General features: G+C 38.6%; 2 protein-coding genes and 3 pseudogenes across 3 annotated transcripts in view; 3 read left to right on the top strand and 2 right to left on the bottom strand.

Annotated features, from left to right (window-relative positions):
• The window catches only part of UNC5C (unc-5 netrin receptor C), a 369,634-nt gene extending 316,584 nt beyond the window's left edge, over positions 1-53,050 (bottom strand). The window contains exon 1 of one of the 2 annotated variants that reach the window (XM_059665102.1): positions 52,402-53,050. In XM_059665102.1, coding sequence (XP_059521085.1) covers positions 52,402-52,525 — 124 coding nt within the window. In that variant the 5' untranslated portion in view covers positions 52,526-53,050. The remainder of the gene's footprint in view (positions 1-52,401) is intronic. The other variant, XM_059665093.1, reaches the window with a different exon arrangement.
• A 25,786-nt stretch (positions 53,051-78,836) lies between these two features.
• LOC132238421 (translationally-controlled tumor protein-like) lies at positions 78,837-204,000 on the bottom strand (annotated as a pseudogene).
• On the top strand, positions 92,019-92,103 carry LOC132223247 (U2 spliceosomal RNA; annotated as a pseudogene).
• Positions 204,001-273,864: 69,864 nt separating the features above from the next.
• LOC132227075 (TCF3 fusion partner-like) lies at positions 273,865-274,600 on the top strand (annotated as a pseudogene).
• A 2,476-nt stretch (positions 274,601-277,076) lies between these two features.
• On the top strand, positions 277,077-278,367 carry PDHA2 (pyruvate dehydrogenase E1 subunit alpha 2). The gene is given in 2 exon segments (XM_059681762.1): positions 277,077-277,124; positions 277,126-278,367. Coding segments are annotated over 2 exon segments (1,290 nt in total).
• Positions 278,368-288,358: the final 9,991 nt, after the last annotated feature.

Raw genomic sequence — 288,358 nt, 5'->3', positions numbered from 1 at the left:
AAGGTGTCTACACTGATGTTTAGTTAGAAGTTGGTATATGTGTACACATATGGAAAGTGTACATATATGGGGGGGAGAGACACATAGGAGGGAAAGGGCAGCTCTTCACTGTGATTAACAAGACAGGGCTGTTTCAGAAAGGTTAACAGGTTACATCCTAGGCTACTAAGTGCAGGCCTGGATTTTAGAAAACAGAAGGTACATGAGGATGAATCCCTCCACACTTTGAAGACTGAATATACCTTTCCTGTCTGGCTCATTAGTTGCTGAAGCACTCTAAAGGTAGTCTGTCAAGTCCGTTCACATGGAGACTTAATACAAATAACATAAACTTTGGAAGTTCATTTTGTTCCTGGAGCCACCAATCCTTTAACACCTAGTTCACAGAAATGTTGTAATATATCCTTTTAAGTAGAAAATAGATTTAATTTCCATTTTGGTTTCATTCTTGGCACCTCATCATGCCACAAAGAATATTAGTGAGAGGCTCTTTAGTTTCAAAGCAGTTAAAATTTCCTACAAGCCTTATCCTACCCATTTAGTTTCCTCCCAGATAATAAGCTCAAGGAGGACAGGGGCCATATGTGCTTTCCTCACCATGATAATCCTATTGCTAATAGCGCAATAACTGGCCCACGCTGAGTCCTAAATAAATAAGCCAATAAATGAATAAGTGAGTTCCCCAAAAACCTATGCCTATCATAGTCACATCAATATTTTTAATTGAATTTATTGGGATGACATTAGCTCACAATACCATACAGGTTTCAAGTGCACAACCTAATAAAACATCATCTGCACACTGCATCAGGCGCCCATCGCCCCAGGAAAAGTCTCCCTTTCTCCTAAACTTTCTACACTTATTTCATTGGTCATATTTCTATGTGTTACTTTTGATTTAGCATAGAAATAATAAAATGAGTATCCTTGATCCAAGGTTCCTCAGCTGAATAAACAACAACTTGCTTTTATTTTTGATTAAGGAGAGCCATTACATGTTTTTCCTCAAGCTATTAGTCTGCTAAGAACATGCTGTAATTTATAAGTCCTATCAAAACTTTCCCTTTAATGAAATGAATAGGAAATTAATGCAGTCAGGCAGAAAGCTCTGTTAGCTAATAGTTTTTAGCATTTTCTTCTTTGAAATACTAGAGAACCATTTTAATTTACTGGTTATTTAAGGAGAGAAAATTCAGTCCTATTGATACCACCTTGACTGGGCTGATGTACAATGGTATATTCTCTTTTAGGCCAGCTATGTACTAGAACATAAAAAATACATAAATTAACCCTCCCACTTTCTGACATTAACAGCAATTGTAAATAGTACTACATGACCATTAGCAAGTAAACTTCTAGAAAAATACTATTTCCTACGTGTTAAATATTTGTAGAATGTACGTAATTGGGAGCTAGTGATAAAACACTGTACTCATGGGCATTAAAAGCATGAAGGGACCTGGAGAGTATTATGCTAAGCAAAATAAACCAGTCAAAGAAAGACAAGATCACATGATCTCACTCATTTGTGGAACCTAATGAACAAAATAGACTGATGAATAAAATAGATCCAGAGAAATTGAAGCATACAACAGGACTGATGGTACTAAGCCAGTGGTCGTCAAACTCATTAGTCAACAGAGCCAAATATCAACAGTACAACGATTGAAATTTCTTTTGAGAGCCAAATTTTTTAAACTTAAACTATATAGGTAGGTACATTGTTATTAACTTAATTAGGGTACTCCTCTAAGCTGGCCTTTGCTAAAAATGTCCTCAATCTGTTTGAGATACGTTCGCTGAGGTCTACCCCTTCCAACTCTCCCATCCACACTTGTCTTATATACTTGTTTCATCTATCTTTTGTCACCCGCGAGCGATTAGTGGACGTGACTAGCACTAACCACTGCACAATGATACTGCTGACTGACTGGCTCACTCAACTCGTGCATGAATCACACATGCCTCCCCCGCGCTACGTATCCTGTGGCCCGCCTGTGCTGTGTCTCCCGTCGCCCGACTGACCAACACCCCCCACTTCTTCTAACGCCACTTCTTCAAAATAGAATCGCCCAGGCCAAAAACCGACTTCTGTGCATGGACCACGAAGTTTCGGTTGCACTGTACGTGCGCACCCACACGTGGTATTTTGTGGAAGAGCCACACTCAAGGGGCCAAAGAGCCGCATGTGGCTCGCGAGCCACGGTTTGCCGACCGCTGCCCTAAGCCATCAGTCGGACATCCCCCAAGGGCTCCCAGGCTGCAAGAGGGTGCAGGCCGGGCTGAGGGACCCCCCCAAGTGCACAAATTTTATTCACTAGGCCTCTAATTTATATATAAATGTATTATTTAGTTAAGAGAAGTTGAATGGAGTTTGCTTCCAAAGAAAGCTAATCATCTCCATTTGCAATGTATTTGTTGTTTTGTCCTATGATTAAGGAACACTTTCATAGCCAAAAGGTCATCTCCAGCATATCAAATAGTAGTATTATTACATGCTAAAGAGTATAGAAATCTTAATCACTGTTGTTAAATTAATAAATCTTTTGACTCTTGTTACTACATATACAACTGAAACAAAGTTAGATGTGAAAAAGCTTTATAAAGGATTCTTTTGTCTATTATAATTCATTTTGAGGATTTAGCTTTGAGGCAGTTTCGAATTTCACATCTGATACCTCCTTTGAAAATATTCTCAGTGATGAATGACTTCTTCCATGTAAAACACTTTTTAAAATATATATATGTATATTTACCAAAGCTTTTTTCCTCTTATATTAGAAATGTTTATTTCTTGATTGGAAGCCTGTGGTGATGCAGTCACAGATAAATACTACTGTAAAAAGAGTTTTATTTTCCCTCAATTTATTAAAATTGTCAAGTAATATTACAAATGAATTGTACTTTTATGTTGACAAATTAGGCTTCTATGAAGTGGTCTTTATTAAATTCAAATATGTTCTTTATTAGTTTGAAGAATCCTTATATTTTCAATTTTTACCATGGATCTGTATTATTAATACTTCATCCTTAGCTTTGACAGAAGTTAATGAGTATTTGAATTTGATATTTTACTAATAAACATATTCCTTCTAGTTTGGCTGGTTGTCTTATTATAATGCCTTTGATTGAGCTCTGATCACCTTATAAAAACTTTGGACTAGAAACTTTGTTAGTTTAATTCTCATATAAATATATTTTGACTTATACATAATTACAAAGTTCCATGACATAATTACTGAACAGTTACATGAAAATGGCTGATGTTCAGCATAAGCTTGACAACCTATAGATAGCACTGAGTATATGTCAATCACCATTTTTGCCATTATTAACAATAAAAATAAACATTTTCATTTTATGAAATGCTTAAGAATATTGCTCCCATAATTTCCTTTAAGGCAAAGCATAAATTGAGCCCAAGTTATTTTAAATATTATAGTGATATAAAATATTACCAGAATCTTTAAACTTTTTTGCCTTGCCAATACTCCCACACATCTCCTATCCCAGATTTTTCAAATTATGTTATCTTGGATTCTAACTAGCTTTACAGCCCTTCTTTCTCCATAAAAAAATTCCTTTGGCTTTTATTAAGAATCCCAAAATGTACTCCATATCTTAACTTCTTATTGAGGAAAAACGTTTAATTAATGCCTTCCATTATCTTTATATTTGTAATTATTTGACAATATATCTAACTTTTCCCTTTCTTAACTTTAATAGGTTGACATTCATTTTGATTCTTATTGTAATTTATTGTCTACTAGAGTCATTTGACATTATTCATCTCCTAATGCAATACATTCATTTTTTTCTAATACTGTTTGGCTGCCTTTAGGACACAAGCCTTCTGAAAGCTGTTGAAGAATAAAAACCAAATGAAATAAAAACCAGAAAATTTATTAAGAGCCACTAAAATAATAGAATATCAGCCATATGATTTATGGATTTTATTTGATTTCTACTCTTCTTACTTGAGAATATGCAAAACCATCTAACCGACTCTTTAAAAAAGCATAAACAGCATGGTCCCCTGTCCTACTGCTCTAAGTTCTTCACTGTTGTCAGACGCTTAACACTGTGTCTATTTTCTCCCATGTCATTTTGCTTATCCTCATTGGAAAGTTTGTACTGCTAGCCTCAATGCAACAAAGCCACTTTAGTTTCAGAGACCTATGCATTTCTCCTCTTTCACCTGAGCCCTTAATTATCACTTCATATCAACATAAGAGGAACTTCACATTAATGTCATTAATCAATCGTCGCTACTTAATATCACTAAGAATCCTGAAAATCTATTTCCTATAGCTTTCACAATGCATGATTTGATTTTCACTCCATTCACATTATACAGTAGAGAAGACTTCTGTTCTTAAAGCCCCACGGACATTTTCCATGAAATAATCAACATTCAATGGGTGATAATAGAAGATAGTACTTCCTGGTGTTCAGATCCTGGAAAAGGTTTTCCATTTTTCTCTGCCTTAGTACACTAGGGCTTTCCCCCCTTTATTATTTTTTCTTATTGAAAAAATTTACCCGCTGCTCAATTCTGAATATAATCTGAAAACTTTTAGCATTTCTTTAACCTGTCTTCAAATCCTCAGTTGTCCATTTCAGGCACCTATTATTTCCTCTTAACCCCAAGTCTGTGACAAATATATATAAAGAACATATAAATGTGTTAAACGAATCATATTTTTGTGAGCCTAACTTCTTAATAGTACTCTTAAAAATAGTATACATTATAATCATGACCCTGGTAGTGAATAATTTAGGTAGTATTTCATTACTGATTTCATCTATTATTTAGAGTAGAAAATTTATAAAAGGAGTAGAAAATCACACATCATTTCAAGTCTATAAAAATAGTAACAAAATTGAGCTGTGGTTTCAAAAATTACACTCACATATTAGAATAGGTAGTTAAAATTAACTCTTGTGCCAAAATAAAATTAATAGCTCTTTAAAAATGTTTTCTGCAAAGACATTATACATGCATATATGTGTGAATCACTGACTAGTATCTTTGCCTTATGATATAATTGATTCTAATTTAAATTTGGGGGTCATCTATTTTATAATTTTTATAATATTTCCTTATGACATTTTTTAATTTTTACGATTACTTTTAATAAAAATTTCAATATTTTTAAGAATTATTTAAATTCAACCAGTCTGAACTCAGAAGCTTAGCCTATTTTTCAGACTACTCATGGTACTCTCTTTAAAAATAACAATGCCAGATACGGCAGGGAATCAAAGAGAAAAATCAACAAACATTCATTTCTTAATTTAAAAATTTTGCTTCCATTTCAATTAGTCCATTATCAAAGTTTGGTTTTAATTATTCATTAGTGGGGAATAACTTATTGATGAAGAACAGTAGCAAATGAACAACTTAAGGCCCTCAAAGTGTTACCACCCTGGTACAGGTCAATAGAACTAGGCAAACAAGAGGCCAATTCAAGAGTTCCTGCCCAATTTCCTTCCACAACCAGGTCTTTATGAGCAAGCAGTCGTGGAAAAGATCCTAAAAAAATAAACTGTGGAAACATTTCAGCAACTTAATTGAGATTTTGCAAGGCTCTCAAAGCCTGCATTGTTATAGCCCACTCTCATCAAAGACCATGATTCAGCTTTAGAAATGGTGCTATTCAAACCCTGCTGTATTAGCCATATATCTTAGGAATTTACTTCCTAATTATGCAGTATGCCTTATAAACACATTTTTGTTCTATCATTGGATGACATAATATTTTAAGCAAGTAAAGCAAATTGGTTTGATCATTATTATGAAATGTTCTTCCTCAACACATGTCAGATGTAGGTTATGAGAATGATCTCTAAATGAATTTAACACTTACTATGCTATGGGGGGAAATATGTGTCCATATAACTTTATATCTTCTTATATCTTCTACTGCCCCACAATTTGAAATACATGGAATGTTGAAACAGTAATACCATAGTTTCTGCAAGAACTAAGAAAATATGTCTTCTGAAAAGATGAGGCGGTAAGGTCACACAGCTTTGATTTTATCTCTGTCTCTGGGGAAGTCCAAGAAAGGATTCAAAGAACACAAGACTGAACTTATTTCAAGGGTGAACAGTAACTCTAAAGTGCTTTATGCTTGGGAGTGCTACCAGAAGACTAGCATATGTGCTGACTTACATCCTTTCTCCTAATATCTGGCAAAAAAAAAAGGATGAAAAATGTGTTTCATTTATTTATGCCATTCATCTAATTTTTATTTTCATTATAAATTCATTTTAATCCTAACAAGTGGCTGGCTTTATTTTTACAACCTTCCCAGGAAATGTAGACAAAGTAGACAAGATTCTGCTATATGTAAATAATAATAAAAATCACCTGAAAGTAAAATCACTAGGTAGTTGTAGGATATTCAACTCTGGACAATAAGTTCAGAGCAACAGCACTATGAGAGTATTTGTATTTAGGATGTTGTTTTTATCTGTTACAGATGAGTAAGTATCATAAATTACTACATTTGATTGATGCCCAATAATGCAGCACATTCCAGTCAAAATATGTCACCAAAAAACCAACACTGCATGATGGGTTTTGCCCCTAGGTGACAGGGATGTAAAACATAATACTCAGTAGTAATTTATCCTGTCACACATTTTAAAGTTGCTATTTTGAATGGTCTTCAATATATGTATATATTTAAGCCTAGAATGTTGAATAAGGCTAATTGCTAGAGGGAAGGAAGATCTAACAAAATGACGATGTAGTTGGCCTAGATGGATGATAAATATGAGAAAAATTAATCAGAAACCACATCACCAATATGGGCTTTTTTAAAATAGTGGTACTGTATAAATAAGAAGAATGAAATAGGATAAAATGCCTGCTAATGTAAATATCAGTGATAATGTCCAGGATACATCCGATTTTCTTCCACAGTTGTTATAATGTCATCGCTCTTTGATTCTGAGGGCAAGCGTATTAATAAATATAACACAGAGTATAATCTTGGTGACATAAACAATAAGTGGTGTATGTATATATGTGTATACTTAAAACACACATATACATTACAAGATTAGAAATTGTACTCTAAACCACCTGAAAATTATTATAATTTTATTTTAAGGTACATGGTAGGAACTGAATACATATTTGAGAACTTAATAAATGTGCTACATTTTTCAGTTTTCAATGTTTTTACTCTCATGAATTTGAGAATATCAAACATACCAGAAGAGACTGGAGCATAATCATTTAAATTTCTTCTCTGATATAATACCATATTGTGCAAATGAACTGACAGATTCAATGGAAGTGAACAACTATTTAAACTGACTAATGAAAATGAGCTAATGATACACCAGTTGATAATTAGGATAGATAAATGACAGCTGGTAACTCTGGAATGACTAAGTTCTTGCTAATGACAGCCAAACAGACCTACCCAATGAAATGACTTAACCGTTTCCTCCCTCTTTCTAGTTCTTCTTTTTCCCTTTCTCTTCCCTCCCTCCCTCCCTCCCTTCCTCCCTCCCTCTCTCCCTCCCTCTACGTATTCTTTAACAATGTTTACTGTTATCACTACAGATATATTTTTCATCACTTTCATTTTCTAAAATTCTTAGTTTCCTTCTCTGACTTCTCTTTTTCCTCAAACTTGTAACACCGAGCAGTTCCTAAGACCCCTTTCTCTAACCTCAGCTATTCTTATCTAATGCTCGGCCTTAAAAACTCACACTATGATGGTGCTGATGACTCCAATTCTCTATGTATACGCATTCTCCCTCCAATAAACACTCTCCGAATTCTACAATGCTGACATCATTTCCAATTAAAGATCTTTGAAACTCAGACTCATCATTTCCCCTATGACTTTTTTTTTCTGCATGAGTTCCTGGTTTGTCAGTGGTATCATAATCTTTCCCATCATCTTGTTCATAATGCCACAGTCAGCTATAACTGATAGAGGGAACTCCTTCACTTCCCTGGACCAATGTGAAGCCATCCATTAGGTAAAGATATTTAACTCTAATGATTCCTTTTTATAATCTCTAAACTTCAGCTCTTCCTGTTTATTCCCACCACCATCACACTAAGGATGTTAGATTCTCACACTTGTTTTACTGCAAGAACCTACTGACCAACCAATTTTTCTTCTAGTCTATTTCCTCTTGGATCCCCTTTCTTACGAATCCAGATTAATCTCCTATGCACACTGTCTTTATACTATAGAATAGAGTTTGAGGGCAAACGTTTTGGAATCACACTGCTTGGGAAAGCATGCATGCCAGCTCTTTCACTAGGTTACTAATCCGGTAAAAATATTTGCTATTTTATTGCCTACCTATTCCCTACCTATTAGAGAGGGTTGTTGAGATAAATAAATGGATTAATACAAATAAAGCACTAGAAAAGTTCTAAGACAAGTACTCAAAAAACGATGGCCATTATTATTATTGCCGTTATCATATTCCTCATAGAAAACTTGTAACAGCTTCCTGTACAGCGCGTGATAAAGCCCAAACCCCTCAATCTGGCAATTAGGTTTTGTAGTCTGGCCCCACTTTAATGGCTCAGATTCAATGAGTAGCATTTGCCAATAGGAATTCTCTGGCCAGCCAGGGTGAACTAATAAAACACACTTTTGAAATTATGTTTTCATTTTTGCTGTGACTCATGATGTTCCCCTCTTTGTTTAATGTGTTTCCTTTTCTTTCCATCTTTAACATACTATTCATACTTCAATCCCCTACTCAACTTTGTTGATTTTCTGAGAGGATCAACCAGATCAGCATTTCTAGTGGCCCAAAGTTTCCAGAAAAAAAAAAGGTTCCTCAAATTTGGACAAAGCTGTTTGTTATAATGCATCTTAGAGCTTAAAAAGGCACATTAATATTTAATGGGTTCTGAGAAGTCCTGCATTAAACAGCTCTTTAAAAACACAGTGTTCCAAATTTACTTAAAGACGGAAAAAAAAATTTTCCCCTTCTAGACTCTATTAGAAATGAGGATATGAATATTCCAGAGCCAGGGCTAAAACTGAAAATCTCAATTTTTTAAACTGGGCTTTATTCACAATATCTCACTATAATCCTTACTTTCAAAGTGAGTCCAAATTAATCCTGGAGAATTAAGAATGTGGAAAACTTAATTTTTAACCCAGTAAAAATATCAACATTTGATACCACTGCAATAACAACAATAGAAAATGTTTACTCTTGACATATCAATTAAAAACTTTGAATGCCTAGATAAAGACTTTTTAAAGCTTTTTAAAAAAGTAACCATAAACATATCTACCCACATTTTCAGTGTAATTGTTATGTCATATCTGATGGCAGTTAGTAAAAGAAGTATAATCCAATGTTGATTAAAGTTTTGTTTTAAGCTTCCTTATCTATGAATTGATTTCTTGTAGACACTCTTAATCTATAATTCTATGCTCTTTTGCAAACATTTTAGCCTTTGACTCTTAATTTCTGGGCCCCACATTGTAGCTAAAATAATTTCATCTTTATTTCTAATATATAAATTACTAGGGGCCCGGTGCACGAAATTCGTGCACTGGGTGTGGGGGTGGGGGGGAGTGTCCCTCAGCCCAGCCTGCCCCCTCTCACATACTGGGAGCCCTCAGGCGTTGACTCCCATCACCCTCCGATCGCCTGATCGGCCCCTTGCCCAGGCCTGACGCCTCCGCCAGAGGTAGCAGGCTTGGACAGGGGACCCCCATCTTCCCCTGATCACTGGCTCTGGCCCCCGCCCAGGCCTGAGGCCTCTGGCCCAGGAATCATGCCTGGGCAAGGGGACCCCCATCTCCCTCTGATCGCTTGCTCCACCCCCCGCCCAAGCCTGACGCCTCTGACCCAGGCTTCAGGCCTGGGCAAGGGGACCATCATATCCCCCCAATCCCCGGCTCAGCCCCCCGCCCAGGCCTGATGCCTCGGCCAGTGGAGTTGACCCTCATCACCCTCCGATCACCAATCACCGGATCGGCCCCTTGACCAGGCCTGAGGCCTCCGGCTCAGGCAGCGGGGACCCTCAGCTGCAGCGGCCCCGCGACCGTGGGCTCCGCTTTAGGCCCAGGCAAGGGACCCCTAGCTCCCGGGACTGCCAGCTTCGACCATGTCCAGCTCCCATCGCTGGCTCTACCCCTACTTCTATCACTGGCCAGGGCGGCAAAGGTGCCTGATTCTCCGATCATGGCTGGGGGGCAGGGCAAAGGCGGCCCCAGGGCCGCCTTTGCCCTGCCCCCCAGCTCTTAGCTCCCCCCTGGGTTTCCGATCACTGTCAGTGGCAGGGGGCTTCTTCCTGCTTTCCCTTTCGCCTCTCTGCATTGTGCCTACATATGCAAATTAACCGCCATCTTGTTGGCAGTTAACTGCCAATCTTAGTTGGCAGTTAACTGTCAATCATAGTTGGCAGTTAATTTGCATATAGCCCTGATTAGCCAATGAAAAGGGTATCGTCGTACGCCAATTACCATTTTTCTCTTTTATTAGTTTAGATAAACTGAAACAAAGAAAGGCAAGGAGATGATGGAATAGAAACAAATTAGAGGGAGAGATTTAATACAAATTTGAAGACTGATATGCAATCTTTTATTATTTTTAAAATTTAAATTCTTTATTGTTTAAAGTATTACATAAGTCTCCTTTTTCCCCCATTGACCTCTCCCCAGCCACCCCCACCCCACAACACATGTCCTCACCACCCCCCCCTCAATCCGTGTCCATTGGTTATGCTCATATGCATGCATACAAGTCCTTTGGTTGATCCCTTACCCGCTGACCCCCCCGCCCCCGCCTTCTATCATAGGTTGTACAGTCTGTTCGATGCTTCTATGACTCTGGTTCTATTTTTGTTCATCAGTTTATGTTGTTCATTATATTCCACAAATGAGTGATGATATGCGAGCTTTTAAATAATTATTCAACCACTGCTGCTTACTAAAAATGTACGTACCCTGTTAATTCAATTAAAATAACTGTAATCATATAGACTAAAGATAATTATTTGACAATTAGAGAGTTGTTAGGAGAAAAACACATTCCTCAAAATGTAACTTTTTATAAATGTTCATTTAATTTCATTCTTATTAGATAATTATCTTGATGTTAGAATAGCGGCCCATTTTTTTCCAAATCATTATTTGCATAACAGTAACCAAACGTAAGCAACAAAAATAATACAAAAAAAACCTAAGTAAATATTAATCAGGCACATTACTATGTAGATTTTCAGTTTTCTATGTAGCTATAATCAGAATATTTCAAAAGAAGAGTATATTTGCATTTAATGTCGATAATTACAATACTCTGTTCAACATATTTTGTTTTCCACTTGTGAAATACTAGATTCTTGAAAGATAGGACATAATATAAACTGCATATATATTTTATTTAAGGCACAAAAATTGAGAATAAACTTAAAATATAATAAGATAGCAATGTCACATATGAAATATCTGCATGTTCCTTTTATTTTGGGTTTCCCAAATGCTCCATCATATATAATAAAAAATACATATTTTAATCATATATATGTAAGATATATATATATATATATATATATATATATATATATATATATATATATATCCCTACTACCCATTTGTAAATACTTTTGATTATCTAGTAAATATTTATATTTTAAAAGGCAGGCTACAGTTTTATTTTTCTATGTCATTAAAACAGACCACTAGAGGGCAATGATCTCAGTTATAAGTGAATGGATGTAGGTCCTTAAAATAAATGAGTAGTTATGCCTAATGTTCATTCTTTCCTTTCTCCCTTCCTTTATCCTTTCATTTAAAAACTATTCTTCAGTGCTTACTGTGTGTCTGACGCTAGGGATTCAGAATTAAAGAAATCAAATCAAATACTGCCCTCTCTATCCCTGTGTCTCTGCATATACACATAGGCATGTACATTTAAAAAACAAATGGCTTTAGTACATTCCTTTAGTTTTTATTTCTTCATAATTTCTTATATTTATATTTTTAACATAAATGCAGTGTTCTAGAGCAAAATCAGATATTCAGCCTTTACCAGACAAGTTGTAGTACAGAACGTGGGCCTCCCCAACACTGCCCGTCAAAGAGCAGCTTTGGTATTAAGTATATTAATAAGTAACATCTATAGCCCAGGGGATGTTCCACAACTCTGTCCAAAATTTGCCTCAAAATTTTCCTAACCCATTTTGTACAGCCTTGATATACAAAGAGAAAAGTGGTTGAGCTGTTGTAAGAGACAATTAAAGTCTTCCTCAAGTCCCCATGAGTCAGTGCCCTGAGAAACAGGTGGGACGATTTCATAATTTTGTTGGTTATTAAAGGACACTGACACCCTGGGGATATTGATTCTGAAAGACAGAAAGAATAGCTGGAAAGCTCTTTTGGTGACAGAGAAGTTAATGATTTTGTGATTCACCCAAGAGAAACTCCTTACAAGCTTTGATAATTACAGGGCAGCTAGTGCCACTGCCGACCTCATCAGATTAGCTGGAGCTGAGATCCATGGTAGAAACTGAACCTAAATACTACAAAGGAGTGATATGCATACATTTTTAAATTGTGTTTGCATGTGTGTGTTTTCTCCAATGAGAGATTGCTTTTAATCCTTGTTGATCTTAGATCCAAAGTGCTTTCAAACATGCTTTCATGGCTTGCTAGATACTCCAGACACGCTCTGCCAAGCGAGGTTGGCGCGTGGGGGAGGCGGGGGGGGGGGGGGGGGGATGGAAGCGCCTCTCTTCCAAATGCCAAAAATGATTCTCACATAACGAGTGTTGTGTTAAATGCTCAACTTCATTAAATTGCACAGGGGGGAAATTCCAAGATACAGAACCTGATAGAGAAATGTTGAAGCACCAGGTCACAATCTACAGTTATTTAGCTAGTGTTTTTTCTCCACTTACTCCTTCAGAAGACATATGCAGAGCTCCCATTCAGGCTCCACGGGTACAGCGGTAACAGATCTGCTCTCCTTGTCTACCTTCTAGAGAGAAAGTGCATGGTCCCTGCTAGATGCATAAGATATCCCTTTGAAGGTTTTCCTCTCACATGTGGGGGAAAGACACAGAAATTCAGAACTATGCAAGGGGCAAAAATAGAGAAACATAGAAATGTGTACCCAATATTGAAGCAGAGGTGGACGTTTTCTTCTGAGGAGATGGGGGTGGGGAGTAACATCCTGGGCATGGTCTGGAAGAGGATTTGAGGGAAGAAGATTGCTTTGTCAAATCATCTTGTTTTGGAAGAAAACTGAAGGACGCATAGAAAATACTAGTTAGACAAAGAGGAGGCAGCATGCCAAGTACTGGGAACCTAGCGGTTTAAGACTATGGCAATACACGTGAAATATGCAAATAAACAGGGCTGGAAAAGGAGGCAGGAGGAAGGACTAGAATGTGAAGGGCCCCATGCCTACAGAGCATTGTGACTTATTTTAGTTGGTAATATGGGACCATTTATGTATTTTAAGCAGAGAGATACCCTTGAACTTGATGATGGAACACATAAAAATTATTTTTTAAATGTAAAAAAGGTATGAAAAAGTAGTACTTTTGCATTTCACACCCACAAAAATATAAACTTATGAAGATCTGAATAATAGAGTGGAGTTCAGCAGTTATTCCTATGTTTATAGATCAGGATATTGACAGAGAAATTGGTTGCAGTATTTTCAACCAAGCATGGGAGATTTCTTATTCACAGCTAGCAGTCATCTATTCCTCTTCTCCAGGAACAATGTAGTAAGGGAAACTTGTCATGGATCTAAAAAGAGTTCAGGTGTAAAAAGCAATGAGAGAACTTCACCTCTCAAAATCTCTGGGCCTTCAAGGCACCCAGGGAAGAAATTTTTATGTAAATAACTGAATGATTTAAGTATATTTAAATTGATATCTGCTTACCCATAAAAAATAAAATCTAAAATTTGCCATTTCTCACATTTTAGTAGGCTCAGAGATTCTCAACCTGAAATTATAGTTGTTTTGTTAATGATTGTGATAAATTAGATTTTCAACTCATTTTAATGACAGGTTCCTGGAAACATGCTTAGGTATTTTCTGCTACTGCTTAAAAATATTTTTTTAAAGTCCTAGGTTAACTGGTAAGAAATTAGTATAAAAATCCATTTTATCAGGCGATAAAAGTCATTTCTCAGATGTGTTCAACTATTAACATAGTCAATATTTTTAAAGAAAACAAAATCCTTGATCAGTTAATTAATGTACCTTATAGATGCTGTCTATATGTACTTCAGCCCCAGGCAAAGGTGTCTCTCAGTGTAAAAAAAAAAAACCATCTGTTTCCTTGAATGAGATTAGCATAGCACCTCCACAAGTAGTTTGACACACCTAGTTCTTGTCATGGTGTTTAATATGTAAATCACACTGAATGACTGAGACTAAAAGCAAAGTGACAGTGACTGCCATTAACCATGGATCACATCCCAGCATGTAATGCAATTATATGGCAGGACACAACTAATGTGGGCTGCCCTGGTGGGAGAAGGGCGAAAATATTGAATTTTCCTTTGTAATCTATTTACATCTGGAAATGGGGGCATTAGTCAGATTAAAGTTCAGAATGCCAGACGCACACAGGCCCGGTGTGCTAAGTGGTGCCATTCATAATGTGATAAGAAGGTAATGGTTAGGGAAACAAATATATTATGACCCCACTGATTCAGGGGGCAATTTTCTCTTATAAACTTCCATTTCTGTTACACTGTTTCAGGATACAGACGGAAATCTTTTTGAAATGTAAAGCTCTGTCAGCATTATTAAGAATCAGCACTACTTTTCCTTTTCTCTCATGAGTAGACGAAGTATATTGAATTTTAATAGTAATTCATAATAATTTTCACCCAGAGTTTAAGCTTAATATATAGTATCAAGACACATGAACCGAACTATTAAAATGTACATCTCCTCAATTACTTTATTTCTACAGCTGAATATATTAAATTAGAATACACCAAATTTAAGAAACAGGTGAAGTGGGATGGAGGGGCTTCAGGCAACAGCTTTAGAACAGCTTGGAAAATCTCTTTGAGTTTTCTGGGAGTTGGAAAATTCAAACCTAATGATTTTTCTTGGATGCTCATGTATTACCAATAATCATGACAAGCCTCTTAACTTGTTTCTCCCTCTTTCCCAAAGCAGCTTTCTGACAATACCATTTTGTCAGTCTCAGAAACACATCTTTGTTTTTCCCTGGCCTCTTTCACCAGAAGGTATTTATACAAGATAATGGTTCCAAGATTATAGATAGCGAATAATAACTCAAGATCAAATTTATTGTAGATATGTTTGATTAGCTAAGGAGTAACTCAACTAACAAAGTATGAATTTATATCTAAAGGCCAATATACTACAGTTTGCATATCTAAATTAAGAGAACAGAAACATTTTATGCTCTGAATTAAGAACAAACTTAAAGTAAATACACACACTTAAAAATGTGTCTGACCTTAGTATGCTTTGACTAATTTATAAAATTTTATAGTTCTATTGGCCCTTGAAGTGCACTGAAATTCCCTTTGTGCTGGGTTAATTCTTGTACAATAAGCTCCTCCTCTAGAAGCCTTCATTGGCAATCTCCACAAGTTATTATAAGTTTCTATAGTTTGCTGTATCTTCCCTTTAAGACACTTATTACAATGGCAATTCGATAATTATCTAAATCACTCTTCACTGCTTATCTATTACACGGGCCTGTGTGTTCCTTGAGGGTAGGAATCACACATCCATTATATTTACACTGAATCTTTAGATACCAGAAAGCTGCCTCACAAACAGTAGGGATTCAACAAATATTTATCAAATGAATGAATATATGAATAGTGGCTTATTCCTGGATATTTTCCCAATTTAATAATATACTACCTTAAAGGTATTTAATTTCTTGTTTCTGAAATAAATACACATTAGGTGTATGGTTCTCCCAACTTCTTTAGGCATCTTTCAATTTGCATAGAAAGACTTAGGAGATGTTTACAATATATAAATGACAGGAAAAGAAACCCTAAGTAACCTGAATAACTAACAATGATTCAAAAATAGCATCAATGATATCTCACTTCCTATGCAATATATCTTTTAACTAGTATACATGTAACTAATTTACTAATTATAAGCCAATTCCTAATTGTAGTACATTCATAGATCATGCTGCTTTCACATACATCTTCTCAATAAATTATTACAAGGGTCTTAGGGTAAAATGTTATTATCTATATCTTACCAATGGGCAAACTGAGGCTTAGAACATTAAGGGTCCTGCCCAAATTAAAACAGCTGGTAGATGTTCCAAACAGAATAGAATCTGTTCAGCTTTCTACTCTGAATGAAATCCCAGTGACAGAATTCTAGGAGTATTCCAAATCTTGCCCTTAAAATAATGTATTAGTCTTAGTATCTAAGTTTTCCCTTGTTAGCAGAATAAAGTGGATAATTGAAAGCATCTAAAATTTTCCTTTATGATAGACAAAGAAAGAAATATTAAGCATGAATAATACAGCTAAGTAGCTGTAATCATCTACTATGCATAACCAATAGTCAACAGATGGTCAAAATAGATCTAAGAGGGAAAAAACACACTTAAATATCTAGCATGAATTTTTTAAATAATGCACCTTAAAATTAAGGTCAATTTTTTTTCTTTAAAAAAATCAACCTCAGCAATTCTTACTTTTAAAGATAACATTTTTCTATTTTAGGGCTGTATGATGATTTCAGCCAAGAAAAACTTGGAAGTCTAAAGAGTGTATATAGATGTTGCAAATTTTTTATAAACATTAACTAAACAATCTCTAAATGATGTGGTATTGTGCATGTATATATATATATTGAAGAAGGGCATGCATGTATGCACATATTAAATTTTGTATTATAACTTGTAAACTGTGCCTACATAGGACAACTCAAATACAAAATTGAGTAACTATAACTACATGCTTTTGGTCTGGATCACCCAGGCAGAAACATCTTCACTACTTTTTTCCCTCAATATTATAGTAACAATATAACACCTACATTTTCCATTATAATCCCTAAAAGAAATCAGCTATAGTCCATCATTTTATTTGAATTAAAAGAAAATGTGATTAAAATTCATACTTGAATAAAATATGGTTTCTTGAACTAATCCCAGAATATAGTTCCTTCAGACACAGTGCCAGAACATGAATTCTGAACCAGAGGTTCTAAATGTTAAGCAAACGAAGACAATATTCACAGACATAGAATATTACATCATTTGAAATATTCTCCGTTCATTCAAGCAAAACATACTAAGCATTGAGCATACAGCGAAGAGTAAAAACACACATGGCCCCATTTTGATGAAACTGCTGGAGTTGGGCCAATTTTTCAGATTATGAAGGTCAAACACCTTCTTTTCAAAGATTTTTGACTGGTGGGCAGTGAAAATTCAAGGACGAGTGTGTGTGAGCACCCGGTGGTGGTCAGCGTCCTGTTCGGAGTGGGCAGATGGCCTTTAGATGGGCGGAATGATAGATTTGCAAAATATCCCACTGCTTCCAGGGTGTAGGGTGTTCCTCAGTGCTGTCTCTAAGTCCACCGCCTTTGCAATCAAAGTAACATGCTCATCAATTCGAATACACATTTTTACATCAACATCTGCATCTGCTGTTTATCATCTTTTTAAAAAATTGAATTTATTGGGTTACATTGGTTAATAAAGTTACATAGGTTTCAGGTATTTAATACATCATCTGTATATTTTATTGTGTGTTCACCACCCCAAGTCAAGTCTCCTTCCATCTCCATTTATCCCCTCCTTGACTCTCTTCTACCTCTGGTAATCACCATGCTGTTGTCTGTGTCTATGAGTTTTTGGGGGGTTTTTTATGCTTAATCTCTTCACCTTTTCCATCACCCCCCCCCAACAGCCCTCCCCTCTGATAGCTGTCAGTTTGTTCTCTGTCTCTTTAAGTGTTGAAGAGCCAAGCCACAGAAGCCATCATTTCAACTACACATTTAAAAATCTTTTCTTGAAATGACACTTCCTACGTGCCCTAAAGGACTTATAGCGAGTGCCCAGTTACTGTTTTCCCATGATACATACTCATAGAGAGCACTATAAAAGGAGAACTGAACCCCAGGATAGAGGTCTATGAAGCATGAAATAATGGAAGAGCTTAAGAAGGGAAAGCATTTGCTCATGGCTCAGTCACTCACTGATCAGCTTTCTTTTCTCTGAATTGGGACATTACACCTTTTCTCCTTACTGAAAGATGAATTCTGAAGGTTGAATGTAATAACAGATAGACATTCCTTTATAAAACTTAAAGCTATATACAAAACCTACTAATAATACAAATATGAAAGTGTTATTCAAATGCAAGACACTATTATTTTGCTCCTTAAATCTAACTCAAAATATCTTGCTTCCTCCAAATACAATTTTTACTTCTTTGAATGCTGCCCTTTCTTCATTTTGTTGTTCATTTATACTTTAATCTATGAATTAAGAGGTTTCTAAGCCCCAATGACCTTATGAAGGAATCAAGCTTATTACATATAAATATATGACTACCGGAGGTAGGATGCTTAACAAACACAACAAAAAGGATAAAGAGGGTGTTATAGCTATATCAACACACACACACACACACACACACACACACACAACTAAAAACTAAAACAATGCAGAATCTTGAAACAGAATGAAAAAGGAGAACCATAGTAAACTGCTGCTATACATATGATAAAATTTTCAGAATTAAGCTACTAACTCAATAGCACAGAGATATATTCTTCCAGGTTGGGATCATGCTATTTCTGTCCCTATACTGGAAATTGAAAATATTTTATGGTCATGAAAAGTTGGAATTGAGACAGCATTTAAAAAAAAAAAAGGGATACCATTAAGAAGGGACATCTGGTCATTTTGGCATGATCACATTTCTGTTACTCAGTGCAAATAAATTCTTTATGAGAATGTGTCATTGATTACATACTCTGCATTTTAGCACTGTTTCTAAACATACTGTAAATTATGTTAAGCAACTCAGTGAGTCTCTGATACAGCTTTTTTTCCCCCTCAAGCAAAAAGATACTGTTTGCTTCAAAAAGAATAAACTAGTAGACAAACCACATTTATAAACTCTGCAAGTGACGAGAGTGATGTTAAAACATCTGGGACATGTTAGAGACTGCATTAACTCTAATCACGGATCACATGATGGCAGAAGGTTTTTTCTTTAATGAGGAGAAAAAAACTGAGATAGTGAATGTGTTACTCAACATAACCCTGAAGTTCTTGTCCAAGAACTGATAAAGAGCTAGAGAGAAGGCCTTACCCCGCCAGGTTTCCAGGACTCAGGCCACACAATCTCCTTCATGTTTGGCCTATGTGTCAATGGTGACAGTGTCTGAAAACACAAAGCCCATTTTCTCACTCCAATAAATCACAGGCTACCCAGCACCCAATATTTACATTGAACAAGAAGATGATCCTGTTCCCTTTCTTCTAGCAACACTCCATTTATCTGTTAATTGACTAACTTAGAAAAGAGGTCGCTACAGACAAGACTCCATATACAATGTTAAAATTTTAATCCCATCAACTGTAACATACATGAGAAAACCTGACTTAGAAATTACGCCATAAAACAGAGTGAAAATATTTTTAAATGTTGACTTTAAATATAAACATTTACAGGGAAAACCATATGGAGATCCAACATCAGATGCATAAACATGGAGAAAGGCCAAAGAAATTAACTACAAGTGCAATAGCTCACCTTGAAAGAGGTTTCTCATATTCAACACGCACACGAATAATCATCCCACTTCAAAAAGTGCTTTTCAGCCATTTAGTCTTCAAGAATTGTATATTTATTTATTTTTTTTAGAGGAAAGCAGTCAAACCCACTTTGTGTTTGGTGACTGAGCTCAAAGAATAAGTAAAATATGACTCTCCCATTGATGAAGACACTGCTTTCCTAAGATATAAGTTCTTATAAATGAACATTGTGTTTTTAATCCTCACCTGAAGATATGTTTTCTACTGATTTGCAAGAGGAAGGGAGAGGGAGAGAGAAGAAATATCCATATGAGAGAGAAACATCAGCCTCCCATATGCACTCTGACTGGGATAAATCCTGAAACTTGGGTATGTGCCCTGAACAGGAATCGAACCAGGGACCCTGAGGTGCACAGGACAACACTCCAACCAACTGAGCTACACCACCAGAGCTAAACATGTATTTTTAAAACAAGGCATAGATGCTCCAGTAAAATATATATAATGTAATATTTAAAAATATAATTGCGACACCCAGAGAATATATTAACTTGGATGTCTTAGTGCTAGAGTATTAGAGAAATTGGTAGCAGTATTGTTTCCAAAAGTGTCTTATTTGAAATTCCTTTTTAAGTTGAGAGAGAGAGAACATTTGACTAGAGGAGCAGTTCCCTATTTTCTATGAATCGCACTTTCAGAAATGTTGCTTTAAGTTTAAATAAACATTTGGAAAATGTTGCTTCAGGACACAGAGAAAAGGGAATTGAAGATAATTTTATGATGATGCTTAGGTACATTGTTAAGCTACAAGCAGCTGGTTAAGAAAAAAAGTTCTAAGAGTGAAGTAATTGATGCCTGAACCCACTAAGAAATGGAACTGGGTGCGTGGCTTTAGAGCAATGAGTTTGAATCCCCAAGAGAAGTGAGAATCCATTTGGAGGGAGAAACCAGAGATCTCCCTTCAAGCCATCATACCACCCATCATTCCACAGTGATTAAATGATTTCTCCCCTTTATAGACCGTAAAATAGACTTCAGATTATTTCATCATCAGCACCATCACCATTACTTACACCCATTGACATAAAAAACTGCTTCATTTATTAATTCAGAAAACTTCCACAGAAAAACAAATATAAATACTCCACGCATGCATGCGCGCGCGTGCGCGCGCGCGCACACACACACACACACACACACACACACACACACACACACACATTTTCTTTATTAAGCCTTTCCTCCTTCAAGTGCTGACTGAAGCAACATTTTGATTGAAACGCACTGGAGTGATGTACAATCAACCCACCTGCCTAACTGCTTCACAGCAAACACTTTCTGATGTGAATGCAACAGTGGAATTAATTGTGGGAGCATTCATTAAATGTTTTAATTGTCCAAATGCATAAGGGAAACAGAAAGAAGAGACTTTTTATGAATTTCCCAATTCTTCCACTGTCTGCCCTACTTACCTTCAAACCTAAATTGCAAACATAGCTGAAGGTATTTTTGTCTTTCCTAGCTGCAAATGCCTGCATCTCTAATAGAAATGATTTACAAAGAGATTTGGGAACATGCTGACTTCCTAATGAAGAAGGTCTATTCCCAGAGCAGTCATTAACCGTGATATCACAAGTGCCTGAACCACTGGGAATCATACATACTGTTCCATGAGCAATGCCAAGATAGATTCTTCGCCTTTCAAATAAGCTGAAGTACACAGGGTCTCTATCACCGCCCCCCCCCCCCCCCCGCAAATGTTGATATGCATGAAGAAATTGAAGCTCCAAAAAGGTAAATACTTTCTGAAAGTCACACAGCTTCTCGGATCTCTAGATACACAACCTAGAACAAGATCTTTAGATCTCTTTACAGATCACACTACTTCCACATACAGACAATGAAATATATTTCTACGTGTATCAATGTTTTGTTCTGTCATTGTTCTAAGATTCTCCAATTACCCAATTAACTCAAGACAAAAGGATGGGCTTTATCTCAAGTGAGATTCAAACCCAAGTCAAGAGTAAACTTCAAGATTACTTTTTTCATTTTTTATGATGGACTGGCTCATATTTGGTCTAGGTATATTAATTACTATAACAAACTCCAAAATCCAGAATGGTGAAACATGATGGACGTTTATACCTGAACTCTGATATAAATACTTGATTCAAAGAGATTGGGGAAAAATGAGCAATTTTTTTCTCTAATTTATTTCTGGCTTAATTTCATATTACATACTAAATTATACTCCATTTTCTTAGATCATCTACAAATCTGTCCCTGGCTGAATAGCTATATGTGAAAAATATATTATTGAAGCATTTTATAAAAATTTAGTTTCTGTATTTGATTTCCAGATATTAAATTATATGTAAAACAATGTTTGAAAAAAAACCTATCCATAAAAGAATTAAAAACCCAAACCCCTCATTTCTTCATATGTTAGTACCCTACAAATGACCAGGGGCTTTAAATGATCAATTTTGAAAGTGTAGTGCTATTTTTTTCCCAGTAAAAATGGTCAATGCTGGAGGAAAGAAGGTATGAAAAAGAGTGAAAGCACCCACAAGTGTGAATGAGAAGTGAGGGAGGAATGGAGAGAGGGAAGGAAGAACTGGAAGGAAGCAGGGAGGAGAAAAGGAGAGGAAATAGAAAGGATGGGGGAAAGAAAGGAGGAGGCAAAGAAGGAGAGTTTGTACTAAAATTGTAGCAATGTAATCTTCTTTAAAAATTTTTATATTTTTATAAAATTTTTTATATTTATTATTTTTTATATTTTAGAGAGAGAGGAAGGGAGGCAAAGAGAGAGAGATCAGTTGCCTTCCACACACACCCTAACAAAGGATAGAACCCACAACCTGGGTATTTGCTCTGACCGGGAATGGAACCAGCAACCTTTTGGTGCCCTCACAATACCCAACCAACTGAGCCACACCCGCCAGGGCATAACAATTTAATCTTTATGAGGAGATTATTAACATAAAAAATAACCTACAGCCCTAACCAGTTTGGCTCAGTGGATAGAGCATCGGCCTGCGGACTGAAGGGTCCCAGGTTGGATTCTGGTCAAGGGCATGTACCTGGTTGCAGGCATATACATCCCCCAGTAGGGGGTGAGCAAGAGGCAGCTGATCAATGTTTCTCTCTCACTGATGTTTCTAACTCTCTATCCCTCTCCCGTCCTCTCTGTAAAAAATCAATAAAATATATTTTTTAAAAAATAACCTACACAATATGTAATTTTTTAAGACCTTAGAGAGAGAAAAGTGTTCTGTATTTCCAGTCTTTTAAAGTGCAGGATAGGGAGTGGACTGCCAACATCACAGTGGCCTTTGTTATCACCACTAACCTTCAGTGCCCAGGGCTACTGCCATCCCCAGAAGAATTCTTAAATCACTCCAGTATTTTAATCTTAGCCTTTTTTTCCTTTTTCTCCTAATAGTGAATCTGTACCTATAATAGAGACTGCTGGGGGAAATTGCATGTATTCCAAGCCATACGTTCTCAGAATTATTCTATTCAAAGATTCCAAAGTCTTCTGGTTTTGAGCTACACCAGGGAGCAGGGCAAGACATTAAGGGCCCCTTATATTTTCAGGCAAATCACAATGCATTTCAACAACATAAGTACCCTGGTACAAAACAGGTAGCCATTGCTCTGTTCCCACCTTAAGGAAACCTACCAAGAAAGGCAGCTCCTAATTCAGCCAAAGGTAATTCTTTGAAGAAAGGAACAGCTGTGATCCCTTAGCCGCCAATATCACAGCAGCTGGGGGGTGCTTGCACTGGGCCAGTAAAGGAGATGAGAACAGGGGAACAGCAGCATTCACTGTAGTCCTGCTCCTTAGAGACCTCCCATCACCTCTCTTCTGACACAAATGATCATTTCTTCATGTAGAAGAAACAGACATTAGGACAGACAAGTTATGATTGTTATTTGGGATAGAATGTGGGCGCGTAACTGATTAGGGGCATAATTTGTGGAAGAATGCATGGCTGAGAGAAAGAGAGAGAGAGAGAGAGAGAGAGAGAGAGAGAGAGAGAGAGAGAGAGAGAGAGAGAGCAATATCCAAAAACATTACTATACTAGTCTCACTAAACTGAGAATGATGCAGGGATGCTACTGTATTCAAAATTGAAAGAACAAGATAACTAATAACAAAATATTTTAAATCCTCACCAGAGGATATTTTTCCATTGATTTTTAGAGAGAGTAAAAGACAAAGAGAAATATCAATGTGAGAGAAACATATCGATTGGTTGCCTCTGGGGAGGAGCCTGCAACCCAGGTACTTGCCCATGACAGGAATAGAACCTGGGACCCTTCGTCCCACAGGCCAACGCTTTAGTCACTGAGCCAAACCAGCTAGGACCAAAATAATTTCAATAATTGCAATTAATATGACATGCAATAAAAGATCAAATGTAAACTTAGAGTCAATTAGATTTCCAATTCCAAATATACAATAAATTAAATTGAAACCGAATTACCTTCAGGATAAATGTCAAAAGTATCAACGCCTTAATAAGATTTTTAAAAGCCTAAATTTCACCTCTATTAAAGTTATACACATAATTTATTGATTTTTTTTTCCAGAAAGAAAATGAGGAGAACTATAGGTCAACCTAAATAGGACCCAACTAAATAAGCAGTTAGAAACTTATTACATCAGAGATGTGATTTAAATTCTAGAAGTTATCAATGCTTAAAATAATCATTAGCTTACATGCCAATTTCTTTCAGCAGGCCAAATACCCTGCTCTGCGCAATGTTACCCTTCATCTTCAGGGACATAGTGGTAATTCAAAAAGTGTTCAAAAAGCTGAATTGAAATGGATTTTGGAAGACTGTACAGATTCATCAATCCAGTGATGGCTGAGCCATCAGGGAGGCCAGAGTGTGAGGGTAAGATTAAGAACTGCAAATCAGACAGGTTTAGGCTTCAATCCTAGCCCTGAATTTAGCTGTTGGCCTTGGACAAATCACTATAAACAACAGAGCCTCAGTTTCCTCATCTTCAATACTTCCTTGTGTTGTTCAGAGGAGTTAGAAGAAATAATACATAAATGGCACCTTGCATGTTTTAAGCAACAGGGCCTGTTATTGCTGCTGCTGCTGCTACTGCTGCTGTTAGGAGATGAGCAACATGCATTTAAGTGGAGGTCACAATCTGGCAGGCAGCTGGCAACAGTCCACCTGCATGCAAGTTTTCTGTAGCCTGTCTGCCTGAGAAATTTCAAACAAAAAGCGAGGTTTCTGGCTTTTCTTGACAAACTGAAGGCTGTCACCATATTGGGCCCATGCTCCTGCAGTGAGGACCTGAGCCTTGCATGTCAGGCAGGACTGTGCTCTCTGGTTTGTCATAGTCCCTAACAGTGCCCGTCATCCTCCACTCAGCACAACTACTCAGGTAACCTCAGTGGTTCCAGTAGATGGTGACCTTTGAGTTTGCCAAGGAAGAGTAGGACTCAGAGGCAGGAAATAGAAATCTGCACAGGGCCGTTGAGGATGTAGTGCTGTGTGGTTAGAAGCAGCAGGATCTTGGAGCCAGGGGCAGGACTTGTCACCCTAGGTCTCCATTAACACCTGTGTGAACTCGGGGCTCTATAGGGGTCTGTTTCCTCATCTATAAACTATAGGTACCCGGTAGGTCAGGTTTCTGAACACAAGGCAAGTCAGCTCCCCATCTGGGTTTCAGCTTCTCATGTGTTCTTTTTTTGAAAAAGATGCCAAATTACTGGGTCACTGAAGCCTGGCCAAATCACTGAAAGCCCTCTCTCCACATGGCCCTGTCAAAAAAAGAAACATTGCACACAGAGTTGATGGAACACATTTGGAAGCTCAAATGCCAAAAGGAAGTATAATATACATAATAGTAGCAATTTTGAGAATGCCCTTTCCTGTGTCGCTGGCCTTATGCATTAGTTCTAGCTGAGTAAATATAACTATTTCCCCAGGTTTATTCCTCTTCCTAAAATACCAATGGATGCTCAAGTACTAGTGCTCATTAAATCTGCTTGATAATTCTTCTTGGGAAAAATTCCAAACTTATCCTCTTATGACTTTGCAGAACTACTTTTTAAAATTGAGGTATTTAATCATCATTCATTCGTTCTGTGTTTTTTATTTTATAATTTTTTAATAAAATAACTTGTAATTTCACAAGATAAAAAGGTGAGAAGCACATGTAACTCAAAATGTGTCACCAACATTCTCATCCAAAATAAGTACGTTTGAAAAAAATAACCTCATGTAATCCTCATAACAATGAGCTGAGGGCTATTTCAAAAACAAAGATATACAGAGCAAATATAATCTGCTTATGTCCAAGATAATTGTTTGGAAATACTACTCCTTTTCAGTCCAAAAATCCATTTCAGTCCTTACAGTTGGATTTCTACATAATCTGTAGTAGAAATTAACTAACGCAAGTAAACCAAATGATAGAAGTTTACTCATGGTTTTCTCTATGATGTGTTCTTGCTGTTGAGTAGCCATGGGCTGCCCCAAATCAACATGTTAACACAACCTCTCAAAGCAGATGGCCATTTAATGACAACTCACAGTAGGAGAATGATAACTAACTAGAATGGGAGAAAAGAGAAGAAAATATATTCTAGGTTTTCAAAATAAATCTTAATGTCTATTACTTAAAAAAATCTATTACTGGAAGCAAACTATTTTCTTTCCCACAGCACATTTTATTTTTAAAAAATCATCTAGGCATCATGAAGAGTGAAAGTGCACAGATAAAGCACAGTCTATTATTGGACAAGGGCAAGGAAGTAGCTGTTCTGGTTAATCAATTATTCTCTTCAATTTCATAAAAATAAATTTTCAAAAGTATGGAATAAAGCAGTGACGGCGAACCTTTTGAGCTCGGCATGTCAGCATTTTGAAAAACCCTAACTTAACTGTGGTGCCGTGTCACATATAGAAATTTTTGATATTTGCAACCATAGTAAAACAAAGATTTATATTTTTTATATTTATTTTATATATTTAAATGCCATTTAACAAAGAAAAATCAACCAAAAAAATGAGTTCACGTGTCATCACTGGAATAAAGTATACTTAATTCTAAAACCACTAAGAACATAACCTAACTTTTTCCATTGCGATTGAAAGGGCATTGCAGGATTTTGTAGTCAGTTTCCTGGTAGGGTGATTATTCACCCCATTTTTCCAGGACAAACCCAGATTATGCTTGTTGTCCAGGAATAATTCTTAATAGCTTTCCTTTTCACTCACAAAAATGACCTAATTTGGGCAATAATTATGTGGTCTCCCTACCTCTAGGTCACTATTATGCATCTAATTGTCCATTCAACACACTGTAGACAGATCTGTAGGTTCGGTGATCCAATTATACTTGATTTTAAAAATGCTCTAAAAAATGTTCGCCATACAAAATACAAATAAATATATTTCTACACAAATTTTAGTCAAGTTAAGGTTAAATTTAGGTTAGTTAGGTAATGAAAAACAAGTTTTAATAAAGAATGGTCAGAAATAATTTAAAGTTATTAAACTAGTAATATTAGAACAAATCTATTGCTTGCAATAACTATGAAGTTTTACCTTTCTGTCTGACAATCTAACACTGTATAATAAATGTATTCAAGTTAAAAACAAAGTTGAATATAGGCCCTAAATGAGCCTCTCATTTTCAAAGTTGAAATAATATTCTCAAAATAAGTCAACTTTGCCCTATGTTGGGGGTTTCAAAAACTACTCATGTGGATTGGAAATGACCCTAAGGTAGTTATATTACCAACATTACAAAACCAACAATAAAACCCCAAAAGAATTATTATTTGTATTAATTCCCTCTTGAATAAAAGTAGCTGAGAGTTCAATTTTAAATTTTTTGAAAAAAAAAAAAAAAGTAGCACTGAAGAAAGCAATAATAGGAACCAAAACATGTCTTTGTGATATCCTAAAAAGCATGGCATCATAGCTTTTTAGGGTATAGTTTTGAGTCAAGTGACAATATTAAAAAATCAATATAAGAACTCTACAAATAAATGAAAATATATAAAATAAAATGACAAATATTGACTAAATTCATAATCAAACAAACATTAATATGCAGCATATATCAGTATTTTCCAAATTTTACATTATTTGTCATATTTTTCTTGCCTTTTACAGTTTTATACTAATTACTTAATAAATAGTATTTATTGAGAAATAATAGTTAACTCACTTTTAATCACAGGGGTATATGACTGAAAATTGGGGCTTCTGATTAGTATTACCACTGAGTTAATAATGTTCAATATTTTTAAAAAATATTCTTTAGTAAAAATTGTTATTTGTTAAGCTTTGCAACCTTAAGATTTGAAATATTGGAGTAGTTCTCAGCCTCTGTAACTTCATGGTCTTCAACTCTGTAGTCTATAGCAGAGATTTTCAACCAGTATGTCATAGCACACTGGCATGCTGCAAGAATTTTTAGAACATGCAATACTTGACTATTTAGTCAGTAGCACTGACCTAATTTCCCTTATATTGTCAAATGAAAAAATTACAACAGCTAACACAACAATAGCCATCTGGTGTGAATGAATCAAAATTATACCTAATTTTCTTGTCTTTTGGCAAAAAATAGATATTTGGTGTGCAGCAGAATTTTAGTAATTATTTTGTGGGTGCCATGGGGGTTGAAAATCACTGATCTATAGAGTTATCAATATTAATATATGTATTTTTATATATATAATAAACATTCATGATTATTTTTATTTATTATTATTTTTTAAATTTATTTCTATTGTTGAAAGTAATACAGATGTCCCCTTTTTTCCCATTGATGCCCCTCCATCCCATTCCTGTCCCCTCCCCAGCCCTACACCCTATTTCTGTCTGTGTCCATGGGTTATGCATATATGCATATAAGTTCTTTGGTTGATTTTCAGATTGGTGGGTCAAATGAGAAACAGCATTTGTTAAAAATTATCAATACTTCATTTGAGAGAATGCAGGGTGATTTTCTTATTAATCTAAAATATAAAGTTTCTTTACAGGTATGCTTGAATACGATGAGTTCAGGAACTTTTAATAAGATCCTACCATGTACATTACTATGACACTAAACTGCAAAGTCACGTCGCACTCTTTTCCCACATTCTTCCCACATTTTTATTTTCACATTTCTGAAACTGGAAAATACCAGAACTTCAGAAATATTCATTGGCATTCCAGATACTGTTTACCCTAGCAATACTCTTAGTTTCTCCAAATGACAAAAGGCATAAAAAACATTTAAAAAGCCTTTATTAAAGGGAGAGTAAGAAGTAAGAATACTACAGCTCTAAAAAGTATTACTTTCAAATTTAAAATTAATATTTATCAATTATCTATCTTTTCCAACACTTGTGAACAATGTTAGGCAAAACATTCCTGTGTTTTGAAATTATAATCTAAGTTTCGGAATTATCCATATAGATCCCTCAACCCTTACAATTTAAAGTGACTCAAATAATTTCAGTTAATTATAGAAATTTTTACAATTGACTTTGAAGTAGTTCTACAGGGTGCTTATGCTTAACTCTGCCCACTTTCCCACCCATGGAGATTCATGCAACAGGTCCTCCCTCCACTTCATACATCCTTTAGCCTGAAGTTTAGAGAGAAGGGGGAAATATCTAACACAGCAATCCTCTACCTTCAAGCACTGACGTCATTTTGCAAACATCAGACCACTAAGGAGACCATTACTCAAAATCCAAACAAGTTTTAAAACATGTAAAACTGTATTTAAAAGGAGACAACAAACCTGTACAACTTGACAAACTCAAACTGTTGCTGAGAGATGCGGTAACATCTGGTCTAAAGTAGCTTAGCTACAGCGTATGTAATAAAACAGCTAAATTTGGATTGGAGACTCATTTTGCACTTATCCAGCATAACGTAGCCCTGGGAGAGCAAAGGCAAAGAGCGACTGAAGAAATCAGAGACCAGGTCTCTGTAACTCCTCACTTCACAGCAAAGACAAGAGCTGTCAATAGGAGAAAGCCGAGGGCAGAATTGCTCTCAGAATGGAAAGGTGGAGAAAATGGGAAGAGGTGGAGAATAGAATCCTGCCCAGCTATCACAAAACAACGCCAGTGGCCTTTACGTTAAGTGATTGCAGTGCTTTATACCTTTCTCAAAACTGGCTGAAGAGTGTACCCCTGCCAAAAGTTCTAACCCCAGATCACATTTACCTCTCCTTCAACCTCTTTCGAAATATTTTCATTTATTCTTACATCAATTTCCATCTTGAAGCTTTATATATTGCATCTGTAATATTTCATCTTCTTAAGATGATTTTAAGGTTTTTACAGACAGGCACAAGAAGCTATACTATTCTACCTCACTTATCTCTATGCGATTCAGAAATTAATACTTCCTGAACTGAACTGATCTCAGCTGTACCGAATTATTTTCTCCATCACGAAAGTTAAACCGAACTGTGGTTTGAGAGGATATACTACATATTAAAATGGTTAGAAATACATTCTAAGTTTCACAGCTGCCAATTCTGATCACACCTCTCTCCTCCATGTAAATTTTCACTTTCGCTAGTGAGAATGCACGCAACTACCTCGGTGCTTTGTTCACCTGCATAAACACCGGCCTTACGTGAGGCTTGGCTTCATTTGCTTGACAATCTGAAGCGAAAGAATCCCAAGTGTCCAATGTCAAAACGTGCTGATAAATTACAAATAATAAATATATTATCCACACCTCTTCTTACCCATGTGTTTTTTGGATAATTCTTGAATCTCTCTTCCATATTTGGTGTCCACTTTGAAGAAAGACTGAGACCCTCCACAACTTACATACGTATTTGTAGATGGAGCTATCTTAAGCATAATGTGTCAAGCTTGACTTAAGTTTATTTTAATTTATCTACGGAGATCTTTTCCTTAGCATTTTTGAGGGCTGGTCTGTCCTGGTAAATTTCCAGAATAAATCTTGCATCTTCCTTTGAGTAGGGCAAGATCTTGACATACAACTACTGTGGGAGCTAAAGGCACGTCTGGCAAGAGCAGTGGGTGGCCGACTTCTCCACTTGTGTTCATAGTAATAAATATATGGTTAGAATTCGGCAGGAAGACAAATATTCCCCAAATACGTGCTAAGCACACCTGGGGATGAATGGGTCGTACAGACTCAGCGCAACTCCTCTCCCCATTAGGCAGTAGTCCAGTTCAGGAGGTTCACTCATCCCACAACGTTAAAAACAGCCAAAGTGTATGCTTACTTGGACAAAAAAGAAAGAGAAAATTAACCATTTTAAAATGTAAAAGACTACCCAGGCAATTACATTTTCGTTTTGTTGATTTTCTTTAGTCTGTCCATGCCTTATATAATAGCATTTCCTGTAAGTTAGTGTAAACCCCAGCCCTTGGTGTATACATCAAGGTGAAAGAAAAATCTCTCTATATAAAAGCCCAGTGACCATTACGGTGGATCGACCAGAACGACTAGTGGCTATGATACGCACCGCAGCAGCCAACCAGCCTGATCGGCTGGATCGGCCCCCCACAAACTCACGCAGCTCCACTCCTAGCCTCCCTGCACCTGATCGGCTCCCCCACCTGCTGGGAGCACAAACTGTGCTGTGGGCACCCCTTCTGAGGGGAGACGCCTGCCAGGTATACAGAAGGTATACAGAAGGCACTCAGCAAGGAGTCCGCACAGGTTGTGTTTGCACCTTCATGCTATCCCCCCTTCCCCACCGCAATGCGGAAGGAAGCCTGATTCAGGAACACCCCGTGCTGACCACTCACACGGAGAACACCCTGTGATCAGCATCATGTCCCGCAGACGCCTGAATCCACCTCCAGATGCTACAGACCCAGAGCGAGAAGGCCAGGACTGAGACAGAAGGCCAGGGAAAAGCTGGGCCGCGGACGGCTGTGTTCTGTGTTTGCTGCCTGACCCTGCTCCCCGGCCCCCTCCGCCCCTGGACAGAGGCCTGTGAGTGAGTGAAGAACTATGGCTGTGGCTGTGGCTGTGGCTGTGGCTGCGCCTGTGGCTGAGCTCGGCCTCCTGCCCTCTTGGATAAGCAGGAAACATATTTACGTGCCAGAATCTAAAACCCTCTGTATCGGTAATAGCGCACATAATGCAAGACCCACATGCGTTTCTAAACAGGACTCTGGCTGAGTGCGCACCCCGATTGAAGGTGTGCTCTCCGCCGAGGAGGCTGCTAAGGCTGCTGCTCTCTGAAACAAATGCAACCTGGAGCGGTTTAAAGGGAAAAGGAGATAAAAATAAAACAAAATAGCAACAAGCTCTGAAGCCGCTGTTGATGCCACCAAATCCTTCGCGGTGGTGGTGGTGATGGTGTCAGAGGCCATCTCCCCACGCCCAGGGCTCAGACGGCCAAACTGCTGACACCTGCCAGGTCGCCTGGCAGGGGCCTCATCTAAGGGGCCACTTTCAACCTCCCGCCACCTCCTGGAGGCGGGTGGGCTTGCGGATGGAGGCTTCAGTGTTGAAGCAACCCTGCAGGTGTAGCACAGACACGCGTGGGCGTTTTGATGAGAGAAAACCTACACCATCCCTTCACAAATGTATTTTTCACTGTTCTGAGATCAGGCTCCCAGCCTTGGCAACTCTCAAATAGGCCTGAGCATTCCATTCGCCCAATGCAAAGACTGACCTGGGTTTCACCGAGACTGAACCCTAGGCCCCAGCAGACATGTCCTTTCAAAAGGAAGGTCACCCTGGCTGCAGGTCCTTGCTCTTCGTCACTTTGAATATTTCTTGCCATGCCCTTCTCTACCCAGCAAAGTTCATTTAGAATTGAAGGCCAGATAAAGAGCTTCACAGACAAGAAAAAGGTAAAGGAGTTCATCACCCCAATGGAGGATGAGGCTGGCTGGGCAACCTCCTGTGTCCCCTCCCCCAAGCTGGCCCAAGGCCCTGATCCAGGCAGCTGCAGGACCCCACCTGTGCACGAATTTGTGCACCAGGCCTCTAGTATTAAAATAATAGTGCACTATCAAAACAACTTAGCTAAGTGTATTCTTAAAGTAGACCTTGTATTTTGTAAATCCATGTTTAACATTTCTTTTATAACTTGATTAGAGGTTTTTATTGTAAACACTTTACTGTGTGGATCATTATTATTTCTCCGTACCACTTAGAAAGGATGATGATATTTTATTTCTTTTAGAAAAAGGTGAAAATTGAAAAATGGTATCACTGAAGGGTGAAATTTTATGCAACAATGAGCAAATACCTAATGAATTAATATGCAGTAAATTAGTAAAATTTAAAATGTGTATGAAAGTTTTGGGTCCCATTAAATACAGAATTTGTTTTGTTTCCCTTCTTCAACTTAGAAGTTACAACGGAGAATACTAACTTATATAATTGAAATAAAAACTTTTGGTCATATGCTATAATGAAATCAATGATTTGGTGTCCTTTGAAGCCATGAAAATTCATTTTAGAAAAAAACCTAATTTTTCCATTCATTCAATTTGTTCATGTGATACGCATTAAAATAAAGAGCAAAGCTGTTGGTTACACAATAAATACACCTTTTAACAACTAGAAATTATTTGATGTTGCTAAGTCACCTTTTTCTAAAAATGGAGTCGCGTCTTGTTTCAGACTTCATTTCTTGATAATGTTTAGGCATGTGGAGAATGTGGTTCATGTGCATAAAAGGAATTTATTACATTTACTTCTGTTTACAAAGAAATATTCTTTTAATACTGCTCTCAAGCCAGTTTTTATTTTGATGTTTTCTGGTCTATGTTGACGGTCTCGAAGTCTTTCCCGAAGTAATATTTGCCCCTTTAAACATCTCTCTGGCATTCCATTATGGGCACCTGCTGCCCATAATTACAGGTCTGTCTCCTAACCACTTCCTCTGCTTTATGTCAAGGCAAGATTGAGGCTGCATGATTACAAACAACTACCAGTTAAAGACCACCGCATAGCTCTCAGTGGTAATTATTCAGGGCAAGTTGGGTCTGTGTTTACTGACAAAAAAGATGCAGTTACTTGTTATAATTTCCTCTCTGAAGGCAGTGTAGCATAATCCATAATTTATTTTGGTCACCTTAAAAGTACCGATGAAAATATCTGATTCAATAATGCTTTGTAATGACATATTTCACTATGCTATTTCCTAGTCTAAAAAACAAAAATCCTGCCCGAAGATAACATAGGCTGTGGTCTTAGCACAAATAATATTTCAGACAATGGTCAATTATAGGGAAACAACTGAGTTTAACATGTGCTCCAAATGGATGTATTGTTCTTGACTCTGGGTTCCTCTGTCCCCACCATCACAAACTCCTGCCCCCAACCTTATATTCAGAACAACTTAGCTAAGTGTATTCTTAAAGTAGATCTTGTATTTTGATGATATTTTATTTCTTTTAGAAAAAGGTGAGAATGTTTGTGTCCCCAAATTCATATGTTGAAACCCTAATGCCCAAATATGATGCTATTAGGACATGGGACTTTGGGAGAGTTTTGATCATTAGGGAGGAGGCTTGATGAATGGGATTAGTCTTCTTGTAAAAGAGGTCCCATAGAGATCCCTTGCCCCTACCACAGAGAGAAGGGGTTGTCTATGTACCAGGAAGTGGGCTCTTACCCACATGACCATGCTGGTGCCTTGCTTTCTGACTCCCAGCCTCCAGAACTATGAGAAATAAATATATGTTGTTTTTAAGTTACCTAGTCCGTGATATTTTGTTCTAACAGCCTGAATAGACTAAGACACATACCCTGCCAGAGGCTTGTTTATAGTGGAGAGAAATAAGAAGAAATACTCTGCAGAGCAATTTTGGATGTAATAATAATCTATATAAAACAAAATTTCTTCCACCAGTAGAAACTCCATTTATTTTAGGACTATTATATGCTAGAATTCTACACCTGAAAACGGGAAAGGTTCTCTGAGGACTGTCAACGGGTACTGGTTTGACTTGGAGACCCTTTAAACTCTTGATTCTGTGTTTAGGCAACTTGACCAAACTAGTTAGAGTCCAACTGTGCTCATATTGCTTACCCATCAATTGTCTGAGCTTCATCTCCTTCAACTGCAAAAGAATGCCAGTTCTTCATTACTTAAAAGCCCCAAATTACAGGGTAGACAATCTGAAGTGGATTTCTGAAGGAGATGTAAGGTGATTGGCCTTTTAGGCAGAATCTAAGAGATGGTGAACTTTCATTCCTGAGACTTTCTTCATGGTCCACCTACAACTTCCTATTCAGCTCACTCTGTCCAGTAGCTCTCACAAAAGGATGAAGAAGAGAACTAACTCCACCGCCATGACAAGTCCCAAGTCCCTGGAAGATAAGTTATTCATGAATGAACACAATCTGCATTCATCCACCATCATTCAAAAGATCTACATTACATGCTGACTGTGTGTGTCAAGCAGCTTGTCACGTACTGTTCTAGAGATACTACGGTGAACATGGTTCCTGCCCTCCTCCTACTGACATGCTAGCTGGGGACAAAGGGAAGAGAAAAGAGTATCACCACTGCATGGCAAAGGTAGCCTTATGAAGGAATGAAGGTATAAACTAGATCATAAAGATGGAATGGAAGGCAGCCAGCAGGAAGGGATGGAACGTGAAGAAGGAACACTTGTTCACAGCGAAGGGGCAGGCCGCCATGCTCACTCGCTAACAGCTGGCCAAAACCCTGAAGCACGTCCCCGCCTAAGGCTGCACTGGAGCAATCTGTGTAAGATCTGGTGGAGGTGCCCGGACTGAGGAGACTATAACCACAACGAACCGAGGAATGGAATTAGAGGCCTAAGAACAAATATCACTGTCAGCCAAGTTGGCTGTTAACTCAGAAAGCAAAGTTAACAAAGTTAGATCTGATTCTCGATGCAACAGAGAGAGACATCAAAGGGTTTTAAGCAAAAGCGCTCTATGATGTCATCCATTAGGGTTTTCCTGGCGGATCCTCTTCTGTGGAGGACGGAGAGTGGGGCCAGGCAGGAAGCAGGAAGAACCTTCTTCAGAGATCCATTTGGGAGAAATGGACATATTTGAAACATATTTAGGCAATACATGTCATCTTTTCTAAGAGAACGTCATTAAAGGGTTGAATATGTTTAAATGTTGCAAACATAATTATGTGAGACTATGAAATAATTTAATTTTTGTTTTTTTGAAGAACTTGGCTTTCTAAAATTGCTCCCCTCCCTCCTTAAGAAAATAATAAGCAATGAACATTCATTCTGGCACAAATAAATATTGTTCGTATCAATGAAAAACACACAAAAACCTCAGTAATCAGACAACAGAACTGTATAAGACAGTTCAATGTCCAGAAAAAATGAACTTTTAAGAAGCTTATCTTTATTAAAACAAAAACAAGGGGGGAAAAAGCAGGTATAGCCTAGAAGAAGGGGTTATAAATAGTCTCATCTTTTTAGTGGTTGTGGTTTTTTTCCCCTTTGGAAATCTTCAAAGAAAACTACTACAAACCAAATGTTATACACAGCATAAAACCCCAAATAAGCATTTTAATCAATCATTAAAATGATTCTAAGTTGCTTCTGTTGGATTCTTTAAACAGACTAAGATCCTATAAAGATAAGAGGTTTTATAATGATGGAGGGACTAAACCACACTGCTGATTCCAGAGTTCTTAGTAATTTTGCCTTTAAAGAGTGGGATGTTTCCTACAGCGCTGCTCTTGGGGAGCTGGGGGAGGAGGTCTGGAGTTAAAAACTTAAAGAGTGTTACACTTGCTTTTTAGACAAAGAAAATTACAAAGGAGTCAGTGTTCAATGGGCCAATTAAAAGTGTTTCCTGCCTGGGTATTATTTTTGTGTGGTGAGTGAGTTATCCTTGTTTATTTAGTTACTGCATCTATTACATTCTGTTGGCTAAAGAATGTAATAAATGTAGTAATTAAATAAATAAGCATCTATTGTATTATTTTGGGTTACAAATGTTTGGGGTTATGTTCTTCTATTATGTTGACACATTTTGAGAGAAAAAGTTATGTTTTGTCTACATTTTACATTTACAATGAAACATTTTAAAGAACAAAAGGACAAAAAGGATTGATTATGTGAAGTCACAGTGAACTGAACTTTTTTTAAAAATATATTTTATTGATTGTTTACAGAGAGGAAGGGAGAGGGAAGGATAGAGAGTTAGAAACATCGATGAGAGAGAAACATTGATCAGTTGCCTCCTGCACACCCCCCACAGAGGATGTGCCCACAACCAAGGTACATGCCCTTGACCGGAATCGAACCTGGGACCTTTCAGTCCACAGCCGACGCTCTATCCACTGAGCCAAACTGGTTAGGGCATGAACTGAACTTTATAACACTGAATATTATCTGCAGCTAAAAGCATTTTCTATGCCTGTTTTTTTTTCAAAATAAAGTTGTTATTTAAGCAACGATACGCTTTCCTTTTATGAATACACGTTGGAAAACATTTTTCAAGCAGAACTATAATCTCTGAATATTTTCCCCTTTTCATTTTTACATATCATAAATAATACCTGTGAGCCTGTGCAAAGTACAGAGTCCAGCACAGTTTGTTCATAAACTAACCCATTAGAAAAATACTTTATTAAATGCAGTACACATCAGTCACAACACATATATTTAACAGTTTGGTATCTAATTTCCCTTTTTGCCTACATTATAATATGGCCCTTATACATGTAACAATTCTGGACTTGCTTAGAAATAGCAGTTTAATAAATTTTGTGCCTATCCTAGGATCAGTAAATGCTTAAATGTGTTAAAATTTCTGATATAAGTCAAGAAATTTGTCTCTATTCCTCTAGAAAGAATTTAACATTAACAAAAAGTAGATAATCTGCTAATTGGTTTTTTTTATTCTTTTAACATATTTGTCTTTGCGAGTATAGCCAAAGTATAGTGGAAAAAAGTATAAACTTATTTTTTCCATTGACATTTATTAGGTACTACTTTTAACAGAATATATTCTAGATTCAAAATCTGGCAAAGAAAAAAAATGATCAGATCTGCATATATACATACATCTAATATATTTTTACTTCCATAACAGCCAAGAAAAGGAAATGTTAAACTTCCAAAAATAAAAAATGAGAGGTCCTGGCAGGATAGCTCAGTTGGTTAGTGCATCATCCAGATATGGCAAATTTTCTGATTCGATCCTTGATCAGGGCAAATACAACAGACCAATGAATGCATACATAAGTGGAACAACAAATCAATGTTTCTCTCTCTCTCTTTCCCTCTCACTTTCTTTCTCTCTCTTCCTACCCCTTCTTCTCTCTAAAAAAGTAAAAGAAACCTAACACCATTCACTATTCTAAACAGTCATGATAATCCCACTATGAAATGGATATTATTAAATACTAGAGGTCTGGCGCACAAAATTCATGAACGGGGTGGAGTCGGGGGGAGGGAGGCTCAGCCACGCCTGTGCCCTTTCACAGTCTGGGAGCCCTCAGGGGATGTCTGACTATATTTTTTTAAAAATCACCCTGTACTTAATTTTCTTACTAACTCCTCCTTTTAAACTCCTCTCACGCTCACATTCTGTTTCTTCTTTTTATGTAACTATTTTTCTGGCCTCACCCCATTTTAGCATCCTTGTCTATCCTGTTTTCTTTCCCTCCCTCCCTTTGAACCTCCCATGGCCCCTCTCCCTTTCTCCCTCCTCCCTTCTCCCCCTTCATTCCCCATGTCTGTCTCCTTCTTACTCCTCCCACCCTCCCCCCCCATTCACCTTTCCCTTGTGAGCCTGAACCCTGCCTCCCTCCCTCCTTCCCTATTATTACCCCCCACACCCCACTCCCCATGTTCACTGGTTTTTCTTTTAAACCTTCCCCTTTCCTCTCTGGGACCTGCTTCCAGCCCCACCTGAGAGCACTTTGATATTAAAGCTTCCATTCAGGAGGCGTTAACCTCCAGCTCAGGGCTCAGTCCTGGCCAGACCTTCACCATCCGCCCTTCCCCGGCTTCCTGGCCGCCATCCTCCTCCCATTCCCTGCCCAGGACGCCCCAACTTCTAGTCAACAAAGTACACTTAAAGCGCCACCAACCTAACCCTGGCCAGTGTCCTTGGGGTTCAGCCATGGGGACGAAAGCAGTTCCCTCCTTAGTGTCCGACTCTGCCCCAGCTAAGCTGCGCCTCCCCTCCCAGGGTAGGGTGCCGGGCCCAGCGAGGGGTAGCCGAGGCCTGCACAGCCCAGGTGCTGCTGCTGTGGAGGAGGAGCTCCTCCACCCAGAAGGCCTCCGACCGTCCACCCCTCCATCCCAACGGCCAGTGCTGGGGTCCACCGCCCTCCTCCCGCATCTGTGGGGGCTCCGACTCCTCACAGCCTGTGCCCCTCTCCTCACCAGGGCAGCTGCCCCGCCTCCTGCGGTGGACACCCCCTCCCACATGCAGCTCTGCATTTCCTTCCCTTTTCCATTCCTGCCTCTTTTTCTTACTCCCTTTCTGTATTTCTGTTTCTCTCTCAGCCTGTCTGCATGCAGGCCTGCCTTCCTCCCCCTCTCCTTTCTTATCCCCTCCTATCGCATCCTATCCTACCTACCTTGGGCCTCGCGGCTGCCTGAGCAGGGGGCAGGGGACGCAGCCTGCTGACCAGTCGTTATGTGATGGTGTCCCGGATGATTTGCATATTCCTCTATTATTAGTATAGATTCTTCTAGAAAAATTTTTCTATGCATAAACATTTTAATTGCACCAAACTACACTATATATTGTATTAACTTGAATTTTTTAAAAATATAATTCCTCATAAAAAAAATAGAGAGATACACTTGTAAAGTTATCCAAGAAAGTAGCAGTATGTTAAATTGCAGGATAAATTTTTCTAAAGCCTATTCCAAACTCTAATGCGATAATTGTCCTATTTCAATCAGTCTAGCATCGTCTTGTTATTTTCAACATAATTCAATTTCATCATACTAGTTCATAGATGTGTACTAATTTATTGTGGGGCAAAATACAATGACATTCTTTTTTCATCTTGCAATAGAATTAAGTTTTATGCAATAGAAAAGGGAAAACATATGGAAAATAGTCACTTTTAACAGATGTTTTAATCTGAAAAAAAAAAGTTGGTTTAGAATTAAAAATCAAAGTCCACTGGTTGAACTGAGACATATTTCCATCTGTTATTAATGTTTGAGTTACATATTAAAGATGAGATTGTTCATCGAGTCCCTCATATAATACATTAGTAAACGGGATTTTGGTTACAAATGTAATTTCATAAACTCTGTCCATCTAAGCTTCCAACTCATTCCAAACAAACCTTCACAGTGGCCTGAATTGAATTAAAATAGTTAACAACACCAAAGAGTACTTCTTGATTTTATTAAGAAACACTTGTATGAAAATCTGTGAACATAAAAGGGAAGCTTTTGCCACCCCATTATGATTAAATAGTAGTCCTTTTCTTCTTTTTATTTTCATTTTTCTTCCTTTTAAGCAATACATGGTTATGTGAGGTGTTTTTTAACATAATAAAGAAAAATTGACTAAATTTTAAAATATAAATAAATAAACAAACAAGTAAATAAATAAATGATGTGATGTCTCAGACTTATAAATAGTACTCAGGTTAGAAATGATGAATAATTCTGAGAACTAGAAAGTGTAATGAGAACTCAAGTGACCATTGTGAAAATGTACACAAAGCTTATGCCCGAGTGATTGGGGTCATAAGCTTAAGCGGGACTCCCCATTGCTGCCTGCACAGGCTTTCACTAATGGTCTGATAATGAGGGCTGGGGGCCGGACAAGGAGGTTCTCATAATACTTTACAGTGGGGTGAGCATGGCAGCCGCTGATTAATTACTGCCCTGTTCTCATCTCACACATTAGATTCCCGAGCAACCCTCACTTTGTCTCCACAATGGTCTCAGAGTTACAGAACACTGTTGTAGGGAATTCTTCAAGGTGACTTATTGAAGAAGTCTTGTTCAACTTCCACAGCAGAGGGGATAAATCATGATGGAAAAATGAAATTTAAAAAGACAAAAAAATAATTCTTAGATTCTAACATATAATGGCAGTGAAAGTTTTTGTCTTTCAGATGATTAAAATGGAAATTAAAGCCCTGCTGGTTTGGCTCAGTAGATAGAGCGTCGGCCTGTGGACTGAAGGGTCCCAGGTTCAGTTCTGGTCAACAGCAGCACGTGCCTGGGTTGCAGGCTCGATCCCCAGTAGGGGGTGTGCAGGAGTCAGACAATCAATGATTCTCTCTCATCATTGATGTTTCTCTCTCTCTCTCTCCCTTACTCTTCCGATCTGGAATCAATAAAAAACATTTTGTTGTTTTTTTTTTTTAAAAAAAGGAAAGTAAAAGATAGTCAAAAGATAAAAAATGAGGGGAATGGTGGACATTTCCATCTTTGGTATCATTGCAGGCAGTACTAATACATCCTTATACTTTAAAAAAAATACCACTATGGTAATCACCTTAAAAATATGAACACATGGGATTGTACCTCTGTTTTCACTTTTCTCAATAGCTTGTGTCTCCCACCCTTTACACACAACTATTTACATACATAGCAGTGCCTAAGGAAGGGACTTCCTGCTGTTTCAAAATGCACTGAAAAGGTAAACATGAGGTTAATAGTAAAAAATCGGTTCACTTTAAGTGAACATCTCAAAGTCCTGCACATGAATATGTGTCCCTATGAAAACAACTCTCTCTGAACACCAGCTTAAGCTTCTCCATATGATTTTTCTCAAAGGCTCCCTTTTAAAACCATCATTACCACTCATTATCTCCTTGTTATATAGACTGTTTCTTTTGTTTCATCACCAATCTCTGCCTGTTTAGTAGCAGCCCTGCCGCTACTATCAGATGACATTTGTTTCACTTAATGTATGTAGTTTTAGAAGAAATTATAGAACCGCTATTACTGAATTATAGGAAAAAAAATTCCTATGTACATTTAGCTGACACTGCATCAGCTGCTATTTAAACTGGGCTTAGCTAATGGACTTTTAATGTCAGTGGGGTTACGTGCTGTTACTGGCTCTTAGCAGAAATGGCTCCTTTCTATAAAAATCACTTTTCCTCAAGTGTGTTGTTTGAACATTCCTTTCCCTAATTTAGTGACTGTCACTGAATGGAAAACAAACTCAAGGACTCTGGAATCTGCTGTTATCTCGAAGACCCTCTTTTTAACCTTGCATTCAGCATGTAGCAGGCAACCTCCCTCATCAGCATTTAGGTTTGTGATCACAAAACTTGGTGAGGCATTCTTATTTACTCTGCTGTGCTTGGCAGAGTACTACTCATTTTGCTATGAAATCCCAGTGTCATCCATGAATGTAGGGAACGCAAAAGAACATACAAAACAATTTTTACTGCACCTTAGGATTTATTTGCATCTTTTAAGATCCTATTTCAGGAATGCCAAGTAATGTGGACACATGGTAATTATTAATATATATTTAGACACGGATGTGTCTTGTAAATATTTATTTATTTTTTTAATATATATTTTATTGATTTTTTACAGAGAGGAAGGGAGAGGAAGAGAGAGTCAGAAACATAGATGAGAGAGAAACATTGATCAGCTGCCTCCCGCACACCCCCCACTGGGGATGTGCCTGCAACTAAGGTACATGCCCTTGACCAGAATCGAACCCGGGACCCTTCAGTCCGCAGGCTGACGCTCTATCCACTGAGCCAAACCGGTTAGAGCGTGTCTTGTAAATATTTAGACATTACCTTGCACTCCAATACAATATTAAATTAAACAAGGAAGCATATTATCCCTCTGTCTCGAGTGAAGTTCTGTATACTCTTTCAACAGTAACAACCTCATTCCCCCTTTACTAACTTCGTTTTTGCTCAATTAAATAAAGCTTTCAATACATGTAATGGAGACACCTATCCAGCCTTAGAGGGAGTCCAAGAAAACCAAATGTTCCCCAGCCTGGGAAGGTAACTCCGCTTGATTAGTAAGTTGAAACAAACTATCACAGAATTCAGGAAAGAACAACACAGGGGTCTCTCCTTCTCAGCCCACAGAGGAGGTCGCCTTCCGCAGGGTACACACCAGGGAAGTCATCTCTCTCTTGGGATCACCCTGAGAGGGAGTCCTGCTCGCCCCTGAAGGATTTTACCTGCAAGTTGACTTTCTCCTGGGGTCAACAAATTTAGTCCATTCTGTAGGAAAACAGCAGAAGTCCCCCAGGGTCTGTAATAGCGCAGTGAAAGGGAGAGCCCCTCTCTGTCCTTGGAGGAGAGGAGGAAACTTGTTTCTATCAGATAAGCCACTGCACCAAGGAGGCAGAGGCCTGCCCTGCACAGGACATGAATGACTTAGCAACTGCTAGAGCACCCACCAGGCACTTCTTGCAGGAAAGTCGATGTGATTTTCAGTCGCCATCCATTGATGAAATCTGATTTCCTACCCAAGGACTACCTTTATGAATGCGTTTTATAAGTAAACATGTTTGGTTTTCATTTCTTGAAAGGTTCTGTTTTGTGTGGGGTTTTTTAAAGTATATTGCCAATTTTATTTGAAAATGAGCTCTCATTTCTAAAATAAAAATGGTTACACAGATATGCACCATTTGTGTGTGTGTGTGTGTGTGTGTGTGTATATATATATATATATATATATATATATATATATATATTCATAGGAATTATTGAACTATACTTGTCTACTCCTTGTAACTCTTCATTTCATTAAGACTCTGCCTGGAAATACCCTCCTAGGAAATAATTCCACCGTTATTTAATTCAATAAAAAATGCCATGTGTCTCTTAGGTATGATCATCATTTCTAATAAATCCAATAAACTAGTTACCCCAGTGGTTCTCAACCTTCTGGCCCTTTAAATACAGTTCCTCATGTTGTGACCCAACCATAAAATTATTTTCGTTGCTACTTCATAACTGTAATGTTGCTACTGTTATAAATCGTCATGTAAATATCTGATATGCAGGATGGTCTTAGGTGACCCCTGTGAAAGGGTCGTTCAACTGCCAAAGGGGTTGTGACCCACAGGTTGAGAATCGCTGGGTTACCCCCATCCCTCTGGAAACATGCCTATCATTAAAACTTTCCCTAGTCATCCTTTTATTTTTTCATCATGTTATAGTAAGTAAACCATAACTTTCTTCACTGTGGTCTTTTAATTCTATATAGATATATGTATGTGTGTGTAAATATCAACAAAAATAAATAGATTAGTATATAAGAGAAAGATATTGGCAACATTTTTTAAAGTGTACAATAACAGATAAAACTCCACTTAAAAATCTTTCCCTGGACAAAGAATGTGATTGGATCTCTGATGTAAGGGTGAGAGTTAAGATGCAGTGTTGGTACTGTTATTAATGACAATGTTTAACAGCAGCTCAGAAACTGGCAATGCATTCTATTATGACAACTGAAGGATTAATTATATATTCCAGAGGAATATACTCTAAGTTACTATGTATCAGCATACCTGTGATTTAAGTCTAGATTTCTCAAACAAGCACATCCTGCCCAAATAGGTCCAAGTATAATCCAAATGTAACTTTCTTCAGATAGATGCCTTTTATATACTGTCTTTTGCTCTGTTAATTGAAATAGGTGCAGATGAACACTATAGATAAAAGTTTCAAGTCAGAGGGCTCGTTGAATAATATGATGATGAAATACTGATTTTAGGTTTCTCTTCCAGATAGCACAAATAAATCATTTGAACATGCCTGTTTTTCCTCAGCTTCTGAGAGCAGTTACCGAAATGGGCTTCTGTTTTCCACCAAGTGCATACTGTGTTGTGATGGCCGCTGGTGGCTCGGAAGGCAATGTCTTAGGCTCCTTGCATCCTTGGGTTTGGTCCATAACACATTTTAAAGCTTACACTCTTTCATTATCTTATGGAGATCCAGGAGAAAGAAGGAAAGTTGCTAAAGAAAATGACAGGCAATGTAATTACTGTCTTATTTAGAATGACTTTTAGATTGTTACTTGCTAAACTTGTGTACTTTGGTGGCTATGATGTGTATATTTGGCAAACTCTTTAGTCAATGGGAGATAAAATATATCATTTTCCCTTTATCAAAAGCTAAATTCAAATGTCAACATATTTCACACAGACATAATGTTCAAAGTGAAATTGCCATTATTGACTACAGCTTCCCAATCACAAAGTTATTACTGTGATAGTAATTTGTTTTTCTGTTTGGTATGGATTAGAGATAATACAGGTCTCCGACAAACACTTTTTAATAAAACAACAGAACTTCTGTTATTGACTATCACTTTTAGTTCCTGTAAAAGGTAGAGGATACTCTTCCACCCAGATCTTAAAAGGATTTTTTAGGTTCTTGAAATTTCAAAAAGATATTAGAATTACACAAAATATGAAGTTAAATACAAGTAACAAATTTGTGAATTCATAGAGAACAGAATGGCCCCTTTAACTTTAATCTTATACATGAATGTATTTCACTATGCCTATAATTACAAGTGAATATTATTATACCACATGCTCTATCATATTGCACTAGACTTCTATTGTCTAATAGAGTATACATTATAAATTAATTTAAAATGATTAACTTTCTATAAAAATATATACTTTAGACTACTCTTTTATATGTTGTATTATTATAACCAACAGTTCTCTTGAATTTTGAGAGAAAACACCTGCCTTTCCACTCATGGATATACATGTCCTTATAATTGGGTTGCAAGTACTAATCTGTTTTTATTGGAAAAAAAAAAGATCATATACAAGGTTTTTCTTTTGAAGAACAACAAAAAAAGAGAGAAGACAATAGATTATTGTTGCATTCAGGCAGTCCATGATTAAATAATCAATTAAGACATTGACTAAAACTGCTAAATGTTAGCATTCATCAATAAACTTGTTAAATGTGCTACGGGAGTTTCTGTTGTTTAACATCCTTAGTTTGAAGAGGAGATAATGCATGTTCATCTACCTAAGGCATTTTTATGGCTCTCATAATTGCTGAGAAATGAAAGTAGCCACAAGATCTAAATGACAATGATTAATGAAGGTTAAAAACTCCCTATCCTCACAACATTTCTAAATAAATAAGACTGGTAAGCCTGGAGTTCAATTCGATTAATCAATATCATCTGTTAGCATGATTCTATTGAGCCCTCATATTTAAAATAAGAACTCTAACAGGCACATCAATATAATGAAGTCTCACCTGATCCCGTCACTCTCAGGTTGCCCTTCTACATTGGCAAGAAGATATGGGTGGTGATTTAATTAAAAGAGGCTATTCCCCACTGATTGGAGTTTTCAGGTGTTAGACTTCACTTCTGCCACACCAAGCACTTTTGAATCACTGCTTAGGGCGAATAAAGGTATACTGACATAAGGGCAAATATCTGCACATTTGGCACTTTCAAAGCTATAGTGTGCTTTCTAAATTATGACTTCAATTTAATTAATGTCGAAGTTGTTTTAACACTATCAACTCCGTGTAGAAAGCGAAGTATGTTTCAAGCTACTATAAAATCTAGAGACATTCTTCTGTGTATTTCAAAACCTCATATAGACTCCTAAGGGAGCAACTTTCTAAGGGCAGGAATGTCAAAATTAGAAACCATATTCAACTTCAACCCAAAACTTTTTGAAATTTCTCAAATATAGAACAATACTTTCCAACATTTAGTTTATAAAGAGTCCAAATATTTGCAACATAATGTTTTGGGTTTTCATAAAAAGGCAGAAATTCTGAGAGTTCTAATCAATTAGAAAGAATAAAAATGCTTACTATCTCTGATCCTGATAGCTTATAGTTATTACTATAAAATTTTTTATGTAAATCTCTAAATTTGGAGTTGACAAATATTTAAAATAAGAGAAACTATAAATTATTCAATTTGGGGACTTCTTTTTAAGAACTAGGATAAAGGAGATAGTAGAATTGCAACATTGCTCAAGGCAAATTTACTCCAAAAAAAGTTACATAACATTACATAAAATAAAGTACTGAGTTTCTGTGATCTCTCTCTATTTCAAACGTCCTTGAACTACGTGCCACTGGGGCAACACCCAAGGCTTCAGATTCCTGTACCTTCCTATACAAATACATAAGCAATTATAAATCCAAATAAAATATGAAGTCCAAGAAGAGTCCATACATAGCTTTAAGAAGTTACGGTTTAAAAAAGAGAGAATGAGAAAGTTCAGGCTCTGTAAGAGCACACCAGGGAATCAGACATTAAAAGCAGAATGAAAATACTGTAGAAGAAAGATCTGTCCCAACATAAAAAACAAACTAACAAATATCTTGTTTTATCATAAAAGTTGGGCAAAAACATTTGCACCAAACATGAAAAATTAGCAATAACCACTTACCAAGTAGAAGTAATTAAATATGAAATTAAAAAAAAGTTATCTAGATTATTCATGTTATTCTAAATTATGATACTAAAACTTTCTATTGCCAATATAATCTTTATATATAAAAGGCCTGGTGAATATGCTTTGCCTTCAAATCAATCTAATTTTCTATATGTTTCATTGTGTTGCTATAACATGTATTCAATTATGTTCTTCATACTGTACACCTGTACCCATTTTTTTTTTAAAGAAAACCTACTGACATTTTGTAAAGGGCTGTTTTCCCCAAACCCTATCTGAAAACATGGGACTTGATATGTGTTTTCTTTTAATAAAAGTGTTTATTTATTTATGGAAGTCTTTTTCCCCTTCAATATTTATTGTAAAGAAAGAAAGTCAAGGGTGGAGCTTGTAGCCAGGACCTAACTGGCCGGACTTGACCTGGCACTTTTAGAACTGGCCTTGGGTTAATTTTAGCAGAAGAAGCAGAAAGGGAGAAGTGGGACTCTGAAAGGAGAGAGCTTCCACATGCCGTTCAAGGAACCATGCCCTGCCCAGGAGTTCACAGCCATGCACTTTGGACCATCTCCTCAGATGGCTCAGCCATCCCACTCTGAGTTCAAAATTATTCACCTTTAATTTCTTCAACTTCTGGATTTCTTTGCCAATGGTTTACATGGTTGGAAGACAAAGAATATTGCTGTAAATACTTTGCATGTGTTAACTCATTTTCAATCCGAATATGACTTGTCATGATCCTCATTTTATACGAGAGGACACTGAGGCACAGGGACACTAAATAACTCATTCATTGCCAAACACCGAGGCAGGGTGGAGGCAGGATCTTGAGAAGGTGGTAACACTAAGATAAATGGCAGAATGGGCACACACCACTAACTGTCTTTAGCTTGTGCCTCCCCCAAACCAGACTAAACATATATGTGATCGAAGTAAGATTCAATTTAAGGTAGTTGCAATGCAACCTTCCCACCAAGCTGCCCCCCCAACTTCCTCTGTGTAGAAATTTTAGAACCCCCACCAAAATCCCCTAGCCTGACCTATGTTTACTGTCATTGGATGCTTGAATCCAGAAAGTACTACACCTGTGCTCACTGTTACCTTTCAGAATGTGAGTTTCCACGATATGTTTATACATCTGTCTTTCTGAAAAATTATCTCGTTCAACCCTGTATCCCTAACAAATAGCACACAACCTGGGACATAAGTGTAGGATACTTGTTTGTTAAGGGCTTTACTTCAAATACCACCACCAGCCAAATGAGCTAGTACATTTTTGATTTGTGAAGAAACGTGAGCAGGTTTGTTTTTGACTGCCACAAATACAAAAGTCAGACTGAAAAAGATGTAGGCTAAAATCTAAAATCGGAAGGCAAGAGTGCTGTCTTAGTCCCTGCCCCACACTTCCCCCCTTTATCTTTCGGAAGTGGCTGCAGCCTGTAACGTTAATGTTTCTTCTGCCAGTGACTCCCTCTGCTGCTCCAGCAAAGCCATGACCTAAATCAGAAAAGTGCTAGACAGAGTTAAGGCTTCACAGACCACACCCTAGCTGTTCTGTTCACACTAACTGGGGAACTTAGCACACATTGGAGAACAGTTATTTTTAAGTCTCAATAATAATTACAAATAAGCAAAGAGGGGTGGCCTAGTAGAGCTCATGCCTCATTCCTGTTCATATACTTGGGGGTTGCTTTCAAAAGTTCAGTATGGATTCTGATCAGGACTACAACAGGAGATGTTAGAGGACCCTGTCGTGTTCAATTCTGAACCCCCAGTATCCAGAACACAAGAGACCAAGGGGTCAATAAATGTGAACAATCGAATGATTCCTACTCTATGCAAATACTTGAGAAGTTTGTACTCTGAAGCCTTTTAAGCATCCCCTAAGTGAGAATGCATGACATTATTTGTCTAAACAAAGGTAAGCTAGCCTAATTTTCCTTACTGCAAATTCCAAATATGAATTTATGAATTTACTCTGCTCCTAAAATGGAACATATATAGTATAATTGTAATGAAATTCAAGGTTGTGTGTGTGTGTTTTTATGTCAATTGTACCATACCAACATGTATATATGCACGAAAGCAATTTTTACTCTGTTATGGGAAGTATATTACTTGTTTATCAAAAATATTATAAATCAGTTTATGACAGTAGAGAATTATCCTAATATGATTAGACTCTTCAGTCATTTTCTGTTCTGAGTTTGGTGGTGTTAACACTCGAAACACTAGTTGGTGCTAGATAAGCAGAATTTCAATGCTGTATAGTCCAGAAATAAAATGCACTTATGAAATAGGACACTAATTCTGAGGCACACCATTCAAACACACACACACTTTTCCTACTAAAATTGTTCATTCTTGAAAGTCAGAACCACCACAAATTCCCTAGAGCTAGGAGTTCCCAGCATTCCTGAATGAAACAATTAGGGCACAGCCTGAGAGGAGAAAGTTGTTGCCTAAAGCCTAGAGAATCTCCCAAGGATCTGCTTAAAGTGACTGCTGTCTTTCTTTAAAGCACAGTTACAAAACGCAGCACACTCACAAATAACACTCACTATGTTTTTTTCATCTTAAACATCTGTTGTTTTCTTGGCTATCTCTGAAGAGACACATTTCCTACAACTTTTAATTTTCCAGTACTTCTTTAACAACAGAATAAAAAACCTCATCCACATTGTAACATGCTTAAATTAACTTTCTCATCATAATTGCATATGTACTGTCATTCATAAAAATAGTTCATTCTGATCCTGAAATCCCCAGCACGTGGAAATCATACTTCCAGGGAGCAACAACATCTTGTGTTGCGCTAGCATATAGTCCACAAGGAGGAGAAAAGACAAGAAATTAGAAGGAAAAGGAGAGCTGACCACGAGACCATGATAAAAGTCCGATTCTGGAAGGAATTGTCATGGTGCTTTGACAGTAAGCAGGCAGGGGAATGGAGTGAGTGATGGTGATAGTAGCTGATAATAGCTGCTAGTAGAGTTTGGCACTTTCTACATGTCTGATACCTAACAGACAAGGCAGGAAGGGCTAGTATCAGGGAACATGGAGGATAACAAAGATAAAAGAGGTGAAATAATGTCTTTTGAAGATCGCAAGATTCAAACACAAATAGTTTATTCATCAGGAACTGAAAAAACTAAGTAAACTAAATGGAGGAGACCAGTACTGAAATACACACATCCGATAGAAAACATTTTACTTTTCCACTGAAGATCTGAAGAGCAGGTTCGAGCCTCAATCTCTGGCTCTCCTGGTCTATAAGAAGAAACACAGCACCAGTGGCAAATGTTGTCTACCCTGAGCATCTTTTATTTTCATCTCTCCTTTCTTCTTTCAATATGAATCCATTTACAACCTCCAGTTTATCTTTATTGATCCCTTTTCCTGTGCAGTCTTTTGTAATTTGGCTGCAGTAAGCTCTGGGCAGGAATGTCAGATCTCCTGTTTGGCATCCTTGGGGACTTTAACTTGTCCTTTCTCCAAATAATTCTCTCACTGCCCGGTCCCTCTCCCAGCCCGCACCCCAGGCTTTGTGCACCCAATAACAGCGGGCGAATTCCACGGGGAGTCACGCAGTTGATTCCACAACTATTCATCAGGTTGCCCACTTAAACTTCCAAACAGAGCCCCTCCCGCCCCCACCCCCACCCCCCAGCACCCTTGGCTGCGGCCCTGAGAACTTCTTAACCAATTTCAAGAAACCTACAAGTTCATGGGAGTCTCCATGGAGATTGCTTTGTGAAATGGACAGATGAGCTCTGGAAGTATGCACAGGAAAACCAGGGCAGAACCTGGGGCGGGAGGCATCTGGCAAGGAGGAAAGGATTTATGAGCGCGGCCACTTAAGGCGGCAGCAGGAAAATTTACTCCCGAAGTAGAAGTAGCTATGGCTAATTCACAAAGCCTCGCTAATCACTTACCTCGCTACCCGGACCGCGCGGGCCTATGCTCAGCCCTGCGCTGGACTTCCCACGCCCTCGCCCCCAGCGCCCTCTCAGGTCAGAGTGAGGGCTGTCGGGACCCCCCGGAGTGTCCGAGCAGCCGTGTAGGCTATCGCTGCACCTTCTCTGCTCTCTCATGTTTAAAGAGACGTAACCAAGACGATGGGATGCCTGAATCATCTCCCGGTGCTGCAGAAGCTTCCTCCATTCGCACCCCAACCGCACCCCCCGCCGCGGGGAAAAGCGGAGCTGCCGCTTCAGAGCCAGCCACCACCAGAGGACTAGCCAAAAGGACCCAGGCTGGCGCTTTGCTTGGCCAGGAGGGTGGGAGCCCAGGTGACACGAGAGAAACCGCGGAGCGGGCAGCGTGGGCTCTTTCCTCCCCGTCCCTCTTCCACTCCGCTTCCTGGGCTCAGCAGGCTGGGAGCTGCCGCTCCCGATTCAAACTCCAGGGGCAGGAAGGGAGCGAGGTGATCAGCCCCCTTTCCTCCCTTCCTCCCTTCCCACCGCCAACTCCCCGCCGCTGTTCCCCAAGCCCGGTTTGGCCCAAGGCCCCGGGCACTTATTTTCAAGCTCAGACGCGTTCCATGAAAATGTCAGAGTTATAAAGCGGCCGGTGACCCCGGGGACTTTTGGATTTGGTTTGAGCGTCCACTCCGCTTCCCCAGAGCTCACGGGCTCTAAGTTTCTGCGCGGCCAGCCGGGAGCGAGCCGCCGAGGCTGTGCGTGCGGAGGCGCACCCCCGGGCCTGCCGCCGGCTGGGTGGAGCGGGGCGGGTGGGCTGTGTCTCCAGGGCGCCCCGAGCAGCAGCCGGGGGGCCCCAGCCCTGAGTCCCCCGCCCTCAGGGACACATGTCCTTAGCTGCGCGCCCTTCCGCGCCCGGCGCGCTCCGAGACTCACTGAAGACCCTGCCGCCCCAGACGTGGCACCGCGCGGGGAGCCTCCGTGCACCCGGGCGCATCTGTGCAGCCACACGGACGCGCACACCGCGCGTGTCTCCACGTCTCTCCGGGCACCATGTTCCACACCGTGTGCGCGTGGGGCAGAAAGTGCAACGGGCGCCCCAGGAGCCCATACGCCCAGGGGCAGATGCAGGTCCACACCCCGCGTGTCCCTGGCCCATCCGTGCCCATCTCGGAAGACGAATGAACCCTAATGACCAAAGCTTCCCGACTAGTTGGGAAAGCGGGGTTGAAAGTGGCTTAAGTGAGCCGCGTGGAGGGCCCCGGGGGCTCACGAAGGAAACCGGGAGGACCGAGGAGGAGGAGAGGAAGAAGGAGGGAAGGCAGGCAGCGGCGAAGGGAGGTGGCCTGGGAGCCTGGCCAGCCCCTTACCTTGAGCAGCCGAGCCCGTGCGGCTGGCGCTGAGCAGGGCCAGGGCAGGGAGCACCAGCATGGGCAGCACGTATCCCAGTCCCAGTCCGCAGCGGGCCGCTGTCGCCCGCAGACTCTCCCTCATCGTCGACCGGGGTGGGCAGGGGGAGCACCGGCGCGAACCGCGGAAAGCCCACCGGCCAGCAGCCGAGTCCGTGCACCGCGCCGCCGTCCGCGGGAAGGATGACAACCGCGCGCCGCACTCCACTTTCTCCAAGGGCAGGGGCCAAGGGGTGGAGAGGGGGCGCCGAGGCGGAGTTTGCAGGACCCGCTTCCCCGGTGCCTTCCTACTGGAGGCTCGGCCCCCACTTGGGAAGTCGGGGCGACGCCAGGCGGCCACCTCGGCGCTCCTTCCCGCAGCAGCAGCCGCCGCAGCTCCGCCGCGCGCCCAGCCCGGACTGCTCTCCAGGTCCCCTCGCCCGCGCCCCACACTCTCAGGCACCGGCGGGCGAGGGAGGGGGGAGGGGGAGGAGGCGGAGAGAACCGGGGGGAGGAGGGAGTGGAGAGAGAGTTGGGCACCGTGAGGCGCTCTGCTCTCCAATCTGTGTTCTCGCCACGCGTGGAGACGTCCCGATAGCCGCGGCCGAGTGGCCAAGGAGGGTCCCCTCCCCGCGTGGGGCGTCGGGAGGCTCCAAGACGTGCGCCGAGGAGGCGTGGAGGGCGCAGCCCGGCTCCACCCGGGGGTAAGCGGCGCGGGAGCGCGCCCGGCCTTATGTAAGCGGGGATACAGGGATGCGCGTCCGGGGCGGGAGGTGGCGGCCGGCTGCGGGGTACCCGCGGGAGCGGGGAGAGAGACTTGCGGGAAGAGGAGGCTGCGGGGCGGGGGAGCGCGCCTGCCCCCCCGTGGGGCGCCAGACTCGGGCTCCCGGAGCGGAGCGGCGCGCCCCCAGCCACTTGGCGGTGTGTTGCGGAGCCCAGCCCGCTGCCTGCCAGCTTCTCCATGGAGCCAGCGAAGCCGGAGCCAGACGCCCGGGGCCGGGACGCGGTCTAGCACTTCCAGTCTGGAGACTGGTTAAGCCGGGGCCGGACTGGAGCTGAAGTCCTGCGTGACGGGGCAGAAAGCATGAAGCTCTTGCAGTGCCCCAGCCGGCTGCACTGTGGGGATGGTCCGTCCACTCAGACTGCTTTATGCTCTAGGCGCCTGTAACCTCTCTGTCCTGGAACAGAAACTAACAGCTCAAGGAAAACTCAGGCTTGAAGACAGCTTTACCTGCGTGCATCTTGGTGAGATGGCACCGATGCCAGGAGAAAGTCCCAGCAACAATGCACAGGGTTTGTAGGGACCCGCTTAAGGTGGTGGTGGAACTTAGGACATGTTTTCCAAACTCCTAATGGTGTGTACAAGGAATCAAAATGCTATGAATTTTTTTAACACCCCCCCCCCTTTTTTTTCCAGGGAAGAATTGGCTGGGCAGCTAAGGAAGAATGTAAGATGGGTGGATAGAATAAGGAAGGCTAGACAAAAGGAAAGTGATTGCTTTTTCCAAAGGTTAATACACGCTTGCACAGCTAACATTCTGGGAAGAAGAAAACCACTTCCCCAAATTAGTACATTTTTAAGCTGATAATAAATCATGTATCAGGGAAATGGAAGCTCTTCAGTGCCAGGGAGGCAAAGTGTAAGCACACACTGAGGAAGGACGCTTTCTGTCTAATCTGGGCTGTGCTCATAACTCGCTCTGTCATTCTGGATAAGTCAGGTAAACTGCATGTCTCGGTCTCTTCATCTGTGCAATATTTTATTAGATGGTTTCATAGTTCTTTCCAATTCTAATATTCCACGGTGCTGCCTGCCAACGTGCATCCAAACCTCTACTCAATACAAGGTGTCTTGGATGAGTCTGATAGACCTGAAAAGGTCATCCTTGGCAAAGACATTGACAGATCAGGCCACCTCCCATTTCTATGCTAAAATCTCTTTCCTCTCTGTGGTTTCCCCACACCAAGGGATCCTGATATGTTGGTCAGAGTGTAGTTTCCAGCACCAGACTGGCTGGGTTAATTCTTAGCATATCTTATTACTAGTTGACAGATATTGAACAATAAAACTAAGTACCCCAGTTTCCTAATCTGTAAGGTAGGCCTGGTAGCAATAACTACCATACGGTTTTGTGAGAGATACATGAGTTAAACGTCTGCGAAGTGTCTAACACATAAAATTGTTAGCTGCTCTTCTCACCATTGATACAGATTCAAATCAGCTGCATGCTGCAATGATGAATATGTTCTTGCCTGTGTTCTCCAAAATGGTAGTCATTTGCCCATGTGGCTACTGAGCACTGAGCAATGTGGCTATGGGAATTTTAATTTTATGCAATTAATTTTAATTTTAATAGCCACATGGCTAGTGACCACCATGGTGGGCAGGGAATCTAGGCCACTCATAACCTGTCATTTATTTTGAGGATGACATCACCAGAAAGGATTATAATTATATTCCATATTTATCTTTACAGTTTTTCCAAGAAGGACAGCAGTAGTAAGGAAGAAACCCCCAAATTTATCACTTTCACATTAACACTATCTAAAAGCTGTTTGTTTACAATTTAAATGCCTATTACTCCTAATTAGAATTAAACTATTTTTAAGGCAGACATCTTGTCTTGTTCATCATTTCATCCCCAGATCCTAACATAGAGCCCAATATATAGTTGGCGTCTAGTTAACATCGGTTGTTGAATGCCAAAAAGGCTCAATAGGAAAGAATCCTCAAAGTCTAGTTAGTTAAACAAAATTAAATTGTCACATAAACCTGTTTGGGGCATTGAAGTGCTCAATGACAGATACTGCATGAAATTCATCCTTTAAAAGAAACGTAAAAGAGAAGAGGAGTAGTTCACCACTGAAACTCAGCCCCCAGGGGGCGGGAATGATAAGTAGAGATGAAGTAGAAAAGGGAGGGGAAGAGGGATAGCACCAGAACTAGGACAGGGAAAGAACCAGCAAATAGTTCAGCTTTACCAAGCAGTTGAGTTTCCTATAATCAATGGTCGCTCATAAAACTTTCCTTGACACATCCTTCCTTGATTTCTTTTATTTTTTCTTCATGAAAGATATAATGCCGTGTTGCTTAGGCTTCTGAGTGTAGAATTGCTAACTCACTTCACTTAGATCTGGGTTCAATTGTCACTGCTTAGGGAGACCTTTTCTGATCAACTACCTAAAATAGCATTCACCTCACCTTGCTCAATTGTATTCACCTGGTTTGATTTTCCATCCAACACATCTACATATAGGTGTATGCAGACATATGTGTAAGCATGTGTCTATGTATATGTATGTATTCTCCCATAGCATGCTTCTCAAGGAGAGGGATTTTCTTCCCTAGTAGTTTCACTGCTTTAGCCCCAGAACCTAGAAAACTGGCTGGCACATAATAGATGGTCAATAAGCACTTATTCAATATTAAGTGGAAGAATGAAAGCCAATAGATTTGAAAACTTATTTAAGTCCTTTAATAAGACTTCTTTTACCCCCAAGACAGACTTTCAAATTATGAATATGTTTTTCTAGTTGTTGACTAAAATCAAATTTGGGTAAATATTTACCAAAAAATGAATTTAATTATGAATTTTTCAGGATTGGAATGCTGTAGGTGCTTAAGGAACGACATGAAATTTATCTCGCTCTGAAAAATATTAAAAAAAAAACCACTTAATTTTAATCCATGTACCAGGGCTTTCTTATTCTTGGCTGCAGTGAGTGGAGAATTAACTCTGAGATAATAAATCCCAGTGACAGGTGCTAATGGGAATTAAGCATGCAAATCCCCTGCCTATCCCTCCAGTAATCGACACCAAGAAAATTATGCTATTTAGCATGTAGGCTGCTTACTTATGATACTATTTACCCTGAACCAGTATGGAAAAAGTTTCTAGCTTAAGATTTAAGAAATAAAAAGAAATAGAAAATATATTTTAATTATAGAAATATTTTATTTCATTTTATCACTCTCATGTTTGATTTCACACTTTTTGTATTTTATATCTTTTTAAAAGGAATCATCCTAGCAGGAAGTATAGAAGGAGGATATTTGTGAATATAAATAGGATGGTGATGAAGAAATTCTTTTCCAAACTAGGAGTTGGAGGTAAAATTACTGATAGACATCAACTAAGGAGAGCCAGATGGTCTTGGGTCAATTGATTCAATCCCCCATCTCTGCCTCAGTCCCCAGAAGGGAATTTGGCCTGCCATAAACCCATACACTTTGGGGCTTTATGCTTTATGTTAATTGTTTTAGACAAGACCCTTTTGGTTGAAAGTGATAGAACCCCAGCTCAAACCAGTGTAAGCAAAAAAGAGAACTTACTGCTGTACAGAACTCAAATGTCATATATTAAAATATCTATATTAACAAAGGCTAATATATATTGATTATGCTCTGTGTCAGACACTGTTCTAAGTTTTTTACATGTGATATCTCACTTAAACTTCAAAGTGAAGATTAAATTGAGGTGCTATAATCATCCTCATACACAAGGAAACAGAATAGTTAAGTAATTTTCCCCAAGTCACAAACAGTTAATATTTATGAATGCCAGTCTAATTTAAGAGATCATTTTCTAGACCAGCCGTGGGCAAACTACGGCCCGTGGGCCAGATTCAGCCCGTTTGAAATGAATAAAACTAAAAAAAAAAAAAAAAAAAAAGACCGTACCCTTTTATGTAATGATGTTTACTTTGAATTTATATTAGTTCACACAAACACTCCATCCATGCTTTTGTTCCGGCCCTCCGGTCTAGTTTAAGAACCCATTGTGGCCCTTGAGTCAAAAAGTTTGCCCACCCCTGTGCTAGACACAAGTACTGAAATATCCTCACTCACAGGACTTAGTTTCTCCCTCCAATTCCCTTCAATCTTTTGGTTCTGCCCCTTTCTCTTTGGAGTTCATTCATAGGCCTGTGATGTCCACACTGGGATTCCTGCCACTTCCAGGTTTATGATGTCTTTACCATGATCAGTCTCAGCACAGAGAGCATTTTCTTTCCCAACTAGCAAACAAAATTCCAGAATTGTGTTCTTGGCTTATCTTGGGTTTCATTCTCTTACCTTGGCCAAATGATTGGAATATACTCAATGGCAAGGCCTGGATCATGTGCCCATTTCTGCAAGTGGAAACTGGAATTGAGAATTGGAAGAACAGCTTCCCTCAAAGTAAAATCAATATGGTGAAGAGGAAAAATAGAAACCAAAAGAACGGATGTAGAGCTGACAAAATAAATATGCTTATCCCACGGTGTTGAGGCAGAATGAGTTCTTCTCCATACTTGAGTTTTGTGCAACAGTACATCACTGTAGCAAATGAATTGGTTAAGGAGGACTGAAGAATGGCCCCTATTAGATTATTTTTTCCAAAGCCTGGGAGAATTGAATACATTCAGTTCAACTCAACTCAATTCAATTCAACTTATCTCAATTCAATTTAATTTTCAAAACTTTTACTCAGCCCCTATCCTATTGTGGATACATCCCAGAATCCCTGGGGAAGAGTACTCATGAGTAACAGTCCTTGAGCTCCAAAGGCTTGTAGACTAACAACAATATAGATGGATCAACAAAAGGATTCCACATAAAGGCCAACATGTTATGGAAACACGTGGATAAGAGAAAATTTTAAAAAAGCGTATCTGAGAAGAAAATCACCTACGAGTAAGATTTAAGCACTTGTGTATCAGTAATGCCAAGCTTCACACAAAGGGTGCATTTCTCTCTAACAATAGAAGTCTAGAAGTAGGCAGTCCAGGGCCATTATGGACCAGGAGCAGCTCACTCATGCTTTTTTCATGCCTTCGTTCCCTGTCCCATAATGTGTGGCTTTCATTCTCTCAGCGGCTTGATGGCTTTTCAGCTTTCAGGCATCACATTGCACTTTCCAGGCAGAAAGAAGAAGGAGCAACAGGCCCAGGGGGTGCAGCCACCTTAGGCACCTTCCACAAACATTTCTGGGCGGTCTCAGCCCAAGCTCTTTCCATTTTCTTGATAGCCTGTCAAGTGGTCATCCTAGACCAGTCACCTGTGGTGAATAAAGAAAAGGGTGTATGGATGCTGGCTGGATCACGTATTTTGGACACAATTCTGTCTTAGAGAAGGGGCTAGAGGAAGCTACAAAGAGAAGCTATGAAGCCATGAGATGGCAGAGTATATTCAGAGAGTTGTAGATGGAAAGTAATTCTCTCTTTACTTGAGTAAAAGGGAGGAGTGTTTTTCTATCTCATTGCAAAATGAAAGGATGGAGTAGACTCTATATTCTTTAGTTCACTAAAGTATATTAAACTTTTGGGAAGTATATAACACTAGAGATAATATTTGCAAAATAGAAAGAAAGCCATAAATAATGAAAGATGACATGAAAGACTGAGAAGGAAGAGAGGAGGAAAGATCAAGGAAAAGAAAGAAGGGAAAAGAGAACAAAAAAAAGAAATAAATAAAAAGAAGGAAATAAAGTTCAGTGTGTTTTCTTCATTTGTGTAAGATGATGTAATTGCTATAACATGAAGAAAACAATGAAAGGCTCAACAAAATAATAGAACATGTAATTTAGAAAAACAATTACTGGGGATAGATATTATAATTATTATGTAAGAGAGCTTTTCAAATACCTTATTTTATTTTAAATTTAATTGCCAAATTGGACCAAAGTCATTTTTCTCATGTTACAGATTGAACAAAAAATACTCTATACAATAGTGGGATGATTCTGAATCAGGAAACATAGATTTAATTCTACATTTATCTAACTTATTTCTCAGATATTCCTGTAACTTCTTTCCACTGAACAATATGAACACATGGCGCTGCCCTAAGAATGAAATGTGTCTGAAAATGCTTTATAACGTGTCAATACTTAGGACATTATGATGATGAAGTATGTTCTGTATTGCGCATTTTATTTAATTTACATAATCATCTAAAGACTAGCATTAATGACGTGAATCATACCATCCTACCCTAAACTTGGTGCTGTTCTCCATATCTCCTTTACTTTTGCTCACATCACCTATTCAAGTTCTAAACTCATGCAGTTTTACTACTTAAAGATCTCCAGGATCTATCCCATAATATCCATAACCACAGACACACAATACATTGGCATGTTCCACGTGGTGTCTCATAATACCTCCTTAGTAGCCAGTCTGCTCTCACATTCCAATCCATACTCTCCACATACCCCAGAATGACCTTCACATACACAAATCCTGTGATTTTACTGTCCTAAAGTCCAGTTCAAAATCCTTGTTGTCTTAGGCACCCTTTCTCAAAGTCCACTACAGGGAATTTCTGCCCTTAAAAAGGAGTACCAAAGAAACTGTAGTGAGCTACATTGCATTATGCCTGGCCCTACTTTTTCCTTGTTAAAAGAATTGCTTTTTGCAATTGCAATCCTACTCACTACAGGTGGGATCGAGTTCCCTGCCTCATTGATGGTTGCTTTTGTCAATGAATGTGGGAAGATGTGCCAGTTCCTTCCACGGCACCTGTCTTCATGTGCTCCTGCTGTAATCATGAGAAGAACATTCTCCAAATAACCATCAGTCCAAAGTGAATGAGACATACATGGAGACATGTACAGCCTGAAGCCTGGTGTCTACTGTCTGGAGTCCAGAGTCTGGGTCAAACCCAGCTTAACAGAACTGCAGCATACCCAGTGACCCATGAGTAAAAACAAACAAAACCAAAAATGCTTGTTGTGTTCAGATACCGAGTTCTGGGTGATTTTTTAATGTAGCATGATCACAGTAAGAAGTGTCTGGTATGCATAATATGAGAAATCATGTCCTCAGATTAAGCTCAAGATAAATCAGATGCTAATCTCCCCAGTAGTGCTAACAAGCTAGCAGAAAATAAAACAGATTACAGAACTGAATTGGGTGACCCTGGGGAGTGCAGTGGGAGAAGTATGGATACATGGCTATGAGAGGTGTGTTCAATTCAATTAAATTTATTTTAAATTGAACTGATCAGCAGAGTCTTAAATGAGATTACATTAAGCCTGGTCCTTGAAGGATAAATAGAATTTCTGTTTGCTGAGTTGGAGAGGAGAGAATTTCAGGCAGAAGAAACCATTGAGGCAAAAGCAGGAAAGAAGAGGAGAACATGTATGTCAAATATTAAATGACTTATTTTGAAGCCCAGAAAGCATTATACTTAATAATATTACTAATTGTAATTTAAAAACAATTCTACCTGGTAATATGTTTGAACTATCATTAGTTAGGCATATATATATATATATATATATATATATATATATATATATATTCATTTAATACACACAGCATTATGTATGAAGTAGATATTATTATCTTCATTTTAAGCATGAGTGAGAAAATTAAGGCTCAGAGGAGTAAAATAACTTCCCTTGCTAAATTATAGTCAGAATGGGATCTGAACCCAAGTTTATCTGGATGCAGGGAAATACCAAAAGGTAAATTTAGACAGGAAAATAGGACTAATTTTCGAAAAGCCTTTCATGGTTTGCTAGGTGGTCTATCACACATTATGTATATACTAGAAAACTACCAAAAAGTTTTGGTCAATGAAACTATATCATGACCATGTTTTGCATCAATGTGCAAAGTGGATTAAATCTGGAAGAAAAATCATGAAGTCCATTTCAATAATCAAGAGGAGAAACAGTGAGAGCTTAAATGTAATGAGGAGTAGGAAAAAAGTGAAGGGGATGTATACGCGATGTTCAACTGGGATGGTGGCTACTAATCCCAGAACACAGGATGAAAATTTTTTAACATTAAATATTCATGATATAATTAAGAATAAATTATGAAACCTTGAAAAGCTATGCGTAACAGTAAGCTACCCTCAACTTAATTAAAAGCATTAAATAATTAGAAATAAGATATAAAGGTTGAGAGGGACACATAAATTTGTTGGGATGACAGGTGTTAATTGGGACTTCAATGGTTTGTTCAATATTGATATATTGTAATGATTAACCAACATTTTGGTTACATGACCAGATTATTTTTTGTAGTCCTTAATATTTTGTGTCTGGCACATAAGAGATAATCAATAACCATTTTAAAGGTAAAGAAATAGTTTATAAGACTCTTTTATAATATATAAACAAATTAGTTATTACATATTAAAAATACTTTATATTCAGTTTTTCCTAAATGTATTTATAAGTTCATTGTTAGAAATGTGTTGTGCTTTATATTATAGAAAAATGCCATAAATTATGGTCTAGAACTATGCCTATGAAATCCTATTGATCATGTATCTGGTGTATGGAAACAACAATATTGCTGAGCATGTAATCCAATCAAGAAATGAAGCCATAAATTACAATCAAATCAAACAAATATAAAAAAAATGTGCCATTTGTGCTTATGGTAGAAAGTAGTATAAAGGAGAAAATGTAAAATATTAATATTTCTAAGTTCATTTCATGATATTTCCAATAACTCAACAATGGAGCCACTTCTACTTCATGTCTAATTTCAAATGGAAATAGTGGATTTTGTTTTCTTTAGCATAGATGTTGCACTAATGCTAACTAGCATTATCTTGATCACGGTTGGGTTTTGGTTAATATATTGAATTAAAAGGAACCAAGAAGGTAGTAAGGGAAATACATTTATTTCTGACAAAATTGAGGAAAACAAATGAAACATATAAAGAAAGAAATAAAAAACAAAACAATTCAAGTCAGAATTGCCCAGAAGTATTTTATCCAGAAGTGTGTGAAACAATAGCTAAAAAGAATGAGATGAAAGCAATGAACTCTGAGGCAACATTTTTATTATCAACAACATCCTCCACCGTCCACCAGATGGCCCCACTGGCCAAGAACAGCCTGGTATTATAGAGCAGGATTCAGTGAGCTAGCTAGCATTGAGATTTAGGAAAAGATTAAAATTCAAGTACTTTTAAGGAGAAAGCCCATGCAATGTTTGGCTTGCTTGTTCATATGTAATTATTCTCTAGACTTTGAGCTTCTCAAGAAGGATTTTACTTTACCATAGTAATATTTTATTCATTAGCATTATCTGCCTCAATGCCTAACTCTTAGAAGACCCTAATAGTGCTTACAGCCTGGCCTACGTGTGTGGCTCAGTGGTTGAGTGTTGACCTATGAACCAGGAGGTCATGGTTTGATTCCCAGTCAGGGCACATGCCTAGGTTGCAGGCTTGATACCTGTTGGGGGGTGTGCAGGAGGCAGCAGCTGATCAATGATTCTCTATCATCATTGCTGTTTCTATCTCTCTTTCCATCTCCCTTCTTCTCTGATATCAACAAAAAATATATTTTAAAAAAGAGTGGTTGCATAATGAAAAAAAGTAAATGAGTCAATGATATAATACACTTATGTGTATTTTAATTTAAGCAATTATTTTTTTTCTGTTGTCATTTGCTATTTTATTTATTGTTAGGGCCAGGAAAATCTCTTGATGATTATTATTCTCCAAGATATATTTCACTTCACATTTCTGACACTAGTGAGGTCAAAGAAAACCACTTTTTTAATTTATTTTTTGTCTGCTGACATGTTGCTTTTTAAAAACACAGAGACCATTTACATGCAATGGTTTACTTTCCATCTTATTGAGTATCCCAGCCACAGGCCACAAATTGTTCTGGTTATAAATTCACAAATTTATTGAGCAAATTTGTGATTGTAGGAGATAGGACCACATAACTTAGAGACAATCTATTTGAATACCTGCAAAGGCTGAGGCATCCCAAGAATATTTAAAATAAGTTATTTGAGCCCTGGCCGGTGTCGCTTGGTGGTTGGAGCAATGGCCCACGCACTGAAGGGTGACTGGTTAGATTCCAGGTACCTGGGTTGAGGTTTACTCCCCACCTCCAATCAGGACATGAGAGGGAGGCAACCAGTCAACGTGTCTCTCTCACATTGATATTTCTCTTTTCTCTTCTCTCTCTCTCTCTCTCTTTCTCTCTCTCTTCCTCCCTTTCCCTCCCCTCCTTAAAAAATAAGATATTTGAGGAATGGTGTTGACATCTGCAAACTGGTGTTAGAACTTTACCTCTGCTTCCATGCCCTCGGCATTGCCAACTCCTATTCTCCCAGGAATAAAGTCTTCAGTCTGGTCAAAGCCTATTACCTGGAAAATTGATAACTTGCAGTCTTTTTGCATTTTCCCATGCCAGTTGCTCTACCTGAAATTTTCTTTCTCACAAGTAGGCCAACCACTTTTCGAAATCTAGTTCAAATGTGCTAGCCCAGTATAAAGTTTTCCCTGAGCCGTACAGTTAGAAGTGCTCAGTCTTTTCCTGATGTCCACATACTTTTATATCACCTACTATTGATATGTCTATAAATGTATAGTTTCCTTCTATTAATTTATATGGCATTTGTGATTCAAATTTGAGTCTCAGACACCTTGGACTCTGTAACAACAGTGAACTTGTTGGTCAACATATATTAAATGAGTAGTGTTTTTTAAATGTATCAATGAGCTCTTCTCTTTTGCCTTTCCATAAACAGAATAGTTCTCCTAGTCATTGCAAGGCACCCATCTACGTGGGAATAAAGGGAAAGGTGCAGGAAATGGGCACACCTGTGGTTATGTTACTGGTGGGGAAAGGTCCCCATCTGTTGCTTATGGGAGTGGAATTATTGCAATATACCAATAAAAAGAATTTTCTGAGATTTGCACAGGAGAACAAGTTATTTTTATTTACATGGAATTAAGTCCCTGAGTTTCCAAGGTCCTTTCTCCCTTATTCCTGCCATAAAAGAAGTAGAGCTGTGGCTTCATAGGAACAGAATCAGAGTCAGTGTCCAGTCCAATACATCATCTGGCTAGCTTAGTTAGTGTTTCCCACTGTAGTCCATCAGTCCATCATGTGTGGGTCCCCATGGCTGTGGGTCATATGGGCGAATGCAAGGAATCAGGAAGAAGAGAGCCAGCCCACAAGCCAAGAGTCAAAAGTCAAGAGCCAAGAGCCAAGAGAGATAATTCCTTTGTTTAGGGGAGTATGTATTCCCTAATTTTCACTGGCTTGAAGTGGCCACACCCATTCTGGCCAATGATCTCTGTTCCCAGGTGTGGCTGACAAACACCTTCCCTAGTCATCCTAACATCACTGAGCATCCATCTATCTCTTTGTAGGACCCCTGCTCCTAGTGATCTGTGAGGAATGGACCAGTGGTTCCCTGGAGAATGTGAAATTGCAGCTTCCTGGTGAAGCTGCCCAAATATCATGCCTATAATGTCTGCCTTCCTATCACTCTTTTCCTATTATTAATAACTAGCTAATGGTTTCGGTTGAGCAGAAATGCAGAAGGGAAAGAATTCACATGTAGTTTCTGAACTGCAAGATGGAATTTCTATGTCTATAGTCAAACAATGGCTTTAAAAATTAGCTTAGATATGCCATAAAAAAGAATGAACTCTAACCTTTTGTGGCAACAGAGACATAGGGGATATATGCTAAGTGAAATAAGTCAGACAGAGAAATATAAATACCATATGATTTTACTGATATGTGGAATCTAAATAAATAACTGAACAAACAAAGCAGAAATAAAGTCACAGATACAGAAAACAGACTGACGGTTGTCAGATGGGAGGGGCATTGAGGGGCTCTATGAAAAAAGTGAAAAGATTAAGAAGTACAGATTGGTAGTTACAAAATAGTCACATAGATGTAAAGTACCGCATGGGGAATATAACCAATAATGTTGTACAGAATAATAAATATGTATGCTGTCAAGTGAATACTTTACTTATTGGGGAAATCACTTTGTAAGTTATAACAATGTCTAACTACTATGCTGTACACTTTAATATAATATTTAAAAAAGAAAATCGCTGCTTTAATGAACATAAAGAGACAATGTTTGGAAATATGTCACATAAACTTTTTAATTTTCTAAAAAAATTAAGAAATTAAGACTGTTTAGCAAAATAAAACTATCAACTTACTGGAAAAATAAACTAATATAATATTGAATTTCAACTGTAATTTAAAAAAATAATAAACAAATGCAAACCTCATTCTATCTCTAAAAATTGTGGCATAAAAGTAGAAAGAGAAGAGCAAAGAAGTCAGGCCTTGTTTCTATCCATCGTTTTCCATGGGGTCCACTTGTGAGGGAGGGGAATACAGAAACCCTTTGGGATAAAAGGAGGAAACAGCAAGATCACCTTACATCAGCACCACGGGCCTCAGTGGGAAACAACTTAAACAGGGGAACTATCCTACATTCTGAAGGCAATTTTGTGTCAGTGAGGTACCCAGAATGCCCATATGAAGACACACACACAGGGCAGTACTGATTTGAAAGCTACGGGGACCTCTACCATATCCACTCTGGGAGGACACTGACATGCGTGGGAATTATTTTGTTCTGTGGGGAAAGCAGCATTCAGCAGGTAAGCCACAGAGAACCGGTGGGCGACCCTGACCAAGCGTTTTGAAGCACACACTCGGCTGCAAAATTGCTGGGTTCTTGCCTTAGCCAGTTTGGCTCAGTATTAGAGCGTTGGCCAGAGGACTGAAGGGTCCCGGGCTCAGTTGCAGTCAATGGCACCTACCTTAATTGGAGGCTGGATCCCTGGTGCCCGGTTGGGGTATGTGCAGGAGGCAACCAATCAATGTGTCTCTCTCACATTGATGTTTCTTTCTCTGTATCTCTCCCCCTCCCTTCCGCTCTCTCTAAAAATCAATGGAAAAATATCCTTGGACCCAGCCAGCATGGCTCAGTGGTTGAGTGTTGACCTATGAACCAGGAAGTCATGGTTCGATTCCTGGTCAGGGCAAATGCCCAGGTTGTGGGCTTGATCCTCAGTGTGGGGAATGCAGCCGATCAGTGATTCTCTCTCATCATTGATGTTTATATCTCTCTCCCTTCCGCTCTGAAATCAATCAAAATGTATTGAAAAAATATATCCTTGGGTGAGGATTAACAACAAAACAGCTAAATGTGCCTGATTCTAATCCCTGCTCTATCCCTTACTTTGTGAAATATGATAAATTTTTCATCAGCACTCTTGTCTAAATTTAGATACTGACAATAACTACCTTATCATGCTGTTATAAGAGCTGAACAAATTAATTCACATAAAACACTACTCACTATGCATGGGATTGAGTAAACATTAATAAATGTTAGCTATCTTAAAATATTATTAACGTATTTCAGTAAATAAGAATCTTCCTGAAAATGAGGTTTCAGAAATCTTGTAGTCATTTCACAGATATAAACACTTGTCCTATCAAATATATTTGTAATAATTTAAATATTATAATTCCGTAAGTACTTTTGTTTTACCTTAGTTCATACCAACATTTTTATTGACAGAAGTGAAAAATGTAACTTATGAATGCTTAGTTTAAAAACTCAACATATTTTATATTTCAGATATTTGGCAAAAGCATGCTAGCACAAAATGATTCAATTATGTGACTACAACATAAAAAATAAAATGTGAGTAACAAAAGTGTTTATGTTTGTACCTTATGTTCACAAAGCTTGTATCAAAGGAGGCCTGGAAGGTCAGTTCTGTGGAGAACAGAACAATATCTACAAATCCTCACAATGTTTTTTAAATGGAAAAAAGTACCCCCCAGGGACTGTGACACAGTCATCATAGGAATTTAAGCAACGGGAAACAAGTGTATAATAGCAGTGGTTTTTAACCCTCTTTGCGATAAAAAGTTGATGTTACTCACCCACCACACTTTTCTAATAGTGTTAATTTGAGCGGTGTCTCCCACACTTTTTTACTTAATTCTACAAATGTTTGCATTTAGGAAAGTCTCACAGAATGAAGCTTATTGACCTATATGAGTAGCAATATTTATCTCATTAGTACAAGGGTTTAACCACCTGAATATATCACTCAGAAAATATAGACATATCCATTTTTAACATGTCAGCATTCAATTGAAAAATTATGGCACTGATGTATGTTTCAGCTCCCCCCCCCCTCCACCAGGCATGTTAGAGGCTCATGTGCAGAAACCTGCCCTTTTGGAGATAAAAATGCCTATTTGTAAGGGAACAGATGGTATGCCTCAAGTTCAGAGACACATCTTAGGCAGCATCTCATGGGGAGGAGGCAATGCAGGGGAGAAGGGCTGGTGCTGTTTGAAAAGGCTTCCTGGGTGATTCTGATAGCTGCCCACCTCGCCCCCACTGTGCAGTGCTGATTTAAAGCTGAAGGATACATAAATGTCATGTAGGAGCTGATTTGAGCTGCAGAGTAAAAAATGAACCCCTTCCCTGGTAGAAACTTGTCTGATTGCATTTCTCTGCATTTTATGTCATAGTTTTCAAAGCCGGAACCTCCCAGAAATATACTAAAATAGACTCATTTAAAAACTTGTGATTAGTTCACATATGACATTGTTTTCATTTCTTTTGTAGTGTTAAATAGCAGGTCCCACTGGATCATTGAAAGATAATTCTTATTTTGGGTATGTTCCCATATACATAAGTCACCATAAAAATAGGTCACATTCTGTATGGCATTATAATATAAGCAACCACAGGCACAAATACTGTTAGTGGAGCCACTGAAGTAAGTTTTGAGAGTCAGAATAATTAAAATAATTACAGCCACACTTATCTTTGAAAAATCCTTTAAACCAATTCTAGAGAATAGTACATGTTTTGTGTGTACACATTTGCCCAGCAATTCTTATGCATGCTAAAATTTGTAGCTTTCTTATTAAATTAAAGGAGAAAAACGTCAATATGCAGATATCTGAACATTCAAACCATCATGACTTTCCGGTGGTGCTTGAATCCAAAGAAATGCGGGAGGTCGGGAAGCAGGGCTGGAAAGTTGCCCTGGTTTCCCACAGGGTGAAATAGCCCTTGCTGTGTTCCCATGGAAGGCTCCCATCCAGGGATACACTCTGTTACCTTTGTTTAGAACATGCTGGGACGGAATGGATTTGGAGCACCTAAACAGAAGAATTTGCTGGAATTGGATGACTAGGCCATGGACAAGGTTGTGTTTGAAGTTCTGCCTTGATAAGGCCATGGATGCCAGAACTCTTCTGGACCAGTTATGAGCTCGCCCAGCACTGCCACGGACTCTGGTATGAGTCTCATTTGCTTTAGTCTTTTTCTCTTTGTACATATCCAGTCCCCTCCAGGAATGAGTGTCTTACACCTGGTGACTGGCTGGTGGATTCCTCTGTGTAGGATTTCCAAAGAACAGGATCTCTTAATATCATGGAACCCGTGGCCTCTCCAGCCTTTCCTGAGTCTGTTTACCTCATAGAAGAGCCAAGATATCAATGTTCAATCATTTCTCTATAAGGGCGCTGTCGACTTCAAGACAGGGTGATATTTTAGGGACATTTCTGAACACTGATTCCGGAATCTTCCACTCTCAGTCCCAGCCCCCACATATTACTAGAGTCCACTTAATTTTTATTTTTTTCATGCTCCCCTCTATATCCTCTCTTAGGGTTAATATTTTGAATTAGGCATGGACGGCAGCCTATTTCCCTCAAAATAGTTGAGGCAACATGCCATTTTGCTATATGACAAGGAAGTATAAACTATAATACAGAACAGTAAACAAATAGTCATGTTTCAGAACTGTAGGTTTCTGTTCCTTCCAGATGGTGCTGCTTTGCCTCTGTGAGCATCTCACTGAAGTTCATGCCCTCCTGGGTGTCTGGTAGATTTCATGGTTGACACCATTTCTCCTGACTTTTCTACTGCATATCTCTTGCCATTCAAGGTCAAATGTAGAAGGCTTTGCCCCAGCTTCTTTATAACTCTGTGCAAACCTCCATCCCCAAAACTAAGCCTTGCATAGTCAGTAGCTGGACTGGGCGGGGAATGGGGATGAAGCAATGTGTGATCTCAGTCTTCTTCTGATTTTCTGTTTGGCCCAGCCCTGCATAATTTCCTGATTTACTTCCTAAGACATCTTCTTACTTCACGTGAGGAGAAGAGAAATGTCCACTTGTTATGGAGTTTGCTGTTAAATTACTGCTCATCCATCAAAGCGACTTAGTTCTTGTCTCTGGAGTAAGCACTGGCCCTTCCCTGAGAAGGAGATAATCACTCCCTCCCCTGGGCATGGTATTTATTTGCATATCTGTGTCCACATCTTTACTGCGAAGACACTGAAAATTGCTTTCGTGGTTTTGAGCTTTATATCCCCAGATCCTAGCACAGTCCCTTCCAGAGAGAGATTGCCCAAAATACCACAGCGATTGACTTGTATAATAGTTTAGAGCAATGATTTTCAACCTTTCTCACCTCATCGCATACATAAACTAATTGCCAAAATTCTGCGGCACACCAAAAAATATCTTTTTTTGCCAATCTGACAAAAATATGTGTCATTTTGACTCATTCACACAGGTTGGCTATTGCTGTGTTGGTTGTTATCATTTTTTAATTTGACAATCTAAGGGAAAAGAGGTCAGTGCCCCTGACTAAATAGTCAGGCATTCAAGTGTTAAAAATCCTTGCAGCACACTGTTTGAAAACTGCTGGTTTAGGGATATACCTATCCTGACATCCATCTATTCAAAACCTGCACACGTATAATCACAGAAGGGCCACGTGCTCTAATTCACCCAGTATTTGTGTAGTTCTGACCTTTCAATCACCTGGATCTGGGGTTCACTCTGACCTTTCAACTCCCATGCTCCTTCCCTGTGAAAACCACAGTTCTGGGGTCAGACCCCTTCCTTGCCCATGGAGATTGTTTATAGTAGATATACAAGTCAGTGCTAACTGGTCTGACTTTTGCCAGCCTTTCCATTTCTACAGCTTCCCATGATAAATCTTGAGTTATAAAACTGCTGTATTTCTCCATATAACACAGGGATAAAAATGAGAATCTGGCTGAAGAAGGAGAACCAAAGGAAACAGGAAAAAAAAAATGGAATAGAAATAGTTTCCCTTTCCTTTAAGAAGGGCAGGGCAGGAAAATATGTAAAATTAGATGGATTCAATTAAAAGGATGACAAATATGCAGATCAAAGATGAATAAGGACTGGTAGGTACCCTTCACTTCACTGTTACAACTTCTTACGCCCCAGGGTCTAAAGAGGTCTTCCAGGCCCAGTGACACAAGGAGGGCGCCCACCTCCATCTCTATTCTTCATTGCACTTTTCTTTTTATGTCTTTCACCCCCAGACTTCTCTGTCATCTCCAACTCAGTGAAAGACCAGGAAGGCAGTGATCTATCTTATTCTCCACTGATTCCATAGTGCCCCTCGCAGTGCCTTTCACGGAGTAGACAACCCGTAACTACTTCAATTACCAAATGGAAAATGTTACATTTTAAGAACCTGAAATTTAAAAATTTTAATTCACCCTTAGTCTATTCTGAATTAATAAATATATAGAATTATTGAATATTAGGTCATTGACAAAACTATTCAATACAAAAATTATTAGAGTTAAACACCAGCATCATTTTGTGAATGCTATTTAAAAAAAGAGTCCATTAGGAGAACATTTTAGGGTAAAGTTTTAATAAGAGATATCAAACTGAAGATAACAGAAGAAAAAAAATCCTACCACAATTGCAATGATAAGGACAATTATTAGAATAGGAAAACTCCCCTAAGGGAAGTAATGTGCTTGGACAAGAACAGCCCCAGCAGAATACATTGAGCAGAATACATAATAATGGCTTAAGTGCTCATATAAATGGGGTGTTACAGTCCACACATTAATCATCCATGCTTGAGTGTCTGCCTAAGTGGGTAATGTACAATATTTAAAATGCCATATTCAAATACATTGTTTTTCAAATGGATTAAAACTAAAAGTTCTAATATTGTAATTAGCATAGAGGTGCAGCACATTCTAATTCATTTAATAAAATTAATATCTTGCTTCATTTTTGTCAAAAAGATATTTGCAAAGTGAAGAGAGTAGAAAAATGATTTTCTTTAAAAGAAATTAAAATTAGGACATGATAAATCATCTAGATGCCTTACGTTAGCAGTGTCTATGTAAAGGCAGAGATGAATGCATGCGCCTGTGATACCCACCCTCACCCCACCCCCACCGCCTGCCTCCTTTATGTCCAACACCCATGGTGGGGGAATGAAGAAACAGGTGTGGTGATCAGGAACCCTACTTTGAGTTCACGGTCTTTTCTCACCATTTTTGAGGACTCTTTAATATGTTTCTTTCAGTAAGCATCAACTAAAAATTTTATGAAGGAGTATATAGGTTTTTTAGAATTCATAGTACCTAACTATTAAAGGAAAACTTAGAAGACCATTGGACTAGTTCTGGTGTATTTCAAGACTGTTTCTTATCCACAATCAAAGGAAATTTATTCAACTGATAGAAATTTCTACCCAGAAATGGAGATTAATATAAATGGATGGAACCTCAAATAATCATCTGGTCTAGTTTTTAGATGACTGTCCAGATGGTATTTTTTTCTTGAATTCTATGAACTGAGACTTAGTTTATTGTACCACAATAATTATTACACCACATGGACTTGTTATGTTGAAAAAACCTGCTTTGAATATGAATCTAAATTTAATTACATTCAGTATTTATTGAAAAACTAATAACTGTTCAGCCTATCCAGTTCAGAAACATATGCACTTATGGAAACATCTACACTAATAAAAGAGAAAAATGGTAATTGGTGTACGACGCTACCCTTTTCATTGGCTAATCAGGGCTATATGCAAATTAACTGCCAACATATGTAGGCACAATGCAGGGAGGCGAAAGGGAAAGCAGGAAGAAGCCCCCTGCCACTGACAGTGATCGGAAGCCCCCTGCCACTGACAGTGATCGGAGCTAAGAGCTGCGGGGCAGGGAAAAGGCGGCCCTGGGGCCACATTTGCCCTGCCTCCAAGCCATGATCGGAGAATCAGGTGCCTTTGCCACCCTGGCCAGTGATAGCAGGAAGTAGGGGTGGAGCCAGCGATGGGAGCTGGGCACGGTCGAAGCTGGCAGTCCCGGGAGCTAAGGGTCCCTTGCCTGGGCCTAAAGCGGAGCCCGCGATCGCGGGGTGCTGCAGCTGTGGGTCCCCGCTGCCAAGGCCGGACACCTAGGCCAGAGGCGTTAGGCCTGGGCAGGGGCAGAGCCTGCAACCGCGGGGAGCTGGGGGTCCCCTGCCCAGGCCTAATGCCTCGGCCAGAGGTGTTAGGCCTGGGCAGGGGCAGAGTGGGAGATCGCGGGGAGCTGGGGGTCCCCTGTCCAAGCCTGACACCTCTGGCGTAGGCGTCAGGCCTGGGCAAGGGGCCGATCCTGCAATTGGAGGGTGATGGGGTCAACGCCTGAGGGCTCCCAGTATGTGAGAGGGGGCAGGCTGGGCTGAGGGACACTCCCCCCCCCCAGCCAGTGCACGAATTTCGTGCACCGGGCCCCTAGTGTATAATATAGTTACATCTACACTAATAAAAGAGAAAAATGGTAATTGGCGTATGAGCTACCCTTTTCATTGGCTAATCAGGGCTATATGCAAATTAACTGCCAACTAAGATTGGCAGTTAACTGCCAACAAGATGGCGGTTAATTTGCATACATAGGCACAATGCAGGGAGGCGAAAGGGAAAGCAGGAAGAAGCCCCCTGCCACTGACAGTGATCGGAAACCCAGGGGGGAGCTAAGAGCTGGGGGGCAGGGCAAAGGCGGCCCTGGGGCCGCCTTTGCCCTGCCCCCCAGCCATGATCGGAGAATCAGGCGCCTTTTCCACCCTGGCCAGTGACAGCAGGAAGTAGGGGTGGAGCCAGCGATGGGAGCTGGGCACGGTCGAAGCTGGCAGTCCCAGGAGCTAGGGGTCCCTTGCCTGGGCCTAAAGCGAAGCCCACGATCGGGGGGCCGCTGCAGCTGCGGGTACTGCTGCCCGGGCCGGACGCCTCGGCCAGAGGCATCAGGCCTGGGCAAGGGGCCGATGCTGCGATTGGAGGGTGATGGGGTCAACGCCTGAGGGCTCCCAGTATGTGAGAGGGGGCAGGCTGGGCCGAGGGACACTCCCCGCCCCCCACCCAGTGCACGAATTTCGTGCACCGGGCCCCTAGTATAGTATATTAATAAATACTATTGTTAAATAAAATGTATGTATATTAGTAAATATTATTTTTAGTTATTAAATTATATAATCCACACTAATAAAAGAGAAACATGGTAATTGGCGTACGACCTCTACCCTTTTCATTGGCTAATCAGCGAGATATGCAAATTAACTGTCAGCCAAGATGGCGGCCGGCAGCCAGGCAGCTTGAAACTAACATGAGGCTTGCTTGCCTCAGTGACGGAGGATCGTTGGAGGAAACCAATGTTCCCTGCCTGCGGCTGCAGGCCTCTGAGCGGGCAGTTTAAGAAACATTGTAACAAATACCGCTGGACTTCAGCCAGCAGATTCGCAACATTGTAAGCAAAGGCCAGAAACCTACTTTCAGCCGCGGAGGCAGGCCTAAGGGCTGGAGCCAAGCCTCAAGGTAAAGCTGGCCAAGAATAAAAAAAAAAAAAAAATGAAAAAAGGAGCGGTTGGGAACTTCAGTCACCCCCAGCCTGAAAACAGCTCTCAGCCCCTCACCCAGACTGGCCAGGCACCCCAGTGGGGACCCCCACCCTGATCCAGGACACCCTTCAGGGCAAACCAGCCGGTCCCACCCATGCACCAGGCCTCTACCCTATATAGTAAAAGGGTAATATGCCTCCTGGCACCGGGATCAGCATGACAGGGGGCAGCGCCCAAACCCCCTGATCGCCCTGCGGCTCTGTGTGTGACAGGGGATGGGGCCCCAACCCCCTGAGCAGCCCTGCTCTGTGCCTGATAGGGGGGAGCTCCCCAACCCCCCCCCCCACGGGCCCTGCTCTGTGTGTGACGGGGTAGAGCCATAACCTCCCCATCGGCCTTGCGCTGAGTGTGAGAGTGGCGGCGCCTCAACCCCCTGATCGGCCCTGCTCTGTGTGTGACAGGGGGCGGCGCCCCAACCCCCTGATTGGCCCTGCTCTGTGCGTGACAGGGGGTGGCGCCGCAACCTCCCCATGACCCTGCCTTGAGTGTGACAGGGGACGGTGCCCCAACCCCCCAATCGGCCCTACCCTGAGCATGACTGAGGGTGGCATCACAACCTCCCAATCTGCCCTGCTCTGTGCATGACGGGGCGGCGCCCCAACTCCCCAATTGGCCCTGCTCTGAGCCTGACCAGGGGCTGCACCTAGGGATTGGGCCTGCCCTCTGCCACCCAGGAGCAGGCCTAAGCCAGCAGGTCGTTATCTCCCGAGGTGTCCCAGACTGCGAGAGGGCACAGGCCGGGCTGAGGGATGCCCCCTCCCCCCCGAGTGCACAAATTTTTGTGCACCGGGCCTCTAGTACATACTATAATAGATGTTAACTTAAATTTCTTATTAACATACTAGAGGCCCAGTGCATGAATTTGGTGGGGTCCCTAGGCCTTGCCTGTGGGGATCAGGCCAAAATCAGCTCTCTGACATTCTCCAAGGGATCCCAGATAGCAAGAGGGCACAGGCCAGGCTGAGGATCCCACCAGTGCATCAGAGCCAGGGAGAGACCGCAGGAGGGCTCCAGGGCATGTCCAACCTGTCTTTCCCAGTCCCCATTGGCCGGACCCCAGCAGCAAGCTAACCTATCTGTCGGAACATCTGCGCCCTGGTGGTGAGTGCACGTTATAGCGAGTGGTCTAACGTTTGAACAGTCAGATGGACACTTAGCATATTAGGCTTTTACATATATAGATTACCTACATCAAGTAGGTACTCAGTAAAGATTGTTGATTAAAACAATTGTTAGTTTTATATATTATGACATACATTTTTCTTATGCAGGTTCAATTTTTCCATGTTTATTTATACCAGTTCCTTTACAAAATTATGCAAGTCCTATTTTATGTATTAGAAGAGCCGATAAGACAATAAATAAAGTAATACATTTCAGAATTTAAAGATACTCAACATTTTCTCATATTTATTATGCTAATGTAATACTTATAGCAGTAATTATCATTTAGTCATAGATAATAGAGTTTATAATGGATTCTGATTCAGTTAGATTCCACAATTAACAACCTACTCAATTATCCTACAGTAATTGGATTTTAGTACATCAGAAATAATGACTAAAACAAATTATTTCTATTTGGGTTGAAAACCTACAAACAGATTAAAATAGTAGCTATCCTTAATAATTTTGTTTTATGTGTTTTAAATATATTTTAAGATTTTTATGAAAGTACTTATTAAATGAAAGAAAATAACCATGCTAATGTGGTTTGTATTATTATCCTAACTAAAACTGACAAGTTTCTCAATTTGGAATTGTTTTTCAGAAAACAGATGTATATTCCTTAAACAATCCATGCTTTACATAAAGAAGACTTGACTGGCAATGACATTACCTAAGCTTTTATATGGCAAGCAGTCTAATTTATTTAAAAGTGAAAATGCACTTAAAGTGTTCTCAGAATCTTCCTGGAAAATAGAAATACATTGATACTTATTATCAGTGGAAATATATTATGGCAAGATCATTTAATTTTCTGATCATCATGCTTACACTGTGAAAATCTTGACATTCACATGCAGTGGAAAATATTTATATAGATAGAAGAATGAGCTGTGAATGAGAAGATCCCAACTTAGGTATGTGACTTGTCTTTAGTCAGTTGTAGTTTTTTTAAATTGTTTAAAGATGATGTTGATATCCATTGCACAGAATGTAGTCAAATCACAATTGCAGCACTGTGTTGAATCTTTGCCCCATAAATTTAAAACATGAACATATGCAATGTGATGCAAATGTAGGAATACATTTTAGAAGCATTGGCAGACTAGAATGCCTCTAGAAGAAGGCATTCAGGGTTGTAAAAGTCTAGAAAGCATGTCATTGGAAGCCACTGAGATTATCTAGTCTTGAAAGAGTAGACTCAGCAGAGCCATCTTTAAATATTTAAACAACTTTGGAAATAATAAAAGGATTCGATTTTTTTTCTATTATGTTCCAAAATTCAGAACTAGGCTTAATAATGGAAATGAAAACAATATAGATTTTTGTCTGATTATAAGAATTAATTATAAAGCACTGTTATTTGGCTTCTGGGATAAATTGCCTCATGAGATAACTATTCATTGTGGAATTACGTAAGCTGACCTTCTTTTAGAAATGCTGTAAATCATACTAAACTCTAGGGTTCCTATATATTTAAGGTTCTTATAGTAGTTTGAAATTTTTTAATTTCTAAAATTCAGTGTTTCACATGTTTTATTAAGAAAATCTCTCTTTACTTTTATGTATGGTAATAAGGTAGTTTTAATTTTGAATACACTTTCATTCAACCAACAAATATTTATGGAGCAGTTACTGGGTACCAATGTTAGTGTTGAGTACTGGGGTAGAGTAGAGAGCTAATCAGCGAGATATGTTGATGTTGTGTCAGTGAGGTACCACACAGCTGATTTATTGAACTCCCTGTTGTCAGTGCAGCAAACATAATCTACTGGTCAGAGTGTCTACCCCCTGGTGGTCAGTGCAGCATACATGATCTTCATGTCTCTTGATGAAGATCAGAGATTAATAGAGGCAGACATTACCAATAGTCATAAGTAAATGAGCAATTACAAACTCTGCTAAATGGCATGGAGAAAATGCACAGTAATGTGACCTTGTATCACGACTATAAGCTTCCTTCCATTTCACCACTACCATCTAATGCAGCTGGCTTCATCTGTTACCTGAGGTACCACACAGCTGACTTATTGAACTCCCTGTTTCTATTTATGCTGCCCTCTAAACCTTTCTCAGCTTCACAAGAATAATTTCCTCAAAATGTAAATCATATCATGCCTCCACCCTCCCTGAAATCCTGCAATGCTTCTGATTGCTCTAAAGATAAAGGCCACGATTATCAATGTGGCCTGAAAATATTTTTATAATGTAGTTCATTTCTATCTCCAAGGCATCACAAATTACTTTTCCCACTTTCTATATTCCAGCCCCTCTGAGGATTGTCAGCACGGGACCATTATTTCTTCTGCAACTGGGCCTTTGCACATGCTGCTCCCCCTGCTAAGTTCTTTATTCCATTTGCTTTCACCTAGCTAACTCCATCACATGTAAAATCACATTTTGCGTTCTTATACACCATCATAAGCCTTTCTCTTATTTGATTAACACATATTTATTGAGTTCATGTTATGCACCAAGCATTATTCTATGTCTTTGGACTACAGGAGCAAACAAAACACAGAGACACTTGCCCTTGAGGGAGAATAAACAATGATTCCTGATAATTTATACTCTATCTAGAAAGTTAAGCTATTATCTACTTGTTTAGATCAAAGAGTTGATTTCATTGGATATACAACTATATTCTTACAGATTTTCCAATGTTAAGGCTTCTAATAATTCCTAGAAATGTAAGATTAGGTAGAAGACTATATGTAAAATGGTTCGTTGACAACAACACACACTCTTCTACATTTGCAACTTATAGAGAACTTGGCTCATTCCATGCCCTAAGATTTCATAACTAAGTTGATACCATTATAGCATATGTATGAGTACATGTATATTTTATGTCTTTGTATACAGGGTGGGGCAAAAGTGGGTTTACAATGGTTCATATGGAAAATAATACAACAATTCATAAATAGTAATGCAAGAATAAATTCTTGTGGTCTCACAACTGTAAACCTACTTTTGCCCCACCCTGCATTTGAATGTACAATGCATATGTATATTAGGTATGATAACATAAGTAGATTCTATACTAGTCTCCATAGAAGGATATAAACTAGTATTTTACCTTGAAAGTATTGAGGAATTCATTCAAAATTAGTTTTAACATTTGAGAAATTAAACTAATGATTTTATAGATACTGATTATAAAGTTTACTTGTTTCAAAACAAGTGGTCATTAATTAACTAACTAATTAGTTACTTTAGGAAGCCTTTATTCATCACATTTTATTGCACTGAACATGAAGGGAGGCTTTAACAAATTATGAATCATCTTCACTGGTCTGAGGAATTTATAGTCCACCTAGAGAAACAACATAAATGAAACAGTATGAGGCAGTATATCCACAAAGTACAACCAAGTATAGTAAAAAGTGAATAAAAAAAAAGAAAATAAGAAAACTTTTCCTCACCCCAATTATTTTCAATACACTTCCTTATTCAGCAAGATAACAGCAGTACAGCCATGAATTTATGTTGCATCAGATAAAATTCACTAGCGAGACTGTGATTTCCAGTAAAAGAAATAACTGCTAACTGGTGTTTTGTACTACTCAGAAAAAATGTAGAGGCAGCAATCTGGAGTCTCCAGGAAGCTTCTGGAAACATATGATTGTTATTGTATTCTCTTATGATCAGTTAGAAGGCTTTACAAGCTACGGATCTTAAGAGAAAAATAACATTTCAGTAAGAGTTTCTCCTTTGCAGCTCCCTGAGATGAGGGAAAGGTCAAAGGCGGTCTAACACATTTGTAGCTGCTTGGAAAGGAGCTGTGTCCGTCAAGGCAACTGCCAGATAGGATTTCGCGGTAATTGCAGCTCCGTTTTCTTCCATCACCCTGACTGTGGTAAGAGCTGAGAACTTGGAGCACTGGATTGAGGAAATGCCATGAAATGAAAGGACCATTGGTCTGGATAAAACTACAGTCAGTAAAAACAGAAAATAAACTTCCATGTGTTTGACCTTTAGCAGCTTCAGAGACTTCAAATAACATTTTCCCCCAAATTGCTTTTGAGTCCTTCATAGTTGTAATGCTTTTTCTTCGGGTCACTTGAGAGTTTAAAATCTGCTAGCAGTTGTGAAATACCAAAAAAGGGATATATATATATATTTTTTTTTTCTTAAATGCTAGTTAATCCAATAAAATTTAGGCCAAGGGCACATGGTAATTTAAAAAGTTATTATCAATCTTTACTGCAGATGATATTGATAATGTTCATACTCTAAAAATATCTTTATTTGCTTCAGGGTTGGCCAAAACAAACTTGTGTTCATTGGCCTACATCTTGTTTTCATAGGACTCAGTCCCATCAGTTGAACAACTTAATGTGACTCCAGGTTTCAGCTATTATTTATGCTAAATGGTTTTGTATGTAGGGCACACAGTTTAAAAGGGTGCACTCTGTAATATTAAATAATATGAAAAATGAATGCTGAGAACAGAATTTAAATTTGAAAAAAACTAACATGCTGACAACTGACAAATGGCCCAATTAACATTACAGACATTTTACCAAGTTGAAAAATGAAAAGCAAACAAACAAAAATTTATTCATATGGGAAGCAAAGTTAAAAAGTTTATAAAAATTATCTTTTTCCTATTTTAGCAAAATGACAGGCTTATTTTTTTAATTGCTTACCTATGGTGCTTTTAAAGAAACATATTATATGTGATTACCATTTAGGGGAATTATTAAAGAGATTTCATATAAATTGGATATTTATGTCTTGAATCACTTTGTGCCATTGGCTCAGTCTTTTAAGCCTCTGAGAGCAAGGGTATCTGACTCATTGCTAGAACCCCCAGGAGATGGACAATTGTGGGCATACATCGGATCCTTAGATCCTCAAGACATTTTGTTGAATGAATGGATAAAGGCTCCAAAAAGAAAATGAACACAGAAAAGCAAAATATGACTCTGAATATGAAAGCATTCTGGGTATACTATCAGTAAAATTGAGTTCAGGATGGTAAAAGCAAAGTTTTGCCAAATTGATCATGCAATATGAATAGAAGATGTTATAATTCTCCCAAATAATTTCTACCATCAGCTCTGTAGGAAAAAGTGAGTAATAAAATATTAAAAGTGCTCTAAAGATGAATTTAAAGTTACTAATGTACCTCCAATCATAGGAATAGTTTAAAAGAGCACACCATTTTTTTAATTTTTATTTCTGGAAAATTGCTCTTTGGTTGGAAAAATGACCAGGAGACAGAAATAAGAAGGTGGTGAATCTACAGCAAAACTACAGCATAACATAGTTGGTGGTTTCAATTCTTCCATCAAAATATTTCACTAAAGATGTTTGTTCATTATTTTGCCTCTTCCTTCCTTCCTTCCTTCCTTCCTTCCTTCCTTCCTTCCTTCCTTCCTTCCTTCCTTCCTTCCTTCCTCCCTCCCTCCCTCCCTCCCTCCCTCCCTCCCTCCCTCCCTCCCTTCCTTCCTTCCTTCCTTCCTTCCTTCCTTCCTTCCTTCCTTCCTTCCTTCCTTCTTTTCTTCCTCCCTTCTTCTTTCCCCTCCCTCTCTCCCTCTTTTCTTTCCTTCCCATCCAACCTTACACAAATGAAGCTATAAAAAAATTTTAAACATCTACTCTGGGATTTGAACTGGTTTAAGTAACTTTGCAGAGCTATTCACTTTACCAGATGCTAAGGATATGGTTCAGGTAAGTATAGAAATTTGGAAATAAAGGAGAGCTTGAAAGAAACAATTTTCCTATTTTCTTTCACTTGCTCATTCCCTCTCTTCTAGGACACTTTTACACTAATCCAGAAGCATCTGGTGTGAACAATAAATACCTTCCTTGATTCTATACTTTTTCTTGGACCTCCATTTAACTCTATTGAACAGAAAGTATTTTTATTATTTCATTAGGTCTATCCAATTCTCTAAGGTGTATCAGGATATCATACAAAATCTCATAGTAATAATTCTAATGCCAAGGTATGACCTATCATTTCCTGTTTATCACATGTCTCAGAGCCACATGCCTCAATAATTTCTTAATTTTTGAGGAACACTCTTTTTTAGAATATAATACCGGACTATGTAGAAAACATCAGATTGTGTCTCAACTTGTTGCCACTGGCTAGCTTTCCTGGAAGCACAGCCCTTGAGAGCCTAATTCCTTGAAATGACCTTACAGCATGAGAGGCCAAGGATCAATTCTCCTCTGTCACTAAGAATCTGCTGCGGATTATACCTAAGTATGAAGGTGCCACACTCTTTAACAAAACTAAAAGGTTAACATAGTTAAGTAATATTGGGCTGCTGGGTGCCAGAATTTTTAAAGCAAATTCATCTACAAAGTCAATATGGACACAAGACATTTACCGCATTGTTTTATTATACATCCATACCTCAAACATTTAACATGTTGTCAGAAATAATACTTTGAGCTCTTAAACCTTAACCAAATGTAAAAGCAGGGACCACAGAAAATTAAATCTCCAGCGAAGCAATATATCAAATTGTATGATTTTTGTTCCTAGTTATTCCAATGAATCCATAAAAATAAATAAACGAATAAAAATATGACTTAAAATGTAAATAGAATTTGAAAGTGTGCCATATAATGGAAGTATTTTTAAAAAACATATTTTATTGATTTTTTTACAGAGAGGAAGGGAGAGGGATAGTTAGAAACATTGATGAAAGAGAAACATCCATCAATGCTTCCTGCACACCTCCTACTGGGGATGTGCCCGCAACCAAGGTGCATGCCCTTGACTGGAATCGAACCTGGGACCTTTCAGTCTGCAGGCCAACGCTCTATCCACTGAACAAAATCAGTTAGGGCAATAGAAGTATTTTTGAAAGTGTCACTGACCATATGAAAGCATCAATAAAGTGGGATATCTAGTTGACTTAACAAGAAAAAAAGAAAAGAAAAAAAGAAGAGGAGAAGGAGGAGGAGGAGGAGGAGGGAAAAGTAACAGACTTATAGAAGGTGAGAAGGTGGCTGTAGGAAGTATATTGATTTGAAGTAGTTCATTCTTGACAATTTCCGGCCTTTTGCGAAACAGGTTGTATAGGACAATTGTCTGGTAATAAAGTGGCTCTAATAAAGAAAGTTTGAGGGCCAAAAGAGTAGTGTGAATTGTGAAATCTATTTGTAATGTCTCATATGAGTTAAGATAGGTGAGTGCTGTAGAACATTAATCTGTGAGAGGAAACCATATGCTAGATAAGCGCATATGTTGTTTGCTTGACCATTAAATTCATGTTTAAATAATACCAAAATGCCTAGATGAAGAGTAAAACAGCGATTATGTAAATGTTCAGCTTTATAAAGTCTCTCTATTCACAAGACAATTTTCTGAATAACCAATGTTTATCTAGTATACGCATGAAGTAGGATTAGCAAGCAATGCAAAAATAAAAGCAAAAAAGATCAGAGTAAAAAATATCTATTGCATCATGCTTCGTATAAAATATTCATAAGGGTATATTTAATTATTTAGGCTTCACTCTATAGATTTGTCTAAGTATTTGAGTTGTATAACCCCCCCCCCCCAATGTTTTCTAGTTTAAATAATGTTGAAAAAATGTCTTATCAGCAAGGTAGAATTTATAGGACATTTTAAATCCAATTTAGCTGTATAATCAAATAGTTTCTTTATATTATAAAAACATTATTTTATTTCTCTTCCCACATTCTAAGGATTCAAATTCAATTATTTAAAATTATTAAGCAACTCCTATACATAAATACACACAAATGCATCCAATGAAAATATACTCAATTGATCAGCTTGTTATTTATGTTGAATTTTTAAGGAGAAAAATCCCAGGAAAATAAGTTGATGTCAAAAAATTAAGTTTTACAGCACCCCTATTTAAATTCAATAATCATATTTCTAAGATCTGGGGTTAATATATATTCAGCCTGATTTTTTTACAACTTTTATTTGTACATTTATTTTCATTAAATTTGACACTTGCAATAAACTTTTAGAATAGTGAAATGTATCAAAACACCCTTTATTCTGAATAGTACAACAAAGAGAGTGATATTATATTCCTATAAGTCTTATCCACATGAAAAAATATATTGCAGTGTGATGAAAGGAGATAAGAATATTATATTACAAAACTGAATACAATCTTTAAGAATAGCAGTATTGCTACTATGGTTTGAAAAAAGAAAAGAAAAAGAAATTTCCCTGTGTGAGTAAAAACCCATGTTTGTTTGATGAAGCAGTATTAATATTTTGATAAGAATAAGATTTAATATGTAATTTTAGATGATCAACAACTTATATCAAACATTCGGCTTTTTTTGAGCAGCATATTACTCTTACCAAAAGTAATTTCTTTTTCTCCTTGGAGGTGCTCCAGACTCTTGCAAAAGTGAAACTGCATAGATCTGATGGAATAAGTCTGTGAGGCCCAAGATCTACATTGTACAAGCTAACTAATAATCTTGCCATTGATTGAAATAAAACATGTTACTAATTATGTAGATCAGTCAGTTGATTGTGATTTTCATTCATGTGATCTTCATTATTTTCATGGCAAACATATGAATGTTCATTTGCCTAATTGCCTGGGAAGGCACTAGAGTGATGCTATCTTTTGATTTAATCATGTCCAGTGTATACTGTATATATAAATAATTAAGAAATTAAATATGAGTCTGGAAGAGAAAGATGATGAGATCACTGTGAGATATGTAATTATGAGAATTGTATTCTTTGAGATGAGATTATTATGAGATTATGTAATTATGAAATTTGTATTCTCAAATTTTGCCACATTAGTGACTCATAAATTTAGAATGAATTGGGTGAGAAAAACATCATCTGAGAATCACCAGAAGTAAGTTTATATTTGCTTAGGAGCTCAGAATTTCTTTGCTTCTCCGTGATTTTCAGTTTGTTATTTTGGTCATACTCCTTTATTCAGTATGACTCATCACATAGAAATCAAAGCTCAATCATCTGTACTGACAGGAAGCATGAGGACTATTGGTCTGAGTTGTGAAAGCTGTTGGCTCTTGGAGATAAATTGTATGTGTACACTGAGTGGAAGAATATACAAATAAGATAAATCAAATAGAGTATTGCTAGGACAACTTTACACAACCATAATTATGGAATGAATCATTAGGTTTCCTTGAGAACATCCAAACAAATGCTAAATTGTGTTAATGTTTTAATTCAGAAGCAAAACTGGTTTTTTGAGGTTGAGACTGAATTTCATCAAATTTTCTCACATCCTTTACTGGCCCCCTATCCTAAACCTACCCCCACATCCCATCCCATCTGCCCTTTCAATTTCTGCTTTTTTTTTTTAATTATTATTCATTTCAAAGATAAATTCACCCTTAAGTCTCCCATGGATTTTTTTCAAACATACCTTGAGCCTCTTGAAGCACCATGCTATGTGCTGTATAAATGTTATCCCATTTACTCCCTAAAAAACACTCTGAGGTTGAGAGCATCCTGTTTTATAAATGAGAAAATTGAGATTGAGTGAGATTAGATTACTTGCCCAAACCTGTGCATCAGAAAAGGTTGGAGCCAGGAATTAACCTCAAGTCAGTCAGACTCTAAAACTTACACTCTTACAACTACACAAACTTTTAAAATTTAATTCTCCAGACTTCGTCCAAGAGAAAATCATGTTAGCTCATGACAGCATTCAAATTAGTCACTCCTTTAGTTTAGAAGTATTTTCTAAGTACCTCAGGTGAACTCACTGTAGGAGAAGAAAAGATTAAGGACAGGTTTAAGTCCTGCCTGTACAAAGTACTTAAGTCTCCGTGTTTCCGCTTACTCATCAATGTTGGGTAATCATGTTCATCATTATGAGGATTCAGTGTGATGTCCAGTGTAACAGCACCTGGCACAGAGTGAGAAAGAGTTTTTAGAAAGGATTATTATGTTATCATTAGGGACAGAGTCTGTGCCTAAGATGAGTGAATAGAAAAGTTAAAATATAATTGAGGGACAAAGGACCAATGCATAAAATGATTATAGGACAATTGTAATGCATATTAGAGTATAGGGGCCCAGTGCACAAATTCCTGCACCTTGAAAGGAACTGTAGGCTGTGAGGCTGTGGTGGTCACAGGGGTGGGTCTTGGCCCATCCTCCCCGCCTCCACCCAGCCCCTCCCACTGCAACCCCAGATCCCTTGTCTGCCAGCAGCCCCGCTCCCCGCCCCTACCACCGATGCACTGAGGGCACCAGCCCTCCTCACACCTGCTGATGGCTTGGAGTGATTGGGGCCAGGGCCATCAGTGGGTGCAAGTGGTGGTTGCTGCCCCAATCGCCCCTTAGGAGCATGGGGAGGTGAAGAAGCCCTCAGGGGCGATCAGGGCTAGCAGCTGCTGCTTTCATCTGCTGACGGCGCTGAGCAATCAGTACAATCAGTACCAGCACTGAGCACCAGCACTGGGTGCGAGTGGGGCAATACCAGCAGTGGGTGCGAACGGCTGCTCTAGCACCAAAAGCGGATGCAAGTGCCGGGCAGGACTATAGTGCATGGGAGCAAAGAATTTTCAGTAACTACTAGAAGTGCACCCCGATGACAGCAACCAGTGCCCTTCCTTGGTCTGGTGCCCCCACTCACCTGATCCACCATCCCGCCGGGCCAACGCCTGCCATGTTCTGCACTCTGCAGCCTGCTGCCGACACCAGCCATGTTCCACACGCATGCCCCCTTGTAGTCAGCGTATGTCATAGCAACTGGTTGTTCAGTTGTTTGGTCTATTTGCATATTAGGCTTTTATATATATAATAGAGGCCCAGTGCATGGATTCTTGCCCAGCGGGGTCCCTCAGCCTGGCCTGTGAGATTGGGCCAAAACTGGCTCTCTGACATCCCCTGAGGGGTCCTGGATTGTGAGAAGGAGCAGGCCAGGCCGAGGGACACCACTGGTGCACAATCAGGGCCAGGGAAGGACGCGGGAGATTGGCCAGCCAGGGAGGGACCACAGGAGGGCTCCGGGGTGTGTCCCATCTCACTCAGTCCCAATCGGCCAGACCCCAGCAGCAAGATAATCTACTGGTCGGAGTGTCTACCCCCTGGTGGTCAGTGCACATCATAGTTACTGGTTGACAGGTCAACTGTCTGCCCCCTGGTGGTCAGTGCATATCATAGTGAGCGGTTGAGCGACCTTAGCATATCAGTCAACTGGACACTTAGCATGTCAGGCTTTTATTATATAGACTATATATATAATTCTAAGTGAGGACTAATAACACAGTAATAAAAGGGAGACTAGGTATTACAGAAGATTTCTGGGAGCAGGTGCATTGCAACATGTTAAAGGGCTAAGTAGTACTTGAGATTAAGGGTCAGTGATTTAAAGGAGAGGAAAGAGGGGGAATTGGAGGGCTCAACTGAAATGGAACCGTGAGGTGTTTCTAGTTTATCTCTCCTTCAAATCAAATAACAGCTAATCATGGTTTAGTGCTTTCTAGGTGCCAGTACCTAACTACCATGCTCAGTCCTCGTAGCAGCTATATGAAGAAGGTGCTATTCTTGTTTCCTTTCCACAGGTAAGGAAACTGAGGCACAGAGAGGATGACTGCCTTGCCCAGGGTCACACATCTAGGGAGCAGAATTCCAAAGCTAGGATTTCCCACTTAGACAGTCTGGTTACAGAACCTAAAGAGCGTCTAGAGAGGCACTTAGCACACACCAGGGGCAGGGTAATCTGTCAGGAGGAGGGGCGCCATGGAGAGCCTGGTCTAAGATTTAGGACTGGAGACCTGTGCCCATTGTTATGTTAATTGAGAGTTTAACCCAAACGCTTCCTGCTTAATTCCTAAGAATCAGAGGATCTGAAACCTATCTTTGAGATGTAAACCTTTTGGGAATTGACTAGGAATTTTGCTGCAGAAAATGACAAGCAAGTTGGATTAAAGGACTAACTCCCACTTCAGAGACAATCACATACAAGAGGGAATGAACAAGAGATGTAAATCACATTACAAAAGTCCAAGTAACTGGGGTCAGGATGCGGCTTGGAAAGGAATTTATAAGGGAGGAAGATTATGTTACCTAAGATTAGTAATGAGATATAAGTGCACTCTTAGGGGGAAATAGAAAGGCTAAAAAATAGATAAGCAAGACATCTATCAATATTAAGCAGAATTAAAAAGGTAGAAAAATTAAGGTGAAGTGGAGCTGAGCTGGGGGCAAATTTTAACTCATTTATGAAATACGTTTCTCTCTGAACAACTTTTTACCAGAGTTAAGCATTTCCAAACATAAATTTTAGTGAATTACTTGTTGACAGAGTATGAGCAATAAAAATGCTATTTATTACAGCATTATAATTACTTTGTTATTATTTTTAATTCCCAATATATCACTGTCTGGCCAGGGGAGTTACTCTAGCTTGGATTCTCATTTTTTAAATAATGTTTTTGTATGTCTGAAGCAACTAAACTATCTGCCTTTTCTTGCTCTTCTATTAACTTCCAAATCTGGTTCAGACACCCTCCTAGAGAGCTGGTTTATTTTAACGGAGAATGGTGCCGGGAATGGAGATCGGGGTATGGGTGACACAAAATCTGGTTACCGCTGGCCTCTTTAGCCCTGACATACTGGGGACTGGGTGTGACTATTATCGGCGGGGTGCCCTCTGTACCCTCATCTATTACTGGTGGAAGTGGAGTTCTTGGGATGTCGCAAGGAAAGGAATTTCCTGAGACTGGCATGGGAGGATGAGTGATCTTTTTTCCATGGACTTAAATGCTTGGATTTCCAATGTCCCCTTTCCCCTGCCCCACCATGGTCAAAGGCCAATTTGGTCTTCAGTGGGGTTAGAATTAAGGCCACTGCCCAGAGTTCCTGCTCCATATTAAAGCACAGTCCAGCCCAGCGTTCTCTGTGTGAAGCTGCCTGAGGCCACATGGCTATGAGGACAGACAATGAGTGCAGGTCATGGATCAAGAGAGTGCAAGGGAGCAAGAGCAGAACAAGAGGGAAAAAACTCTTGTCTGGGGTAATAACCAGGAGCTTAACCTTTCAAGATTCTGAGCACTTGCTGTGGTTTCACCCTCCCTAACCAATCATCTTTTCCGAGGTTAGACTAACAAGCAAGCACCTTCCCTATGGCACTTCCCACCCCCCCCCCCCCACACACACACACCTTATTTCACATGCCTCCATCTCCCTCTTTGTTCCATCCCTTACCCAGAGATCTGCATGGAGTGGGCAGATGGTTACCTGGGGAATAGCTGCCCAAATGGCCATGCTTATAAGGCCTGGCTTCCCCTTGCTTTTTTCCTATTATTAATATTAATAACTAACTAATTAAAATGATAGCAAGACCACTGTTGGTAAACAGGGAAGAAAAGAAAATTCCTTAATACAATAAACTTGTGTTGATGTTTACAAATTACCTGCACAAAACTCTGTACTTTCTTTTTAACTATTGCTTCAATATGATTGGTTGATTAAGGCACTATCTCTATCTCTATCTCTATCTCTATCTCTATCTCTATCTCTATCTCTATCTCATTTATATAAATTGTCCTGCTAAATTTAATCTTTTAATGCTGGAAGCTGCTTCCCAGGCCATGTGTTTAAATTATAGTGCTGTCTATTTTTAGGCATCATCCACTTACACCATAAAGGACCATTTCTGTGTATTTTTTATTTATTTTATTATTGGCTTTGCAAGGATTAATATGATTTACAAATAGAATGCATGAGTAGAACCTTTATGGGAATAGTGTGATAAAAATGCTTTTCTGCTTTTCCTTGTTTTTCTCTTCTCTCCTTCTTGACCTTTAGTTATGCATCTGGAAAGTGGCCCAGGCAAGTGTAAGTTCCATGATCTTTCCTGTCAGCCTCACCAGAGTTGCATTCCATATCGTGGAAAGAAGGAGATTTTCACCCTGGACCCCAAACATAAGGAAATAAAGCCCCAGGCTGACAACAAAGCCCCCTGCTTTTTGCACCCCTGTTATTCTATTGATGGTGTGGGGTGGTCTTTCTCCCGTCTCCTTTTTCCACAAGTAGCTTTGGGGATGCTTATTTCTCGTTTTGAAAACTTTGTGCATTTTAGCATCACTGTGAAACAACACCCTTCCCATTCTTCCCCGGGTAATGTCCATCAATTTTTGTTATGGTTGTTTTCTGTGCCCTTTTTTCCTGGGTTGTGTAAAGATCTGTAGCTTGACCTTAGACTGAAATAAAATAAAATAAAACAAAAATTTAAAAACTTTCCTACCTATGACCAAACCATCAAATCTTACTAGGAAAAAAAAAAATTCTAAGCAAACTTTGTTTTATACAAAATTAAGTTAATCTTTCCAGGTGACAAAGATATCTGAGCTACTGAGGTTTTCCCAATGGAACTTGTACCTAATCTCAGTTGCTTATCAGCACTTAGAGGACAAAATTGAAATCATATAAATACATGGTGAAGAAAGAGATTTGACTTTGGGTGGTAAACACACAATGCAATATACAGATGATGTGTTATAGAATTGTACACTTGAAATCTATATACTTGTATTGACCAAAATCACCCCAATAAATTAAAAACATTTAGAAAAAGAATTTCTGGGGAAAAATTTCGTCTTGTGCTAGCACATAAAAACTATCAGCCAGAAATTTCTCATGAAACAATCTAGATTGGCTAATATGCTGTGTCCCTTCCACCATCCAACCAGTCACTATGATGCGCACTGACCACCAGGGGGCAGATGCTCCACGCAGGAGCTGCTGAGCTGCAGTGACTTGGCAGCTGTGGTTTTCAGGTGACACTCTCCAGAACCAGAGAGGAGGGAGCCTGATTCCTTGCCGGGCTGTGTGATTCCACCTTCGGCTGTGGGTTATGTTGTTGCTGGGGCACCGTTGACTCTGAATCTGGTTTACTGCACACTTGTGTTTGCGTTCCACACCCTGTACGACATCAACTTTGTAGAGTGCTCTTTCACACTCAAGGTCCCCTCAAGGGATGTCGGAGAACTGGTTTCGTTCTGATCCCCACAGGCCAGGCCAAGGGACCCGTCTGCTGGAGTAACCCCACTAACTCCGAAGATGCTGGAGAGGGACCTGGAGGTTAGCTCCAGAGTGCCTGCAGCCCATCTTGCCCAGACTTGCCCCACTGGCCACCTTCTTATTAATTTCCTTTCAATGTGCACAAATCTGTGCACCAGGTCACTAGTTTCTATATAAGACTTTAAATCTCATTAACTCTACAAAAAAAAAAAAATCACCAAAAAAACCCAAAAATCTAATTGCCAATCCCTTAATTACAAGGTATATTTACATTACAATACCACAATTTCATTACAGGGAACTCCAACTCAACCCATCCTCCTCCTTCCTTCTTTCTTTTACTCCCAATATCAGTGGTCTGCAAACCACGGCTCTCAAGCCACATGAGGCTCTTTGGCCCCTTGAGTGTGGCTCTTCCACAAAATACCACGTGCGGGCGCGCACGTACAGTGTGAAGTTGACTTAAAACTTTAAGTAAAGTTTATTGCCCTGACCGGTTTGGCTCAGTGGATAGAGTGTCAGCCTGTGGACTGAAGGGTCCCCGGTTTGATTCCGGTCAAGGACATGTACCTTGGTAGCGGGCACATCCCCAGTTGGGGGTGTGCAGGAGGCAGCTGATCAATGTTTCTCTCTCATCAATGTTTCTAACTCTCTCTCCTCCCTTCCTCTCTGTAAAAAAGTCAATAAAATACATTTTAAAAAAAACTTTAAGTAAAGTTTATTAAGTTAATTTTAGGGAACATTGTGGAGTGAAAGAAGATGTAGTGTCGAGGACTGAGAAAGGTATGTTGAGATGGTTTGGACATATAGAGAGGATGAACAAAAGGAGATAGACGAAACAAGTATACAAGACGAGTGTGGATGGGAGAGTTGGAAGGGGTTGACCTCAGCGAACGTACCTCAATCAGATTGAGGATGCTTTTAGCAAAGGCCAGCTTAGGAGTACCCTGATTAAGTTAATAACAATGTACCTACCTATATAGTTTAAGTTTTAAAAATTTGGCTCTCAAAAGAAATTTGAATCGTTGTACTGTTGATATTTGGCTCTGTTGACTAATGAGTTTGCTGACCACTGCCCTAGATGTTCAGAGTTGTATAACAAACATTGAATATTTTGGTTCAAATCTCCAGATTTTTCTTTTTCATGAGTTATAAAGGTCACGTACTTACTTGGAATGTTGTGTTCAGAATTAGTTACATGTTATCACACAGCTGAATCACATCCTCACCTCAGAAAAGTTTACCTCAGGTGGGATCATTGAGCAAGAAACTGAACTGAGGAGTGATATGCTTCTTGGTTCTTTATACCGTATCCTTTTGCAACTTTCAAGAATATAATAAATTATAAAAATTACTTTACATCTGGAATTCTCTAAAAGAGGAAAATTATTGTTCTGTTTCCATTTTCTTTTAGAGTAAAAATGTCCTCAGATAACAAAAATCTTAAGGCTCAAATCTTTCGCCTAATAACTCACTGAAAGCATATGCCTTTTAATATATTTGCATTTTTAAAAATATATTTTTTTATTAATTTCAGAGAAGAAGAGAGAGGGAGAGAGAGAAATGGAAACATCAATGATGAAAAGGAATCTTGATCGGCTGCCTCCTGCACACCCACACTGGGGACTGAGCCTGCAATCTGGGCATGTGCTCTGACTGGGAATGGTGACCTTCTGGTTCATAGGTTGATGCTCAATTACTGAGTCACATCAGCTGGGCAAATATATTTGCATTTTTATCTGCAGTTGATTTCACCTCACTGAGTCAGTAGTTTTGATGCTGGCAAATTTCTTCTATGAAATGGAAATGAAATTACTCCTAAAGGATGGAAAAAAGAATGCCCATCCTTAAAATAAAACAAGGAAAAATTTTGGGCATGTTAAAAGAGGTATCTTTACCCACATTTGATAAAAGGGAACATATGCATAAATTGTCTTATCGCTTCTCGGCCTTTTGGCTAAGATCAAGTGTAGTATCATAAATTGTCTTAAAGCTCTCCCAGATGGGGGAAGTATACCTAAAATAGGAAAAGAAAATAACAAAGCATGTGAGTTAACTAACTTTGGTTTAATTACTCAAAACCCAGATATTTCTCTAGCAAACCTGAATGCCAACTTGTGTGATTTTTACTAGCACCTGGAAGGTTTAATTGTTGAATGGATGTTCTTGACACATGCAAAAGGGGGAAATGGAGAACAAATGCAGGTGAGTGCTCAGAGGACCAGCCAGGCCACATAATTGTTCCAAACCACATGCTCATAGGAGAAGGGCTTTCACAAACTTAAACAATGACACTTTCAATTTCCAAGTGAAGACTCCTCTTCATTTTTTAACTGCAGTTTCTGAATACTGAATAATCTTCTTACTATCTTTTCAAATGAACTGTAGAGTTTCTAAGTGAGACTTTATTTTAGCCTGAAGAAACAGCTTTTTACAAAAGAGATTAAATGCATGCAGTTTTAAAAAACATGACTTAGAAATAAAATTTAAAACTTGACATGAATGTAATTTATCCAGAGTACAGGAGTGAAGCTCAGAAACCCAGGTATCTCTTTATCCCTCAGATGAGTCTGGCCTCAGGTGACACATACCATGTCCTTGACTCGTACTAAGGGTCTAGGTTTAATCCTATTTCATGCATCTCTACTGAGCTGTGACAGTTATTTGAAAACTAACCTATCTGGGGTGGGGGGTGGGAGCAGGCTAGAAGAGGTCAAATGGGGGGGGGGGAGGGGACATATGTAATACTTTTGACAATAAAGATTAAAAAAAAAGAAAAAGAAAAAAGGAAAACTGTTCTAAACTGGAGCCACACAGACTACATTTATCTAATAATCAGACTTATAATGATGTAATGTTATTTCTCACTCTCCTTTTGCACATTTCTTAATAATTTAAAATTGTAATAATCTCCATCAATTAGTTGTAGAAGAATTCTTCCAGGACCTTGTTCTGAGTGTCCCCAAGCCTTGGCCTTAGGTCTTTCCTGGACCACAATGAGGTTGCTTCCCAGTGAGTTTCCCAAAGTGATTAGCATCAGCTATTTCATTTGCACTTGCTGCTTCAGTGCCAGCAATAATCTGAAAGCTGGTGAGAATACTCCATGCCCCCAAACTGGACTTCAATGGCCTGTATGTTTTGTGTTTGGTTCACTGGTTGTGCCTGCTTTCACCTCCTGTCTGTCTTTTACTTTTCAATACTACCCGAGGACTCTTAGGGATGCTTTCTAGTTCCCCAACCTTAGCACGTGTGCCTTTATAATCACAAAGTTGATAGCAAATGTAGAGCTATTACTTTTATTTAATCAATAAAAGACAGTAAAATCACAGAGACAGTTGAATTCCATTATTATAGTTTATTACTGGGTGGTCTGATGATAGGTTGGCTAAGTTTACATGAGTAATAAATTCATGTAAAATTGTTATATTGTATATATTTACTTCATAAAATTTTATTTTCTTGTCTTCATTTTAGTATAATCCCCAACCAAGTTATTGTAATTAAGATGTCCATATTTTTTGTTAAACATTTGTTGAAACCGTATAATTCTTATATTTTTTTAATTTATTAATTTCAAGTTAGAGAGTTTTATCTTGGCTGAGGCAGTAGTGAAAGGAATAAAATCCTTGAAGCCATATTTAAATATAAAATAAACAATAATTGTGATACTATGTTTATATACTGTAATGGAATCTCATATAAATTATCATAGTTACAGAAAATACTACAATCTATTTTACTTTTATCTTGTAGTTTACTGTCACATCACAATTTTTACTGCTTAAGCAGTATATAAGTACACACAGTGTTTATTAAGATAGTTTTCTTTTAAATATTTTAATGCTATGACAGTAGCATAATTAAATAACAATATATTGCTCAATTTGGCCATGTATACCTTAATTCAAGATGAAATCTTGATCTTTAATATTCAGTAAAGTCTCTATAGAAATTAATTTCAAGATTTAAATGTGATCTAATTTCCTTAAATTTTATTAGAATGTTATATCTCATGTAAAATTTATTTCAATGAGAAAAAATTCCCTAAATAAAAAATATTTTAAAAATTTAAAGTAAAGTAATCAAGTTTAAATTAGTTTTGCAACCTACTCTATCATGATCAATATTATTAATACTTCATACCAAATAGCCGTCTGTAGCTCAAGTTAAAAATTAATTTTATTTCTACCAAAAAACATGATTCGATCATGATTTGAGGAACTTTAGCTTATTTCCTTAATTCTCCTAATGAATTTTGTCTTGTCTACATTAATTATGATGATATAAACAAAATTTAGTCAGCATTCCCTAATGTGTCTCATCATCATTGTAAGATCAAATGAGAACATGTTTTATTAAGCTGTTTCACCTTTGGGCAGATCGGTAAATATCATATACTCCTTGTTTCAAATATCATTATTGCTATTGGCACCACTGAGACTGTATTTCCTTGTTACTCTTTCACACTATAAGCCTTTCTTGGCACAGAAACCTAAAGTTTTAGCCAAAATTCTGGCTTGAAGACCCTTTTCTTTGAACCATTATGCAATTATCTTTGAAATTAATGCCTAAAATTGAAAGCTATTTTCTCAGTTCTGCATTTTATTCAAAACATAATCTTTTTACATCAAGTAGAAAAGCAATAAAAATATCTTTAACTTTGATTTCTATATTTTTATCTGGTACTTTAGTAGTTTGTATAATAAATATAAGTTGTTTAATATGATTTTTTGTTCCTTACAAATTAGTTCACTTGTGTACCATTTCTTCTTTTATTTTGGCTACGATGACATTTCTGGTTTTAATAGGCTTTATATTAATAATATTATTCTGAATTATTTATCCTAGATAGTAATAATCTGTTTTAATATTTTTACCTGTCTTCATTTTTGTTTATTTTACCATTATATTGGTAAGTCACTACTATTAAATCTAGTGATTTTCCATTGTTTTAAAAAAAATAATGCACTGCTATTACCATAAAAGCATTATTGTGCTCAGCTCAATATTGAAGGAACATTACTAATGTTTTAAGAACAGCATTGCTATGTTCTATATTGGTAATTACTTGTCTGTGTTAAATGTTATTGATTCCTTACTATTTATTCAAATTTCCCTTCTCCCGCCCGCCTTCTAATAATTGCTTGTATGTGTGTTCTGTGTCACATTTCCTATTTTATTCTTTTATTTGCCAGTTTATAAATGTCTTCAATCATAAGTCAGGCTCCAAAGTTGATCTTGAAGATTGGTTGTGAAAAATGTTAAAGTAGAAACAAAATACTTTGCTTTTGAATTTAAAATCTAAAAACCTAATTTTCTGGGGTGAGGAAAGAATGGGTAGCTAATGTTAAATTGGTACACAGCTTCAGTTTAGGATGATATAAATTTTGGAGATGGATAATAATGGTTGTACAATAATGTGAATGTATTTAATAACTCTAAACTATACTCAAAGATAATAAAATTGTAAGTTTTGTTTTATTTTACCACAATTTTTAGAAAGCCCATTTCTACAGCTTTTTATCCATTTGAAATAAATTTGACATAAAGTTAAATATAAATATTCTGCTAGGATAATAGAAAAGATAACTGTAATAATAAAATTAAGTAGGATTATTTTTGTTACAAATATTATAATGCTCTCAGAATGATATTATTGGCATTTCTAGAATTACCATCCAATAAACAATGATCAAGAACTTTTGTATTTTTCTTGCCTAATTTACCAACTTCATAAATATAATTTTTTCATGTTCTAACAAGCAGTCCAGGGTTGCATTTGTTGGTTATAAAATGCAAATTGGGTATGACTAATTATCCTTTCTATTTTCATTGTTTTGATCACCAATTAATCATCCAGTAGATAATATGTTTGATTTCATCTGACCTATTTAAGGTGAAAATTTGATGATAAATTTTTATAATTTTATGTTTATTTTTATTATTTTGATTAGACACTGAAACATCATTAAATATTTAGTAATGTTCCATTTGTAGATTTCATATGTCATATTTCATAGACGTCTACTCACTTTTATTGTTATATATTTAAAAATTTAAGCAGATTGGAGAAACCAAGATGGCGGCATAGGTAAACACCTGAAATTGCTGCCTCCCACAACCACTTCAAAACTACAACTAAAGGCAGAACAGACATCACCCAGAACCACAGGAAGGCTGGCTGGTTGAGTGGAAATTCTACAACTAGAAGGAAAGAGAAAAGCACACTGAGACTCAGGAGGTGCGGAAGTAAAGTGCAGAGGTACAGAGGCGCGAGTGTGAAAAGGGCTGGCAACGGAGGACGCTGGTGTCTTTTTCAATCGGGAGGGAGTCTCAAGCTCCCGAAGGCCCTGACTCCAGTTCCGAGGAGAGTCTCTGGGGACCCAGACTCATACGGGGAGAAACTGGACTGTCTGGCAGCGGGCAGAACTCAAGGGCAGCTTTCTCAGAGGTGCCTGCAGCGATTACTGAGGGACACTGAAACCCGGGGCCTTCTTAGGGCAGGACGGAGGACCAGCCATAGCTGTTTGCTCCACCTTGTTGATTCCCTGAGACCCCGCCCCACCCAAGCTGCCAGCAGAGGCTTTTGCATATGAATGGGCTGGCCCTTTGAGATCTAAAATTACCTAACAAACTGCAGCCGGGTCAGAGAGAACCAGAACATCCAAAAGAAGGCCCAAGGTCCCATAGCAGCTTGCACTGCTTCACAGCTGGGCCTCATCTGAGCACCTCCAAACTCCAAACAAGGAAGAGGAATCTGAAGATCTCTTCATAGCTGCTGCTGGGTAGCCTCAGGCAGAGGCTAAATTAGAACCTCCTTAGAGATCCAAGAGCCCTTGTACCTAGTGGTCAGAGTGGGACCATCCAGATTACAACTCTTCAGATCCATAAGGGACACACTCAGGGGGCAGACTCAGTGAGCGCCAAAGCCCCACTGGAGCAAGTCTTGCCCCATATGGGTGTCTCTAGCACAGTTCTCCCACCATAGACACAGCTGATTCTCACAGCTGTGAGAATATAAGTTGAGAATATAATTTAGTTACCTACAAGGGGGTACCCATACGGTTGTCAGCTGATTTCTCAACAGAAACTATGCAGGCCAGAAGGGAGTGGCAAGAAATATTCAAAGTGATGAATACCAAGAACCTACAACCAAGATTACTTTATCCAGCAAAGCTATCATTCAGAATTGAAGGTCAGATAAAGAGCTTCACAGATAAGAAAAAGCTAAAGGAGTTCATCACCACCAAACCAGTATTATACAAAATGCTGAAAGGTATTCTTTAAGAAGAGGAAGAAGAAGAAAAAAGGTAAAGATAAAAATTTTGAACAACAATTACATATCTATCAACAAGTGAATCTAAAAATCAAGTGAATAAAAAAATCTGATGAACAGAGTAAACTGGTAAATACAATAGAATCAGGGGCATAGAAAGGGAGTGGGCTGACAATTCTTGGGAGGGAAATGGGTGTGGGGGGTGGGGGAAGAGACTGGACAAAAATCGTACACCTATGGATGAGGACAGTGGGGTTGGGTAAGGGCAGAGGGTTGGGTGGGAACTGGGTGGAGGGGAGATATGGGGGGAAAAAGAGGAACAACTGTAATAATCTGAGCAGTAAAGACTTAAAAAAAATTTAAGCAGATCAATTGTAAAGTTTTCTTTTTCCTCTTCAGCATTTTTTGAGCTGCACATACATAACTTCTATTTCTATCATGATCTCAAATAATGATCAATCACAATGATATAAAAGTTTTCAAAAATTAAGTGTAACTGCATTGAAAAAATAAAAATTGAATATATTTTAATAAAAATACACATTACTTAAAATAAACAAAAATGTCAAAAATTTTAAATTATGTTTCATATATGTGTTGGTCATTAAATTATGTTCTTTATAATATTTGATTGCACCAATTGGGAGAAGGTACAATGGTGCTTGAATCCGAGATCAATTAATTACAATATTTACTCTTATAGCAAGAATAATTAGTCTTGGAATCAAGGTTGGATATTAAAATGATCATGAAGAAATTGGGAGGACTATGTTTGAAATTAAGTTGATTCCCTGAGGTTCCTTTAGTATTTATACATCAAATAGTAAAAGTTAATGGAAAACTATACCAAGCAAAATAAACAAAACACAGGTTTTAGATTCTTTAGGAATTATTTTTTGGATCACTCCAACAGGTAATGAATCCTAACCATCCAAGGTTCTTGCTGAGGCAAAGTTAACAAAAAATGGGTAGTGAAAGAAAAATAACTAAGGCCTTATGGGCAATTATGGAATAAAAACGCTGGACTTATTTTCCCTTGCTTTTTATGTAAGCACTAGAGGCCCAGTGAACAAAATTCGTGCATGGGGGGTTGTCTCTCAGCCCAGCCTGCCCCCTCTCCAATCTGGGACCCCTCAGACATCATTCTCACAATCCGGGACCACTGGATCCTAACCACTCACCTGCCTGCCTGCCTGATTGCCCCTAACGTCTTCTGCCTGCCTGGTCGCCCCCTAACCTCTCCCTAGCCAGCCTGATTGACACCTAACTGCTCCCCTGCTGTCCTGATTGCCCCCAACTGCCCTCCCCTGCAGGCCTGGTCCCCCCCAACTGCCCTCCTCTGCCAGCCATCTTGTGACAATGTGGGGGTGGCCATTTTGTGATGACGCAAAGGCATGAGGGTCAATTTGCATATTACCTCTTTTTAAAAAAAAAATATTTTATTGATTTTTTTACAGAGAGGAAGGGAGAGAGATAGAGAGTTATCGATGAAAGAGAAACATCGATCAGCTGCCTCCTGCACATCTCCCACTGGAGATATGCCCGCAACCCAGGTACATGCCCTTGACCAGAATCGAACCTGGGACCTTTCAGTCCACAGGCCTATGCTCTATCCACTGAGCCAAACCGGTTTCAGCGTTTATCTCTTTATTATATAGTATGTCACCTTATATAAAGCTGGTTGACATTGTTTAATTTTTCAGTTGAGTCTTGAGGTTTGACAATATACAGGTGGAAATTTGACTGATTTCTAAGAAAGCATTAATAATTCCCATAGAAGAAAACTGATTGTCACAAAGTATAACACAGTACATCCATAGATTGTCCTGTAACAGTAGCTCTTCATATATATGCCACACCTTTTGGGGAAGAAAGTGAGAGTTTTGTTTAAGAATGACATAGTTTGGTAGGCAAAAGAAGTTTTTATAGTCGCATGGAAGGTCAAACACATGCAGAAGATAGGTGTTGAGTAGTCAAGGGGTATAAGCTGTGTAGGTTACTAAATTTTTGGTTCTCTGCCTCAAAACCACCCTTCTTTGTACTATATTATTATGCTGAGACTAAGATGTGGCAATCTACATTTCTTCTCTTTTTCTGGGGAGAGGTTTGGGGGAAACTGGTTCCTGGTTGGGTTCTTCCAATAGGGGCACTAGCAGAAGTCTGAAAAGCAGGAGAAGGAAGAGGACTAGGGTCTATTGTACTTTTACTTCTTGTTTCTGTGAGTCTCTCAGGCATTGGTTCTCCACCCTGGTAATTGCTGTTGGTTTCAGTTTCTTGTTTCTTTTCATTTGTTTATTTGTTTGTTTCACATTTCAGTTCAGACCTCAGTGTGTCCCCTCAGAGATTCCAGCAGCAGAAAGCTAGTGTATGTTCCTCAGGTCTTGTTTACAGCTCTACGAAGAACTCTTCCAACTCCTGAGATACCAGTGCAGAGGTTTGTGGCCCAGCTCTTGTAGGGTTTCATATAAACTTCCAGGTTCTGAAAACTCAATCTCTTCTCTTTGTTCCCTTAGCCCTAGGAGTGGTGACTTATTTTAGCAGTAACTATCTCTATGTTACTCAGTGCTATATTTTTTACCTTAGTCCTCTTAACACTATTTAACATGTTTTTTATATTTAATTATTTCTGTGAAAATAACTGTTATGTATTCTGTTTTTCTGACTGGGCCCTACTAGCTATTAACTATAAATACAAATAAATACATATTCTTTGAAAGTATTCCAATTATATATTAACATTTTATTTTATTTTATTTTATTTTATTTTATTTTATTTTATTTTCTGTTCATCAGATTATTTATTCACTTGATTCTTAGATTCACTTGTTGATAGATGCATGTTTGTTGTTCATAATTTGTAGCTTTACCTTTCTCTTCTTCCTCTTTTTAAAGGATACCTTTCAGCATTTCATATAATACTGGTTTGGTGGTGATGAACTCCTTTAGCTTTTCCTTATCTGTGAAGCTCTTTATCTGACCTTCAATTCTGAATGATAGCTTTGCTGGATAAAGTAATCTTGGTTGTAGGTTCTTCGTATTCATCACTTTGAATATTTCTTGCCACTCCCTTCTGGCCTGCAAAGTTTCTGTTGAGAAATCAGCTGACAGTCGTATGGGTATTCCCCTGTAGGTAACTGAGTTTCTTTCTCTTGCTGCTTTTAAGATTCTCTCTTTGTCTTTTGCTCTTGGCATTTTAATTATGATGTGTCTTGGTGTGGTCCTCTTTGGATTCCTTTTGTTTGGGGTTCTCTGTGCTTCTTGGACCTGTAAGTCTATTTCTTTCACCAGGTGGGGGAAGTTTTCTGTTATTATTTCTTCAAATAGGTTTTCAATATCTTGCTCTCTCTCTTCTTCTGGCACCCCTATAATTCTGATGTTGGTTCGCTTGAAGCTGTCCCAGAGGCTCCTTACACTATCTTCGTATTTTCGGATTCTTTTTTCATTTTGGTTTTCTGGTTGGGTGTTTTTTGCTTCTTCGCATTTCAAATCTTTGACTTGATTCTTGTGCTCCTCTGGTCTGCTGTTGGGAGTCTGTATAGTATTCTTTATTTCAGTCAGTGTATGCTTAATTTCTAGTTGGTTCTTTATCACAACATCGAGGGTCTCATTAGATTTCTTGAGGATCTCACTACATTTATCGGCAGTTTTTAGAAAATTATTGAAAGACCTTAAAAATGTGGTTTTGAGCTCTATATCTTCCATTTCTGACCTTTGCATCCTGTTTCTTTGTCTCCACATTTTTTTATGTTTTCTTGGTGCACCCCCTAGTGTCTTTGTGCGCAGTCTTGTTGTAGTTAAGCCTTGATTGTTGTAGGTAATACTAGAAGGGATTTGAGCTCCAGGCCAAGTGGCTGTGAGAATCAGTTGTGTCTGCAGTGAGAGTATATATATTAACATTTTAAAATAAAAATATAATAATTAGAAAATTATAAAATCAAAATTATTTAAGCACTCTGAGGATTTAATATTTTAAAATAAAATTTTATAAAATATTTCAATAACAAGTATCAATTCTAGCATTTATTATATATCTAATTATGTCTAGAACTAGGCATACGCATATTTAAGAGTAATGTAAGTTGCTAACATTGCATAATATTCTCAGCCATCTTGTACAACTGTTGTGAATACCAAAGTCAGGAGAACATCCAGGGGTCTCATTTGGAAAACAGAACAAAACAATATAATGCATGCTCACATTACTGAGATTGATTCTTTACTTCATGAGGATTCATTTATTTATACTGAGAGGAAAAAAAATTTACAAAATAATAATTTATCTTTTTTTTTTTTTTACTTGAACAATGTCACAACTCAAATCCTTCCCTCTTGGGAGCTGTGTTCTCTTACATCTATATCTGTACAACCCCTTTATTATGTAATGACCTGTTTTGACGTCATAGGACAAGAGTCATGGAGTATTTTTTGTGGTTTCTCACTGGTCATACTGTGTCAGTGCGCGCGCGCACGTGTGTGTGTGTGTGTGTGTGTGTGTGTGTGTGTGTGTGCTTGTGTGACATAACTCGGGGACTGGAGAAGAGCTCCTCCCTCTGGGAACCTGAGGACATTACAGCTCACCTTAGTGTAATGAGATACTTCCGTGTTTACTGGATTTTATTTTTAAGACCATAAAACTTTTAACATCTTTTTTTTGTCTTTATTTTATTTCTCTCCTCTCTTTACCAACCATCAATCTTTATTTCTTTCCTAAAATCCATCATTTTTTAAGTTTTACTCGTTCCCAGAGAGTTTTATTTTTTCATGTTTCTATGACATAACCAATGATAGATGTCTTTTGTTGTCCCCTTCATTCTGTTCTTCTAGTCCTCTTTCACTGACCCATTTTTCAAAGCAGCATATGACTTGCTTGCAGTTTTCACAATTCTAAAGCTCACTTGGCAATGTACTCACTATTTATTTACCTGGATCTGTATCTTCCTCAAGGGCCTCCATTACAATTGATGAATTTGCTCCAAGACTCACAGCCTCTGAAAACCTCCAGTACAATGACATTCCCTCTGATAACTGATCTTATGAAAAACTTTAAGATTTGACTAGGGGCCCCCAGGGTCCTTTTCATTATGTAAGAGTTAAAAGTCTACTCCTAAAGTATGAAAACCTAGCTTTATTGATATTATCAGAGTCACAATTACCTCCATTACCCAATGTATCTGCTCACTTCAGCTTAGCCTTGGTGTGCCATGTGGCCTCTGAAGATAAAGCAAATCCACATAGAAACCTTCTATTCTCTTTATTCCCACCTCATGGAGACCTTTTGCAACAAGAAGCAAACAAGGCTCCTTGATTCCCAAATATACAATTTAAGAAAATGGACAAAATATAGTCCTTGAGTGTTTTCTGCAAACCTGAATTTCTTGCTCTGGTTGGTTTGCTCAGTGGTCAGAGCGTTGACCCGAGGACCAGAGGGTCATGGATTCAATTCCCAGTCAAGGGCATATAGCTGGGTTCCCCAGCCCCAGTAAGGGTGTATAAAGGGAGGCAACCAATTTATGTGTCTCTTTCATGTGGATGCTTCTATCTCTTTCTCTCTTTCCCCCCTCCTCCCTCCCTTGCACTCTCTTTAGAAATTAAAGGAAAAAATATCCTCTGGTAAGGATTCACAAAAACAAACAAACAAAGCAAAACAAAACAAAACAAAAAAACTTGAATCTCTTTTCCAGTCCTTAGACAAAAACTTCTGGAAGGGAGTATGGCCTAATTACCCCAACTTGTCATGTTAGGGTGCCACTCCTCTCTGTCTTAGGCACTCTCAAGTGTTTAACCTGAAGTTGAACTTCTTGTCAGAACTCTCTGCCCCCTACATTTTTCTAGTTAAGGAATTGTTTTACACAAATACATTTATTTTACATACAAGTAGTTAAAAGAATTGAATATAATTTTTGGTTTCAAACTTTTATATTTTATTCACTTTCTCATTATCTACTGAACTCCAAAATAAATAGCTACTCACCACTAATCCTTTAATACATCTACATTTAATATTCTAGGTTATTCAAACAGAATTAAAATGCATTAATTGATTAAAAGACTATAATAAATTAAACACATTAGGAAACAAAACTATAAAACTGAGCATACACATTAGACTAGAGCAAATATACATAAATACTTGCCAGACTTTTTACCAAAGTAATGATTTTTTTTTTATAAATGTAGAAGGTAATGAAATCATCCAAAGAAAATTTTAACATCCTAGTAATGTAATAGGCAATAAAGAAGAATATACTAACATTCCCTTTAGAGTTTTATATTTAAAAAGGAATATTTGAACTTTTGTGTGGTCATGAACTTACTTTACTATTTGATTACGCCAGAAACCTATATAATAAAAGCTTAATATGCACATTGTCCCCTTGGGCGGTTGTTCAACTGGGAGTTCGACTGCTTGCTATGATGTGCTCTGACCACCAGGTGGCAGCACAAAACATGGTAGGTGTTGACGATGCAGCTCTGGCAGCGGGTGGCAGTGGAGGTGCTGTCAGCCCCGATGGGCCCCGAAGACAGTGGGACTGCAGTGGGATGGTGGAGCAGGTGAATGGGTGGTGCCAGGCCAAGGCAGGTGCGAGCAGGGCCCTATAGTCCCGCTGGTCACCTTGCAGAAGGCGACCAGTGGCAGCGGTGGGGGGCAAGGCTGCCACCCTGCTCCCAGGCACTGATGGAGCTGGGTGGGGGTCTCTGCCCTGATTGATCTCCCTGCAGGTGGAATGGTGGAGCAGGAGAGGGGGCGGCACCAGGCCAAGGCAGGGTGCCTTGGGGCTGTGAGACTGGGATGTGCGAGCTGGTGCCGGATCCCCACAGGCCACCCCAAAAGACCCCACCTGTGCACAAATTCATGCACTGGGCCTCTAGTAATTAAATAAGCCTGATGATTCTGAAACCTTCTTAAAATCTTGACAGAATAATTATGAAGTATAATTCACAATCTTTTTGTTGACAAAACACTATTTGCATGTATATTATAATATACTATAGCTTTATACACAAGGTGGGCAGAATAATCAATAAACTTCCTCATAGAGGTATGTGAGAATTTAAGGGAGTATGGAGCATGTGTCATTTGAATACATAATTTCCCCCTTTACCCAAATCCCCAAATGCAGTTGAAAATCACTGATGGTGTTGCACTTCTGTTGGTGCCCTGCACAAGTTTTTTTAGAAAGCAATGCTTGAAAATGCTATTAAGAACCTTAATATTCAAATAAAATTTGCCTGAGTTTGAACTTGATAGTAAGACATGTAATAGGGGTAGTAGTAACTCTCTTAGAAGTGTCAGGTATCATATTCTCTCATTGACAGTAAGTCCTATGGAGAAGACAGATATTCAATCAGAGCCACCTGGATAGCAAAGAGCATGCTTGCATGGCTTAAAATTAAACACATTTTACAGATTAAGCAAATACAATGATGGTCTAAACCCAATGGCTTTATCTTATCTTGAAAGCCCATCACCCATCTTTTGCTGACTCCCCCATTCTCATGTTCTAATTCATGACATTTCTCTGAGGACAATAATTAAACTACAAGGTAAAAAATGAATTAATTTAAGCCCAAGCCCAGGCCTTTATTTATGCTAGGTATTGAAGATTAAATTGATATGAATGAAGTTTACAAAGCTTATCTGATAAAGAAGATGTAAAAGTAAACATTAGGGAATGATACTCATCTGTAACAGGGAATGGATGTGGGCAGTGTTCTCTGTCGGGCCCAAATTATTCAAATTGAAGGACAGGTAAACAGAAGACAAGGTAAAGTTTTCAGATTCTTGAGTACTGTTTCCTGTATTATTGTTATGGACTGCCAATTACATGCACGTAATGTATTCTTAAAAAAGATCGTACCTCTTTTTCTACTCTCTTAACTTGCAGTGCAGACGTTGACATTGAATTTTAGGCAGACAATACATTGCAGTGAATACAATGCAAGTTTTAATGCAATGTAGACCTAGGTTTCAGAATTGCATCATCGCAAATTATTAGTTTTATACCCCTGGTAAGTAAATTTTTCTCTATTTTTTCATTTCATGACTTGTAAATTCAGGGTATTAATACTAGCATCACTGGATTATTTAGTATTAAATAAGATAATGAAAGTAAAGAGCCTTGCTCATAGTAAGTACTCAATGAGGGGTAGTCATTTTTGTTGTAATTATTTTTATAATTTCTACAGTTTTTCTCCAGAGGAAAATTAAAGAAAACAAACAACAGAATTTCAATGTACTAGAAAATGTACTGAACCAGAATCAGAAGATAAACTGCTAGTTTTGACTCTACCAAGACGTTCCAGATTCATTCAGTGACTCTGTAGAAATGAATTACAGTGGACAATTTTTGTTTGTTTCCTCATTTGTAAAATTGGATGAAGATATTTGAAACCCTAACTCAGGTATTCATAGTGTAGTCAGATAGTGTGTGAAGTTATGTTGAAAAGTATCAACATCCATCATATTTAGTTGCAAGTAGACAAATAATTAGAATTGATAAGAAACTGTTATATTATCAGTGTTTTTAAATTATGAAATAGTGTGCACAATTGGAAGGACATAACGTTGAATATATAAAGTGGTAATAATAAAGTTGTTGAAGCACCCAACAAGAAAAATAGACGCTGTGGCAGCGTCCTGTGTGTCCTGTCTCCATCACACTCCCCTGGCTCCATAAGAGGTAGCATGATCTTGATATTTGTAATTATCATTATCTTGGGAATATATGTATTACCACAAATAATATATTTTAAAATGAATAGACATAATATCACACAGGGGCATTCTCCTGTGACCTTAAAAAACGTCTTTTGGGATGTAATTCACATACATAAAATTATGTAAAGTCTACAATTCAAATATTTTAGTATATTCACAGACTTATGAAAACCAACACAACCTAATTTTAGAATATTTAATTAATCCCAGAAGAAACTCTATATCCATTAGCAATCACTCTCTCTCTCTCTGCCTCCTCAGAGGCCCTTGCCCTATGCAGCCACTATCTACATTCTATGTGACTTGCAATTTACTCATCGTATGTTTCTGAAATTTATCCATGTTCATTCTAGTGACATTAATTTATTTTCATTGCTGATTCTTTCCTGCTTAGTCTATCAGCCACTGGGAAAGATTTGTAAAAATCTCCATCTATAATGGTTGATTTTTCTATTTCAAAGCCATGTCATTAAATACATATACATTTAGAATGATTAGGTTCCTGGTGACATGAAACATGTTTTCATATAATAAACAAATCTTTTGAAGTACCTTTTGCCTTAAAGCCATTCTATTTCCTATTAATAGAGTTATATACCATCTTTTTCTGACTAGTGTTTGCATGTACATCTTTTTCTATACTTTGAACTTATCATTTAGGTATATTTCTAGCCTGGTTTATGTTGGCTTAAGCTGTCAATAGACAACATAATAAAAAGGCTTGATTCTTTTGGATGGTTGATGTTCTCACCTTTGCTGAGAATATTTTTATATCTCAGCAAAGCAGGTGTCTAGTCAAGGAGAGCTAATAGTATTAGTTTAGTCACTTCATTTTCCAATTTAATCTCAAAATGGAAGCCCTGCATATAAACATTTCACAAACTAGAAGTGCCAAATTTTCCGGTGCTTTTTTGTGAACCTTGGGACAGTACAAGGAAACAACTTGAAGCTGCCTAAGCACCTTTCTAGAGGCTGACTGTGTGGGTGCTGGAGGCCAAGTGGATGCATTCATCACACAAAACTTACATTTGACTATAAAGTTATTTTAAATTACTGTTTCCAGACTTCTGAGCAAAACTCAGTTTGAACACAAAAAGGAAGTATCAGAAAGTAAGCAGGAAGACACACTCTTGAATAGACTTAATTAAGAATCATTTCCCAAGGAATCTGGACCCAAATTGCTTCACTAAAGAGCAATTACTACCAGGTAAGAAAATAACCCAGTCAGACACATCAGGATTAGAACATGGGCCATCTGTTAAGGCATTGCTGGCTTCTTTTCACATCTGTAACATGGGGACTACAATGATACTTGTCATTAGTTTCACATTTGTAATTTTTTTTTAAAAAAATTACCCTTTATTATTTTATTATTAAAATCCATTAAGTATTAATTCTGCACCGAGCACATTACTAAATGGATGTCTTGAGTTATTGGATTTAATCTCACCCATTATTATCCCCATTAGTATTCAGATGAAGAAACACTCAGGACTGGAACCCTCATCTGTCTAAATTCTTTTTAAAAGTTTTTTTACTTATTTATTAATTTTAGAAAGAGAGAGAAACATCAATTTATTGTTCTAACTATTGATACACCCTCTGGTTCACTCTTGCATGTACCCTGGCCAGGGACCAAACCCACGACCTTGGCATATCGGGATGATGCTCTAACAAACTGAGCTACCTGTCAGGGCTAATTTCTTAAATGCTATGCACTGCAATTTCATAGCACTGTTTTATATCCTGGTTTTCTTCCTACTCCCATGAACTCTCTAATTATATCTCTTCAAATACTAATAACTTTTCTTCTACATGCAACTCTAGACATTTCCTGAAGTTCCTGCTCTTTATCCTCTTTCTTCTTAATCTATGATATTCTATGATATTATCTATATCTAGGTCTTCAGCATTCTCCTTTATTAATTCTCAGATTTACATCTCTACCTTGATGGCCCTCCTGTATATCAGATTCTTATTTTCAACTACCTACTGAATAAAATCCCCTGAGGTCCTCATACTTCAAACTTATTATGTCAGAACCTGAACTCTCAACTTTCCTTATAAAACTTTTGGACAGCGTGGATGGATTTGGAGATTATGCTAAGTGAAATAAGCCAGCCCAGGAATGATTTCACGTATTTGACTTTTCATAATGGAGACATTTTCAGCTAAGAGATTGAACTGTGGCTGAAAATTTACCTATTTGACTTGGTTCTGATTTTCTCAGCACTTCTAAGGAGTGACTTCTTGCCCTTACATATTGCCGTTCTAAATTCAATGAGGAAGATATTTACAGTTCTATAAATATCACTTTGGCATTTTACATCTTGTAGGAAAGAGCTTTTAAATTACAGCTCATTGCATAGTTTGAGATTTTTAAATGCCAACTAGAGACATAGAAAATAGACCTTTACTGGAGAAAACACCAAGTTTCAAATTCAACATTGAGAAATGTGCAAAAGTTTTAGGGGCTGCTGTGAAGAGTGAATATGTTATTTGATGAGAGAACATAGGGCTTCAGCTTATTTATTGAGCCACAGGGGAAAAATGGGACAACATTTGAATAATAGAAAGAAGATAGTTCTGTACTCTACTTCCTTTATATTCTACTTACATGATCACTGGAACAGTGGGTAGAAATCAAAATAGACACTCCTGGGCAATTGCAAATTTCTATACATCTTGGTAGATTGTGGAGACTGGAGGCATTCATTGCAGATGTGAAGATTTTAAAGGTGGATCATATTAATCTGTCAATAAATAAAATTCAGTAAACTTTGAATTGCCTTTATTAAGAGACTCATGAATGAAGCAGCATCCCATGCAGCAACAAGAAGGGTAAGCTAAAGGGTTGCACAAAATAAGAGGTTTTTCATACAAAGAAGGGTGGGAAGGGAGCTATTAGCAGGAAGAAAAGAAGAGCTGATTTTTAGGCCAGGACATCTTTTGCTCAGGAAAGGGAACAATAAGGTTGTTTTTCTTTTTCAATTATAGTCTGCATTCAAAATGATTTTGTATTAGTTTCAGGTTATGCAGCATTGTAGTTAGACAATCATATGCTTGACAGGGTTTCCTTCAATATTTCTGGTAATCACTTCTCACCATTCATGATTATTACCACATTATTGATGGTATTTCCTAAGTTGTACTTTATAGCCCCATAACTGTTTTGTAACTACCAGTTTATACTTCTTAATTCCTTCACCTTTTTCACCCAGTTCCCCCAATCCACCCCCTCCTCTGGCATCCATTAGTGTGTTCTCTGTTATCTATGAACGAAACAGCAAGGGTTTTATATGCAGATTGCCCAACCATCTTATGTGTTTGTGTGTATATGTGTGTATGGGGGGGGGGCGGGGATTGAGAAGGCCCATGTGGCAGATCACCTCAATGGTGTTGACAAGAAAATTCCAGACTGTTTGATTAAGATTATATCTAGTTATGGTTGAAACTGCAGTTAGGTCAGGTATGAAGTCCTGGTATTGACACAAGCGATGCCATTTTGGGCTCATGGTTTTCTCTTTAACAGTCTTCTCATAATCTAGAAAGAAAGTTCAAGGAAATATAAAGTTTTTGAAACAAACATTTAGACACTCAGCATGGCTTAGGGTTTTTATCAAATTATTATTGCAATATAATCAGTCTATTTGACAGATTAGTGATAAATAAGTTATATAAATAGCTTTTATCTATCACATGAAAATTATTTCTCTGATATTTTTGGAATTTAAATGTCAACAGATTTGGTAGCTTCAGACAGGCATGAGCTGCTGATGCTGGCATGGAAATGTTGATGATTAAAGTCTGATTGTAGTATAAGGTTTACTGTTCTTACCATTATTAAGGGAAGAAAATTAAATGATCGCATTTTAGTTACAATTGCTTCTCTGATTACTTTTTATTGTTTTCCAAAAACAGCATAATATATGATAGGAAAACCCACAAAAAAATACAAATAAAAAGGTGTGTTTATTTATCTGGCTGTTGCTGACACTTCATGTTTTCTCCAAATCTAGAAATGTTATCTTCAATATATATCTTGAATACAGTTTCTGTTTGTGTTTTTATTTTTGTGTACATTTTATTAAAGTTTTAAACTTTATTTATGTATGTATTTATTTATTTTTGGTTTGAAGGGCTGGTTGATGTAAGCTCATATTAGTTGAGAGATCTGGGAACTAGTGTGGGAAACGAGCATAGTCTGAGTGTATAATTCCAGGAGGATATATGCTTAATAAATCTTTATCTGAAAGATCAAATGTCTCTGCTCTTTCTCCTGGCCTGGCCTTTCTTACAAATATGTGGCATGATGATATCTGACCTCCTGATTAATGTTGCTTTCATGCTCATGTCAGGTGGAAGGAAGCCCACTGTCTCTTTAGTTAATACCCGTCTGTCCTTCCCCTGGGTGAAGCTGGCCAGCACACTATTGTGGACTTTCTCTGGGGAGAATGAACCAAGAAAAGTGCATCTAATTTGTATTAAGATCTTCTCTCAACTTCAGTCCCTTTATTTCCCAGTTTGAGGAATCCAAACCTCCTTTACTTGCTTCTTGCATTCTCAAGCAAAAGAGTCAGGACTCCTTTTGGACCAAACTGCACTTTATGTAGTAATTGTTTCTCATTATTATTATTATTTTTTTTGGGGGGGGGATGGGTGATATTTTCAAATACTGATTCCTATTTTTATATTATGTTATAATATGTTTATAATTATATTATAATTTTCTTTCAGATCTGGAAGAGGTTGAAGGTGAGGCAAATTAGAAATTTGGGCTCAACTGGCCATTGTACATAGATTTTCGAAAAATCACTTTCTTTCTTGTCTTGCCAACATAATTTGATTCCATTATATAATCTATTTTATTATAGGCTTAACAACTGGAAAAACTTTCCAGTCAAAACTGAGTATCTGCAATTGCCTTCTCTAACTTTTTATTTGTCCTTTTCAAATAACTCTGTTAGATTAGCGAGAACTAACGTTGTTTCCTGCCATGGAGGTAAGGCTAATTCATTTGAGTGTGACCTGTTTCTTTTTCTGGAAACTTTCTGAGAGTTGGAATACACCTTGGCAAGCCTCTGTTTCTCTGAGAGTTGGTATTTGTACAATAAAGGCCATAAACATCAATCATGGCTTATAAAATATATACTTATGCATTTCCAAAATTTTGGTTGAAAATGCAGTTTTTATGTTTTCCTTATATCTAGTTCATCAACTAACGTAAAGCAACCAGGGTCTCTATTCATTTTCCTTTACTTCGTACTTGTCTGTGAAAAGATGACTTGAGATTGGAATATTCCAAGTAGATTCTTTTCAATAAAAGCCAAAACAAAGATTATAGAGTCTTTGCTATTTCATTCTTATTCTTGAGCATAAATTTGGTACCATAAAGACCAAATGGCCCCAATAATTCCAGCTGTAAATTTATTTAGAGAATTTATTTTCACAAACTGTATTTTACACACTAAGTAGCAAGTAGGAGAGCCTAAATGTTCACACCCATGTTATTATTTGTAAAATTATCCTTAGATGGTCAGATCCACTCTTTTCATTTTTACCCTAACAAGTGCTTCCCTTTCTTTTGGTATTCTCTTTCTGAAATTGAGTAAACATGTCATGGATATCAATTACGTCAAGGTCTTTCTTCACTTGCTGCCAACTATTTCAAACATTGATTTTGCTTTTATGCTTCTAGTATATGTCTGGAAGCATTTGTCTTTATTGTCTGGCTTGGCATTTCTGCAGCTTCCTATATCTGCCAGTTGTTTGCGCCTTGCAGTGGATTATTTTGCTATCCCATTTTTCTCAAGTACATCATCAACTTGCAACAGTCAACCTTTGCAAGGCTAGTGTCAATCTGAGTGTATTTGCTGTTCTGCATCCATCTTTTTACTCATTTCTATAAAAAATATAAAAATCATTTCTGGCCAACATTTTGTATTTTAGTGCCAACAGACTGGTTATATTTTTATTCGTGCTTTCTCTTTTCTTCCAATGAGTTCTTCTATTTTTTTTTCCTTCTCTTTCTTATAGGAACCTTTCTGTGGGTTAGTTCAAAGTTCACTGTGTTCTCAGCAGTTCCAGGTGATACTCACTATATTTCCCTGCCAATTCATTCTCCCAGTAAGTAAATTCCGCTGATGACTTTGCTTTTTATTTCACTAAGAATATGCAAAGTTTTATTGCACTAAAGGGATCTGTTTGCCTGCACGCATCACAGCCCAATAAAACAGGAGTCTGCAGCAAAGAAACTAAGTTTATTTTTGGGAAGTGAACCATGCCTGGAGACACAGGTGAGCTAATGCTAAAAGACCTGGCTCCGGATGGCTTCCAGGGGATGGGTTATATAGGGGGAGAATCATTAACCACAGTGACCAAGGGAGTGAGGATGTGATGGGGGTCTGGTCTCTACTGATTGGTCGACGCTAGGGCAGTGCATCTGGCCCTGATGTCAGCTATGGCGTCGCTTTGTCTGGTTTTCCTGCTTTTCTGGGCCCGGAGCTGAAATACAACTGAAGTCTAGATATTATCTCTAGCTTGACTGAAACTCTGTCTCTGTGATCCCCAGGCCTGAGACTTTGTTCTTAAGATTATTTGATGCTGATAGAACCACATTGCTCTGAGGGCTTAATGTTTAAAGGAGTGGTCCTGCCGGGAAGAAGGTGCATCTGCATGGAGTGCTGGATGAGGCCAGTTTGAATCAAAAGGGAAGACAGAAGAAAAGGTCATATTTTAAAAAGTTAAGTTTCTCTTGGTTCCACAAGCAATGAGGAGAAAATGTATTTATCTTCTTGCCACAAAATGTGCAATATAAATATACACTTGCATACACTATCTTTCCTCCTGCTATAATGCATCCAGTAGTCCTGTTCTTATTGAGACTATACTTTTGTTTTAGATTCTATTCATTTTCTTCTATGCAAGGACCTTGGCTCCTGCAAATATGTCACCTCTTTTCTACATCATGGAATTTTTTTCTATTAATGTCTTATTCCCATTAGCATGCAAACATACTATAATATTTCCCATTTAAAACAAAGGCACAGGATGATAGAGGGATGATTATTGTCATTTTTCAATCATTCAAATTTTACTTCTGTCAGACATGTTAAAATTAAACATAGTAATAAGCCTTATGCATTAACAATGTCAATTAATGTAATCTCTTGACACCAACTTTTTTTCTATGCACTATATATGCAAATTCTCAGCACAAGCCCTATTCTCTTATAAGGTAGAAATCAGATGGACCCTGAACATGTTTATATTAATTCTTAGATTGCCATCAAAGAAAAATATATTTAAAATTCAGAGGAATCTTAGATTCTGAATCTGGGACTGGAGTTTAAGAATATTTTTGGTATAAAAACAGGGTAGGGAATTAATTCTGAAGCTGGGTCAGCAATAAATCTGCATTTACTTGCCTTAAGTGTCTTCTGAGTGGATTTTCCTCAAGGATATGGAGAAAGACGACTGCTCATGGATTTGTATATTCATGGATTTGTTTATTCCACTCTCTCTGAGCCAAACCTTCTTATATATTTTCATGATCAATGTTCAGTGGTACAGTGACCCCTTTATACATCTTTAGGTTATGATTGTCACTAACAAATATAATAACAAAATATTAAATTTGTTAGTCATTCAAATAAAATCAGACTTTATGATCACTCAACTAAGTCCAGTGATTAATATGGTGTAACCGGTAAAACAGGGAAATCAAAGCACTGGAGTCAGGAGAATGCATGGTCCAGGCTTTGTGCTATTTGCAACATTGTTTTCCTTCTCTATAGATTGGCTGTGTTATGTTACATGATCCATATAGTCTCTTTTATTTATTTTATTTTAGTTTTGTTGTTAATCCTCAATTGAGGATATTTTTGCTATTGCTCTCAGAGAGAGTGGAATGGATGGAGGAGGAGGAGGAGGAGGAGGAGGAGGAGGAGGAGGAGGAGGAGAGAGAGAGAGAGAGAGAGAGAGAGAGAGAAACATTGATGTGAGAGAGACACATCAACTGGTTGCCTCCTGTACATGCCCTGGCCAGGGGCAGGGAGTGAACTCAAAACCCAGGTACATGCCCTTGCCCCAGAATCAAACCTGGGACTTTGGGTGTGAGTGCCAACATTCTAACCAGGGCCAGGGCTATAGCATCTCTTTTAGATGACTCATATGTTTTAATAACTCAAGGAATTTCTTTGGAGGTGCAACTAACCTTTAAAACTAAACTTTTTTTGAGCTCTTCCTAGTTACATGTCAAGGCACTATTTTAAGTGTTAATATGGATTACATGATTTAATCCTCACAACAACCCTTTGAATTTTGGTACAAATAATAGTACAGATAACGACAGGGATGCTTAAAATACCCAAAGGCTCTCAGTTGGTAGTGGGGAAGCTGAGATTTAAACCTAGACCATCTGACACAAAATCTGATGCTCTCTTAACTGTCTCACAAGACTACCTCTTTAAAAGAGTGAACAGATTGGTAGAGTGAGCTACAACCTAAGCAGAATAAAATATTCTATAATGAAGATCTGTGGTGGAATTCAATTTTGAAAATTTTAAACCTGGTAATTTTTTCACTCTTTACCCTCCTGTTCCTAAGAGAGGAGTATTACTTCATTGCTTCAGGAAAATAAAGAATAATAGAATACAAAGAACAATGAGGCAAAATTTTGACTTTTGCACATCTAAACTCAGGACAAGGTAATTAGTCTTCTGAGCCGGACATTGTTTGATATGTAAGGGTTTCGGCTTTTGGATTTTAAATGGTTAGGTTCTTTGGAGTATTGAAATAAAGTTCATGTGTTGTGTTGTGTTGTTGTTTTTGTTTGTTTGTTTGTTTGTTTTTTTGGTCAGTACTCTTTCTCTTTATTATTTAAATCTTTAAAAAAGTCTTTATTGTTGAAAGTATTACATATGTCCCCTTTTTTTCTCCCATTGGCCCCTATCGCCTGCCCCCACCCCCCAACCCAGGCCTTCACCACCCTACTGTCTGTGTCCATGGGTTATGCATACAAGTTCTAAGTTCATGTTGTTAAGGATGGAATTAAATGGGCAGACAAGGAGACAAGCTTACCCCCACTCAGAAATTAGATAGAGTAGCCTGGTCAGAGAAAAGGAGTTGGGAAAGAAGCAAGAGAATTGTAGCCTCATAAGAGGGACATATATTCTCTTGGGTCAGAAAGTTCTGGAATAGGGGAAAGGTGATAGAAGCCCCAGATACTCTTATAAGGAATTAAAGTGTAGCATGCATGTGAGTCAGCTTTCCTTTTTCTGGAACCTTAGGATTGTTAGTCTCTAAGAAGATCCTCATGGGAGGGGTCTATCTATGAAATGGATATCTAAAATGAACATGCCTCCGTAGAAGAACCAGAAAGTTTGAGGTAAACTCAACAACTTTTCTGAGTTTGTGTCAGCATGGAAGGACACTGCATTGCTGTGCTGTTCCAGAGTGTATGGAAGTTAGGTAAGAGGAGCTTTAACTTTGGAGCAGACTTGAGTTAGGGATAAGGGATAAGAGTGAAAGGGCATCACCCGATGGGCCAGGAAAGATGAGTGGTTCTAACAAGATGTCAGAAGAAATAAAGAAGTATCTGTTAACAGGGAGGAAGTTATAGGATAACAAATAACCCACTCCCCAATTACCATATAAGTACCCTAGGAAATTAAGTGTGTCAGATTCAAAAAATGAGGCAAGGGTGTAAAATTTGGTGATTGAGTTAAACCCGACTGGGAAAAATTGTGGCATTGACTAAGTTAAGTTTTCTGTCATCAAGTAGAAGAGGGGCTTGAAATAGAATCATAGTTCATTTTTAGAAAATATAGATCAGTTAAATATTTCTTGCAGACCCAAATAAGTAAGCTAACATCCTCATAGTATAAAAGGAATACTACATTGAGGAAGTAGGGAAATCTTCCCAGAGGATTTGGGTTCTGAGTTGAGCCTTGAAATGTGAATAGCATTATTAGGCTAAAAATATGGGAGAGAGGCAGATGTGGAAACGGCATACCAGCTGCAGAGCGAAGAAGGCACATAGCTGTGAAAATTATTGGTGTATTCAGGGAACTGTATAACTAGGAACAGGACTCTTGGAGGCATAGTAGGATACATAAGAAAAGTGGCTTAGTGGTTAATCATGAATGGAAAAGAAGACTATTCTTATAGAATTTTTATGTTTCATAACTGTAGACAATGAAAGGCTGTTGAAAGATTTTGAGTAGGGAAGAGATATAAATTGCTTGCCTTTTTGTTTCTCTTTTAAGGCCTTTTTTATGCTTTTTATCTTTTTAATGCTTTTTTATCTAACTTCCTACTTGACATTCCCACTTAGATGTGGCATAGACAGGTAAGACTGAACCATTTTAAGGGTAAATTCTTGACTTCCTTCCAAATATCTTCCTGACTTCTCTATCCTAGGATATGGTATTTCCTGTTCCCTAGGTGCTCATGCTGTAATGCCCTTGTTTCAATTACTTCTCTATTTTTGCCTTTTCCCCTATTTTGTCAATACTGCTAGTGTAACAGGTTTCAAATGTTGATGCTTCTCTCCATCTCCCCTGCTATCATTTTCCAGTTCAAGTCACCAGTTTCCCTCACCTACATCTATGCAAGAGTCTACTCTTCTCGTCTTCCATTCTTGCTTCCCCTACTCTACCCTTTTCATGACACCCAAAATAATATCTCCTAAACAAAAGTAAGTTTATGCTATGCTTAGATTCCTTCCATCACTCTTTACCACCTTTATTTTTTAAATATTTTTATTGATTGCAGAAAGGAATGGAAAGGGAGAGAAAGATAGAAACATCAATGATGAGAGAGAAAAATCCATTGGCTGCCTCCTGCATGTTCCACACTGGGTATTGAGCCTGCAACCCAGGCATGTGCCCTGACTAAAAAGCGAACCTCAACCTCCTGGTTCATAGGTCGATGCTCAACCACTGAACCATGCCAGCTCGGCATTTTTTATCACCTTTAAAATGAAATCTGAAATCAACATCATCAGCAGGCACTGTATTATACACTCAATACAAACCTTTCCAGTGGCACATCTTGCCTATCATTACTTTACCCTTTAATCTTCAGCCATACTGACTTTCTGGTGATATTTTCAAATGTGCCTCTCCTCCAACTCTCTGGTAACTGCTCATCCTTTGGTTTCCATTAGTACCATTTCTAGAGACTTCTGCTTTCAATCTCAATCCAAATCAACAAAGATCTTGTTTTAACTTTCATGACATCATTTCCTTTTTTACATCACAGTTTGAAATGATATGTTTTTCCCTTTGCTTACTTGTTTAATGTTTGGCTTCCCCGATAGAATATAAACTTTACAGTTTATTCTGTTCTGTTCTTTGATCAATCACCATTGCTAGGTCAGTGATAGGCACACAGTATATTCTTCTTAAATATTTGTTGAGAAAGTGTATAAAAGAGTGACAGTTAATGTATGAAAGCCAGGCATCAAGCCTGATGAAACAAATTGTTTAATATCTTGATGACAAAAAAATAATGAAAGCTGAAATTTGTAAATTACAAAAAACCAAAAGATAGAAATGGATCACTTTCATATCCTAGAGTGGCACAGCAGCTCCCCATTCTCAGATTCCTGGGTGCCATATATTTTACTGCACTGCTTTCCCAAGAAAGCCATTACCTGAACCAAGATGGCCACACAAATTCTATCAACAGGACCACATCTCAGGCAGTAGAGAATGAATGGGAGGTGTGAGGAATGGGAGACATAGGGCATGGCCATTCTCTGTAAGGAGATTTTCCAGAATCCACATAAAACACTTCTCTTTATATCTTGTTGGCCAGATATTAAGTGGTCATAGCTAGTTTCAAAAGGGCCAGGAGTATGGTTTTCTAGCTACAATTAGGGTTCTGTTATCAAGACAGAAGGAGAGAATGAGACTGAGTATGAGACAATTGCTCTCTGCCATATGGTGCTTCCAGTGAAAATAGAAGGAGTGAAACACATATGGGCCATTGCTTAGAAGTCCTGAGTACTCAGTTCTGATTAGGTGCCCTCTACTATATCTCATTTTATTAGTGAGAAAAATGAGCTCAGTTAGAATTAAAATGTATATCGACACACTTCCTTACTTCTTATCACCCTAATATCATAAGCATCATTCTGGTCAACAAATGGTTTCACTTATGCTGACATTTTCAACAAATTTCATTTGAACTAAAACTTTGTTGTAAGAAAGTCACAAAACATCCCCAAAATGTTAAACAGTTTGCGCGGTGTAAATATTTAAGACAAATATATCCTAATATATAAACACAGAGTGGCTCATCTTTCTTGTAGATAAATCCAAACATAGCAAGGGGGGCAGTGAAAAGTCAGCTATCTTTGTTCAGATGTTGTTTAGCATATCCCCAGATGCAGTGGAAACATTTTGGGAGTGTTCCTTCCTTTCGGCTAATCCTTTTTATCATTGCATGATGTTTCAAAGTTTGGAGATATAATCCTGCTAATGGAAAATGTGTCCTACTAAACTCTCATCCACATAAATCTGTTTTGCTCCCAGGATAAAATTTTAAAATATCAACAAAGGTGAAATACTAAAATATCAGCTACCATTTTTGTTTTACATTAACTTATTTTAATTAAAAAACATCCTAGGCATACAAAATATCTGTACGGCCTATAGAGGTTCATCTTCTAATGCTGTCTTTTGTTTATTACTTAGGCTAAGGTCGAAACTTTCTGTTTAGTAATAACTTCTCATATAAAGTGGGAGCTTTTTTCAAAATTTTATCACAACAAAGTACAGATGTTCTTCAACCTACAATGAGGCTACATTCTGATAAACCCACCTTAAGTTGAAAATATCCCAAGTCAAAAATGCATTTAATATGCCTAACCTACCAAACATCAGAGCTTGGCCTAGCCTACCTTAAACGTGCTCAGAACACAATATTCAAAAATCACAGACAGCACAGTACACTGTAGAGTATCAGCTGTTTGCCTTCATGAACATGTGCCTGACTAGGAGTTGGGACTCACTGACACTGCCCAGCTTCATGAGAAAGCATTGTACTGCATATTGCTCACCCAGAAAAATATCAAACTTCAAAGTATAGTTTCCACTGAATGAGCATTGCTTTCCCACCATCATAGAGTCAGAAAATCAGAGGTCCAAACATCATTAATGGGGGACCGTCGATACAGTAATGTATTGATTTACTGCTCACTAACAATCATAAGACCATGGCAACAATAGCAATAAACCAAATAGTGATTAATTATGGAGTATTTGCAGAAGTGTTGGCACTGACCTTGGTACTTAACACACGTTTTCTAATTTAAAATGATTGGTGATCTTTTTCATATTTCTGTGATGAGGAAATTAAGTTCCAAAAAATAGTAAGCATTATATCCAAGAATATAAAGCTCACAGAATTAAGCCAAACCTGTGTGATTTAGGCCCTTTATTACCCCATTGTAGATTATGTGTATCTTGGCCTGTCTTCCCCTTAACCTTGATAGATATTTGTCTTGACGGACATTATATTGATTAAAAAACCTAGAAGATATAATTAAGAAGAGGTGATGAATTTGTTTGCTTTTATGAAAGGTGTGGGTCACCCTGGCCAGTGTGGCTCAGTTGGTTGAGTGTCGTCCAGTACCCCCAGAGGTTGCCAGTTCGATTCTGGTCATGGTATATGCCTGGGTTGCAGGCTCTATCCCCCGTGGGGGCATGCAGGAGGCAGCTGACCCATGTTTCTCTCTCACTGATGTTTCTCTCCCTCTCTCCCTCTCCCCTTCTCTTTCTCTCTGTAAAATCCATAAAAAAATTTTTTTAAAGAAAGAAAGTGTGGTTCCACACCTTATCAAAAAGGAAGTCCATTGACCCCAGTGGGTTCAAGAATATGCTCCAAAGCCTGTGAGCATCCTGCACTTTTGTACATTTATTTAGGGGGAGTGTTCATAGCCTTCATTAAATCTTACAAGGATTTGTGCTTTTGAAACATCTTAAGATTCCAGAGAAATCAATAAATATTCATGAGTGACGAACATGACAAACTGATAAGAAATTGTGTTCACATATTCCTTTGAAATATAGCACTGCTCTTTTTAAGAAGCCTGGGCTGGTAAGTGGGTGAGACTTATTGAAATATATCCACTACTTTAAATTAGTATAGGAGAAAGGTTGAGTCAATATTTCCTAGAAGCCTGTTGCTCCATTGGAAGGTACCGGGGTGTTTGCTGAGAACATAGGAACAGAGGTGTGAAGGTGGAATTCTACTTGGACTCAGACTGTTTCCTCTCTGACGTTGGGGTAAGTTTCTTATTTTTGTTCTCAGTTTGCTCATCAGTTTTTAAAAAATTGGTATGATGATATAAGCCCCATCTAATCAATAGGGGCAAATGAAATTGCAGATCTAACAAACAAAGAGAACTATTATTAGCAGTGAATTAAATCTATGAACTTCTCTACTTCATTCCAAGTTATATAATACTGACAGAGTAGGTGAGTCACTTTACTCTCTGGGACTTTAATTTCTCTTAGAAAAGTGAGAACAATCTTTTCCTACTGCCTCGCAGAAACAGTGTTTGGAATAGCAATAACAACAAAGTGATATTCAAAGTTGATTTCTTCAGTGAAGCCTGCCTATCTGAAATAGCATCAAGTTTATTAATTCAACAATAAACTAGATTCTTAAACTAGATGCTTGAACTAGATGCTTAAATTATAACTGGAATTAGAATAATGAACTAAGGTCATCAAATGAGTAGTTTTAATTCAATAGTCAAATAAATTACATAATTAATTCAATAGTTCTGCATAATTCAATATCCTTTCTTCCCTGACTATGATCCATTTACTACCTGATATTACTTAAGCTATTCATTTGTTTCTTTGCCTGTTGTTTCTCTGCTCCAGTACAATGGAAAATATATGAAGCCTAGAGCTTTTTTTGGGTATTTGCAGTACCTACAACAATGCCTGAAATAGAGTAGATACCAACAAATACTGTATGAATGTTGAATAATTTACAAGTACAAAATGCTTTGATAATACTGAGGCAAAAAGTTATTATCATTTCCATGCAAAATATTATTGAAACTCTCTAACTGATTTCTTATTTCTCTATTATTTCTCTTCTGTCATCTTTTCTTCCCAGTTGTTGACGAGTTCTCCATTGAGCTCCTATTACTTCCACCATAAATCTCCTCCTGCATCTCTGTTGGACACTGTCATGTCACTGCTGCAGGCGTAACACAGGAGCCAGACTGCGTGGTGACAGTGGCTCAAGCTCTGGGTGTCAGTCATGTGTTAGCATCCGGACGCAGCCACGAGCACCTGTGTGTCTTAGGAAAACTTGATTAACCTTTCTAAGCCTTAGTCTTTTCTAATCTCTAAAGTGTGTTTTCCAACCTAGAATAGAGCAAGAAAGAAAGAAACTAGGAAAAGGGGAATCACACAATTTACCTTGACTAGACAGTGGAGACTAGTTTATCTTAAGAAGCGGGGCTCATAGCAATAACCTTAAATACAATTAGCAAAAGGAGTGAGTTTTAGAAGAGTGACATGGATTTTGGTCCGATTTAAGATTCAACAGCTGCTGTCGTAACTAAGAAAAGCTGTTATATCTTTCAGTAACTACAATAATAAGCCCTTCTGTGGTGGTTCTCACTGCTTGGACTTTAACAAATGCCCTAATTATGTGTTTTGGGGGGTGGGACATTTGATTATCTTCTGAAGCACATCAGGAGCTACTGTGTGGGCAGAGACACAGACTGTTGAAGCCATATGGGCCTGCAGGCATAAGTATAGTAGCATGCTCAGAAACCTTCTTGGGGTATTTCTTCCATCCAAAAACTCCTACTTGGTGCATATTCCTTCTTCAAGCCTTAGCACATAAGTCTTTTCATGTTGAGAGCTCTAAACTTTCTCAATAGGAAGGTGAAGTATGAAGATATAGGACATAATTCTGGAAGAAAATCAAGTATTACAGATGCCATTCTAGTAAAAAGCTTAGCTGGGGACAGAAAGTCCTGAGGTCAGTCGTGTGCCAAGGCATAGTTAATCTCTCATTTTTGAATATGAATTAGATATTGTATTGAAGTCTTTGGGCTGATGAGTAATAACAATTGGCTGGGGGCATCTGGATTGGTAGAATTAAAAGGGTTAGGAAAATGTTACCCATATTGGATGAATCTGTGAATGTGATCTTCCTGCACTAATTGTGATGAGATATCCATTTTTTTTATAGACTCCACAGATTTTAACAGGACTGATGGCAAAAGTGAATGGGCTTTCCTTTATATGTTTGATCTGTTTTGACATCTTGATATTTACACATGGGCCTTGATTCAGTTGGTCTTAAAAAATAAAGAAGCTATGAATTTAAGTTGCTTGCTTATTAAGGCAGAAAGATGCTACCTGTACCTGCATGCATATTTGCACCTGTGTAGGTAATTTATCTCAAAATGACAGTAAAGCTATAATTGGCTTGGATTGCCACAACTTAGGTCTATGCCATTTTTATCATGGAGTAGTGGGAAAAGGCTGCAAAGTTTACTGAAATAGAGGAGTGTGCCAGTTACCTTATGGATGCCTTTACCCATATCTCCTCAGCACTCACCATTTGTATATTCTAACAGATTCTGATTATAAGCACCTGTGATTCCTGTCTTTCTCAGCTTTTTGTGGGGTAAGCTGCTAGTGCCTGGTTGCTAACAATTCTAGTGGTAGACCTTAACCCATGATGGACAGACATTGGTGCCCCTTGGATGGGATGACTATGCAGCTTACTTTCTGGAGCTCCCAGAAGTCCCCAACAGGACTGAAACATCACACCATGATAATCTACTCATTGTCATGCTCTGTGTAAACTTTCTGTCCTGTTTTATTCCCTCACCTTAGTACTTAGGATTCTTGGGGTCACTTGCTAAATAAACCATTTCACTCAAATCATTATCTTCAGCTCTTCTCCTGGAGGCAATCTAACCTAAGACAGGGAGTCATGAAAGAATGCAGAAGCATTGTGGTTAGAATGGTCAGAAAGAGTAACTTATGGGTAAGGGTAGATCATATTCATTTATTCAGTTATTCATTCATTTACTACTCAGTCATTCTACGTTTACTTGGTGTGAGCCTGCACTGTACTCATGACTAACGTAGACTTTGTAATGATAAACAATACTTGGTTTCTGTTTATGGGGAGCTCATAGTTATTGAAATATCAGGCCTTTTAAGGACTGAAACTATTTCAATTTATTTTTCTTCCAATCCTTGGGACCAAACCCCCAATAGACATGATGGGATACAGAGGATTTGCTAACTCTTCATCTACAAATGATGGGTATTTTAAAAATAACCAAAGGGCAGAGATAAAACAGGACCCTGCCAGCATGGACTACCATTTTTGTTTCATATGCAAAGGGAAACCATTGCCATGTGGGCTCTCTACCCTCAGTTCATTAGCAGTGTCATTAGTGAATTCTTTTTTGTTTGGATTCCCTGGGTTTAAGATGCTCCTCAAGTGCAAAGCATTATGTTCTCAACTCTTACTGTATTTTTTTCTTTAAAAAATCACAGTTTTGGTTTAAAGAAGCATGTAGGAGGGTTTCAGAAAACACATTTTATTCCCACTCTCTCGTTCTGTTCCTTTAGTACCATCTGGTACAAGGGAGAGTTTCCCTAATTGACACTAATGACTGGGAGATCCATTGCAAATTACAGAATTTTGCAGATTAGCAAACATCATTAGAAAAATCAAGGCGTCTTCATTGAACTAATGTACTTTGTTGAGAACTAAGAAAAAAATTTAAACACATTATTAGAGCTTAATCTGTTAATATAAATAGATACTTAGTAGGGGTTGACTGTGCCATTAGGGAACACTGGGACATAATGTTCTGTAGAAGGAATTAATTGCAATTTAAAAAGAAAATGTCCTCATTCTTTATGCTTATTCTGAACTCTACCAGTATCCACACTAAACAAAAACTAAGACTAAGGTAGTGTCATCTCATAAGGATCTTAGAGGTCATCTGGTACCATTTGTTTTGATGTAGAAAATGCACAGAGATTATTTGTGTCTGTGTGTCTTTTTATGTTGCCTCTTATTGCTTTATAATAACACTGCTTATGTTAATGGAACTTTTGTGGTTTGTAAACATTTTAAATGTCAGCTGTTGAGGTTCTTAACGTTTATTCTCAATTCCCATTCCTGTGTGATACTTGCTTTTTATTGAGCAACAAAAATCTCTCTCTTCCTCCTACACACCAGTGTAAATAGTTTAATAGCCACAACCCATATATGCACACAACTTTCTTAGGTCCAGCTGTGTGTGTTTTCCACATACTTCAGAAATTCAAGAGGGGTGGGATAAGGAGGAGGGTGGGAAGGGGAGAATAAATATAGGAAAGAGAGTCACAGTATAGATAATTTACAGATTTTTTTCTACATTTAGGTATTGTAGTATTCAGCAGTGTGTATCGTAATGTCACAATAGTATTGTCAACCTCTTTTCAAAAAGCAAAACAAAACTTTTTAAAAAAAATCAAGTTGAAATGAAGTGTGAAATTTTGTGCTCCAGAGATTGTTGCTCTGACCTTCCTACGTTTCTGACCTCAAGGAACTGGGATCAAAAAGGTCACAGTGCCATTTACTTCACGGTGATACAGACAAGTCAACAGGCGGAGCACGCCCAGCAGAGGTGGTCCAGAAGTGACTCTGTGCCTCCTCTCCATCTGGGAAGTGCACTGCAAAGCATCCTGGCTTACATGTGAGATAAAGTGAATGCATTTGAAACTAGAAGCAGGAAGACAAAAGATGTACATCTGATTGTATGACTGGATTAAGAGAAATGATGTCATCTATTGCTGTAAGACAAACAAGACACTACTTAAGCCTTTGCCTATTTTGCTTAGTCTAAGTTTCCTCTGTTATTAGGGCTCTTAACCACATTTGAGTCTTTAAAGTAAGTTATCTTTAAAAATTAAAATTAAAAAAGTATAAAAGCAGTTACATAATTTACTTTATTTTGTTATGTTCATGATTTAATAAACAATATATTAAACTTACTATGGGAAGGAAATTAAGATAGAATGCAAATACATGACACAATTTTACTTTATTTTTTCCTAAGTGAATCTTTTGTAATCAAGTTCTGCTGAACTTTCTCATTTCTCACTGAACAAGATGGAAAAGATTAAAAGAGATTATCTTAGTCTGAGATATTATGTGGATTTAGTTTTCCCCCTTTCACTGTAATTCTTTAGAGTACATTCTCTTAAGTGGTTTTCTGTCTTTTGCTGTTTTAAACACTCTAAATATTTTTGTTTGAAGGCTGTTTTATAGTGAGAGTCTCCTGAAACTTGAGACTCCTAAAGGATTTTAGATTATAAATGTAAGTGACTTAGTCGCTGAATGGATTATGCTGATAATAACTAAAACCTCACAGATCTTCCCAGCAAATATGCTGAGATTTGTTAAAATTAATCCAGAGAGAAATTTTGATACAAATGCATTCTTCATTCATATTCCTTAAAAAAACAAAAATAAAATATAGTAAAGCCAAAAAATAACCATATTTTAAGCACTTAGCATGTGCAAAGTTCGCAAGAGTTGGAAAAAAAATTAATCTGCATATGAATGACTAGAATAGTGAATTTATTTTATTTTATTTTTATTTTTTTTAGTTTATATTGGTTCACCTCACTGAAAGAATTGGAAAAAGCACAGCACAAAAATTGGAAAAAGCACAGCACAAAAGAGGGGTTAATTGCTTACGCTTGCATCAGAAATGCACGACACCCTATGGTAGCACTGAATTTAATTGGAAACAAACTAAGAGTTGGATGATGCAGCCTTTAAAAACGAGGGTAAATAGGAATGTGTAGCATATTTTCAGGGGTTGGGGTAGGGAGGAGGAACCGCGGAAGCTTCAATCAATACAAGGGAAAAGATAGAGTGAATGGAGAGAAACTCTGATCTTTTCCCTTAGGAAAATATTTGCTTGGTATGGATGATATGTTGGTGAAGGAACTGCTGCTGAGTTTCGCTTTGCCGTTCCTGTCTGTCACTGCTGTGGTTGGAAAGCAGTCATTGCGAAGAACTTGAGAGGTACTTCTGAACAGTCGCCATAACGTTTACCCTCGGGGATTTGGGCTCAACAACTCCAGCAACCAAATTGGCTCAAAGACATTTCATTTCAAAAGGCCTCTGTCATGTTCAAAAGGAGCAAATCATCTTTAATCTACTGTTTAAATTGAAAGTGAAAGAGAGGCGACATTAACCTGAGGTCTCCACTCCAGTCACAGTGTACAATTGCATTAAAATGCTTTGCTTAGAATGGCAGTCTAACAACACTCTGTGCTGCTTTAAAATATTAATCATGCTCTTGTAGATCTGGAAGATGGTAGGCAAATAAAGAAACAAATGCAGGTGATTATAGGGACATTCCACTAGAGCCTTGGGAAATGTTTTAAGCAATGGGGGAAAATATTCAGACCAGAAAAATACTCTAATTATTGTATAATCGGACTCTCCTGTACTTATGCAACAAGCTGTCTCCGTTCCACTCCAATGCTCTAATGTGGGCATATGCTATTCCCATTTTAAAGATAAAAACACCAAGACATGCCTTTTTTTGCTGTAATTTTACATTAGTATTCTTAGTAAAATAGAACCCAAATGGAAGAGAAGGTGAAATTAATTTCTGAGCCAGGCTAATCACACAGAGCTCTTGAGTTTCAGGCTTTGGCTTATTTTGTCATGTCCTACTGCTTCTTTCCTTCAGACAGTCATAGGTTCTTCTGAAAGGACTCTGTTCCAGTTTAAGACGTGAGCTGGGATGGTGCTTTGGAAACCATATGGACATACAATTGTCATAGCACAGCATGAGGCATATGGTGGCCCCAGGGTGTCCAGGGCTGTTTGTGGGGTGCTGTGGGGTTCGCTGGAATTGTGATCTGCTTGCCAACTTGTCTCAACAACTTTGAGCATTTGCAACATCAGCCATAGTCAGTGTCATCTAAGCCTCTCAAAAAAATCACTCCTTAGACAAACGTAGGTAAAAAGTCCGAGGAAAGAAGGTACAAGCCTAATAGCCAGCCATCCTGGTACTTGGACCTTCTCCAGCTTTGAGCCCTAGTTCATAATGACCAGTCTCCAAACTCCCAGTCACTGGTGGTGTCGAAGCAACAACATGGGCTGTCTTTTCAGATAATAAGTGGTTGTATTGGACAATTTTCCTAACCTCTCTGAGACTTATTTGCTTTATGGGCAAAAACATGTATTATAAAGCCCAGTTCACAAGGTTGCTTGGAGGGCTTAACATTATAATGCTCCCAGCACAGTCTCTGATCTGATGAAACTCACTAAATGTCTGTTCTTTATTTTGCCTTCCCCTTTTAACTGCAATAACGGCACCTGAGTCTGAATGTGTGAGTGGTGGTGGCAGAGACTGTGTTTTCTTTCAGGCAATATCTCCAGCTCCTAGAAAAGTGCCAGGAAGAAGATGGTAGGAGCTCAGGAAATGAGATTTCTCATGTCATTATAGCTTCTCTTCATTCATAATGCACCAGACACACTGGCCTTCCCACTTTTCCTTGCATCATTCAAATTCATTCCTGCATCATTTGAAAACTGTTCTTTCCTTGGCTGGAATGCTGGTCCCACGGCTCTTCATTTGGTGATCTTCTTCATGTCATTTGGGTACCAGCTTCATGGCCTACCTCTTTGGTGGAGGCCTTCCCAGGAATATTTATATATGAACAGAGTCCTTCTAAGTGAAGAGTCCATCTCAGGCCCAGATCCTCTGTGTGATCCCTCCGGCCCACCCACAGGAAGCCACAGGCTTTGCATGTCAGGCCTCACTGCCCTCTGCACCCCACAGCTAGTGCACTGCAGACTTCCACAGGGAGTTTCAGTCAGGACTCAGTTTCCCCTTCCCCTGACCAGGCTGACTGTGCTCATGCTCTCAGATGCACTCCTGCACTTCTAGCCCAGTCTTCTCCATTCAGGGCTTCCTTACAAGGGACCGTGGCTGAGGTGTGGCTACTTTGACTCAGTACCTTTCCTTTCTCCTATCCCCCCGCTCACCCAACCCATGGATCTGTGAAGGTAAAGGAGCCTTTTGTATGAAGTTCCTCTTCATTGAGATGATTCCCCCACTTGCGCTTCACCCATCTGACCCTTGCCTTGTGCTGTTCCTTGGGGGAAAAATGGAACATTGGTGAGTTAGTATTTTAGGCTTCTTGCTTGAACTGTGGCAGTGAGTACTGGCTTGATTGTTACTTTCAGTTTGGCTCATTGTCCAAAATGACCACCTCTATATATGATTTCTTAACACGAAGGACTTGTCACTATTTGAGGTTATTTTGTTTACTTATTGAGTGGATTTACTGACTTGAATGCAAGTCCATGATTCTAGGAATGCTGTCTGCTCTGTTTATTGCCACATCTGCAGTACCTAGCAGAATAGCTGACATGTACTAAGTCTTCAGTAAAAATATGAACACAATAAATGACAGCTACATACTTAGTAAACTACTTTATCTAGGATCATCTAGCAGGCAAATACGTGAGCACCATGTTTTTCCTAAGGACAGAAATAAGATTCAGGCTTTTAATATCCATTCCCAGGTCTTCTTTTTTTCCTGATGTAAGATCTATCTTATACCATATGCATTCTCCACCTGCTTAGAACTTCATCCAGTACTGCTTGTAGAACCACTTTAAATAAATTCCATATAACTTACTGTGGTCTACACTTATAATTTTCATTGCTTTGTCTACTACTGACTGTAAGTTGGCTATAAAATTCCTCAGTTGCTTTTTAATTATTGCTTCCTTTATTAAATACCTCATTTCTATAAGACTGTCCTTTCCCATGTCCTGGGAATCATACAGTTGACCAACTTCACTTATTATAAAAGAATGCCAAACTCTATACCAGAGGTCTGGTGCATGGATTTGTGCACATTGAAAAGAAATTAATTAGAAGGTTGCCAGCAGGTTGGGACTGGGTGAGAAGGGCCGGGCACGCCCTGGAGCCAACCTCCCACAGTCCCACCCTGTCTGGCCACACCTTGGGTAGTGCTGGGGCTCAAAGGGCCTCTGCAGAATGAGTGGGATCCATCCGGCTGGGCCTACGGGGTCCCTTGGCCTGTGGGGTCCTTTGGCCTGGCCTGCAAGGATGGGGCAAAGCTGGCAGTCTGACATCCTTCAAGGGGTCCTGATGTGTGAGAGGGCACTCTGAAAAGTTGCTGTTGCTTGGCAGCTCCTGCATTGAGTGTCTTTTCCCTGGTGGTCATTGCATGTCATAGCTACTGGCTGGTCGTCTGGTCTCTTGGGCTTTTATATATACTAGAGGCCCGGTGCACAAAATTCATGCATGGGGGGGGAGGGTGTCCCTCAGCCCAGCCTGCACCCTCTCCAATCTGGGACTCCTTGGGGGATGTCCGAATGACAGACATCCCTCTCACAATCCAGGACGGCTGGCTCCTAACCGCTTGCTTGCCTGACTGCCTGATTGCCCCTAACCACTTCAGCCTGCCAGCCTGATCACCCCCTAACCACTCCCCTGCCAGCCTGATTGACGCCTAACTGCTCCCCTGAAAGCCCGATTGCCCCCAATTGCCTGCCCCTGCTGGCCCAATCACCCCCAACTGCCCTCCCCTACTGGCCAGGTCCCCTCCAATTGCCCTCCCCTGCTGGTCTGGTCGTCCCTAACCACCCTCCCCTGCAGGCCTGGTCACCTCCAACTGCCTGCCCCTGCAGTCCTGGTCCCCCCAACTGCCCTCCCTCTCCTGCAGGTCCAATCACCTCCAAGTGCCCTCCCCTGCCGGCCTGGTTGCCCCCAACTGCCTTCCTGTGCTGACCTGGTCGCCCCCAACTGCCTCCCCTGCTGGCCTGATTTCCCACAACTGCCCTCCCCTGCCGACCATCTTGTGACAGCCATCTTGTGACCACATGGGGTGGCCATCTGTGTGAGGGTGTGGCGGTCAATTTGCATATTACCTCTTTATTTTATTATATAGGATTTAAAATATTGTAAGTATACATATATTTTAATATTTATTGTTTAAAATGTTACATATGTCCTCTTTTCCCCCTCATTAACCCCTCTAGCCCAACCTTACCCCCTACCCCCCTGCCCTAGGTCTGCATCACACTATTGTCTGTGTCCATGGGTTATGCATATATATGCGTACAAGTTCTTTAAAAAAAAAAAGAATATGGAATAGAGACAGTATGTACCCAGCAAAACCTAAAATATTTACTATCTTGCCCTTTGCAGAAAAACATTGCTGAACCTTTTCTAAAATCACCCATCCAGCTCCAGTGGCACTAACACCCATAGATGTACTAGCCATCAGCCAAAAGGTTGTGCTGATATGGTTAGTTAACCTCCAAAGAAGGCTATTTACTTAATTATAGAAGAAATTAGCTCTATTATCCTTGGTTTCTGTACCGGGAGTTTATTCTTTCAAAGTGATTTCTTATATACATCTGGGGACCAAGTTTTACTTGCCATTTCAAATACTAAGCAAACTCCCAAACACATCATATCTGCTCTTCTAATCAGAGCAGAGAGTTTGAGTACTACTTTGGACTTGACAGTACAGTGCTTGTGAGCTCTTTGAACCTTAGGTCTGGTGGCAATTATTTGCAACAATTTACTCTGGAGTCCATAAAGGATCATTTATAAATAAATAGTACTGAGATCAGTTTCTGAATTCATGCTGGCAAATATGAAAAGGGTGGGCCAAGGTGGGAAGACAAGGGGATTATAAAACGCAGGGAGGCAATTTGCCAAGGCACAGTCAGCAGAAATATAAAACTGTAGAAACTTCCACTGAATTTTCTGTTATTTTGATTAAAAGGCCTGAAAGGAAAGTTGACTGCATTTAGAAAGCATAGAAATATCTTTTTGGTTGAGAAGAACAGTGATCTTTATCCATTCAATAACTCTTCACTGAAAATCTGCTATTTTTAAACACTGTTCCAGGTGATGGAAATGAAATGATGAGCAAAATAATGCTCCCACTCTGACCCTTCCCCTTAGTGCGGGAGACTAGTATGTATATGTCAAGTGGTGGTAAGTTCCATCAAGGTAAATAAAATAGAGTATGGGAGATAAGAAGACTCAAAGAGGGAGAGTTGTTATTTCACATGGAGAGTATAAGGAGAGTCTGGCTGATGAAATGACAATAGATCAGAGAGGAAGGAGTGGGAGAATTGACATTGGAACAGGAATATTTAATGTAGAAGGAATTGCAAGAGCCATGACCCTAAAGTGGCATGTTTTGTCTGTTCAAAGAATAGCAAAGAAGTCATTGCATCTGAGCAGAGGAAGAAGGGGAGAGTGGAGAAGGCAAGGTCAAAGAGGCAGCATGGAACCAGATCTAGAGGACATGATTACTTTCTATGTTTAACTAGAGGCCTGATGCACAAAAATTCGTGCAAGAGTAGGCCTTCCTTCCCCCGGCCGCCGACACTGGCTTCCCTCCAGTACCTGGGACTCGGGCTTCTGACCTTCAGCTGGCAGGCACCCAGGACCTGGGCTGCTTCCCTCCAGCCCTAGATTCATCCAGAATGGCACCCAGAAGGATGTCCGGTCTAATTAGCATATTACCCTTTTATTATTATAGATGAGATAGAAAGCCACCGGGGCTTTTAGTGTAGGAAAGAAGTGATCTGATGTAGACTTTAAAAGGATACTTATGACTTAACCTCTGTGGAGAATCAATTTGAGAGGGAAGGCAAGGATAACCACTGGGGTTTTAGTTAGAAGGACATTTCAATAACCTAAGAAATGATGATGGTCAGGACCAGGGTGGTATCATTAGAGGTAGTAAGAAATGACTATTTTAAGAACATACTATATTTAGAAGCTATAGCCTATAATTTTTATGGATTGGATGCAAGGTATGAGAGAAAGAAAGGGTCAAAGATGATTATAAAGATTTTGTTCAGAACAAATGAAATGATGAAGTTGGCATTTGCTGAGATGAAGAAAAATGTGGGAAAAGCATATGTGGGATAAATAAAAAGTTTCATCTTTTAATTTTGAGACTTCCACTGGACATCTAAGTGGAGATGTGGAAGATACAGATGAATGTACAATTTGGAGAGAGGTTTGGGCTGCAGAAATATATTGGGAGTTGTCCTTTTAAAATTTGTTACAAACATGAAATGGTATGAGTTGCTCCAGGAAGTCACTGTGCTAAGAAGAAGAATAGATGTCTGAGAACTGAGCTCTGGGTTATAGCTATGGAGGGAGACTGGGAAGGAGAAACCAGTTTGCATTCCCACCAGCAGTGTACTAGGGTTCCCTTTTCTCCACATCCTCGCCAGCATGCTTCCCTCTGTCTTTCCCTTTCCCATTCTCTCTGAAAATCAATGGAAAAATATCCTTGGGTGAGGATTAACAACAAAAAAAAGAGAAAAAGAAGAAAGAAAGAGGAAAGAAAGAAAGAAAGAAAGAAAGAAAGAAAGAAAGAAAGAAAGAAAGAAAGAAAGAAAGAAAGAAGTTGAATATGTCAAGAAAGGTATGGTCAATTCTGTCAAATTCTGCTAATATGGAGTAAAGTTAACTTTGGGTTTAGCAATGTAGTGGCCATCAGTGTTCTTTGGTGGAGAGCAGGGGATGATGGAGGCGGTTTAACAGAGAATGAGAAAAAAAAGTATGAAACCAATTACTCTTTTGAGTAAACTGCTCTTTAAAGGAGTTTTATTATAAGGGAACTTGGCTAACAACTAGATGGTATATACATTAAAGGGAACATTTGTAAAGGGAAATATTTTAGTATATGTGACTGCTGATGAGAATGAGTTGTGAAGAAAGTATTCAAAATGCTGAAGAGGAAAGGACAATGGCAGAAATAGTGTATCTTAATGCATGATATTGAAAGATTAGAGGAATTATCATGGAGAATGCATCCTGATAAAAGGAGAAATACTGCTAGGCATGAAAAGTGATGGTAAGAGTGAGTGAAAATTCTTTGGATTGCTTCTATTTTCTTCGTGTAGAAGGAACCAGGGCCATCAGCCAAGAGAGAGGATAGGAGAAAAAATATTGCAGGCTTGATTAGTGATTATAGAATGAATGTGACCTAGGTAACGGCCAGGTTGGGGACTGGGCCAGATCAGGAGAGAGGTCACTGTAGTTGCTCATGGAGCTCTAGTCCTGCAAACAATGTAGATAGAGCAGAAACCCAAAGGTGTTATACTTACCATGAGTAGTCAGACTAGCATTAAGCTTCAGGTTCAGGAGATGTTACAGGATGAACTAGTGTGGGCTATACAAACATGAAAACATATAGCAACCAGATTTCTTTAATAGCAGAAAATAGCACCAATTCTAATTTTGAAAGGCCTCTGAAGAGAGTGACACCCTTTGGCTCTGGGAGTGTCATTGATTTGCTAACTCTCCCAATGCACAGAAGTCAGTCAAATTTAGTGTCTTTTTCTGTATGGGAAACAAGCATGGGGATATGGTGATAGTCTGAGGAGTATAGGGGAAAATATGTAAATAGCGAAAATAAATTTACAGCCATGATTTTCCTGTGCTATTTTAATGGAGTAACAAATTCAGTTAACCAAATGAATTCTGGGTAAAAATTAAGATCTTAGAAGTTTCATGAACCTTCTTCCTTTAATAGGTTCTATAGTTAATCTCTCTAGACCCAATTCAGTCATTTCTCTAGGATCCATGTTAATAATTTGCTAGAGGGGGGTTTCAAAATTAAGAAAAACACATAGAAGGACATCATCACTTCATTGTTGGTTATTGGTTGGTTGATTGTTTTCTTAGGAAGTGTATGTGGATTAAATATATGCTTAATTTTATCTACAAAAATTTTGTTAAGACTTATTTAACATCACTGTGGCTTTTTATTTAATGTGTAGCAACTGCGAACATTGGGAGAGCATGGTGTTACAACCACTTCTTCAAGTTGAATTTTATGAACAAGAAGATGTTTGTAAAAGCTAGGGTTTCTACTATATTGTGTTTTAAATTTGTACTATTAAGTGACCTTTTTGTTTCATTTATAATCACGCTAAAATGAGGCTTTTTCTCTTGTAACATTTTCAAGTACTAAAAAAGCCTTTATACTCAGTTGGCTCTAAAAGTCAATCCTTAACATTCAATAGATATATTGCAAGTACAAAATGCATTTTATAGCTTACAATTTTTTTATTACCCAATAAGGATGTTGTTCAAGGCTGAATTTTGCTATTTTATACTTCCATATTCAATATATTGATATTTGGTTTAGAGAGGAGTGGCTATTATAATAATGGTTATTATTATCTAAAACTTAATTAGGAAGAGCCATCAGTTCACATTGATTTTGGTGTACATCAATGTTAACCAAAACTTCCCATTAAATTTTAACTTTAAAGAATTACAATGATAATTATAAGCATGTCATATAAGGAGAATTCTGAGACTGGTGTGCTTTTGTATGTGACTTAACCCACTGGACTCTCAATCTCCTCCTCTGTACATTAAGGAGATAAATGAGATGGTTTTGGGATCAAAGCTTTCCCAGCTCTAAGATCCCATGAATCCATTTGAAGTTATATGAGTCCTTGCACATTTAAAAGAGAAGTGTCTAGTATTTATCTGCTTGGTAAGCACATCTGAACTTGCTATCTAGTTAAATGTTTCTTAGAGTCATTACTTACATCCCTCTTTTCATTGCCACTGCATTGGCTTCCAAGCTGCTTTTTCTGTGATTTCTATCCTGCACTCTAATGATAGGTTGTCCATTATTTAATTCATTCAACAAGTATTTACTAAATGTCTAGTAGTTTTCAGGTATTATTTTGCCCAGCAAATACACAAGTTAACAAAACAGATGAAACCACTTTATTTCATAGAACTTAAATTCTAGTGAAGAAAGGCAATAATAAACCAGTGAAAATATATATGTCATGGATAGTTAAAAGTAGAGTGAGGAAAATAAGGAGGGTTGAAATTTAGGGAAAAGTAGAGTGGGGTGGGATGGAGGTTTAATTTTTAGTGGGATGGTCAGGAAAGTCCACTGATAAAATGACTTTTTAACTGAGACTGCTCACACATTTATTGTGAGTACTCATTTATTGTATGTCAGATAATATGTAGCCATAAGGCATTTGCAAGAGGAGAAAAATGTATAAACATAATCTCAAAATTCAAGATTAGAGTCAAGTGGAGATGAACAAACAAAGCATACAATTAAAAAAAGAAGTGTCCATGATATAGTGCCAAAACTATGAATTTAGTTTCATTTTCTTCCACTTTCCAGTTTCCAGTTGTATAATCTGGGAAAATTACATAGCATTGCTAAACATCAGTGTGTTCATCTATAAAATTGAGATAATAGCAGTGTATTCATCTATCAAATTGAGAATATAATTATGATTATAACTTGTACCCTAAAATAAGTACAAAGGTAGGTTAAATGTGCTCATACATTTTTTTGTTTCTTTCTTATAGACTTAATGCCATAGCCAGCATATAATGAGTTGGCACTTAATATGTGTTTAATGATTAAATAAAAGAACAATAAATTATCCTTCAAGAATTGATTTTTGTTTTATAGTTTTACCCATTGTACATAAACAGTTACAGAATTTTAAAATAATAACTCTTGGTTAAGCTTTTAAATTTATGCTTATCTTTTGAATTATCTGAGCTATAACATAATCTGAGTATAATAGCAACTATGAATTGAAAACAGAAACAATCTTAAGAACAACACTGATTAAAATGGTCAATCTTTACTCTGTAAATATAATTTTCTATAAACAAAAATAAATGTTAATGTTAAATCTACAGTTATTTTTTTAAACCTCACAGCTTCTTAGAGAGTATCAAAGAGTGTTATTTTACAAAATGAATGAGTTTATTTCCTTGTGCTATCTAGTACCTAGGTGACTGTATTTATATATTGGATTGGTGTTTGCGTTTAGAACCATTTTTAAACAGAGTAAAATAAGCTATGTCTCTTTTGATGCTAAAATTGGGTTAATCAAAGAATTTAATCAATTTCATACTGTAAAAGAGGTAATAATACAATATATGTACTGTTATATTCGCTTTGTTTCTCAGCCATGCAGCACAACTATAGAGACCCACAGTATAGTATAACGTAGGAAAAACAATGTTACTTTTTGTCTCACACACTCACATTTTCAGTATGTTTAAATTAAGAGCCATGTTTAGGATTGCATGAGAAGCCAAAATTCCTATACTTCATACATTTTCAAAATGGCAAACCTGATGCCAATAAAACCAGAAAATTGTTTTTTATGCATCTTAGCTTTTGCATAAAAAAATCGAAACAAGCACTTAAGGCAAATAGTTGTCTTTCAAAGCTATAGTAGCTTTTTTCTCCTTCACAGAATCCATCAACTTTTGAACACAACTAAGTCATTCATTTGAAAACAGAGGTTATATTAGAAAAAAAATCACAATGCATGCATGACTAACAAAATCCTCTCATTCATGAGAAAATTTTTCTTTAAATTTCAAATCAGTAGGTAACCTTATTCAAACACTTTAGACCAGGAAAGAAAATGAACTCTTCATTTCTATGGAGATAGTTTGTGAAGCATAACATATGATTGATCTTATCTTCCTTACTAGAGGTCCGATGCCCAAAGATTAGTGCAAGAATAGGCCTTCCCCTGGCTGCCAGCACTGCCTTCACTCCAGCCAGGAGCTGCCTTTCTGCCTTCCCATGCTGCCCAGAAGCCCGGAGCAGCTGGGGCAGGGTGAAATGCCTGTGTTGTCACCGTGGCAACGATGCAAACATCCTGCCCAGCCCCTGGCTGCTCAGAGTCTGCACTCATGTACGCTGCCCAAAGGCCTGCCATCTTTGTTGGGTTAATTTACATACTTATTCCTGATTGGCTGTTGGCATCATGGAAGGACTGTCAATTTACATTTGTCTATTATTAGTATAGACTAGAGGCCTGGTGCATGAAATTTGTGCACTGGGCGGGGAGGGTGTCCCTCAGCCCAGCCTGTACCCTCTCCAATCTGGGACCCCTGTGGAATGGGGCCTAAGCCGGCAGTCAAACATCCCTCTCATAACCCAGGACTGCAGGTTACCAACCATTTGCCTGCCTGCCTGCCTGATCAGCCCCTAACCACTTCTGCGTTCCAACCTGATCCCCCCTAACCACTCCCCTGCCAGCCTGATTGATGCCTAATTGCTCCTCTGCCGGCCCAGTCGTCCACAACTGCCCTCCCCTGGCAGCCTGGTCGCTCTCAACTGTCCTCCCTTGCTGGCCTAGTCCCCCTAACTACCCTCCCCTGCTGGCCTGATTGCCCACAACTGCCCTCCCCTGTTGGCCATCTTGTGGCTGTGGGTGTTGCCATCTTTGAGGGTATGGCAGTCAATTAGCATATTCCCTCCTTATTGGCTGTGGGCTCCGCCATCTTTGTGATGGTGTGAGGGTCAATTAGCATATTCCTTTTTTATTAGATAGGATATATTTTCTTACTACTGGAAGGTGTAGCAGGTCATGAAAATGTACAGCACAGCTCAATGTTTAATTCACTTCATCAGTATACATCACCTATATGAAGCAAAATAATCCTTGATTGAACCCAATTATAATAATTGCATTACTCTTGGACAAATCCTTATGTTATGTACTACGAAATACTTTTTGATGGTTAAAAATAAACTTTAATATATGCTGCTTGTAAACATATATTGTCACGTTGAATTACAGAAATGAACTATTTCTTATTTTCAACCATCACACAGGGCTGATGTCACTTAAAATTTTTAGATCCAGTATCATTATTTGCAAGATTAGCTAGCCATCTTTGATTTTTAAAAATACATATTATACAACTGGCTTGGGAAAGTACTTGTAAAAATATATTATACAAAACGAAAGTTAGCAGAACATTTGAGAAATAAAAAGAAATGAAGGTTATTATAATTACCAGTCTGAAAGTGACTTTGAATTAAGCTCTACAGACAAAATTTGACAGTGTAAGAAGCACAAGGAATGTAGTCAATTTAATATTTTCTGGTTTTGGGTTTTAAGCAGTTTATAAATCAGATAATTAATTAGAAAAGATATTTTAGAGGCAAAAGGGGCAGGGTTAGGAAGTCTTAGAATAAAGATGGTCCATGAGAGAGGAATGCATAGATAAGGGCTTTGAGACCCAAAATGCTTATCTTATTTGCACAGAAGATAGAGAAATGCCAAAGGATAAGGGGACGAAGGCATACATCCACAGAGGATAAAGAAAAGTCACAGGATAATGGGAAGAAGGAAACATTTTCACAGAGGATAGAAGAATGTTGCAGGATGGGGGGAGAAATAGGGGAACACCATGTGGGCTTTGGCCTTTGAAACTGATACTATTTAGCAGAGTGAACCATGAGGAAAGCATAGGGGTCCTAAATTAAGGAAGGGTCCAATTAGAAAGGGTCAAGTTTAAACAAAGAACTACAGCATATATAAACTTGAGACAAAGGGAATTTTTTTTTAGATTATAGATTTTAGATTTAGATATTTTCGAGAGAGAGAGAGAGAGAAGGTTTTCCTTTTTAGGGGGCCCCTCCCCAAGAGGTCCCCTTTGGAGACACCCCTGCCCAGATGGAGTTTGTATATGCTTTCAATAAACTTCCATATTTTTATTAAATAAATTTGTTAGTCCATGAATTTATTCTTCATCTTCATCAGACAAGGACCCACTAGAAGAAGTCTGCACCCCAAACCCCACATTTTAATTATATTTTTCACTTCTCTCAAATGTTTGCCATTGAGAAATGGCATTGTATGCATTGCCTTCCTGAAAAAACTTTTGATGAGGCCACGGATTATGTGTTCTGGGAAACACATTTTCCTTTGCCTCACATCAAATCTACATGACTACCAAACTCCTAATCATAAATAGCATATATCACTAGAGAGTAATGAAATATGATTTGTTGGGGGTGTTTTGGAGACAGAGAGCCACAAATAGCATGCATTTTCTACACACAAGTTCTGTAGAAATCAGAACCAGAAAGATAGGAATCAAAATATCTCTTTCACGGATACTGAATATTAAAGGACTTGGCTCATATCTGGAGGCAAGTGGGCTTCTTAATACTTAACCCCAAATTAGTGGGACACTTTCCATAGTGACAGAGACTTCCTTCAGGAGCAGGGCCTGTTCTCCTCTGAGAGAGAAACAGAGGGATGGAATGGTAGGTGCACATTTTCTCCCTCATGCTTCCTACTTAGGAAAATCACTCCACCTGAGATGCAGTCAGAGTGTGAATAGAGAAGGCAGGAACATTAGCCAATGGAGTATCCTTCTGTGCTTGAGGAAACATCAGGAGTGGAGAAGCAGGCTGACCCTTGCTTCACATAAAAACCTCTTGGATATGAGGTAACAGTTCCAAATATGGAATAGTGCAAAGGTAGAAAGGGATCTGGACTAAAATTAAATTTAATTAATTTAAATTAAATTAATTAAATTAATTTAATTTAATTTAATTAATTAAAATTGCTATTTTAATCAATATTTTGCAAGCAGTTGCCATATGCTAAAAGGACAATGTTTTATAAATATTGTTGCAAAGAAGTTAAGCTCAATAAATAATTGTTTAATTAATAAAAGAATGACGTAAAATTGCCAACTGAACATAAAGATCAAAGTTAATTGAGTTAATTGGTGCCACAATTCCATTTGCCTTTAAGGTTAGAAAAAGACAAAGAAAGAAAGCAATATTCAGAGTTCTAATTTGTCCTGTTATGTATTTAATATCTTTATTTATGTTGTGATAGATGGCATGAAATGTGCCGGGGTCCAACCCCAGCAGGTCCAGGGGTTCCCAAAGGTGTGGACGGAGTCGGTGAAGAAGGAAGACACGGAGACAGCGTTCAGTTGATCAGCAGCCTAGCCAGGATCTCTAGCCAGGATCTCCAGCGAAGTTCTGGTCTGGATCTCCAGCGAAGTTCTGGTCTGGATCTCCAGCAAAGTTCTGGTTAGGATCTCCAGCCAGGTTCTGTGTCCATGTTCTCTTGCTAGGTTCCCCAGGTTCTCCAGCCAGGTTCTGTAGCCATGTTCCCTCGCTAGGTTCTCCAGCCAGGTTCTGTCCAGGTTCTCCAGCCAGGTTCAGTCACCAGGTTCTAGTCAGGTTCTCTTGCCAATTTCTGTAGTCAGGTTCAGTCCAGGATCTTTTGCCATGTTCTCTCGCTAGGTTCTGTCTCTAGGTTCTGAGGCCAGTTTCTGTCCAGGATCTTTTGCCATGTTCTCTCCAGCGAAGTTCTTCTGTCTCTAGAGAACGTTCTGTGTAGGTTCTGTGCCTAGGTTCTGTCTCTCTTGGCTCTGTCTTCTAAGTTCTGTCTCGTTACATCTGTATTTATACCAGTTGATTCCAATCCTATCAATCTCTATTACAAAGGTTAGGGTGTTTCTTATCTCCATTCCAGGGAGTAAAGATTATGTAGCTTAAGCATGATTGTTCGTAATTAAAGTGATTAATTACCCGCCTGGCACTTAGTTGAGGGGTTTTATTCCCTCCCTAACTTCAGGGGAAAATCCCTACCTGGGGAAACAACCTTTCTCAGAGACCTTGGTTAAAACACATAGTGCCAAGAAGGTGAGCAAACATATTAAGAACAGTATGCCATATATGCCAGGTCCCTTGAAACAGCAAGCATGGACCGGCTCCCGGCAGAAATGGCCTCAATTCTTCCTTGCTTCAGGTATCCATGATCGTTGTCCTCTAACTTCACAGTGTTCTAGGATTGGCCACGTGGGCTTGTTTAGGTCAGTAGGATGTAGCAGATAAGACCAAGCTGAAGCTGAAAAACTTCTTGAATGAACAGACTTGGCCCCGCTCCTACATTGCTTCCATTACCATGCCTGGTCAGAGCCTGCTGGAATAGAAGACATGTAGTAAAGTTGATTTATTCTAGCTGCCCCCCCTGAATCCTGCCTAAGTAAGCCGAATGCCAGTAGAAGAAGTGCAATGAAGTCCAGCAGATCCAACTAGAAACCAGTGCAGACACTTGGGCATTGAAAGCTTATTGTTGTATGCCATGGAGGATTTTTATGTAAACCATATGGTGGCAATAGATATATGGTACAGTGTATTTTCATTCTCCCTCCCTCCCTTTCTCTATCGCTCTTTTCCTCAGCCTTCTTTTTCTTTCTTCCTTCAATGATAAATCACAATTTATCTGTCCTTTGCTGTGTGCCAGGCATAGCCAAAGAAATTGACATGTAAGGAGAAGGCCCAACTGCTTTGTCTATCAACATCAATAAGCTATAAAATTGAGTGACTACCTGCAGCCAAGTATAATTTGGTTAATTGTTTAATTTAAAGCCCTTTGAGCATCTAACTGAAGGTAAATAATAGACAGTGCTTAGTCATTACTTTTTTTTGCTAACTCTAGCCTAATGTCTTAAAACCTGGGCATAAAGCCATGTGCTAATCTGTAAGGGTGTTGGTGTCTGCAGTGCCAGGAAAAAAAAAAATTCAAATGTTAGACACTTTAATCATAGGAGTTGCCAGAGAGAAAATATATTCTAATGTGGATCTATGTAAGATGTGATGATGTAATAATCAATATTAAAAGTCATACTTTTAATGGCTTTATAGAAAAATCTAAAACATATTGATTATATTTTAATTTAAAAGTTTTATTATGGAAAATTCTAACTGTAAATATAAAAGTAAAGAAAAAATATAACAAGGCCATATGCCTGTTAACCTAAACTCAACAATTATCAACTCAAGGCCATTTTTTTTTCCCCTTTCAAAGTATTTTGATTGTCCCAGAACATTCGTGGGAGGGTGAGTCCCTGCCGAGCTCCTGCCCACTCAGGACGCACTGCCCAGCCTGGCCTTGACCCCACACTAGGTCTTTGAAGGCCCTTCAGAGCTCTGGCGGTGGGAAGAGGGACTCGGCAGGTGGGGCCAGGTGAAGATGGGCAGAGGCCAGGTGCTGAGGCCTGCCGGGCCGAGCTTCCAGGGCGAGTCTGGTGGTCAAGGGGCAGCGAGGAAGGGCATCCTAGGCCAGCAGTCTGTGTGTGGACAGCAGTGAATGTGAGCGGCCAGGCTATGGCCCAGCGTGGAGGACCTGGGTACAGGACAGCACCTCTGACTCGGATCGGAGCAGGGGAAGGTGAGGTCGCGCTAGGGGAGCAGGACGGCTCGCTGCTGGCCTAACTCAAGGCCATTTTTGTTTCATCTATACTCACCTCCCTAGATTTTATTTTGAAGCAAATCTATAATTTTATCTATATTATTTTATATGTAAATATTCAATACATATATCTAGCAGATAACGTTTGTAAAAAAATTATATCATTAACACAATACAATTAATAATTTATTTTTAATATTAGCAAATTCCATGTTCAAATATTACCAGTTGTCTCAGAAAAGTGCTTAAATCAAAAGTCCAACAAATTTCATACATTGTAATTGGTAGATAGCTTTTAAGCTCTCAATTTTAAAATATTAAATTCTTTTTCTATTTCTTTTCCCTTGCAATTTATATTTTGAAGAAATAGAATCATTTGTTTGACTTCACAAAGTTTGAATTTCTCTCATTCTTTGTTTGAATTTCTCTGATTCTTGTGTTTTCTGAAACATGGGAATTAAATCTATGAGCCTGATCATATTTAGGTTATATTTTCTTGCAAAAATACTTTAGAGATAGTTTTGTGCGTTTTCATCGGGAAACACTGTTGCTTCTCTTTCAAATCTCTTAATGATCTAAATACATTAATTCATTAAGGACTGTAAAATGGCGATACCCTATATCTTTTTCACTTCTTAGCTAGAACAAAATTATAAGGAGAAACTTCTCAAGACATATTTGGTTACCCTAGGATACAGTTGGTATAGGAAAAGGTGGATAAGTGCTTAATTCTTGTCAAATAATGAATTGATGTGTTTGCATCTTCCAAATTACTTTCCTATTTTTTTCTTTTTTCCCCTTTCTGTTTTATTATTATGGTTTTAAAGAACCTCAATGACTGCTGGATTGAATCACATTTTATGTATTTTAATTCTTTGGCCAGTGGGAGATGCTTCAAGTTGGCTATTGTCCTTTTAATTGCTCCCCTCCCCCCAGCCCTGTCTTCGATGTCTTCTTTTTCTTTATGGTTGCCAGGATGTGCTAGTCTTACCTTCTACATTTTCTTTCCCTGAACAGGAATAAGATCCTTCTTAAAGGACACTGATTTCTATGCATGGAAAATTATATTTTAAGACTACAGTTTGAGTACCTGTGTCTTATGAAACTAGGCTCATTCTAGTTTCTGGGCATTTTCAGTGGAATAACTTAATAAGTTCATTTATGATCTTGGAATTCAAGTTTAGTAGCAACTGAATTAGAATTGTATATAGCCTCATTGATCTTGTATGTGTATCAACCAAGTTGACAATTTATGTTCACAAAGACACCAATATAATTATTCATTGTCTCTATTCTATAATACACATATAATACTATCACTACTACCAGAAAAAACTATCAGAAAAAGTCTTCACTACTTCCAACAACACAATCACACAAAAAACTTTGAGATTATTTTTTCAATCTTTTTATATTTAAAAAATATCTAGGAATATACAGTTAAATTTTGTGTTTGGTCACTTGAAATAGTTATTTTTGGTTAGGCCAGCAATCCAATAAATAATGTAAATGTTTAAAATTTAGCTTCACGTGTCAAGCTATTTCTGTGTCATTTTAATTTCTCATCATATTTGTTTACAATATTTTCATTATTTTAAAGACAAACTCACAAATTGTAGTAGCCAGTCGCCAAAGCGGCACTCACAGATCTTTGCCTCCTGGTATGCATGCCTTTGTACCTTTTCCTCTCACAAAATCAGTATGACCAATGATGCACTTTGGGAGTGAAGATGTGTGATTCCTAAGGATCAGTCATAAGAAACATTGTGGCTTTATTCTTCTTCTTTTGAATCACACAGGGGGGAAACCAGCCACCATGTCTAATGTAGTACTCAATTTTTTAAAAAATATTTTTTTTATTGATTTCAGAGAAGAAATGACAGGGAGAGAGAGATAGAAACATCAATGATTAGAGAGAATCATTGATCAGTTGCCTAATGCCTGCCCCCTACTGGGGACTCAGCCCACAACCCAGGCATGTGCCCTGACCAGGAATCCAACCATGACCTCCTGGTTCATAGGTCCATGCTCAATCACTGAGCTACTCCATCTGGGCTATTTCTCAATATTTTATTAAAAGGGGCATCCTTAGAGCCCACATGAGTGTTCAGTGTGCAATTGTGCATGAATCTACTTCCAAATCCATGTCTTCTGAAGCCTTTAGATTCCTTCTATATTATACTGAAGAAAATCAACTCTATTGCCCTGGCAAATGTGACTCAGTTGATTTGGCATCATCCCTTGCATGGAAAGGTTGCCAGTTTAATTGCCTGCCAGGGCACATGCGCAGGCTGCTGGCTCCATCACCGGGGGCATGTGCAGAAGGCAGCTGATCCATGTTCTACTCTCACATCAATGTTTCTCTCTCTTTCTCCCTTTCCTTTCCTTTCTATCTAAAAATCAATAAAAACCTTTAAAAAATCAACTTCATTGATAATAGGTGTTCTCAAGTTAATATTTTAGTTTAAAGCAAGCTCCTAGAGCTGCTTATACTGCTGCAGCTACCACATTAAATCCAGCCTCTGTGATACATGCATCCATATCAGACATTGGGTACAATAAAAATTACATTCTGTCCTCTATGGTTTAACACTCTTAAAATTCATGCCACATATGTTTCCCAAAGTTTCTGGTGATATAAATTGACAAAACATTGCAAATGTTCCAGAGTCTAAACTATTCTTCTTTGTTAGACTTCACTCTTGTTTTCCCCAAGCCTGCTGAGATCTGACACTAAATATAGATTACACGCAATAATGAATGGTTTGGGTGGGTCTTGAGGTGCACAGCTTGTGCTGATAGTGAATCAGTAAGTTGATAACATTGTGTTCAAGCATGGCAGAGCTAGTTTTCTCAGACGTGGAGAAGGGCAAGCTTTTGCTGGTAAAGAAGACTTAGGAAAACTAGGGGTTTCAGGATGCTCAGCATTATTCACATTCACCCAGGTGTTCTCTTTCCAAATCTCGGGGTCCCAATTTTTCCCAATCAATGCTCTTCTAGTTGGTGAATCTGTAAGTTCACCTTACATTTTACTTCTTCAGGCTGTGCAATTAAATGTTGGGTCTTATTTTTAGCAGGCTTGGCTCTAAGGCTATAAGGAATAGTGATTCCATTGTCTGCCATAGGAGCTCTCTGGCTCCTTGTGACTTCAATGGGAGTTTAAAGCCCCAATCTTGTCATCTTTTTGTAAAGATCTTCAATGCAATAAGAAATAGTCTTCCATCCTCCCAGCTCTTAAAGTTATCATTACCACCACTTTACAGTTGTAAAGTGCAACAACTACTTTATCTGTCCTGGTACTTAACAGGCACTTTGTCACGAGTAGCTGCTTATAACTTAATTGACCATGATGCCTTCAGATGCTATGGGTTGCTAGGATTCTATTTCACATTGGCATGGAATCTAGCCAGCCCTCAAAAACATTGCCAACCCACCAAAGAATTTTCTCAGTTAGGATCTATACAGCAATAGAACAACCAAACTATGTATTTCAACAGAGGGAATTGAATATATGAATTGATTTCACAGGTGCTGAAAATCTGAATGAGCCAACAGGGAATACTGGAGTCAGATGGTAATGACTGTGCAGAAAAGCTACCACATTTAGACCTGGTAAAACAGAGGGAAGGAGTATGGGCTATCAATACCGAGAAGCTTACGTGAAAGTATCACATAGCTGTACACAGAATTTCCTGTCGGAGGCCTGTCCAACACCAAGGATAATGGTGAGCTGCCTGGGACAATGGAGTAGTGCAGTTGGAGGCTAGAAGCAAGGTTCTCTGCTGTGGTGCAATGTCCTGATAGGGCATTACTATTAGGAACAGTGTGGAGGCAGGGAAAGAATGAATTCATTCTCCTTTGCTCTGCCTTGAAGTCCTGCTATAGTAGCTCCTACTATTGGCAGAACCTAATGGGATGCCTGTTGGCAAATAGCATGCAAATTCCTGCTCCAGTATCACAGAATATAGAGGATATGTCTGAACCTGAGGGTTAGTAGGCAACTGACCAGCACACCTATTACTCGGTTTTCTGTTCTCTCAATAGAGAGGGATATGTTGTCCAGCTTCACATCTTTGGGGCACCCTTCTCTGTGTTAACAGTAGCTGTTCAATAATATAGGTGTGTGTCCTGTGAGATCAGTGTCATCTGCTTCTCTCACTTTTATGTGGAACTTATTTTACCTTTGCCCCAGTGTCTCCTTCCTGTTCAATTAAGTTTATCTTCCAGTGGTTCCTTTTCAGGGTGGACTGAGTTCTGAAAAGCAGTTATAGTTGGTTGGTTTTTAGAGCTTATAGGACCCAGAAGGCAATGTTCTGACCACCTATTCCTATGCCTCCTTTATTCACCTGTGAGCCGGAGCCTACATAGTCTCTTCAGGTTTCAGTGGGTGTTCTCAATTGTCCTGCTGAACTTTACATGCAGGTCGAAGACCCATTTGTGGATGAGCACTTGTTGACAGTTCATTTCTTGGAGTCTCTGGGCCATTGTAAGTCTCTTTGCCTCTTTCTGTGTCCTCCAGAATGGTTGCTTCTATCCACAGGTCTTTCAGCAATTGCACCCACTTTGACACTTTAACCACAGGGCCTAACTGGCCAGGGCAAAACATTTATTCTTAGAGAATAATGCGTTAGCTCTGAAGTTTTCCTAGATCCCTGCATCAGTTTGGGAAAGTTTTCTTGTATTTCTAGTTTATTGAGTATTTTTAGTTAAGAATGGGTGTGAGCGTTTGTCAATATATATCACTAGAGGCCTGTTGCACAAAATTCGTGCACTGGTAGGGCTGATCAGGGCCTTCCAGTTGCTGGCCAGGGCCTTACCTCTGGCTGCCGGCCAGGGTGTACTTTCCCCAGCTGCTGGCTGCCAGCCAAGACCTTCCTTTTCTGTGCCGCCCCCTCATGGTCAGTGCACGTCATAGCGAGCGATCGAACTCCCAGTTGGTCGAACTCCCAAGGGCACAGTTTGTATATATATATATGTCTATTGAGATGATAATGTGTATTTTGTTGATTGCTTTTTGCATGTGAAATCAACCTTTCATTACTGGGTTGAATCTCTGTTGATAATGGTATATAATCTTTTTTTATATGTTTTTGAACTTGGTTTATCAGTATTTTATTGAAGTTTCTGCCTATACTGATAAAAAATATCAATGTGTAGGTTTTTTTATTTGTTTACTTGTTTTTGTTTATTGCTTTGGTAATCTTGTTTTGCTATCATAGAAATACTAACTTCCTAGAATGAGCAGAAAAGTATTCTATCCTTATCTACTTATGGAAGAGCTTATGAAAAATTAATCATAGTTATTAAAGTGTCTGGCAAAAGTAACCAGTGAACCATGGGTTTTTTTAAGTAAAAAGTTTTTTTTGATTATTAATTCATTCTTTTTTACTTCAAATAGATAGATTCATATTTTCTATTTTTTCTTGAGTCAGATTCATAGTTTGGGTCTTTCTAGGCACATATCCTTTTTATCTATGTTACCTATTTTGGTGGCATACAATTGTTCATTGTATTCCTTATAATATTTTTTTATTTCTCTAAGATTGGTTGTGATGTGCCCTCTTTAATTTCTGATTTTCTTAATTTGAATTTTTTTCTTCCCTTTGTCTAGTTAAAGTTTACTAATTTCGCTCATCTTCTTGATAACCAATATTTGGTCTTGTTAATTTTTCTTTATTATTGTTCTATTCTCTATTTCATTAATTTCCTGTCTATTTTTTATTTATTTGCTTGTGGTTGTTTTTTGTTTGTTTTTATTAGTCTTATCTTAGTGGTTCTGATTTTATTGGAGAATTTAAAAATGACTTTGAAGCCACTGCCATTTTGCCTAGGGCTAGTATAGGAAATTTTAAAACTACAGAAAAAGAAATGTTTGTTGATATATGGCTTCCAGTCATATAAACTTTTTAATAAATTTTTTTGAGTAAAAAAATATGATGCTGTTGACCCATCATTAAAATTATGCAATTTCTTTAGCTATTACTTATAAAATTAATAACCATTTTGAAGAAGTCAGATTGATCAGTTAAAAATTATTTAATTTCCAAATTTTGTAGACCTGAGTTAGCTAATAATTAAGCCAGATTCTGCATATATATATATATATATATATATATATATATATATATACACACACACACATATATGTGCATATGTGTATACATTTATATATTTGCATATGTATATAATTATTTTATAAACATTACATATGTATACTATCCTATATAATAAAAGGCTAATATGCAAATTACCGAACAGCAGAATGACCGGTCGCTATGATGCGCACTGACCACCAGGGAGCAGATGCTCAATGCAGGAGCTGCTCCCTGGTGGTCAGTGCTCTCCCACAGGGGGAGCGCTGCTCAGCCAGAAGCTGGGCTCATGGCTGGCAAGCTCCGTGGCAGTGGCAGTGGCAGTGGCAGTGGCGGGAGCCTCTCCCACCTCCACAGCAGGTCTAAGGATGTCCTACTGACAGCTGAGGCCTGCTCCCCTAAGCCATCAGTCAGACATCCTGCAAGGGCTCCTGGATTGCGAGAGGGTGCAGGCTGGGCTGAGGGACCCCCTTCCAGTGCACAAATTTTGTGCACCGGGCCTCTAGTATACCTATATATGTCTATAATTTATATTCACATACATATATTTCTATATTTATAAACATGTATGCATATTTAATATGTATATACTTTATGTGCATTTACACACACATTAAATACATATGTATATATACATGTATTTATCTATACTAATAAAAGGGTAATATGCTAATTAGACTGGGTCAACTGGCCATCTTCTGGACATCTGACTTCCTTCTCTAGACAAAGCCATAGTGGTGGGGCCACGGCAGTGGCAGTTAGGGGTGATCAGGCTGGCAGGGGAGAGCAGTTAGGGACGAGATCAGGCTGGCAGGGGGCTAGGGGCGATCAGACCGGCAGGGGAGGGCAGTTGGGGGAGACCAGGCCTGCAATGCACTACATCTATATACAATGTGCACATTTACTGCTGTCATGTCCCTTTCTTCTCCACACTTCCTTTCCTTGTAGTTTTATGTACATAAAAATATATTTATACACACTTTTTAAATAGTTTACATTATGATATGTATGCTATCTTTTAAATGAGACACTTGGCTCTGGGAAACTTGAATTTTCATAATATCACATAACGAAACTTTCAATTCTTAAACATGTATAATTAATAAAAATAAGAATGAACTTTAAAAACTATGGGGTATGTTTCAGACGCATTATTTCACAGAATTCTTACTATTCTGAAAATTGAGTATTATCTCCATATCAAAGAAACAGGCTCAGAGAGGTAAAGATCTTGTGCATAAGCATACAGCAAAGATTCAAACAAGGTTTGTAGAATTCCAAAACCATACTCTTTTTTTATTTATAGTTCTGTAATGTCTCTTCAGGATTAGATGTGAAATACTTTCAAATACATTTATGCCTCCACATGAGGAGCCTGCACTTTTCCATATTTAATGGGAGTAAACGGAAGAACATGGAGGTGAGCTGACTAGACTTATTTTGTCTGCCTGAAAAATCTAGGCATTTACATATATATATATATGTGATTTAAAATTTATATATGATTTAAAAATGTGGTGAAAAATAGAAAACTGACATTGTATCAACATATATTTCTGCAGAATTAAGTGGCTGGTATGCTTTATAGCTCTTTCAAATCACTAAGATTTGATTCTGTGTTCACAGGTTTCCTAATTCTGCTACAGTAAAATGGACACATGGCTCTCCAAAGAACAAGTCATTGATATTGACTTGTAAAGCCTTAGAACAGGTATAAATATCTCAGTTGCAATCATGAACAGAAACATGAAGAACTTAGTGATGAGTGACTTCTCCATTCTGGACATTCTGATATGATTGGTTATGGAGAGTCATGAATGATGTGAGTGATCACTAAATGGAATAGCCTCAAGGGAAAAAGACCTTTGTCTAAGAAGATGAGTGTAAGAAGAGGGTACAACATTCTATATGAATTATATTTAGGATTAGGAAGTTATATATGCGATCCTTCTATTGATATTCATGGGAACGCTGGGCTATTGGCGATCCTTAGGTAATGGAACTGCCTCAGGAGATAGCTGCTTAGTAAGAAGGGTTTTTTAAGTACTTTAGTTGACAGGACTTTTATCTCCTTAAGAACAGTACATTCACTGGGATTTCTGAAAGTCTTGAGGTCATTTGCATATCACAATTTTGTTATTTCCACCTCTCTCCAACCTATTATCCCATGTTGACCATTTTCAAAGAGAAAATAAATACTATATTCTAAATGTCAGTTACGTGAAATTGTAACAGATTGCTTCACACCTACATGTCTTTTGTTGTAGTGTAAAGGTTGCAGAATTTTACCAAGAGTAAACAAAAATGCATGAGCTCCAATTAGTGCAAACATATCCCTCTTAATGGAATGATGACTAATTTTGATGCCTGATTATGAAATTTGTTGAGTGTGTGAACTACTGCCATGTTCCTTTCTTCTCCACACTCCAAGCCACCACACTACTGCCCATGATTATCAACCAAGAGGCCTGAGGCTTTGTTTCTGATAGTTTGCTTCTGCTTTCCTCTCCTCTGGAGAGTTTGCCTGTGTGTCACATTTAGTGGACACTGAGGGACTCTTGTCCAATGTTAGACACAAGGCAACTCTCTTTGCTCCTTTTTGAGATTCAAACTAAACTTGTTAAAATGACCTTGTCTTCCTGTTCAGAACTCCCTTTGAATTCAGAGCATAATGAAAACTGTCAAAAGAGATCTTAGCCTTAAACTACTCCTCCTACCACCCATTTCCTCTCTTATTCTTCACGTTTTCTTCCTGAAATCCAACCCCTTCACGTATATACATGGCCCTCCTGGAATGTCCTGCTGTGTTTCCTGTTTGCTTCAGCCATTAAGTGAAGCATCAGGACCTTAAAAAACAAATAAATAAATATTTTCCTTTCTTGTTATTTTTTTTATATAGTGCAAGGTGGGATGGCTTCATCTTTTTATCTGGATTAGACCAAGTTAAAATAAAATGAAGATATAACTGCTTACAAGTGGTTGTGAATTTAAGGGAAACACTGTGCCATGCACTTTGCACACGTGTAAGTACGACTTTTAGCTTGCGGGCTAACTAGCTTGTCCATGACGAAGGAGGAAGACAGCAAACCAGACCAGAGCTCTGGATATTGTTGGACTACCTGTTGTTTTTCTATTTTTCATGAAGTGATTGAAGGAGAGCTTACGGAATAAGATGATGAGTAAATCCAGTAACGGTTTGTGACCTCAAGAAGTTTAGCATTAACTGCAGGACAGACCTGTTCTGAGTAGTCTCATAATTCAGTCAGTAAGATGAAAATTTAAGAAAATAAAATTCAAGTTTTCAGAGCAGATAATTTTTATTCCTACCACTATGTACACGCATACTAACTGAAGATGCTATTAAAAAGGTATTATTTTCTTTCTTTTTAACTTGATGTTTTCTTCCTTATGAGCTTGGATTTATAATTTCTGGCAGTGTGTGTGTGTGTGTGTGTTGTATGTGTGTGTCTGTGACCTTGGACTAATGTTTTCTTTTTCTTTCTTGTAGTTACACCAGTTGTAAAATGAGGATGGTAGTATCATGCTAAGATTAGCGAGGACCTTGACTAGATAAAGCCTGTCAAGTTTCTGTAGCTCTTGTCATTTGATGCAAGCACATTTGTAAATGACTAAAGATACAAAAATCAAGACTTTACTTGACTTATTTTAATTTGTATTATAAAACTTCATGTATGTTGGTATTTTGTCTTCCTGCAAAATACCATAGGACTCAGAACTATACTCAGGGTAAAATCTAAGACAAAGCCATTATTATACATCATGGGCAAGAGTTTTACGATGAATAAAATGTGAATATGAAATAAAGTTATTCACATTTTAAATGTGTTTGATGATTAAAAGAATAAAGGCATTTGGTAAAAGTAAAGAAGATATCCCACTGCTTTAATATATAAACTGCCATTATGTCTCTACAGCCTTCTTTCTTAAATGTTTCACATTCAAAGTCTTACAACCCAATTTAGTTGGAGGGACATTTTAACCACAATTTTCTCAAGAGAGTTATTTTCCTTTAAATTGTAGCTTTTACCCTTCATTGGATCACTGATTCTATTCCGTATCTATTAAAAGTGGTGACTTGTCTGCCCAGGAAAAAGTACAATGTCAGTCGAGGGTCTTCACTGAAAGCAGCTCTGGTTGGCTCAAGCAGAAACATGATTTACTAAAGGATTGTAAGTAGCTCACAGAATGTTTGGGTGGGACGGAGAATTAGGTTTTCAGGCCATGTAGTTCAGAACAATGCCCAAACATACTGCAGAATGCTGTTGCCCATCCAGGGCTGGTATCAACAACACTGGATGCTACTGCAGGAAACTTGATTTTTACTCTTTTTGGAAACTAGTTCCTGTTGATAATACCTTTGCCACAAAGTTTTGAGGCCTCATGGGAATGAGCATCATGGTAAGTGCACAGTTAGAGTCAAATAGGCTGAGCCTATCAGTGCCTAGATAGCAAGACAAGGGGAAAGAAGCGTAGTCCTGCCCTAGCTGGTTTGGCTCCATGGATAGAGCATTGCCCTGCAGAGTGAGGGCCCCCAGTTCAATTCCAGTCAAGGGCACATGCCCCGTTTGTGGGCTTGATCCCCAGTAGGGGCGTGCAGGAGGCAGCCAATCAATGATTCTCTCTCATCATTGATGTTTTTCTCTCTCTCTTGCCTCTCCCTTCTTCTCTGAAATATATATGAAGCTAGTCCTTGGTTGGTTCATTGATTTAGCCAATATCGTCATGTAAGATCTGGGATGCTTATTGAGTACTAAGAAAATCATGAGGAATAACCCAAGATAATAGTTTGTGGGTTTTACAAAGTTCCTGAGAAGCCTGAAGATGACTCTGGCTGAGGCAAAGGGATTTTGTAAGAATTTTCTCTGGAAGTATCTGATGCTTTTGGCAAAAGCTATAGCACTGCTGTGGGTAATGAGCTATGGTTGAGTCAATAAAAATCAGTGGTATCACCCATGTCATAACAAATAATGGGAAATCCCAAGAAACAGGTAGGAAAAAGCTCACAAAGTGGTGATGTGAAAATAATGTCCAATATGGAATTAAACAGTGACTTAACCAAGAAAGAAAAATTACAATGAGGCAAAATTTGAAATAGGCATATACATATAAATTTAGTCTCAAAAGCCAAGTAATGCGTAAACACTGTATGAGTCCATTTGGGCTGAAAAACTACAAACTACTGATTGGGTGGCTTAAATGACAGAACTTTATTTCTCATATTTCTGGAGGCTGGATGTCATAGATCATGCTCCAGAAGGGTACAGTTTTTAAACTTTATTACTGCTTTCTAGGCTCTGACCCAAATACAACCACATTGGGGGTTAGGGCTTCAACATAAGAATTCTGAGAGGACACAATTAAGTCTACTGCAAACATTTAGTATATTTTATGCAATATTGTTGATATTTTATGATGTTAGGAATTTTTGGGCTAAGCATTTTTAACCCAATTACATGTCATTGTGAGGAATACTAGAGCAATATCTATTTTTTGATATATGATCAAATATGTATTACATTTTTTGACATTAAATAATTTTTCTTTCAATTACAGTTGACATAGAATATTCTTTAGCTTCAGGTGTACAGCCCAGTGACTAGGCATAATATAACTTATAAGTCAGCAGTTCTCAACCTGTGGGTCGCGATCCCTTTGGGGGTCGAACGACCCTTTCACAGGGGTTGCCTAAGACCATCAGAAAACACATATATAATTACATATTGTTTTTGTGATTAATCACTATGCTTTAATTATGTTCAATTTGTAACAATGAAAATACATCCTGCATATCAGATATTTACATTACGATTCATAACAGTAGCAAAATTACAGTTATGAAGTAGCAACGAAAATAATTTTATAGTTGGGGTCACCACAACATGAGGAACTGTATTAAAGGGTCGTGGCATTAGGAAGGTTGAGAACCACTCTATTAAGTGATAACCCTGATAAATCTAGTACCCATTTGACACCATGCACAGTAATTACAATATTAGTGACTATATTCCATATGCTGTACTTTACATCCTTGTGACTAGTCTGTATCAATTTGTACGTCTCCATCCTTTCACCTTCTTCACCCACCCTCTCAACCTCCACCAATCTGACTATCATCAGATTGTTCTCTGTATTTATGAATCTGTTTCTGTCTGCTTTTTTTTACTATTTTTTTAAATTTCCACATAAAAGTGAAATCATATGGCATTTGTCTTCCTCTGTCTGACTTATTTTACTCAGGACAAAACTCTCTAGGTCCATCCTTGTTGTTGCAGATGACAATATTTCATTCGTTCTTATAGGTGAATAATTTTCCTTTGTATATATGCACCACTTCTTTATCCATTCATCTACTAATAGACACTTAGCTTGCTTCCATATTTTGGCTATTGTAAATAATGCTGCAATGAACATATGGATGTATATGTCTCTTTTTTTGGCTTTGTTTTGTTAATCCTCACCTTAGGATATTTTTCCATTATTTTTCAGAGAGTGGAAGGGAATAAAGGAGGATGGGGGGAGAGAGAAACATGGATGTGAGAGAGACACATCCACTGGTTGCCTCCCAAACATGCCCCAGCTGGGAGCAGGGAGTGAACCCACAACCCAGGTACATACTCTTGACCAGAAATCAAACCTAAGTCCCTTCTGTGCGCAATTGGTGCTCTAACCATTGAGAACACAGGCGAAGGCATGTCTTTTCCATGTAATGCTTTGATCTTCTTCAGAAGTGGAATTGCTGGGTCGTTCTTTGTTTCTTGTTGTATAGCCTTTGTTTTAAGTAATGCTACCCCAGCTTTTTTTATTGTTTCCATTTTAATTAAATATACTTCTCTACCCCTTTATTTTCAGTCTCGGTGTCCTTTCAATCTAAAGTGGGTCTCTTGTTGACAGTGTATCTGAGGGTCTTGTTTAGTTATTCATTCAGCCACCATATGTCTTTGGATTGGTGCATTTAATCCATTTGCATTTAAAGTAATTATTAATAGATTTATATTTATTGCCATTTTATTATTCATTTTCATATTACACATATTTTGTCTTCTCCTTAAAGAAGGCCCTTTAATATTTTTTGTAATACTGGTTTGGTGGTAATGAACTCCTTTAGCTTTTTCTTGTTGGGGAAGCTCTTTATCTGTCCTTTGATTCTAAATGATAGCTTTACTGAGTAGAGTATTGGCTAGAAGACCATAAGATTAAAGGACCTCAGATGTAGTTTCTTTAGGCGTTTTAAAATTTTAAAATTTGGATTCTGCATTGAAATAGCAAAAAGGTATAATTCAATATTAAAAATAAATTAAAAATCAACCAAGTAAATATGCAAACAAAAACCATGCCATTATTCATCAGAGGTTGCAAACCAGAGCATTGATTTTAACAATCATGTCAATCTTAGAGTATAAATTTGTCATCTTCTACAATAGTACTTTTCTATTTTAAATTATAATGAATCCATATCATTTATCCTCCCCCAACCTAGTTTAGAGTGTACAATTTGAACCAAGTTTCATTTGTCTGATAATATTTTAAGTAATACATATTATTTAGATATCCTCAAAGGTTGGTAAGTGTTCCTTATTTGCCTGTGGCTAGGGCCACAGGGATTGTCGACTGAATCTATTTCTTTCCTTAAAGTGACACTTTTCCCTATTTAGAGTAAAAAACCCCACTGTGAAACCTGATTTCACTAAGCGATTTATTTGCTTACTTCATGGACATGTTTATAATGAAACATTTTTTAACTAGCGCAGGTTTTGTTTATGAGATATGATGAGCATATAATTAAATTGGTAAAGAGACAGACAAAGCAAGTTTTCTAAGAGACCATAAATATGTTGACTAAATGAACATTTTACACTTGATAACAATGCATTTATAGTTTTGTAAAATAATAAATATTTTTAGTGGTAATTTTAAATCAGATATACTTGTATTTATTTTTTGGAGGAAGGTGTTTGGAATAATAAAGTGAACTCATATATTTTATTCCTACTCTGTTTTCCTTAATTATTTTACCTTAAAAATCCACATTAATGGTTTATTTGGCTTTCTGTTTAGACAACTAATAATCTTTTCATATCATAGTAGCATTTACTAATTTTCAATAAAAAGGAAACTTTTTAATAAAACATGAACCTAACAATATTCTGGATCAGGCTTTGGGTTCTGTTACTAAGGTATACAACCAATTGGAAGATAATAAACTTAAGCAAATACTAGTTGAATTTTAAATATATTTTATCTTTATTAAAGTGTATACTAACAGTATTTTAATTTATAAGATTATTTTAACTTATTAAAAACTGTACAAGGTAGAATTGACATAGAAAGATATAAAAGTTTAATTTTGTTGTGTTTCAATAATTTAGGAAATTTTCTAGATATTCATCCTACTAATGTGATTTAGATTTTACAATAAACCTCTAAAAGTGAATGTTTGTGGTGTCTTTCCATCGTTCTAATATTCATTTTTGTTGAGATATTTGAGAGACATAATAAATAGTATCCAAAGGATGTCTATGCCTAATCTCTGGAAGTTGTGGATATATTACATTTTATGACAAAGGAAAATTAAAATAGCAGATAGAATTAATGTTGTTAATCAGCTCACTTTAAGATAGGGAGCTTTCCCCAGATTATTTGATTAATTACATAAGCAATGTAATTACAAAGCTTTTTAAATATTGAGGGACCTAGAAAAGGTTGGGGTGACTCAATCTGATCGCTTGACCCACCCTTACTGGCTTTGAAAGTGGAGAAGGGGCCAAAGAATGCTGGTGGCCTCTAGAAGCCAGAGAAGAATTTAGGAAACTGATTCTTTGTAGAACCACTGTGCTGACACTGTGCCAGCCAGGAGTTACTCTCGGTGCCTAGAGGCAGCCCTCAGGTCCTAGTTACTTGGTCCTCTCATGACATTACAACTTTTTCTTTAATCTTTCCAGGCTATTACAACATGTCATATGTAATGTAACCTAATCATGGAAGAGATTATCCCCTCATACCCATACATCCTGCTACACTCAAGAGGAATGCATATACAGGTTGAATACACCAGGAGACAGGAATCTTGAAATTCTGTCTACCACACTCTAGGTCTCTCTTTTTCTCTCTCCACATACACACATACATACACAGTACTTTGTCAATGTAGACATATCAACTTCATATAGTATTTAATTTTTTTTGCCATTTTACTCACAGTAATTCTCTGTTTTAATGACAAGATCCCATCTGAGTCATAAAAACACCATGAAAGACCCTGGCCAGGTGGCTCAGTTGGGTGGAGAGTCCTCTTGTGCACCAAAAGGATGCAAGTTTGGTTCTCGGTCAGGGCACAAACACAGGTTTTGGGTTTGATCACCCGTCAGGGAGCTTGTGGAAGGCAAGTGATCAATGATTCTTTCTTCTCTCTCTCTTTTTTTCTCTCTCTTCCTTCCTCTTTCTAAACATATCTTCAGGCAAGGAAAAACAAACAAATAAACAAATAAAAAACATCATGAAGAAGATAAAGAGGATTAATTTCTCTGTGCATCCTTTCTCTTATGGCGTTCAGTTGCACATCCGCTATAACCAAAACCCCACAATTACTGACACTAACATTTCAGATAATCTCTTTTAATATTTATTTACATTAAACTTTTAATTTATGAGATTTAAGTAAAAATTAATGCACAGCTCTGCATTTATGGTGACAGAAATATCTGAAAAATTTTCACTGATCTAGCACTTTATATTCTCAATGAGTCAAGTGATTAATTAAATCATAACTCTCCTATGAAAAATGATTGGGCATTTTTATAAATAAGAAATATTACAGCTAAGAACTTAAATCAAGTCATTCTGATTATCCAGTAATACATGCTCCTCAAATTAAAAATGTCTAATACACAAAAATATTGAAACATTTTCACTGAAAGATAACAATTGGTGTTATAAAATATATTTATTTCTACATAAATTTCTAAAAAGTATATGATACTTTTATAAGTAAAAAGGAGTTACAGACTATGTAAAATATTGTGTGTATGTACATGTGTGTATCAATTTTTTAAGTGCAGTTACAGACATGAATGGGAACTATGAAGCATTCGTTCAGAGCATGTATGATAGGCTCTCCTCCCCTGTGCCCAACCCAAAGTTTCCTGACCCAACTATATTGACTACAGACTAAAAATGAACCTCTTTAACATACTGTGAATGATTCATTTTTTTTTTAGGGAAACTTAAAATTTTCTAAAAATATAATAGTAAAAAGTGATATGTTTAATGTATTTAGTTGATATTTTAAGAAATAAACTGCCATTTAACTACATCTTACAATTTGTCTAGGACTGCAATAACTCTGTAGTGAAAAACCATCTCATCTTTCTGAAAGAAGCTTATATATTTAACTAAAAAGAGTCATTTTGTTATAATCTGGGACCCAGGCAACCATGCACTACAAATCCAATTTGGTTACAATATAAATAAATATCAATTTTATAAAAATCAGAAAGAAAAAAACGAAAGAGAAAAGTCACTAGAAATCACATTACTATCTCCCCACATACTACCGTTAATAAGGACAGATTTCCTTTTGGTTTTTATTCTTTCTTCCTGATGTGGCTGCCATATGGATCAAGTATATCTTGTGGGATACAATCACAAAGCATATTTATTCTTGTCTCCTCCTGCCTTTTTTCATTTATTCTGTTGACTAATTCTCCTCCTAGACCTAGTTCTTTTCCTGAATGGAATTTAGGGCAAGTCCCCAGGCTTATCTAGTCACTTTCAGATAATGAAATCTTCTCCAAACAGTACTTAATATTTTCAGTGCACTGTAATATTCAACATTTCAACTTAATTCAAAACATTTTCCTAGACCATGCCTGCGTGTAGGCTGGGCAGTGACAGGAGAGAGAGTGCTCTCTTCTCTTTTCCTGACTGAGGTCTTTGCCCCTCCTTCTTCATCTTGTCAATCACAGTGTCTGACCTCTGCAGGGGGAGGGAGGGTGAAGGAGGAGAGGAAGAGGGTCAGACACTCTATATTTTTTTATTGAAGGGAAAGGAGAGAGAGATAGAAACATCAATGATAAGAGAGAATCATTGATTGGCTGCCTCCAGCACGCCCCTCCCCCCCCCCCACTGGGAATCAAGCCCGCAATTTGGGCATGTGCCCTTCACTGGACTCGAACCTGGGACCCTTCAGTCCCTACACTCACGCTCTATCCACTGAGCCAAACCAACAAGGGCAACTCTTGACTAATACTGTTCAGAGTTGGAATGTGCTCTTTGGGCATGGAGATAGTTAAAAATGACTTTTCCTTCATGGGATACTTTCTTGGGCTCTGCATGGCCCCTTTGCCTCACTGGAGTTTTCAACTGCAGTTCCCTTGACTAGGCCATGGTCCATTTATCTTTCTTTTTTTTTTTTCTGCCTGGTTCTCAGTGTTCCTCCATCACATAAATGTTCTCTCCCTCTTGGGGGTCTCATTGGCCCTCTGGATGGCAATCTTAGGCAAAATCAGGACAAACCCACCAAGCTGTCTCTCACAAGAGGCCATATCGGGTCTCCTGTCAGGATAGTTCTGAGGAGACAGGCAGATCCCAATGCAGAAGTACTTTTCGCCTCAGCAGATTAACCTGTCAGAGAATTACTCACCCCCGGATTTCTCAAACTCATCCTGACATCTGTCCACCAGGTACGCCGACTGCAAGTGACAACTATTAAGTTCCTTGAGCAGTTTCATTATTGCCCTCTCTTTTTATTTGACATGAAGGAAGAATTTCATTAATTCTTCTTCCTGGCAGAGAAAGGTAGATGAACTGCATGTACATCAGAACCCCAAAGATTCTAGCCAACTCTGCTAATCTACTTCCCCTCTTGATGTATATGAGAAGGTTGAAAACAAAGGTTTTCCACAGGCTCCTTTTGCAAGTTCTAAAATATAGTCTCACACTTCATTTTGGGATATAACATCTATTTTCTTCATCCTCAGAAGAAGCTAAAAAAAAATATTTGGTTTTAACATTGTATTACATTAGCTTTAAAAAATGATAAACACTGTGCATATTAATGAATGTATAGTTTTCTTAGCAATCTTGTGATTCAATTATATATCCTGTTTTATTTAATTTTTACATTCTAAGCATTTTCCATCTTAGTACATATTATTTGAAAACATGATTTTAATGACTACATAATAGTTAATAATATAGATGCACTGTCAATTATTTAACCATTTTCCATTGTCAGGCATTTGCATAAAAATTGATTTTTAGGTATTACAATATAATAAGCACCTTTCTGCCAATTTTTCTTTCTAAAAGAGGTAATTTATATTCTCACCAGTATTGTTTAAACAAGTCCACTTTTGATAATCATTACCACATTTTTTTCAATGTTATAGGTAAAAATAGTACTTCATTGATTTGTCCATTTGTATTCATTTGTTTAAGTGACATTGAAATATTTTTGCATGAATATTGGTATTTGCCCTATATGAATTGCTCCATCTTTTAATAGATAGGTTTATTTTTTATTAGTTTTCTATATATATTTACTTTTAACATGTCATTTTTAGAAATTCTGATTGTAATCCCTTTTCCTTTCTTGTCTATTTATTTTTCACTTCTTTTGGTTTGAGGAAACTTTCTGCAACCAGGGGAGCAATGGGCAGCTGCAGCTCATCCCAGGCTAACCCCCTGAACCTATCTCCAAGGCCCCCTGTCCTCTGACTCCCAGTGAGCTAAAGCAGCCCAGCCTAGGGCTTTTTACTAGGGCCCTCCCTTCTTTTACTCTCCTAAGTTTTTGTGTGTTTGTTGTTGTTGTTGTTGCTGTTTTTGCTGCTGTCCATAAATTCTGGCTTGCATTTAAAAAATCCCCAAAAGATAATTAATAGACATCAACCTCAGTGTGAATCAGCTCTCAACATAATCTGATAAGGGTCCCTTAAAGCTTAGGGGATATCTGCAGGGGGGAGGGGAGGAGAGGAGGAAGGAAATGGCATGGGTGGGTGCCCTGGAAGGAGAGTGCACCAGGACCTTAATTTTTAGGGGTTTTAAAGGCTGGGCATTTAGGGGAGGTCTTAGGGGCAGATCAATAGAATATTCATTAGCTTTATGCTCATGTACCAAAATGAGATTTATTTTCTCAATTTGTCTGTACTTGGGTGTGGTTGGCAAATGGCACTAATTGGAATTCTGTAGTCTCCCTCCCTGAATAGTGGGTTTTAAACTATTTGCCCTCTGGTGGGGAGGAGAAGTGCAAACCATTTACTCTCTTTAAAAAATATATGTTTATTGATTTCAGAGAGGAAGAGAGAAGGAGAGATAGAAACATCAATGATGAGAATCATTGATCAACTGCTTCCTGCATAGCCCCTACAAGGGATTGAGTCTACAACCAGGGCATGTGCCTTGACCAGGAAGGGAACCATGACTTTTGGTTCATAGGCCAATGCTCAACTACTGAGCCATACTAGCCAAGCCAACCATTTACTCTAAAGTGTCATTGGTTTAGGGAAGATAAGATTTACTTGGTGACTGCAAACTGCTGTTTAATGATCTGTTTTAGTTTCCCTATTCTCATTGTTCTGGAATTTTCCTAGCTTTACTTTTCTCTAACCTTCCCCACTCAGACACTTCCACCCCAAAAATCTCTTAGGATTGATGAAGGAGGATGGTCTATCTTTAGTAACTGCTTCCTGTTGATGATAATGGCCAATGTCGGAGGGCATTGCTCAGTTGCTAGCTTCCCCAGCCTCCAGTCTGGAATATAGGAAAAGGGAAAAGCTAAGCCATTCCTCAAAAACTCAAGATCTATCTTCTTCTTCCCACCTTTCAGAGTCTTCTTATGTTATTTGCTCTACGGTTTTGTCCATAGTTTTACTTATACTTAATAGAAGAAATAGTTGTAAAAAGAGTCTATTCCATTTTGTCTGGAACTGGGACTCATGTTGCTCAAATCCAATTTACCCTCAATTATATTATTAGTGCCTCTAATGACTGATTTTAAAACAACTCACAAATACATGAATATTCACAAGTGTTATATTTCTACTTGGTATACATATTTATTTCTTAAAAATTTAACACCTAGTCAAGTTAAAGAATCCTAGTTGATATACAAATAATTATCTTTTACAGTAAAACTCTGCTTTATCAATTTGGTAACTGTCTTCACAGATAAGGAGTGATTTTCATTTAGGTAACTTTCCTTCCCAATGACAGTTAAAGTCTTAATACTAAAAATGAGACTCCAAAGTTGAAATTAATCCATTACAATATTTAATCTTTCAAATGCTTTAACAATTTGAAAGAAATGACAAGGATTATTCATGGCTTATTCTGCTAAGAGGATCTAATTATGTTTAATCATGTTCTACTAGAGTTAATATTGCATGTGGAATGAACGGACTTGTTTATCAGAAGAGTTTATGCCTGAGCCTACAAACATTTTCACATTGATTTTTTGCAAAGATGTTTAAGATACTTCAAGAGTATGTCCTTGAAACACATCCTTTTTAATGATTTTTTATATCTTTAAAAATTGCACATAAAGTTATAAAAGGGGCAACATAATCTATGTAATTTAAGGCTTAAACTAATACATTATTATGCAGACTTTTGAAATCTATTTAATATATTAGTAATTGCCTCCTAATAATGTACATAATTGCAGCTTTTAAATTTATAGTATTATTTAACATATGTACTGTTACATTGTTGACAAAGCAGTTTTAGGCTCTGATGTAATATAGAATTAATATCAAAAGGGATTTAATTAAATATTTTATAATAATGTTAAGTTCCAGAAGAAATATGTTGGTTATTTTGTTTGCCATACAACTTGAGAAAAATGTATATATTATGTATTTTGCAGATCATCTCAAAATTAGAATTTATGTGATCGGTAAAGCATATTTCTGTTACATAAGAATATTTATTGGCTATTGATTTTTATATTTTATTCATAGTATCTAACGTAATACTCCAAATGCACATATTTGAATTAATATGTTAGTTAAAATGAGTAATATTTGTAAAGTGTGCAACAGAAATTATAGGTGTGATGCTTTTTAATACTTTAATACTGGGGTTCATGGCATTTAGGCTAAAAGAGGTGGTATAGCACTGTGGCAAACAAGCTACTTTCTGAACTCAGCTCCGTGAATGACTTACTGCTCCTTCAAGCTATATGAGAAGGACATTAGTGTGTGACCACTCTCCTTCAAAGATATTAGAAATTATTGCCTAAAAAGCATTATCAATACCTGGGAAATGGCTATTTTTTTTAAAAAAAAATCTTTATTGTTAAGAGTTTTACAGATGTCCTTATGTTTTTCCCCCAATCGCCCCCTCCCACTCTGTTCCTGCCCTGCCCCAGGCCTTCACCACCTTATTGTCTGTGTCAAAAGGTAATGCTTATATGCATATAAATTCTTTAGTTAATCTCTTCCTGCTCCCCTTCACTCAGATTCATCACTCTAGTCCATGTTTCCATGCTTCTGGTTCTATTTTTTAAAATTTTATTTTCTTGTTTCAAGTATTACAAATAGTAATACATATGTCTCCTTTTTTCCCTATTGACCTCCCTTCTGCCTCCCCTACCCCCCAGCACATGCCCTCACTACTCCCCCGGTGTCTTGTGTCCATTGGTTATGCTTATATGCATGCATACAAATCCTGCTGTTGATCTCTTACCTCTCCTCAACCCCTCAACCCTCCCCTGCCTTCCCACTGTAGTTTGATAGTCTGTTCGATGCTTCTTTGCCTCTGTATCTATTTTTGTTCATCAGTTTATAATGTTCTTTTATTCCACAAATGAGTGAGATTATGTGGTATTTATCTTTCACTGACTGGCTTATTTCGCTTAGCATAATGTTCTCCAGTTCCATCCGTGCTGTTGCAAATGGTAAGAACTCCTTCTTTTTTGCCAGAGCGTAGTATTCCATTGTGTAGATGACCCAAGAACTCTAATGAATGAAATGAACTGATCAGTAAAATAGAACCAGGACCTTCAAGATGATGATCAGCAAGAAGGTGGAGAGGGAGAGTGTGTGAGAGAGTGAGGGAGTGATAGAGGAGTGTGTGGACGTGTGTGGATTTTGTCAAATGCCTTTTCTGCATCAATTGATATGATTATATGATTTTTTATCTCTCAATTTATTTATGTGATGTATCACGTTTATTGATTTGCAGATATTGTACCATCCTTGCATCCTGGGAATAAATCCCACTTGGTCATGGTGTATGACCTTTCTAATGTAATGCTGACTCTGATTTGCTAGAATTTTGTTGAGAATTTTAGAATCTATGTTCATGAGGGATATTGCCTGTAATTATCTTTCTTTGTAATGTCTTTATCTGGTTTGGGGATTAGGGTAATACTGGATTTCTAGAAAGAGCTTAGAATCAATTGTTGATAGATATGTATGTTGCCATTTTACCGTTCATATTTTTTATCTTTTCTCCTCCTCCTCCTCCCCTTCTTCCTCCTCCTCCTCCTCCTCCTCCTCCTCCTCCTCCTCCTCCTCCTCCTCCCCCTCCTCCTCTTCCTCCTTCTCCTCCAGCTCCTCCTCCTTCTTCTTCTTCTTCTTCTTCTTCTTCTTCTTCTTCTTCTTCTTCTTCTTCTTCTTCTTCTTCTTCTTCTTCTTCTTCTTCTTCTTCTTCTTCTTCTTCAAGAACTAGAAGCCCAGTGCATGAATTCTTGCACAGGTGTGGTCCGGTTGGCCTGCCCCCATTGGATCCAAACAGGGCTGGGGCCAGCCAAGGAGAAGGGGTCATGGGAGGTTGGGTGGGGCCAGATGGCCACAGTAGTGTGTGTCATAGTGACTGGTCATCCCGGTCATTACATCATTCCAGTTGCTTGGTTTTTATATATATAGAAACCCTTCAACTTTCATGTAATACTGGTTTAGTGGTGATGAACTCCTTTAGCTTTTTTGTTTGTGAACTCTTTACTTGACCTTCAATTCTAAATGAGAGCTGTGCTGGGGAGAGTAATCTTGGTTGCAGGTGTTGTTATTCATCATTTTGAATATTTCTTGTCACTCCCCACTGGCTTGCAAAGTTTCTGTTGAGAAATCAGCTGATGGTCATATGGGCATTCCTTTGTAGGTAACTAACTGCTTTTCTCTTGCTGATTTTCAGATTCTTTCTTTGTTTTTAGCCCTTGGCATTTTAATTATGATCTGTCTTGGTGTGGGCCTCTTTGGGTTCCTCTTGTTTGGGACTCTCTGCACTTCCTGGACTTGTAAGTCTATTTCTTTCACTAAGTAGGGGAAGTTTTCTGTCATTACTTCTTCAAATAGGTTTTCAATATCTTGCTCTCTCTCTATTCTCCTTCTGGCACCCTCATAACATGAATGTTGGTGTGCTTGAAGTTGTCCCAGAGGCTCCTTACACTGACTTCATATTTTTGGATTCTTTTTTCTCTTCACTCTTCTGATTTGATGTTTTTTGCTTCCTCATATTCCAAATCACTGACTTGATTCTCTGAATCCTCTACTACATTGTTGAATCCTGGTAAATTATTCTTTATTTCAGTTAGAATATGTTTAATTTCTGACTGGACCTTTTTTATGTCTTTGACATTCTCACTAAGATACTTTAAAGTCTCACTAAGTCCTATGAAGTTATAATTAAGTCCCTTAAAGCTTTCATTAAGATCCTTGAGTTTATAACCATTGTTTTGAACACTAATTTTCTTCCATTTTTTTCATTTGTAACATGTTTCTTTGTCTCTACTTTTGGCTGCTCCCCTGTGTTTGTTTCTATGTATTAGGTAGAGCTGCTATATCTTCTGAAATTGGTAGAGTGTATTTGTGTATTAGGTGTCCTGCAGGGTTCAGTGGCTCAGCTTCCCTAGTTACCTGAGCTGGGCACTCTAGTTGTGCCTCTGTGAGGGCTGTGTGCACAGTCTTGTTGTAGTTGGGACTTGATTGCTATTAGTGTCACTGGGAGGGATTGACCTCCAGGCCAATTGGCTAGTGAGGACTGGCTGTGACTACAGTGGAAGAGCAGCTGTGCAGTAGGCACCCTTATGGAGAAGGACTTGCTTCAGTGGGGCTTTGGTACTCACTGAGTCTGCCCTTAGAGTGTGTCGCTCATGGATGTGTATAGTTGTAATCTGGTATGGTCTGAAACTGTCCACCAGATTCACTGTCTCTGAGGCCTCCCAGGAGATGCAAAGTCAGATACAGCCTCGGGCCACCTGGCAGGAGCTACAGAGAGGTCTGCAGATGGCTGCTACTTGTATTGTGCTTGTGAAATGTCCAGGTGAGGCCAAGCTGGGAAGCAAGGCAGGCTAGTGCTAGTGTCTGGTATTGGGCCTTGCTGATGCCATCTGCTGCTTATTTAAGCAATTTTAGAAAAGTCTGAAGCATGAGCCAGGATAGGTCATTCATATGGAAAAGCTGCTTCTAACAACTTGGGTGGGGCTGCAAATTGGATGGGGTGGGGTCTCAGGGAATCACTAAGGCAGAGTGAACAGTGTCAGCCAGGCTAATGGAAACTCAGATATGGCTACGATAAGGGAGGTCCCAGCACAGGAACAATGAGCCTTGTGAGCACCCCCATCTGGGAGAAAGCTGCCCCAGAGTTCCTGCCCTGATGCCAGAAAATCTAGTTCCTTCTCATATATCCCTGAACTCCCCAAAGCCACCACCCCAGCACCAGCGCTCAGAGAGAGTGGAACCATGTAAGTTCCTGCACCTGACCTTTAAGAGGAGCTGCCTGGGTCTCCAGTAGCTGCAATGTCACTCAGCCACAATCCCTGCTAGTTTTTACGACCTGAATTTACAGAGACTTCTTTTACCAGCTCTGGATCCTTGGGCAGAGGGTCCGGTGTGGGGCTGGGACCCCTTGCTCCTCACAGTAGGCCTCCATGGCCACGATATCGCCCCTGATTAAAAACACACCACATGTGGGCATTGGACCAGCCCATTCCATGGGTCTGCCCCTCCCACTGATCTACTGGTCTCAGTGTGCTTTTTTCCTTACTTCTCTAGTTGTAGGACTTACACTCATCCAGATTTCAGACAGTTCTGAATGATGGTTGTTTTGTATTTTAATTATAATTTTGATGTGGGTATGGGATACAGTGAGTGCTGGAGTTTCCTTTAGCCTCAATCTTGGTTCTCAGAAATGTCTATTTTGAAATCTAAGGAATTCTGTTCTCAAGTAATTTTGTCTCCTAAGGGAAAAGGAAATACATATCCTCATATCCAAAATACTCTTCAATGATCAAGTCACCATATGTAGAAGCAGAGATGTTACAATTCTATGTCCTTAGCAATAATGAGGTTGGAGATATAGCAAAACCGTCTCTAGAGATATTGTGTGGGATATTTCAGTATGTAAATGATATAAAACTCCCTATCTTCTCAACAACAGACTACATTTGCATATTTTCCCTCATGAACCCTGTGTTTGGAGAAATTTTCTCTACCAAATCTCCAGATTAATTTGCAGTCATTTATTTATGAAAGAAATACTGTTGATTGCCTGCTATAAATCAAGCATGATTTTGTATCTTGTAGACACAATTAACATCCTGTAGCTTAAAATATTTCCCTATTTCATAGTAATCAAAGACATAGGCAAATTTCTGATAGCTTCTGATCCTTAGGTAAAAACCAAGGCTATTATACTGGCTTGTTATAACACCAGACAAAAGTAAAATATCTTGGTACTTTGCTTTTCTTCTTTAGCTTGTATATCCTGTTTCTAAATTTAGAAAATAGCCCAACAGCCTTTTATTAATAACTGCAGGCACCTAAGGGTACAGAGAATTCCTCTGGGAGCAGTTGTCTTATAGCTTGAAACTCTGCTGATTTAAACACTAAGATCAAATGTCAGAAGTTTACTAGGATCTTTATTAAATTCTCTATTTGGTTAATTATATAGTTCCTGTATATATAGTGAGCATTATTAGGAATGAAATTATCTACATCTCTAAAAATTGCTCATATCTCTCATAGCTTCTCTTACTATTTTTCATTGTATTCTGAATTTTTAATGATATTCCTACTCCTTATAATTTTTAAAAATCCGGTTCACATAAGAATTACATGCATGATATTAGTGTAGCATGAGATTCTCATGGTACAAACTGTGTGTGTGTGTGTGTGTGTGTGTGTGTATGAGGGAATTAATGAAAATTTGACAAAACTCTATCTTTATATTTCTTAATAAGCATGTTCTTTGCTTAACGCCTCTTGACCTATATTTATGTCACTGTCATGAAAAATTGGTTATATAATTTAAGTGTTATATATAATAAAACAGTAGTGGCCTTCAACATTGTATAGCCTATCCTCTTTTTTGCAAATATTTTCAGACTTCTATCTTTATTCCTGTTTTACTTATCTTTTTATTGTATTGAGCCAGTTACTTAAGAAATATAATTTTGATGGATCACTTTCCCATGTATTGTCTCAGTGGTCTGTGCGAGGCTAAACTTGGGTTAACCCTTGATAATCATGCCCTTGTGAGTATCCTGCCATATCAACTCCAGGCATGGCCATGTGACTATCTCTGGCTAATGCAACATTAACATTAGACATTAATCTATATTCTTAAAATATTGTTCATGGATTCCAGATACCATGATTTATGAGGAATGCCAAGTAGCATTGTGGAATGGTTCACATGAAGGAAAACTGGGTTCCTGACTGTCATTTCAGATGTCTACCATGTGAATTAAGCCATTTGGACCTCTTTTGTCCAGGAGTCTACCTGATGCTACATTGTAGGAAGAAAAAATTCTCCACCACTGAAGAAGAGACCAGAACAGAAAGTTTTGATACTTTTTAGACAAAGAAATAATAAATTTGTGAAAAAATAATAAAACAAAGTGGTTTTAGATAGGGGCAGCAAATTGTGGGGAAGTGACTAGAAGATATATCAGGGGGGTGAAATACTAGAAGAAGATAAGGATTATTTTGTAAGTTGGTAGAAACTCATTTCAGCATGGACTCCTAGTTTCAAGTAATAAGGATGTTCTTTCTTCCTAGTACAGGAAGACCACCTTCTCATAAGAACTTATGGCATGTTTTAGGGTAGAAAGGTTAAACCAGAGAGCATTTCTAAATTATCTTCAGCTCGAAATAATTAACATGACAAAGCAGCATATTTTGGGATGGCATGTCCTGAACTCCTTCAACATGAAGCAAAGGAAATTCATGGTCAATGCACTAACCCACATAACCATTACTATTAAGGTTCAGAATTGTTTGTTACACATCAATATATAGCAAAACATGGCATGGTATTCTCCCCCCCCTTTTTTTTTTCCATAGCTAGATTTAACTCCTCAGAGCATCTGTGTCAGGCTATCTACTCAACAACTGTATTTGCAAATACAATCTATATTTAAAAAAAATGAAAAAGAAATGGCTTATTCCTGAAGGAGCTTATAATCTAGTAGGAAAGCTATGACATTTATAACTAAGTTTGAGACTGAAAGTGATAGGTTTCTTCAGAGTTTCAGAAGTAAAGTATTATGTGGTTGAGTTGAGGATGAGTGGAAATGTCACAGAGGTATTTGGTGGCCATGAAAATACATCACTCAGATATTGTGTTGAGAGGAGAATAGTTGACCTTGAGTGCTAGCAGCTGACCCTCTTGCCCCACACCTGTCATCCACCCTTTCCATTAGCTCTAAACAGCCAATGACTGAGCATGATGATGGTACTAGTTCTGGCCCATTCTTTTGAGATGTGCAATTCCTCAAATGGGAAACTTTGCATTGAAGATTTCAGATTGGCTTAGCTAAAACTTTCATAAAATTGTACTGCATGATTCAATTATTGCCTCATGCTCCTTTCTTCTACCTTTCCTTCACATGTTTCAGACTTGTATGTCCTTGCCTTCTTCTCCCTTGTCTTTAGTTTCCACAGGAACTTCTTGCAAAATATTTTTTTCTTACATATCTAATCAAATTTTTGAATTTGTTTCTCAAAGAAGCTGAATTAACACACCATGTGTTTTGGGCCTCAAAGACAGGATTTGAACACCTTAAAGAATTACATTCAAGGTGATAAAAATAATGTGCAAAGTGTCTACAGAGAGGGAAATCTTGATGATTCATATACAGAACAAAATTTGACAAGATGCTAATGAATAGGAAGTAGAATCAAAGGAATAAGGTAAGTAAAGTAGGGTATGTTTTTAAATGAAATGCAAAGGAGTTTGAACTTTGAAATAGATAAAGTGGAGGCATAGAAGATTTTGCATAAAGGAGTGACATAATCTGAGTTTTGCTTTAGGAAAAGTAACTGAGGAAGGCTGAATTAGAGAGATAACAGGTGCAGAGCATGAATTAGGAGACTATTGCATCGAAATAAGCCAGTCAGAGAAAGATAAATACCACATGGTCTCACTCATTTGTGGACTATAATGAACAACATAAACTGCTGATCAAAAACAGATCCCGAGACAGAGAAGCATACGGTCAAACCTCAGAGGAAAGGTAGGGGAGGGTGGGGTGCGGGAAACCGATATAGGGTTGAGCCTTGGACTGACCTGCTGGCAAAGTCACAAACAAGTCCCAGCTTAGAGGGCTCAGTCCTCTTAGCATAATTAGGCTTGACCTTATAACACTCCCTGGATCTTATCTGGGAGGCTAATGGGCTGAGGGAAGTGCAGGAAGTGTAACTAGGTCAAAACAGGTGAAACTCACAAGAACTGTGTAACTATGGTGACCACTGCCTTGTTTACCTCTGACTAAAAAAGGTCGGTGCGGCCTAAGCACAGTGGAAGTCCTTCCTCCTGAGTTGGGCTTACCTGCCTGGCCCCCCAATATTCCCAAATTATCTGTGTCTTTTCTCTTTCATTTGTGGGCGGCTCCTCTTCCAGATCCTGGACCCTGAATCATGTGGGACGTGGAGGGAAACATTTACGACAGTGGGGGAAAAGGGGAGAGATCAACCAAAGGATTTGTATGCATGCAGATAAGCCTAACCAATGGACACAGACACCAGGGGGGTGAGGGCATAGTGGGGAGGTAGGAGGCAATGGGGGATAAGGACACATATGTAATACCTTAATCAATAAAGAAAAAATAATAAAAAACACATCGATAAAAACAAGCAAACGAACAAAAAAGGGGGGGCCTATTGCAGTCTCCTATTTCCTTCAGTCCAGGAGGAAGTTAAATAAGAAGCCTGATCTTGTAAACCATGGGACAATTGGCACAGCCCTGTCATTTATACAATGCTCTGGAGCTTATAAAAAGCCGTCCACATAGATTTAATTTTATTGTCATAAATTTATGGAGTTATTTCTAGTCTCCATTTTATAGAAGAAACTGAATTTCAGAGCCTATGAAAGATATTGTAGTTTACTTATAATGCAGATTTTGTAGCTAGCAAAACCATGGCTTAACACCAGATTTTCTAATTCCAAGTCTAGTGTTCTTTAGAGTTATACCAAATTTTAAATCCATTAAAAACATGAAAATAAAGTGAGTCAGCCAACTTAAATGAGAAATTAGAAAACATATACCAAGTTAAGATTGGAGATAAATCATGTGGACCCATATCTAAGTGCATCTGGGGGTAGTCATGGGAGTTGACGGGAATATCAATGAAGAGGCGTTGGATAGATAAGAGCAGCCAAACAAGCCCGATAAACACTTTTGTTCAATATTGAAGCAAATAGAGGAGGATCTAAGCAGGAGAAAAATAACAAATGCTCATTTAAAAAACATTTATTGTCACCTACCATTTACCAGCCTGGAATAAAGAGTAAAAACAGACAAAAATGGCCTTCATCAAGAATCTTATATTCTAGAGATGTTAAAAAAAACAGTCTTTTAGTTTTTTAACACTCATTAATGAAGGGGCTAGTTTTAACAGTCCAGTTAACAAACATAAAAACCACTCTAGTGTTCTTGATTAGAAAATGTGAAAGCGATTTACTTCTGGTGAGTTAAGGTATAGCCCCTGGTATCTGTAGTCTTACAAATGTTTATAGCCTTTGTTTTGGTTTTAAGAAAAACACATCTATCACTCAGGATATTTGAAATTTTCCTAGTAGTGTTTTTGCTTTGAAGACCTAGTCATCCCAAAGAAGATATTTTTTGGGGGAAAAATAGAAGATAATGAATATGGCTGCTGTTTCACAGAATGCTACTTCCTGGACTTGTGTTTCTATGTTCTTACTACTTTCCGTGCTACCCAGACACATTGTCAGATGTAACAGAGGATCAGCAGGAGTATTTAAATCATCTTATAATTGCCTCTTTGTTTATAAGAAATAGTTACTTAGATTTAGAAGATCACCCAGACATTACATTCTTCTCTCTTTAATTTTTTTGAACAAATAGTTTTTGATATATTCTATAAGCTCCCATTAATTAAACTTAAGGCAATATCAACTTTTGAATTATTGAATTTCTAAATTGTTCACATTTATGACTTCAAGTGCAAAAGCATTCCTTCATGTAACACATACACACACACACACACACACACACACACACACACACACACACACACCCTTATTTACCAAACTGAAATTATGGCTTCAAGCTGTAAAATGTTATGAAACAATTTAACTGTGGGGCTGTTAATGTGAAAGTGTATAATGCTAGGAAGCTGCCCACTGAATAATGCCTCTCCAGAGAGAAGTGCTGACTACACACCTGCTGCCCTAAATGAAAGCAGACCCTGCGCTTCATTCCATCCCTTCACCCTAAAACTGCTTGGAGGCCACACGCCTCGTTTTGATATATCTCCCACATGAGTGACAAGTGTATACCCGGGATAATAAAATGTGCTAAAATAGTCTGCGTGGCAGTGTTTTTGCTGATGTATTCATTCATTCCCTTCCATGTGCTATATCACCATCATGTATAACTAGATTTTATGAGATGGCTCACTGAAGTGAAAATCAAACCAATGAATTGTAATATGAACTAATGAAACCAGATAGAAAAGGCTTTAGAAACTGTTTTTGGAGCTTTACTTGTCAAGTGGATGTAAATTCTGAGTACCAGGAAGTAAAAGAAGGGGCAGTAATGAAGACATTGGGACCACTTTATGATAACTGGTTTAATGAAATAGTCATGTGAGCAATGGTGTCCCAGAGGAAGTCACTGAAATACGAAGGGGCAATGTCTCCAAGGGGGAGATGCACTTTGAAAAGGAAAGGAGTGCACCAATATGTTTACTTTTCTTTGCTGCCTTTTAAAAGAAAATCTTGTGATATTAGCATGTCACAATTATTTATTTTTATTTCTTTGTTGGTTAAGGTATTACAAATGTGTCCTCATCCCCCCCATTAACCCCCAACCTTCCCCCCCACTCATGTTCTCATCCCGCTGTTGTCCATGTCCATTGGTTTGGCTTATATGCATGCATACAAGTCCTTTGGTTGATCTCTTCCCCTTACCCCCACCCTCCCCTACTTTCCCTCTGGGGGTTGATAGTCTGATTGCTGTTTCTCTGTCTTTGGATCTGTCCCTGTTCATCAGTCTATGTAGTTCTCTATATTCCACAAATGAGTGAGATCATGTGGTATTTATCTTTCTCTGACTGGCTAATTTCACTTAGCATAATGCTCTCCACTTCCATCCGTGCTGTTGCAAATGGCAAGAGTTCCTTCTTTTTTACCACAGCGTAGTATTCCATTGTGTAGATGCACCACAGTTTGTTAATCCACTCATCTGCTTATGGGCATTTAGGCTGTTTCCAAAACTTAGCTATGGTGAATTGTGCTGCGACGAACATAGGGGTGCATATATCCTTTCTGATTGGTGTTTCTGGTTTCTTGGTATATATTCCTAGAAGTGGGATCACTGGGTCAAATGGAAGTTCCATTTTTAGTTTTTTGAGGAAACTCCATACTGTTTTCCACAGTGGCTGCACGAATCTGCATTCCCACCAGCAGTGAAGAAGGGTTCCTTTTCTCCACATCCTCTCCAACACTTGTTTGTTGATTTGTTGATGATAGCCATTCTGGCAGGTGTGAGATGATACCGCATTGTTGTTTTGATTTGCATCTCTCATATAATTAGTGACTTTGAGCATGTTTTCATATGTCTTTCGGCCTTCTGTATGTCCTCTTTCGAAAAGTGTCTATCTAGGTCCATTGCCAATTTTTTTATTGGATTCTTTATCTTCCTATTGTTAAGTTGTATGAGTTCCCTGTAAATTTTGGAGATTAAACCCTTATTGGTGATATTGTTGGCAAATATGTTCTCCCATGTAGTGGGCCTTCTTGTTGTTTTGTTGATGGTTTCCTTTGCTGAGCAAAAGCTTTTTATTTTGATGTAGTCCCAACATCACAATTCTTTATGCAGAGTTCACTTTGTTCAGAGAAATCCCTAAAAGCACTTAAGGCATTTTGAAATATAAAAAAAAACTAACAAAATATTTCAAAACTTCTCTTGTTTGTTTATGGCTTTGAGGTGATATATTTGTGGGTTGCCATTTGATTAACTGTGGCCATGTGCAAAGATTTGCTATAAAGGAGACAGCTATAAATACAGCACTTAGATTATTCTTGGATGTAAAAAATTATTTTTATTGTATTAACATAAGCATTGTCTATAATTGATTCAGGAAAATGTGACCAGCAGATGTTAAAAACCAGGGGATGAAAGATTTTTAGGGAATAAGATATTGGGAAAAAGGTAAAATATCATCCAACAGATAATTTACTAAATGCAAAGACAATGTTACAACTTTAGGATGAAGATATCTATAGATCAGAGCCTTATATAAGTAATCAAACAACATAATCATTGATAATTCTTCTTGATATGGTACAGTAAGGAATATATAATATCACATGTAATATTTGTGCTAAAATACTAATACTGAATTTAATTATGAGGAAGCAAGTCCAGTATGTGGAGCACTCTACAATTAGTCTGGATACTAAATCAAAACCCCCAAACCAAAACAAAACCTACAATGTCATTAAAAAAATACAGCAATCCAAAAGTATAAAAGGAGGTGGCACCATGTTAATCTAAAAGATATGGAACACTAAAGGCAATTATTATTTCTTGGATAAGAAAAATAACAAAGCAGATTATACAATACTGCCTTTGGAGAAACTTGTAATGTATAGTTTATTTTGGCAATTATTGCATAATAGTGATTTTTCAGTATTGCAATAGTATTATACTAATGTAGATAATTGCCTTCTTTTTAGGATATTTACACTGTAGTGGTAAGTGTCAGGATGTTCCCAACTCTGTCAGATGGTACATCACCACAAACAGCAGTAACAAAAGAAGAAGAGATAAACCAAATGTGGCAAAATATTTACAGTTTGAATAACACAACTAAGGAGCATACATGTTCATTGTACTAATATTTCAACTTTTCTGTAGAGTTAATATCTTGAAGATAAAAAAGTTGGGAAGACTGATACAGCTTATGGCATTTTTTAGTAGAGATTAAGCATACTTCCGGCTTTCTGGATATATACACACCTTACTGAAGAATTTAGATTCTGTTGCCACCAAGTATTATGAAACCTGCTTTAGAACAGTTATGTACAGATAAATTAGATCATTCAAAGTGGTAATTATTTCCTGAGGAGTCACACCTCAAAGTTCTGACAAAAGACTCAATGACATCAGTTGTTTTGGCTCAGTATTGAAACAAGAAATTATTTTTAGCTTTCTTAAATGATATAGGTGAACAACATTACATAGAGATTAGTCCATGCATACCTGTAATCTAGATGAAGAAAATTTTATCTTTGCACATTTTCAAGAATGTGGAGATAAAAAACAAATAAGTAAACAACCTCATTGTTAAAAAAAGACATTCACATGAATTTTCTTATATAAGCATTAAAACAACCTTGGAAAATAAAGAATTCAATCATTCAACTATTTTATTCATACCATTTGTTTGACTCATTCTGTTCAATAATTTGACTTCTCTTATTCTTGCCAATAGATAAATTTAGATGGTTGTCAAAAACCATGCATAGAAGTGATGTTAAGAACATCTTTCATGGCAAGTTTTTCCAATCTAACGGCTTAGTGCATTTTTGAATTTTTGTGTTTACATGCCCAATGTGTGAAACAGTTCTCCTAAACATAGAATTGAAAACACACATCAAGCTGTTTTTCAAAATAGTGAAGTGCCTAAGTGTGGAAATGACTTTTAGCATGAGTTTTACTGCATAAACTTTATGCTTATTAATCTAGTTCACTATCACATGTGATCTAGGAGAAGCCCAAGAATACAAGGATGGTACAATGTCAAGAAATAGACTAATATTACATATTTAGTTAGTAGATCAAATACATTAAAATCTGTCTTTTTTAAGAGTTCCTAAAAAGGCATTTGAAAACATCAAAACAAATTCTATTAAAAAAACAATACATTCTATTAAAGAATAAACCAATGGATATGATTTTAAAGTAACATCATACAATTATTTGCTTTAAATAAACAGCTATCTTCATATTTAACGGTACAACTTTAAAAGCATTCCCAATAAAATCAGAGAAGTTTAATGATTGACAATAATACCATAACTTTTATCATTTTTGGGGATGTAGGTTTTTTATAAATAATTTTGAAAATGTGTATGTATTGTGAAATAAGTAGGGAAAAAGCCATAATTACCTACAGAATATGTTAATATATACTCATAAAACAAAAGTGATTTAATTGAGGAAAATAGACACAAAGCCTTTAGATCCAATATAATAAACAATAGCTTTTTAAAATAATTTTACTATAATAATATCTTAACATTGAGAATTAAATTTAACTACCTTAAGAATTAAAAACCTTGAGAATTAAATTGAACAAGAACTTGTGTAGAATATATGTGAGGAAAGTCATAAAACTTTGATAATTGAATGAAGATTATAAAAACACAAAAAATCCAATAACTGAGAAATAGTTAACTAACTTGGTATATCCACTCAGTGGAACATATTGGGACTTAGGAAGGATTCAACAACAACTGCCTTCCTTTCTGAACTTTGAACTAATTGAGCCATGAGCTGAAAGTGTCAGTGTATGTAAATGTTCCCCCTCCAAATTTAGATTTTGATGCTCCCAATCCCAGTGTGGCTGAATTTGGACATAGATCCTCTAAGGCAGTTAAATAAGATCCTAAGGATGGGGCCTTGATTGACAGGATCCATGTCCCTATAGGAAGAGACTCCAGAGACCAGAGATCCAGTGCTCCGCCCACACCCACCCTAATGCACAAAGAAGAAGTCCTGTGAGCACACAGGATATGGCTGTGCTGCCCACAAACCAAAAGCGGCCTCAGAATGAGAGCTACCTTGCCAGAGCCTTGTTCTTAGACTTCCCAGCCCCAGAACGGTGAGTAATAAATCTGTGTGTTCAAGCCCCCAGTCTGTGGTACCTTGTTATGGCAGCCCCAGTGGTAATAAGGGGAGAAGGAGAAAGTGACCCAAAGATGCTCTCTTGATCATGATAGATTACCTTTATCTACTTGAGAATTGTGGGGCAAGGACAATCACCCACAAGCATGCTCTTGGAAAAGGTTAATAATCCTTCTACTTATGTGTAAATGTCCTCCTCTGATCTAGTCTAGCCTGTCTCTCTTCAGCATCATCAATTCACCCCTTCCTCCCACATCTTTAGCAGCAGCAGCATCTACTGCGAACCTGACCACCGCTCACCTCCTCCACTGCTAGTGTTCTGGTCCATGTCCAATCACCTCTCACCTGGCATATCGCTATTGCATCTTAGCGGAGTTCCTTTCATCTTTCTTGCACTTTTCAATCCATTCTCACCAAAGTGATTCTGTTAGCCTTAAATCAGACCATGTTGTTCACCTTCAGGATGTCCCCCTAAAATGTATACACACTTTGAAATATTATAAAGTCAGCATTTACTCACATACAGTTCATTTCCAAAATTTAAAAGAATCTACAGAAATGAATGATTTTTGTTTTTTGTCAGTGCCTGTTTTCAAGCCAATGACTGTTGTCCAGGCACTGCTGGTCATATGAAGCAATGAAATCTCAAACATCAAAAATCATTTCAGTTTGGCTCAGTGGATAGAGCGTCAGCCTGTGGACTGAAAGGGTCCTGGGTTCGATTCCAGTCAAGGGCATGTACCTTGGTTGTGGGCACATCCCCGGTGGGGGGTGTGCAGGAGGCAGCTGATCAATGTTTCTCTCTCATCGATGTTTCTAGCTCTCTGTCCCTCTCCCTTCCTCTCTGTAAAAAATCAATAAAATATATATATTTTTAAAAAGTATCATTGCATTCAGTATTTGCGAGACCTCAATTCATCAACTGTTTCTGGTTTTGTAGCCTAAACTTTCTTTTAAATATCCCCATAAAAAAGTCTAGTGGGTAAATTTTCTTCATTCAAAGCTTAGTCTGGCTTCACCCTGTATTTCAAAACAGTTAAACCCGAACAGGAGTGAAAATTAAGTGATATATCAGCTGTTAAATTGTCCCCCCAGAAATGTATACACATTTTGAATAATTATAAAAGTAGTGCTTGTACTTCAATTGCATTTTTAAACATCCAATAGCATTTTAGGATGAATTTCCCTTGTTCAAAGCTTAGTCTGGCTGAAAGGAAAGAAGTATTGATTGAGCTATCAGCTGTTAAAGTGGTATACATATTTTAGGGACATCCTATATATAAAATCCCACAATGTCTTATCTATTTCACAGTGACAGCTAAAGTTCTTACCATGGCTTGAAAGGCAGACCATCTTAGCCCTTGTTAGCTCCCTGACCCGATCCCCTATCACTCTCCTTTATTTCTCGTTCTTTTTTAGTCACTCTGACCCACCTTGTTGCCTTTGAACATACCAGGAATGCCTCTTCTTCAGGACTTTTGCATTTCCTAGTGTATCTACCTGGAACACTCTTCTCCAAGATATCCCCCTGACGCATCCTTTCACTTTTTCCTGGCTATTATTCAAATATCAGTTTTCCTTATGAGATCTCACTTTTCTGCTGTTATGGGTTGAATGTTGTCCTCCTGAAAAAAAAAAAAAAAGAAAGAAACACACACACACACACACACACACATACCCATAAATTGAAGTCCTAATACCCAGCATCTCAGAATGTGAATTAGTTTGGAAATAAGGACATTGTAGATGTAATTAGTTAAGATGAGGTCGTACTGGAGCAGGCTGCCCCCTGATCCACTATGCCTGGTGTCCTTAAAGAAGACAACCATGTGAACACAGAGACAAATGATGAGGAAGGCAGAGGTTAGAGTTATAATACTTTAAACCAAGAATACAAAGATTGCAGGCAAACCACCAGAAGGTAAGGAAGAGGCAAGGAAGGAATTCCCTTAAAGATTTCAGAAGTAGCATGACACCTTGATTTCAGGCTTCTAGCCTACAGAACTGTGAGCTGATCACTTTCTGCAGTTTTAAGCCATCTGGGTTGTGGCCCTTTGTTATGGCAGCCCTAGGAAAGGAATCTGCCCCATCTGAAATGGCAATTCCAGGGACTTCCTGTCCCTTTAACCTGCTGTATTTTCACTTTAGCATTTGACATAATCTAACCTACTGTAGTTCACTTACTTATATTGTATATTTTCTGCCTTACTATCCCCAAACTGTACTCCAAATGCCAGCCACATGTGGCTAGAAGTTTTTTTTTTTTTTTTCCATTTTCTTCATTGCTCTGTCCTCAGCACTTAAAACAGCTCAAGATACTGTACAGATCCTCAGAACATGTCTGTTGACTGAAGCAATGAAGATAGGAATGAACGGGGAAATGAGCCAGGTAATTTGTTCCCTCTCTGTGGGGAAGAGTAAAGGGTGTTTCACAATGACAGGAGTGTTTTGGAAAATTGTTCCACTTACTGTATAAACTCTGGTAGGTGGAAAGGAGTGTTCTCTCTTATAAAATATTACACATCAATTAAATGTAATTTGTGAAGAGTTTAAGTGACATGATAAATTCTTACTGTTTTATGAAAAAGGTGGCTTATAAAATAGTTTCTGCAGTATAATCATAGCTGTAAAACAGGCACTTCAAATAAAGAATAAATTAGAGAAAATATTACAAATTTCTAATGGTGGTGGGTTTTTTGATGACTACATGTATGATTATTTTTTGTGTTGATCTTATTCTAAAATTTCTGGACATTGTGAAATTTATATAATTATAATTGATTTTTCAGAATTATTTATCTCAGTTAGCCTCATGGCTGCCCATGCCTTTGAATAATACCAGGAAAGAAACCAGGAGTGAAGCTGTGATAGTTCAGTGATGAAATTTCAAAACCACATTATAAAAGTAAGCTAATAATGTTGCCCCCACTTCTGTCATGTTCAGTAAGTTTAGGAACAGAAGCTTCCGCCTCACCTTTCTGCTCCAGGGCCTTGCTACGCCCATTCCTCCATTCCTTCAGCCAGAAGCTACTGAGTTAGAAGCTCCTTGTTCAATCAAGGAACCACAAATGATTCAAAAACCTTGAACTTCTAATGATAATCAATGCCAACTAAAGAGGCGTTACATTCTGACTCTATCCGTTGTTAATTTGAGTTAAAGTCTAGTGTATGTAATTGGCAGTACCTAAATCATATAAAAATTCCTACCTGCTATGGAGACTGGGAGATATTTTTAGCTCCACTGCATCTGTGTATTAGAAGCTAATTGGTGATTGCCCATTAGGTGAAAAAGAATTTATCACAATGAGGAGAAAGGTCATTGTACTTTCATTTCTAACATATATTTGGGGGCAGGGGAAGAGCTACCCAACCTGTGGGGAATGGTAAAATAGAAAATAAGACATTGTTAGGAATTACCTTCAAGAATGAAAGAAACCTTCAGTTTCTTGGTTCTTTGTAAGTAAAAATTGTTAATAATGTGAAGGAGATCCAAATTGCTTTCAGAGAACAGACAGTAGAATTTAATGAAATTGAAGAACAAGTGTTTGTTGGCTACTTTCATTAGTTATGGCCAATTTTTCTGACTTTCAATTTTGCTATGTGCAAAAATTTTCCCCCCCTCATGTAGATGGAACCAAGCCAATCATTTAAAATGTATCTATTTGGTTGGACAGGGACCTAATTCAATCATTAGATACAATCTTGGAAAAGAGCTTTTAGATTAACAAGAATCAGGCCTATAAATTGATAAATTGAGTTAGGCCTGCAGTGTAGATGGAGAGGAAAACCAGGAATGATGGCTGCAGGTAGAGTAGATTGGGCTTACAATACTCTACCCATAGAAATGCTAAAGAACCTTTGTAGTTTATGAATAAGGAAAACAGATGTAACTAAATTCAGTATATGCTGCCCCTTCCATTACCACCCTACCTAATCTATCCTCAATATTCTTTTGTTTTCACAGTGTAACTCCTTGGCAGGCTGGCCAAAGATGGTCCAACCTTGATATTTTCAAAGAACGTAGAGCATTGAAATTTCATTTAATTCATTTCTGCTTTTGAAATATTTGTTAGTTGAATGCTAATTAGGTCCCTCAGGCCGGTCATCAATGCACAAATGTCAGGAAATATTGCAACTTATGGAAACTAAATTTGACTCTAAATATAAAAACGTCTTGCATTCGTTTTTGCAGTGAATGGTGGGTTTAGGATATTTAAGACTGCCTTTATTTTAGAAAGATGTGCCATGAGATAAGGAAAGACCTCAAGGGTTAATAAGAAGTTTGAACTTTGTAGTGAAGGGAGTGATAGGATTTGTGTTTTGTTTTATTTTTTTATTAGAGCTATGTTTTAGGCATAGGAGAGGTGGTACTGCAGCCGGATTAATTCGTTAGACAACCGTACAGTACATTATAGGAGCCACACCCTAGGTTTCACAAGGAATTCAGCAAATGCAATAAAGAATAGCAAACCAACTCGATATTCTGAACCACCCTACCTACTCAGTGCTCTCCCTTTATTTTTCTCTCTTAACTTTCACAATTCCTTGTTTCACCCATTCAGTTGTCCATCTGCCTTTGTATCAGCTTAGTCTTAATCCTATATAATAAAAGCTTAATATGCTAAGTGTCTTGCCGGGGTCCAACCCCAGCAGGTCCAGGGGTCCCCAAAGGCGTGGACGGAGTCAGCGAAGAAGGAATGACATGGAGACAGCATTCAGTTGATCAGCAGCCTAGCCAGGATCTCCAGCGAAGTTCTGGTCAGGATCTCCAGCCGGGTTCTGTGTCCATGTTCCCTCGCTAGGTTCTCCAGCCAGGTTCTGTCCAGGCTCTCCAGTCAGGTTCAATGTCCAGGTTCCAGTCAGGTTCTCCTGCCAATCTCTGTAGTCAGGTTCAGTCCAGGATCCCTTGCCATGTTCTCCCGCTAGGCTCTGTCTCTAGGCTCCGAGGCCAGTCCCTCTCCAGGATCCTCCGGCATGCTCTCTCCAGCGAAGTTCTTCTGTCTCTAGGCTCCGTGTAGGTTCTGTCTTCTTGATTCTGTTCTAAGTTCTGAGTGTTTCTGTCTTGTTACAACTGTATTTATACCAGTTGATTCAATCCTATCAATCTCTATTACAAAGGTTAGGGCGTTTCTTATCTCCATTCCAGGGAGAAAAGATTATGTAGTTTAAGCATGATTGTTCGTAGTTAAAGGGATTAATTACCCACCTGGCACTTAGTTGAGGGGTTTTATTCCCTCCCTAACTTCAGGGGAAAATCCCTACCTGGGGATTTAACCTTTCTCGGAGAGGTGACCTTGGTTAAAACACAGCGCCAAGAAGGTGAGCAAACATATTAAGAACCGTATGCTATATATGCCAGGTCCCTTGAAACAGCAAGGATGGACTGGCTCCCGGCAGTGTCTGACCATTCATTCGACTGTTTGACTAGTCTCTATGACACGCACTGACCATCAGGGGGCAGATGCTCTGAACAGGTAGGGGTCCAGCCAATCGGGACTGGGCAAGATGGGCCAGACAAGCCCTGAAGCCCTCCTGCTGCCCCTCCCCAGCCCCGATCATACACCGGTGGGGTCCCTCAGCCTGGCCTCTCCCTCTCGCAATCCGGGACCCTTTAGGGAATGTTGGAGAGCCGGTTTTGGCCCGATCCCCACAGGCCAGGCTGAGGGACCCCACCAGTGCATAAATCCATGCACTGGGCCTCTAGTTTAAACATAAAGCTCTCTTGGGCTTTTGCTCTGGGGTCTTGCCAGACTCAATTTTTAACTTTCTCTCTTGACATGGAGAAATTTTGAATTACCCTATTTGGGAACAATTTTCCGTGGGTCTTTTTTATTTCTGCAAGTTTTGTGAATGAGGCACTACTTGTTTTTTTTGTTTGGACTGTCTTTTCATATGTTTGTGCAGAAAATAGCCTTGGAACCTATAGATAATGTCACCCTCCAGGGCAAGAAGCAAGTTTGCCTACAGCCTTGAGAAATGGAGATAATGTCTTTCTCTAGAAAAAAAGAGCAAAGAGGGCAGATTTAGTGCCCATTATAAAAGATTCAGGTTTCCCGAGCTCAAGATTCCACTCATGGAATGCAATTTGTATTTGTAGTTATCCATCTAGGCCCTTCTCTGTCACCCTATAAAATGCAGGGGCAAGAAGAATAGAAGCAAATATGATGATGTTCATGCTGCTTTCTGCACTGTGAGTAATAAAGTAACTTTGACCCAGAAAGCCTGTATCTTTTGTCAGCATCCTTGAGAGGGTGGCAGGTTGATTTTTCAGCTAGCAAGCAGTGTAATATCTCAGGCTTTTTGGTTTTTTGTTTGTTTTCCTTTCCTGTTTGGGATTTTTATTTTATTTGAATTATACACACTATACTGATAGATTAACATAACTTATCATTATAAAGTGTGCAAATCAATTATTTTTACTGTATTCCCAGAGTTGTACAACCATCTGCATGATCTAATTTTAGAATATTTTCATTACATCAAAAAGAAATCCTGTACCCTTCAACTATCATCAGCCAATCTTCCTATCCCTCCCATGCTAATTTTTATCTCTACAAATTAGCCTATTATGGATATCTATATCTATCTATCTATCTATCTATCTATCTATCTATCTATCTATCTATCTACCTATCTATCTATCTAAAACCCTAAGCGACTGCTGACCATTCAACCAGTTGACTGTTTGACCGGTCGCTATGACGCACATTGACCACCAGGGGGAAAACACTCAACACAGGAGCTACCCCCTGTTGGTCAGTGTGCTCCCATAGCGGGAACACCACTCAGCTGACCAATGGGTGCTCACAGCTGGCAAGTGCAGCTGTGGCTGCATGAGCCTCTCCCGCCTCCACGGCAGTGCTACTGAGCAGCTGTGGTGGACGCAGTGGGGCCGGGATGAGCTGGAGCAGTGCAGCGCAGACCTGGGCTTGGGCTCCTCCTTGGCAGCCTGCTGCTTCATGCACTACTGCATCCCTCCGATCGGGCCAAAACCATCAATCCAACATCCCTCAAGGGATCCTGGATTGTGAGAAGGCACAGACCAGGCTGAGGGACCCCACAGGTGCACGAATCCATGCATCGGGCCTCTAGTTTCATATAAATAGAATTATTCACATATATGTTTTTAAGGTTTAAGCATGTTGTGATGTATATTGATACTTAATTCTCTATATTGTCAAATAATTTTCTGTTAAATGTTTTTACCAACTTTACCTTTCTATTCTTTAGTTGATGGATGTTTGGGTTGCTTAATTTTTGCTACTATTCATATGGCTGAACATTCATGCACAAACTTTTGCTAAAGCATATGTTTTCATTTCTCTTACCAGCATTTTTTATTTTTTTCATGCATGTATAAATTACTGCCTGGAATTGTTTGCTTTCATCCTGAAGTATATTTTTAGTATTTCTTTTAAGGTAAGCCTACCAGCAACAACTTTTTTCCATTTTTGTTTGCCTGAAAGTCTTTATTTTGCCTTCTGTTTTGAAAGGTGGTTCTCTAGATATGTTTCTTGGTTCACAGGGTTTTGTTTATCTCTAGAACTTTGGCTATGTAATTCTACTGCCTTGTGGCTTCTATTGTTTCTGACAATGCCAGCAATTGATCATACTGAGTTTCTTTTATAACTAATAAATCATTTTCTCAAGATTTTCTCTTTGTATTTGTCTTTGAACATTTTTTTTTCAGTGATGAGTCTGGGTGTAAATCAATTTGTTTCTATTCTACTTGGAATTCACTGAGCTTCTGGGATGTGTAGATTGTTTTTCATTGGGGAGTTTTCCAGCAACTTTCTTTAAATATTCTTTCTCTTTTCTCTTTTTTCCTGGTAGTCTCAATATATATATATTTAATGGTGTTTCATATTTTTTTCTGAAACTGTCACTTTTCTCTTTTATAATTTTTAAAGAATATTTTTATTGATTTTTAGAGATAGAGGAAGGGAGAGGGAAAGAGAGACATCAATGTGAGAGTGGAATATTGATCAGTTGCCACCTGCATGCCCCTACCAGGGATCCAACCTACAACCTCTTGGTGCACAGGACAACACCCAACCAACTTACTCACACCGGCCAGGTATCTGTTATGTTTCTTTAACTTTTTATTCTCTCTGTTCTTCAGATTACTTACTTCATATTGATCTATTTTCTTTTTAAAATATATTTTTTATTATATTTCAGCAAGGAAGGAAGAGGGAGCGAGAGAGAGAACCATCAATGATGGGAGAGAATCATTGATCGGATACTTTCTGCACACTCCCTAATGGGGATTGACCCTGCAACCTGGAAATTGAACCCTGACCTCCTGATTCTTAAGTTGATGCTCAACCACTGAGGCACCACGGCTGGACTATTGATCTATTTTCAAGTGCAATTATTCTTCTGATAACACAAGCCCACTTTTGAATCCTTATAGTTCATTTTTTGATTCTGTTTTTATAATTTAAACCCTAGAATTTCCATTTGTTTCTTTATTAATAATTTGTATCTTTTTATTGATCATCTCTATTTGATAAGACATTGTTATCAGAGCCTCTACTACTTCTTTAAACTTGATTTTGAACATCTTTATAATAACTGCTTTGGAGTCTTGCCTGCTAAGTTAACCAACTAAGCTCCTTCAGAGATCATTTCTATTGTTTGTTTCCCACACACCCACCCTATGGATGGGTCATATTTTCTTGTCCTTTGCATGACTTGTCATTTTTCTTTGTTGAGAGCTAGGTTTTAAATACTATATTGCGGCAACTCTGGATAATTATTATCCCTACCTTTTGGAGACTTGTTTTTGTTGTTCATTTTCTTTTCCTTTGTATGTTTCGTGTTTGGTTGGGCTGTTTTGGTGAAGCTGTTTCCCCTGCAGGGGGCAGCCATTTAGGTCACTCCTTAGAAGGCCTAGTCTGGGACAGGCGCCCAGTCTGTCTGGAATAACAGTGGTTTCTCTTTACAAGTGCCCTCTGCAAGGTTCTCTTTCCCTTATCTCCTGTTACGCTGTCTGCCTCTGTTGGTATCACAGGTAGCTGTTAACCTCCACTAATTGGCTGATGGTGATGACAGAGATAACTGCTGGCTGAGTGGCCAATATCCTCACTATGCCTAGACCAGGTCTCATAGTGACCTCCAGTTGTACTCTGATGCTAGGAGCAAACAGGGCATCTTTTATTCATTAGCCTTTATTTTATGGCTTATGTATGTATGTATGTAGGTAGGTAGGTAGGTAGGTATGTTTGTATTTTTATTTGTAAAGCTTATCAGCTACTCTTTTGAAAGCATGGGCTTCAGTGATGGGGTAATTTTTACATAAGCTGAGGCAATTTTTCTCCCCAGTATTAAACGCTCTTACACATTAGAAACTCTACTAGCTGTGCCTGGTCTTTTGAGGAACACATTTTGGTCATACAAGTGCATTGGTAACAGCTGAGGAAATGTCATTTTAGCTGTAAGTTATCATAAACACCACTGGGTCTGCTACTGAGGTACTGACTAGATACAAAAATTACTATTTTACCTGTACTGAATACTTCATGTTTAAAAAAGATACGCTGTACATCACTTAGGATTAATTTAAAATAATGATTGCAATGCACTCAAACTCTCTCTTTGTATAAAAGAGTTGGGAGCTTGTTTTTGTTTTTATAATTTAGACCCTAGAATTTCCATTTGTTGGAAATTCTTTTTTCAACCCCCAAGAATGTTTCATAGCCTCATATAATTACCATTTTTGCTGAACTTTTTGTATTATAGGTAGACAATAATACATTAAATCCTTCTGTTTAAAGTTTCTAGAAGAATAAACCCAAACCATATGACATATTGCATTCATTTCAACATTGTATTCTGATATATATATATATATAATATATATGATATATATATATAACATACATATCAGAATATATTATATATATCAGAATATGTATTCTGATATATATATACATATATATATATAATCTCTCTATATTATTATTAGTTTAATGGTCTTGGAAGTTCTTTTGTTCTTTGTTGAACATTAAATAAGCTAGTTTGAATGTATTAGTAGAAATACTAGCTTGAAAAAAATGCAATTTCCTTCACAATATTTTATTTATCAGAAAAATGTTTACTTTTCAAGGAAGAAAATATATCTGTAAGAAATTATCAAATTACTAAAATTTTACTTCTCTTGTTTTTGTCTGAAGTACATTGCAATATATACAGAAGAAAGCATGCTCATGGAACCATCTATGTCAAATTAGCATTGAGAATTGGTTTATACATAACAAAGACCTCTGAGGTCTTTTATGGAGATTTTGCTATTCTTTATACAAAATTCTTTTTCCTGCTTGGGTACAAACGCACAAACAGTCCAAACATATTAGATCCTTTCCTATCTTAGTGGCAATGATAATTGAAATAAACCATCATGATTGATTCAGTAATAAATAGAAGACACATTTTTCTTTTCAGAAAAACAAATGTTGTAGGTGAATAAGAACCAATAAAATATTTTCCTCAGAGAGATATGTTTTTCCTTACTGTTATACTAAATGCTTTCACAATCTATATATTGCCCAAGTTGGAATTTCAAGATCATCCTCATTTTTTTCTTTTACCCCAAATGTGTTTGGTTATGAAAGGTAGTCAGTTCTGTATTTATAATACTCTAAAACTTTGTCTTTCTTCCCTCCCGTCACTGTCTTGGCTCAGGCCATTACTGCCTTTCACCTGTTATGACAATTGTCCCTTCCTGATCTCTGCACCTCCAGACTTCTCCACATAAATAATTTACCAGAGGGACATTTATAAAACATCAATGTTATTTTCTGGCCTTAAAGCAGTCCATGGTTTTTATTATCTTAACTAGAGGCCCAGTGCATGAAAATTCGTGCACTGGAGGGGGTGTCCTTCAGCCCAGCTTGCCCCCTCTCACAGTCCGGGAGCCCTCAGGGGCGGGAGGCAACCCGGTGATCAGGGGAAGGCGATGCCCCATCACACCTCTGTTGCTGCCACTGCTGGCAGAGCAAGTCTCAGGCAGCCCTGGGTGGCTGGGCAGCCGCCATGCAAGGCTTGCCTGTGCCTTGGCCCAGCACTGGGTGCCTGGGGGGCTGAGGAGACTGGGCGTCACCATCTTGTGGCTGTGGATGCCACTATCATTGAGGGAGGGGCATTCAATTAGCATATTCCCTCCTTATTAGACAGGATGATTAACACACAACTCTTTAGCCGAGTAGGCAAGGCCCCTCAGGACTCAGACTCAACCTTTCTTTCTCAGCAATTTCGTCAAAGGCTCCTTCACTCTCCCCATATTATTCTCCAGTCTATAAATCATTTTCAGCTCCTTAATTTTACTATCTTTTACTTTAACCTCTTCTTATTCCTCTTGCTCCTTCTTTCTTTCTCTCTGTCTCTCTCTCAATTATTCCCTTGTGAAAATTATATATTGTCTGCCCATAATCGCCCTTATTCTTGATCCTCGCCTGTCGAATTCTTATATTAACCTTTAACATGCAACCATCCCACCTCCTTTATGCCAAAGTAGTTTGCTCCCACACCCAAAGCGATCGTTCCAAAACACTAGGATCACTCCCCAAAGTTAGGGAGCATTTTTCTAAACATTGTGTCAGTCTGAGTTTATAATTGTTGAAGGCTTCATGGCTCTGTATCAGTGGTTCTCAACCTTCCTGATGCCGTGACCTTTTAATACAGTTCCTCATGTTGTTGTTACCCCCAATTTAATTGTTACAAATTGAACATAATTAAAGCATAGTAATTAATCACAAATACAATATGTAATTATATGTGTTTTCAGATGGTCTTAGGCGAGCCCTATGAAAGGGTCATTCGACCCCCAAAGGGGTAGCGACCCACAGGTTGAGAACCGCTGCTCTATATTATTGTGCATTTCTTTGTTTATCTCAAACACATGGCTCTGAGCTTCTTCAGGGTGAGGATTATGTTTTTCAAATATTATGATCACTAGTTCTAAATAAATAGCAGATACATAGTTGGGACACAATAAGTGTTTAATAAGCATAGTACTTTTTAATGTATTTTTATTGATAGGGGGATAAATAGAGTTAGCTCTTTAAAGAGTAATCAGAACACTGGGGGATAGGGGAGGCTAGGGGACTGACTGTCAAGGGCGGGGGGAAAAAAAGGACACATATGTAAGACCCTTTGTAATACTTTAAGCAATAAAAAAATAATAATAAAAAACAAAATAAAGAAACTTGCAACCATAAAAAAAATAAAATAAAATAAAGAGTAATCAGAAACTTAAATAGTTGTTAAGGAAATAACAAAATAAAATAATATGACTGCAAATTAATAATTCTTGACATAAATCCTCTATAAAAACATGTATACACACAAATGTGGAAAACACTGTTGAAATAAAAGCAACAAATCATTATGAAGCTTGTGTTTATGGTGCTAGAACTCTGATGAGTCAACTTCAACTACTTGGAAGGTTATCATAGTTCTTCATTTTTTTATGAAATAATAACCATTGGTTATTAATTATTCATGTAAGCTATTTTGTGTTTGTTTTTATTTTTTTATTTGCTGGAAAGTTGGATATGACAACCAAAGATGGATATGGCAATTTTAAACTAGCAGGAGATTATACTATTGTCTTCATCCTCTTGTTTAATTGTGTTCCCACATCCTGTACAATGCCATAACATCATATTGTGATTTTATATTATAAAATAGTGTTTTTCTTATGCACTGGAACTGGGAACTTATTGTGAAATGTATTTCATTAGTCTCTTTATCTTCCATGTCTGGCCCAAAGACTAGGGTTACAGGCTATCCCAAGGTGTGTTTTAATGAATGAATGGAATTTCTCAAATGCCTGAAATAATGTGATGATTTATAGTATGCTCACAAACTTTTATTTCATTATGAAAAATAAGACAATACGCCCTTAACCATTTGTTCTGTTTGGCTGTTTCCATGATTAAGCCCTAAGAGCAAGGTACAGGGTTAGTATCTTGCACTTACTAGGCTTCCTGTAACTTCCTTCTAGCAGGATCATCTCATTACATGATATGTATTCATTTTTTAAAAAGTAAACAAGAAATCACCTTTAAAACATCAAATTTCCACTAAAGGTGCAAATTACCACATTGTTTTAAATAAAATTCTACGGGAAGTAATTTGAATCAAGTTAAAATTGGTAGCCCCTAGGTGTTTCTTCAACAAGTTGGTCTGCTTGTGAGATTTTGGCTTTTATAATTGATATTTGAATTGTGTTGTATTGAAAATGGTATCATGGAAATAATTTTATTCGGTTGATAAACTATTTATCCATATTGCCACAGGATTTAAAGTACTTTGAAAGTTGAAAGACAATGTTTTATATTCATTCTTATGATAACCTAACAGATTTTATCATGTTGAGATATCTGCTACAAAAAGGTAGTTCCATGAGCATGTCACCTGCTATTTTCCAAACATACGGGAACTTTAAGCCTATGATTGATTAATAGCCATGTTATAGGTTCAATTGAGTCCCTCTTCTCCATCCCAAAAAGATGTATTGGAATCCTAACACCCAGCACCTCAGAATGTGACCTTATTTGGATTGAATCTCTCCAGAAGTGGTCAAGTCAGCATGAGGTTGTTAGGGTGGGACTTAGTCCTATATAAACATGAGATGATTGATGTCCTCATAAAAACAGGGAATTTGGACACAGACATTCACATAAGGAGAACACCTTGTGAAGATGAAGACAGAGATTGCAAAGATGTGTCTACAAGTCAGGGAGCACCAAAGATTCACAGCAAACCACCAGAAGCTAGAAGAGCGGCCAGGAACAGATCTCCCCCACAGCCCTGAAAGAAAACCAACCCTGCCAACACCTTGATCTTGGACTTCTAGCCTCCATCATTGTGAGACAATAAGTTTCTGTTTTTGAAGCCACACAATGTATGATACTTTGCTATCACAGCCTTTGGAAACTAATAAAAAATGTATCCCAAGTAATGAAAGACACATATCATTTGTTCACAGAAGAGTTTTGCATTTATTAGTTCAGATCCTCAGAGAAAGAGATACCAAAAAGGGATTAAATGTGCAAGTATTTTCGTAGGAGATATGCCTGTGTGAAAGAAAGGAGGGAAGGGGCAGGTAAGGCTGGGCAGCTGGGTAGGGCTTGGAGAGCCATAAGACCACATAAGTCTACTCTGAATGGAAAGAAGAGAAGCGAATGGATGGGAATTTCCTAGACTGTCCTGCAATCTAAGGAAGATTCAGTTTCACAATGCAATGTGGTTATTCAAGTGAAAGTCAGCTGTCAGTGATGTCTGGGTTTTCCAGGAAGAGGTTGGCCTTACTATTGCCCCAGGCTCCTTCACGGACTGTGAGCAGCTGTGAGATGTGTGTCCTTACCTCTTATGAAGTGATAGATTTCCAACAGCAGTTTGGGCCCCTTAGTGAATTCTACTCCCTGAAGGAGAAGGTCTCTGAGGCACAGTACCATGGCCCCAGAGATGCTGCTCCAGTAACTGAAAAACTGATACAGAATTCAATCCTTGAAAAAAAGTGAACCAAAGGTAAATAGCTGTACAAATTAGAAAAAATTCAGTCCTCTAGAATATAGGTTAAGGGAGACCAGGGTTGTAGAAAATAAATCAATCCTGATATGTAAAGTCTTAAGACAATAGTAAATCTTTGTTGCTCACAAGGCAGTGTAGTGGTAGGAAACTTGGGGGTGGGGTGAGAAAATTTCCAGATCTACATAGACAAGGAGAAGACACATAACAGTAACTCTGCTACGTTTAATATGTAGCTTCCAACTTTATCCCAGGATGGAGTTTGTGGCCACGGCACCAGTGAGCTGGAAAAGAAAAAAATGGAGAGAGAGATATGGGAGGTCTAGGCCTTGAAATGGAACAGGTTCGCTCACTCACTTTCCACTGGTTAAAACTCTGTCATTCACCTGGACTCTGTTGCAAAGGATCTGGAAATGTGCCTGAGTTGTGTGCACCCAGGAGAAGAGGAGCATGGACCTGCAGCTGATCTATCTTTATCACACTTGACATGATAACTATCAGCATTTGTGGCATCAAGTGAAAAAAATCCAGAAGATTGACTACAATTCTCATTTTTATCCAGCTGTTTGGCATTATGCAAGTACAGAAAATAGTCATTAACTAATAATAATACTCTTAGGATTAAAGGTGCCTACCATACTTGAATATACATTTTATAAATTAAGCAAGCACTAAGGGGATTATTACAATTTCATGTTTCATAATTATATAATTTCTCCCCAGTTTTACAAATAGAAAAATTTAATCAAGGATTCTAGAAATAGATTTACAGATGGTACAAATGAAAAGTGTATGGAGGTGGATAAATGTGACATGTTGAATCAGTTCTATAAATAAATTCCTCTTCAGTTTTGTTTTACAGGTTTTTAAAAGTGTATTTTCAGGCTTTTAAAAAAAATTATTATCTGTATTCTAGATGTGTATGCATTCATTGGATTCTGATAAGAAAATTATAGAGGACTAAAGGAGTATAAATTATATTTTTAGTGGCAAAACAGTTAAAAACATAATTAGAAATAAATTAGGACTATCAATAATACTATTTTTTTGTAGAAAAACAATATTAATCAAATCTGGACAATCTGAAAGTTCAGTGTTCCTTGCTGTCTACTTCTCCATAGTTTCTACTCCATCCTTGCCCTACTGTGGACAATGTGTTCTGCCACCTGTAGACAGTCCCACTTTTCCCAAATAGCTCTGTAACCCAGCCTAACAATGGTTAGTGTGGCCCATATTGTCAGGTGAACTTAGTTTAGAAGGCCAAATGTATTAATTGAGAACTCTGAAAGTTTCCAAAATGCTCTGAACATCAATCTATCCATGTATCAAATAGGAATGACCATACCTCCTCATAAAGTTGCTGTGAGAAGTAAGTGAGATAATTTAGGCTTAGTCTATCACAAACCTGATCTATAATTACTGTTCAATTTACTATAAATTGTTACTATTATTGTAATTAGTATTACTATTATGTATAGTATATATTAGTATATTTAGCAATATTACACATATTACTATTATTACACATGCACATTTTAAACCTTCTCCTCAACTACTTAGTGGTATCCAGAAAATAGTTCTCAGTTCAAGCTGAAATGTTTGAAAATTTAATTGACCACTTAGTGTTTCATCTATACTATCAAATGCAGGGCCCTAAATAACACTGTAGGAGCCCTAACCGGTTTGGCTCAGTGGATAGAGCATCAGCCTGCAGACTGAAGGGTCCCGGGTTCAATTCCGGTCAAGGGCATGTACCTTGGTTGCGGGCACATCCCCAGTAGGGGGTGTGCAGGAGGCAGCTGATCAATGTTTCTCTCTCATCGATGTTTCTAACTCTCTATCCCTCTCCCTTCCTCTCTGTAAAAAATTAATAAAATATATTTAAAAAATAAATAAATAACACTGTAGGACAGTTGTCCCTCTGTTTAGTTTTGGGGGAAGTTTAGGTTTGTGTCCTATGACCACTGCAAGCGGCTTCATGTTTGCGCAACGCTTTCTGGGGGTCAGGCTGAATCCATGCATTTTTCATCCTTATTTTACCTCTGCTTCCAACTATCAAGCGAACACCTTCCTGTCAGACCAGGCGTCTCAGCAAGAAGAGCCAATGGACTGGAGTTACTAAGTTTTGAAACTGTTCTTTGGTTTAAGAACCCTCCCTGGGTCACTTGTTCTGCCCTCAGACTGTGCTGGTTGTTACCCCATGTCTTCCATGCGGATTGGTCTCCCTTCACATTTTCAAGAGAGATGAAGCAGTTTAAAAGTAAATTATTTGTATCTAGTGTAAGTGATTCTTTTATTGTTAAGATCGTTATTTTTTTTCTGAAGTAATTTCTCTATATATCTTGGTATTAAAAAACTATATACCAGATTTAGTAACCTCTCATCTCTAAGATGTGTGCAAAGGGATTTGGAATACACAGACCTTCAGTTTTACAGAAATATGGATTACAGAGACCAGGGCAGGACCGAGTCTTTCACTGGTTCTTACGCTACACTGAAGGGCTCTCCTTCCTCCCTATCATCACTATTCTCCTATGTAGGATGAAAACGTCAAAATCAGGTTCTGTCCCCAACTCTGTTCCTATCTAGCACTTGGGTATAATGGATCAGTGAACTCTGCAAAGCAAATGCCTAGCTCTTCTCCTGGAAATGATACAGTAATTCAATACAAAAAAAACTTGAATGTAATGGAAGTCCTATCATTGCCCAGAAAACCATCTCATCTCCAGGATTGTCACTTATGAACACACGAGGTGGCAATAGTCCTTTTATGGATTTCTTCCTAAGCAAGTTGAAAGAAAAAGTTGTACCATGTAATCCTAGGCAACTCGTTATACTTAAGCAAATGAGAACACTGATCTCAAAGAATAAGAATTGTTGTGGGTGTCAACAAAGTAGGAATTAGAGGCTCTAAAAAGGATCTGGTCTTGATTGCTTTCAGAGGATCAGTGCAGAATCATGCAAATGGAGACACACTAAATTTTTTGAATTTAATAATGACAGCAAGAACTAAAAGACACAGGCCCAACTACTTAAACAGATTCTTTACAATGACAAGAATTTGTCCTTATGATTCTAAAGCTATTGAAGTTTATATTTTAGCTACCCATAGAATACTTAGATTCTCAACTTTCCACATTCCATTTGTCTGTTAATTTTTTGTGAAATTCACATTGGAGAAAACCAGTGAGAGCAAGGTTCTATATTCACTGATTTCTTTTTTTTTTTTTTAGTTTAAATGCATTTTATTTTTAGACAACCTAGATGACATGCTTTTCTTAAAAATAATTCCTCTGCTCCAAATAAATTAAGGTCAAGATAAATGAAGTACTCGATATACCATCCATATGATTTGTCCTGTTGTGGTGTGTGGAGAAAAACAGCAGACAGTTACTATGACAGGTGATAGGTCCAAATTGCCAGATTGTTAATGTTTTTTCCATTTCTGAACCATCCTTAAAGAGAACCATATATGGGTCACACCATCCTCACACAGTCCAGCAGAGCAACCAGGCCATCTGGATATATATCTTCACCAATACAGAAATGGCAGTTCTGAAATCAGCAAGGATGTACTGGATTTGTTCTGTAGCCTTGTCATAAAAGTTTTTACTCTTGCAGGTCTCTGTTGTTTTTGTTGTTATTGTTTTAGAGAAAAAGGAAGATAAAAGAAGAGAGAGAGAAACATCATTGTGGGAGCTGAACATTGATTGGCTGCCTCCTTCATGCCCCCTACAGGGGCTGGAGCCCGCAACCAGGGCATGTGCCCTAACTGGGAATCTCCGTGCACCAGACAATGCCCAACCAATTGAGCCACACTGGCCAGGGCATTGATTGATTTCATGTCATCCTTGATGCACTTCCTGCAGGCTTCTTTTAGCTTCCTGCAAATGATGGTTCCTGACAATATCGACACCAGTGATGACTGTGCTCTCTGTACTTTTGCCCTCGTGGCCTTTAGCAGTAGCATTTCCACTAATTAGTGAGTCCTCAGTGTTACCCTCAGCTTCATGACCATCTTTGACTCTGCCTCCCAGGCACAGCCAGACTGAGATCTCCCGTATCTTGTAGATGTCGGACAACATCTCTTCATAGCAGATGAGGTCCTAGTAGATGATCCTGATGGCAGCTGGGGGCAGACAACAGCTGTGTTAGCTTAGCAGGAACCCTGAGCTGGCGCTGTGTGGCTGGAACAGTGACATGGGATGAGAGGGGGCACAGGTGGAAAAGTTTCACTGATTGTTTGAGTTGGGTGAAGTTTATCCTTGAAAAGATAAGGTACTATTTTTAATAAATTTAAATATTAGTGATACCACATGTTAAATTCTCATGTACAAGTGAAGTTCATTTATTTGCATTTTTATACTAATGATATGATTCTATGTGTGTGTGTATATATATTTTTATATATTTATATATATACTTGTATATTTATATATATATATATTTTGTATATTTATATATTTATTTATATGTATATATTTATATATATTTTATATTAATGATATGATTATATGTATATATATATAATTCAATTTAACTGAAAATTAGTGCAACAGATCCAATCACATAAATGACATAGGATCTCACCCATACTCTTTAATCTTTTTAGAGTTGGAAGATGACTGTTCTCATGTATTACAATTGCTTTCTCTAATTATTCATATTTGATAAAGAGACATAAAGTTAAATAAAAAGACCTTTTGCTTCATCATTTTCACTTAAACATTTATAAATCATTGTAAGGTCCAAGATGAAAGGATTCCACAGCTGACACTTGTCACTGACACAGATTTGGGGAGCCAGTGACAATGCATCTCTGTTAATGGTCTAACCTCTTGCACTGTGTTTCTACCAAAGGAAATACAGCTTTCAGCTTGAAGTATGAGGAGGATGGAGAAAAGCAACAATGAGCCTAAGTCCTAAAGAAAAGGAAAGGCAGTGCTTAGCACTGAGCGGAGAAATGGCCCCATTAGCCTCTGCAGGGGCTGCTCTCCAGACTAGAGCTGCCTTCGAGTTTTGTGTGACCCCTTGCCTCCAGGCACCCCTGTCTTCACCTCAGGATGAACTATTACAACAGTTTCTGAGACATTTAAAAGAGAAATTACAAAAAGTACCACTTGCTCCTTTTTATAATTGTTTAAAGAGAAACAAATAGAAGACAACAAAATTCGTTGTCAGTTACTTACGTTAGCGATGCTGGGCAGACCTTCTGTTCAGACCTTTCAGAAAAATAGCTAAGGAAAGGGAGGATTTTCCCTTTCCCGTTCAGCAGGAAATAGAAAAAAAAGCACCCTGCTTTCATGAAACACGAATCTCAAGAAAAACATTTCTTCCCTGAGTTATTTATTTTCAAATTATAAAGTGAGTTAAGAAAGAGAAAATGATAATACACACACACACATATAACATAGTATATGTCATGTAGATGTATATACATATCTTACACATTCACACTAGTAAACACTCTCATACTTCCCTGGTTTCATCACTATTTTCTTTGCTTCATCTCTTTGAAATCATAACAGCATCAGAGATGGTCATAAAATCATCCAATATGTTCCCTTGTTAAAGAGAGAAGTTGTTCTCCATAGTATGTTTTTTAATTCTTTGCCCACTTCATGTTTAAATCACTCAGCCATAGGGAGTTCCCTTGAAAAAGTGTCCCATAGGCTGACACATTAGTGTACACAGATGTCCCATGATTCTAATCTAAATTTTCATTTATGTGATTCTATGTGGCTGTTTCTAGTCCTGCCTTATCTCTACTATCTTAAAATCTTTAAGATGATCAGTGCCTTCATCTATCAGGAGAGACTATAATTATAAAAGCATCCTAGTTGATCATTATTTCACTTGTTATACCTACCAAGTTGTTTGCGTTGCTCCATTTTAAAACACCCTACTTCCCCCTTAGTCATGTTTTGTGAGTTGGGTAAACTGGTCTCATTACTACAAACACTTATTCGTTAAATAATTTGTTTTTGTTGTAATTTTAAATTGACTCTTATTTTAGAAATCTCTCAGATATTGACAGTCAGAAATGCCCATGCAATTAGTTCAGCGGTTGTGGGTTCTTAGGCAGTGGGAGCTAAGTCTTGCTCAGACTTTTATCCCTACTGCAGCACTTGTGTAAACAAGGTACTTAGTGAAACAGTTATTGAATGAAAGCAAAACCTTGTCCCCTCAGCTTGAGAAGCGATTGAAAATATAGTGTTTGCTGTCAGAATTTTAAAGATCAAACCTGTTTCTTCCTGCAAAACTGGCCCTTGTGTGATATTTCATTTAGATTGTCTCCCATTTCATTGCTGCTCTATGGGATATCGCCTTAATAATTTCTGTTTATGTTCACTATTTCAACATTCTTTTTTCCTACATCGATGCTCATTGAAAGGTTTTGAGATAGTTTTGAGCAGTGCAATTAGAAAGGGGGACTAAGAATAAAATTGTGAGTCATACCAAAAGAGCCTCCTGGGAAAAGAAATAAGTAGACCCTGTACAGTCACATGGGTTAGCTTTCTAGCTTCATTCTCTTTCTCAGTTCTTACATGCTGCATTATGTTGAAATTATATATTTAGTTGAACTAAGTATTACACTTAAATTCCATGTAAAAGGGAATAAGGCTATCCAATTTTTATTTGATATGTATGTTTTTGACTGATTGTGTTCCTTTGCTTAGTTGGTACAGATATTTAATACTATGATCTTCTTGCCCAACCTGGACAATGGGGCATCTCTTCATCTTCTGGATAGTCAAACCGGTAACATCTATCTGGGCACAGTTACAAGTTCTTCGTGGATATTGACACAGGCATGCATTTCCTTTATGGCCATGATAATACTTAAACAATTTCCATCACAACTTCATTGCCTACTAGCAATTAGGTGAATCAGCTGTGGGCCTCACAAAACTGTATCTTTCACCAGGTCTTTGTGGATACTGACATGGCATGACATTACCGGTGATCATGCTGGCACTAAATATTACACACACACGGGACTCTTAGCCCCTCCTCATTCATGTTGAATAACTACTTTAGATTCTACACAATTCAGACACAGGACCAAGTTCTTTCAAAATCTTTCAAAAATATTGTTTTATCATGTATTCATGATTATTGTAGTCTTAAAAAATGTGTGAAGTTGCTGGAAGGACAACATAAGGCAGTACACAGAATTCCGGCACAAGGTTTCTACTTAACACTATTTGTTCTTGCCATGCCAAAGTGTTTCTGTCTCCCAAAGAGTACAAGTTCCGTAAGTCTCATCTCTTTTCCTTACAGGTTCCTCCCAGTGTTGGGCATCTCTGAAGGCCCATCCCAGCAGCAGGGCTGCTTTCAATCAGCTGAGATCTTGTTGTAACTGAATAGCAGTCCAATTCCTCTCTCTACACAATCTGGCTTATTTCAGTGCCCTACAAGTGGGATCCCTAGAGAACTCTTTAGTAAACTTTCTGCACTCAAATCTCTGACTCAGAGTCTATTTCCTAGGAAACCCAACCTGCAACAATTATATTTTTAACTTTTCCTTTCTGTGTAAGAGGGAAATAGCTAACATAAACATTGAAATGTTAACATAGAATCTGTAGAGATTTTATATACTTACACACCTCTTAAAAGTGATGTTGAAATGAATCTCTAAGCATCTCAAGCCAAGATGCTAGAAATTTACACTGTGTCCCCCTGTAAGAATTTAAGTAGAGTTTAAGATCATGCCCTTGATTTTTATATAAAACACAGCCATTTCAATTACTTAAAGCTGTTACTATAGATCTAATTTATTATATTCTTTCTGTACTTTATAAGTAAAATGTTTGTTGCAATGTCTTCTCTCAGTATTAGGGATATTTAAGTTTATTTCCTCCTGTGTACCGATTTATTTCATACCTCTAATCTAGACGATGGGCAAATTTTTTAATTTTCTGTGGGAAATCATTATGAAAATCAAAAACAAAACAAAGAACACCAAAACCCTTAATATTATACATGAGTATTATTTGGAAGTAAAGTTAAGATTATAACATTAAATATTAATCACAATAATCCTCAAAATATGGTTACTTGCCTATTTTATTAAGATGGAATTCACACAAATCTTTGCAGGGAAATGTGTCAATAAAAACAACAATAGATGGAAGACAATCTAGAAAGTATCCACAGGCAAAATTGAAAGGACACACAGAAGAATGAGACTTACAACATGATAGCTGCTAGGATTTACAGTTTTATTATGATTTGCCCCTGGATGTCTTGCTCTCTGCTTTGCTCTGATCTTGGTAGAGGGCTGGTCTCTGAAGGTTGTGTCCACCGACTTGCAGGAGAGAGATTGGAGGAGGCTGAGAATGAGGGGAAATAGTACATCTTCCCCTCTCTCTCCCCATTGGGTGGTGTCTGCCACAGGAGCTGCCCCTCTGCTGCTCTAGCTCTTATCTGCTTTTCCTATAGGCTGAGCATAGATGGCACTGCCAACCCCCTAATCCTGCCAGCCTAGCTGTGGCGGCTGCTCTGCTGTTGTTCATCTTGGGTTTGCTCCAGCACCCCTTCAGCTTTTCAGCTCTTTTCTATCACCTGGGCAGTAAAGTCTCTATTTCCCTCTGGTTTAAATACATAGAACGGTTTGTGGTTGTGTTGGACGGCCACAACTGCCTGAAGAATACTCTTGTTCATTGCAACAAAAAATCCCAAATATAAATGGCCTTCATACCATTAGAGAAAAAGAAGTGATGTTATTATTACATTTTACAGAGCAGAAAGGTGGGCTCAGCATTTTGCTTAGGGTTATGTATGCAATGCACAGCTTACATGAGGTCTGTGGCCTCTAAAGTCAGACAAACTGGATTTGAATCACTACTTAACCAACCTGTGCTCAATTTTCTCATCAGTAGGATGGGGTCACTAGTCATATCTATCTCAAAAAATGTTGTGAAGACTAAATAAATTGCTAAATATTAAAGTTTGTAGAACAGTTACTAGAACATAGTATATGCTCAATAAAAGTTAGCTATTATTATTAGCCATGCGGCTTCAGTATTGTTTTAAATTATTTTGAAAATACAAACTAAGTTATAGTGATTGCTGTTGGGGTTTATGGCCCAGTGTGTGTTTTGAAAGAAAACATTGACATCACCCTGACCAAGTAGCTCAGTTGGTTAGAGCATCCTCTGAATACACTAAGATTAAAGTTTTGATACCAGGTCAGGGCACATATAAGAATCAACCAAATGCATAAGTAAGTGGAACAACAAATTCATTCTCTCTCTCTCTCTCTCTCTCTCTCTCTCTCTCTCTCTCTCTCTCTCTCATCATTAAAAAAGAGAAACATTTACAAATGTATGATGTGATAGCATATTGAATGGTAATATCTATTTTGGTTAAAAATCTAGTTCTCTACCCTTGATTATTGGAACAGTTTAGAAAAGCAAGATTGATTTCTTTTGTGAAATAGTCAAGAATTCCACAATGGCTTAGGGCACCAAATGATTGCAAACCATCATCCTGCAATTAAAATGGCCAGAGCTGACCTGCTCTTTATTAAACATTAATCTTTGGCTTCTTCCAAATGCACCAGTGAGTTCAAGGTCTGGATATGCATGACTCATGCTAGCTCTGTGTCATTAAGCTATTTTATAGGAGAAAACTATTTTTCATTGTATTGAGTCTGAACTTGAGATTCTTTTTATAATTTGAAAATTAGCAGTTCAGAGTATATTGAAATGAAAAATGCTGGCATTTGTAACCTTCACCCAACTGAGAAGAACATTGTTTTCACCATTGAAATAAATACTGAAAACACCGTGGCCTAAAACTACCATGAGCATATATTAATATTTCATATATAATATTGTTAATATATCTTTAGAATGTTTTAATATTTAGTACTTATCTTTATATGAATAAGCTAAATTATGCTATTTATTTGCAATCATGTTAACAAAAAGAAAAGCAAATGCATATATTATAAATAAATTTTCTACAAACTATCACTTCACTGTATATTTTATAATGTTTTTAAGGTGTGACTGTGTCTCTAGGTAATACAAAATTAAGGGGGCTTGAAATAATCAATCTGAATAGTCGGACAGATAATTGTACCAAACATATTACTTTTTCAATTTACTTTAATCCTCATTATATTTTTTACCACGTGCAAAAACTTTCTATAGAAATTTCCCCCAATAACATCCATCCTATAATTGTATCTTTTATATAACTAACTACAAAACTTAACCTATGGCAATTTAGGTATTTAGACGAATGAATGTGTACTTAGGAGATTTTGACATTGACTTGGTAGCTGGGTGCCCTATCACCCTTGGATATTAATGAGTGTGTGTGTGTGTGTGTGTGTGTGTGTGTTTTAGTGGGGTTTTTTTAGTGATCATCTATTATAAAAATGTCTTATGATGTAGATAGCTAAAGGGATATCCAAATTCACTGTCAATTTTGTGTTAAATCGAGGTTTTTAAATTAGTGTATTTGAAAGGAAATGTAAGACATACCTAACCTTCACATATTCCAGTCTTTTAAGCCAAAAGTATAAGCAAATATGATTTATAGTGGAAAGAAAGATGAAGGCTAAGTTTACACTAAGTATTTTTAAGCATGAAATTTATGAGGACAAGAAAGCTTGAAGGAAACGTTTTAGAAAAAATAATTTTTTTAAAATTTAAAATTTAGAAAGGAAAGAACTACTTTTAAACATTTCAAAATAAAACATAAATTATTTGTGCAAACATATTCATTTATTGTGTACATGGGTTAACATAACTAATGACAGATTAACTGAAATGAGTGTAACCTTACAACAAACCTAAATATACTATGTGAGATAAAACACCAGATAGTCTCTTTCTGTTCTTTTTTATTTATTAATTAGTTTTAATTGAATTTATTGAGGTGACATTGGTTAACAAAATTATTAGGTTTCAGGGATACCATTTTTAAATACATAATCTATATGATGTATTGTATGTTCACCACCCTAAGTTCCTTCTATCACCATTTGAAGAGGTCACCCATCAGTGATGACATCAATTTCAAACTAAAACAAACCTCAAAATAAAATGAGTCTAATTTCTTTACTGGACAATTTGCAGGCAGGAGAGGAGATATAAAGTCAAGAAGGATCAAACAGACCAAGTTTCTTAAGAACTTGGTATACAGACGAAAAGTCTGCTTTTTTGTCAACTGAATATAGACCAGCCCAGATATACAAATCAGTTATCATAAGTAAATTAATTTTTACAATTACATGCAGACTATTAAAACTTCTAACATGGGTTTTTAGATGGAGGTAGAGATGAATTCACTTTCAGGCTCTGCCCACAAAACTATTGGATATTGGGTAAGAGCAATACATTCCTGACTTCATATACTAAATATATAATCTTAATATAAAAAGAACCAGGGTTCTTCACGACCTAAACATCCTGATGGATGACCAAACACCAGGCTAGGGTCCCGTCCGGCATGGTGGAAGTCAGTCCTGGGTCCCAGCCGCCTGTGGAGGGAGGCCCACGGCGTGGTGGCGGGACGGACCTATGGGCCCCAGCTGCCCAAGGTGCAGCAGCGGGAGGGATCTGCGGTAATGGAGCCATGCTGCCATCGGACTGGACTCTGGGTCCCTCCCCTGCCTGCAGGCTCTGGGGAACCAGAGGTATGCTGCCATTGGACTGGACTCTTGGTCCCTACCCCCGGCCCGCAGGGTCCGGAACTGGAGCCATGCTGCAATCTGGGAATCTTGATCCCTCCTCCCATCTGCAGGCTCCGGGGAACCGCAGCCATTCTGCGATCTGACTGGCCTCATGGTCACTCTCCCCCCGCCTCAGCCCACAGGCCCTAGGAACCAGAGCCATGCTGTGATGGGACTGGACTCTACCCGAGGGGTCCCAGATTGTGAGAGTGTGCAGGCTGGGCTGAGAGACCCTCGAGTGCATGAATTTTTATGCACTGGGCCTCTAGTGTATCTAAAATTTGCAGCATTACATATGTGAGAACTAGAGATTTAAAGCAAAGTGCCAGGGGTACCTGATTTGTAATTGTAATTTAATATTTGGTAATCTGGTAAAATCTACCATTTGAAGTAAGAATAGAGAAGACCATAGGTGTAGAGTTTACTTGGTTTATTTTATATTTCCATACATTCCCTGAATTATTTTCTAACAAAATGCTGTGTTAATTGCATCTTATACATCTACCTCAGAGATCATGTCGATATTTACATTTCGAATTCTTCCCAAATTTTGGTAGCCCCTCTTCATTGTGTTTTTATTTTGTCATTATTGATTAAATATATAGAATGTATGCATGACATGGAGTTGTAAGTATTTTAGACTTAAAATTATTTATTAATAGCTGCTGAGCCCCACATCTAATGTATGATCACTCCCATCATTAGAACTGTATACTCTATAAGATCAAAACTCTTGGTTTTAAAAATGATTACTATTATGTATTAATAATTGTAGGGAAGCACAGGAGACTGGAAAGTCTATAAGGAGGAATCTCCAAAAGGTTTGGGGCTTCTGTGGGGACCTTGCCAAAGGTGGCAGACCCTGCCATGGCTTTTCCAAGCAAGTCTGTGCACGTGTGGACCCCCAGGTGTTTACTGGAATCCTTATGCTTAATCTTTAGGTGTCCTTGCTTAATGGACACTGCAGACACATGTGTCCTCCCAAAATTACTTACCCTGCTGATTGTATCTAAAAGATAAACTTTATCTCAAACTTCTGTTACAATAAAAGCCTGATGAGGCAGGTGATCAAGGCTGTCTGGTTCCTTTAGCCAGGCAGTCCCTTAGCCTTCTCTTTCACAGCAAATGTGTCAGAGTAATCATTCATCCGTCACTCAGGGTCTGCTGGTCATCCCCAGCAAATAATAATAGCACTAATTGTTGGGCATGAAACATTGGGAGCTGACTCATATCCTTAAGTTCTATGTAAATGACATTTTATTTGTCCTGAGGATAAGACATAGGAAAAGACACCATAAGGGAAATATGAGGTTAATCATATCCTGAACTTCCTTGCTGAGCTTGTTTCTGGCTCAAAGAGACCTAATCAAAGTTTGTCACAGCAGTAACTGAAGGATTTAATAATGTATATCATGTATATAATGCACGTATGTAACAATATAGCACATTGCCCTTCAAATCAGAATTTGAAGAACAGGTCTGGGTACTTTGTCATCTACTGCTTCTGTGAAGACATGATGCATGTCACATAGATTTTTCTCAGTCCTTCTGTAACTCATATCTTGGGATCCAGTGGCTGCCTGATGGATATTCCTGAGGACGATGGCAGTGCTATGGACTTTACTGTATTCCTTGTGGCTGCAGCTGGCCATCAAGGTCACACACAATGGTAGCAAAAGCCTTCTAATAATAATAACAATAATAGCTACTTTTTGTTAAATTAATATGAATAAGAAATATACTAAATTATACAAATTATCTTATGCAACCTCAATATAAATGTACAAAATACGCCATATTATTATTCCTATTTTATAAAAGAAAAAAAGTGACTATGCTTAACTTGACCAAAGGCCTGTAGCTAAAAGTGGTAAAAAGAGGATCAGGTCTGTTACCAAATCCCAAGAGCTTGGTCACTATACTTTACTACCTTCTACCCAGGCTGTCCTAACTTTGTTACTCTTTTAAATGAGTATTTGTAGAAGCCAGGTGATAGTAACACAGGAGCTGTGCATCGCAGTTTGCATTTGGTCTGAAATATTCCTGGTGAAAATGATTCCTGTTTGGAAGCCTATGGAAAAGTTCAGCTATTTCGAATGCAATAAAGACTTACTTACTAATTTCTGTGTCTGAGGCTTCTGTGCGAAAGCATTTTCAGATTTGGAAAAGTGTTTGAATTTTCTGAGATTTGGGAATACAGTGGAATATAATTTTTTAAAGCAAAGACTGCACTATAATTTTCTCTACATACATTAACGAAAGGCATACAAGATGGAGATAAAATAGAAATCAAAGGCGCATCAGAGTAGAAAAGCTAGTGCCAAGCAAAAAATGAATTGTTGATCCATCAGTTCTTTTCTTTGAAGTTTTGATATGAAAAAAAAAAAAAAATCAATGAAAAGAGGCTGTGGAGGAAAACAAACCAAAGCAAAACTTGTTTCAATAAGAGCAAAACTAAATCTAAGTTAGGTAATTTGCTCTTTTTCAAACACCCCAAAGAAGCCAAGCTTAGGATAGAGGACAACTAATTAAGCAACAGGACTTTAAGGTTCTTACATGAAAATGGAGGACACCTTCATTTTTAAAGTAGCCAGTTTCAAAGGAACTGTCCCTTGATTCACTCGTGACACCAATGTGATTCAGATGCTGTGATCAGTAATGCCCTCCACGGCAAACTCATTTGACAATTCCTTCAGATACAGGGAGATGCTTGGAATTATTTATAAACAGCCTCATTTGAAACTGGCTCTGTCCTGGTTGTGTGAAGAATGTTAACCACACTCATTTGGGGAAATTTACAAACATGATACATATAAATAGAATTCAGTTTACTGAATTTTGTGAATGCTTGAGACAGGCAAAAATGTATAAACCACCTGGGGCTTTAACAAAAGGGAAGGAAAAAGCTAGTTGTACATATTCCATTTATTTATCAGCTGTTTACTGAGCTCTATCACTGAAAATATGAGGGTGTCTTAAAAGAGAGAGTGACCTCAGAGTGTTGAGGATAAACAGGAGTTTTCCAAAAATATGAAGGTGTATCAGAATTCCAGGCAAAGGAAAAAGCAGGGAAAAAGGGAGGAGAAATAATAAAGAGTCCAACCATTATGTTAGGATCTCAAATCACGTATAGTATGATCAGCTGTTAAAAATGAGTTACTGTGTCTTGTTCCAGACCAAGTCAATTACAATCAGTGGTAGCAGGGGCCAAGAATTTGCATTTTTAATACTCACACCTAAGCGGTTTTCATACACTTTAAGATTTGAAAATTATTACTATGATGATGGTAACGGAATTTCACAATGTGCTTTACATTTATAGAGAATATGCTGATGGCCGAGGGTTGGGCATAAAGAAAAGAGACCCTTACAAGACTGATGCGCTGATCCTTACTTAACCTCCTGTCCCTTTCAGTCTACTTCAATCGGCTTTTGTTCCTAAACTCTCTCTTGTCAAGGTTACCAAGGATCTTTAGCTTTCCACCTCACTAATTCTCGACCTCCATCTCAGGAGTATTTGAAAAAATTGATCACCCACTCTAAAACATTAAATTTTCTTTGCTCCTAAGAACCCAGCCGGTATTCATTTCCTTTATGCTTTCTTTGTAAGCCTCTCTTTCTCCTTTACTGGATCCTCTAAAACTTTCACCTCTTTTTTTTTCTCTCTTTCTATACTTACTCTTTGAAGTTGTAGTAAGTAATCACCTGTGTAATTAAACCCCCACATATCTATCACCGGATCCCTCTCTTTCCTTTCATTTTACACCTATATGTTCAACTATCGACTCCAAGTCTCCACTTTGATGCCTAGGAAGGAATTCGAAAGTTTATGTTTAAAGATGGGAATGCTTAACACAAACCTTCTTTCCCTCTAGTCTTACCCATCTTGGGTAATAGCACCCTCACTTTATCAGGCCAAATACTTAGTAATAGTCCTATTTCCTTTTTCACATTTCATGTTTGATCCACCAGCAAGACCACTGGTACTTCCCTTAAGCTATACCCCAAATCTGACATTTTCCCATCAACTCCATGGCTATCACTCTAGTTCAAGCCCATCATCACTTATTGCCTAGACTAGTGGTCAGCAAACTGCGGCTCACGAGCCACATGCAGCTCTTTGGCCCCTTGAGTGTGGCTCTTCCTAAGCCTTAGGAGTACCCTAATTAAGTTAATAACAATGTACCTACCTATATAGTTTAAGTTTAAAAAATTTGGCTCTCAAAAGAAATTTCAATCGTTGTACTGTTGATATTTGGCTCTGTTGACTAATGAGTTTGCCGACCACTGGCCTAGACAATAGCTATGGTCTCCTCAGTGACCTCCCTGCCTCTATTCCTGCCCCATATGGTAACTTTTCTATAGTGATCCTCAATGATCTTTAAGAACATAAATCAGAAAATTCTACTCCCCTGATTAAAATCTTCTAATAGCTGCCCTAACTGGTTTGGCTCAGCGGATAGAGCGTCCACCTGCGGACTGAAGGGTCCCAGGTTTGATTCCAGTCAAGGGCATGTACCTTGGTTGCAGGCACATCCCCAGTAGGGGGTGTGCAGGAGGCAGCTGATCAATGTTTCTCTTTCATTGATATTCCTAACTCTCTATCCCTCTCCCTTCCTCTCTGTAAAAATTCAATAAAATATATTTTTAAAAATAAAATCTTCCAATGGCTATCATACTTAAAATAAAACACAAAGACCTTACCAAGCCTCACAAAGTCTTCTGTCTCTCTTGGCAATATTCCCTATACTTCTTTAATTTTACTGCTTCAGCCACCATGGTCTTGGTGTTTGACACACTGAGTCTGTTTTTCCTCAGAGGTTTGCATTTATGGTTTCCTCCAGCTGGGATGCTCTTCTTCAAGGTATCACATGTCTCTCTTTCTTACTTTATTCTGCTCTTTGTTCATGTATAACTCCCTTTGAATGTTCTTTCATGTCTACCTTATTTAAATGATTCTCTTTCCTCCATGTTACTCCATATTCCCCTTCCACGCTGCCGTTCATAGCATTATCATTCACATTGTCATAGAGGTATTTGCTTGCTTATGTGTTGTCTCTCCTCCACATAGCAATATAAACTCCATGGAGTTATTATTTGGCAAGAATACAGCTCTATGATGCTATTAATATTATAAAACTTTGTAAAAGCATGGCATTATTTGAACATTTTATGTATTAATTATAGTTAAACTTTTATGGACATTTCATTGCAAGCTTTCATCAAAACAGCCTAATAACATTTAGAATTTTTGAGGTCAATAAAACTGAAATTTCAATTCAACTGTTGAAAGCAGTGGTAAAAATACTATTTTCATATGAAAGGTAGTGCAGGAAGCAGTTCTTTTCTGAATAAAGTGACTGTATTCATGATTTAGCAGAATCAGTTACTTTGCAATTGATTCTGACTATAGCTAATATTTGAACTTTAAGCACTGTGATCTCAGGATTTTACCTAAGGGCAGATATGAATCACTCAGGGCTGATGCAAAAACAGGCATGATGTGCTCAATAACGATTCCCTCAGCATTAAAGAAACGTTCTTCAAGGCAGGCTTCATGAAAAGTCCAACCATGACCTTAAGGTATGACAGCCTTTTCCATAAAATACAGGGACTGGGAAATTCAGTGTATTGTAAGAAGCTCATTAACCCAGTAGGTAATACAGCATATAACAACAGCCCTCGCTAGCCATTGGTGAAACAAGCTGAAAGTTTGAGAGTGGAACATGTTACACATAATTAAATATGGATCCTTCCTAATCAATAGTGAGGGCATAATTACTTTTCTCAAGGTTAGTTAGGCAGGGTTGTTTGAGGGGACAGAAACCAGAGTGAAGGGAATCAAGAAGACATACTAGAGAATCATGCATTTGGAAGCCAAGGAGGCTATTAGGAGCTTTGGCACACTTGAAAAAACCCGACTGCAATTTTATCAGTTGTCTCATTACAGAACTATTAGACAAGGTCAAGCAGGCCTATGAGAATTGATGCGTGCGTTTAAGCAGTGCCTCCTTGCTTCACCAAGTTGCTCAATAATGGCTGCCAGATTTTCCTGTCTCTGAACAAAAACATCTTACATGAACATCTCAAAGTATTGCTCAATTCTGTCCTTACTACCCTGTGGAAACTATCAGTGATGAATTAATGAACATTTTTAATCGTGAACCAAAACTATTTCAACCACTGACGGGAAATCACGAGGGAGATAAATATGTACTTAAGTATGTGTAGGTGTTTGTAAACACGTCTTCCCCAAACCAGACCCCTGTGAGGGAGGAACTATGAAGGGAAAGAGCTCAACAGCTTAGTCCCATCAAGCATGTGGGCTGGTTAGCATTCTTAGAAATGTGGTGAAATATTTTATCTTTCCTCCTTCCCTTCCTTTTTTCCCCATGCCCAAATATTTATGGAGTAACTTCCATGAGGCAAGCATTGAATATAGATAGGAGTAAGCAATTCATTGGAAAGCTGTAAATGATAAAGCTCATGATAAAGCCAGTTCTGAGGGTCTGCCAAGTGTTATCAGATTAAAGGCTTTTCATTATACAACAAAAGGGTGACTTGCGCTCTTAGTCACATGAGACTGTAAGAGTGTCTGCATATTAGACTTTAGATAGAACAATGTATGAAGCGATTTCAAATTTATTCCACGAACAAATAATGTGAATTTGATTTGTGTTTAAAGAAGGATGATATAGTTCTGAAACTTTTTTCCCCAGCATAATTGATAAAAGTTCTTATTTCAGAGATTTTTCCCCCCCCATAGAAATTTATAGCATTCTTTAAAAAAATATTTTTGTTGATTTTAGAGAGGAAGGGAAAGGGAGAAAGAGATAGAAACATCAATGATGAGAGAGAATCATTGATTGGCTGCCTCTTGCATGCCCCTTATTGGGGATTAAGCCTGCAACCCAGGCATGTACCTGGGAATCAAACCATGGCCTGGTTTATAGGTTGATGCTCAACCACCAAGCCACAACAGCCTGGTAGCATTCTTAAAACAGTCTAAAATTCTAACAAATAAGACCCTGAAAGCACTTGCTTTTCTTACTTTTATTTCCAAAATTTTAATCTGTGCCTTAAAGAGACAGGAATTTTTTTTCTTTGTCTCTTTAAGCAACAAATATATATCACATTTTTTAATTACTATGAAGTGGCCAAATTTTGATAAAAGATATATGTAGATATATAAAATGTTTTCAATTAAATAAAGCCTGAGAAAGGAACGTCTCTTGGTTATTATTTAGCAGCCTTTATTTATTTATATTTCAATATAAAGCACCAACACCAAGTCCCGCCCCCCGCACCCCCTCCCGCCTCTGGATTTCTTTCCAAAGCTCATTACAGTGGAAATTGACACCCCATCTCTCTCCTTCTTGATACAGTGTGGACTCTGTTTAGTGACTTGCTTCCAGAGGACAGTTGGAAAACAAAAGTAACTTTACAATGGAGTAAGCCAGGTGATCAGGGTGAATTAAATTAATAAGTAATGCATCCTTGATATGACGTGACAAGAAAGGCACTTCACTTCTGTGGGTTTCCTCTCATAAACCTATAATCCCAGCTTAAAAATGAGGGAAAAAAAACATAAGACAAACCCAAATTGAAGAACATTTTCAAAATATCTACGCAGTACTACACAAAACTGTGAAGGTCATCAAAAGCAAGGAAAGTATGACAGATTGTCACACACCAGAGGAGACAGGATGACTATATGTAATACTAGAGGCCCGGTGCATGAATTTGTGCACTGGTGGGGGCGTGACCTGCGGGGATCAGCCTGCTGTGGGAGCGCCACTCATCTGGTTCAGCAGAGCTCCCACTGTGGGAGCACACTGACCACCAGGGGGCAGCTTCTTTGTTGAGCGTCTGCCCCCTGGTGGTCAGTGTGCATCATAGTGAGTTGTCTACTGGTCATTCTGGTCATTCTGCCATTAGGTCACTGGGCTTTTATATACATAGATCAGTGGTCGCTAACCTTTCAGACCTCATGGACCACCAGTGGTCAGCAAATCACCAGTTGGTGACCACTGATATAGTTGGTATTCTGAATGGGAATAAAAGAAGACTTTGGGAAGGATATATTAAATTTCAAATAAAATATGGAGTTTAGATAATAATTCTATCCTCATGTTGACTCTTTAGTTGAGACAAATGTTCCATAGTATTATTTGATATTAACAATATGAAGGATAGACCGGAACTCTCTGTACTTTGAAACTTTTCTATAAAGATGAGACATATATATGACTAATAATATGCAAAGTGTCCCCTTGGGAGTTCGACTGTGAGATTGGGAGTTGTATCACTCACTATGAAGTGCGCTGACCACCGGGGGCCGCAGAGAATGAAGGAAGGCCCTGGCCAGCAGCCAGAAGGCCCCAGATTGGCCTTGATCACCAGCCAGGCCTAGGGACCCTACCCATGCATGAATTTCATGCACCGGGTCTCTAGTCTAAAATAAGAACTTTATGAAAAAAAAATCCAAAAAACATCAAGGAGATTACTAGAGGTTTTAGTAATTATAACCAAAAATTTTTATAACACAGAAGTGTGTTTTTTTAAAAAGAATGTATTATTGAGTAAACTCTTTCTGAGTTTCCGGTTTCCATTGTTCAGCGCATTCCAGGAATGCTTACAACATGGAGTCAATGAAACAGCACTCAGCACATTGCCTTGTATAAAATAAACCCTCAATAAATATTTATCAATTGATTGAATAGGTTGGCAAATTAGTTTTCATCTTGGCTAAAAGTACTTATTACTTTGTTCTGTTTTCTTATGCAATAAGTAGATGGGCTTGGCGAGAAGCTTTTTCAAATATGAAAATACTAATCCCAGAAACTAGTAAAAATCAATGAATAATGTAGTAGGTTAATCATCCAATGAAGTAATTCATCCTGTGAAATGGTCTCAGTTTATCCTGGAGGAGACTTGAGACAAGTCCACCTAATCAAGGTGACTGGGGAAAACAGGCTCAGGAGTGCATAGAATAGAATTGATATGAAGAAAAATCGGTGGATCAATGACATTAACATTCCTCAAGATAGCATGGTTAGCCAAAGCGTGAAGAAAGGGGACTCCGAGGAGAATAATTTGTCAGCATTTCCCCAGCACTCTCCATAGATGCCTCAGGCTACCGTAGCTTGATGTCATTAGCTATTAGGTTCATTCAACTAACCTACTCTGCTTGCTCTGATTAATTTTATTTCCCATGCAGATTTTTTAGTAGAAAAGTAATACTCTAGGGTCACTTTTCTAGCTATAGTTCTCATGGTACATTTGTAGATTTGCATTTTTGGTTTACTCTCTAGTATCTTGGGCATTCGGTTAACCTAATTTTCTTTTGTGCTTAACATGTGTAATATTATTACCTGCTTTATGCAATTGATTTGAAATTAAAATTAGTGATAAAATACATGTGCTGCTTAGTAAAATGTCTTTAATAGGCAGTCATTAAATCTTGAGACATGCTGTTGACATAATTGTTTTTGTCTGTTTGTTATTAAACCGTTTCCCATCTTCGTCCTGAATTTGAGCCTTTCTAACAAAACTAAATTCTTTAACCTGAAAACTGGAGCATTACATTATGAAGCAGTTAGTCTCTGATGGAACGAAGCTTGGCTTGGCCCACGTAAGCAGCCGGTTGGTGTCCCCTCATTCCTCGGTCTCTGCTTGCACCTTCAGCACCGGCACCCGAGGATCATGGAGTGCTCCTTACGCACTCATGACAGCGAGGAACAAGTAGGCTACTTTACAGGAATCTCTTAATTCATCACTGAAATGAGGCACGTCTGGAATGGAACAAAAACATTATTTAGCCGGCAGGTTTAGCAGCTGTGATACATGGTGTGCGTGAGTTCAATTTGAGTAGAATTGTGTTTAATTGAAAATTTGGCCACTACATAAAACTTTCACTGCAAAGATTAGTACGCCATTGAAGGGCTGCCAAGGGTGCCAAAAATGTGAAAGAAAGAGCCACTTGGGTTTTTTATTTCAAGAAGCAGTCAATGTTTTATAAAGCAGAGTTCTAGAAATATGGTCCAGGCCCACTTTTATCAGGATCACCCGGGTGCTTGTTAAACTGCAGACCCCATGGCCTACTGGATCAGAATCTCCCCAGGGGGAATCCAGAGATTTGCAGCTTTTACAGATTTCATAGGTAATTCTAATGTGGCCGATAGTCTGAAAACTTGGTTTTGCTTTATAAGTCATGAGAGAGCACTTCATAACCCAAGTGCTGACAGAATTTATTCATGGTGTTCACACCTTTCCAGGAAGTCTTGAACTTAGAACTTATTAGTACCAGGCAAAAAGGAGGGCGGTATGATGGTTAACTATTATGCCTGTTAATCAACATTTAAACCACAATATTGCTAGAATATGCTTTGTAAACTAAAGCTTGTACTCCGCATTTCAAATTGTGGGTGTTTTCATGACAAATGTCCTTTGGTTCAGAAAGTTTACCCATTTTGCACAAACATCTAAGCAAAGTGTCTGTTTCTAGATGCATAGCAAGTCTACCAAGCCTGATTTTTCTTTGTTTTGCATTTGTCAGAATCCTGCTGCATTTGAGGTTGTTTTTATTTCAATAAACATTATATTGAACATATATCAGAATCAAGCTTTATCAAATTTAGTCTCATTGATAAGCATCTTGTTTTGATTAATTTTCCCGGGTATAAACTTGACAGATTTGCTTTGTTCATTGTCCAATGAACCCTGATATGTGTTTGCATTTTCAACTTTCACAAATCATACCTGAAGGAAAAATACATCAGACTGGTGTATTTGCAATGGAATGTTCATTGTAACACCAAGGCCACTGGAAACAATCATGAATATAGATTCCCTCTGGTCACATTGATGGAATAAGTAGATCATTGAGTGCAGGAAATCTATGTATTAGTTTTATGACTTTGAATACATATATCTCACATGATTTCTGAGCCCCAGATTGCACACCTATAAAATGGGTTGATCAAATAAGATATTTTTTAAATGCCTGGCAGTTGGTAGCTAGAAAGTAAAAGAAAGTAGCCCTGAAAATAGCAGGACGCTGATGGGAGGGCAGACTGAAACTGTGCGGCTCTGCTTTGTACACAAAATGCAGAACTCTTCATCCTGAGCCCTGGACACCCAGTCTCCCAGGGAGGACTAAAGCCATTGCAGATGGAAAAGAAGATGGAAGGAATAAAAGTCGTTTTGTGGCACAGCTAGAACTCTGCAATTTTGTGATTTTTGAATTGAAAAGTGAATAAGAATGTTATTTACTTCACAAAACATCTCCGTTGTACCACGGTTGAATGAATGTAGAATTCTTAATAAAGGCACTGTGCTCTGAGAAATATCTCTTGGTGCAGTTGAACTTATATTTCCTGTGTTACCGTCTTATTCTTTGACTTCCCATTTCCTGTCTCCCCCTTTACACATAATGGATAAAAGTTGTTTCTACATCTTATATTCTCCTGCACTTTTTGTTCTTATTAACATTTTTATTTTCACAAAAAGAGAGCAAAACGCCATTTCCCATGAACAAAAGGAAGAGCTAAGGATTTTAAAGCCTTAAAAATCTTGAAAGCTATTAGATTCATTACTGTGCTTTCTCCAAAAGAGCCGTTTTAAAGGGAAATGGCCTTTAACCTTCTCCTGATTATGCAGTGATAACAGTTCCCTAATGAACAATGTTAACAGAATTGGATTGATGACTTGAGTTTTTGCACAGTAATGATAAGTGAAAGGTAATATTTTCATGATAGTGAACTGGTGCTCTTTTTATAGTACTTTTTGAAAATGAAATCTGTGTACCCCTTTAATTTGGATTCAGATAAGAGAAATGAAACCCCACTCAAAAGAGGTGTGCAGTGTTCTGAGAGTTTTAATGAATCAGAAATAGAAAAAAAAAACATTTGCTTTGATAATTAGCATAAATATAAAATAGAATGCATGTCATTTTTCAATGTAGGAAAGCTTGTTGATCCATACAGAAATACAGATCCATAACTTTAGATAAAATGATAATAAAGAAGGAACTGAGCCTATGAGACTGGAGATGAAAAATCATTTTCTGGAAAAATTCCCCAGAAATGTATGAGCTTGAAAATTTGGATTAGAAGGTTTTGTTTGTTTGTTTTCATGTATTTCCATTTTATTTTTATTACATGTGTGTACATACATTTTGTTCCAGCTTATGTTTCCTTAGAATAGATTTCCAGAGCTAGAGTTATTGTGCTGAAGGAAAATTTAAAGCTGTTTCTATATGCCATTAGGAAAAATGTTTCATATCTAGGGTAGAAAAATGTTGCCAGACTTTTTACAAACATAGCATCTAAGAATGCCTATATCACTACATAACCATTGATGTTTAGCATGGCTACTTTAAAGTTATTGAAAATTCAGTAAGTACAAATTACCTCTTCTTTTTTGCTAAGTTTATTTGATTACTAATAATGTTTTATATATTTATTTGTAATTTTCAGTTTTGTGAACTGTTTATTTATAAGCATGACCATTTTCAATTTGAGAATTAGCATTTGATTTTATGCCTCTCTAGAAGTTCTTTTTATATATTAAGGGTGTTAATTTCATCACTCAAAACTGTTGCAAATGTTTTCTCAAGTTTGTCTTTTGACAAATAAGTTTTGATAATTTTAAATATAAAAGTATAATATTTATATATTTAAAATTTATGTTTGATAAATAAATGAATGAAGGCCTGAGGGGGTTAGAGGTGGAGGAGATTAATGGGGGGAAAGGGGACATATGTAATACTTTTATTTGGCTGGCTTTCTTCCTTCTTTCTTTTTAAAAAATATATTCTTATTGTTGATAGAATTATAGATATCTCCCATTCCCCCACAATACCTTCAACAACAAAGATAAATGTTTTAAAAAGTAAAAGAAAAGTTAAACAGCAAGTAGGAAATCAATGGTAAATAAAAAATTAACTTAAAAAAGATGAAATTATAACATGAACAACCAAATTATAGAATGAAAAACAAATAGTACAAGTTCTATTAGAGCACAGTTTTGGCTGTCTTGTGCTATGCTATATCTCCAGCACCTAGCATCTTTCTAACATCCAGGAGATGCTCAGTAACTATTTTTTTGTGAATTAATATTTCTAGGTATAACATATTTAATTATTAATAATTCTGACAAAAATAGAATTCTATGAAAAATTAACTATTAGTGGTCTTATCTTTTACACCTATTATTTTACTCTTTTAAGCCCTTAATTATCATATAAGCATTTTAAAATAAATGACTGTGTTTTATGCATGTCTGTATACATGAGATAGCTTATTATGGTGCCGTTCATACCAATTTATAGATCTGAATTCGGTGCAAAGAAAAAAATTCTGCCACACACAAACATACTTTCTTGCCCAAATCTTCATCTTTACCAAAATTTATATTTTCAATAATTATTTACTTGCTGCCTATTCTGTACTAATCATGGAAGTTGTGAGGTAATAGAAAATATAGATGTTGGTCACTGGCACAGAGCACCTAAAACCCTTGTAATGCCCTGAGTGATAAGATCATTAGAAGCATATTATTTTTTTCTAATGAAGCAACTTTGGATGGGCTCCTAGATGGCTCCTGGATGAGGTTTGGTCACTAGAACATCCAAGCATGGAATTCAGCCCCACCTCCCACCTCCCAATCTCATGAGATTGTGCTTATATGATGAAGCCTCCATCAATTCCCTCAAGTATGGGGTCAAGAGAGCTTCTGTTTGCGTGAACACACGGAGATGCTAGGAGAGTGGCACGCCTGGAGAGGGCATGCAGCCCTTCCCACATACCTGTCTTACACACCTCTTTCATCGGGATATTCCTCTGTATCCTTTAGCACAGCTTTTCATAAAAAGCTGAAAACCATAAGTAAATGTTTCCCTGAGTTCTGTGAGGCACTCCAGCAAAGTAATTAAATCCAATGGGAAGAAGGTCATGGAAAACTTCAGTTTATACCCAAGGTGGGAAGAAGTTGTTATTAAATTAGGAACTTACTACTTGTGATTGGCAGCTGAAGGGGTGGCCAGGGCCTGAGCACTTCACCTGTGGGATCTGATGGTATGTCCAGGAAGAGAGTCAGAATTAACTTGTAAGACACCCAGCTGGTGTCAGCGCACTGACTGGTGGGGAAACCTCCATGCATTTGGTGAGCAGACGCATCAGAAGTATTCTGTGTGAGGAATAAAGGAGACACACAGAGAAAAAACACACAGTGGGAAGAACTGCGTTTTTACCTACATGGAAAGGGTGGGGGGGAATTAGAGTGTTTTCTTAACAGAAGTTTTACTGATTTACCAGGCAGTATTTTTTGGAGGCAGGCCATGCTAAAGAACTTTGGCTATTTCAGACAAAAAGAAATGTGCTAGGATTGCAAGAGAATAAAGAATAAACAAACGTCATTGCAGGCCTGAAAGATGACTAGTAACTAAGGCTGCCTAAGAGGTTACATAGACACAATAAAATTTTGGTTAGGATGATGTTACAACTCCTGAGGATGTCATTGCTAAAGCTATAAATAGATTCTAACTCTCCCTTTGTCTTTGTGTCACTAAATCAAGATTCAAAGATGAAAGCACAAACATCTGATTGGTGAAATCTAGGTCACACATTCCATGCTTATTTTCTGAGAACCAAACCAAGGAGAATTTGCATCAATCCATCCAGGTTCTTTAGGTCAATGCCTCTCATAAGACTGGGCACAATGGAGCATTCACTAAACTAGGAGCTACTGAAGGCTGGAGAGAAAACAACGCATTTATCTTATTTATGTAGAAAGGTTGAACAAAACAAATATTACGTTTTCCTTTTTATGGCTTACCATCCCAAAGAAGAACTAGGTATAAGTACAATATTAAAACTGTAATAAGCACAATTAAAAAGCATTGTATCAAGATTTCTTTCAATTGTGAGAGACAGAAATTCAACTCACAGTACTTCATAACATAAAGGAATTTGTCAGTTAATTAAAATGTCCAGAATTATGTCTGGCTTCAAATGGCACTGGAGTCAGTCTCAGACAGTTTGCTGTGGGTTAGCTCCTCTGTCTCCGTCTCTGGGTTTTAATTTCTCTCGCGTTGGGTGCGTTTTCAGGTAGCCACTTCCGCACAGGTTAGGAAAGGTGGTTCTACAGAAGCCCCACTGGAACACATTCTTTACACTTTGTAATCCCAGAGAATTCAGTGTTGGAGCACTGAGATGGAAGATACAGAAAGAATAACTGACAAGAAGAGTCTTCACACATTTATAAGTGATAATCCTAAAATCAGGGAGAAAACGGAATGGAAAAGTATCTTCACTAAGAGACATTGAAAAAAAAAAAAAAAAAAAAAAAAAAGGCCAGCTTCTAAGTTCTATATACCCAAGAAACAGTCTAGCCAGCCCTAATATGTCATATTTGTTCTTCTACAGAATATCCCTTTATCAAGATCTCTACTATGGCCATTATTAATTATTTTTTCATCCCAAAGTAATTCCCCATAATCCCCTTTTAGTTGTCTATTTTGTTACTTCAGAGTGTCTTAATCACCAGAAAAAAAGAGCGTATCCTTGCAATTATTTCAGCATTTGAGCACTGATCAATCCTTTCCTATATAGTAAAGAGGTAATATGCAAATTGACTGTCATGCCCTCACACAAGGTGGCCACCCCCATGGTGGTCAAAGATGGCCGCCACAAGATGGATGGCAGGGGAAGGCAGATGGGGGCGATCAAGCCGGCAGGGGAGCAGTTAGACATTGATCTGGCTGGCAGGGGAGTGGTTAGGAGGTGACCAGGCTGGCAGGCAGAAGCGGTTAGGGGCAATCAGGCAGGCAGGCAAGCGAGCGGTTGGGAGCCAGCAGTCCTGGATTGTGAGAGGGATGTCCCAGATTGGAGAGGGTGCAGGCTGGGCTGAGGGACAATCCATCCCCTCCCCAGTGCACAAATTTCATGCACTGGGTCTCTAGTATTGATATATTCTAGGATAAGGTTGATAAGATATCACTCTAAGTTTTTTAGTTCTTGGCCATGCCTAAGGAAATGATTTCTATCAATTCTATCTTTTTCCTTCTCAACAAATAAGGACTGTGGTGACACCTATGTGTGATTTGGAACGCTAAGGAAAATCACTTTTAAAAATTATGATAAATATGATAAAGATGACAACCTGAAGAAGATTATAGGTAGCAGATAAATTAATATGTGTTTGTGGTGTAGTCACATAGAATGAAGCCAACCATCTTGAGAAACTAGACAGTGATGTTCAAAAGGTAACAGGAGTGATTCTAAGTACATTGAGGTCATGTAATTTAATAGGGGTTTGGGAGAGGTAATTGGGAGAAATAAGACAGGAAAAAAAAAGGCTTACCCCCAGTGAGCATATCTGGAAAAAGGGACTGGAGAGCATGTCAGAAGAGAGACATCTGGAGCAGAGCCATATCCTGTCTACATTCTGGGTGTATGGAAACTGGGTGCATTTAGTGAGGTTTGAGTCAATCCAAAGTTCCAAATCATTGAATTTTCTTTGTACCATATTAATCATCATGATAAATATGTTGTCATATTTTGACATTGCTTCAGTTTTGAAAATTTAAAAACTTCAATATTTCATTATGATAGGAAACGATTTTTGTTCTGGCTCCTTTATATCGATATTCCCAGTGCTACTGTATAGCACAAGCTCTATAGCCGGACTGCCTGATCCCTCGTCCAGGCTTCACTGGCTCACACCTGCATTTGCTTTGTTTGTTATGTGGTGTAGATTCTGAGTTCATTTCTCATCCTTCAATCTCTTGTAGCTCATTCTCCATCCAGAGCTATCCTAACTTAGGTTAGAAATTCCATTTTGACTCTGCATTTCTGGAACCTAGCACCTTAGACACAGCTACAGGAAAGACTGATTCCTATAAGTTGTTGGAATAAATATTTAAATCAAACTTTGTAAAAGTAAAGATTCTAGGTTTAGATACTATAATTCTTCTGTATGTCTAGAATCTTAAGAATTTGGAAAGAGAGGGCCAGACATTTAAGAAATGCCATATTGCCCTAGCTGGTTTGGCTCAGTGGATAGAGCATTGGCCTGTGGACTGAAGGGTCCCAGGTTCAATTCTGGTCAAGGGCACATGCCTGGGTTTCAGGCTCTATCCCCAGTAGGGGGCCTGCAGGCGGCAGCTGATCAATGATTCTCCCTCATCATTGAAGTTTCCATCTCTCTCTCCTTCTCCTTTCCTCTCTGAAATCAATAAAAATATATTTTAAAAAAAGAAATGCCATATTTCACAAATTAAGAGGAATAATTTTCATTACTATAACAAAACAAATAAACAGGATACCACTGCTATATTCGAGTGGCATCAAAGTAGTAAAAGTTTAGAAATCAGGAACACAGTTCTACACTTAGAGGCCTAGGAAATGAGAACTGTCATAGTTATGATGTAATGTATATTATACATTTTTGCAATTTGGTGAAACAAAAGAGTATGCTCTGATTGATGAGTTGAGGGACGTACAGTTCGGATATCCTAGGCCAGGCAAGATAATGGCAACATAAAACTTGCACTTGCTTCAATTTATCTCTTTTTAGACAGGTCTGTCCCTGGTTCTCTGTAAATTGATCAGCTCGGAAAGAATAAAAGAGCAACTAACATGCCCGAGATATTGTAAATTTCTGGCAGACAAAATACTATTTTATTCTATCCCTATATGATATAATAAAAGAAATAATAGGTGCTTGACAAATATGTGTTGATGTCATTTCTTTGATTTAGTGAGCACAGTGGGAGATTAGAATTAGCACAGGACTCACTCTCTCATCCTAAAGGCTTTTAATCTTTCTAGGAAGACAAGAATTTATAGGTATTTGTTGAGAACCAGAGGAGTCTTAGTTCTATTTACAACTTTCTAAAGGACCCTAAACTGTGATCATAATGATCTTACATAGGCATTTTGCTGTAGCATGTGGTTTTTTTCTTCTTAAAAGCCATGATAAAATATTTATGACTTTTAATATTTATATATCAGTACATAGGTTGAAAAATGAGACTAGTGGCTACCTGTAAGATTGATAATTTTCCATTATTAAAATTTTTAATTCTAATCAATAGTATGCCTGTATGTTATCTCACTATTGACTTAGCTTTTTTTGTTTGTTTTATATTATCAATATTCTTAAAATAACTTTTAATTTTTCTATCATTTAGCATCTAAAATGAGGAGAAAGGTCATAATATATTTTACTCTCTTAAAAGTATGAAGTCATATCTGTCACAAGATTAAATGTGTAATTATTCATAAGGTTTGTGGTGCTAAAAAAAAGAGCTCATTTTATGAGCCAAAAAAAATCAACATTTAACTTAATTTTTGACATAAGATTCAGTACTTTTGTGTGTATTCTTCATGTAAAGTCAATAATATTAAGGAAAGCAAAGAATTTATGTTACTTTTATAATAGCATGAACATAATTTATGTTTATTTCTATGAAGTCTTAAAGTCCATATCTAGCTCTTCAATGGCTGGATAGATATTAATCATCTAAAGAAACGTTGATTTATGCAAAATTGCAGTCCTCAAACCCAAAAAGAATTTCACCAATTTCTATCTTTTCTCGCATGCCTCTGTGCCCAGCCTCCTGGATCACCAGTAACCTCAAGAAAAGCAGGGGGTTTTCAGTGATTTACAAAGAAGATTTCTGTCAATGAATTTCTAAGAAAATTGGCTCAACTGTAAGTCTGGGCACTAACCCGGACAAGCAGACACCGCTCTGGAAGAGGCGGTGGGAGAGGAAATCAGGAGGAACTGGTGACAGAGGCCTATTGCTTTGCGGTCACAGAGGAAGGAGATCGGAAAGGACATTAGTTTGTTTCACTCTTCTTACTGGGTGAAGTGGTTTGTGCAATTTGGCTTTTGATATCCACTCAGCTAACAAAAATATAATATCTATTGTGTCCTAAGACCACGGAGCGCTTTTTGTGGAAAATATAATAACAAACTGACCCATTGTGCTGGAAATAAAGTTCAGGACAATTTATAAGCATTTCTGTCTCTGCTTTCAAAACCACTCAGTAATGGGGAGGGGTGGCTGGGGAGGAATTACCTAATTCCTCAAGAACCATAATTCAAATCAAAAGCACTTACTTAGTCTAGATTTGTTTTACTATTCTTAAAATGAGTGTAGCTCTTATGTGAAAAAAACAAAGCTTTGGTACTGTTTCTTTGATAGCTGATCAGTCATAAAATGGGTAAAATATAAGAATTAGTCATTTGCAACTGATCTGAATTATTATATGGTCATTCTCTTCTCACAGCTGAAAAATCAATAAACACATAGTGGTTAATGGCTATTGCGGAACCAGCTGTAAGTGACTCTCCTGAGTAGAGAAAACTTCAGTAATTTTTAACATGCTCCGTGGCCTATACTTACCTGAAAATCTCTGCTTTCCTGCTTTTGCAAGCGACCTTTTAGCTAATGTGTTTTATAAGACCCGATGTTTGGCCTACACTAAAGAAATACATTTAACATGGTATAAACAAAAAGACGTTTTAACAGTCATTGCAGGAAAAAAAGAAAAGAAAAGAAAAAGAATTCCTTTACCTACAAACTAAATCCTCTTCTCTTTAATAAATGAAACCTTCAAATGATATAATTTCTTTCCCAATGTAGAGGTTGTCATTTAGTTTTGCTTTTAAAAGCAGAATGACTTCTGCTGACACTGTCTTTGAACATTGATTTAATATTAAATATTTGAGGAGTTGCTGTCAAATTTGCTGTTGATAGTAAATCCTTCAAAGGGAGTCTGTTTTCCTCATTTTATGCAGTTTGTGCCTCCACTGACTTTCAACCCACTTACGGAAGAGTAGAGAGTGCCTGAAACCAAGAAAGAGTATTTGGTAGGCATGTTTACTGGAAATGTGCCGATCTTCATTTTGTATTTTACATACAAAGTCATTGGTTCATCCATCCACATCCACTCATGTGTTTGTATTGGAGCACATATATAGTGGATGTCAGCTACATTCGGAGATTGAGGCCAAGACTCGGCTACATACAGAAATGGGTCTAGCCCAAACTTGAAATTAGTAACCAGAAGTAAAATCCTCACCAGCATAAAGCACTTGACCTCAAAGGGTGATGTATAGCTCCATTGTGACATGTGTAGATATAAACTTATGATCAAGAAAGGTTTGTTGTTGAAGAAAGTGTTCTGAATCCTGGGAGAAGGAAAAGAGTGCTGTTATGAAGTACAAATGATGTCATAGAAAACCAGAATGATTTCTTCATGCATTTTGGACATGCCATCCCTAGGTGTGATCGGTGACTTTTAAAAATAACGAATCTTAATTAGTAATGAACAAACCAGAAAGTAAAAATTAAGGCAACAGCAATAAGCGGCTAAAATTTGAGAAATGTTAGGCATCGCTATACAGTCTAATAGATTAAAAACCTATAATGAATATCAAATGATTTGTTGATAGAGAAGATGATGGCTGTGTAATTCTGAGTTTACAAAAGTGGAAGCTATTTTAATAAACTTTAGTTATATTTATCTATCTGTATTTGTGTTTAAACATATTTATAATTATTATGTTTATGTCTTATGATTTTCAACAATTATAAAATGATTATAAATGGTAAATATTCTATTTGGATAGAATAATATCAATTTAATGAGGGATTCAATATAAAGGTCCTGTCCCAATTAAGATAGACTAAGGTATGAATAACTGGAATAATGATATATAATACTTACTGAATGCGTAATAACAAGTTTCTCTGGGTATAAAGTAATGCTACATCCTGGGCAATAGCATTTTCAGTAGAACCACAAATGTTCAATCTGATTGCCTTCTGGCCTTGGTATTCTTCCCCAGTGGTTTAATCATCCCGATAAAGTTGTTCAAATTAAACCATGTTTGGGGGGCATACTCACTTTTACTATAATGCCACAGTTTTGTTGCCATGTAGCTTTTACTTTGGCTCTTATTCCCACTATTACAGAGCATAATTGTAATCACTACTTTATATTGATCAGTTTTATTTTTAATTAAATTTATTGGATGACATTAGTTAATAAGATCATATAGGTTTCAAGTGTACATTTCAATGAGACATGATCTGTATATTGCCAAATATATAGTAACGGAAGATGATTCAACTTTGCGTAGTGGGCACACAATGCAGTTGATAACTTCCACATAGTAAAATCTTAGCAAAAAATTTGCTTAATCTTTGCTAAGATATCATGGCATAGAGATAATTGCCATCATTTCACACAATGATGAAACTTGAACTTCAAAATTTAATCAATGTGCTCAAGACTATAAAACTAGTATTTTATAGCCCAGCCGGTGTGGCTCAGTGGTTGAGCATCTACCCACACACCAAGAAGTCGTTGCTTCATTCACGCTCAGGGAACATGCCTGTGTTGCCAGCTAGATCCCCAGTAGTGGCATGCAGAAGGCAGCCGATTGGATGTTTTTCTCTCATAGATGTTTCTATTTATCTCTCCCTTTCCCCTTTCTCTCTCTCTAAAACCAATACAAACATTAAAAAAAAAAAACAAGCAAAAAAAAACCAGAAAACTTAATTTTTGAGAGAGTCCAAAAGTCTGTGTGGTCTCACAGTTACAGTGACTCTTATTACAAGTATGGCGAGGAACAGATGATAGCAGAATTGAAGTGTCTCTCCACATTCCATAAACAAAACATAATTATATCATCACAGTGTAACTTTTTGTTTTTTCTGCTCCTCTTGATTTTATTGTATCATTAAGCGTTTTTGCTTAGAAATGAACTGGATAAATAAAAATTTGCTATAAAAGAAAGATCTACTTCCACACCCAAAGCATTTTATCTACTGGATGCTGACATCAAAAAGATCTTCTTATGGGAAAGAATAATGGGGAAGGCAGAGAGGAGAATCATTTCATGTTTAGAGCCCACTGGGAGTTTCAGAAATGTGAATCAATGACTTCAAGTGTGAAATTATTCTTCCCATTCTTCAGTTGGTTTTATTGGCCAAGACTCATGTGTCTAGTTGCATGAACACCAATTTCTCACAAATAAAATCTGTGTGGACATTTAAAATTTTTTTGCAGGGTAGAAATATTATCACATTCTTGTACTAGCACCTAGCACACACATAAACCTTTGGACAGAAAAATTCATTTTACTGCATTACAACAGCATAAGATTGATTCCAGTTTGGATTGAATACCAGTACCTTAATTTTGCTTTCCAATTTGTAACTTACAAAGTCTTTTTATGTATACTGTCTTGCTTGGATTTTTATAAGTGATAATTCCATTTTACAGAAAAAGGCAGTGAGCTTCAGTGTTGTTTAATGTGGTGCCAGGAATTTGTCTATAGTGGCAGAACTTATGAGTTTTAGAAGTAAAATATTTAACCAAGATTTTTTTGGACTTCGAGCCCAGAGTTCTTTCCACTCTATAATGCTAAATCAGTTTAGTGATGGCATGATTCTTAATGAGATTTTTCTGATAGTGGTTTGTTCAGTCAGTGAAAGTTATTATTCATTTACTCTTGAATTTTTCAGCAAAATGTTCAGATTTTTATATGCCAGGTTTCATGTTAAGCAGAGTAGGTGTAACAACAGAGGAAGTGAACAATTGAGGAGAAATGAATTAGTGGGAAATGAAAAGGTTTCTGTAGAGGAAACTACCTTTTGTAGCGAATGCAGATGAATAGTTTACAAGTAAAGATGTAAGGGATAATTTATATGAGTCAGTGTAGCACTTAGAACCTGACTCTTGTGACGGAAAATGTTTCATAGTATTTTCTAAAAGGAAAATAAAGCCTTTAACTCAATAAAACAAAGGACGACTCACTATGGTAAAGCAGAATTGGCAGGGGTAAGGAGAGCCTTGACTATTTGGCCTTTGTCTTTTAACTAGACTTTTCATTGGGCCACCTGCTAAAACTCTCACGGGAATGTTTACTTGTTATCAACCCGGGATGTCTGATGTGTTTCTGTATCTTGCTTTACTGTTCTTACTGGTGAGGGTTCAGATCAGTCAGGTTTTGATAGGACTTAGTCATATGGAAGGAGAAGAGTAACTGGTTTGAATTTTGATTCTTCTCTTAACTTGCTGAACTTGGTTGGTAATGGCCAAGTTCATACAATCAGTGTAAGAAAATCATGATTAATACAAGGTGTTGTATTAAATATGTGTCATGGGAGGGGTGAATGTTGATTTCTGAAGATTAGTTACAAATGACTAGAGGAAAACAAAATCAATATAGAAGTTAGGATGTATTTTAACCCTGATTTAAGTCCTAAAATTTCACTTATCTGCATAAGCTACTTTCAGTCTTTATGTTCTTGTCATATTCAGCTATACCCCATATACTGAAGACCTTTCTTAAATTACTTTATCTTTCCAAACTAGCCTCCCAACCATATTTTCCCCTGTGGGCTTTCAGATGGTATAAATACTACCCTATTCAGAGTCTTCAATATTACATTTGTTAGTACTCTTTCTGTCTCTATAAGTGCTCACGTATTGAGCACATATTATATTCCAAACACATGGCTAAATCCCTTATATTCATTTTTCAACAGCCTGGATGGACTTGGAAAACATTATGCTAAATGAAATAAACCAGTCACAGAAGGACAAATACCATACAATTTCAATCATATGTGGAATTTAAAGAACAAACTGAACTGTCAAGCAAAACAGAGTTATACTCATCTATAGAGAGCAGGCAGACAGGTCTGGAGCGTGTGTGTGTGTGTGTGTGTGTGTGTGTGTATGTGTGTGTGTAGGGAGGGAGAACTCATGAACATGGACAACAGTATGGTGATTATGGGGGTGGAAGAGATGGGTGGAGGTGGAAGGGGCACAGGGGGATAAATGGTGATGGGAAAAAAATTTTTCAAATGGATGTAACCTTCTCAATACCTCTTTGAAGTAAATCAGATCAGATAAAGATACTAAAACTTTTATTGGCCTAATAGCCAATAAATTACAGAGTTGGGATTAAATCTCAAATCTCTCTGATTCTAAAGTTTTGGCAGAGACAAGTCATTGCACCTCATTATCTGACATGCCCTTCTCTATATTAATGGAAGTTTCATATGAGTGAGTATGTAACAGCTTTCTTTGCTGCAAGGAGAGAGCATGTGACTGGTTCCCACCTCATGAACCTGGTACACAATTTCTGGGCCATGGCCATAAGAGAAAATGCTCTCCTATATTGCTTCCTTCCTTGCTGCTGGCTGGAATATGGTTATGAAGGAGGAAGTCATCAAACACCCTCGCACCTCAAGATCAAAGCTGCATGTTTAGAATGCAGAGCAATAAATCAAAAGGTGACTGCGTCCTCAGCACCACAATTTTCCAGGTAAGCACCCACCCAAACTTATGAACACTTCATTTGGTGGTCTTCTTTTTGTTCCTTTTTTGTTATTGTTTAGTTTTTGTTGTCCTTTTTATTAAATTTATTGAGGTGACATTGGTTATATAGGTTTCCAGTGTACAATTCTATGTTACATCATCTGTGTATTGCATTGTGTGCCCACCACCCGAAGTCAGATCTTCTTTTCCACCATATAATTGACTCCCTTTACCCTTTACCAGCTCCCACTCCTTCTCTCTGCTAACTACCATACTGCTGTGTGTCTATGAATGATTGTTTGTTTTTGTTTGCACATTGTTGCTTTCACTTTATATCCCATGTATAAATTAAGTCATATGGTTAACTTTTTGTCTGACATTTCACTTACCATGATATTCTCAAGATCCATCCATGTTGTTGCAAATGGCAGTATCTCATCTTCTCTTATGGCTGAGTTATATATATCTCACATCTTCTTTATCCAATCTATTGAAGGACACTTTGGTTGTCCTTGACCACTGAATAATGCTGAAATTTCAGAACATAAAGGTATGTATATCTTTGGAAATAAATGTTTTCAAATTTTCAGGTACTCAGAAGAGGGGTTTCTGGGTCATCTGTTAACTCTATTCTTAATTTTTTTGAGCCTTACACTGTTTATCATAGCAACTGTACCAGTTTACATTCAATTTTGTGGTCTTTTATATCAGCCTAACTTCTATCCAGACAACCAGAATAAACAGTATGAAGGAGAAATCATTTAATAATAACTTTTGGCGGATTGCAGAAGCAGTTTGAGCAGGTTTTGATAATTTATGCCAGAAGAGAAGGAACCCAGGCTTGGGGACATTAATAGCGACCAAGAATAATGGCCTTTAGGAGAGTATTGGCAGTTTCACTATGGGTAAGGTGAGTGAGGGTTTAGGGAGCAATTTGAAACATCCAGAACAATTGTGATCCAAAGAATGAGAGAAGGTGTAGAATATTAAGAGGCTCAGGACAATTTTCCTAGTAAAAGTAGAAGGGACTGGGAATAGTCAGAATGCAGTTTCAGAAATGGGGTTAAGTGTGAAGAATCTGAAAAAAATTCTAATTCTATAAGGTTCATTTTTTTCTGGCTCTGTTAGATTGTTTCTGCGTCTGTCACAAATATAATTTATTTTTGTTCCATTTAGATGCTGTGCTTTTAATGAATGTGCCAAATAATTATCTTCCTTTTCTTGCCTGTAAATACTTTGGTTAGCTATTTCCTTTTTACATAAATATTAACAACTGCCTTGTTTTCAACAGCTAAAACTATTATATTTTTAAAGAAACTAACTTTTCAAAATTCAGTATTTTATTGCCTTCAAAATGCACTATCTTATTTTAAATTGATTATATTTGAGGAGATTTATTATCATTTTAAAATATTAAATAAAAACTATTAAAAACAAAACATCCATATTTAATTTTTTATAACCAATATGAATCATAGACTGAATTCTAATTTATGACTTTTCTAGACCTATATCAGATATGATCCAATACCATTAAAATTCATTCAAGAATCAGAAACATGGTTGGAGTCTAAGCCATAAAATTCCTTAAAACTTCTTTGTGGAGGAAGGGCAGTCATGCAAAGCAAAAAAGAGATTGACTTTTCGTAATAGACCATTGATCATACTGAAGGGGTCTGGGGAAATTGGGTATTCCCTGAAGGGAAAGAATTCACTCATTATTGGAAATTCAGATAATAAAATATTGCTCTGAAAGATTTCTGTTGTAATTTTCTATGATGTTTCCTTTACAGTTTAAATAAAACACATATCAAATACAGCAACTTTCAAGTACTTGGTTCTGCAATTATTTTAAAGGATGATGAGATATTACTATAATATAATAATCTGGTGAGGCAAATATAGTAGAATCCATCCTTTAATTAAAATTTCTACTTTCCACTTGTTTTATCCCTTTACTTTATTTTTGCCTTCAAATGTTCAGAAGAGAGCAATTCCAATAAAATCCTTGAAAGGCTTTCCAACTCATCAATTTAATCACCAGTCATTATGAGGGATAGATGCAAGCTGTAGCCTGGCTATGGGGGAATATCCTTCTGGTATAGGATCATGTGTTGCGGGGTGTTAGATTGTACGTTCCAAAAATGCCTGCATCCATATATAGCCCATCCCACATCCTTTTCTTTCAGTGTGGCCTAGATGCTCCTCTACTGGGAGGTAGAGTGTGTGTTCCCTCCCCTTGAACCTAGACAGGCCTTTGCAACTTCCTCAACCAATAGAATGCAGCAGAAGTGATGCTGCATGACTTTGAGGGCTAAAGCTTACCTGGCTGCTAACTGGTTTGCTCTCTTTTTTGGGACACTTGTTACCATGTCATTAAGAAGCATAGGCTACATAAGGAAATAACACGTGGCTGTTCTGGCTTACTGCACCAGTTAGTTCTTCAGCTGAAAGCCAGCATCAACTACTGTACATGGGAGTGGATTGAAAACTTTGGATGAGAGCAGTCCCTAGACTTTGAGTCTGTCAGCTAATACCCTGGAAATCATGATTTACCCAACTTCACATCTGACCTAAAGAAATTATGAGAGATAATTACTAATTACTATTATTGAAAACAATCTAAATATGAGGGTAATTGATAAGTAGTAATAACTAACTAGTACATGTGGTAACTGGGCACCCATGGTTACGAATAAGTTTTGAGAACCCTTTGATTTATCTGCTGGCTTTAGAATGAAACTGATAACTCTGTTGAGATATCACCCCAACAATGACTTTTTAAAAAGTTATATCTTCGGAGAACCAAGATGGCGGCATAGGTTAACGCCGGAGTTTGCTGCTTTGAACAACTACTTCAAAAGTGAAACCAAAAAACGGAAGGGACATCACCCAGAACCACAGGAACGCTGGCTGAGTGGAAGTCCTACAACTAGGAGGAAAGAGAAACGCATACGGACACTCAGAGGAGGCGCAGTGCTGAAGTCAAATTCTGAGGTGCGGAGTGCACGGAGCGGGCTGGCGGCGGAGGGCGCGGTTGTTATTTTCAATCGGGAGGGAGTCGCAGACTCTGAGCACCAGATCCGGGCGAGTCTTTAGGGACCCAGACTCAAACGGGAGAAGCGGGACTGTCTGGCTTCGGTCAGAGTGAGTGCAGCTTTCTCTCCGAGCTTTGCAGCGGGTGCTGGGACTCAGAGAGGCAGAGCCCCTTGGGACAGGAGGGTGCTGGGACTCAGAGAGGCAGAGCCCCTTGGGACAGGACTGAGAGCCGCCATAACTGCTCTCTCCAGCCCACCCTGTTGATCCTGTGTGACCCGCCCTGCCCAAGCCCTGCACAGAGGCATTTGCCGGATAGCCTCAGGCAAAGGCTAGATTAGCACCTCCCTAGAGGACAGAAGTTCTCTCACTGCTGACACAGCTGATTCTCATAGCCACTTGGCCTGGAGGTCAAACCCTCCCTGGAATTAGCTACAACAATCAAGATTTATCTATAAGACTGCGAACAAAGACCACTAGGGGGTGCACCAAGGAAGCATAACAAAATGCGGAGACAAAGAAACAGGACAAAATTGTCAATGGAAGAAATAGAGTTCAGAACCACACTTTTAAGGTCTCTCAAGAACTGTTTAGAAGCTGTCGATAAACTTAATGAGATCTACACGAAAACTAATAAGACCCTCGATCTTATATTGGGGAACCAACTAGAAATTAAGCATACACGGACTGAAATAACGAATATTATACAGACTCCTGACAGCAGACCAGAGGAGCGCAAGAATCAAGTCAATGATTTGAAATGCGAGGAAGCAAAAAACATCCAACCGGAAAAGCAAAATGAAAAAAGAATCCAAAAATGCGAGGATAGTGTAAGGAGCCTCTGGGACAGCTTCAAGCGTACCAACATCAGAATTATAGGGGTGCCAGAAGATGAGAGAGACCAAGATATTGAAAACCTATTTGAAGAAATAATGACAGAAAACTTCCCCCACCTGGTGAAAGAAATGGACTTACAGGTCCAAGAAGCTCGGAGAACCCCAAACAAAAGGAATCCAAAGAGGACCACACCAAGACACATCATCATTAAAATGCCAAGAGCAAAAGATAAAGAGAGAATCTTAAAAACAGCAAGAGAAAGAAACTCAGTTACCTACAAGGGAATACCCATACGACTGTCAGCTGATTTCTCAACAGAAACTTTGCTGGCCAGAAGGGAGTGGCAAGAAATATTCAAAGTGATGAATACCAAGAACCTACAACCAAGATTACTTTATCTAGCAAAGCTATCATTCAGAATTGAAGGTCAGATAAAGAGCTTCACAGATAAGGAAAAGCTAAAGGAGTTCATCACCACCAAACCAGGATTATATGAAATGCTGAAAGGTATCCTTTAAGAAGAGGAAGAGGAAGAAAAAGGTAAAGATACAAATTATGAACAACAAATATGCATCTATCAACAAGTGAATCTAAGAATCAAGTGAATAAATAATCTGATGAACAGAATGAACTGTTGATTATAATAGAATCAGGGACATAGAAAGGGAATGGACTGACTATTCTTGGGGGGGAAAGGGGTGTGGGAGATGTGGGAAGAGACTGGACAAAAATCGTGCACCTATGGATGAGGACAGTGGGTGGGGTGTGAGGGCGGAGGGTGGGGCGGGAACTGGGAGGAGGGGAGTTATGGGGGGAAAAAAAAAAGAGGAACAAATGTAATAATCTGAACAATAAAGATTTAATTAAAAAAAAAGTTATATCTTCTTGAACAACTCAACAAGCAAAGAAATCAAACAATCTAATCCTTAGATTGCTAGGAACACATGCCAAAGTTACGGAGCCTAAAGTGACTTTGAAGTTATTAGTATGAAGAAATACAGTGAATGTTTTTGGAAAAACATCAGCTATCATATTATTTTCAACACAAGATTTTTTGCACTTCAATAATTTCACTGAAGACTTCATCTGATCATTTAGTTTGATGTGTTCATATGTATTAGCTTCCAAAAATCTCTTTTAGAAATTTGTAATTATATTGAAGAAATTTGTTTTTCTCCAATTAGTTTTCTAGTTGTTTTTAAAATGTGAGCAAGTACATCTCGTTTTGAAATGAAATCAATCTTGTTGCAGGTACCAGATGGACAGAAGTGGTAGGTGCAGTTCTGTTTTTAGGCTGCGAGCAGATGAAGCTCCAGGGGTATGAATCATTCTCTCCACACCGTCCTGTCTCTGAACATCCTGTGCAACTGTTCTGCTCTGGGGATCACCTGACCATTGTCTTTCCACTGGGGCTTCAGGAAGAGGCATTGATTTTAGTGTTTAAAGACTTCTGATTCACCAGGAATTGCAGTTAGGCCCTCATTTTATTTTCATACATGTTTATGTACTGAAGGGCATGGAGGAAATGACATATTTCCTTACATGCATTTTTTTAAAATATATTTTTATTTATTTTAGGGAGGAAGGAAGAAGGAGAGAGAAAGATAGAAACATCAATGATGAGAGAGAATCATTGATTGGCTGCCTCCTGCACAACCCCTACTGGGGACTAAGCCCACAACCTGGGCTTGTGCCCTGACCGGAAATCAAATCATGACATCCTGGTTCATAGGTTGACGCTCAACCACTGCACCACACTTGCCAGGCCCTTGTATGCATTTTTTTAAGCCAATTGTAATGGGGGGATTTGAGTTGAGGAGTCTCTTGTCTCATTGATCTATTGACCTCATTTCCCTTAGCATAGGACATGGAACATGTATATGTTTTCTGATGAGGTATATATGTTTTATTTCACTGACTATTAAAGATTTTTTTTTAAAGTATGAATATATTTTCAGTGGCATGGAGTACTATCATTACTGTGGCTAATTAATTTTTCCATTTTATAGATTCAAATTTCAACATTTAATGCACTTAATACATACAAAGTCTCCCAATTAACACATTAATGCAATTACAGCATTTAATAGACTGATGTTTGATTTGGCCCTAGAAGGCCTCTGTGGAAGGTGGCTGTCGTGTTCCAACAATATCCCGTTCTCTTGCCACTTGGAAAGGCAACATTACTTTGTTGTGTGCTTTCTCTTGCATTTATAGCTCATTTTGTCTCTGGTTTGGCATGCTGGAAGCGCAGAGGAATGGATGGCTCTGGGAGCAGCCCTCAACCAATGACTGACAAGGGTTGATATACAGCGTTATCCTTTCTTCCTTGCTCCTTGGAGAGGTTAACGCTGAGGTTATGCGTTTTACATGGGCTCCAAAGTGTCATTCTAAAGGTTAAGCTTCAGTTACCTACAGTGGTGGCTGGCTGGGTAAGGTAGCCCTTCATTGGTTGTTTTCCCTTCCTTGTTTCACATTCCCATTTTCCAATGCATATTTCTTTCCAGGCCCACTGCCTTCTCTGCTGCCTAGAAAGAAATGCTTCTATCTTCCCCCTCCCAACACATCCCAGTAGACTCGTGCTGTTACTGAGTGTTTGTTTGGAGAGACATGGAGGTGTCCCCATGTACATTCAGCTCCGTTGCTTCTCTTCTCACCTCAGGTCCTGCCTTTCCTTGGAAACTTGTCTGGACGGAAGCCATCGGAACCATTAGGTTTTTAAAAAGTGTGTATGTGTGTGGTGGAGGGTATAGGAGTACCAGGCAGTACAATAAATTTTCCCTTTAAAGTTTATATAAGTGTTTGGGAGTCAGGGTGAAGAATGCACTGAAGAATAAAATCACTAGTAAATATTTAGCTCTGCCTCCATGTGGATGGCCAATCCTGTAGTTCGGCACTCAGGCCTCTATTAACAAAGTTGATACTGACCAATTCCCCAGGGGGACAATCTAAATGGTGCCAAAGCATCACATGGGTGCAAAAATAAGGTAGCAATAACTGTATTTATGGTGAGCCAGATGAGTAGAATATATATATTTATAGGAATGAGGTGTTTTAAGTTTGAGGGAGGTGAGACAACCAAGGGAGATAGTCAAATAACAATAGGAAGCATGTTAGAAAAAACATCCAGTCCTCCTCCAGTGTGTCTCCTTTATTCTCACACACGACTACCACACTTACAATACTTCTGACACTTGTAGTCAACAAATTTGTGGAGGAGTCTTTCTCTCACCAAGTAATTTCCTGCAACACAAGCAAGGTGTCCTCAATTTAACTCAGTATCTACCTAGAGAGAGTGTCAGATCCCACAGGTTAAGGGGTCCATCTCACAAGGCTACCCTTCCTCTACTTCAGATGTCGTTGCAAGTCGAGGTTCTCACCTGCGCTTCTGACCCATCCATCCACTGTAAACCTCTTCAGGTTGAATTAATTTGCTAGAGTGGCTCACAGAACGTAGGAATCTAGTTACTTATGCTTACCAGTTTATTAAAGAACATGATCGAGGATACAAAGGATCATGATGAGGTACAAAGGGTGAGGCCCCGGAGGGTTCTGAGCGCAGGAGCTCCACCCCTGGAGGGGGCGTGTCACCCCCCAGGGCGGAGACATTCAGCAACCCTGAAGCTCTCTTTACTCACACTGCTGGGAATGTATGGAGGTGCCCTCACGCTGGCATGATTCATTGTTAACTCCATGTCTAGCCCCTTTTCCCTTTCATGGGAACCTTGGGGATGGGGAAAAGGCTGACAATTCCAAGCTTCTACTCATGTCTTGGTCTTCCTGGTGACCAGACTTCATACAGGAGCCCACCCAGAGTTGCCTCATTGTAACAAAAGATGCTCCTAGTGCTTTTACCACTTGGGGATTTTCAAGGTTTTTAAAGGGCTTGTGTCAGAAACCTGGGGCAGACAGATAATTTTTTTCTATTATCTTACATGTTTGTTTTTTTTTTTTTTTTAAATATATTTTATTGACTTCTTACAGAGAGGAAAGGAGAGGGATAGAGAGTCAGAAACATCGATGAGAGAGAAACATCGATCAGCTGCCTCCTGCACACCCCACACTGGGGATATGCCCGCAACCAAGGTACATGCCCTTGACCGGAATCGAACCTGGGACCCTCTGGTCCGCAGGCCGACGCTCTATCTACTGAGCCAAACCAGTCAGGGCATCTTACATGTTTTATATCTTTCAGATGCTGAACTGCCTTCTAAGGTACATGGGTCTAGTTCACTGCTGGTCTTTGCTTTGCTTAGAGGGAGCATGTGAACTTGGGCCTGAATCAAATTATTGAAGACAACAAGGGAAATGTAAGCACTCCAACTAATACCTTTTTCTCACAAAGTGCCCGGCCTTTCTTCTTAGCAAATATTAATAAAAAAAATTTGAAAATAACACTTATAAGGCAATCAAATTATCAGCCTTTTCTAAGTATCCATTTCTCAGTCTGGTTTGGTTTGTTGTTTTCTGATAATACATTTTGTTCTTGAATATGCTACCACTGACTCCACTTCTTGAAGTCACCATAAATTATTAATAGAAGTAGATGAAATATAAATTATAAATTAATAATATTATTAATATTACTTCTCATATTTGTTTTTACAGAAAATAGAATATCATTAAAGTAACTCCATCAACTCTGCTTTCATCAAGACACCCAAAAGTTCCCATGCTGTAATTAAAATTAAAATTTGAAATTACTAGAAGTATTAGCAAGTTAAAAATCTCCAGAAAATATGATTAGTCTCTTCCTTTTTCTGATGCTTCTGGAACGTCCCTTGAAATACATAAATATGGATACTTTTAACAGGGTTTTAAAATATACTTATGGTTTTTATGGGCTGAAGTATGAAATAGACTTGAAAACTAGAGCAAAATATGGTTGAAAGAGTATTTGTTTTTCTTTGGGAGCTGAAGAGCTTGTGAGTTTGGAATTGTAGCAGTCATGGTTGTAAAATTCCAATAAAATTGTTCACCAGCTCCCTTCTGACATGGGACTAGGAATTAGTAATTATCAGTTCGATGTCAGAGAGCTTGTGGTTATCTAGTCTATGACCTAGTATTCAGATCAAGGCCAATGAGGATGATTCTGATTATTATCACAGACTCCAGTGATAAGAATCTACTGATGGAAGCTATAAACAAAACAACCACACTGTGGCAAACATCTAATAGTACATGTACTCTGTCAGTACTCCTGGTGAAGTATCTAAATGCATGAGAGTGGTCACAGGTTTTTTTTCATCATCTAACTAGTGCTAGAGTAATCCACTTGCTAAGTTCATGTTTGATGAAGCATTTTTGATATTTCATCTATTATTTTGCCCCACTTTTTTAAGGCTTTGATCCTTATTCTCTCCCATGTAATTTTATTTCTTTTTCATTAAAATTGGCTTTAAAAAAGAAGACCATTAAGATACACTCTGAGGCTGACAATTAGTATGCCCAGAGAGTTCCTAAAATGATAATAGTTGATTTAGCACATTAGCTTGTTGAAGTTATCTGCATGGCAGAGATGGCAGTGTTTTGTTTCCAAGCCCCACTTCCACATGCAAGGAGTAACAGAGCATGTCTTTGCTCCTTTTATCTTCCTCAGAAGAGCAGCCAAGTGGCATAATCAATGCTATCAGCCTGTGTATTTCACCTGGTGTTTATTTTGAGAGTTGCCCTTATTTTACCTTTTTAAAATCTATTTGCCTTTTCTTCTTTATCTTATAAGAAAATAAGATTATTTTAGTGCAAGGTCAGGGTACATTCATTAAACACTCATAATATTTTTTTCTCAGCATGCACAAAGCAGTGAAAAATTGTCCTAATTACTGAAATAGTGTCAAGCTTTGGCTATACAAAGAGCAATCCCTGTTCTCAGGTGCTGAGGGAATCAGAGCTTTGCAGATGGCTTTGACTCAGTAGCTTTGCTGGTGACTGACATATATTATTGTGCCTAGGAGAAATCAAGCATTAGATTGACATCTTTTGTACTATGAAAATAAAAATCCAGGAGGTATACATTAGGTCTTTGATGGATCAAAATAACTCTGTTGCTTTACAGAAGTCAAAGGCAAAAGTTAATTCTCGGATTTTCACAAATGACCAAGCTGGCTTTGTCCTTTAGGTTTGCTGTGTATGTTTCCAAGCCATTCAATTAACAAGATCAGGATACCGTTTCTGCGTGTTAAAGGTCACATTAGGGAACTGCAGGCCTTTTCTTTATATTGCTGTTTTTAGCAGTCAACACCAGCCACCTGGAGGAATGGCTACTATGAGGCCATCGCTTCTTTTGAAGTGACATTTGCTCAATAAATTTTTGTCTGGGCAATAATTGAAAAAAGTCAAAATGGTGTGAGGAAGTAAATGTCATATTCCCACAATGCAATATAAATGGAATTCATAAAGGCTCACTGACTCACAAGACAGGTTAATTAAAGCCTTCACGTGGCACATGGAAGTTAGCACAAAATTTGCCTGACCATGTTATTTTCATGAGTGTATGGATTGAATCCCTTAATTAGAATACCTAGCCGATACTGTAATCTGGTGTCAAATATAATTTATGTTATTGTTACTTACTTTCTTTTGTATTATTTTATTTCGTTTCCCATTGCCAGGCAGTAATGTTTTGAGGACTGGGTTTTAATATAAAAAGTCAAGCATTGCTAAAAGGCAACACAATCCCTGTCTCATAGGAGTTGCTCTCCCTGTACCAGGAATGCATGAAGGATCCACAGCATAAATGAGGAAAAAGCAGGTAGGGCTGTGAAGGAAACCACATGTGGACTTGGAAAATCACATTGTCTATTAAGTATGATCTTATTGGTTTCTCATCCCTACACGTTCCTTGGGAATCTAACAGAATGGACCCTGATATTTGGAATTAACTTTATCTGCCTTATTTGAACTAAGGAACAAACATCAATAAACATTCCAAGGCAGAAACATCATTTCAATTTAGAAGAGGTTGGGGCCCTTTTGTACCACTGGGCTAGTGGAACAGCAGCTTACACTCCAGCTTCTGGGAGGATTAGCTACTGCCCCTGCGTTGCGTAGGAATGCTCCCTACAGGTTAAAGGAGGCAAGAGCCTGAAGAGGAGGGGCGGGCCTCTTTTTATTATTATTATACTTTTATTGATTTCAGAGAGGGAGAGAGAGATAGAAACATCAATGAAGAGAGAGAATCATTGATTGGCTGCCTCCTGCACGCTCCTCCTGGGGATCAAGCCTTCAACCCCGGCATGTGCCCTTGACCAGAATTGAACCCAGGACCCTTCAGTCCACAGGCCAGTGCTCTATCCACTGAGCAAACCAGCTAGGGCAAAGGGGGTGGGCCTCTTGAGCTTTCGCACTGTGGCCTGCTTGTCTGCATACTGTAGCAGTGCACTACTGCTTCTTTATTCTGCTAAGATGGACAAATGACATGAAAGCAATATTGAATTTTTTTTAAAGAAGTTGAGAGATTTTTATTTGTTTCAACAAAAAAATATTTTCAGTCCTCGTAAAAGATAATGCAAAAGCTCATTTCATTACAACCAAAATGTCTAATTTTAAATCTTGAAAGTAGATTAACTTCCAAGTTATACATACAGCTATACAGAGATATATAAAGATACATATGATATAGAATCACAGAATATATATATATGTGTATATATATATATATATATATATATATATATATATATATATATATATATATATATAAAGCCTGATGCACGAAATCTGTTCAAGAGTAGGCCTTCTTTCCCCTGGCTGCTGGCACCGGCTTCCTTCTGGCTCCTGGGACCCAGGCTTCCCTTGCAGCCCTGGATTCGTCTGGAAGGTCTTCTAAATGGACATCTGGTCTAATTAGCATATTACTCTTTTATTATTAAAAGAGCTATGACACGGAAGAAAAACTATACATATTTCTTTGTGTCAGAGACTTCAGGTTTCCTACCGCGGTGCCTTTTCTTAACATATTTTTAGCTTAGCACATGGTCATGCAAAATGAAGATATCTTGCATGCACTAGCAGAGCAATCAAGTTGCTGCTGCTGCTGCTGGAATTGAAACCAGTGGTCCTTCCAGCCAAGGACTCCCCAGAGAGCAGAGCACCTTTCAGAGAGATAAAGACACTTTTGTCTTGCTTAGGCCATTACCATTTTGCATATTTCTGTTTCTCCTTACTGGGCACAGTCTTACTATTCAAGTGGTGGGATCATCACAAAACAAGTATTTGTAAAGTATTTTAGATCCGTTCAGAAGTTCAAGTCTGATTCTTGCTCTGCCTCTTGCCAAGTATGTATCTTTGGGCAACTCACTTCATCTTATTTGTTTCATTTGTAAAATGAGGAGGTAATTCCTACTTGACTAAGGAATAAATGAGATATTGAAATATTTGGGATGAGCAAACCCGTTTCCATAAAATAATCATATATAACCTAACATGCTAGTGAATATCTGAGACATCTACCTACATATTTAATAAGGAAAAAGAAACACTATGTTTTGCATTTTATCTGAACATTTTCAGTAAGTAGACTTCAGAATCTTTTTTATAAGATAAAGTTAGTGTATCTTCTACTTTATTAGAATCTTGCTTTAGGTAGAATCTCAGTCTCTCAGGACCTCAGTATTAATATGACTTTCTTTGCACATTTAACTTTACTTTGCACTCAGCTAACCACCACTCTGACTTAATCACTATTTGCTAACATAAAACTTTATGGATTTATTTAAGATTACAATAGGGAAAAGGCGAGAAGTTCATTTTTGTCACTATATCACACTGGGAAAATTACTACAAGAGCAATGATTTCATTACTTGGAATACAAACTTAATGACAGTTCTGAAGCAATATTTGATAGTAACTTCAGAGTATTTGTTAAATAAATCTATATAAGTAGCACATAAAGCTACCTTAAAATATTCAGAAAATACATAATTTGCTTAAGATATCTAAAAGGAGCTCCATAATAACCAAATAAAAAACATACAAAAATATGGGTTACACACACAGATGTTTATTACAATCCTGACTTTCCCACAATACCTAGTCTCTAAATCCCACAAGTTGATCCTATTTTTTATAACACATATGCATAACATATTGTTTAAAATACGTTTCAATAAAGTTTATTTGTTTAATAAATCTTTGAGAACAAAGAGCTTACATTTTCATTGTTTGTTGAATGGACCTTTATTTCTAAGAAAACATTAGAACTGAGACTTCAAAAATACATTGTCCGTCCCAAGTGAAAAATAACATAAAAATCACTTTCTATCATTTAGCAAAATTATACCTTGGGCATAATATACAACCTAATTTCTGATGACTTTTTATGTTACCTTAAGTTGAAAAAATTCATATTACTTGAGAAGTAATATAAAAAATATCCTAAACTGAATTATCTCCCGAGAGGTATGATTAATATTGAGAAGGTAGTAGAAGAATTACAAATTTAATATTTCTAATCCACTATAGGTCAGAAAACAAACGTTCCATATACTGCACACCACAAACTATTATTTTTCACATATTAAATTGTCATTGCTTAGTACCAATAGCTCCTAGCCAAGAAGACTGAAAAGTCCTATTTAAATTGTAATCCATAATTACCACCATCTGTTAGTTTGTGGTTTAAACATAACAAAGCCTCACACAAGTTAGAGAGGACAAAATGTCTGGGGATGTTAGATCTCATGTTTTTCCTAGCAAAGGATTTGCTTTGGTTAGATATTCTCAATCTGTTACCTAAGACCCTGAAAACTATTAAGAAAAATCTATGTCCCCTTCAAAATACAGGCATTGTCACTTTCTATAATCTCTACATGGAAACACAATTAGGAAGCCTCAATCCTGACCATAAAATAATGTTAAGTGACACTTCTTGCCCACCCAACCTACTCTCCTTTTATTTTTCCTTTTCTGCCACCTTCTCTATATTTTGTCTGATTTTGATGCCACCGCGTTTTAATTCATTTAATGTTAGGTAAACTAGCTTCCGTCCCATCCCTTTTCCTAATTTTTTTTCTTTTCAAAAATATTTATCATTTCCTAGTAACCAAATCACATATTTCTTCTGATACCTTATCCTTTTTGACTAATCTGTTGTGTGTTGGATTGGTAACTAGCTCATCTTTCTTGTTAATATATATATATTTAGGACATTTATTCACTTCCTCTCCATGTACCCATTAGAGATTCCTCCAGGTAGGCAGGGTGCTTAAAGGGAGCAATAACCTTTGAGCATCAGGCCAGGCAGGGACTTCCTAGTTACTCTGGGTTTATGTCTGCATCTATGCTAATCAGATTTCCATTTACTTATCAGATAAGTATTTATGGAACACCAATTATGTGCCAAAGCACCCAGTGCTAGAGATACAGTGATGGACATTCAAAATCTGCTTGCTTAAAAGGACTTTAAGGACTCAATCATTAATTCACCCATTCATTCAAAACTATAATTTATAGAATACACATTATACGATAGGCACTAGTTTAGGCACTGTTAATATAGCAGTAAAGAAAAATAATAATTCTTGCCTCATAAAGTGTATATTCTCTGGGAAAAAGAGACCATAAAGTAAATGGGCAATATAATATGACAGAAAGTTATAACAGCTATGAAGAATATCAAATTAAGATAAGGTTACAAGGTTGAGAGACAAAGATCCTATTTTTAGATGGGATAATTAAGGAAAGCCTTTTTAAAAGAGGTGCTTTGTGAGAGGAATTTTATGGAAGCAGAGAGTGAGCTATGTGAATGTGTGAGGAAGACCATTTCAGCAGAGGATATAGGAAGTGAGAAGTCTTGAGATGGGATTTTGTTTTGTATGTTTCATATACAGAAAAGCCAGTAAGGCTGGAGGGGACTGAAGGAAGAAATTAGATTAGAGTTAAAGCCAGGAAAACCATCTCATCATGACTTTTGTAGAGCATGGTGTAAATTTTATTCTAACTATAGTGGGAAGTCATTGGAGAGTTTCAATGATTCCTTTAACATCTATGCAGAAAATAGACTCTAGTGGAGTAAGAAATGATGAAAGGGGACCAATTGAAACCAATACACTAACTTGTCCAAGGAAGATATGAAGGTGACTTAGCTAAGGCAGTAACTATTGAGTTATAATAAGTCTTATTCAGGATATATTTAATAGATACTGCATAAATGGCTGATGGGTTGGGGGTGGAACTGTGTAAGAAAGAATATAATCCAGGGATGTTCACCCAACTGAGTGGAGAAGACTTGGGAGGACTAGATTAACTTACCCTATTGTTGAAGTGAAAAAGATGAGAACAAGCAAGCTTAAGTTAAAAAAATCAAGAGTTTGAGTTTGTTCATATTAAATTTGCCAGGCCAACTAGACATCTGAATGCAGCTATCAAATGAGTTGTTGGATACATTAAGCTGGAGTTCAGGGAAAGTTGAGCATTAGAAATCTGTATTTGCCAGTCTTCTGTCATGGGCCTGCTGAGATCACTAAGGGAATGAATGTTGATGAAAAAGAAAAGTCAAAACTGATTTCCTGGCACTCTGATTTTTTAAAGCTCAGCAGTAGGAGGAGGGGTGAGCCAAATAAAATAAGATAATAATGTAAGAATAGATTCAGGAATGTGTGGTGTCTGGGATACCTAGTGAAGAAAGTATTTCAAGGAGAAGTCAACCTTCAACTCTGTCTAATGCTGTGGAAAAGCTGAGTAAATGATGTCTTGAGAATTGTCTATGGGTTTGGCAATATGGAGGTCACTGATAATCTTATTGTAAATACTAGGGGCCCAGTGCACAAATCCGTGCACTTTGAAAGAAACTGTGGGCCACGAGGCTGTGGTAGGCACAGGGGCAGGTCTTGGCCCATCCTCCATGCTCCAGCCTGGCCCCTCCTTCTGTGGCCCCGGTCTCCTGTCTGCCAGAAGCCCCACTCCCACCGCCACGCCCACATGCTGATGACACCAGTCCTGCTCACACCCGCTGATGGCACTGCACAATTGGGACTGGAACCAGGCACAAGCTGAGGGTACGAGTGGGGTTGGTGCTGGCAGTGGGTGCGAGCAGTGGCTCTGGCCCTGGCAGCAGGTGAGAGCGCCAAACAGGACTGCAGTGTGCAGGAGCAAAAAATTTTCAGTAACCACCAGAGGCTCACCCCAATGACAGTGACAAGCACCCTGCCTTGGTCTGGCAGCCCCACTCACCTGCTCCACCATCCCACTGTGGCTGATGCCCACCATGTTCCACACATGCCCCCTGGTGGTGAGCGCATGTCATAGCAACCAGTTGTTTTGTTGTTCAGGTTGTTCTGCCATTTGATCTATTTGCATATTAGCCTTTTATTATATAGGATTTTCAGAGAAGTATGGATAACAGAATGACGGGAGTGAGTTTAAGAGAGAAATAGGCCCTAGCTGTTTTGGCTCCATGAATAGAGCGTCATCCTGTGGACTAAAGAGTCCCAGGTTCGACTCCAGTCTAGGGCACATGCCTGGGTTGTGGGCTAGATCCCCAGTAGCTAGGGGCATGCAGGAGGCAACCTATTAATAATTCTTTCTCATTGATGTTTCTATCTCTCTCTCTCCCTCTTCCTTCCTCTCTGAAATCAATATATATATATATTTAAAGAGAGAGAAATAGAACTGAGGAAACAGATACAGCTAATACAGATAATTCTATTAGAGAGATTTTCTTTAAAGTGGATCCTGGAAATGGAGGTGAATGTTGGGTAAAAGGAGAAATAACTCTTGTTCTTCTTTAAGTAGAAAAAGTGATAAGATCATTTTATGCGATGAGAAATAGTTTGGAGAGAGGGAAATCTTAGGATAAAATAGAGAGAGCAGATGTATTTATGTGAAAATGGATGGTATTGGTCACAGAAAAAAACACAATAGTCTAGCATCAAATCTGAGTGTGTTGGAGTTTAGGAGATGACTGAAGTCTGTGTATTTCCTTCCAAATATTTCTCTGTCCTTGAGTTATTCTCTTTATTAACTATCTATTACTGCATAAAAATCATGCCAAAACTTAGTGACTTAAAACAGTATTCATTTACTATCACTTAAGGTTGGGATATATAGATGAGGACTTTGTGAGAAGCTGAGACAGGCAGCTCTGTCTCAGGATCTTTCATGACATGAAGCCAGGTGTCAGCTGGGCCTACAGTTTTTTGAGGCTTTTCTGGGGCTAGAAGATCCATTCCTAAGGGGGCTCACTCATATGGCTGGCAAATTGAAGCTGACAAAGTGTATCCTCTCCATTTGGGCTTCTTGAATGTCCTTACATGGTAGCTGGATTCACCTGGAGCAAGTGATCTAATAGATCAAGTCAAAGGCTTCAATGCCTTAATGACAGAGACTTGAACATTATACATTCTCACACTTACCGTATTCCACTGACCACACAGATCAGTCATGATTACAAGTGAGAGGGGATTACACAGGGCATAAATACCTGCAGATGAGGATCATTGTCGGCCATCTTGGAGGCTGACTGCTATAATCACTAAACTGTTTTTGGACTTTCAACCTTTCATTATCACCTGTCAAATATGGAGATTTTACTGCATGAGTTCAAGTTCATTTTTAACTCTAAAATTTCATGATTTTATTTTTCACCTGGGCATATATCTCTCAAACAGAACATATGAAGGACAGAGGGTTGAGTCAACTAGAATTTTCTGTTTTTTAGCTTCCTACTAATTTCTATTCCATTCATTTTTATTTTTAAAAAGTAGAGTATATGGCACTGCTTATTGAAAAGTGAAAGAAGTAGCTTTTTGAATAGTAAAATGCTCATCAGCTGGTTCATAAAGTAGACTGGGCCATGTTTATAAACAAAACAACTACTACCACCAAAACAAAAATTCCAGTTTGGCTCAGTGGATAGAGCGTTGGCCTGCAGACTAAAGGATCCCACATTTGATTCCGGCCAAGGGCACATACCCGGGTTGCGGGCTCGATCCCCAGTGTGGGGTGTGCAGGAGGCAGCTGATCAATGATTCTCTCTCATCATTGATGTTTCTATCTCTCTCCTTTCCTCTCTGAAATCAATAAAAAATATATTTTAAAAAGTTCCCCTGCTGTATTGAAGTTGATTTACTAAGTCATGATTAGAGAGTGCAGCCTAAAAATCCTTTAGGAAAAAAATATTAAAATACTACAAAAAAAGAGAGTGTGCCAGTAAAACAACTGTTAGTGACCTGATGGAAGGACCAATGGCTTTGGATCAGGAAGCAGGTTTGAATTCTTGCTCTGTCTTAACCAAGTAGCTGATCTTCAGCAATCACCTAATCTCTATGAAAGTCAGTTACCTCATATGTAAACACGGATTATACTTCACAAGATTTCTTGGAAGAACTAACTATATGAACAATGTGAAACAATTATGACCATGTTTAGCACAAAATAGGTGTTAATAATAGTTATTTTTCTCTGGTCTATTTATTCTTTCCTAATCTCATTGAGTCCCAAGTCACTACTGGTGAGTACCTTGATTCATATATAATTATTTGTCATTCTATCAAATATCTAATTACTAGAACACTTAAACTACCCTCTGAGACTGGAGTGGCTACTGTGGTGTAATAGAATATACTAGTATAACTAGCTATTCACTAATATCTAATGTCCTCCCTGCAGGAGAATTATGTTTATCTACCTGTTGAACTGAAGGGCACCCATATAACTCTCTTTGGCCAGCTCAGTAAGATATAGTGTGTCCTGTGCCATATTCCATGTTCCCTCTGCCACTGAAGCTATCAATGTCCCAGAAAGTGGTTGCATGTCAATGACAATACAGAGTAGAGGCTTAGCCAATGGTCATAAAATGAAAGCAAATTATACTGGTACATCTTTGTGTCTTTAAGTGACTGAGATTTGGGGGATATTCTTTCTCTCTCCTGACTTATATACTTACTAAACTTGTTTAATACTATTCAAGAGTGAGACTTTCTCTACTTTATTTTTTACCACAATACCAATTTGAGAGACAAAGAAAAGAGACCAAAAAAATGTACAGAATTTCAAAGGCATTAGAGTCTAATGTCCACTGCTGGCGAACCTAGGACACTCATGTCAGAGGTGACACGCAAACTCATTTTTTTGGTTGATTTTTCTTTGTTAAATGGCATTTAAATATATAAAATAAATATCAAAAAAATAAGTCTTTGTTTTACTATGGTTGCAAATACCAAAAAATTTCTATATGTGACACGGCACCAGAGTTAAGTTAGGGTTTTTCAAAATGCTGACACACCAAGCTCAAAAGGTTCACCATCACTGCATTAGACAGAGCCTGCATCACACTTTGAAATTCTATATCCACTTGGAGAATCTAAAAGATCATTTTTCTAGAACAATTTTGTGGTCAATGAAGAGATTTAGTTAGAGACAGCAGTTGCATGTCTGTACTTTAGTACTCCATCTCACACATTTTGGTGGGTGGGTGGGGTGTAACGAATGCTAATTCTAGCTAGAAAACTTCAAGGAGGAACACTGGGATCTATTCAAAATGTATTTTTTGAAGTTGGGAGATACAGAGGTCTGGAGCCTGAATTCTGCCCCAGAAAGGTGGCATGAATGGATTGTGGATTGGAAGAAGGTGGAGGTCTAATTTTCTCTAGGAAACTTAAAGGACAAGAAAAATACAAACTGTGTGAGAGCTAAGTGAAGAGGGTGCTACTTTATTGGGATCTGCTGGCCTGAAGTGTTACCATACAGCTTATCTGGGGAAAAGATGCATTTGTATTTCTGAGGCACAAGAGTAAGCCAACAGGAAGAAAGAGGTGCTTGGAGGGCATTGTGGCCCGTATCTAACAGAGCCCCATGGAAGGGCAAGAAGACTTTAGCAGAAAGAAGGTGGAGGTCTGGGATGACCTGGCATTCAAGTGAAGGCAAAAAATAGAAAACATCTGTCAAGATTAAAGGAATTTAGGAGAAACTGGCTCAACAGATAGTCTATTAAAATCCTTAAGAACACCTCACAGAACTGAGTCAGCTTTCAACTATTAGCGTGGTCAGAGTATAGAGCTGCCCAACTAAATAGTTGTTTTATCCTATACTCTTCTCCTTCCTCCACACTTTGACCTCAGATTAAACAACTGCTAGTGTGTTGATGGGAGAGGTGACTATGAAGAGAATGTATAGCAAAAGGGACCATCCCACTGTGCAAAGGGAGCAGGGCTGACGTATGTGACTATGTGATTGTGCAGAGTGCCACCTCAACATTCATCATGTGTCTGTCATCTGAATCCTCTGAGTGGATGAGGTGGGACTAAAGTTCAGTGAGTTTCCATTGGCTAATCCCTCTCCCTGGCAGTAGATTCTAGTGTGCTCAGAAAAAAGGGGTACTTTTTATAATTTTCATGGAGATACCTTACTGGCTAACAGAGAACCTGACAAGAAGAAGATTAATGGTAAACTCAAGTCACATCTTTGATCCATAGTATGAAATGAACTTAATAATTTCCAAATTGAGATACGAGTTTTGACTTAACATGACTATGGCATGGTGTGTAAGTGGGCAAAAAGGTAATTTAATATGCTGGATTTGTCATAAAAAAAGAAAAGGAAGATTAGCATCACTGAATATAAAAGGAGAGTAGAAGAAAATATGAAATGCAACTTTATTAGGATCTGCATTACTCAATGAATTATGTGAAGTGCACAGAGAAAGATAGGGAGATAGAGTAACGAGAGAAAAAAGAAAGAGAACACATAACTGAGCAAGGCAGAATCCTCTGTCCTATTCCCCCCCCCCACACTATCTCCCCTCTATCCACTAAAAGGGCCTTATAGAACAATAAGTTATCAAGTTAATACGATGCTATAAGAAGCAAGTGACAAATATGAACAAAAGAGAAAATTTGTTATTATTGTTGTTGTTTGGTGGTGCCATTTTTGTTGTTTTTGCTATTGCTGTTCTGTGTTGGTTTTGTTTACTTTTTGAAATTTTTTGTATTCGTTTTTTTGTATACGCTCCCTCCTGAAGAATGTAGGAATCCACTATGTTGTGTTAGGATAGAAACATAAATTTATCATTCTAGCCTTGATTTCTCAGGATTGCAGTATGATATACAGGCCAGGAGCAGAAGAGTAGCCAAAAACAAAAGCGGAAGGGAGACTAAGGGAGAAATTGCTTTTAGGCACCCATTCAAATTGGATTCACTCCAAATTCTAGCAATCAATTGAGATCAGTAACTAATTACTTTGCATCATCCTCTGAATTCTGAGTTTGGCTGTGATTATTGACTGCCAAGGCTATTATTTCTGATCATGGATAGTAACTATATATTCTTCCAGAAGTTTCTGAACTCTACATCTATATATGTATAGTCAGATAGATTGACAAATAAATATATACTAGAGGCGCGATGCATTAAATTTGTGCAAGAGTTGGCCCTCCTTCCCCCCGCTGCCAGCACCAGCTTCACTCTGGTACCCTGGACCCGGGTTTCCCTCACAGGCCCAGCTTCATCTGGAAGGTCATCTGGAAGGACATCTGGTCTAATTAACATATTATGCTTTTATTGTTATAGGTATATTTATATATATATGCATATAAATAGAGATACACATATATATTTCTAAGGCACCTATTAATATTTTTTGTATTTATACTCCCCCTATATAAAAGAGTGTTCTGTGCAGTTCTATTTAGCATTGAGTTTGTAAACATACTGCCATACAAAAAGTGAGCATGCATGAATGTAATTAAGTTAGTAGCTTGAGTAGCAATTATCTAAGTTAGCCCATCAGTTTTTCTAGATCCATACGTATTTCTAAAAGGCAATCACTCTAAAGAAGACTCTAGGTTTTACCATGTTCAATGTTTTTGGTGTAGAATTTTGTAATTGGATAAAACAAGAATAATGTGTTCTAGGCATATAAAGAAGTGAAAGGGCTTTAGTTTTGTGATGGAAGGAAATTCTGAGGAATTCCCTGGGATAGGAAAGGAGGGAAGACAGTAATAAATTTGGAAGAGAGGATTCTACTTTAATGCTAAATTAAAGACCTCTGGAATCTTAAATTATGTCTATTTCAAGTGGCTTGCCTTCTGCTTCTTGATGAAATATCCGTCTTCATGTGTTCTGTTAGTTTGCTCTCTGAGGTAGTTATTCATCTATTATCAAAAACTCAGGTGGCTGACAAAGCCATAGCCAGCAAAGCTTTAGCCAATAGTCTATATCCTGCAGCAGACAGCATGCAGGAAATTAGCCAGAAATACACATGGATCAGTGGTGGAAGGCCTACCTCACTTACAGTACTGGCATAAGTGTGAGGTAATACCATTCCAAATGATGGCCGAAAAGGTGCAGTGAACTTGCAATCATTCAGGCTTATGTCATTAATCATGGCATCAATCTGTGGAGGTGGGGAGTAGGGCTCTGTGACAGGACTTTCCCAACAACAGTAACTCCAACTTCAGAGTCAGGCAGCAAGTACCTTTTATATTAGGGGGACTCTGCTTCTATTCAAAGCATACCTAGAGCCATTAAAGCCATTAACTATCGGCACAAAAATAATTGCCAAATATATATATATATTTGAGGCCCAGTGCACAAAAACCTGTGCACTCGGGGGGTGGTATCCCTCAGCCCGGCCTGTGCCCTCTCACAGTCTGGGACCCCTCGGGGGATGACCACCTGCTGGCTTAGGCCTGCTCCCCGGGGGATTGGGCCTAAGCTGGCAATCAGACATCCTCTGGCAGCCTGGCAGCCCTTGGGGGATGTCCACTTGCCAGTGGGGAGCAGGCCTAAGCTGCAGTCGGACATCCTTAGCACTGCTGAGGAGGCAGGAGAGGCTCCCACCACCACCATAGTACTGGCAGCCATCAGCCTGGCTTGTGGCTGAGCAGAGCTCCCCAATGTGGGAGCTCACTGGCCACCAGAGGGCAGCTCTGGCATTGAGTGTCTGCCCCCTGGGGGTCAATGTGTGTCATAGTGACCAGTCATTCCCAGTCTTTCTGCTGTTAGGGTCAGTGTGCATATTACCCTTTTACTATATAGGATAGAGGCCTGGTGCACGGGTGGGGCCGGCTAGTTTGCCCTGAAGGGTATCCCGGATCAGAGTGGGGGTCCTGCTGGGATGCCTGGCCAGCCTGGGTGAGGGGCTGGTGGCTGTTTGCAGCTGCTCACACCCCCTTCAAGGTGGGTGTCCCCGCTGGGGTGCCTGGCCAGCCTGGGTGAGGGGCTGAGGGCCGTTTTCAGGATGGCTGGCAACTGAAGCTCCCAGCCTCTCCTTTTTTCTTAATTCTGGAATTTATTTACTTTCTATAATTGAAACTTTGTTGCCGTCACTGGAGCTGAGAGCTGGGCTCTGCTCGCTCCAGCTCTGAGGCCACGGCCTTCTGAAAGCAGGTATCTGGGGTTTGTTTAGCTTCTATAATTGAAACTTTGTTGCTTTCGGAGCTCAGAGCCGGGCCGTGGCAGGCGGGGAACCTTGGCTTCCTCCATCACTGGAGCAAGCAAGCCTTCTGCTAGCTTCAGCTGAGTGGCTACCGGCCTCCATCTATGTTGGCAGTTAATTTGCATATCTCTCTGATTAGCCAATGGGAGGCTTAGCGAAGGTATTGTCAATTACCATGTTTGTCTATTATTGGATAGGATGGAGATATATATAGCTGGGACAGGAGTTGGGTTGTAAAAACCACAACCAAAAAAGCCTAAACTTCATTGGAAGTTTCTTGTTCCAGCATCAGAATTGAAATACAAATCAGTGAATGGAAAGAAAGCCACTCCTCTGGCCAAGTCTTAATGACTGAGAGGATGGGAGAAAGGATGGAGGGTAAGAAAAAGGCTGTAGCTCTTTGGGTTTGGAGCAGCCTGGCTTGTGAGATAAATTTCCAATTCCATTCATTCACTAATGCCCTAGCATGAACATGATTACTTATGAAATCTAAGGACAGACACTGATGTTTGAAAAGTTTGAGTGAATGAAAATTTTCAATAACTGCAGTTGAGCATGTTTAGGAAAAGTAAAGAGATACAGGGCATGTTAAGGGAGGATTGAAAAAGCAAGGGGGAAGGATCCAAGGACATGTTTCCCAAATATTTCATCATGGAAGGTAGGGAAAAGAATCCATTTCACACAGATCCCAAACCAAATCTTTAATCACTGAACTTTGAAATGTTCTGAGGGCAGAAATCCCTAACTGCACCATTTCTAATGAAGCTCAGCTTCTCAGTCTTAACTCCAATGTCCCAAAGGGACCTGATGGGGCAAGACTCCTTACACATCCTATTTAATAAAGAGGAAATATGCTAATTGACCCTCAGTGCCCACAGCCAATAAGAAGGGAATATGCTAATTGACTGCCCCACCCTCAAATATGGTGGCGCCCACAGTCAATAAGGAGGGAATATGCTAATTGACTGCCCTGCCCTCAAAGATGGCGGTGCCCACAGCCAGTAAGGAGGGAATATGCTAATTGACCTCCCACAGCCACAAGATGGTGGCGCCCAGTCCCCCCAGCCCCGCCTGCCTCCAGAGTTCCCCAGTCCCCTCAGCCCCCCAACCACCCAGGGACAGTCCGAGGCATAGACAAGCTTCAGATGGTGGCTGCCCAGCCTCCCAGGGCCAGCCCTGAGCCACAGGCAAGCCTCAGATGGTGGCTGCCCAGCCGCCCAGCCGCCCAGGGCTACCTGAGGCTCAGGTAATCAGGGCTGGCCAAGGCTTGTGCTGCTGGCAGTGGCAACAGCAGAGGTGTGATGAGGGTGTTGCCTTCCCCTGATCGCCGGGTCGCCTGCTGCCCCTGAGGGCTCCTGGACTGTGAGAGGGGGCAGGCTGGGCTGAGGGACACCCCCTCCAGTGCATGAATTTTCATGCACCGGGCCTCTAGTTATTTAATATTCTCAATAGACAGTTCCATATCCCATCTTTGGAACTGAAAAGCATACCTTCCCCCCATTACTTCATAATGAGACTCAGCAACAGACTGACTGGAATAGGCAAGTGTTTTCTCTTCTTTGTCTTTCACCAAGGAGCTGAGGGACCCTTTACACAAATGAACTTGTGATGAGTGCCAGACATTTTAAAGTCAGACACAAGAGTCTTAAGGGCTACCTATAGTCCAAATCCTGGCTTTACATATTTAAAATGTTTTAAACATATGTTTCCACAAATCTCATTTTAGCAATACAGCTCTTCGGCTTTTCTTAAATTTTTGAGCAAATATATAGCACACAATAACAACAAATCAAATAGCACTATATCCATTTAAGTCCAAAACCCTGAATTTCCAACTTTTGGAGAACTGAATGTGCTTTTAAACTTAGAAATTATCTTCTCCACTATTGAGCCTAAATGCCACTATAATTATAGCCACCTCAAACTTATTCCTATAATTTTTTCTGCAAGATATACAATTAAAATAAAGTGGTAATCTAAACAATGAAAATAAATTGGAGCCCTGCAATTACATAGTCAAAATTTTCCCATGTTAAAACAGAATGAAGAATGGCATTATTTAATTAAAATGCCAAAATCCATGAGGAAAATGAAGCATGCCATAAGTATGGAAGATAGAGGGTGATCCTAGAAACAGAACCACATGTCTGATGCTTGTCATGTATAAAACTGAATAGTCCTATTCTCTGTGGTCACCATTAGTGACTATATTCCATACACATAATTTTAAAAATATAACATGGGGAAAGAAATGTGCCTGCAGCTGACTAGCTCCTTCTCCTGCTGGCCACAAGCTCCCCGGCATGCCTCTCTTACCCACAACTTGTAGTACATCCAGCCAGCTTTGCTCTTGTAACCAGCCCCTTTGAGTATCTGAGATTACAAGTCCTAACTGCAACTCATCTTCAAATGTTTTTTGTAACCCCTTTACCCAAACCCAAAGCAGCAATGTTGAGAACAAGGTAAGTCACAATGGGAAATAGTCACTTTCAATCTTGTCAACAATACTTACCTGTAACATTAAGCCCTGCCAAGTGTAAATATTCAATATGTGATGGCATAAGCACTTCATTTAAAACTGCTAGTGAATTTTTTGCTAGGCTTATTAGCTGACATTTTATTTAATACTAAGTTGTTATTATAAGTGAGTTTGATGGGCCATCACTTCCTGATTATTTATAGGGAAGTGTGACCAAACTATTGGCAATTTAGAGTAAATGCTTATTTAATAAGCAAATAGAATATGTTTAGTTTCTAAATATATCATATTTGTACAATAAAACAAAGAATCCATATACATATGAATATAAAAAGTATGACAAATCATAGTATATAAATGAGGAGAACCCTCACTAACAATAATAGCTTTTTAAAAATATATATTTTAATTGATTTCAGAGAGAAAGGGAGAGGAAGAGAGAGATAGAAACATCAATGATGAGAGGGAATCATTGATTGGCTGCCTCCTGCACACCCCCTACTGGGGATCGAGCCTGCAACCCGGCCATATGGCCTTGACCTGAATCGAACCTGGGACCCTTGAGTCTGCAGACCGATGCTCTATCCACTGAGCCAAACCAGCTAGGGCAGGGGTGGGCAACCCCTGGCACGGGTGCCAAACATGGCACGCCAGTAACTTTTGCTGGCACGTGAAACCCTCTCTCATAATCTTCCATTTACGATTTTTTTCTTAATGTCAACTTTTTTATTTTTCAGATAAATTCAGTGTAGGTGCATCTTAGATAAATAAATAATTTTACATAACATGTATACATTAAAAATAAATGTATTTTTCATCATCATATACTGTTTTTGTCACTCGAATGAATTTTATTATTTCTTCAACGTTCTTCACATATGTACACTTAAGAGATATCAAGTAGGCGTAACATGTTCTCAAAAAATTAGGGTTGGCACACAGAAGACTTTTGAGTCAGAGATTTTGCTGGTTTTGGCATGCATGCACAGAAAGGTTGCCCACCCCTGAGCTAGGGCAATAATAGCTTGTTATTATTAAGATAAATGTAACTAGCCTGCCCTATAATAACTTCCAGGTTTAAGAGTCAAAAACTATAACTATGTAATATATATTATTATATAAATATACAATATATTATACAAGTATAATCTATCCTATCTAATAATAGACAAACATGGTAATTAACCATACCTCCACTACGATTCCCATTGGCTAATCAGGGTGATATGCAAATTAACTGCCAACCAAGATGGCAGCCAGCAGCCACGCAGCTGAAGTGAACATGAGGCTTGGTTGCCCCGGCGATGGAGGAAGTCAAGGTTCCCCGCCTGCTGCGGCCCAGCTCTAAGCTCCGAATGCAACAATGTTGCAATTAAAGAAGCTAAACAAACCCCAAATACCAGCTTTCAGCCCTCCGGCCTTGGAGCTGTAGCCGCAACAAAGTTCAATTACAGAAGGTAAATAAAACCAAGAATAAAAAAAAAAAAGAAAAAAAGGAAAGACTTGGAGCTTCAGTTGCAGGCTTGGCCAGCCTGAAAACAGTCCTCAGCCCCTCATCCAGTCTGGCCAAGCATCCCAGTGGGGACCCCCACCCTGAAGGGGGTGCGGGCAGCCTGAAAACAGCCATCAGCCCCTCACCCAGACTGGCTAGGCACCCCAGTGGGGACACCCACCCTGAAGGGGGTGCGGGCAGCCTGAAAACAGCCATCAGCCCCTCACCCAGACTGGCTAGGCACCCCAGTGGGGACATCCACCCTGAAGGGGGTGCGGGAAGCCTGAAAACAGCCATCAGCCCCTCACCCAGCCTGGCCAGGCACCCCAGTGGGGACCCCCACCCAGATTCAGAACACCCTTCAGGGCAAACCATCTGGCCCCCACCCATGCACCAGGCCTCTATCCTATATAGTAAAAGGGTAATATGCAAACTGACCCTAACAGCAGAAAGACTAGGAATGACTGGTCTCTATGACACACACTGACCACCAGGGGGCAAATGCTCAATCCAGGAGCTGCCCTCTGGTGGTCAGTGAGCTCCCACATGGAGGAGCGCTGCTCAGCCACAAGCCAGGTTGATGGCTGCCAGTAGAGCAGTGGTGGTGGGAGTCTCTCCTGCCTCCTCAGCAGCGCTAAGGATGTCTGACTGAAGCTTACGCCTGCTCCCTGCTGGCAAATGGACATCCCCCGAGGGCTGCCGGGCTGCCAGAGGATGTCTGATTGCTAGCTTAGGCCCAATTCCCTGGGGAGCAGGCCTCAGCCAGCAGATAGTCATCCCCCGAGGGGTCCCAGACTGTGAGAGGGCACAGGCATGGCTGAGGGATACCACCCCCCGAGTGCACAAATTTTTGTGCACTGGGCCTCTAGTATATATATAAAAGGCTAAGATATCATTAAGACCAAACGAACGAAAGGACCGGAATGACTAGTTGACTAGTTGCTATGAGGAACCACGGGAGGTTGGCTGGCCATGGGAGGTTGGCTGTGAGAGCGCACTGACCACCAGGGGCAGACGCTCAATTCAGGAGCCTCCCCCTGGTGGTCAATGAACTCCCACAGCCAACTTTCCTTGGCCAGCCAACCTCCCGCGGTCCCTCCCACCATCTGGCAGGCCCTGGCTGGCAGGCCCTGGCCAGCCCAGCCTCAATCAGGACTGGATGAGACAGCCCTGATAGGCCCTGATCACCAGCCAGGTCTAGGGACCCCACCCATGCATGAATTTTGTGCACCGAGCCCCTAGTCCTATATAATAAAAGTCTAATATGCTAAGTGTCCGACCATTTGTTCAGCTGTTCCACCAGTGACTATGATGTGCACTGACCACCAGGCGGCAGACACTCCAACCCGTAGGTTAGCTTGCTGCTGAGGTCTGGCCTATCAGGACTGGGCAAGACTGGGCCAAACATGCCCTGGAGCCCTCCAGCGGTCCCTTCCTAGCCCCGATTGTGCACCAGTGGGGTCCCTCGGCCTGGCCTGTGCCCTCTCACAATCCAGGACCCTTCAGGGGATGTCAGAGAGCTGCTTTCAGCCTGATTCCCACAGGCCATGCTGAGGGACCCCACCAGTGCACGAATCTGTGCACCGGGCCTCTAGTATATACTATAAATATAATATGCAAGTTTATATCTGCAAGTTTAAGGGTCAGAAAAAAAGTTAATTTATTTATGCCATATATACCCACAGATATAAAATATATAACATTAAATGAAGTGTTTAAAAATATTTACCTTAAAAATTGCAGATTACATTACAGTTAGCATTATGGCAAAGACTTAAATACATATGTAATGTCCTAGGCATTCTGTAGCATAAAACAAAACTGTAGAGAGAAGGTTGCTGGCCTCCAGAATGATAGATTTTAGTTGAAAAAACAAGATTCTCCACAAAAAAAAAGTGACCCCGTCCTGACTGTCCTTCTAATGGCATGTGGTTTCATCCCCCTCTGCTCGCGTTGATACCTTCTCCTTTGTTTGTCAAGCAATGTCTTCTGCTTGCTCTTTTCCTCGCTCGTGTTTGTTTTTTTGTCTTTACATAAGCATTTGGTACATATTATCTCATGTTTCTAGCCTCAATTTTCTTCTTTTTCTTATGGTACACATATTGCATAAGCAATATTGCTTTCTCTATAGCATTGATGACAATGCTGTTAAACTCTTGTCCGATTTCCAACTCAGCTCATTGTTATGCCCTTGCTATTAACACTCAAATCTCAGTTTCCAGCTCAAATCTTTCCTCAGAGGTGTGATGCCTACTAGACAATATAACTGTTGCACATTTCCAACTTTAATGTCTAAAAGCACATCCTTAATTTTACTGACTTTAAAGCCTGAAACATTTCCCTCCTTTTTTATTTATTACCTAAGTTAAGGACACCACCACACACCTAGTGAATAAGCTAGAAATCTAGATGTCCAATTGGACATCACCTGCCCTCACCACCTACATCCTTGCAGGTACCAAGTCTTTGTCAATTTTGCCTGGTTGATCATTTTAGATAGTGCTCATTACTTCCCCTCCCCTTTACCAGGCAGCCTTAATTAAAGTCTTTACACTTTCTCACATAGATAACTGCATATCCTCCTAACTGTTCTTCCACTTTCTTGGCTGTCCCATTGAGGACATAATAATGCCAGAACGATTGATCTTCCCAAAATGTAGATATGATCATGCCATTTCTTTGTTTTTAATACTGTATGGTTAATCAAATTTTTTAGAATAAGTTCTAAATACACTTGTATATGACAGAAGCTTCCTCATGTGTAATTTTCAGCTCTTGATTAATTTCTTGACACTTATACCTCAAGCTCTACTTCCATAAATGCAATGTGGAAATCTATATAAACTGTCCTCCAAGTCTGTCTGTGCAATGCTCACTGTCCAGTACACTTTGTTTCTCACATCCATTGACATTCTTTCTCTCATATGCTTCTTAAGCACACACAAACACAAGCTTTACTTGGATAAATACAATTGTTTCTTCAAAATCAGCTCAAAGGTTTGGAGAAGATTGCCAAAGACAAAACCTCTCATGTCTGGATGTGTAGTCTACTAAACTCCCACATGGTTAGGTGAGCACCTCTTTTAAAGTCATTTACACACTGGATCTTAATAAACTTTAAAAAAAAAAAAAACTCTCCCTCTAAACTCAAAAGTTTTTCTTAGAAGAGTTCTTGGCACTTGGAAGTGTTTATATTGGTAGCACTAATTATTAAGCAATGTGGGAAGAACTTGTAGGAAAATCTAGTTCTAGTTAAAATGTAGTTGACAAAGGTCAAGTTTATGGTGTCTCTTATTCTTAAGGAAGAAAAAAATTATTTAAGAAGAAATTAATTTATTTTCCTCTAGAGTCAAAGAGTAACAAATTCTACTAGTAGCTCTCAGCATATTTTCAGAACAAAGCTGTAAGTACTTTAATTATTTTCAATCAATATTAAGTTATCTTTTGAAATTAAGGCACAATGTAAGCAATAATTTAATTATACTTTTTAAAATGAGTTTTCAAAGTGTCACTTTTCTCTTTAAACTTTCTGGTGACCCCAGCTTATTAAAAATAGAATCCAAAGTCTTTACTGTTTACAATGCCAAAATGATTCATCTCATTTTCCCCTATCTCAGTGGTCGGCAAACTGCGGCTCATGAGTCACATGCGGCTCTTTGGCCCCTTGAGTGTGGCTCTTCCTAAGCCTTAGGCGTACCCTAATTAAGTTAATAACAATGTACCTACTTATATAGTTTAAGATTAAAAAATTGGGCTCTCAAAAGAAATTTCAGTCGTTGTACTATTGATATTTGGCTCTGTTGACTAATGAGTTTGCCAACCATTGCATCTGATTGCACCTCCTTTTATATAGCATCCTCTCAGTAAATATTAGTAAGTAAATTCACTCTTAAATATATTATATTTTCAGAATTCTCAGAAAGGAAATGTATGGATTTGTATCAAAGAATACCTCAGAAAATGATAATTGCTTATGTTCCCCATGGATCTCATTTGCTGCTGATTCAAGCATCTATTTAGCAGCATGTAGTCTTAGGTATTTCTTTTGCAATAGAAAAACCATCTCAAAATGACAATTGCAAAATACATGTTTTGTGAAGTCTCTATGTGGTATATAAGTATTATGGAGAAAGCATATGTTGAAAATTAAAATATTTTAAGCTAAGTTTAAACCCTAAATTTGCTGTAAAATTATGTGTTTGGTTTCCTTGAAATTGATAGTGAAGTCTATGTCAGGTATTTATTTGAAAATAACTTTGTACACTCTGAGAAATTCTTTATTCTACCTAATCACTTAAGAGTAAAAGGATAAATTCTGATACTCCAAATGGAGTATTATAGATGATTAGATTGAATTTGAGTTAAATGAAGGGAAGAAATTTAACCTTAAGCTTTGCTATGATATAAAAGATGTACTAAAATTATAGTCCCTCCATTGAACATGGCTGCATTCTTCAAGCAGCATTACCTAGGACTTTTTACACATATTGTATAAAAATGTATATTGTTATTTGGTTGATCAACATCTCTTATCTTTAAAATAATATAAGCTTTCCATAATTCAATGTTTAAATAAAGAAATGTGTAATGTACTGTCGACTTCAACACATTTTTGGAGTAATTATATCTTTTATGATTGTTTTCTTTCCTTTTGGTCAGCATCTACATTCTTTTGTAAAAAGGACCTATCTTCAGGGTGAAAGTGTGGAAATGCACAATTAAAATAAGTCTATTACTTTACTGTTTGTTAATTAACTGAACACTTTCAGCAGCGGATCTTTCAGCTTGCTTTCCTGACGTTTTAAAGACTAAGCAATGTGAGAAGGAGGCTTTTTGCCGTGTATGTGGTATGGAACAATTGGATTTATTTCATCTCATGTGCAATAACATAGTGTGAAAATAAATGAGGAATGAAGGCATCGGTAATTAAAAGATGTTTTGTTTCATTTTATATGAAAGCCCTTATTCTACTTCCAAAAATAAAAATCCCTTCAAGCACACAAACAAACACCCATACATACACACAAAAGATGAAAGTCATGAGAATTATAAAGGTGTTCAGGTTAGTGCAAACCATGAATACCAACTCAAAACAAGATTATTGCTGAGAGTGGACTAGCTATTAGAAAATTTGAACTCTGGATTCCAGATATGTACAGTACAAACATAAAATCTTCCAAGAGATACATTTTTATAACTGTCAGAAAAGAGAAGATTTTTATAAAAACCAGGCCACAAAATTCATTAATGAATTAAGTAAATAAACTAAAAAACAATTTGAATTTACCCCAGAAAGTCTAGGAGAGTTAATTAGTAGAAAATCAAGAAATATAATCATTACTTAACAGTATGTTTTATCTAGGTTATATAAATTAAACAAGATATCCTACATAATGAAAGGTTAATACGCAAATAGACTGAACGGTGGAACAACCGGAACAACCGAACAACTGGTCACTATGATGTGCGCTGACCACCAGGGAGCATGCACAGAATATGGCGGGCATCAGCCACAGTGGGATGGTGGAGCAGGTGAGTGGGGGCTCCAGTCCAAGGTGGGGCACCGGTTGCTGTCATTGGGGCACGTTTCTTGTGGTTACTGAAAATTCTTTGTTCCCACACACTACTGTCCCACCTGGCACTTTCACCTACTGCTGACACCGGAGCCACTGCTCACACCCACTGCCGGTGCCTAGTGTCGGCCCCAATTGCTTGGTACCATCAGTGGGTGCGAGCACGGCTGCTGGCCCTGATCGCCCCTGAGGGCTTCTCCACCTCCCCCTGCTCCTGAGGTGCGATTGGGGCAGCAGTCGCCACTCGCACTCGCTGACTGTACCGGCCCCGCTCACACCTGCTGCTGGCACTGGCCCCAGTCGCTCCGCACCATCAGTGTGTGTGAGCAGTGGCAGCAGAAACGGGGCTGCCAGCAGACAGGGGACCAGAGGCCACAGCGGGAGGGGCCAGGTGGGGGCACGGAGGATGGTCTGAGACCTGCCCCTTTGCCTACAACAACCTCGTGGCCCACGGCTCCTTTCAAGGTGCACAAATTTGTGCACTGGGCCCCTAGTGTTATATATTTATGTATATCTATATAACCTATATCTCTTCTCCTGGGGTGCACTCTGTCTCATCTATGTCTTAGAGGAGCTCTAGGACATCTGCCTATGAAGTCATCCCAGGTGCCCATTCTTGAGCATCAGTTCCATGTGAGTGGCCAGGCATGTGGATTACTTCTCCTGACTAGCATGGCGGGATCAAGCAAGACTGGGTTGCTAGAATTGTACTGACACACTGATTTTGCATGATTTTCACTCACACGGGACACAGGACGAATTCCAGGCTTTTGGTTACCTGTAGTTCACCAGCAATCTTTGGGTTTGAGCATTGGGTACCTATTGCCTCTTGCACATCTGTCTATAGCAAGGCAGTAGGCATCTTTTGTGATGTGCACCAATTATCACCTGTACTTATGATAATCAGACAGCCCTTCCTGATATGACTTTTAGTGGACTGTCTGAGGCTCTCCACTAAAGACGTTGTGCTTGATGGCCATGAAAAGCCAACATGCTGCTGCTGACAAGCCAGAAATGGTACATAAAGAAATTCTCAAAGATCTTGGTGCTCCATCTGAAGTGGTTCGCAGAATCCCAAATACAGCATTTCCCACTAAGAGACTTGCATTTGAGAGAATGTGTTTCAGAAAACACCAACCACGCTGTTTACAACTTGTGTCCAGTCACTCCGGAACCACCGTGGGCGACTATTATACAGCCTATTGCTGGAGTCCAGTGACGGGAGAACGACACACTTTCGATGGTTCCAGTGTCACACCCGTGTCCTCCAGCCGAATGAGCACCAGCAACACCTATTTGTTCTTCTACTAATTTGCCAGTCCACTCTACTGCACGTAGCAGGGAGGAGCTACATCCCTTCCTCCATTCCCTGTGGTAGTACCACACCCTAAGGTTTGTTTGTTTTTTTAAAACAAACAAACAAAAAGCAATAACAACAAAACCACCTGACAAATAAGGGAAAAACGAGTAAACTAAAGGTGTAGGGTGCAGAAGCGGGGAAGAGTGGTTATCCAGCCTAACCTGTAACCGGCAGTTTACACTTATCTCTTCCCAGAACTTTTAAATAGTTATTTCACAATGCCAACAGGCCCTTCTTATAGATTTCCTCTTTTGCTTCTAATTGATGTTGTGACATCATGCTCTCCTTGGTTGGTCTTACGCTGTGCCACAGGTGGGAGAGCCATTTATTGAAAGAGAGGACTGCTCATCTCACTCATGCCATGGCCACTCTTGCTGGTGGTGCTGTGTGGAAGACAGGAAGACAGTCCACATGGAAAGAAATCACATTCTAGAAATGCAGTAATTATAGCCTAACCTCCTCAAGGGAGGACATAGAAGATGTGCTGTTTTACATTTATGCCATAAATAGCTTAAAGGTAAATTGAGCATGACCAGAAATAAAATGAGCATTTACTTTTATCTGCATACTCTGGGTAAGACTTGTATTTGTGGTCATCATCAATAAAACACAGTAGCAACCTTTAAGAAGTGGCAAGTTATATGTTGCAGCATCAAGAGTGGTGGTGTAACTAGAATTAAATAAATGACATTGGGAGTTATAGAGTCAACAGATCTATATTGGTTTAATATAAACAGATTCTAAAGAACCACTGCTTTGTGATTAACAACAGGTATTACCTTTTTCTTGAGGAAGCAGATATTAAATTAGCTAGAAATGATGCATTTGGCAATAAAGAACAGAAAGGGTGGTTCTTAAACATGAGTAAGAATAGACTCCTCATTTTGAATACTATTAAGAACCTCCACAAGCTCTGATTGGACAGTAAATGTGTAATTATCTCTCCTCTATCCGTTATTCTGAATCATCTTTGGTAAATCACTATACCCTGTATGAACCCATGAATTTTGTGATGCATTTTGAAGCTCTGTAAAGATATGTTTGCCTTGAGTCCCACATAGAAGAGTGGGTAGCCTTCAATGACAATATATTAATAAAGACATGATACAACTAGCCTGGCTGGTGCGCCTCAGTGGTTGAGCATCAAACTATATACTGCGAGGCCAAGGTTAAATTCCCAGTAGGGACACATGCCTGGGTTGCGGGGTTCGAGGAGGGAGTGTGCGGGAGGTAGTCAATCGATGATTCTTTCTCATCATTGATGTTTATGTCTCTCTCTCTCCCTTTCTCTCTGTAATCAATAAAAATATACTTTAAAAAAGAAGTGATATGACTAACTCAATAAGAATTGAAAAGATATTTGAAAATTTTAATGTTTTTGTTTAAAATGTAGTAAAAATTAAGTTGTGGGTATTTTCTGAACAAAATATGTGTTCCAATCTCAGAACTAACTTCATAATTATTGATGAAACAGTAGAATCTTTAGAATTAGACAAATCAGGATTTAAGTCCAGTTTCTATCACTTACTAGTTTTTGGTTCCTGGAAATAGTTACTGTTAAAACCTTAGTTTCCTTATTAATAAAATAAATAAGTCAGTCTTATCTATGTCAGGGTTGCAGTGACAGTTAAGTAAAATATTGCTCGCAATACACTTAGCAATGTTCTTGGAACATAATAGAAGTTGATAAATAATTGTCTATACAAACCATCATCACCCAAAATGAGAAACAACTTTACAAACAATGGATAGGATATTCATAAGTAGAATCATATGATGTCAGTGTGTAAAGTTGTGAATAAGTTGTGAGATGCATATTCTTGGATGCCAAAACTAAATAAATATTATGACAGTTCTCTCCATTTTATTTTATGTTTAATGGAATTCTAGTCCAAATTTCAAATTATATTTTAATTTAATAAAATTACTATAATCTTCATATGAAAGAGTATATAGGCTATAAACTCTTTAAATTTTTTGGAAAAGAAAAGTAATGAGAAAAGGTTTGGTCTATCAAATATGTAATTATATAATGCTTGAATAATTAAAACTGGGAAGTGCTTGCATAAAAATAAGCGGACTGATACTAAAACTAAAGGGCCTAGAAACAAAATTTTGATCTTATGTAGATGCTGATGTATACATAGATATATAGATATAGATATGAAGTTAGCATCCCCAAATAATAAATATATAGACTATTCAACATATGATGTGGAAGAATTGAGTGTATAAGACTAAGTTGTAATATCACCTCTTTGTGTTATTCATAACTTCTGGTGTCTCAAAGACTAAATAGAAAAGAACAAAATCATTAAAAATAATACGTGATTCTTGCCCTGGTTGGTGTGGCTCAGCAGGTTGGAGCGTCATCCCATAAATCGAATAGCTGCAGGTTTGATTCCCAGTCAGGGCATATACCTAGGTTGCCAGTTCAATCCCTGAGCAGGTGTGTATGAGAAGGCAACCAAACAATGTTTCTGTCTTACATAAATGTCTCTTTTTCTCCCCCCCACCTCCACTGCCCCCAGCCTTGTCCTCTCTCTAAAATCATGCCTTTGGGTGAGGATTAAAGACATTAATAGTAAGTAATTATTTATAATATATTAGCACACAATTATGTGCAAAAAAGTAATGGAAACATAAGAGATTAATATATTGGGTACATTACATTTTTGTGTTAAAATTGTAAACTAAACTTTAAAATCATCAGTACTCTCTCTAATGCATAGAGCCTGGAACACAGTGTAGGATTGGTTATAAGACAAGTGTTCAGTCTTAGGAGAACATTTTAGTTATTTATGGCACATCCATATGATAGAGACTTTTTTGCTGCCATTGAAATGATCTTTTAAAATGACTTTTGACTATTTTGAAAATAATTATAATATGATACAAAAATCTGAAGAGATTAGAAATGTCAATATGATACTAATTATATTGGAAATTTTTTAAAAAAGAAAATAAATTAAATTTTCACAGCAGTTATCTTTGGGTGATTTAAATATTTTGTCTTTGTGCTTTATTCATTTACAGTATAAATTTTTTCAAATCACACTATAGTCAAGGTATATTTTAAGTTTATGAATCAGTATTATGGGTTTCTAAGGATAACAAGAAATTTGTGAAGAGAATCTATTTTTACTTAAATGGTTAGAAGGTAGGAAATCTTTCTTTACAGAAATTTTCACATGTAAGTAGCTATAGGGCTTGCAAATGGACTTTTTTCCCGGATAGATAGAAAGGAGGAAGGGAAGTTAATGTTAAAAATTTAGTTCTTAGTTCCCTACTGGTGAGAATTAAACCAATAAATCACATGAGATTGTGGGTAATCATTGAATCTGGCAAGAACAGAGCATATAGTATTAAACTTTAGACCCACATTTACTTCTTGGGTCAAGGTTGACATATCAGGAAATGAAGTCTGGGGTATGAGCAGCATGAGAACATGATATATTTTTTGAAGTTAGGGTAAGAGAATATCCATGTAGAAAGACTTCCGTTATGTAGTAGAGTTCTAGAGAGAGATAAGACTGAAGTTGTCATTAAATGTAGCCAAGTCCTTGATGTGAGAAATTTCAGTTCATTGTTGAGGACACAGATTGCAGAAGCATATGGAAGCAATTAGAGGAAAGTAAATGGAGACTGAGAGTACAGGCTGCATGTTTGCAGAGCTTGACTAGATAAAAGAAATAATACAGGATGAGATCTAAAAGAGGCAATGAGGACTCCGGTGTCTCCTTTCAGAGCTGAGGAAACATGAGCAGGAAGACCCAAAGGAGAAGACAAAATTGATGATTCTCTAGTAGGGGGAAAGGGTGGGAGTACATGAGTGAAAGTAGTGTCTCATTTTGAGAGAATAGCAGGTTCTGCAGCAAGGCTGAGAGGTTAGATTTCAGATAAGAAGAGAACTTCTCTTCAGCTGAGATGAAGGGGAAGGAAGCTCTGTAGATATAAGAAATCATCAGGAGACAGGCAGCTGGGCTGGGGGAGCAGTGTAATATGTGTGGGCAAGGAGCACTGGATCTGAAGATGAGACTGGCTCTTTATCAATTAGATGCATGACCTGAGGACATGCCCAGTGTTTATTGAGCTTATTAACCTTGCCAAGTTAGGTCTGTTTCTCCTTAAGTCAATGGGGATATGATACATTCCATATAATTTTCTAAATAATTTAGTAAAATTCATTAAGTTTGGAAAATCTCTTTAAAAGTCATAATGCTTTTTTATAAGTATATGGTAATTTTTACCATGAAATGTGGCGAGAATAGGGATAAATGAGGGCAGATAAAAGTTAGGTTTTCAGAAAAATGCACCATAAATTTCAGTGCAGAGCTTGTGGCCTAAGAGAATGGAAACTGCTTAGCCAGCTGGTGGCCCTGACAGAAGCTTGTTAAATTTCTCTAACCGTTGCCCAACAAGCTTGCTTTCTGAATACGATGCTATTGACGAGTGCCTAACCTATTTGAACTTAAAGCTCTCCTTGTACACTATCTTCATTTACCAATGTGGATGATTTTATTGGCCCTTTTCTTTCAAAACCTCCCTGAGGCTTCTCCCATGGTGGCCTTTTAGATTTACAGTGATGGGTACTATGGAAATATTTTAGAATCTAGATGCACAGTGGGTCCGTGGGAACAGAAAGATTCTCACGCACAAAAAAAAGCTCCATAAAACATCTACAGCCATTGTCTTAGGTTGCTTGGAGAAAACACATTCATATTCATAATATACTGTGTAATTATGAGATCCTGATTTTCATATTTCCCAGTGTGCTTTTTCAGCTCTGCTGTATTACCAAATTAAAGGAGACAGCACAACTTGACAAAATTAGAATATTCTGTTTTGTCTGTTGCAGTTTGGCAGTACTCTATTTTTAATTTGCTCATCATTGATCCTAATAAAGACAAACTGTCACTGTAACCATTGCCTGGAATGCAATACATTAGTTTTATTGTCTCTGCAACAGCTGCTCATGTGTTGCTTCCCCTGTCATTCAATAATGATGTGTCCCTTTCTACATGCAGTGCCAGAAAAGCTGAGAGCTCACAGCACACCTCCCTGTGAGCTGGATTAAGTACAGGAAACTCTAATTGAATGTCATCATTGTGTTTTTACTCCTTAGTTCAAAAAAGGGACGTAGAGAATGAAGTTACTTTGTAATATATGTTGAATAAGTGAAGAATAAATATCATGTTTTTACATTTTTTCTGGCTTTGTACGTTTTGCCTTTCACCTAATCTCTCATGGCCTGGGTTTCCTCATGTAGAAATTGAGAACGATAGCAACTTCCTTACCTGCCTCTGTGAGGATCAAATGAGCAAACTTTGTTAAATTCATGTCTCCAGCAGAGATTCAAGGCTATCACTTGCCTGGGCAATATTTACAAGAGTGCCTTAAATCTCAATGAATGCATATGGAGCTTAATATTTCATCTTCATTATTTAAAAAATATTTTGCCAAAAAACTTTGCCTGTTAGCACATGTTTGCAGGGGTCTCCTGAGAGAGCCTAGCGATCTAGCAGAATCTCAGTTTCGGATGTGATAACAAAGACTGCACCCAAACTTAGCTACAAAATAGGGCAAAGGAAACCCATGATGAGGCCAACAGTACGTTGTTAAAATGGGGCATAAGTGTCGCCTTCGTCCTTAGCCTCCTTTTCCCAAGATTTGTCTGTAATGGTCAAATGTGCTGCTCGAACTTCCTTCTAGGGGGCAGCAATGCCTTGGAATTTTGCCAACATTCCCCTGTCTCTCTTTAAACCTAGTTCAGTGACTCAGGTCTTCAAAGAAGCAAATCAAAGGAAATTATTGTGTACTGATATTAGCAAAAGGTAATAGCCTACCCAAAGTTGGTAGAATGGAAGGCTTATTGGAGACCATTTATAAAGAAAACACCATAAAATGATACAGTTAAGAGAAACTAATATATCATAAAAGACTGTGCAAGAAGTTCTCATTTCACTATTTAACATGTAGAGTTTGTTTTTACTATCACACATAATATGTACTTCTTTGCTATTAAAATTAAGGTTACTAGGGATAAATATGTGTTTATTTAAAGAATAAAAATTTGAGACATGGGTTTTTAAGTATATGAGATTGAAAATCTGGGGTGGGGGGGGAGCTTTCCCAAGAAGTGTAAATAAATTTTAGAGGAAATGCAAATGCGCCTGACTCCAATTTGGGTTTTGTTGAATTTGCTTTGATTTTTTAGAGATATGTATTGAATTGATTATATTTATTTTGAATGAGGTTATGATTTTACAAAGCAACTCAAAGAACTGAACAGAAATCAGGACACAACTCTTGACTCCTCTACTGGTCCTCTACTGTTTGAGATACTAGGCATTAGTAAATCTTGACACTACATTATACATGAATTTTTATTTTTTATTCCAGCTGGCCACATTCAGTTAAAGTTCTATTTATGAGGACTTATTAAAAATTTTTGGAAAGAGCCAAAACCGGTTTGGCTCAGTGGATAGATGTCAGCCTGCGGACTGAAAGGTCCCAGGTTCGATTCCGGTCAAGGGCATGTACCTGGGTTGCGGGCATATCCCCAGTGGGAGATGTGCAGGAGGCAGCTGATTGATGTTTCTCTCTCATTGATGTTTCTAACTCTCTATCTCTCTCCCTTCCTCTCTGTAAAAAATAAATAAAATACATTTCTTTAAAAAAAAAATTTGGAAAGAATATTTAAAATATAGTTTTGTATTATGATCCTTTTTATCCTTATCTCCTAGAACTTGGTTTCAAACTCTAGGAGTAGGGGGTGAGTACCTGGGCCACAATGATTCATATTTCTGGGATTATCCAGTAGGAGAAAGATGGTGGCTCCAACAGTTGTTACTAAAAATTAATCCATAACATCTTTCCTTTCCTTACACCAGGGGTCCTCAAACTTTTTAAACAGGGGGCCAGTTTACTGTCCCTCAGACCATTGGAGGGCCGAACTATAGTTTAAAAAAAAAACTATGAACAAATTCCTATGCACACTGCACATATCTTATTTTGAAGTAAAAAAACAAAACGGGAACAAGTACAATATTTGTATTTGCATGTGGCCCGCGGGCCGTAGTTTGAGGACCCCTGCCTTACACCATCACTATTTGTGTGGAATGAGAAACATTATCATTTTGCCTCTTGTTTTCAATCAAATCTTCTCTTCATAGTAATTCATCCTGAATTTTCATATAATGACTAGAAGCCCAGCGCGCAAAATCGTGCAGCCTCGCCCACCTGCGCACACCTCGCCACACCTGCCGGCTGCCAGCCTTGCTGTGATTGGAGCCTGTGGGTCATGGGGGAGGGACTGAGAGGTGCTCCATGCACTTCATCATGACCAGTTGTTTGGTCGTTATGGCATTATGGCCATGGGCTTTTTATAATATAGACTAGAGGCCCAGTGCATGAATTCATGCCCATTGAGAGGGAATTAATTAGAAGAAATATTTTAATATTGCCATTCGCCCTTTCTCTATAATAGATGTGTCAACCAAATTCACAATCAACAATGACAGATCGAAATACATATGTGTGATTGGCACCAGCAAGAGCTTTATATGTATTGTGCATGGGCGAGTCAACTTAGCCTTTTATAGATATAGAATAAATTTGCATAATTAGACATGCTTTCTGATTTAGCTAAAATTTTTCCAGCCCAGTGAAGCATCCTAAATTCTCTCTCAGGTAATTGTCAGCAACACAGCAATAAATATCAACACAAAGCTGATTATTATTGTAGATCATGCAGGGAGAACAAAGGGTAAAATATTTAACTGCAGCAGTGTTTGACTATATTCTGTGCAGTGAGAAAACCTGAAGTCATTTTCAAGGTCCATAATTTCTTACTTCTTTTCAGTCGGGTCAAGTTTCTAAACTTTCTAAATCTCCATTTTCCGGCTAATGAAAAGAAAATTACAGGGACTAGGATTACACCAAGTCTTCTATCTTCCTACTCCAGGACTTTTGTGAGGATCAAGTGAGATAAACCATGGGAAAACACTTCACAGACATTTGGTTAAAGTGTAAAGTGTTTCCACCTGTGCTCCTGGGTTGAAGAAACTCCAAGGAGGCTAGTTGCTAGGGAGAGGAAGCCAGGCATTGCTACGTGACATCATTAACTGGATGGAGGGAAGGATACTTAGCATATTAGCCTTATATATGTATACTAGAGGTCTGGTGCATGGATTCATGCCACAGTGGGGTCCCTCAGCCTGGCCTGTGCCCTCTCGCAATCCAGAACCCCCGGGGGATGTTGGACTGCCAGTCTCAGCCTGATCCCTGCAGGCCAGGCAGCCAGGGAGGAGCCTGAGTCCAGGCCTGGTGCCGCTCCCACTCATTCTGGCCCCACTGCGTCTGCCACCACTGCTTGGTAGCACTGCTGCAGAGGTGGGAGAGGCTCACGCCACCACAGCTGCACTTGCCAGCCATGAGCCCAGCAGCATCTGGCACCCGTCAGTCAGCTGAGCAGCGCTCCTGCTGTGGGAGTGCACTGACCATCAGGGGACAGTTCCTGTGTTGAGTATCTGTCCCCTGGTGGTCAGTGCACATTATAGGGACCTGTTGTTCAGTTGTTTGGTCATTTGGTAGCTTAGGCTTTTATATATGTAGACCAAAGCAGCGGTCACCAACCGGTGGTCTGTGAGGCTTGAAAAGTTTGTGACCGCTGTACTAGAGTCCTGGTGGGTGACATTTTTGCACTGGGGGGTGGGAGGGGTCCCTCAGCCCAGCCTGTGCCCCCTGGCGGTCAGTGTGCATCATAGTGACTGATCATTCTGCTCTTTGGTCAATTTACATGCTAGCCTTTTATTATATAGGATAGATACTTCAGAATTATGATAGGAGTGAGGAGAAGAAAAAAAGTTTGCCAACAGTTCTAAACTGTTCTGTAATGACCTCACTTATTATAAGATTTTAAAAAATTCTTGCTTGATTGTCATTATTTTGCAGAATATATGGTACTGACATTTTCCGTTTTCCCAACAGAGATAAAGTAATGGACCAAATGGGTAAAACTTTTCTCTGAGTTACATATAACTCAAGATTTTTTAGTAAGTTCTTACTCATCACTCTTAATTGCCAAATCTTAGTGCTATGAAAAAAATAGATTGCCACTAATCATATAATGAGATCTAATATTATTTATCTAGAAATATTCACTTTTTAACAGGTTTATTCACTTAACATTTGGCAAAATGTGCAATTATTGCTGGATGAATTTAAATATCTTTCAAACACACTGTTCTTTTTTTTTCTTTAACATTTCCTTGTCACTCATTTTAAAATATTTTATATGGTATTGATGCAATGGGAGTGACACTTTAAAAGATAAATTCAGAAATGCCCCTTTAGGATCAACCATTAGACATGAAATGTGAAATTTTGTCACACTGACATGAATGACTGCTGCTGTAATCACTAGCTTCTCTTTTATTAGTTTTTTTATTAATTAAATGTAAAGCCTACCACTGACCTTTTAAAAGTGCTCATCTGTTTTCCTTTAATTTCAAATATATTAAAAGTGAGTTTCTGTGTTAATTAAAATCTTAGAATTTATGGGGGTTTTAATTGCAAACAACATTTCAGTGGTGAACATGTAGATGAGAGGCACAGTGCACACCATTCTTAGTTCTGTTTGGTAATAAACCTATTATTGAATAACTAGAGGCCCAGTGAACAAATGTCATGCACCAGAGGGGTCCCTCGGCATGGCCTGCGGCATCGGGCTGAAACCAGCTCTCCAACATCCCCTGAGGTGTCCCGGATTGCTAGAGGGTGAAGCTAAGCTGGGAGACCCCACTGGTGCATGATCAGGGCTCAGGAGGGACCGAGGGAGTGCTCTAGGGTGTGTCTAGCCCATCTTGTTCAGTCCTGATCAGCCGGACCCCAGCAGCAAGCTAACCTACCAGTCAGAGCATCTGCCCCATGGTGGTCAGTACATGTCATAGCGAGCGGTTGAGCAGCCTTAGCATATAATTAGCATATTATGCTTTGATTGGTTGAATGGACGACCAGACAACCGGACACATAACATATTAGGCTTTTATTATAGAGGATGACAAGACATTTGAAGAAAAACATACCATCAACTGTATTGTCCATGCTTAGCTTGAAACTTGTCTAGATAGAGGAAAATAAGAGGATCTCCTTGGGGAGTCATAAACTTTTACACTGGCATCTGAAAAGTTCACTTTTACTTTGAAAATGTGAATGGGTTTAAAAATACTGTCAACATTCCAAAATTATTATCAGGATTAATCAATTAATGGAAATATTTTGTAAGCATACTAGGCAACTGTAATTTCTTTTACCTTTGAGTTAAGATACTTTATGAGATAAAGGGTAAATAATAACCAGAAAGTCACTGGAAGTATCGCATTTTATTATCCTATATAATAAAAGAGAAAAATGGTAATTGGCGTACGATGATACCCTTTTCATTGGCTAATCAGGGCTATATGCAAATTAACTGCCAACTAAGATTGGCAGTTAACTGCCAACATAGGCGCAGTGCTGGGAGGCGAAAGGGGAAGGAGGGAAGAAGCTGCCTGCCGCTGACTGCAATCATAAACCCAGGCGGCAGCCAAGAGCCAGAGAACCGAGCTGCCTTTGCTCAGAGAAGCCAGGCCTCCTTTGCCGGCTTCTGTGATAAGAGAACCTGGCCGCCTTTGCCGGCCCTGGGCCAGTAATGGGAGAAGCTGGGTGGGGCAGGGAAGAGGCGGATGTCTGCCTGGCTTCTCAGATCACTGATCACCAGTGATGGGAGAACACCCAGAGGCGGGGCCAGAGGCCAGGCTGCATAGCTGCCTGGGGACACCATCTGGACCCCAGGGGCGACGCAGCCAGGCCCCAGAAGGAGACCCAGGGCCAGGGGCTGAGTTGCAGCTGTGGTACGCAATCCAGTGCCTGGGCTGAGGAGACCCAGAAGGAGACCCAGGCGCTGGGGCTGTTTTTGCCGCTGGGGCACGCAATCCGGTGGCCAGGCTGAGGAGACCCAGGGCCCGGGGCTGCGTCGCAGTTGGGGCACGCCATCTGGTCAGGGGGTGATACAGCCAGGCCCCAGAAGGAGACCCAGGCACCAGGGCTGTATTGCTGCTGGGGCACGCGATCCAGTACCTGGGCTGAGGAGACCCAGAAGGAGACCCAGGGGCCTCGCAAGAGGAGAGTCTCCATGGTCAGATGGCGTGGTGTCGGGACAGGAATAAAGACCCGAGGTGACTCAGATGCCTGGCCACAGGGTTAGACCAGCCAGCAGGGCCTTTCAGTTGGGACTGGGTGGGGGTGGGGCGAGGGAGGCAAGCCGGAAATAGAGAACTTAGCGGAGGCTTAGCGGCCAGGGCCTGGGTGCCTGGCTGTGAAATTGGATGGGCTGTAGTTTCGCAAGCCACTTTAAACTAGAGGCTTGCAAGGTTGGAAGTCCTGCGTCGGGAGCCAGGGAGAAATGGAGCTGGAGCAGAGAGAGGGGTCCATGGCAGCTGTGGGCTTTGAGGAGTTCTCAGCACCTCCCGGCTGGGAGCTGGCGCTGCCTCCGCTGAAGGTGGTCACATCCTGGAGAGCGAGCTTGAGACCGAAGTGGAGTTCGTGCCTGGGGGTCTGGGCAGCTCCAGCCTCCAGGAGCGAGACAAGAGGAGGAGGCAGCCTGAGGCCAGCAAGGGCGGCGCCAACAGGAACTCAATCGCAGGAAGTACCAGGCGCTGGATCGGCGCTGCAGGGAGATTGAGCAGGCGAAGGAGCGGGTCCTGAACAGGCTCCATCAGATATAGAGGATAACATGGAGACTCCAGCAGGAGCGGAGGTTCCTCATGAAGGTGCTGGACTCCTACGGTGACAACTACCGGGCCAGCCAGTTCACCATCTTACTGGAGGACGAGGGCAGCCAGGGCAGAGACGCCCCCAACCCAGGCAACGCTGAGAACGAGCCTCCAGAGAAAGAGGGGCTGTCCCCGCCCAGGAGGACGCCAGCGCCCACAGAAGCCAGCAGCCCGGCCCCTGGCGAGGGGCCCAGCAGTTGGAAGAGGTGGCGAGTGCCATAGGAAGGGCACTGGGCAGGAGTCCCGCTGACTCGGGAGCTGGCCCCCGTGCAGAAAAAGGTGGAGGAAGACTTTGGCTTCTAAGCCCTCGAGGCTCTGGACTTAAGTTGGGTTTCTCGGGGGCCAGACAAGCTGCTGCCCTACCCCACCCTAGCCAGCTCCCCCTTTGACTGACCCCCCAATAAATGGACCCAATGCAAAAAAAAAAAAAAGCTTATAGAGGCATGTTTATAGGATCAAATAGTATAAATATAGATGTAACAGGACAATAAAAAGAGAACCTGGCTATGATGATAACCTGAACGCTGCCTCTGTGTCATTCCTCCTTTGGGAACCCCTGGATCTGCTGGGGCTGGACCCCAACATTCCTCTTCTTATAAGGACTTCAGTGAGATGGGCTAAGGGTCCCACTGGAACTGCCACAATTTAATGTAATCCCCTCTTTAAAGATCTTATCTCCATATACAGGTACATTCTGAGGTTCTGGGGATTAGGATTTTAACATACATTTTGTTGATTACCCAAATCAGCCCTTAACAACCAGCATGTTTCAGAAAGTAGATTCCTACAGGGTTATTTACCAAACATTCAGAAGTATTTTTAAAAGAGCTAAGCCCCTCGCCCACCGTGTGGGCCCCTCCCAGCGAAGAGCGAAGGCCTGGGTTCCTGGCACCGGAGGAAAACTGGTGCCAGCAGCCAGGGGAAGGGGCCCCCAAGGGGCCCCAGATTGCGAGAGGGCACAGGGTGGGCTGAGGGACCCACCCGAGTGCACAAATTTTTGTGCACCGGGCCTCTAGTTTATTATAAGAGCCTGTTGAAAAAATAACAGGTCCCTTTTCCGTGGCGACCTGTAGCACAGGTATTTCCCAACTGGCATCTTTGCATGTTTCTCCGCTGGCACCAGTTGGGTTTAGCCTTGTCACACTGGGCTTTTAGGGAGCTCTATCTTTGCAGGCCTGGCTATGTGTGACAAGATTAAATTGGCACACTTTGCTTTATAGCTCTTGTGTTCCTGGCAGTGCTAGGCTTGCTGACACCTCTGAGAGAAGGCTCAGCTGTCACTCACGACCCATTAACACTACTGTTCCATCCTGCAGTGTCATTTTTCTCATTCTCGTGGAGATAATGCTCCCTGGAGACCTCCAATACCTGCAGGAATGAAAGAGAACAGCAGAGACAGGCTAGCTATCAAAGAGGGAACACACATCACAGAAGACCACGAATTCCAACAGCAGCATTTTAAAATGAGTGGAGAAATGAAACCCATGATGATGACTGAGTTGAGAAGGTGGGAGGAGGATGGAATTTTAAGGGAAATTACAACTTTTTAATAAGCTACTTTATCCTTCCTGCCTATCAAAAGGCATGTCCAAAACAATACTTGCAACTAGATAAAGAGAAAGCAGCTGCTCTGAATATGCCCCAGGGCAATTGGGGTAAGAATTTATTTAGAAACAGGGATTTTGTATTATATTTGGATGTTTATTTACCAATAGGCAGTGGATATAAAACAGCATACATTAAGGTGAATTGCTTAACAGTCTAAATAGAACAAGATCTCCGGTTATGATTGATTTATTCAGGTACAAAATCACCTTCCTAGTAAAAGCATAGAATAGAAACAGGATACGTGATCTTTGAAATCCTAGACCGGAGACTTCTTTTGTCCTATGATTGATCTGTTACCAGTTGCTTAAGCAAACACAATATCGCTCTCCTTCAGTCCAAACTGTATATTTTTGAGTGGGTCACTTTATAAAAACTGATACTTTTTAATGTTTACTATATAAAGAGGCATTTGTAAGAACATGCTTTTAATTTCCCAGACTAATACTGGTACTATTTAGATTGCTATAAAAGCAAAAGAAAAAATCACCTGAATCTTGATATTTTCTATGGGAACCTGTTAAAGACATTATAGGAAATGACTACAAAAAAATTTTTTTTTAAATAAATTGGTCAGAAATTAGGACTAAAATTGGCTGGACAAAATTCAGGATTACAAGAAAGATGCCATATCAAGAGCTTGTTACATCAATCTGCATCTCAGCCCTACGTTAATTTCCCCACACCAAGCAAAATGCTTGTTGTTGTGTTTAACTGTTATTCTCAGGCTGGGGTTTGTACCTGCTTCGCTGCCTCCCCAGGCGAACACAGGTGCTAGAAGCTAAAAGGATGAATGTGGTGTATTCTGCTGGAGCACCAACTTTTTTTTTAAAAAGTGTTTGTTTTTAAGTATTTAAACTAAATAATTTGTAGATTTTTTTTTACATTAAACTACATATGGTATATTTTCGAGTAGGATAAAACATTCATGCCTATGTTAAGGATTTTTAAAAAGATGTAAAAGAACCATCAATGAGAATATCTTCGGTTTAAACTGTCAGAATTCTGGTGTGCCTTAGAAATTGCGTTTGTTCCTCTCTTCCACTGGTACACGTCCAGGAAGCCCTGCTATCTAGCATTTAGCAGGGGAAAAAGGACTCAGACTATCATGGTGTAGCAATGACAATGGCGCTAATTAAGATCAGTGTGCAGTTCAGCCAAGTCTTCCAGTAGAAGAAACAACCCTTATTTTTAAGTTTACAGTTGGAAGGCCCAGTACACATCCATCACTCCGGGCTGGCGGCCAGCGATCGGCCCAGCGCACATGACGTGGCCTCCGTGCCCAGCGAGGCCATTGTGTCGCCACGCGCGTTTGTGTCCGCGCGGAGGAGCGGGGCCCTGGGCAGTTGGGAGGTGCCCCGCCTGCTGTGCAGACCTCCATGAGGAAGATGCTCGCTGCGGCTGTGTCCCGCGTGTTGCCCCGGGTCGCCCCGAAGCCCGCCAGCAGAATGCTGGGGGCAGCGGGTACTTTCGCCGATAACGCCACCTTTGACATTAAGCCCTGTGAGCTCTACCGGCTGGAGGAAGGGCCCCCTGCCACCGCCGTGCTCACCCGGGAGGAGGGGCTCAAATACTACAAGACGATGCAGATGGTCCGCCGAATGGAACTGAAGGCAGATCAGCTGTATAAGCAGAAATTCATCCGTGGTTTCTGTCACTTGTGTGATGGGCAGGAGGCTTGCTGCGTGGGCCTGGAGGCCGGGATCAACCCCACTGACCACGTCATCACATCCTACCGGGCTCACGGCTTATGCTACACCCGCGGGGTCTCGGTCCGATCCATTCTTACAGAGCTGACGGGGCGCAGAGGGGGCTGTGTTAAAGGCAAAGGGGGCTCCATGCACATGTACGGCAAGTACTTCTACGGGGGAAACGGCATCGTGGGCTCTCAGACACCCATAGGGGCCGGGATCGCCCTGGCCTGCAAATACAAGGGCAGCAGTGAGATCTCCTTGACCCTGTATGGGGATGGCGCTGCCAACCAGGGCCAGGTCGCCGAGGCCTTCAACATGGCCAGCTTGTGGAAGCTGCCGTGCGTGTTCATCTGCGAGAATAACCTCTACGGCATGGGAACGGCCACCGACCGAGCAGCCGCCAGCACCGAATACTACAAGAGGGGCCATTTCATCCCCGGGCTGAAGGTGGACGGGATGGACGTGCTGTGTGTTCGGGAGGCAACCAAGTTTGCCGCTGACCATTGCAGGTCGGGGAAGGGGCCCATCGTGATGGAGCTGCAGACCTACCGCTACCACGGACACAGCATGAGCGACCCGGGCGTCAGCTACCGCACCCGCGAGGAAGTCCAGACGGTGCGGAGCAAGAGTGACCCAATCATGCTGCTCAAAGACAGGATGCTGGCCGGCAAGCTGGCCAGTGCGGACGAGCTCAAGGACATCGATGCGGACGTGAAGAAGGAGATCGAGGACGCGGCCCAGTTTGCTACCACGGACCAGGAACCCCCTCTGGAAGAAATAGCCCATCACATCTACAAAGACAACCCACCGTTTGAAGTTCGGGGCGCCAATCCGTGGATCAAGTTCAAGTCCGTCAGTTGAAGGGAGACTGTGAATTTAGTGTGAGGCCTTCGAGGGAACGTTCCTGGCCAGCGTTAAGAATAGGTGTGCCCAATGTTGTTAAGGAAGAATAAATGAAATCCAGAAATCAAAAGTCTTGTGTGTTTTATGAAGAGAAATTGAGATCCTGAAGGGTCTGTTAAAGGAGATTAAAAGAGAGCAGTGATGCCCTAACCGGTTTGGTTCAGTGGATAGAGCGTTGGCCTGGGAACTGAAAGGTCCCAGGTTCGATTCCGGTCAAGGGCGTGTATCTTGGTTGCAGGCACATCTCCAGTAGGGGGTGTGCAGGAGGCAGCTGATCGATGTTTCTAACACTCTATTCCTCTCTGTAAAAAATCAATAAAATATATTTAAAAGAGAGAGAGAGAGAGAGAGAGAGAGAGAGAGAGAGAGAGAGCAGTGAAAATGTATGCTCTGTGGAAAGGGATATTTCATTCAATTGTACATTGTTGCATTAAAAGACACTATGAAGTTAATCATTTAGTACTTTAAACGATACACTGAAGCACATTAACATTTTCAATCAAGAGCTGGTTTGAGCAAACATTAATTAGAACCAAGCAGTGCCCAACAAGCTGTAGGTAGAAGCCATCTTCCAACAGGAATAGGGGAGAGGATCTTCTAAAGAAGCAAAACAAGGAAGTCATTTGATTGGCCCCAGCTTAAGCTGCCTTATTTAGCAAAGCCTAGTTGACCAAGGTTTCTGATTGGTTGTTCCTGAGTTTCATTTTCTCAGGTTTTAGTACATTGACTCTGGCTTCGGTTTTGGTTTGATTACAAAGGCTACTGAGACATTAAGGCCACCTTAGTCTGATGGCCACCTAATTGTCTAATTTCTTATACAGTGTGAATATCTTAAAAGAGTATTGTAAATTTATAGAAGTCTATAATAGGAAAAACAGAAATATGCACAAGTATTTAACTTCCCAAGTTGTTTGCTGTAATAGTTCTATTTGATTTAGTTTTATGTTATTTTAGTAAATACTCCTATTCAAAGGAAAAAAGTTCTCCACCCTGCCAGGGGTTTGTGAGTAAAATCAGTATCCTGTGGTAGAGAGGTAATTTCAAGCCACACCAAGGTATCAGGACAGCTTACTGCTATGCATCTTACAATCGTTTACTTGAATTAGCCATTAATACTACCTACTATAATAGCATGCCTATGAGCACACACATGCATGCATATTCAATATTAATGTTGCAGCCAGTTAACAGACTATTTTCCAATAAAACAGGATATATATATATATATATATATATATATATATATATATATATATATAATCAGGACACAGGGACATAAGAGATGGACATGTTTCATAGTGTACTTTATTGCAATATTTTTAGCATAACAACTTAAAGAAAAAATATAAAGTAAAATCTGGGGGGGGGGGTTGGAACTATTTTGCTTTAACCTTCAAGTTAAAGCTACTCTTATTTTACAGTCCATGTACACTGTTATTTGTTGCATAAAGAACTACCTTGGTAAATTTTAGACTAAAAAATGAATGAGGTGACATCAAAGAAACTGAGCAGAGGAGGTGATGTTGATAAAAAGTTGGAAATAAAATCTGCCTTGGCAAGAACTGAACAATCACAGATAACTTTTTTCAAAGGAAAATCTCAATCAGATTAAATAAGTGTGATTTTCTCTACAGGGCAATACCATGCCAATTAGCAAGTCACGACTTTGTGAAAACATTTTTTTCATGGTTATATTAGAATAATGACCTAAAATCTTATTGAGCATGATGGTTGGCATATCCTCCTCCTCTGAGATAGACTTACTAAAGTCGGAAATCAAAATTTGCCTGTGATTTAAGAAACAGTTTACGGAAAACACCAAAAAATCAGTTTTTAAAAGTTAAATCCCATTACTAGTAAAAACAGTTGTAACTATGCATTGTGATGAATGTTAACTAGACTTATTTTAGTGATCATTTTGTAATATACACATATAGCAAATTGCTATGTTCACCTTTACTTAATAATATATTATACAAGAGGCCCAGTGAACAAAAATTTGTGCACTCAGGGGGGGGCCTCAGCCCGGCCTGTGCCCTCTCACAGTCTGGGACCCCTTGGGGGATGACCACCTACTGGCTTAGGCCCACTCCCTGGGGGGCTGGGGCTAAGCTGTCAGTCAGACATCCCTCTGGCAGCCCGGGAGCCCTTGGAGCATGTCCACTTGCCAGCGGGGAGCAGGCCTAAACTGCATTCGGACATCCTTAGTGCTGCTGAGGAGGCAGGAGAGGCTCCCACCACCACCGCTGTACACCATCAGCCTGGCTTATGGTCACTATGACACACCTGATGGTCAGTGACCAGTCATTCCCAGTTGTTCTGATGTTATGGTCAATTTTCATATTACCCTTTTATTATATAGGAGTGCCTGATGGCTGTTTGCAGGCTGGCCACAGCCACTTCAAGGTGGGGGTCCTTGCTGGGGTGCCTGGCCAGCCTGGGTGAGGGGCTGATGGCCATTTGCCTGCTGGTCACAACCCCCAGCCACCCAAGCTCCCAATGGAGGCTGGTTGGAAGCAGGTATCTGGGATTTATTTATCTTCTATAATTGAAACTTTGTTGCCATGAGCGGAGACCACAGCCAGCTCAGGGCAGGCGGGAAGCTTGGCTTCCTCCATCGCCCAGGCAACCAAGCCTCCTGCTTACTCCAGCTCCCTGGCTGCTGGGCACCATCTTGATTGGGTTAATTTGCATATAGTCGCTCTGATTGGCTGGTGGGCGTGGCTTAGGGTATAGCAAAGATATGGTCAATTAGCATCTTTGTCTTTCATTAGTGTCGATATTAATTATATTTTACTTTAAAAAGTTAAATCTTTATTGTATAGTATCAACTTTTACAAATGAAAGCTAAATACTTTCTAACAGAAAACCAAATTTTACAATTCTGTGAGTGCATGAGCATATGTGTACACATATGTACAGGATTAATCTCCATACCTTTCCCCAAAGAGGTTTAAGCAAGTAAGATAACCTTAACATTCTGAAGTGAAAAAACAGAGATAAGCATTGGTTAGTTTATAAATCAGTGATGTTACTAATGTGTTTTGATTATTAATATTTAGCTTTGAGTTACCTAGATTGGATTATCTACATTAAAAACACAAAAAGCATTTCATTGTTGTGAAAATAATCTCATTCTTTGAATGACAAAGGATTCTTCTACATTTTATTTGTATGGAAATATATTTTCATAATCATGCAAGTGAAAGATAAGCTTTAATTAGAGCTATTTTCTCTACAGAAATAATTTAAAAAGTTTGTTTATATTATCGATTATTTTAATATCAGTAAAATTTAAGATGTAAATAATTGATTACAAATGAAACTATCACCAAACCAAGATGCACAGATAATTCATTTCAGAAAAAATAATCTAATTTTACCATATTGGAGAAATTAAATATACTTGTCACAATCTATAATAATAAAAGCATAATATGCTAATTAGACAAGACGACCTTCCAGACAAAGCCGCAGCGGTAGGGCTGAGGCAGAGGCTGCTGCTAAGTGGTGGGGACCGAGCCCCTTGCACGATTACCAGCATTCCTGGTGCTTCCTGCGCTCTGGGCTTCTACTTCCTGTCCTGAGGCTGCCACCAAAACTACTATTCCCAGAATTCCTGGTGCTCCCCACGCTCTGGGTTTTCCCAGACCAAGGGAGCCATGTCCCCCCAAGCCTCCAGCTCTCCTGCTCTGCTCTCTGTCCAGTGACCAAGGGAGCCATGTCTCCCCCCAAGGGAGCGATCGAGGGAGTGACCAAGGGAGCCACGTCCCCCCAAGCTGCCGACTCTCCCACTCTGCTCTGTGTATGCAAATTCCCCGTCATCTCTGTTGGGTTACTTTGCATAGTCACTCCTCATTGGCTGGTGTGTGTGTGGCTGGTGGGCATGGCTTGAGCATAGTGGAGGGACAGTTAATTTGCATGTTTCTCTTTTATTATATAGGATAATGTCCAGGCTTTTGTGTGTACATTCAGGAACTACAGTCCTATCGCTGGTTGTACACAATTCTGTAATGATGCAAAACAAAACAAGTAAAAACCAAAAGAAGCAAGTACTAAAACAAAAACCATGTTTTTGTTTTTTAATTAGATCAATGTTTCTAACAATGTATCAAGCTGTAACTTAAAGAGGTATAGAAATGCAGCAGTTAGCCATTTCCTGGCTATACTACTGTGCTATTCAGTCTATTTTATCCACATATTAGTAGACCTAATAAGCCATGATGGTCATAAGAATTCCACTGTTGCAACAATGCTAGGTGATCTAAGAGAAAGAAGAGCTCCTCTTACTCTAATTTTTGTGAAATTCTATAAAGGTAAAGGATTGTGTGCATATCTGTAATGGAATGAGAAAGGAAAGAGGTTAAGAAATTGTCCAAAGGGACTACTTAGATACATTAGAATTATGTTTATTTTTTAAAATGGATTTGTCTGCCAATTTGGTGCTCAAAAACAGAGCAGATGTTGGTGAAAATTAACCTAATTTATTTGTGAGAAAGAGCTAGTTTAAAAAATTAATATATAAATCACATACCATAAAATCTGCTCTTTTAAAGTGTACAATTTAGTAGGTATTAGTGTTCACAATATTGTGTAACCATTTCTGCTGATTTCAGAACATTTTCATCACCCCAAAGAGAAAACCCTTACCATTATCAGTCACTTCACATTTCCCCTATCTTTCCATCTCTTGGTAAATATGAATCTATTTTCTATCTCTGAATCTGCCTATTCTGGAAATTTCACGTAAATCATATATTTCCTCTTTGTGTCTGTCTCCTTTCACTTATATCTTTTCAAGTTTTGCTGTAAGATACTTCAGTGCTAAATTCTTTTTTTATGGCTGAAGAACACTCAATTGTATTTATCCATTTATTAGTGGATGGATATTTGAGCCTTTTCCAATTTTTGGCTAGTAAAATAATAAAAGCTAGTATTGATAAGAAAAAGTTCAGTCCTTTGCTTATAAACACAAAGATAAAAGAAATTTTAAAGATAGGCAAAGGTAAGGCAATAGAATTTTTTAAAGGCTTTTTATTTATTTTTAAAACTTTATCTTTAATATATTTTTATTGATTTCAGAGAGGAAGAGTGAGAGATAGAAACATCAATGATGAGAGAGAATCACTGATAGGCTGCCTCCTGCATGGCCCCCATTGGAGATCGAGCCCACAACCCAGGCATGTGCCCTTGACCGGAATCAAACCCGGGACCCCCGGGACCCTTCAGTCCGAAGGACGACACTCTATCCACTAAGCCAAACTGGCTAGGGCTGCAATAGAATTTATTACAATACAATCTCAATTAGATAAAACAACTTGAAGACAAGTGTTAAAATATTCTATTGTTCTAATTGAACTTTGATTTTTAAATAGACTTTAATTTTTACAACAATTTTATTTTTATCAAAAAAATAAGAACCCATGAACAGACTTCCCCTATGCCTGCACCCAGTCTCCCCGATTATTAGCATCTTAGAGTAGTATGTGGGAAGGAAGGAGCAATCCCTGCCGGCCTAGGTTGCTAAAACCATGCACCTCCCCAAGGAAGGCCTGTCTTCACACTCCAAGGAGATGATTTCTGAACCCTTGGAGTATTCTGCCAATGGGAGTGTTTCTGTATGTCTGAGGCTTGAGCCATGCTGTACTAATTTGTCCAGATAAGTTTATCTTATGTTCCCATGTTACTCCACTCAGAGGAGATACCTGGAAGCTTGTGCCTGATTACTCTTGGACTTTTCTCCATGAGTCTTTACCCTTTGCTGATTTTGCTCTCTTTCTCTTTTTACTATAATGGCCATAAGCATAACAACAACAAAATTCAAGTTTCTTAGTTTTACAGAACAATGACCTATGTAAAAGAGGAGTCCTAGAAATATTAAATGACTAATTCAGGTTCACACAGTGAATAATAATAAGAGCTATTAATCATAGCTACTGTTCTTTTCTGCTAGGGTGCTTTTGAGTGCGAGACAATATAGCTTAGTACATAATATACATAATTTTACACAATATTTGAAATAGCCACATAATATGAGCATTTTAATCTTCACTTTACAAAAGAGGAAACTGAAGCTCCAGTACATTGTTTAAGATTGCATAATTTATAAACAGTAGAGGTAAATTTCAAAGCCAGGCAACAAAGTCCATATTTTGAAAATTGCTTTTTATTGTATTGCTTTCTCATCATTGCTTTTTGTAACACTCAACCATGTAATAGGTGACTAAGTATGTTAAGAAATGAATGAATGGAATTTAACTAGAATGAAGAGATTTTATCAATTACTTTACAATAAACAGAATTCAGATTTTCAGGGTCAGAAACACAAATGAAAATTGAGAGGGAAAGGGACACAGAGTATAGGAAGCACCTGAGGTGAAAGATAGCCACAAATGCTGTGATACTCCTTCCACTGAGAAGTGGGATTGATGTTCCTTCCCTGTGAACCTGGTGGGCCTGTGTCTGCTCTGACCATTAGAAGGCAGCACAAATGATGCTGTGCAGTTGCAGGACCCAAAACATAAGAAAAAGGCATGTTTTGCTTCATGTGTCTTGGATCCTTATCTCTTGGAGTTGTGATTCTCCATTTGAGAAGTTCAAGTACATTAAGAGCCCCCTGCTAGAGAGTATATGGGAAGGCACTCTGGTCACCAGTTCCAGCTGACTCAGTCTTTCAGCCAAACCTGCAAAGATAATAGATGTGTGAGTGAAGGCCATCTTGGACCCTCCAGAAAGCCCATTGCTCACTGAAAGTCAACGAGGGACCACAATTTCTTGAGGAAAAGAGGAATCTAGCCAAACTGCCCAGATTCTTAATGTAAAAATCACAAGAAAAACAAATGGTTGCATTTAAGAGTACCTAATTCTTGAGGTACTTTGTTACATAGCAATAGATAATGAGAATAGAAAGTGGCATTAAACTTAACAGAAATGGGAATTACATTCCATGCCAAGACTGTCAGAACAGGTGAAGTCTAGTAAACCAAGTCAGAAGCAGAAAGCTTATATCAATGCAAAGATTCACAATTTAGAAATCTCATGGGGGAAGAAATGAGTCTTCAATTAAAAGAAGAAAGATCAGGAATAAAGCTACAACTGTTCAACATACATTTTTCCACCATCTGAAGCTGGTTTCACATTAACTTAAATACCTTAAGCATTAGGTATTCAGTTTTTTATAGTAAAACTAGAGGCCCAGTGCACGAAATTCATGCACAGGGTGTGTGGGGGGCGGGGTGTCCCTCAGTCAGGCCTGCACTCTCTCCAATCTGGGATCCCTCTCACAGTCTGGGACTGCTGGTTCCTAACCACTCACCTGCCTGACAGCCTGATTGCCCCATAACTGCTCCCCTGCTGACCTGATCACCCCCAATTGCCTTCCACTGCCAGCCTGATTGCCCCCAACTGCCCTCCCCTGCTGACCAGATCCCCCCAACTGCCCTCCCCTGCCGGCCTGATTGCCCCCTAACTGCTTGCTCCCCCGCACCAACCTAATCTTGCTCCTAACTGCTTGCTCCCCTGTGCCGGCCTGATCTCACTCTTAACTGCCTGGTCCCCCTCTCAGGGCTGATCTCACCCCTAACTGCTTGCTCCTCCACTATCCTGATGACCCCTAACTGCTTGCTCCCCTGCCAGCCTGATTGCCCCTAACTGCCTTTGCCTCAGCCCCTGCCACTGTGGCTTTGTTCGGAAGGAAGTTGGACATCCAGAAGATGTTGGTTGACCCAGTCTTATTAGCATATTACCTTTTATCAGTATAGATATTGTCAACCATAGTTCAAAAAATACACTGCAGGAGAAACCAAGATGGTGGCATAGGTAAACACCTGAAATTGCTGCCTTGCACAACCACTTCAAAAATACAACTAAAAGACAAGACAGACATCATCCAGAAACCACAGAAAGGCTGGCTGAGTGGAAATTCTACAACTAGAAGGAAAGAGAAAAGCACACTGAGACTCAGAGGAGGTACGGAAGTAAAGTGCAAAGGTACGGAGGCTCAAGCGCACGCAGAAAGGGGCTGGCAACGGAGGACGCCAGTGTCTTTTGCAATAGGGAGGGAGGCACAAGCTCCTGAGGGCCCTGACTCCAGTTCCGGGCGAGTCTCTGGGGACCCAGACTCATACGGGGAGAAACTGGACTGTCTGGCAGCAGGTGTAACTCGAGGGCGGCTTTCTCTCAGAGGTGCTTGCAGTGATTACCAGGACACTGAAAGGGGACACTGAGACCCAGGACCTCTTAGGGAAGGGCTGAGGATCAGCCATAGCTATTTGCTCTGCCTGTTGATTCCCTGAGATCCCGCCCCACCCAAGCTGTGCGTAGAGGCTTTTGCATATGAATGGACTGGCCCTTTGAGATCTAAAATTTCCTAACAAACTGCAGCTGGGTTAGAAAGACCCAGGACATCCAAAAGAAGGCCCAAGGCCCCACAGCAGCTTGCATTGCTTCACAGCTGGGCCTCATCTGGGTACCTCCAAACCCCAAACAAGGAAGAGGAACCTGCAGATCTCTCTGTAGCTCCTGCTGGGTAGCCTCAGGCAGAGGCTAAATTAGCACCTCCTTAGAGATCCAAGAGCCTGTGTACCCAGTGGTCAGATTGGGACCATCCAGATTACAACTCCTCAGATCCATAAGAGACACACTCAGGGGGCAGACTCAGTGAGCACCAAAGCCCCACTGAAGCAAGTCTTGCCCCATAAGGATGTCTTCAGCACAGAAGTTCTCCCACTGTAGACACAGCTGATTCTCACAGACAATTGGCCTGGAAGTCAATTCCTCCCAGTGATACCTACAACAATCAAGGCTTAACTACAGCAAGACTGTGCACACAGCCCACAAAGGGGTGCACCAAGAGTGTCCACCCCAGGTAATTGGGGAGGCTGAGCCACTGGGCCCTATAAAACACCTAGCACCAAAAGCCACTCCACCAACACAGGGAAACATAAAAAAATGCAGAGACAAAGAAACAGATCACAAATGACAGAAGTGGAGGAAAGCAAACTACTGGACATAGAGTTCAAAACCACGGTTATAAGGTTTTTTAAGAATTTTTTAGAAACTGCTGATAAATTTAGTGAGACCCTGGAGGATATGAAAAAGGACCAACTAGAAATTAAGCATACACTGACTGAAATAAAGAATAATATACAGAGATCCAACAGCAGACAAGAGGATTCCAAGAATCAAGTCAAAGATTTGAAATAAGAAGAAGCAAAACCACCCAACCAGAAAGGCAAAAAGAAAAAAGAATCCAAAAATATCAAAATAGTGTAAGAAGCCTCTGGGACAACTTCAAGCGTCCCAACATCTGAATTATAGGGGTGCCAGAAGAAGAGAGAGAGCAAGATATTGTAAACCTGTTCGAAGAAATAATGACAGAAAACTTCCCCTACCTGGTGAAAGAAATAGACTTACAAGTCCAGGAAGTGTAGAGAACCCCAAACAAAAGGAATCCAAAGAGGACCACATCAAGACACATCATAATTAAAATGCCAAGGGCAAAAGAAAAAGAGAGAATCTTAAAAACAGCAAGAGAAAGTAACTCAGTTACCTACAAGGGAATACCCATACGACTGTCAGCTGATTTCTCAACAGAAACTTTGCAGGCCAGAAAGGAGTGGCAAGAAATATTCAAAGTGATGAATACCAAGAACCTATGACCAAGATTATTTTATCCAGCAAAGCTATCATTCAGAATTGAAGGTCAGATAAAGAACTTCACTGATAAGAAAAAGCTAAAGGAGTTCATCACCACCAAACCAGTATTATAGGAAATGCTGAAAGGTATTTTTTAAGAAGAGGAAGAAAAAAAGGCAAAGATAAAAATTATGAACAACACATACATATCTATCAACAAATGAATCTAAAAATCAAGTGAATAAAAAATATGATGAACAGAGTGAACTGGTGAATATAATAGAATTAGGGGCATAGAAAGGGAGTGGACTGA

The sequence above is a fragment of the Myotis daubentonii genome, chromosome 1 (assembly GCF_963259705.1).
Source record: "Myotis daubentonii chromosome 1, mMyoDau2.1, whole genome shotgun sequence".
NCBI classification, from domain to species: Eukaryota; Metazoa; Chordata; class Mammalia; order Chiroptera; family Vespertilionidae; genus Myotis; species Myotis daubentonii.
Note: the sequence above shows the minus strand (reverse complement) of the source record. Positions and strands in the feature narration are given on the sequence as shown.